The 251,769-nt window shown below is 45.1% G+C and overlaps 4 protein-coding genes across 5 annotated transcripts; 2 read left to right on the top strand and 2 right to left on the bottom strand.

Moving 5' to 3' along the window:
• The first annotated feature begins 7,578 nt into the window (after positions 1-7,578).
• On the top strand, positions 7,579-13,219 carry Rbp4 (retinol binding protein 4). The gene is made up of 6 exons (XM_038338052.1): positions 7,579-7,735; positions 7,844-7,972; positions 8,059-8,195; positions 8,355-8,461; positions 11,398-11,610; positions 12,923-13,219. Exons 2-6 carry the CDS (start codon positions 7,862-7,864, stop codon positions 12,958-12,960), a joined length of 606 nt encoding a protein of 201 aa, XP_038193980.1. The 5' UTR covers positions 7,579-7,735; positions 7,844-7,861; the 3' UTR covers positions 12,961-13,219.
• Positions 13,220-15,839: 2,620 nt separating this feature from the next.
• Positions 15,840-35,211, bottom strand: Ffar4 (free fatty acid receptor 4). Its single transcript, XM_038310144.1, has 3 exons — positions 34,642-35,211; positions 23,792-23,920; positions 15,840-16,238 (listed from the first exon to the last, which is right to left on the bottom strand). Exons 1-3 carry the CDS (start codon positions 35,209-35,211, stop codon positions 15,849-15,851), a joined length of 1,089 nt encoding a protein of 362 aa, XP_038166072.1. The 3' UTR covers positions 15,840-15,848.
• A 25,803-nt stretch (positions 35,212-61,014) lies between these two features.
• On the bottom strand, positions 61,015-79,240 carry Cep55 (centrosomal protein 55). The gene is made up of 8 exons (XM_038347185.1): positions 79,058-79,240; positions 76,742-77,017; positions 74,243-74,311; positions 67,453-67,603; positions 66,229-66,539; positions 64,000-64,071; positions 63,232-63,357; positions 61,015-62,048 (listed from the first exon to the last, which is right to left on the bottom strand). Exons 1-8 carry the CDS (start codon positions 79,238-79,240, stop codon positions 61,848-61,850), a joined length of 1,389 nt encoding a protein of 462 aa, XP_038203113.1. The 3' UTR covers positions 61,015-61,847.
• Positions 79,241-92,848: 13,608 nt separating this feature from the next.
• Myof (myoferlin) lies at positions 92,849-237,670 on the top strand. 2 transcript variants are annotated; one of them, XM_038323623.1, is made up of 54 exons: positions 92,849-92,965; positions 114,341-114,396; positions 115,675-115,766; positions 135,426-135,534; positions 138,305-138,392; positions 145,001-145,164; positions 145,721-145,849; positions 146,999-147,061; positions 147,151-147,201; positions 148,226-148,256; positions 148,730-148,845; positions 149,620-149,746; positions 151,903-152,006; positions 153,300-153,368; positions 153,468-153,511; positions 155,392-155,474; positions 157,752-157,790; positions 159,193-159,317; positions 160,887-161,003; positions 168,687-168,864; positions 170,148-170,272; positions 173,263-173,369; positions 175,179-175,371; positions 176,440-176,595; positions 179,497-179,628; positions 181,530-181,693; positions 184,773-184,887; positions 187,494-187,599; positions 188,747-188,892; positions 192,951-193,124; positions 194,952-195,060; positions 197,044-197,121; positions 199,646-199,827; positions 199,921-200,079; positions 200,186-200,284; positions 201,244-201,405; positions 202,804-202,969; positions 206,334-206,410; positions 210,532-210,543; positions 212,320-212,418; positions 213,970-214,095; positions 215,593-215,748; positions 216,269-216,360; positions 220,505-220,675; positions 221,423-221,571; positions 223,653-223,792; positions 226,003-226,091; positions 226,180-226,275; positions 229,563-229,704; positions 231,878-231,977; positions 233,388-233,578; positions 235,183-235,292; positions 235,737-235,884; positions 237,523-237,670. In XM_038323623.1, the coding sequence occupies exons 1-54, from the start codon at positions 92,878-92,880 to the stop codon at positions 237,559-237,561; spliced, it is 6,183 nt and encodes a 2,060-aa protein (XP_038179551.1). In that variant the 5' UTR covers positions 92,849-92,877; the 3' UTR covers positions 237,562-237,670. The 2 variants fall into 2 exon arrangements, with proteins under 2 accessions (XP_038179551.1, XP_038179557.1); XM_038323629.1 differs by lacking the exon at positions 157,752-157,790.
• Positions 237,671-251,769: the final 14,099 nt, after the last annotated feature.

Raw genomic sequence — 251,769 nt, 5'->3', positions numbered from 1 at the left:
CCTCAGACGTGCTTGGGGTTTTGGGTTTTGTGTACATAGCAGCTTTAATCATTTCAGTGTGGGAGACAGAATTTCACATCCAAGCAGCACAAAAATGAATATTAACTCTTCCCTCTTCTCCAAAGCCCTTTGATCCCCCCTGTTGTTCTGTTTACTCTCGTGGTGGAATATTAGGTTAACTAAGCAAGGGTGTGTTGCATTTTTTTATGCTGTGGAATATTAACTTTAACTATGTGAAGGTGTGTTACACTTGTTTGTGCTGTATTTGTTTAATTATGTAACGGTATACTACATTTGTTTCACTTTGCCTGCCTAAGGCACCAGATTGGTCTAATAAAAAGCTGAACAGTCACTAGCTAGGCAGGAGAGGCATAGGCGAGATTGATGGGCAGAGAGAAGAGAGGAAAAGCAAGGGAGGAGAAGAAAACGAGGGAGAAAGAGAGGGACATTCCCTGGGTCAGAAGCCAGGCATCCCTCAGACAGATGAATGAGAGACATCAAGCAGGACAGTAAGATACGCAGAAAGAAAAGAGAGTAAAAAGCCCTGAGGCAAAACATAGGCAAAGAGAAACAGGTTAAGGTATCAGACCTAGCAAAAAACTGGCCTAAGCTGAATTATCATAACTAATAAGTCTCTATGTCATGATTTGGGTGCTGGTTGATGGCCTAAAAGAAAAAGAAATCCTGTTACACTCTTTCCCTAAAAATCTCCTTTCCCAATGGCCTTCATGTAAGAAAACTTGATCTTAGAGCCACTTGAAAGGAACAAAACTGGGGCTTATTACTAAGAGAGTTAAACGCAGTTTTAAAAACTATGCCTATCTTCTAAGTTCAGGGGACCTGCAGACTACATGACTGCAGAGGTGACCATGCCATCTCTAACTGACTTTTCTGCCTCTAAGCATCTTAGTTTGCTTAATATGCCAAATGAACGTATTTGTTTCCGGTAGGAGTAGCTAGGAATCACTCATTTTCCCCCTCTGAGGCAGCTTATTACACAAGCTGTCATCTGTTGCTAGGAACCTTGACATCTCAGGGCCTGCTAGCGAGCAGAGCACACAGCGCTACTAAGTTTTGTTTAATGTTTATTTTATTAAACTTCAGGGTCTATTATCCACACCACCTCAAGCAAAACTATCACACATCTCCTAAATCGAACTAAACACTTTCCAATCCAGTTGGCTTGAATATTTAAGGGCCTTGGTGAGTCTTTGAACTGTTCCAATAAAGCTTCAAACATCACAAGATAAAGGTTGAAATGAAAAACAGTGAATATAAATTATTAGCGTATCCCTTTTAGATCTGCTTTTAAGGGACAATGTGCAGGTATCATTTATGTCTATAAATGCAAAACTCTGCCTCATAAAGGATGCCTCACTCTTAGTCACAAATGAGAGAGGTCGAGGCTGCAAGCATCCAGGCCAGGAACTGAAATTCTTAATTACAACATGGTTTTCCCAGGGGAACAGAATTCATGCCAGCATTAGTAAGTTAAGCCCATTTATACGGTGGTGACTTGCCTGTTACCCCAAAGGATCTCGTAACGTGCCCATATTTTCTTATTCCTGCTGTGTGGCACCAAGTCTCCTCTCAGGAGGGCTTGTGCCTGGTGACTGTTCCTTCATCCTTAGAGGGTGGCACTAGGTCCTAGTCAGGCTATGAAAAACCCACATCAAGCAACAGCAGGCAGTGAGACTGGATCAGCAATAAGTTTCCTCTAAAACTAAACAATAACAAGACAAAAAAAGTTGGGCTGAGTCTAGGAATGTTGGCTGAACCCTAGTTACAGGACTTTTGAGGCTGTACTGTGGGGTTCAGAAATTTTGAGAGAGGAGAGGACTATTCTCTCCAGTTTAACCTGTTAGCAAGGTGTTGCTGGACTTGTAGAGTAAGTTTCAAAGAGTCTCTCTCTCCAGCTGCAGAGATGGGTCAACTATTAAAAGCGCTTTGCCTACTGCCCTTGCAAAGGGCCAGAGTTCAGATCCCAGCTCCCACTGAGGTGGCTCATAATCACCTGTAACTCCAACTCCAGTGGACCCAATGGCTGATTCTAACCTCTGAGGGCACCCTCACACATATGTGCATGTACATATACAGATACAGACATACATGGATACACAGACACACACACAAATTTGAAACCTTTTAATAAAGAGTTCCCTTTCTTTCAATTCTTCAAAACAGTTTGAGAAGTACTGTTCTTCTTTAAAAGTTTGACAAAATTCTACAGCAAAGCCATCCAGTCCTATCACTTGGTCTCATTCTGAGACTGCAAGGATAGTTCACCACATATAAATCAATACCAGTAGCACTGGGGCTGGAGAGATGGCTCGGCAGTTGAGTGTTTACTGCCCTATCAGAGGACCCACTTCAGAGCTCAGCGCTCACATCAGGTGACTCACAGACACCTGTAATACCAAAGATTCATACAATGCCCCCTCAGGCCTCTGAGGGCACACATACACATAAGAAAAAAATAGTAATAAAACACAGTCCATAAATAAAATCACATGTAAAAATCACCAAGTTCCAATGGATAGCTCCATCCAAACCTATGGTCACTCAGGTGACCTAGTTAAACATGAGAACATCAGAAAGGGACTTGTGAGGAAGGGTGCGTGGGAGACAATGGGATGAAAATAATTAGAACTCATCAATACATGGATGGGACTGTCAAAACCAATTTAACAAAAAATATTTTAAATGACATTAAAAACTAGCAAATGATCTGAGTAGATACTTTTCAAAGGACAAATACAAATTGTGACTAGATACGTGACAAAAATCACACGTGTAATTAGGTCTAAGAGAAGTGCTAATTGAAGCTAGATTAAGGCTGTATCTCAACTAGTAGAATGGTCACTACTAGAACAACAGATGCTGGCAAGCATGCGGTGAGAAGGGGACCTTGTGCACTGATGGGAGGTATGTGAAGCATTACAGTCACCATGGTAAGCAGTCTGGAAAGTCCTCACAAGAACAGCAGAACTCCCGCATCCAGCTAGCCTGCTCCTGCATGTATACCCAAAGGAAACGGAGCCAGGAAAGAGGAGACCCTGTGCTCATGGTTGCTGTGGCATTATTCACAGTAGTTAAGAGATGGAGTCAGGCTGGACATGATGGCGCATGCCTTTAATCCCAGCACAGGGGAGGCAGAGGCAGGTGGATCTCTGCAAGTTTGAGGCCAGCCTCGTCTACAAAGCAAGTTCCAACATAGCCAGACCTGTTACATAGAGGAAACCATGTCTCAAAACAAGCAAACAAAAAAAAGAGGTGGAATCAGCCTGTATGCTCATCAACAAATGAAGAAAAATATGTAATTTGTGTGTAATATATAGTTATAAATTAGATGCAAATATATAATTTATATATAGTGGCGTATTATTATTCAGCCAAAAATTGAAATTCTGTCATTTGTAAGAAAATGGATAAAACTCAAGTCCAGTGTGTTAAACAAAATAAGCCAGATGCAGAAAGACAAGTATCACATGCTTTCTCTCAAATGGACAAACAAGGGTTCAATGGCCAGAAACTCAAAGACTGCTTATCAGGGAACAGGAAGCGGGTGGGAGACAGCAGGGGGCAAGGAAGAAGAGTGGGGAGAGTGTAGAGCAGTAGATAGACATAATCAATATGTGCTATATGAATGTATAGAAATACCACAGCAAATACCATTAATTTGGCACAATTAACATATTAAACGTTATCATAAAATGTGTTCTTGTAGTACTGAGCAAGATAAATTGGAAAAAAGTAAATGCTTGGCATCAGTATATGAATTTATAATATATACCACACTTGGGTCATCATCAAATGTTATTCCTTAGATTGTTAAAAAGAAATCATTCCTTTAAATCTTTGGGTATACTTTCCTGATAGGTGACCAAAATTAACCCTTTCTTTATTATCAAAGTCAGCTGAAGGTCTGGTCTTCAAGGGTTACTTGAGCTTCAGAAGAACCCAGGCTCCTTTAATTAATCAGATCAGCCCCCCCTCTTTCTCCCTCCCTTCCTCCCTTCCTCCCTCCTTCCTCCCTTTCCCTCCCTCCTCGGTTGTCACATGTTGAGGAGGAGTCAGGCTCCTGCTGAAGGTAGTACTTTCTTTGGAAGCATGGAGGGCATTTCCTTCTGTGCTGACTCTCTTCTTCACAGAATGTACACTGCTTAGGTCCAGCCTCTGTGCACTGCTTAGGTCCAGCCTCTGTGCACTGCTTAGGTCCAGCCTCTGTGCACTGCTTAGGTCCAGCCTCTGTGCACTGCTTAGGTCCAGCCTCTGGTTCTGGTCTCCATCAGACAGGTGACCTGACAGAGCTTCAGGATTGTTTGCAGATGGCCCATAGTCTCCTAGGACCTAGTTAACCTTGGAAGGCAAAGACCAAAATATTTGCTTTTTAGTCCCTATAGCCACACCGGTATTGACCTCCAAGCACGATTACTGAACACCCAGAAAGTCAGTTGATTAGTCTGCTACTTTTCACCCTTTTTTCACCTTTTATTTTTAAAATAAATAATTTTTAAAAATATTTATTTCAAGCCAGATGGTGGTGGCCCAACAAACAAACAAGCAAAATAGATTTTATTCTATGTGTATGAACATTTTTGCCTGCATGTATACATATATGCACCACATGCATGGTTGGTACCTGCCGAGAGATCCCCTAAAACAACTGTGAGCTGTCATGTGGATTCTGGGAATGGAACCTAGTTCTCTGCAAGAACACAAACTGTCTATACCACTTTTAACTTTTGTGTATCATTTAGATAAAGCTTGTGTAAAAACCAAACTTTACACTGAAAAGCCATTGATTTCACTAAAGGAAGGCAAGTCCGTATCTGTCCTGTGCAAACGATGTGTGTTATAGAAGAAAAGAGACAGCTGCTATCAGCCTTGAAGTGAGGGATGGCAAAAATGAATGTTATGTGAATTATATGCAAACTCAAAACACAATTCTACCCATAAAAAGAGCTAGAAAAATGTTGGCAAATGACATATTTGGTTTATGTTTGACATTTTACAAAAATTAAGAAAAATCCAGGAGGTGCAAAGAAAAATAAATCTTAAGTGTCTCAAATCCTATCGTATAGGGTAACCTCTGTAAATATTTCCCTTTGGATACATGTGTATGCATGTTTGAAAAGTTATTTATGATGTTCATAGCGTCAGTTGACCTGAATTCACATATTTGTAATCATGAAGAAATCCAGGATAGAATGCCAAAATAAACTGTTTTTCCTTTCTGGGATCTAAAACATCATGGTTTGAGAGAAGAGGGAGCACAGGAGAGGAGAGAGGGGGGAAAAGGAGGGGGAGGGGAAGAGAGGAGGGAGAGGCGAGGATTGATTGGTCAGCTTCAACCTACATGTAAATGAATACATACTGTTGATAGACAACACACTGACACCCCTACATTTATTCGATATGCGGCAAGCATCAGAACAGGATGTGTTCCAGGAGAACTGGCTGAAAGGATCGGAGCAATTCCAGAACTTTTCTTTCAGAAATACTCATCCAGAGGCAATGGGCATGCTGTCGCTCAAGTTCTGGAGTGTGAAGAGGGAATACAGTGTGGGGTAGGTGCCAGGGAGGTACCCTGAAGGCCTTTCCTGGGTGCAGAGACACGGACCACACACATCACAAAACACATGGTTCTACCACATCCTCCTGAGTACATCTTATTTGAGCTGGTTGGGATCACTGTTCGACTTTATCTGTGGGTTCAACCAACAGTGAGCCAAAAATATTCAAGGAAAACGACAGAGAAAATCAAAACACAGAAACAAATTGAATTTACTGCAAAACAAGCACTCTGCTGAGTCTGGGGGAAATGTGATGTGTTGTGCAGCCTGTGGTGACCTCCCACAATCCCTCAGACCCCAGCCTCTCTCCAGTGTGTGTGTCGGAGTATTGGACACCTTCAGCTTGTTTATGAGCCATGTGGATAGGCTCTAGTGTCCATATCTCTACTGACCGGTTGTCATTATTCTCTGCACAATACAGTTAACAACAGTTTGCATAGCAAGATGCCACATGAGTCTACACTGAACATAGTGTTTTGTTTTCTTGTCATTCCTTAAATGATACAGCACAATAGTTATTTACAGAACATTTGATTTTATTAAACATTATAATCCAGAGAAGACCGAAATGTACCCAAGGATATATGTAGATTATTGTCAAATGCATCGTTTTATACAAAGTATTTGTACATTCTTGGATTTTGAGAGGCCCATGGGGTGCTTCATGAAATCAAGCCCCTGGTAATACTGAGGGACAATGTACACCCTTTGGTAAAACTAGTCCAGTCAAATTTCCCCATTTCGTCTGCTGTTCAGAAAGTCTTCCCTAATTGTGGAATACTATGGAGTTAAAACACACAGTCTTTGCAGGGAATATAATGGACTCAGGAGTTGCGGGGGCAGGGGGAGGCATAAAGCAGAGAACCAGGCAATGTCCAAAAGGTCACAGGAAACTGAAGGGAAACCACAGGTGTCTTTGCAAGGTGGCCAAATGTGGCTAAGGAGCTTGTTGAAGGAAACATCAGCTTAGTTCTTTGTGTGGTGTGTCTCCTATCCTTTCCCCAACTCCTCTTATTTTCAGGTCTAGCTATGGCAAAAATGGTTGTCTACTGTCTGACCTAGGGCAATAGAGACACGAATACTTTCTTGGCAAAAAAAAAAAAATCGCTAAATCTCACTTGGTCAAACTCTTCCCTTTGGACCACTTTGATGGAATGCAAGCTCCAAATGCAGAAGAAAACGTAGGAAATTGTGTCATGCCATAGGCAAGCCATCAGCGAATCGACAGCCTTGTGACTACTGACCACTGAAGTTATGGGATTCTTTCCCTCCCCTCTGTCTGCTCCTGAGCCAGTTTTCCCCACTGTTTTTTTTTTTTTTTTTGGAGGGGGGAGCCCACTTTGGCTTAGAAATAAAAATGTATGGTAAACAGTTGGCAGTTACGATTTTCAGTGTGGTTTCAGAGAAGCGTGGCAACACAAGTGGACGATCAACCACTCGGCCACCGGCGCTGCAAAAATATTTCCTGTCCTGACCAGGTGGCGTTTCTAGAAAATATTTAACAGGGAGCGTTTTAGTTCTAGATGATGAAACTAAAAACAAATATTGACGCGAATAGAAGCCCAGCTCCTCAAAGACTAAAGTATGTCCTTTTTCAAAGGGGAAAAAAAATCACAGACAAAATAACCCAAAACTCCACAACAGGTCCTCAGAAGAAGCGGGGGCCACTTGGGAAAGTCAGGGCCTGAACACTAATGTTCCAGGCTGCATCATAGGTCTCTTTCTCGCTCGGTGAGGCCATCATCACCACACCATCGCCACGTAGGCCTCCAGCCAGGGCAATAGGGCCTGGAGGCCACCCCAGACCGCAGCTGGCTGCAGCTTGGTCCCCGGGCCAGCTCTTGGCCCCGTGGATCGTCTGGGCTGGAGAGTTTGGCTCCACCGAGACCACCCTGCGCGGACCTCCGAGCAGAGGCGACACCGGGCGGCGAGGCTGGCGGAGGGGCCTCGCGTGCGTTCGGGTGGTGAGTCAGGGCGCGTTATGCAAGCCCAGCCGCCCCCCCTCCCGCCCCCGGCACCTCCCCGCGGTCTTTCACCCCGCATGGTTACGAAAGCGCGACCCCCTCCCCCCGGAGCTATAAAGCACTGGACAGCCGCTCGCCTCCCTGGCTCCTCGCGCGCGCGAACGCGGCGGCCAGGCTTGCACGTGGCTCCTGCTGGTGAGTCGCCGCGCTCTCCCGGGGGGATGCGGGACGGGGTGGGGCAGGATGGGGCGGCCAGAGGCCCGGTCCTCCTTCCTCGCGGTCACCCGGGCGCTTGTCCCGCAGGGCGGACTCCTGAGCGAGATGGAGTGGGTGTGGGCGCTCCTGCTACTGGCAGCGCTGGGAGGCGGCAGCGCTGAGCGCGACTGCAGGGTGAGCAGCTTCCGAGTCAAGGAGAACTTCGACAAGGCTCGTGTAGGTATCAGCCCCCGTCTCCCGATTCTTGCGGGCCGGCGATGGACCCCAAACTCTAGTCCCCAGCTCTCTCATTTCTTTCTCAGTTCTCTGGGCTCTGGTACGCCATCGCCAAAAAGGACCCCGAGGGTCTCTTTTTGCAAGACAACATCATCGCTGAGTTTTCCGTGGACGAGAAAGGTCATATGAGCGCCACAGCCAAGGGCAGAGTCCGCATTCTGAGGTCAGTGGCCTCTTGGTGGGATGTGGGTAGCATTCCAAGGTCCCTCCTGCCTTAGCCTGGCTGGGAGCTCAACTTTCTTTGCTGGGAAGGGAAAGGCGCACCTTGGATGGGGTTGAATCCCTTTCCAGACTTGGCTCAGGATTCTCTTGGCTTTTACAGCAACTGGGAAGTGTGCGCAGACATGGTGGGCACTTTCACAGACACCGAAGATCCTGCCAAGTTCAAGATGAAGTACTGGGGTGTAGCCTCCTTTCTCCAGCGAGGAAGTGAGTAGTGGGGCATACACACGAATTTCTGCATTTCTGTTCCATGGCACCAAAGGGAAGGGCTGCAAGAGGCAGAACCTCAGCCACATCTGAATTTAGGGAGTGTGGGGTTCGGAGTGGCTGGATTCCCAGCCTAAAATACCTGGTCCAAGTTCAGAAGGACCTTTGGGTTGGTCGGGTGCCATTTTCCTGGTCACCCCTCTTCGACCTGCTCGTACTGTGTCCCCACATCACCACACCATTCTGTCTCTTTGGGCGGGATCCCTGATTCCAGTGCGACAATCCGGAACATCAGGAGAAGTAGAGACCGATATCCAAGATGAAGGGACCTTTGTGTAGAGAACTGGGTCACAGCCCAGTGCCCTACCAGGCTGTGTTCTGGAAGCAATAGCGTCTCCTTTCCTTCAATAGTAAAACTCATATGCAAGGCAGGATTATGAGAACTTCCGACAACGTTCTCTAAAGCTTACGGTACTTTTTAGAAGGGTCTACACGTTCTATAACCCCACCCCCGCCCCATTTCATTTAAATTATAAATCTGAAAGATACTTGATAACTAAGGAATGATTTAGAGTAAAAAGAAATGCCGTGAGATCTCAGAGAGGGAGAATTAAAACACCAGGGAAGCAGTTCTCCACGTGTGGGTGGCAACCTTGGGGGGAGGTGTACTCAAACGACCCTTTCACATGGGTCACCTAAGACCTTTGGAAAACACAGCCATTTATATTATGATTCATTATAGTAACAAAACTACAGTTATGAAGTAGCAACAAAAATAATTTTATGGTTAGGGGTCACCACAATGTGAGGGACTGTAGTAAAAAGGGTTGCAGCATTAAGAAGGTTGAGAACCACTGCCCAGGCGGAAGGGGGTTGCTCAGGATAAATTTCTCCTTATAGTTTGCCTTCTCATAAAGAAGCTGTGGAACGTAATGGTCAAGCATGTCCCTGAGGACAAGCTGGGTTTTGTTGTTCAGTGGTAGAGCAACTGCCTAACACGCACAAGGTTCTGAATTCTGTCTCCAGACACACACGATGCGCAAACGCACGTGCACACACACACACACACACACTACCTGAGTTCAAATGCTAACTAAACTATCATCTATGGGACTCTGAGTTATATCTAAACTTTTCTATGCAAAGTAGAAAGAATCACAGCACCTACATTGTGGAGTTGTGAAGATACAATGTATGGGAATGCAGAAAGCACCTGAAAGAGTGCCTGAGACATAAATTCTGTGTTTGATATTTATGTGTCTTAGTTACCTCTTTAATCAAGAAATTATAACTAGATATTCTGGGTTTGGAGTGGGAGAACCCACGGACACCTTCAAGTTCAAGTTTGTTATTTTACAAGTGAAGAAATAAGTGTGTGAGGAGCACACACACAGCTAACTGCTAGGACCTAGTGGCACCTCTTAGCGTAACTGATGTAAAGGAACATTGACACTGACTCCCCACTTTCACCCCTGTTCTCTGAGTATCTAAAGGCTCAGCTTCAGTGTCTGCCATCCACTCTCCTATATACTTCTCTGCGACTGCCTTCACAGACTCCGGACTCAGTCCTCGTGCTAATTTCCTTCTCCCTGGACCCTGCATTAAGCATGAATTTGAACAGGAGATTTGAAGGCCACTTAAAGAGACCAAAGTTCTGTCGCTCTCCTTGTCACGTTCTACAGCTTACCAAATGAATATATTTGTAGTAAGGCAGGCTGATTGAAAATAATTGAAGGCAAATTAAATGTAATAAGCCTCTGTAGCTGATGCTGGAGTTCCAGGAACGTTCCTGCCATCCTGAACCCCTGGTGTAGATTAGAGAGCTAAAAGGATAGTGCAAGAGGTTGTCTACTGGATGAGACGAGGGGCAGACTCCCTGGTACTTTCCTGAATTTTTTTTCTGTAAATGTCCTGGGAAATCAAGCACGTTAGGCAAGAGCTCTGCCCCTGAGTTAGATCCTTCAGTGCTAGCAGATTGCTCTGGTCTGCTGCCCCCTCCCTGGGCATGCTCTGGATTGGTCTCTGGTCTCTTTCTTTCCTCCTGGTTCTACAAGCACGGAGTGGGACATCTCGAGAGTAAAGAACATTGGCATCAACCTATATTAAATGAGTAGAGACTTCATGGTAGACTAGATTCTCTAAAACTTGACTTCCTTTGCAATCAAATTGAGTTAAGGAATAGTTCCTATTTAATAAAATTGTTGAAACAGCTACTCATGGTAATATAGGAAAGTGTTTAGTGTTTAGAATGCTGGGAATTGAAACTCAGGTCCTTATGCTTGCAGAGCGAGCACTGTTGCCCATTGAGCCATCTGCTCACCCCCTCCGGAGGAATACAATCCTAAGGAGTACTTGAAGCTGGATAACGAGCATCTTTTGCCCCCAGGCGTCCCACTTGTCAACCTGGGGAAGTGAATAGAGTTCCTAAGTAAGGATAAGGGTAGAGCCTGAAAATCTCTTATCATTAGGCTGGCGTCCTCTATCCCAGTGAAGTGAGCTCGTGGGAGGTAGATTCTGCAGAGCACCGAAAGAGTTGTGGCCTGTAGTTGGGGATGGCAGAAGTTGAGGGCCAGCAGACATTAGACTCATGTTAGTGGACACAAGGTAGTAAAGATGGCATTTCATCTTCAGTTGTCCTTTAGGAAACTGCTGGGCTGTTATTAAGGAGAGTTGTTGACATGAACAGGGGGTCCTTCACACCAGGACAGGATTTGTGACTTCTCGTATCACTGACATGAACGGGGTGCCCTCTGTGTGCCGAGACTCATTTCTGTAAAGGGGAGCAAGCTCCTTTCTCTTTTGCCCACTTGCGCAAAAGCCGTCAGGAATCTCCGCAGCCTCCGCTCGCTAAGGAAAGACAGTCAGTTCCGCGGAGTCCGGGGTAGGTAAACAAGTTGGTCAGGCCTCCCGGCCCTCTGTGGCTCTCTGACTTACAGACGATGACCACTGGATCATCGACACGGACTACGACACCTTCGCGCTGCAGTACTCCTGCCGCCTGCTGAATCTGGACGGCACCTGTGCGGACAGCTACTCCTTCGTCTTTTCTCGTGACCCCAATGGCCTGACCCCGGAGACGCGGAGGCTGGTGAGACAGCGGCAGGAGGAGCTGTGTCTAGAAAGGCAGTACCGGTGGATCGAGCACAACGGTGAGCAGCTCTTCCTGAGGGGCGTGGCTTGGCTGGGCCAATAGGAGGGCGCTGCATCTGTGTACGCGGGTGATCTGAGGAGCCTCCTTTGCCCCAAATCTTGGCCCTTCTTGACTAAATCTTTCCCAGGGCTTTGTCTTCAGCCATATGGAAAAGGAACCAAAGGCCCTTTCCCCCCAAATCTTGGCCCTTTCGGTAAACAAAACCTCAGGGCCACTCTCCTTTCCTTATATTTACTCCCGATGCCACAACCCACAGAAAGTGTTCTGCGGGAATTAGAGAGTGTTGGTGACGAGGTGTCCCCAGGAAAGAACTGGGTGGAACATACAGCCATTTTACACAAAACCATAAGCAAAAACAGCAGTGTAGCAGGTTCTGGAGAGATGGGTGCCTGCAATGTCCTTTATTCTTTACAAAGTCAAGGATGACTCAGTTAGCTTCCTGGGTTGCCTCCTGGGTTCCTTAGGGAAAGCCCCTGGGATAACAGAGGGATGGTGTAATAACTGTTGCCCTTAGCTGATCCTAATTTAATACTCAGAAGCGTGGAGAAGTGCTGTGTACTTTGGACTAACGTGTACTCACTTCTGTGGGCAGTTGGACTTCAAAATCCAAAAAGGGTCACACTGAAGTGTAGAAAAAGAACATTTTTCTTGGGCATCTCAGTGGTCCAGTGTGCCTACAATGTGAGCTCAGACATACGTAGATAGGAAAGTGCCACCCTGGGGCGGTAGGGGCTAGTGAAGGATTACATCACCTCTAGGCACTAAGCCCTTTGCTTAAGTCACCTCAATTAAACCTTGGACATCCTCTATAAAGTAGGAGCATTAGCTATACATTTTCATACATATTCTACCAATGAGAAAAGTGGAGACTAAGAAAAGCTAAGTACATTGCCAGAGATCTCCAGTGGATAGCTAAGTCAAATAGAAACTCAGATTTTTGTCACTCTTGAAGTCCCTTGCGGTGCCTCCTGGTGACACGGGACAGGAACATCATGAAGACTATAAAGCTTACTGAGGCTGATATTAGCCTGGCGTGGCCCTCATGTCCCAAAGTGGCTTCAAGGCACTTGGAGATGCAGTGAGGTCAGCATAAAAGGAAACCGAACCATGCAGCAGGTCCCATGCCCTCAGCGTGGCTGCTCCCTGGAGAATTCAAAGACCTTCAGCATCAACTGTGGGAGAATTTGTGAAGTACAGCCACACAGAAGCATATGAACGGCCGCTGGCTCTAAGGCTACCTAGGTGTTCATTTATATACAAAAGCACAGTCCAGCCCTCTGTCAGTAATGGTTTTATTCTCTGTATTTCAGGCTACTGTCAAAGCATACCTTCAAGAAACAGTTTGTAGCAACATCAAGGATGTGAAGTTTCCTTTGACAACTTCTGATTAACTCTCGTCCAATCTTCATCTCTATTTATCTCAGAAGTTTAGTGTCCCCACCTCTCCTTCTCTAGGTGGATGCTCAGCTGTCATCGGTAGCATAAACACATGCATGGGAATGACCAAATCTGTTCACACAAACGTTTATCTTAACTGAGGTTCCCAGAGAGACCGTTTGAGGCTTGGGATTCCAAACTCGATTTATTAAACTTATAGTTACCATCTACCTAGAGTTGAAGACTTATTTGGGGTCTGCTTGCCGGTGGGCTGCACTTTTTGATGCCAGGACATTCTCTCATCCCAGTCTCTGTGGCCTTTGACCTGACCTAGACATCCCTGATCTCTGTATTAGAGATTGGCTCCTAACTTCCTGAGAAAGGTTTTCCTCATTAATCTGGGAAGGCTTTAACAACAGCACTACTACTAAGGGACTGAAACCCCAAGAGGAAGCAAATGTAACCAGGCCATCAGACCCAAGGCTTTCAGTCCAGGGCCCATGAGGTGAGCAGGACAGAAGGCTCGCCTCTCTCCAGATCTGGGAGGCCGAGAAACATGAGTCAGAGTGAGCACAGGGAAACCTGCTCTCGCTCATGATTCTGGCATGATTCACTTTGTACTTCAGATGGAGCCAAAACTGAAGAGCAGACAGCCTTGGTTCCAAAGGATCTTGGTTTTAAGTCTATAATCCACTTTGGAGCTGGGAGATTTGGGGCTGATGGTGTGGTCTCTCTCATTAAACTTGGGGAAGGAATTAATCCTTGCTTGACAGGACAGAGTGAGAGGCCACACAGTGTCTGTGAGCATATGAAGGCACTGTGACAGCTCTGTGGGACAGGAGGACATCTCTGAAGTGTTTTGGAGGTGTTGATGCTGATATTCCTAAGGACCATGGGGACCTCACACCAAACACCCGCATGCCTTGTTCTCCAGCAGAGGCAGAGGAAGCATGTAGCCATGCGTGAGAAAAGCCCAGCTTTTTACTCTCGTAGAACAAGCTGACACAGCCTGTCTCCTGAGCTTCAGCTTGATGTCACAGACCTAAGATACTCACATATGCCTTCAAAACAGAGCACCAATGTAGCACTTCTATTAACCATATTGGAACAAAGACACCTTGTTATTTTGTCCTTAATGTCATGGTCCCCATAAATCTTAGCCCTACGTGTTGGCATATCCTGGGGCTCAGTCCTTGACTCTGGTTTCTTCCCTTTCTTCATCTCAGGGACTATTTCATAAAACCACGGGTCCCTAAACACCATCTGTATTTCCCAATGACGTTGTAACGCCAGGCCCCGTTCTGGGTCTCTCTATCCAATGGTCTACTCTAGGGCTGTCTCACTGGGATTGCAAGCACATGCTCTGAATGAAACCCGATTTGATCCCAGTCTGCCCCAGTTTTGTTGCCTGCTCCACTGTCTAAGCAGTGCCAGGCTCTAAGTCCAGGAGACATCCTTGGCTGCTGTCTTCCCTCATCTTCATCCTCCACAAGCAAACGGTTTGTCCCGCCTTCCCAAGCATAGCCCAAGATGATTTCACACAATCCTTCACGAACGCCACGCACCTTCAAGGTCCCATCAGCTTTTCCTCCTTCAAGCAGCTGCACAACTCATCTCTATTTTTATTCGTGCTCCTTCAAGCCTGTGCCTCGCCGAGGAGCCAGAGTCAAAGTGCTCATGGCTCAGGTCTCCTGTACAAACGTCCGGTGCTGCCCACCGAACCTTGCATGAACTCCTTATGCTGGCCTGCCAGGCCCTCCCTGAACTAGCTCTGGAACTTCATTGGCATCCGTCGATGGGCACCAGGGCAGCACCTCTCTCTCCTAGCATCAAGTACAAAGAAGGCTCAGTCAACGGTTTGCAGCTCCTGGACCACAGAGCTCGCCAGCCTCTCTTCCTCTGAATCCACATGAGTGCTTCTTTCTTGAAGCCCTTAGCCTTTCAACTCAACTGTTACTCCTCAGTTTTTCCTGAACCCACTCCTACCCCCATATAAATAACCATCACCCCCACAGCACCGTGTCTCACTTTCTCCAGGGTGCTTATTCACTCTAGGGTGCTCCAATTCTCACTGACTTCTGTTTAGCATTCGTGGTCTCCCACCCCCACGAGAAGGTGAGCTCCCTAGGGAGAACGGAGCCAGGGCTCTCGTCCTTACCACAAGATTCCAAGCACACAAACATTGCACAGCCATAGCAGGTGTTTCAAAGGCCTCTGATGGATGGAGTGTTCAAGCAACCACTCCTGACCTCCCTCTCCAGCATCCTCATCCTCCCCTCTTTGAGTCTATGGTGCTGCTGCTGCTTTTTTTTTTTTTTTTTTTTTTTATAATATGCTGGGGGTTGAACTCAGGCTCACACACTTGCTAGGCAAGCACACTACCATTGAGTCATGTCTCCTGCCCATCTTTAATACATGGAGGGAAAAGTCACGTCTAATCGTTCCTTGGAAATTTCTTAAGCAGTCTTGGCATGAATGAATAAATTATTTAAAGACCTTATGTACTCAAGGTGGGGACTTAGGGTGGCCGTGACCTTTTACCAAGAAATTTGAGCCCTGAATCACCTCCAAGGTTTATTTCAGCAGTCACAAGGTACAACTTTATGTGTAGGAACAGTTATAAATAAAAATTTATTAACGCAATCATATTACAAATGCTAAAAAAGTTCGTAAAAAGGAACCCATAGAAAGTCTTTTTAAGAAAAAACATTTTTATACTGAGTGATCATTCCTTAATTTGCTGGCCCTGTAGATGTGTGCTGTTGGAAGTTGGATTTTCGTAAAGCAGGGTACACTAATGACTTCCTCAGAAGGCAACCCTCTTTACATGCACACAGCGGTCCACCTGGCTCCAGCTGGTTAGCTAGAAATAACAGACAAGTCATTTCGTCTGGCTGACGTGTCTGTAAAAATGGCTCCCTTCTCTGGGAAAAAGAAGCAGCAAAAAATCTTCCTCCATTCGTTCCTGAGCAGCGACATGTTGTACAGGATGGGGTTCAGGGCAGAGTTGGCGAACGTGAAGGTCATCACCCAGAAGAAGAAGGATGGCCAGATGACCAGGTCCTGCCTGAAGTTCTGGATCAAGAGGAGGAGGATGGTGATGATGATGGGACTCCACATGATGAAGAAGGAGAGCATGAGCAGGAAGAGGGTGCGGAAGAGCCTGTAGTCCTGCTGGGACACTCGGATCTGGTGGCTTTCCGAGTAGGCCAAGCTCAGCGTGAGCCTCTTCCTTGACGCCTTTGTGATCTGCAGGAAAACACAAAGAACTGGAGCCACAGGTCACAGCGGGAGTCAGGGGTCTCCGGTTGGCTGGTTTTTCTTTTGTGATACTGAAGATGGAAGCCCAGGTGGATTGGGGTGGGGCTAGAGATGGTGGGTTGCAGTCTGACCAGGCACTCCTGGCCTGGAGTGTAAAGGACATTATGTCTATCAGCCTGATGTGCCTGCCAGTCTGTTACCTCTGTCCCGAGGGAAGAGAGCCAATGGATTGTGTCTTAACCATGTTAGTGGTCCTTACCAACTTCAGCTGCTGGGGCTGGCCCAGGCCCTATCTCTCCTAGCCACACTGCCAGTTCTGTATGGGATGGGATGGGGTGTGGGGCCTATTTTCCTACAACCTGCATCTCAAGAGAGAAAGTAATTTTAAAGTCATTAGCATCATTCACAATTTGGGCAAGTTTAGCTCATCAAAATGGCCTAAAATTTTCTCCTCACAATTCTTTTAATTCCCTAATTGAAGGATAGATGCTTAACCACCGCCTGATTGCACAAGTGCCTCTCACTCTGTTTGTGATAGAGACAAGGACAGCGGGTGCCCAGTGAATGGAACCCTCTGAACGTGCCTGACAACCAGAACGCCAGGAAGCAAGCAATTAGGATGGCTGCGCTTTCCTGTTGGCGCCCCGCCATGTGTCAGACATTTATTTTACTGGTTGTCACCTTTAATCTTCGCATAGCCCCTGTGCTGTCACACCGCTGTTGTTCTTGCAAATTGATTCGCAGGAAATGTAAGTTACCATCTGACTCATTTTCGTGCTACTAAATAGTAACAGCCCCCTCCCTGGGGGGGTCCATCCTACTTAGGGCCCCGCCTACTCTGCCTTGCCGGCAGGGGTAGCTCAGCAGACAATTCCAGCTCCGTGGGGCCAGGGCTCTTGCAGGTGCCTGAAGGTGGCTGTGATAAACAAAGCGATTGGAGGTCCCCCGCCCCCGCCCCCGCCCCCGCCCCCGCCAACAGATGCTACTTTTCCTCCTCATGCCACAGTCGCCACAGTTTGTACAATCAGGAAGAAAATGAGGCACTGTCGTAAAATGTGAGTCCTTCCTTGCTCCCCAGCCCACATTAGACAGTCAGGCTCGTTAGCATCTAGCCAGGGTTTCAAATGTCTCTGGCTTTGGTGAAATGCCTCCGGTGCTTTTATGAAGTGCACCATTACCTTCTGGGGGTTAACTCTGACCCTCAAAACAAACGGGGGCGGGTGTCGTGGGGTTCTCCCACCTTGGGAGCCCCACCCAGGGATGCCCATGCTCCTCTTCACTTTGGTATATTGCACATTGGGAGGGGGCAGCGCTCATAAGAAAGTGCTCTGTGACCACTGGGAACCTGGTAAAACACAAAATGTCTGTGAAGAAAAGTTCCTGGAAGGAGCTACACCTGCCACTAACCCTTCTGCAGGTCTGATGAGCCAACTAGAATGTCGGCGACATCAGAGAGGCCAGAGTGCTGCAGAGCCAAGCCCAGTTATAATTTATCTTTGGCCACTTTGAGCACCCGTAATAGCTATTCCACACCTGCCTCTGTGTCTGGCCTAAGAGCCTTGAGACCCACAGGTGCAGCCATTTGTAATGTATTTACTCAACAGGCCAGTTGCTTCCCCTAACTAAGGGCTAAGTGTGTCATCAGAAGGCATCTGAGACCTACAGCAAAGGTTTCCTTGTTTGACTGTAGCTCACCCACCTGATGTTCCCACCAAAAGTTATTTGAAAACTGTCTTGGTTTGTGACTTTCTTTTTTCTGTTATTATAAAAAAAATCACAAAACAATTATCATATGGGAAACATGGAACTTGGGGAACCCTGAATCTATGTTCCTGGGCCATGGCCACTCATATTTGGCTCCAGAATAAATTATGTCTCATCGTCGTTGAACTAAGAGTTGTGTTTTTTTCCAGGTCCAGTGGGACCCACTTTGAGACACTTGGATTCAGTGATCCAGGGTTGCACACTTCTCTGGAACTGTCGAGGTGACTTTTGCTCACTAGGGCGTAAGAGGTGCTAATCCCACGCAGCTGCTTGTTTCGGACTTTTTCTCTCTAGACCTTTAACGAAGTCCATCTTTAAAACAGACCTTTTGTGGCTCACTGGAACTAGGAGGGAACCCTATTTCCACCCAGCACCCTTCTGTCATGCCAGGACACACCAGCTGGAGGCTGGCAGGGAAGGGGATTCCCGCTGACAGAAGTTGGGGTCCTGAGGGTTTAGCCTCCTCCGTGGTGCTCATTGGCTAGTCAGTAGTGTGCTAGTTAGGATCATCAGACGAGAGTCCCCACCTTCCCAGAGGTCTAGCTCCAAAGAAATATGACTTTGGAGGAAAGCAAGAACTGGAAAGAGTAGTGTCAAGAAACACATGAAAAAACCAGATGGCAAAGGACTGGAAATGCCTACCAAGCCCATGCGACAACAAAGCATGTTCAAGAAGAGCCTGCCTGCTATGTACGTGCGCAATATACAACCAAGGGAGAGCTAAATGCTATGTAAATTACCCATGAAGGGCTATAACGCTAGAGGACCACTTTTGGGGTGTTTTAACAGGGAAGCTTTCTCACAGCTCATATTAGATTACCCCATTCTCAGGGCTGTCTTCCTCTTAATTATCTACCTATCCCTATGTCTATTATTATGTGTCCCTGGTGCAATTATTTTTTCTAGAACACAAGAACCTGGAAACTTCAACAGGTGCCTTCAGAACTCAGGAGCCAAATCTAATCCTATCACTTGGCCACGGTCCCCAGTGGTAGGTAGTGAGGCCAGGCCTCGTGTTCTGTTGGAGCAGATTTTTGTTCCTCAGCTAAACTCTGCGGTAAGCAGAGGGAATTCCATCTGCGTGCCATAGCGTCACTGGTTCATTCAACAAATAGTTACCGAGAAATATTTACCTGCTATATGCTAAGCTCTCTTGAAGAGGCTGGACCCTGAGCAAGAAGTAAGAGCGTCCTGCCTAGACTGCATTCCCATGCCCTGTGTATGTGGCCAGTGGACAGGAGAATAAGAAGCACAGAAGCACAGTTACAATGGCAGAGACATCACAGCCCATCATGTTTATGGCTGCTGGGTAACTTGTAAGTCTTCTCACAAGCTGCCAGCCTTCACAGTCTGATCCAAGGCACTTAGGAATCACTGAGAACCTATTCCCTTGGGAAAACTGTCAATAGGAAAAATATTACTGGGGCTGGAGAGATAGCTCAGAGGTTAAGAGCATTGCCTGCTCTTCCAAAGGTCCTGAGTTCAATTCCCAGCAACCACATGGTGGCTCACAACCATCTGTAATAGGATCTGGTGCCCTCTTCTGGCCTGCCGCATACACACAGACAGAATATTGTATACATAATAAATAAATAAATATTTAAAAAAGAAAAATATTACTGAAAGCGAAAGAGGAAGCAGAGAGGGCAGAGGGCAAATATAGTCACTGCCCAGCACATGAAGCAAGATCAGCAAGGGAAGAGGTAGCTGGATGCCCACTCTGAACCACTGCTCAGGTCAAAACCAGCAAAGGTTAGAGCAGGGCTTCCTACTGAGGGCTCTGTGCAGGACCAGTGGGAGAGATGCTCTGTATGCGGAAGTGGGTTCTGTGATCAGATTTAGCACCACCACCTGGTTAATTCATGGGTTGGAGATGTCCAAAGTGTATTAGCATAAAAAGGCTCTTGAGTCTCACAGTAGAGAATCCCATGCAGCTAATTCAGTGCTTCTTAAGTTTCTTTGCAGGACTGTCTCTGTACACCCGTCATCCCATGGAGCTCCAGAGGGCAGCCAGAAAGATGCTGCTTTGTGGTTAAAGAATAGGATAATAGGAGAAGAGCACCTTCCAAGCCCAGAAATGGAGCCTGAGTTAGAGGCAGTAGAGACAGGAAGAGGAGGCAAGACTGGTGAGGTGGGGTGGAGCGATAGATCCTTGACCAGCGAATGTGGCTAATTCAATATTGATGTTCAGTGGAGTCGATAGCTGTGCTCCTGGCAGAAAAGGCCCAGCAGGAGGGCCAGTTTAGTGTGCCTGGGCTGTGCACCTTCTTGGGGAGGAGATGCCAACCGTGAGGCCCTGTCCAGCCTCTGACACATTTCCCATCTTTCTAGGCACCAGCCCACCTAGATATGAGACAGGAGGGAATTCGGGGTTCAGGCAGAAGGCAAATTGCCAAGTGATGTGGGAGTCCCCTCTGTGTGCTGTGACTGCCATTAATAAATAAAGAAACTGCCTTGGCCTGTTGATAGGGCAGAACTTAGGTAGGCAGAGAAAACTGGACTGAATGCTGGGAGAAGGAAGGTGGAGAGAGAGACACCATGGAGCTGCCAGAGTCAGACATGCCGAATCTTTGCCGCTAAGTCACTGCCACATGGCAATATATAGATTAATAGAAATGGGTTAAATTAATATAAGAGTTAGCCAATAAGAAGCTAGAGCTAATGGGCCAAGCAGTGATTTAATTAAAACAGTATCTGTGTGATTATTTCGGGTCTAAGATAGCCTGGTAGCCTGGACAAACAAGTGGCCTCCTGCTACAGCCCAGACTAGGTAGGGGTTCTGGATCTGGTTCGTGTGTAAGGAAGCAAGGGGTCTAAATTTGGACTGTGACCTGGAACTCAGATGGCTTTCCACAGCTGCAAACCAACACTGGCCTTTGCTGCACATGAAAGCTGTGCAGGGGTCTGAGGTGTGGACGTGCAGGGCTGAGAGTTTCCACTCCAGAGTGGGGGGAGCTGGTGCACTGCTTTCCAGAGGAGTGGAAGGAGAGCTCTCTCCCCTCCCTCATCCTGAAGGAACTGTCTGATCTTCCCTGATGGAAAGGCTCAGTCTTGAGACTGAGATTGCAGTGGAGGGGAAATCACACTCCCCACAGGAGGGTGTGTCACTAGAGCCTTCCTGACTCCTCTGGGTCTCATGAGTGGAAGCCCACAAGGGGAGCTTAGATGCTGCTGTCCCTCCCAGAGGGAAGGGTTAGAAGAACAACCCAGCCTAGCAAATAGCATCCGCCGTACTGTTCAGGGCCTACTGTGCCCAGAAGGGCAGTTCTCACAGTCTGGCCTTACGCAACTTCACCCTAGAAATTAAGGCTGCCAATCTGCAATGAATGAAATGGGGCCCAGAGAATGCAAGTAGCAGGCCCAAGCAACACAGCAAAGTAAACTAGCAGAAAATACACGAATCTCAGGAATTATTTTTTTTGGGGGGGGGGGGGTTGAGACAGGGTTTCTCTATAGTTTTGGAGCCTGTCCTAGACTAGCTCTTATAGACCAAGCTGGCTTCGAACTCACAGAGATCTGCCTGCCTCTGCCTCCAGAGTGCTGGGATTAAAGGCATGCTTCACCATGGCCCAGAATAAAGCTCGGTAATTTTAAAAGAACCTTCCAAGCCTCATCTGTTCCCATTGTTCTTTGCTCTCCACCAGGCCCCTCATTGGTCCTTCATGTTTGTGCAATAACTAACAGCTTGCTCTAGCTTGGTGCTGACACAGAAACCCTCTCCCTTGTGCTGAGGTGTTTCTTGCTTTAAATCACAGCATCATCGTCCAGCTGCTTCTTCATCAAAGATCCTTCTAGGCAGACTTAAACTTGCACACTCCTGAACCACACCCGCTCCCTGCCAACATTCTGCAGGTAGCACTCTTAACAAACCTCTGAGGATGGGACTCTGGGGCCAGTCTGCCTGGGTTTAAATACTGAAGCTGACACCTATAAGCCCGGTGACTTTGGGTAAACTGCACAACATCTCTGGGTCATGTCATCTGAGGATCTTGTTAGGATAAGATTTGTTAGTGTTTGCTACGTGAGAAACACTACACACATACTTATTTTTTTTAAAGCAATTAAAATGCAGCCTAGCACTTGGGAGGCAAAGGCAGAAGGATTAATGCAAGTTCCAGGCCAGTCAAGTCCACATAGGGAGTTACAGACTTTCTGAAACTATAGACTGAGACTCTGCTTCAACAAAACCAAAACAGTACAAACATTTAAAAATATATTCTAGGGAGCTGGAGAGATGGCTCAGAGGTTAAGAGCACTGACTGCTCTTTCAGAGGTCCTGAGTTCAATTCCCAGCAACCACATGGTGGCTCACACCCATCTATAATGAGATCTGGTGCCCTCTTCTGGCATGCAAGCATACATGGAAGGAATTTTGTATACATAATAAATAAATAAATAAATCTTTAAAATGTATTCTATTTTTCTCTTCTTTTATTGTGATTTTGTGATACTAATTAATTCTTTTATAATATTAAATATGCCAAGCCATCCATTGCAAGTGATTTCCAGGGCTCCATACTCTGGAATTTGCCTCACCTATTAGAATAAGCCCAAGCTTGGATCTCTTCAGAGACAAGAGCACATCTCCTATAGAACCTGGAGCCAGCAGCCTTAGGTGAGGTTAGCCTGGGGTGGGTTATGTTTGTGAGAAGGCTTACACAACCATAAAGGGGTCATAAAAGCGGCCAAAAGGTGATCAGGGCCTTTTCAACACACCTGTTGATCACAGCCCACACAAAAGATGCTATAAACTTCAACTGCTGCACACCTCCAAGAGGGCTCAAGAGCTTGGAGGCAAATCTTACAAGTGAACTTAACTGTACATGCTTGTGTTTGTTGGGTGGTACCTTCCATGCTCAGAGGATGCCTTATGAGCCAGGAACCAGAGTCTGGCCCATCTTTTATATGTCTGTGTACACACATTTACTTTTCTAGGTGACTTCATTTATTTCCTGTGCCACACACACTTGAAGTGGGTGTTCCTGAGGATTAGGTCACTGGCCCGTGGGGACAGGAAGGGCTTTTGGCCAAGTTCTATCCTCCATCCAGGAGCCACTTTATGAGTGTGTTCAATTTGTGAGCAGAATACATAAGCTGGGTGTGATTTTATATTAGTATATGATACTTCCATAATTCCATAAAAAAACTTACAGAGTTGACATTGTAGATTACTGCTCTGTTTGTGGGAAAACAGTGGACACAACTCCAAAGTCCACGAAAGGAATATATCATACCTATACAATGAAGGCTGTGTAACTCTTAACCAGCAAGATTAGCTACAGGAACTGATAGAGAAAGATCTCCTGATACGGTGTTGAGTGGAAAAGAAAAGGACATTATCAAGCCGCACCATCCGCTATCTGAACAGAACAGTGAACAGCGCCAACAGCCACCTGACCATTTGAACCTACACACAAGCGTCCATGGTGCTGAATGACCACAAAGAGACCACAGTTGGGTCATTAAGGCTGGGAAGAGAATAGATTTTCAACGTCTGTGTTACACAGCTAGGTGCCTGTTTTCAACTTCATGTTCTTATAACCTGGTAGTATTTTAATGATGAAAAGGTTCAGAACATAGCTGATTTAGAAAACAAAAGCCAAAATAAATATACAAACTCTCGTCCCTCACTGTTACGGGGTTAGCAAAAGGTCTGCCCAGCGAATCAGGATCAGACTGTTAGAACCTCCAAGGTATGATCCGACCTGGAAGTTCTAAGATTCTACAGGAAATGCCCAGATGGAGTGAAGATCAGAACAGCACTGAAGCAAACATACCTGTAAAATTTTGGAGTAACTGATCACAATAACCAGCCCTGGCACCAGGAAGTTGAAAGTCACAAAAAACACATCCCACAAGATTTCTCCTACGCGGTTGGGCCAATCCAATGTGCAAATCGGAATTTCCTGTTCACAAAAGGGAAAACAATATCACTTCAGTGCTGGCTTCTTCCTTTGCCTCTAACCCAGTTCTCGTTTGGGGCTGTGGGACACTATTACACGGAGTGCGACACAGCTGCTGTGGTAGTAAATTCTGGAATCTGCTCCTCCTCCGCCCATGACATTTCCTTACAACCACCTGTCCCAGGTGCAGCAGGCTACCATAATTATAACTCTCACTCTCCAGGAAGGCCTGAACCTCAGGGTCATAGGCAGGGAAGAGCTGGAGGCATTTCCCAGGACTGGTCTTTCCACTTCTCTGAGCTAAGATGCAAAGAGTATTTGAGCCTTCTCTTACAAGCTTGGTTATTTTGTTCGGTTTGCTTTGGTTTTTCAAGACAGGGTTTCTCTGTGTAGCTTTGGCGCCTGTCCTGGAACTAGCTCTTGTAGACCAGTCTGGCCTCAAATTCACAGAGATTCTCCTGCCTCTGCCTCCCGAGTGCTGGGATTAAAGGCATGTGCCACCACTGCCCCAGCTACAAGCTTGGTTCTTTAAGTGGGAGAAACCTGACCTCAGAAAGGTCTCATAGACTAGAAGTAACATAACCACACACAAGCATCTGGAGACAGGATTGAGGGTCCGGGCCAGTGACACATTGCTGAAACAGCAGGAGCTGGGCTAAGGCATTGTTTACCTGGAGGGTGTTCAATTGCCTGTGTGTTAAGGTCAGGTACACACATGTAATCTAGCTCCTCTGGCCATGGCATGGAAATTGTAAGAACCAAGCAGTTTGAGACAAGCCCAGGTAACACAATGAGACCCTGCCTCAGGTAATACACACACACACAATGGGGCTAAAGAGGTGACTCGGTGGTTAAAAGAGCTGGCTGCTCTTACACAGGACCAAAGTTTAGTTTCCAGCAGCCACGTGGCAGCTCACAATTATCATTAATTCCATTTCTGCCATGTTAGATGCCCTTTTCTGGTCTCCACAAACACCAAGCATGCATGTAGACACACAGACATACATGTAAGCAAAGCACTCATATGTACATAAAATAAAAATTAATAAATCTTTAAAAAGCAGAAACTTGAAGCTCCAAAACAATAACAACAAACAACACAAACACACACACACACACACACAAACTGTCAGTCTCCCTCAAAGAATAGGCCATCTCTCTTCAAGACACTGTGTGGTACCCAGACTTCGAAGCCCTATTCCTCCCTGGAAATAGGACAGAGCATCAGGGCAAACAGCTAGACTGCTTGAAAGGCATGGGGGTTTATGGTTGCACTGTGCTGAACTCAAAAGTCTGATACTAACTACAAAGACGAAGTGTGAGTGGCCTACTGGACAGTAGGAAATCTATTACTGCAACCATTCCTTCCATTGAGTAAACATGTCCGTAGAAATGGGTATGGATGTGAATGCATCTTCCCACACCTGAACTCCTCGTGCCTACTTGATCATAAGAACAAAGGTAATTAGAACAGAATTTACCCCAAACCCTCCCAAATATCAGACATGTATTTAAGAGCACGTACAATGTAAAAGGTCATATCGATGATTTTTGATATAGTAGTATATGTATCTGAGCCACAGACATTCATTCATTAATTAGATCAATAACTATTGAATACTAAATACATTAGGGAAAAACAAAATTTTTAACATTTGCCAACATGAATCATAATTGAGTAAACTCAAAATGTTGTCAAATAGTTTTATATCCAGTATTAGCAAGACACAGAAGCATTTCATATTTATTGAACATTTACTGTACACCAAGAACTGCCTCCTATATGTAAGGATGTGGTTATGTTTACAACACCCTTACTGAAACTCGCATTATTAATTTTCCTGTTTCGTAGAAGAGGAAACTAAAGCCAGAAACATCCTTCAAAAGTAACAGTCTAAAACACTAATGGTTAATTGTTTTCACTGGTAACAAATTGCTCCAAAAAGTATGTAGTTAAAGAAACATCAAGAGAGCTACCAATAGCTGGGCAATGGTGGTGCACATCTTTAATCCCAGCACTTGGGAAGCAGAGGTAGGCAGAGCTCAGTGAGTTTGAGGACAGTGTTTGGTCTACAAAGCCAGTTCCAGAACAGCAAGGACTGTCCCACAGAGAAACATTGTCTTGAAAATAAATAAATAAATAAATAAATAAATAAATAAATAAATAGCTAGAAAATAAACAGATAAATAAATAAATAAATAAATAGCTACCAATAAAACTTTTCAGGGCAGAAAGAGAGAGAGAGAGAGAGAGAGAGAGAGAGAGAGAGAGAGAGAGGGAGGGAGGGAGGGAGGGAGGGAGGGAGGGAGGGAGGGAGGGAGAAAGGGAGAAAGGGAGAGAGGGAGGAAGGAAGGGAAGAAAGAGAAAAAAGAAAGAAAGAAAGAGAAAAAAGAAAGGTAGGATACCCATACCAGATGTGGCGCCATGTGCTCACAAGGCTGAGGCATGACAATTGCTGTCCTTGACTACATAGTGAGACCCTGTCTCAAAACAACAAAATAAAATGATATTTGGGTGGAAGTGTCACACCAGCCCCTAGCATCCATATATCCACAGAGTCTAGAATGTTCGGGTAGAGGCTCCATCCCAAGTCCCCTCCCACCGGAGTTCCCCTCAGTCTAGGCTCCACCCCCGAGAAAGCCCACCAAACGATGACTCCTCCCCAGAGATGCTCAAGACCACGCCCACAGGGTATTTAAACTGCTCCTCAGAGAACAAGCTCCTGGTTTCCTCAACTTTGTCTGGGGCCACCCAGGTATGCCGTGCTCAGAATAAACCTGGACTTATTAATTTGTTTTGATTGGCTTATTACATCAGTGGCCGTGGGTTCCCATTAACCAGAATTTAAACCTAACACATTCATTTCAAAGGAAGAGGAGGACGTTGCTTCCCTTTCCAGCTTTGTTAAATAGATTGTAAATGGGCGGGGCATTCTAAACTCGCTCCTCTACTCCCGCCATCCCCAGCTAATGAGAGAGGACTTGTCAAATTGCTCCTCATTTTGGGAATGAGTAAAGACTTGTGTCTCTCTGAGATCTTGAGTACTTGCAGTTGTGTTACTGCTGTTCCTGGAACAATCCATGCAGCCTCCGGTTTGAACTCAGATCTCTGCCCGCTACAGGACTCTCATTTAGCACACTGGCGACCACAGATATAGACAGGTGTGCTGAAGCCCCAGTCAGGCAAAAGGGTTCCAACCCTAAATGGAATGTGGTGTCTAATCCCTATATTTGTAAAAGAAAACGGTGTCAAAGGGTAGGAAATCATGGCCTCAGAATGATTTCTTAAAGTTCCTAAGATCTCTCTCCAAAAGCCTCCTTCTGTGCATGGGCAATCACTCCTGACTTTATGAGATGTTATAAGAAAATGCTGATGATAGATTAATGTATTTTCTCTACACAAGGGGCCAAAAACCGGGTCCCGAGGCCACACACCTGCCTGGTAGTTACCAGAACCATGTGGAACTGTGTGTGTCTATCCTAATAGAAAAAAACAAACGATCAAATAAATCAAGCCAGGAGATTATGAAGAAAGGGATCCTGCTTATAAAGATTCTACCAGAACCACAACTATGATGGGTAATCTTGGCTGTCTACTTGATCTGGCTGAAAAGGGCTAAGGAGATTAGGAAAGAATCACATCTCTGCATGTATCTGGGAGAGGGTGTCCAGACAGGATTAACTAGGGGAGAAAGACACCTCCCACAGCCTGGGGGCCAGGTTGGAATGGGAGAGAAAGAGCATTCTTAGTAGAGACTCTTGGGAGAGAGCGAGTGCATCCTCTCTACTTTCTGGCCCCTGTGATGCGAGCCGCTGTATCCCACCACCCCCTCCCCACTATGGTTGACTGCAACCTTAGACACTTTGACCCAAAAGAAACCTTTTCTTCCTTGAATTGTGACTTTTGGTCACAATGATACAAAAATAGCTAATATGACTCTACACAAAGGCCACTCCAACCTTACACACTCACAAATAATTCAGGAAGGATATCAGCCTAGTAACTGTCTCTATCCGGGCCTGGATTGACAGCATCCCTGCTGTGAACCTTCCCAGGCAAAGCTCATTATTTCAAAGATTTACATACCCCTCATTTCACCTTTTATAGCCCTCCCCTGACTCAATTACAAGATTTTCATTGATTCTGTTGGCTTATCTCATCTCCCTCCCTCCTCACTTCCCTCTCTTTATTTCTTCCTCCTTCCCCCCCTCATTAATTCAGGATCTTATGTAGCCCTTACTGGCCTGTGATAATACAGTCTTTGCTAGACAGTAAGAATTTTCTATACAGTAAAAATGATCTTGAACTTCTCCTGCCTCCTTCTCCCAGGGGCTAGAATTACAGACCTGCACCTCCATATCTGGTTTATGCAGTGCTAGGACTTGAACCTGGTGCTTCACACCTGCCAGGCAAGCACTCTACCAACTAAGCCACATCACCAGCCCCAGAATTTACCAATACTTTTAGTTAGCATACAAAAGAATAGATTTCGCTCTGACATTTCCATCCATATTATTTCTAGATTTTGTTCTTATTCATCTCTCCAGTGCTCTCCCCACCCCACCCCACCTCCTGCTCCTCCTTTCCCTAATCCTTTTCTTCCCCTGCAAATATGGCATATATCCCTTCCCTCTTCCTTTACTTAACTACACTTTACAATGTTGCTAAATAATTCCTTTTTTTAATAAGAGAAAAAGAGAGTTTGCTTCAGGAAAAAAAAAATGGTTATCAGATACTAGCTCGCCATCAGAGTTGAGTAAACATGACCAGCAGAGACAATCCGCTTACCCCAAGGAAGTTCCCAAATTCTTCTCATGAAGATACCCTTTTGACTTCTGATTTCTAGCTCTCACCCCAGACAGGATGTATGATGAGACAGTAAAGGAGGAACTGTTCACAATACCTTCTGAGCTAAGAATCTGTGAGACTGGCCTAAGTGACAGATTTATATGCTCTTAAGAAGGCATTATATGGCATCGGTGATTAAGTAAAACATGTATGCTTATTTCAAACAGCAACTGGGCCAGTGAGGTGGCTCAGTGGGGAAAGGCATTCGCTGCCAAGCCTGACTTCTTGAGTTGATCCCTTGGACCCACATGGTGGAAGGAGAGAATTAACTCCTGTAATTTGTCCTCTTACCTCCACATGCATGTGCTGTGGCGTATGCATGCACACATATGCACATACACAAACAGTAAATGCATGTTTCAAATGTAAAGCTTAATTATTAAAACCACAACAGAAAGGCGTCATGCCACCATCAGAGAGAGCTGAGCTGGTGTCCTAACTTTATGTCTCCAGGAAACTCCATCTGACACATCACGTCGATTCCGGTCTTCTCTGCAGACGGTGACTTGCAGAGGAGTTGGGCAGAGCCTGACACTGGAAGGTGGACACATGGTGTTACCATAGCCTCTGATTTTTTTTTCTGCTTCTGAAATATATTCTGGTTTTGTAAAAGAACTTTGGAAACCCAAACTGCTCGGCCTGCCTGGTTCACTGGAACTGGCAGCATCAGCAACAGTGTTTAGTGCTATCTGTTCATTCTTCACCAGACTCCTAGGACATTCAGGTGCTTACAGGAGCTGAAAGGAGCTGTTCCAGCTGTGCTGGGAAGGGAGCGGGGTGCTCAGGTGTTGGGACCAGGCAGGATGAAGATGGAGGCCAAGCACAGCAAAGAGTTAAGTGTGGCCGCCACCTCCCGGAGTTCTGCCTCTTCCGATCTCCACCTCTCCCTGGAGAGCTCCTCCATTTCCATAGCTTTTTATTTGTTTGTTTTTCGTTCTAGGGATTAAACACACGCACTCGGCAAACACTCCACCACTGAGCGACATCCTCGACCGTCTACAGTTTCTTTTGGCAGATGACCCAGTTTTCTGCTCAGTGTTCTCCCTAACCCCAGACTTACCCCGCAAAGGACACCCTGCGGGAGGTTTCACAGCTATGTACAATTTGACACACAAATACCCCTCCATATGACTCTACCTCCTGCATTAATTGGGACATGAAGCAGCCCTTCTGCTTCCCCCCCCAGCTACAAGGGAAGTCTGAGGTCCTAGAAGGCCTCCCAGTGTGCTCCCTTATTCTCAATGGCCTCCCTCTCCCAGATGTCCATCTCATTTCCACCAGGCCGCCCCAGGCATCCTAAAGGGTGTCCCTGGCTCTCCTGCTCTCCCGGTCCACGCATGCACCCCGTCCTGTGCTCACTGCTACCCAGAAGAGCCCTCTTCACATCCTTCTGAACCTGGGCAGTCGTCATCTCACTTCCTGCTGGGCCCCCACCAAGGCATGCTGCAACAGTGAAAACCATCTAGGTGCCTGGCACACAGTAGGTACGCAGTACAAACCTGCAAAATGAAAGGTCCCCTGAGACTCTGTGGACGGGCACGCTGACCCTGCTCCACATTGTGATTTATTTAAATGCTGAGTCTACCTCTTTGCATCTGAGTTTCTCTAATGATTGTCACTGCATCATTCCAGGGAGGCCCTAGGCAGCCATCTTCCCCATCCCAGGGCTTCAACCAAAATGGAGGACTCAAGACTATTTTAAAGAATGGGGACTCCCCTCTGGATATCTGCTCTTTTATAAACCTTATTTCCTTTTCTTCCTCCCTAACTTACTATATAACCAAGGATGACCTTGAACTTCTGAAACTTCTTACATCCACCAGGTGTGGATACCTGGTTTAGGTGGTGCTGGGAATGAAACCAGGGCTTTAGACATGCTAAGCAATCCCTATCCCAACAGAGCAGCACACACACCCAACCCTCAACTCTTTGCTTGAGATAGAATCTAACTAGATTTTTCCAGGCTGGCCATGACTGTGTGATTCCCCTGCCTCAGCTGCAGAGTGCTGGGACTGCAGGAATGTGCCAGCACAGACTTTCAAAGGCTAGCCTCTAATATTTACTAACAAAGCAAGTTCACTATGGTCTCCTCAGACAACCTACACTCAACAGAGAGACAGGTGACCTACTGACTTTGCATTACAACAGGGAAGAAAAGAGTGGCAGGCCACAGGGCTCGGGTTCATGAGTTCAGAGGCTATGGCACCCAAAGGAGTCACAGCCAGGCTATGTTCTGGAACTATTTTTTGCCTGACTTTGGTTATTTCTTCTTTCAGAAAATAATAATGGGAACCCTACTTGTGGGGTTACTAGACCACAGGCCACACCACACTACAGACTTGGGTAGTATCTGGGCCCATGTGCACACTTAGTGAAAATACCTCCTGATGTCTGTTTATGTGACTTGTGGTGGGTGGTCAGAGAAGGGTGCCCAGCAAATGTTTGTGGAATGAATGGACGTAAATTCTAGCCAAAGTGGACGGTCTTTCCCACCCACGAGTGTGGGTCACCACCGGGCCAGGGCCAGGCCTAGGCCACAGCACACACAGGCAGGCCTCCTGTTGGAGTAGACGCAGCTGTCCTGACTGAGAAGTCAGTGTTGCTAAGAAGTGTCCACCCTCTTGAAACGGCAGCTGGTTACAGCAATCAGAAGAATTGCGCTGTTTGAAGGATGTTTAAATGCTTATGCCCCCAAGATAAGGAAACTAATAATAGCCAGTAATTTCTTGAGCACTTAACTGTAGATGCACCAGGTGTTGGTCCATTTCTCAAACACCTGTTCCCATGGCAATCTCATGTAGTTGATACATGAGACTCACACTTTGAACAAGGAGAGCACTGTGGGTAGAGGAGGGAAGGCTTGCTTTCTGTGGAGCAGGAACTGCTCCAGAATATGAGGCTCCAAAGCTCACACTCAGATACTAAATAGGTTAGAACTACCAGCATGGCGATCAGCTCCCCTGGACGGCAAGGTACCCCAGCTTACATAGATGAAGGTTTTGAAGGGTCTCGTGACAGCAGAGGCTCTGGGGAGTGAGGGAGGCTGTTTGTGCTCTCTGTGATTGGGAAGGAAACAATTCTTCATCCAAAAACCTCCATTTGTAGCATCCCACTGGGAAAGGCAAATGAGCCACAAGCAGGAAGCTGTTAATCCAAGGACTGGAAAAACAGACATCTGTTATTTGTATTTATTTGCTTATTATTCCTGCATTTATTTAAAGACTGGGCCTCACTCTCTACCCTGAACAGTCTCAAACTTAAGGCAATCCTCCTGCCTCAGCCCCTTGAGTGCTGCAATTACAGAGATGAGTTGTCACCCCTGGCTCTGCTAATTAATGTTAAACGTGAAACCTGCCTCCAACTAGAGCAGATCCTTCTCTGCCATTTTCTTTCTTAAGCGGCTACTCCTCCTCACTCTCCTTATGCCCACCCAGCCCCTCCTATTCTTACTTCTTCAACTGCTGAGTTTATAAAATTGAATGTTTCCTACAATGTCAGGTCACAGTCTTTGAGGAACTGGAGCATTTCTCCATGTTAGGATCTCTTGGCATAAATACAGAAAATATGGAATGCAAAGGTCCCCTTATTCTTAAGGGATACATATTCTAGAACCTCCTAGAAGGTAATGGAAGCCGGAGCTACACTGATCCCTATGTGCACTGATTTTCTATACATACATCCTTAGGCTAAATTTTAAGATATGAATATGGCACAGTGAGAGATTAACCAGAAATTAACAAATTATAACCACAGACTGAAATAAAATTTATTTAAAATTTAGGATTATTTTTCTGAAATTTCCACTTAATATTTTCTGACCTCACTTGTCCATGGGTAACTGAAGCCACAGTAGCTAAAACTGTGGGAAGTAAAGCCTCAGAGAAGAGTTGTGTTCTATAAAAGAGGGTATAGTCAACCGGCCACGATGGCCCAGGCCTTGAATACCAGCACTCATAGGCAGAGGCAGGAGGATCTCTGTGTGTTCAAGGCTAAAATGGTCTATGTAGAGAGTTCCAGGGCAGCTAGAGATACACAACACATACACTGTCTCAAAAAGTGGAGAAAGGAAGGGGGAAGGGGAGGGAGGGAGAAAGGAGGGAAAGGAGGGAGGAAGGGAAGATGAGAGAGAGAGAGAGAGAGAGGCTCAGAGAGAAACACAGAGAGAGCTGGGGAGAGGGACAGAGACAGTCAGGGAGAGGAGATGACAAGAACGGCAGGGAGCCAGAACACGGCCCCATTTTTTTATTACAAGTTTCCCCATCCCAGCCCTACTATTTTCAATAACTAAGGCTCCTATCAACTAAGGCTGAACCCCTAAAACAACATCAGCCCATTCTGTCCTAGAGACATTGACCAAATGCTCCCCTCATGACCCTTGAAATCCAGCAGGTGTTTTTCAGTAAAACAAGAGGTTTTCAGGCATGGTCTCCACTGAAGTTCCTGCAGTAAAATTCTGGAGGTGCTCTAGGGGGCTCCAGTCCTACACATCCCCACCCAGGGGGATGACTACAAAGAGAACAACTCAAGTCCTCTTGCTCAAGCCCCAGGGACCGCGGTTGTACTGCTTCAGTCTGGGGTTTGGCTGGGAGGCAATATGACCTTCCTCTCCTCCTTCTCTGCCTCCTTCTTCGTGTTATTTACCAGCTAAATAGGATTTTACCCGAATGGCTTTTAAAAAAGGACAGTACATCTGGGAATTTAAGATATCCTATTTGGTCTTAATTCTTGGAACTGAAGTCCTTCTGTGTTAAGAACAAGAAATCCTTTAAGTTCTATGAGAAAATCAGCAGTATTGCTATATAACCCAGGGGAAGACCAGCTTAAACAGAGAAGCCATGGCAGAGCCTTGCTCTTACTGGGGTGTCCACCATTTTGAGACTGTGGCACCCGGCATTGCCATCTGTGTCAGGTCATATTCATAGTTTAGTATCCACATACAGACAGTCGGATACAGGTTGGACATGCCTGGGACCTAGCTGATCGCTTTGGTGTAGAGTTAGGCGTGAACAGTCACTTATTCCAGAAGTATCGATATGGCCTGCCATGATGCTCAGGCATATCTGGGCTGAGGACAAGCGGGAGTAAAATAGAGACCTTTATCTCTTCCTGGTCAGCTCCACCCATCATCCAGGGAGATGTGGCCACAGGCTTACATGTTTTTGATTAAATGCCACAGGCCTGATGGGTCCCTGCTCATTTGCCATTCGAAGTCATTATCAAACAAACATTCGCCTCCACAGTATTCCACACAAGAAACAAACTTCTAATATCAGGGTTTAGGGTTTGATTTTTTTTTAAGATTCCATTTACCCAGGACGTAGCCTTCATCCATCCTCCCCCTCGACAAAAAATAAGCTCTCCTCTGTGTTGGGGGGCGGGGTTCAGGGGGTCACATGATCTGTCCAGGCGGCATCCCACCACTGTGGGGTTTCTCTTTGGGACGGTACTGCTAAGTACTAGCCTGGCTCTAAGAGAGATGCGGGGTGCCCCAGCTTCTGTGAAATAAGTGTGATGTTAACAGTAGCGTGACATCTGGACAGAACGTAGCAACTCAACCTTGCACCCTGCTGTCCCCTCTAGATGTAAGCTCTCCTTGCTTAATTTGCCCTCTAATCGTCAGTTCATTTTGCAAAACTCCGGGAGAATCCCTTTAACAGCATTTGGGCGGACTTACTTACCCACTTGGCACTGTGGGGAAACTGACGAAATTAAACTTCAGAACACTGGGCAGTAGGTCTGCCAAAAGGATTCGATTCCACAAAGGGCCTATTACTGTAACTAATCACCATCCTCCTAGCTTCAGTCCGATGCCCCCCTCCCCACCCCACCCCAGCTGGCCCGAACACCTGTTGCTTTGCACGCAGCCTGGGCTCACCTGGTCCCCTCCGGGAAGGCGCTGCGGGACCACTCGGAACAAGATGCAGAGGGGCAGCGCGGCGAGCGCTGAGTAACCCCAGATGAAAGTCAGCAGCGCTGCCTGCGCCGGCCGCCCAGGGCCCCTCAAGCCGCGCTGCAGGCGCACGATGCACACCATGCGCTCCAGGCTGACCGCCGCCAGCGTGAGGATCGTGACGCTGCCGCTCATGGTCACCACGTAGAAGAGCAGGTGGCAGACGATGGGGCCCAGCAGCCAGGCCTCGGTCCAGCGTACGATGAGCACCAGAGGGATGGCGCTGGTGAAGAGCAAGTCCGCGCAGAAGAGGTTGAGCACCAAGCTGACTGTCGTCCCGCGGCGCCGACGGCGCGCCACGAGCACCAGGGCACATGCATTGCCCAGCAGTGACACCACAAAGATGAGCCCCAGCACCGTGGTCTCCACGGCACTCAGTACTAACCGGTGGTCGCTCTTGACATCCGAGAAGAAAGGGAAATGGGTGCGATTGACTTGGTCCAGGTTGAGCGAGGGGCCAGTGCCCGTCGTCGTCTGCGCACACTCAGGAAACATGCCGGGCGCCCGGGCGCCCGCCGCAGTCTGCGAGAGCGTTCATCTGCGAGGTAACTCAGTGCCAAGGCAGGGGAAGAGGGAGGGAGGCAGTTGCGACACCTCCCCTCTCGCCCCCTCCCGCCTGAGCAGCTGCCCAGGCGCTGGGCGTAGGAGCGGCGTCCAGGGCGCACCGGAACGAGGAAGTGCTTGGCAACACTAACCTGACACCGTGGGCGGGGATGTGGCCACCAAGGCAGAGGGCTCAGACTCTTGGGCAGTCTGAGAGCTCTTAAACCAGAAAAATAAAATAATCCCTGCCTCCCTCCCCCGGTACAGCCTTCTTCATCTTTCATGGACACTGACTATTGGAAGCCCTTTATCCATCCACCTATTTAGCTAACCTTGATTGAAGCGTGTCAGAGTTGAACTTTGGAAATGGTATGGACCTGTGTGGTTTAAAACCCATTAAAGCAACTTGTAATGGGCTGGGGTTTATTTGACTTTAGAGTGAGTTCATCACTCTGTACACGAGTTTGTTTGCTTTTATTTGTAAAATGGAAATTTCTTTGCCTGAGAATTTGGTTCCTTAGTAGAGCCTATAACCTAGCACTTATGAAGTCCTCCTTTTGATTCCCAGAATGGAAATTCAGGGAGGAGCAAGAGGGAGGGAGAGGGGAGGGAAAGAGGTCCGGTGCACAGTCAAGCTGTAAATGTGCCTCAGGCACCCAGTATGAGAAAGCCAGGGCAGTCTGATTCTGTCAGAGGAGAAAACTGAGCCTCAGCACGAATGACTTGTCCAAGGTTACCTTTGGTGACTCATATAAGATCCTGGCCCCTCAACTTCCTCCTTGCCACCACACCACCTACCAGTGCTTTCTAGCTTCCTTCTCTAGAAAATGAGGTGGTTGGAGAATTAAGAGTGTGTCTGGGGCTTGAGGTCTAGACACCTCCTCCTCTAAGTACTCCAGTCACCTACGACCTCATGCCCTCTCCCTTCCTCACATGCCCAGGTCTCTCCCTCTGCCCATTCTGCCTGGCAGTTGTCTCCGTGTGTTTCTGAAGAACAGCATGTGCCAGCTTGATGTGATGTCTGGAAATGCATGCATTTGTGCCCCTGCTTATCGCCCGTGTGTGAGGACACAATGTGACTTCTAACTCTGGGTGCAGATCCCATGTCGGCGGGAGAGGCTCAGCTTGGGCTTTGACTAGCTTCAAGCTGGAAAGCAGAGCCAGTTGGTTTTTGAAAAAGGCAAAGAGACTGAAAATCTCTCTGAGGTGGGATTTTGGAAACTGTCTGATTGGGGTCGAGAGATACTGATTCTGTGCAGAGAGGGGAAGGGAGAGAGAGATCAGAACGGACAACTGAAAGTGACTCTTTCATATTCTGTAGGTATCCATATGTACTCTTGTTTTGTAAAAAGGAATCACCCAGATGCATAGTTAATTGGGTTTTTTTTTTTCAAGTTAACTACCCCACCCCCGCCCAAATGCCCCTGAAGGAGTTCAAGATTGATACTAGCTGACTCTGGACTCAGCATTTCATGAAGTGCCTGAGCCCAAACAGCCCCAGAATGAGAAAGGAGTACAAGAGATAATCAGAAAAGCATAGACATCACAGTTCCAAAAACTGTGTCTGATTACCTGGCCAGGGGGGAAAACTGGGCTTTGTGCCTGCCCCCCCTATAATCTGCTGACCAGAGGTAGAATTATATGACACTTTTCTAGGATGTTCCTCTGCTGCCTGCTCAGATTGCCAGATTCAAAAGCTACTATTCCTGTCTGTCCTCACTGGAATCTGCAAGCTTAATTAACCAACAAGGGTGGCATAGCTGACCATCACTATCAATAAATACCATCTGGGTTCTGCCAGTGGTGAATGATGTGGCCGGAGACTCTGCAACATTCTCCATTTGTATCACCTTCGTGTGTCCCTAAAGACCAACTTGGTCCAAGACGGCATGTCCTACTGCAGAGACCAGTTCCTGGAACTGGTGTGCCTTTGGAGCCCTGACCAGCTTTTCAAAATCAAGCATCAGGTTGGGCACCACCTGTCTCTCTTCTACTACATAGTGATCTCTGCGTGCCATCTGCTCTCTATCACAGCAACCCCTGAACATGCTGCTTCCTAAAGATGCTCCATCGGGAGTGAGGTTGGTAACCTAGAGCTTCCCTGGGGCTAGTGGTGTGTGTACAATAGAACATGCTGAGTAGTACAACTTGCCTCAGATGCCTGAGCACCATGGTCATTAGTTAAGAACATGGGCTTCAAAACTAGTCTGCTGGGACGGCAATCCAGACCACACAATTCCCTGTGTGATTTGGGGCTTCTTCGTTCTTCAGTGTTCCCACATATGAGAAGGGGATGACACCAGCAGTGAGACCATATGAGGTTTGGCAAGATCAAATGAAGTCTCTGTGAGTGATGGATTTTGCTAGATAGTCACACAGGGGACATCAGGTTCAGCTTTTAGCTCAATGCAGTATATGGGTTTATGAACTCACTTTGCTAACAACCACAATCTCTGAAACTATGTTTTGCAACCCTTTTACTCCCAAGTTGCTCAGGTTTGGAGGATAAATTGCCTTAGTTTGTAGCCTATGATGGTGATTTGGATGAGAATGACTTCCATAGGTTCATATATTTGAATGTTTAGTTCCTAGTCGGTGGAACTATTTGGGAAGGATTAGGAGGTGTGGCCTTGTTGGAGGAGATGTGTCACTGAGGGTGGGCTTGAAGATTTCAAAAGTCCAGGACATTTTCCTCAGTGTCTCTTTCTCTGCCTTGTGATGTGTCTCAACATGTAAACTCTCAGCTATGCTCCAGGGTCATGTCTACCTACCACTGTCATGTTCCACACCACGAAGGTCATGCACAAACCCTCTGAAACTGTAAACAAGACCCAATAAAATATTTCTTCTGGAAGTTTCTTTAGTTGTGGCTTCTCTCCACAGCATTAGAAAAAGAAGACACTTATCTATAAAAATTACCTTACCTTTATATCTGTTAACACATTTGAGTTTCCTATAAGTTGAGGCACTGGGCTTGGAATCATGGCACTATGACTCCCAGAATTCTTGCTTTAATCACTCCAGAGTGTGCTGCCTAACTGGGTGTGTTTGTTCATGTTCAATTCCTGTAATGAAATACTGAGACTGGGTACTTTAGCTCGGTTTTCAAGACTGAAAGACCAAGGTCCCATCTGTCCAGCCTCTGATGAGAGCCTCATGGTGAATAGCATCACGATGGCAGTATTGATTTCTAAAGTGGCAATCTACAAAAGTCTTGGATCAAGACTTATTTATTAAGGGATGAACTGGAAATAACACACAAATACTAAATGAAGTGATGTCACTGCTTCTTCGTCCACCAGGGAAGGATGGGGCAAGTTCAGGACCAAGTCACTGAGCCTTAGAGTCATGAAGTCTTCCAAGTCCAAGTCCTACCCTCCTCCCTTGATTCTTAAGGTGTCTCATATGAGAAAATCACACCCATCGGGCCAACCCACTCCATTCCATTGATCATTAGACCGAACAACCAAATTCCCACAATAGATTTCAGAAAATGTCACATGACAAGGCCAAAGGCCAGAGCCATTCTGTAGTTGGGCTTGAACTTCTACAACTCAGTCTCCTAGGACCAAACTGGGGGTCCCTTAGCAACTCCACAGGGCAGTATCCCTAATGTCCGAGTCACTTTCCATTCTTTTTTTTTTTTTTTTTTTTTTTGTTTTTTTTTTTTTTTTTTTTTTTTTTGGTTTTTCGAGACAGGGTTTCTCTGTAGCTTTGGAGCCCACTTTCCATTCTTAAAGGTTCCAAAAGCTCAGTATTACCTTGGCTCACTAAGGCCAAGGCCCCAACATATGAAACTTGGAAGCACACTGAAACTGTATCAAATAGCACCAGGTCTGGAGAAATAGCTCAGCAGCTAAGAACACTGACTGTTCCTCCAGACAGCCAGGGTTCAGTTCCCAGCACCCACATGGCAGCTAACAACTGTCTGTAACTCTAATATCTTACAACCTCCCACAGACACTCAGACAAAACACCAGTGCAAATAAAACAAAAATAAATAAGTTATTTTTAAAAATTAAAACCCATAGCACCAGGATGTATGGTGCCATGTTTTTGTTGTTACAACCATGAAGGGAGGGGAGGTGGTACTGGCTTCTAGGGAACTGGAAGCCAATGGTGCCACTGACTATCCTACAAGACACAGGAAGGCCCCCACAAATAACTATCTACAGCCATGTGCACTGGCACCTGCCTGTAATCCCAGCTCTTGGGAGGCAGAAGCATTGTGACTGCTGAGTTCAAGGCCAGCCTGGACTACACAATAAGCCACCACCTGCCTCTCTCCAATTGGTGAGGGAGGCAGTAATGCTGAGGTTGAGAAATTCTAGTCTCCTAACACTTGGCAAGATTATGTCCTACACTCTGCTCTGTGGTAGAGTCACATTTAGTTATGAAAGCCTAAAGCGTTATCATTTTGTCAAAGAGGTTTCACTCCCAGCTCTGGAAACCCTTCACCCACCAGATGAGACTCGATTTGGGCTATAGCACCAGACATACACGCTGTGAAATCTCCTTCATCCACACAGCTATGTAGAGTCACCGGGTCATCTACACCTTCTGTAGACACCCAACCAGGAAACCATGGGCTGAAAGTCAACTGATTGCTCATGGCCATTAATTACTATTAGCATGCTCTCTTGCCTCTCCCCTTCTCCCGTGGAACCATGGAAACAAGACAGGGAGCCACCAAATGTAAATATGGACAGTAGGTTTCCAAGTGAAAGGGAAGTCCAGCACTGTGGATGATTTTGTTCCTCTTTCCCTCACATTTTCAACCAAGCCAGGGGTGGGTAGCAGAGGGGATTTTTCTTCACGTAGTTTTATTTCTCTTCTTACAAAAAAAAAGTTATCAAGTTTGTATGGCAGTGCTTGCTGCTCTATCTATCACTCTTTCTTGCCTCCAATGCGTGTGTCAAGTGCGCACTCCCTGTCTACACTTTCACACCTCTTCTGTGCTATTATTTGAGTCTGAATACCACCCAGAGCCTTGTTCATCAGAGATCGCTTAGGTTCCTTGAAGAAAGCGCAGTGAGCATTGATGTGGGGGTGGGGGGGGACCTGAGGATGTCTCCCAGGTGATAGAGTGCCTGTCTGAGATGCAGGAGGCCCTGGGTACAATTCCCAGCATGACTAAAACCAGATGTGGTGCATCCAGCTGTGTCTCAGCCTTTTGAGAGGGGGAGACAGGAGAAGCAAATCAGGGCCATCCTCTGACTACATAGTGAGTTCAAGGCCATCTCAAAACACAAAAGGGAAAGTAAACTTCCCAAATGGGGGAGGTAAGAACAACCTTGTTCGGAGTGCAAGATGCCCCCCCCCCCGCCCCACTCAGGGGCGTGGGATCCTGTTCTGAGAAGATGGAGCAAGAGGCAGGAGGAAAAGAAATTGGTTTTCAGAGGTGGTGGGATTAGGGGGATGCTCTGTCTTCTGCTCTGCAATAGATCCTGACTGCAAGGGGAGAGAGGGCAGCCATAGAACCATCCATGAAAGGAAAGGCCCACAAGGTGATGCTCCTGCATGCCTCAGGCCCATGAACCTATACCTAAAGCTAAAGAAAAGAAGTCCAGAAACTGAAACTCATCAAAGTGATGAGCTACCTCTTTCTGAATCGTTCACAGGTGAGACCAGGGCAGACATGGGAAGCATGGTGCCTAGACCACAGCTAGCACACCAGTCTTTCCATTAGACACAGAACCTACTCCGAGCAGGCCTGTTAGGAGGAGGCATCACTCCTTCAGGGTTGATACAGCCAAGGCTCTGGGGTTGCCAAAGCCTCCACAAACTGCCCTAGGTTGCAGGGGACAGCCTACACACTGGAGACGGGTGGTTCTATCTTCTTGCTGATGGGTTTTGTTCAAATTCTCAAATTTCATTCCACCCTGCCACACCGGGGTAGCAGAAGGGTAAGGGCCCTGTGTATGTCCCCCAGGCTTGTTGTCCTGGGCATCCCACCGAGGAGGTGAAAAAGGAAGAGCAAGGGCCAACCCTTCAGCAATCATGAGGACTGAGATGGCCCCCACGGGACAGCCCTGCTTGACCCCTGTCACGACTGGTGTGGCTCAGTAGTACGTTTCCTGGGAGATAAAGAATTCGGGTCAATCCAAAGAAGCTGTTGCCACTCTCAGGAGGTCCCAAAAGTCAATAGAGGGGGGTCAGCCTCCAGTGCTGAGATAACTTAGGGAGAGGGAACTGAGGAGCAGGCAAGGAAAGCAAATAAAGCAGTAACCGTAGTAACAAGGAGAGTGTGAATGGCAGTCACTCGGGTGTAAGGACCATGTGCCTGGCGGTCTTCGGCGGTCACTCGGGGGTAATGACCGTGTGCCTGGCGGTCTTTGGCACTTACTTGCATTAATTCATCCAGTGTTCACTAAAGTCCTGGAGGTGTGGCGGTTGTGAAGAACAGTTGCTCACTGGGATGGGGAGGTAGACACAAAGTCCCAACCTTAACTGTGAAGCTGTCTGCAATTGAAACCTGTTGGGAAAGGAAAAACTAGTCTTCTCTAATTCAAATCCAAAGTGTTACTGGGTATTCAGCTGTACTTGAGGGCAGGTCCCATGCCCAGGATGACAAAAACAAAATGAATTCTAGGGTTTTTTTTTTAGGGTTTTATTTTTGGTTTTAGTATTGTTTTTGTCTTATTATTTTTTTTTTGTTTGTTTGTTTGTTTGGTTTTTGATAGCCATTTTGGTTTTTGGGTTTTTGTAGGGTTTTTTTTTGAGAGAGAGAGAGAGAAAGGGCATGAAGTTGGGTAGGTAGGCTTTGGGAGGATTTGGAGAAGAGGACAAATATGATCAAGCTATACTGTATAAAAAATTTAAATAAATTTTAAAAAATTAAAAGATAAGACAGCTGCTGAAAGTAGAGGCTTCTCCCGAGACATGGCCAATGCTTGGAACTATGCCTATCATAAAACATTTATGTTCATATATGTTGTAGGAAGGCTGTTTGGTCATTCCCGTCTATCCGCAGCTCAGACCAGAAATAATCACACAAAAACTGAATTAATTAAATCACTGCTTGGCCTATTAGCTCTAGTTTCTTATTGGCTAGCTCTTACATGTTAATTTAACCCATTTCTAGTAATCTGCGTATCGCTATGTCCAGCAAAGGGCAAAGTTTCGGCATGTCTGTCTCTGGAGGCTACATGGCTTCTTTCTGACTCCACCTCCTTTCTCCCAGCATTCAGTTTAGTTTTCCCCACCTAACTCTGTTCTACCCTCTCAAGCCAAGCCAGTTCCTTTATTAACCAATGGTATTCACAACATACAGAGGAGACTCCTACATCACATATAGAGATAAAATTATTAACCATACAAATTAAGGGAACTGGGGGTTTGTATATGTGAGGATGTGCTGTACGCAGGTGTATGAGATGTGTGTGTGCGCAAGTGTGATCACTGTGTGTGTGCTCACAGAGGCTAGGGGAGAACAGGCAGTTTTCTCCTCCTCTATCTCTCTCCACCTTATTCCTTTCAAATAGTTCTCAGTGAACCAGGAGCTAAGCTGGCATCCAGCAAGCCCAACAATTCTCCTGTCTGTGCTCCACAGTACTGAGGTTACAGGCACAAGCAACTGCTTCTGACTTTTTACATGGGCACTGGGGATTTGAACTTAGATCTTCATGTTTACATAGCAACTATTCTTACCCACTAAGCCGTCTCTTCAGGCTATTTGTTTTGTAAGATTTCACTATGTAGCCCAGGCTGACTTTGACTCTGTTATTGTCCCGTCTCGGCCTCCATACTCTGCAACCAGTGCTAAAATGAGAAGCACAAGCTATGAGCCACCACCCCTAGGAGGGAATAGACTTAATGAAATAAGAAATCTGTCTTTGGGGGGGAAAAAAGCCAGTCTCTGTTTCTGTCTCTCTCTGTGTCTCTTTCTCTGTCTCTCTGTCTCTCTCTCACACACACACACCTTAGAGGGTGGGATCCAGTCTCTGTGGCTACTTGAGACTGCTGTGAAAGTAGTTTACCAAATGTGTTGGCCGTGAGGACTGAGATGGCTCCCGCTGGACAGCCCTGCTTGACCACCATCAGTGAAGTCCCAGTGTGACTGATCTCTACCTCACCTTGGTATATAAGGGATTAGTACCAATCCCAAGACGCCACTGCTGCTCTCAGGAGGTCCTCCAGGCCTGGTGAAGCCTTCAGACGATCAACACGTGACTGAAGTTTGTAAGAAGTCTCAGTGTTGAGGTAAGCCATTCCCAAGCACCTGGCCCTCAGAAATGGAGATAACGAACGTTTGTTATTGGTTTGAGATCTCAGACTTGGGGAGTGATTTGTTGAACAGAAGTAAATTATTGGTGCAGGTTGGTGTTTTCATTAGTCTCCCTTTGAGGGTGTGGAACTGAGGTTATAGGATTTGCCTAAAGTCCTGGGAATTCAGACTTGAACCTGAGCAGCCTGGCTCTAAGGTCATGTCAAGACTCTGAATTGTAAGACCACAGATTCTGTTTGGGAAGAAGGACTCAGTCTGTAGCTGGGTGGCTGCTGGGTGGCTCTCCAGTCCCCTCACTTGGGCTCTACAGTCTCCCTGTCCCAACTGGGAACCCTCTCCTGCTGGGACTGGCCAGAAATAATCAACTGCCGCTGCTGGTCACCAGGAAACTGGTCCAACAGAAAAACTTAACCACCTTTCGTTTTCTTTTAATAAGGGTTAGCCTGTCCTGATGCAGGAGCCTCCATTATCTTACTCCTTCTACAGAAAGATTCAAATACCCCAGAACAAACTTTTTAACTCATGAGGGGAAGTCCCTTTCCACTTCAACGGTAACTTTCCTCTGTCGGCTTCTCTTGGCTAAGAGCCACATGGCTCACCTACTGGGAGAGAGGTTCATTCAACACACGCTGCTGAAGCATGTACTTCAGGCCACGGGTGCCAGGACCACAAAGATGGCAGGTGAGTGACACCAGAGCAAGCCCCAAAGAGCAGGCTACAGCCCAAGACCCATTGGAACGGTGCGTGTCCCTCGGAGACCATGGTCTTGCGCGTGATTGCATGATTCCTCTTACAGTGCTTTTCTTTTCTTTTCTCTTCTTGGCTTCTTTATTTATTTTGTTTCCAAGTGCAAAATATAAGTTAACTCAGAAAAAAAATAAAGCTCTCCATTCTTCTATGCAGAGCTAACCGTATGGGATTTTGCTGGGAAAGATGGAGTTGTTTGATTAGTTCTGTGGGGCTGTCTACATGGATAAGAGTCTTGCCCACAATGGAGATCATGGTGTACATTCCTTTATTGTAATACGCTGCTGTGATTTAATCTGATCCTAAAAGGTTGTGTGTGAGAAGAACTACATTGATCCACTTCCCTCTTCGTGGGTGCTAATTGGATGTGGGTATTTAGGGAAGTGACTAAGATTGGGTGAAGTCTAAAGGGGGGGCCCCCATGATGCATGCAATAGATTTACAAGAAAAGAACATCCCCAGACACTTACTCTGTCTCAGCAGATGCCCTCCACCGTGTTGTGCTGTTATTTAATTTTAAAAAATAGTCCTCATCAAATGCTAGCACCCAGACGTGTGAAGCAAACAAACCTCTATTCTCTCTAACCCACCTACACTCAAGTATTTTGATACAGCAACAGAAACTAGATGAAGGCATACGTGGCTGAAAGTTTGCATGTCCAGCATGTTTTTTTTTTTTCTATTCTAGCCTTTAGTTCTCTCAATGCATATAACTAGCATGTTTAGCTTTTCTCCTAGGACCTGGCTGCTAGGGAAAAGGACACACCCTCCAGCAGTGACTCTCAGCTACCTGTCGCTGCTTGCCTCTGTTTCCTGTGTCTAAGGTGAAAAGGAAATATAAAGATCAGGCGGTTTCCCCCTGGGCTGCAAACCATGCCTACTTTTTTTTACTAGAGCAATTATGTCCTGACTTTCTGTTAAAGATAGCGTGTTTGTGTCAGTCAGAGCAAAGAGGAGATGAGAGCAGGGAGTGAACGAGAAAGCAACCTTACGCTTTAAAAAGAAATGGTAATCTTGTATCTTTTGTTTTCACACAGAGCCTCACACCAGGTAGCTCAGGCTAGCCTACAGCTGTGACATTCGTCCTGTTTCAGCTCCCAAGAGCTGGGATGATGAGCAGCGGGAGCTGAAGCGCACGGCTGAGTTACTGATATTTATAGTACAAAAATAGGACACAGTCCTGTGCAGTCCCGAAGATGAGGAGTGACCGCTTGCGGCCTGGCTCAGGCCTCATAAGCCTTTTACCCCGTGGTAGGAGGACTCCTACTTACATAAGGAGAAACCTCAGAATATAAAACCCCTTTTCCTGGGGCCGGGGTGTGGCTCAGTAGTAGAGCACTTACTTGTCCAGCAGGTGTGAAGTCTTCAGTTTGATACCAGGCACCACAAAAAATGTTAAAAAAAAAAAAAAAAAAAGCTTTTCCCATTTATGTTCTTATCGCCTCCTGTGGACAGTCTTCTGGGCAGGTGGGAAAGTCTCCCGCTTCACAGATGAAGCAGGGAAGGGCTCAGCGGGCCTGGGGGAGATGCTCTAGCCGCAAGGCTCATCAGGCTCAAAGCCAGTTGGCTCACCAGGTTCCTGCCTCAGCCCTGTTACCAGGATGGGCCTCCTCTACGACTCTATAACTCTGTGGTGATGCTGGGCTCCCCCAAAATGTCCAGGGAGGAAACTGAAGCCAGAAAAACATTCCGAAATTCTATTCCAGGAGTCAGAAAGTGACAAGGCACTTGCGTGGCAGAAACCTGGGTGGTGGTGGGACGGGTCTCTGCCTTCCTGCTCATCCTGTGCCTCTTGTGGTTCTGTTCCTAACCAACACTTCACCTTCGGTGGAGGTGCAGCTGAGTGGAGACCGAACCGCAAGACCAATAGGGAACATCTTCAGAAGCGCGCGGCCATGGGCAGCCAGCCACTTCCTGGTTCCTGCTTTTCCAGAACTCTGTGACTGACGCTGCTCCCCCGAACAAGGAACACTACAAGTGTCACCAATTAGTCAGCTGAAGCTTCTGATAGCCACCTCGGACTGCGTTGCTTTATCCCATGGCCTGGGCTTCTCCCAGGAAGGAGACCACTGAGAAGACCGCTGCAGGCAGTTTCTAAGCACTACCTATCCCACAGCTGGATTTTATCTAATGTAAATCCAATCCCCATTTCTAAACTTGCTTGTAGAGCTGGAGAGATGGTCCAGCATTTCAGACCACTCCCTGCTTTTGCAGAAAGCCCAAGTTCCTTTCCCTTCACCCAGTAAGACTTCTCACAGTCAGCGGTAACTCAAAATCCATGGAGTCTGACACGCTCTTCTGGCCCATGTGGGCACCTGTACAATGCAACCCTCAACAACATACATACACACATACATACACACACACATATACACATACATACATACATACATACATACATACACATAAGAATGAAAAAATAAGTCTTTGTTTCTTTCTTTGCTTGTTTTGGTTTTCAAGACAGGTTTCTCTATGAGTACTCCTGGCTGTCCTAGAACTCGCTCTGTAGACCAGGCTGGCCTCCAACTCATAGAGATCCTCCTGCCTCTGCCCCCTGAGTACTGGGATTAAAGGTGTGCGCCACCACCGCCCAGCAGAAATCTTTTTAAAACTTGCTTCATGTTTGTGTCTTAGGCCTAACGTCCAGTTTATCTTTGCAGATCCTTGGACAAGGGCTCTAAGCCAGTGCTTTGGTGGCCTCTCACAGAGCCTCCAGAAGCCAGAGGGTTGAATCCTAAGGGAGAAGAGATAATGATTCAAACTCTCCACCTCAGAGGTGCAGGGAATATCTTCCCTACAGGTCGGGTGTATCTTTGATGGTTTTTCACTATTTCATTTAATGGGTAGAGGGGGAGGGGAATCTGGGTCCACATCTGGGCCACCTGACAAACAAGTCATAAGGAGAAGGGTGCCTGGGTGATGCTTGGAGCAGTGGTCTGGACTGAGGAAAAGGGACACTTAAATAAGGTGACAGGATTTCCTGCTGTTGGTAGTGGCTTGAATGACGGTTCTTGGATTTCTAAAATCCCAGGGGACCTAGAAAGGGGACCTAGACACAGGTTATATGCCTACTCCATGTATGCATGCACATATAATACAGATACTTGGCAGTGGGGTGTATAGCATACTTAAAATGCCTCTTCAAGGTACAAGGTCAACACTAGCTTCTCCGGCACCTTACAACACGGCCTCCTTCCTGAACTTAGCCCATCAGACACATTGCGAGAGATGGATTTCAGGAGAATGAGGAAGATAGATGTGTACAGAAGCAAAGAATGGGACACAGACACCGGGCTGCTGGCACACAGAAGTGCAACACCAGCGACAGGCGTGCATTAGAACAGTCCCTGAGTGTAGACACGGGTTCAGGCTGGAGTATCTCCAGGGGCAGTCCTCTAGTCCTCCCAACGGAGAGTCTATGAACTACATACAGAATGCCCTTTTCTGTGAACACAGCCAGAGTGTGTTCCTCCGCATGTGTGTGGGAGCTCACGTCCATTTCAGTCCTGCTGTACTAACATCTGGCTGAGTTTCAGACAGAGTCCTTGAGAGCCTTGGCTTGGTCACCCTTGACACTCTGCTCAAACCACCAGTCTTCACTGAGCCGGTGCCCAGGGCCAGTACTGTGTCCTCTACAGCAAGGCAGAGGCGCTGAGACCAGGCTAACTCTCCCCTAAATTACTGTCCTGCCTTCTCTCCAAACTGTATTGCAAAACCAGCCGCTTCTGTGCTGCCAACCACTACAGCTCCCATCCTCCATGCCTGATTAATCCTCCTGCTGTTTCTAATAACTGTTGACATAGTGGCTCAGGTTTCCCCTGGACCCAGCATCATCTGGGATCCTGAGAGGGTGAGCATGTGTGTTCACGCATGTATGCTCATGCACATGTGTGAAAAGGGCGGGGTAGGGAACTCCCAAGCCATAAAGTCTGAACTCTCAGCTTGCTGATGAGTTCATTAATCTCTTTTCTCATGCTCTGGGCTCTTCTTTGCCTTTGCTTTTTCATTTTTAGAAAGAAACATTTTCCTGAATTCAACTCTTCCTGAGGCCCTAGAAGTGATGGGTAACACTTACCGACCCCCCAGAGCATAGTAAGCTCCGTGCTTATCCTGATAATACTGATTCATGCAAGGGTCACAGTCTGTGCAGGAGCTGGATGGTGTTATTGCCCTCGGTCTAGAGAGGAGAAAACTGAGGCTGCAGAACATGGTTTTCATAAAACATGTTGTTGATAGCTAACAGGAATTCCACAACAAGAACAAAACCAAACCAGAAAAAAAAAAAAAAAAAAAAAAAAAAAAAAAAAAAAAAAAAAAAAAAAAGGGAAAGAAGCAAGAAGAGCGGTAGGAATGAAGGAAGGAAAAAGTAGTTGTCTCGCAGACACAAGTAAGCACAACATCCTAGGGGCATAGCTTCTCTCTGGCACATCTGGACTGAGCTATCCAAAGACTTGGCTGGGTGCCGCCTTGCTTCCGCCTCTGAACTGGCTTTGCATCAACACCCTGTCCTGCAGGGGAAGCGAGGCCATGGCAGCACTTGCCTGCCTCCTGACCATGCCACAAACACTTCTCTAACATTGCTGGCAGGATTCCTAGGCAGACTCCTGATGGCGAGGCTGGAGTCGCCCACATCTGGAATTTGGACAGAGCTGGAGGAGCACAGGTTTCCAGTGCTGACGGCCACTGAAGGATGGAGTGATGGATTCTGGGTAGCTAAAGTAGCAGGGAGGCAGCTGGCACAGCAGGAGATGAAGTGGCATAGAAAATGGATTCTCCAAAAGCAAGCATGAGCTTGCAATGTGTTGTGACAGCATCTGAGGCCCTGGAGATCTGGCTGTCCCTGGCTGCCAGTAAACAGCCAGGTCAGCTTCACAGACGTATAGAAACAACACTGTGGTCCAGTCTTCTGGAGTTGTAGAAATCAAATTAGACCTTGAATTAAAAAGCATTTGAAAGAGATGTAAGGTTGTAAGGTTCTAGACTGTCCCTTTGCACACTTTTCATCTTGGTGAGTGAGATCAGTTTAAATCTGCCGGTTTTTTTCAATAAATAAATAAATCAAAGGCTTTGATCAAAAGTAATACCTGGGCCTATGAGATGGCTCACTGGGTAAAAGCACTTACTTCACAGATCTGATGACTTGAATTTGATTCCAGGATCCCACAGTGGAAGGAGAAAACTGATTCCTGAATGGTGCCGTCTGACCTCTGAATGTATATCCTGCAAGCATGAACCTGCACACACATGCACATGAGCATACAGCACACACATACACAAATAACATAATGGTAGCATCTGCTATGTGCAGTGAAATGAACGCTGCACCAGTCAGAATTCCCGATTCGAGATGAGTGTCATCACTGCTCCCCCACCCCTTTTTCTTTATGGACTTCTTTTCTGCATGGGATGTAATGTGAGGGCATGAATAAGAAAGAGGCCTGGGAGGATGGCTCAGCAGTTCTGAGCACTGGCTGCTCTTCCAGAGGACCTGGGTTCAGTTCCCAGTACCACATAGCGGCTCACAACTGTCTGTAACTCCAGTTCCAAGAGATCTGACACCTTCACACCAATGCACATGCAATAAATTTAATAAATTATAAAAATAATTAAAAAGAAGATAATTTCATATTCTTTCAAAAATCATCTTTTTCCTTGTAAATAATGCTGTAATCATTTACGTTGAGCTAAGTATTTTTCTGCAGCATCATTTAAAAAGAATAATATTCTTTCATGGTTTAACAAACCCTTTCTTACTAGACATTTAATTTTTCATGTTTGTCGTATTTTGTCTTTGAGACAGGGTCCCGTCATACATGACCAAACTGGTCTCTGAATCACTAGGAGGCTGAGGTTGGCCTTGAACTCCTAACCCTCCTGCCTCTTCCTCAGTGCTGACAGCAATGTATCACCATGCCAGACTTACTTCGATACTTAATTATACCTGATTTCTAACTTTAACTTTTAATGCTTTTATTTAAACCGGGTCTCACTGTGTAGTCCTAGCTGACTAGAAACCTGTTATGTAGACCAGACTGGCCTTGAACTTAAAGGTGTGCATTACCATGCCCAGCTACTAAGTTTTAACTCCTAGAAAAAGCCTTAGAGAGCACATAGCAATAGCTGGATATTTCTGAATATTCATGTAAAGGATGGGCCCATAAATCACAGATCATTACCCTGGGAAGTGGTGGGTCCATGTCAGTTTCCCAGCATCTAAGTGTAGTCACGTGTCAAAACACTAACCATTGTGCTTGCCTTTTATGCTTTAAGTGTTGGCTCCATAGTTCTATCCCCTTGATTACATTGAGCTGGCGGAGACTCTGTCTTCTCCCCATTTCATCCAAAGTGCCCAAGAGTTCTGAACCTTGGCGATTTAGATAATTCTGTGAAGGGCACTGGCCTAGGCGTCTAAACACCAAAGTTCCAGTCCTATATTCAAGTAAAGAAATGGCATGGCATAATTTTTGCAGAGAAAAATTGACAAAGAAGTCTCTCTCTCTCTTTTTCTGTGTGCGTGTGCATGTGTGTGTGTGTGTGTGTGTGTGGTGTGTGTGTGTGTGTGTGTGTGTGTGTTAGAGATCTACTTGACCTGTCCCCCTCACAGGCTATGAAAGACCATTACTTGAGAGACAGGAATGTGCCAGAGGGTTCCTTACATTTTGCTCACTTAGATTTGCTCACGGAACTGCCAGTCTCTAAGACAGTTCCCAACAAAGGGAGGACCCTGGTCATCATCCTCCTGTGTAGTCTCCTCCCCTGAAAACTAGCTTTGTGTTGTGGCCATTTCCAGACAACAGAATGCAGTAGATGTGGCACTGAATGGCATTCCAAGTCCCAAGATGATCCAACTTCAAGTAAATGAGAAGCTAAAAGTGACCACCCAGTTGAACCTGTCAATCCAGGAACACATGCGTGGAAAGAAATACACTGTTGTTACAAGCCAGGAGATTTGGGCCAAGAGTTTCCAGGACCAGAGCCTGGATCCAGCTAAAGCTTGATTAAAATCTGTTGCTTTTGGAATTGGAGAGACAGCCTGGTTTTCATCTTCCTCGCCATCACTCCAGAACTTAAATAATCCCTCTGGAGCCATCAGCAGAACAGGCACAGAAATGGGACCTGACTCATGGCCGAGTGGGATCATTAGGTCTGGTGCCTTGCAGAATTAATCCTCCATATGTTTTTGACCACAGTAGTGGTGACAATCCTTACTGGTAGTTTATCTTACTTGCCAAAGTTCCTTAATTAATTTTTCTGGAAATTTAATTTTTAACCTCTTTTTTAAGTATTTATTTTTGAGATTACATCATTTCCCTCCTCTTTAAAATTCATGGCCTCTTTTTCATTAACAGTTACTATATGCATATATATGTATATATTTGTGTTGTGTATATATATATTTATATATTTATTTATTTATTCCTTAGTACCACATGCTTGGTCTATATAACATTAATTGTATATATGTTTTTAGGACTGGCTATTGGCTATTGGGTATCCAATTGATGTGTTCTTCCCTGGGGAAGACCATTTCTCCTGATCTCAGCATTTCTTAATTAGTTATAGCTCTTTGTGTAGACTTGAGGCCCCATGGGCTTCCCCATCTACTTTGACATTGTCCATGTTCACCTCAGGCTTGGCCAGTCACGTTGGTGAGACTTTATGGGTGTAGCTTCTGGCATTCCTAGGAGACACAATCTCATAGCAAACTCCTTGATCCTCTGGCCTTCACACGCCCTCTTTCTGTCCCCTTTTCTACAATGTTCTCTGGGCCTTTGGCGCCGGAGTTGTTTTGTAGCTGTGTCCACTGGGCCTGGGCTCCACTGCTCTGCATTTTGATTGGCTGTGGTTTTCTGTCATGGTCTCCCTCTGTTGCAAAGAGAAGTTTCCTTGATGAGGGGCGAGGACCATACTTATCTGTGGGTGTAAAGATAAATGTTTAGACTGTAGCTAAGGATTATGCTGACTTAGTGAAGATTGTTGGTTCTCCTCTGAGATCTATGACTAGCCCTGGGTAGGCTAGGTTTCCAGTACCAGGCACTGCTTCCCTCCTGTATCAGCCACCATTGCTGTGTGACCATGTGCTGGGGCACGTAAGAAACTTCTAACACCAACCTTGGAGAGGGACTTTTGGTTGTAGCTCCAAAGCCAGGCATTTAAAGATCCTTTGAGTTTCCCAAAGTCAGTTCCTTTAAAGAAATGCTTTTCCCAGGTCATGTTATTGATCAAATATTGACTTTATTTATGGCCACATATCTGAGGTAGGCTTTGCAGTCTCTTTTACAGCCATGTTTGCTTATTGGCTGATTCATATCCCTTGCTCTGCTATGACTCTACTGGAAATTCTAAAGATTAAAAAAGCCAGACATGTCTTAGACACAAATGATTGAAATCATTGTTTATAAAAAAAAATGCTCATTCTTATTGGGGTTCCTTAAAACATCTGTGGAGCTCACACCATGGGTCAGGCATGGAAGATGGGAGGGAAACACAATCTCTGACCTTATAAAACTTACAGCTTTTGGAGGGGTGGGAGGATGGTATGGCAAGTGAAAGTTGGAAAGATGGCCATGATTCTGAGAGAAAAGGACCACTATGAAGAGAGGCACAAGAGAGACCATGGGAGCCCAGAGGAGACTTTTTCTTTTCTTTTCTCGGCCACATGTTCTGGGTGTTATAGCTACAAGACGAAGGAGACTCCCAGCACACAAGGATTGAGACACAAGTAAGGAATAACCCCATCGTGCCAAGATACTGAGATTTCAGGGCTTACTGGGTACCAAGATCCAGCACGATCTTTGTTCATATACAACATTCTAGTCAATAGAACACAGGGGACACGTGCCACGGAGTTCCTGTTCAGATCCATTGCTCCAGCTAGCTAGCCATCGTCACAGTTTTAGACAAAGTCTGTTAGACTGTGAAAGTAGAAGCAGCTGCAGCTGTAATGCGAACACGAGGAAAGGACAATAGTGTCACAGAACTTAGAGACCTAATGGTGTGAGATTGATGACCTAAACTGGCATTGTCTGGGGCCACACTTCATTTTATCATTTCTAACATTGCAACTAATATCTTAATTACTGGGGTGGGGTGCATGTGTACCACAGTGCATGTCTGCAGATCACAGGACAGCTCTCAGGAGTCAGACCTCACTCCGCACCTTCGAAGCAGGCTCTCTCTTCCTGTTTCTGCTGTCCTGTGTTCAGGCTATTCTCCTGACTCCATCTCCCAAATCACTGTAAGGATGTTGGGCTTACAGATGCGTACTACCCCACATCTGCCTTTATACGTGACTTCCAGAGATTAAAATCAGGTTGTCAGCTTGTAATGCCAGTGTCTTCATCTTCTGAGCCACCTCTCTGGCCCATTTTTTTAAAGCTTATTACTGTTGTATATGTGTATTGTGTGTGTGTGTGTGTGAGAGAGAGAGAGAGAGAGAGGGAGAGGGAGAGGGAGAGGGAGAGAGAGCGAGAGAGAGAGAGAGAGAGAGAGAGAGAGAGAGAGAGAGAGAGAGAGAGAGAGAGATAGAGATACATGTGACGTGTAAAGGCCAGAAGAGTATGGGCTCTCTTTTCACCTAACATGGCTTCCAGGGATTGAACTCAGGTCACCAAGTTTGGGCAGCAGCAAGCGCTTTTACTGGCTGAGCCATTTTTCCTGACTCTCTTGTTTTGGAAGCAATAAACATCTTGATTGTGTAGTTCTCAGTTATTCATAGTTGAGTGGCTCTGTACTGACATTGGAAAAGGATGAAGAAATGCAGTTTAGACAGATAGGCAAAGCAGATGGGGCTCTTGGGGTCAGGTGGTGTCACCCTCTTCTCCTGTATTCTTTCCACCTCCCCCCATCTACACTGCAATCATTGCTAGAAAATGGAACTAATTCTGCGTGTTACCCTCCATCTATAGTGCGCTCTCCCCATTTTCTGGCTTTGAATGCTTGAAAAGTGGCGGCCTGAATGCTTGGGGATGGACGGTAGTAGCTAGGTCTCTGGAAGCAGATACTCATATTCACATTTTAGCTGCCACTGTCTTCATTGTCACCTTGAGCAAGTCACTTACATTCTCCAAACACAGCTTTCTTATCTGTGTGCTGACCACAGGATTTTCATAGAGCGTGACGATGAGAATAAATCTACAGGGCCCATATGAGGTGTCACTTGGGATATAAAGCAGACCCTGAGGGTCAGAACACCCTATGGTGCTAGCTGGGTGCCACCATTCCTATCTTGGAGCTGAGGAAACTGAGGTACAGAAACAGTTAAGTGGCTTGCTCAGGGTCAATGAGCACTAGAATTTCTACCCAGGCCAATGGTTTCCCTGCCCAGGTTTTTACCAGAGCATTGTACTCCGCTGATGTTGTTTAAGATACAAAAGAAACTTTCAAATAGAAGTGCTTCCTTCTTGTCTACAATAAACAGACTCATTTCTGTAAAGTGCATTCCTGAAGGGAAGAATTCATTACTGCCACATGTATGCATTAAAGTCATGGAACACATTTAAACCTAATAAGCATCTGAGGAAATTAATATTGATGATGACAGGCTCAGGAAGGCTGTCCTTAGTTCTGCTGTCTGTGGCTCGGTATTCATCTCTGCCTGATGGAGATGAAATGAAAGGTACATCTTCATCATTTTCGCCTTCCTGCTTCTCCATCATCCGTGGGTGGTAGCTTGCCCTCAGTGTCCACGTGAAGCTGCTTGCCTTCATCACCCACACCAGGCTGCCTGCCTTCATGGTCAACAGGAGGGAGCTTACCTTCATCATCCACACAGATACTCACCTTAGTCTTCCATACAAGGTGGCTCATGTCCATTAGCACAATTTGTGACTGAAATAGCCAAGTAATACTTGGTCTGTTCTTCTTTTCCTTCCGCAAAACCCTAGTTAATTTATTTTCCCATCTACCAGGTAAACATTTAAGTTTGCCTTCCATATATTTGAGACTACGTGGTTCCCAACATTAAGATACTAGGCTATGGAAAATGCCCTTTACTGTATCAGAATCTGGGTCAAAGCTATTGCCCTTCCCCTTAGACTTGACATCAGAAAGTTACCCATATAATACAGGTCATGTTTTCTTCCGGTTCTGTTCAGCAATTCACTTGTAACAACAAATATGATCCTTGCTTGAAGAGTTGTTCCCTTAACTAGTAAATCGGCCATCGCCTTGTTTGGAGAGTCTGTTTTCTCTCGACCTTGGGGAGACATCAGATGGAACCCTCCAGTTTCCTCTACAGCTGTATAGCACCTTATCTGCTGCAGATGGTTAAACATTTCATGGTCAAGTGATGAGGTCTGGGCTTGGTAGTCTCTGAGATGGGTAAGATTCTTCAGGAAATGTAAACCAGCTTTTGGTCACTAGAGAAAATGGTTAAGTTGAACTCATAAAGACAGTTTTATCCTGGGTATTTCAGGCATGATTGTTGGACCCTGTTTGTCTGGGGCCTGTGCATAGTTGGGAGCATGGAACAGAGCAAAGCCACTCTCCTCAGGGCCAAGAAGTAAAAAAAGGGAAAAAGAAAAAAAAGGAGAAAAGTCAAGACCACAGTCCCCTTCAAAGAGATGCTCAGATGGTTTAAAGACCTCTCATGAGACTCAGTCCTTTAAAGCTTCTACCCCTCCCAACAATGACACCCTGATGATCAGTTCTTCAATGCATGCATCTTTCTGGCACATTTCAGACCTAAACTACAACAGGGAGCTTTCCTGTAAGGGCTGCTGAGTGGGTGAGCCTGGAAGGTGAGTGAAGGCCGCTGTCAGATGCCCACCTGTTCCTTCTGGCAAGACATTCCTTCTCTGGTTTGAGTGGCACTGTGTGAGTTTGGTTCTTTGGGGATTCCCACTTTTTCGGAACTGTGGAACAATCTCAGGGCTGTGTACCCTCACCTCACTCTATGTAAACCTTGCCCTTGGTCCTTGACCTCTCGGCCTTGTTTGAGCATTACCACTGGAAGCAGACAGGAGACGTCTCTTGAATGCAGCCCTGGTGTTTCCCATTTAACCATCCAGAGCCAACAGCACTAGAGCACAAGGAAAAATGTGAGTGAGGCCCATAAATGAGTAGATCTGACTTAGGAGACCAGATACTGGAGATCTCCAAAAGAATAATTTACTAGAATTTCACACACAAGGCCAGACTGCTACTCCCTTGAAGAACCTGGGCTCTTCCTTCTTCTCTGACCTTGGGCAAAGGACTCCATCTCTGGAATCTGTTATACCATAACGTTGAATTTGTTCCAATCAGTAACGCCCAGAATCCCCCAGAGAACTATTTAAACATACACTTTCCCTATTATTAGGTGGAGATCTGGAGGCCTGAGGATCAGCATTTACAAGAGGCTCTGAGGGCATTTCCTGGACCCAAAGCCGGTTCCTCCCACAGCTGACCTTCCTTCTGTGTGGGCCTGGGGGAAGAGAAGGTAATCAGGAAACGCTGGCTGCTCGTCACCTCTATCCAGAAATGTAGTCATTGACAGCTGCCAGATGGCAGGTGACAAGGGAAGGATTAGGGAGGGCTGTGTCTGCCATGTGGCTCCAACGCACCTGGTGAACTGACTTGGACACAAGGAAACCTAAGTGCTCACATGGCCGGCCAGAACCCTGTGCTTTCCTTGGCTTCCTTCCCATCACAAGCAAGTCACAAGTGAAAGTTTTGTTTTATTTTGTTTTTGTGGGAGGTTTTATGTTTTAAAATTTTAGGTTCCTCTCAACAAGATCTAAGTTAAGCCATTGTGGTGGTTTCGCTGAGAAATGTCCTCCACAGGCTCCAGTATACGAATACTGGGTCCCTTGCTGGTGGCCCTGTTTGGGGAGGTATGAGAGGTATAGCCTTGCTGGAGGAAGCGTGCCACTGGAGGTGGGCTTTGAGAGCTTATAGTATTGCTCCACTTCCGGTTTGCTCTCCCTGCTTTGTGCGCATGTTTAAGAGGTGAACTGTCAGCCCCCCCCCCCACCCCCGTGCCTGCCACCATGCTTCCCGTCGTACCTGCCCCTTACTGCCATGCCTCCCCGCCATGATGGACTTTTACCCCTCTGGAACCATAAGCCAAAATAAACTCTTCCTCCTAGAAGTCGTCTTAGTCATGGCGTTTTATTATAGCAACAGAGAAGTAACAAGTACGGCCATATTGCATTCCTTGTTCGTGGACAAAGAGCTCCCCTGTAAGAACATGCACTTCCAGCCTCCACCGTAGCGGCTGCCCCATCTCATTGCCCGCCAGGCCCCTGAGATGCAGTACTCCCGCTCTAAAATGTGGCTGGGATAAGCCAGGACAGACAGCTGGAAACAGCTTGCGCCTGAGGACCAGGGAATTGCCTCTGGGCCTCAGGTTTTCACCTATGCAGAGACATTAAGCGATCAGTGGTGTATTTATAGCAAAGTTGTTGCAGAAGTCACTGACTGGCCACTGTGTACATGGTTCTTCCCTGAGGAGGCCCATTGGAAAAAAATTCCTTTAGTCACTGAAAAATACCGTTGGGTACTTGTCAGTAAGGATAAATATTACCTATTATGACCCATTGTAAGCCTTTTCCTAATAGAAATGAAAAAAATAGACCCCCCCCCAAAATATTTGCATAAGAGGATTGGGCTGTAGTTCAGCAATAAAGTACATATTCAGTATGCATAAGGCTCTGGGTTTGATTCCCACACCACCAAAACTAACAAGCAAGTACCCACAACACTTATGCAAGGTAAGGTGCAAATTCCTACCAAGACAAGTATAGAAAAAATAAATAAGGCCAGGCAGTGGTGGGGCACGCCTTTAATCCCAGCACTCGGGAGGCAGAGGCAGGCGGATCTCTGAGTTCGAGGCCAGCCTGGTCTACAAGAGCTAGTTCCAGGACAGGCTCTAGAAATTACAGGGAAACCCTGTCTCAAAAAACGAAAAAAAAAAAAAAAAAGAAAAAATCAATAAAAATATAGTGTTTATAAAATGGAATGTTATTCAGCTATTAAAAAACCAAATTATAGGTACATGGAAGAACCGTGTCTGTGAATGTGTGTGTGTACACAAATGCAGGCCATCATGAGAAAGGAGGAAATATCGTAAGAATGGAAAGGCAACACTCAGGAGGCAGAGGTCTCTGTGAGTTTGAGGCCAACCCGGTCTATAGAGTGAGTCCCAGGACAGCCAAGCCTACAGAGAAACCTGTCTTGAAAAACAAAACAAAAAAGCAAAAACGAAATGGAAAAGAAGAATAACGCAATATATGTGGATGAAAGCAGAGGTTTCCAAGACTATCTGGAGGAAGGAAATAAATGATTTTTAAAAAGTAGCATCACACACACACAATGATGAAACCCATTACTTGTATGTTAACCTATACTTTTAAAAGGATGGAGATTTAAAAAATAAAAACACAGAAGAGTTGAAAGCACTAGTGAGTCAAAGAAGCAAGATCCAAATATGTAACTCCATATATGTGATCTTCAAGACCTTGCATGGTAACAGACACAAGACTGTCTCCGTGAGGAAGGGCTTCGGGACTGGAACCAGAATAAAGAAACTTTCAGGGATGGTGCTGTGGTGTGCATGTCTATTTGGCTGAAAGTTACAAGGACACATAAGTCAAAACTCATTAATCTGGTGGATGGGTCAGGGTTAGGGTTAGGGCTGCTCTTCCAGAGGACCCAGGTTCAATTCTCCAACCACATGGCACTTCAACAACCCTCTGGAATTCCAGTCCCAGGAGATCTGATGCCCTCTTCTGGCCTCTGTGGGCACTGTAAGCATGCACGATATCCATGCTAGCAAATGCTAATATAAGATAAAAATAAAATCTCAAATATTATTTCTTTTAAAAAAAAACCCACTTTGTATACATTATGCACCAAATATATTTTTCCCTGTGGGCTTTTTTTTTTTTTTTTTTTTTTTTTGGTATTTGTATCAGTCTTGTTATGTAGTGACTGGCCCGGAACTCAAGAGTCTCCTAAGTCAGCATCCTAGGTGTTGGGATCACCTAAGTGTACCAATATGCATGGCATAATGGATAGAGGGAGACTCCTAAAATGACAGCCCCAGTGTGTGTTTGTTGAATTAACAATATTAAAGAGAGGGATGATGGATCCTTCTGTAGACACTGCCTTTTCCTACACATTAGTAACAGCCCTGGGTGTAGGCAGAATTCTCTGTATCCTGGCAGTCATCTCGGTCCTGCCAGCTGGCTCCCAAATAACCACACTGAGACTTATTATTGATTATAAATGCTCAGCCAATAGTTAGGCTTTCTATTAACTAGCTCTTACAACTTAAATTAACCCATATTTCTTATCTATGCTTTGCCACATGGCAGCACTTTTTCAACATAGCATGGTCATCTGCTTCTCTTGTGCCTCCTTGTGACCCCTTGGCTATGCCCTTCTTCCTAGCATTCTCTGCCCCAAAAATCCTGTCTAGCTATTGGCTGGTCAGTTTTTTTTTTTTTTTTTTACAATGAGAGTACCACATCTTCACAGTACAGAAGGATTATCCCATAGTACCTGGGTGCACTGCTTAACCTCTGAATGCTGGTATCAGGACATACTTCAGAGCTGCAATTAGGAATAAGTATTAAACACCTAGAAGTTTCTGGCGCAGCATATTTGTCCTCCAGAATCAACCATGGCCTAACCACATGTGCCATACAAAAGGTAGACAGTGAAGAAACAGAACTGAATTTGACCCTTCAAGGTTTTCAGGTCTTAAACATTTGACTGACTCTTGCTTCTCTAACATGAACCAGGGGGAAAAAAAAAAGACTGTTCCTGTTATCATCTACAAATGAAAATATGAAAAAAAGCTGCTGAACATGGGGAAACACTTCAGAACTGATCCATTTTCTTGACATCTTCGCAAAGTACAGTTTTATATTGGTGTCTAGATGGTGGTTGAAACACACAGGGGAAGCACCCAGCTTCAATTCTCCAGTGAACTACAGAAACGTACCCCCGAAGTCAGATTCAGGGACTGCCAGGTCAAAGGGGCTGCTTTAGCTTCTGCCCAAACAAGCAGAGGCCAAAGGCCTGGTCTCTATGTCTGAATGGTCAAGCCACCACCCACTGCGTGAATAAGCCATATTCCACATCTATGAACTCAATGAAAGCCGGGTGGTGGTGGTGCACACCTTTAATCTCAGTGCTCAGGAGCAGAGGCAGGTGGATTTCCGAGTTCAAGGCCAGCCTGGTCTACAGTGTCAGTTCGGGGATAGTCAAGGCTACATAGAAACCCTGTCTCAAAAGAGCCCAAAACTAAACCAAACCAAACAACAACAAAAAAAAAAACCTTGAGGTAATGCCTTGCTTAATGAAATATTGCAAAGGGAAAAATTTTATGACACACATTTACACATTTAGAATTAAATACTGTGGCCACTTGTGTCAGACAAAGTAAGCTATCTAACCGAAAAGTATTTCTGTATCTTTTGTCCAACTGCAGTTGAAGATAGTAGGCATTTGGGATGATTAACCCCAAAGACAAAATTTTATTTACATTAACAGATCTATGCAACTTTTATGCACCCCAAATTCAAAAGCCAAAATTCCATATACCTTTACAGATTCGCTGCTTTGCCTCTGTGACAAACAGCTCAGAAAAGTATTAAGAGTTGCAATCTGTTCAGCGGAGGCACCTCCACTCCTTTACCTCCCTCACAGCATGGCTCTTATGAGTGTCAATCCAGAACCCTAACACTGCTTTGTGATTAGAGATCTTAAGACTATATATGTACACACATATACAAGAGACATGGTAAATTTATTAAATAATTTTATTATTTTCTCCTTCATATCGCTAACAGCAGCCCAGGTTTAAGCATGTTAGAAAATCTGAAGAAATAAAACATCTTTTGGTTTACATAAAGCATATATAAAAATACCTATTCAGAAAACAAATATCTGATAATTACACTGCTCACGCATCTTTAAGGATGCCCAAAAACAAATCCCACCAAGATATAATAAAATACCTGCAAACTGAATGAGGAGACAAGATAATTTTGTAAGTTTTGTTAATTTTGGCACCAACTTGTGCTAATGAAACTTGTCAGTTATGGTCAGGTAATATGAATGAAAATGTGCAGCTACTAAAGGCTTCTTCAAACAAAACCTGCTTTGTGTTTAGAAGAGTTAACAGCAATGGAGATTATGAAACTTCCCCAACTTTTCTAGTAACCGTTCGACAAAAGCAAGAGGTATCAAACTGGAAGTGACAGTATGCTAAGCACTTACATAAAGAATATCAGCACAGTAAGTCCATGGTTAATTACTTCCCAATTCTCTTAAAACCCCAAAGCATAAAATATTTGCTTGCTGCTCAATAGTTTAAAGCCATAATCAATAACCCAAATAGCTCTTGCTCTTCGGGTACTCGTACAGTGTGAAGTGCTAGTTAGAAGAACAGTGTCAAGTGCTAGAAGTCTGAGTACCCACTGCTCACCACATCCTGTCACTGCAGCCAATGATGAAGCAGCTCCGGGAGGTACCACTACCAAGAAAATGCCAAGAAACCAGAAAAATATAGGATTCCCTCATATGTCAGTGTGCAAAAGATGTAATCTGTTATTCAAAGTGCCCATAAACCGACACAAGATACAGTGTGGACTTTTCCAGTACAAAGGTGAGAACGATTCTGCTACTTCGTGCAGTATTCAACATGGACGAGCAGGTCTCGATGTTCATTGGCTGGGTACTGTACACTGCAGTTGGGACATTCCACCAGGCTTTCATTGAGGGCAGATGTGGGACTTCTGGGTGAGGAAACTTTCACTCTGTTTTCAGGCTCTCTCTGGAGTGGGAACGACTGCTCTGTGAAGGCAAACCCATGTAGCTGCTTCTGCAGAACAAATTCCAAATGAACACGTTTGAACGTAAGACTGGGAGTTCAGCAGTTTGAACTGCTCTGTGCACCCTCTGCATGCTTCAGTCCTCCAGACGGTTTATTTTAGATTTCTGCTCATTAATATTTTAATGGTAACATGTGAGATCGTCATGAGTAACTTGGATAATGTATTGATCGCTCAGGAAAGGAGTGAATTAATGCTCATAGAGATAGCTTTGTTAAGAGGCATACCAGCAAATGTAAAGGGAAGAACATTCCTTTTACTTTTTCAAATTCACTGTATAAACTAATGGGATTCATTATGACACTTTCAAAAGTGTGTGTACAATTGCCAGTTTTGTAAAACAGAAGCAATTAAGGAATTAAGAAGTGCAAAGTTCCCAGCACCCAGGAGGTTGAAGTGGGAAGATGTAGATGCTCTCAGTGGGGAGTGGTTCACACCCTGGTAGTAAAACCACAATGCACAAAAGAGAGCAGCAACAAAACCCTACATTACAAATCAGAGAGCAGAGGAGTATTCCAGCAGCTTAGATAGGTAATATATACACAGTGACCAGGAAGCTACATACCTTTGAGAGTTGGCTGTTTTATTTTTTAAAAGAATTTAGAATAGTCAAGAAAGCTTAAAATTTTATATTTTATAGCACATAAAAATATATTTATTTTATTAACATATAAGTTATATTACTTTAACAATTGCTTTTTTTTCCTTTCCCTTAGAAACTAGGACCTATATCTAGAATATTTTCCCAATTCCAAATATTCTGCAGTTCTAGGACAATATATGAATGAGCACTAACAGGCTATCTTTGCACATTCACAGACACATAAATACACACAAATTCCTTAGAAATATGAAAAAGAATGCCAAGATGTCCTCTTTTCTGCCTTATGCCTTCTTTGCAAGGTACTATTGGACATCTCTAGAATGGCAATACCCAACCTAAATGAGATAATTCCAGACACCAGTAAAGTAACTATGAGCAGAGGCTTCGAAACGCCCTCCTGAGTCCTGGGTTGATGCTGTAAGGTTAAGCGCCACATGAGGGCAACTGCTGATTGAGATAAAGTTCATCTTAAGCTATGTTACTGGTCTGGGGACTGAGCTGACACATCAACAGGGAGGTAGCAAAAGAGAATAAAGAATAAGTTTTACATTTAGCCATTCAGAACTTACCAAGGATTCCAACTGTGTTATCTGACTTCTTGCTTTTCGAAGTTCCTTAAGAATCACATAGAGTTGATGCTGCATATTCTGGCGGTCAAGTTTTTCATTTTCAAAGTCTAGGGTACATGCCTGCATCTGGAATATGTCAGGACAAGGCAGTTAGATCCTGCCCAGTTCTCTTCATTGAATGTCTTTATCAACACAAGAGAGTACTTGCTGGGACTGCTTATCAAAAACTCATCTGAGCACAGCAAGATTATTAGTAAATGCAGCTTATGGCTAAAGAGCTGGTTTATGAACTAGCAAAGCCAAAGCCTAAGGGATGGCTGAGTGGAGGACAACTGAAGTTGCGGTTGGAGTTATTCCTTCACACTCTTGGAATTTTTAGTGGAGGGTGAGAGATGGCTACTCCCTGGTTTAAAATATATTAAGAAATTCTAGTGTACATTCTGAGAATAAATGGTGCCCACTCTGCTTGAATTCATTGGGTGACCTAGTAAGATATCCTGTTAGGCTAGAGTAGGAACTACAGCCATGGAAGAGCAAAGTTTGCCAAAGCCAACCTGTCAGGAACACTGTCACCACGCCTCTAAGAATCCAGTTTTAAAAACAGTTACAGTATCTATGAATGGTACAGAGTCTCTAAGAAAATGTGTGTTAGTCTTTTAAAAACATTTTGTTATCCAAATTTCAAATAGTTCTCCATCAAACACTAAAATACCAGGGGAAGTTCTGTTTTTTACCAGCAAGTGAACTTCCAAGCATCCATGTAAGTACCTGCTGCTCCAGCAGAGCCACCCTGGTCTGTTCCTCTTGGTGCTTTAACAGAGACTCGTAGAGAATGCGGACCTGGAGGATGCAAAGACAGCCAGCATTATGTCACCTGCCTCTCCTGACCAGACTTGGGATAGACAAGGAACCGACATCACAAAGCCCACCTCCAACCAGGACAACACCTACTGAGCAGGTGGACTCATCCCAGCTGGTTATTTGAAGCCTCTGTAAGCAGGGTGAATAATATCATCCTGACTGTTCTCTGAGAGCCAGACCGAGTGATGAAAACAGCTCTGTGTGGCCACACCCCTTTCCTGGAGGCTTTGGTGTCAGTCATCATTTCAGAGTAGGGTAACAGAGAGGATGTTCCTCATCTACGCCTCAGAGCTAGAGCAAATTTACTTATTTCTGTTTAACCTTTCCCAAATGTCACCACACACCTACAGATCAAAGTTGGCAAAGTGAAGTCGGAGAAAGCAAAGATTAGATTACTGACTCTTCCTCAGCTCTCAACTTTTGCAGGATGTTAAAAATTATAATTATAATAGCAATAACCTCCACTGACGTCTACTTAGTTTACAAAGCGCTGTCATATTCCTCAGTGACCCCATACAGAATGTGACTAGTGAATGCTGTGAGTCAGAGCAGGGAAAAAAAAAGCGTGATTTTGAAACAGCGGCTTCCTAGGCCCTGCTGCCAGCGCAAACTCTGGCTCTTTCAGGAGACCGAGCATTTAAATGGGGTCTATTCCCAAATATTGTTTATAAATGTTTGCTTACATTTAAAGGGGAATATGCTATAGAGATGGATACTTTGCATTGGTATGGATCTTGCTTTACTGATACAAATTTAAGGTCAATTTTGTTACACACACACACACATATATATATTTCTGCTCTTGAATTAAAATATTGTGTTTGTGCAACTCATTTAAAAATATAATTAAGCCGGGCAGTGGTGGCGCACGCCTTTAATCCCAGCACTCGGGAGGCAGAGGCAGGCGGATCTCTGTGAGTTTGAGGCCAGCCTGGTCTACAAGAGCGAGTTCCAGGACAGGCTCTAAAAAAAAAAGCTTCAGAGAAACACTGTCTCGAAAAACCAAAAAAAAAAAAAAAAAAAGATGAGATGATCCTTTGGGGTTCCTGCTTCATAAAAGAGTCTGCTAGACATTCTGCAGGACACAGAAAAATGTGACTGACAAACTGCCAATATAAGCAGAACTGTCTTGAAATTTACTGCTTCATGGAAAAGTCTGCTGGATACTATGTGCCTGTAGGCTGAAGAAGGGTGCCCGAAAGATACAGAAGATCTTTGGGTGACTGTCTAGGCAGCAAGATGTCTCTATCAATTCTAGAGTTTTGGAAGTTGCTTACAATGCACTTCCTGTTTACATAATATTATATCCTTCTAGAGTCTTTAATGGAGTTAAAGAATATATAGTTATAGTTTTCTTTAGTTATGATGAAAGATAAAGTAGGTATAAATATTATAACTGTAATTCTTGCTTAACAACTGTTTTGTTATATGTAATTTTACTATGTTAAAGTTAAAACCTTCCTTTTTATTTAAACAGAAAAGGGGAGGTGATGTGGGATTCCCCTCTGTATGCTGTGCATACCATTGGTTAATAAAAAAAAAATGGCTTGGCCTGATAGGGTAGAACAGAGCTAGGCTGGGAAAACTAAACTGAATGCTGGGAAAAAGGAAGCAGAGTCAGGGAGAAGTCATGTAGCCCTGTTGGAAACAGACAAGCCTGAACCTTGCCAGCAAGACACTACCATGTGGCGATACACAGATTAATGGAGATGGGTTAAATTAATACGTAAGAGTTAGCCAATAGGAAGCTAGAGCTAATGGGCCAAGTAATGATTTAATTAATACAGCTTCTGTGTGGTTATTTGGAGAGTCTGGGCAGCCGGGAAATGAACAAGCAGCCTCATACAACACTCCACTGAAGGGGAATTCCCGGAGAGTCACTGTGCAGGATCCCACCATCAAGTCTCTAAATACCATTACTTCTAAGAGGCTGTCAGAGCCCATTTTCTTCATCTCACATCATCTTGCTTTATTTTCCTTAGCTTATTTAGGTACTAACTTGTGATCTGCTTCCATGCTAGACTATGAATGCCGGAGGGAAGCAGGGACTGGTTCCGGTTTATGCCTCCTGGGTCGTCTGGACTCACTGACCCTTCGTTGAAATTTGAAGAACAGAGACCTCAGCGGCTGGCTCACCTGAGATGCGAGCTCTTCAGACTTTTTCTTCTCCTCTTCCAGCTTTCCCTTGAAGACACTGTTCTCTTCCCTGAGCTTTTGGATCTTCTCTGTCTTATGTTTGTCCTCTTCCAGGTGTTGTATGTCTGCCTTTCGTTGCGCACTCAACAGCTGATGTAAATCTTCAACTTCTTTTTGAGTTTCTTCATATTTTCTTCTAAATTCATCAAGTTCTAAACGCAACTGAATTACGGTTTGTCGTTCAACTTCAAGATCTTTTTTGGCACTTTCCAAGAGATGATCATATTTTTGTTTCTCCTCTTGAAGATAACCTGTAACAAACAACATGAAACAATGCATTTTGTAATATCTCAAGAAATTAAAACTTCAAGCATATGCCCACAAGTGAGACCTCAGCATTTCTCCAGCTTATAAAATTAAGAGTCAGGAGGTGAAGGCTAGAGCTGGCATTTGAGACAGTAGATCTTTTCTTCCTAGCTTACCACCTGCTGAGCCACCTTCTTCATCTGTTAAATATAACCCTTCCTGGCCTACCTCCTAAGAGGTGTTGTCTAACTCAGGGGAAATCAGTGTAAGGAAAACTATAGGATACTGGGCAGAGAGACAGCATCATGGGTAACTACTCAAGCTCACAGGAAGGATTAAACAGTTGAGCATCACCTACAAAGCCTGTTCTCCTGGAGCTAATATAAGAGCCAAAGAAAGCAAAACAAAGTGACAACGGATGTCAAGTCTAAGTAGCACACATCTATAATTCTAGAACCTAGGAGACTGAGAGAGGAGACTGCTCTGAATTGGAAGCTAATCTGGGCTAAATTCTAAGTACCAGGCTAGCCAGGACTATGTGGCAAGACCTCATTTCAATATATTATCCTACCCATCTAACCCCCTAAACAGGAAACTGGCACCCAGGTCAGCTCTGGAGGAACTGAGAAGGACTTTGAATAAGGGGAAAGGTGTTCACGTAGAGAAAATCACCATGACTTCAGAACTCTGTGATGGATGCCTCTCTCACCTGTGGCCTGTGGCCTCTTCTATCCAAAAACAAGGGGATCGGAAACAGACTTGCCAAATGCTATTTCTTACTTCAGGCTTAAAGGACATGACGCATGACGTTATTTTACTTTCTAACACATATCTATAAAAAAAAATCTAAATTTGATGAATCACTCCTGTTGGAAAATGTCAGGCTTATCCCAAAAGAATACTTTTATAGCTCAGTACCTTCTGATTCAGTCTTTTTCATCTGTTGTGGGAATAAAGTAGCGGCTGTTTCTATTCTCTTCTCCAGTTCAAAGATTTTTGCTAAAAGTCCTTTAACGTAGGCCTCTCGCTGCTGGTCATACACAAGCCACTGCTGATTTTTCTCCAGAGCCTTATAATGAATGAAAAATCAACAGCATAATAAGAAGCCCAGATCTTAAAATGTGTAAGGGAATCCCCATGACATTGCTTTCCAACATGTACAAAATCATATGGCTTATAAATTACTTACAGGCAGCCACTGCATGTATCCCTTTAGAATACACAACGGTCACTTTCCAGGGGATTAATTTTGGCTGTATGCTAAGCGTTTAGCCCACACTTTTAGTCTTAGCACTACGGACCCAGAGGCAGGAGGATCTCTTGTGAGTTTGAGACCAGCCAGAGATATATACTGAGACATTGTTTCAAAGATTGGAAAAAAAAAAAAAAAAAACTAGCTAGAGAAGACCACCAACTTGCTATTAATGGGAAGGAGGACAAAGTCTAGACACCAACACAGTGTGAAAAGGCAATGAGATCACAACTCCTCTCCAATCTACTTGTTCAGTCTAGGAGTACATAGGATATTATATAGGATATTATATAGGATATTATATAGGATATTATATAGGATATAATTGCCTCTTCTTGTTCTATGATCCTGAGAGGCTGGAAAAAAAGTCTCAACAATTATTTGTGCAAAAAGATCATGTACATCCAAATCTGATACCATGTGCATGCTAAATGTTTTGGATGAAGGATCCTAAGAGGCAGACACATGGCGATGCGTGCCTTAAGACCAACGTTCCTTCACAGTGGCCAGGATCATCTGGATTCAGCCCTCATGAGGACTTCAGGCTCATGCTCAAATTTAGTTCTAAAAAACACTGTGTGTTACTGGGCCTAGTGATGCACGCCTTCTATCCCAGCACTCAGGAGGCAGAGATAGGGGGATCTCTGTGAGTTGGAGGTTAGCCTGGTATACAGAGTGAATTTCAGGATAGCCAGGCTGTTACACAGAAAAACCCTGCCTCAAAAAACAAACAAAACAAAAGAACACCATTGGACCCAGAGAGCACGTGTATATCTAACTAACTATTCAATATTATATGTTAAATATATCTAGTTTTATATCAATTTTATATTTGTCCATCTTTAAGAAGTAGTAATACAAACAATTTAATTCTACATACATTAGATGATCATCAATGTTTTTCAAATGAACCTTCGATACTTTACTCAAGTACATGAACTAAAAATATTTAAGATTTCAGTTACAGGCAATTAATGATTGTTGGGGAGGAACCAGTCTTTCTGAGGAATGACCCACCTAACTGGCTATCCAATACCAAATGATAAACCCTAAAAACATATACATATGCACAACACTAAATGAATTCATCAGATTGTATTTATATTATTTATATGTATATATACATGTAACAATAATAAAGACAAAAATCTTTTCAAAGATTTAGAAGCAATGTTCTTAAAAGCCACACGATGGCGATGTTACTTAAAAAAGTAAGCCCTCCCCCACACCACCTCTGCCTTTTCTGGCCTTGAACACACTATTGTAACCCAGGCAGGCCTTGAACTTGTGATCCTCTCAAGCAGCTAATATTACAGGCGTACGTCACCTTGCCCAGCTAAGTAAATGTTGCTTTTCTTTCCAATTCTTCTATATGCATCTGCCCTTTCTTCTCTATATTATCAACGATCAGACTAAAAAGCTCTCAATAAACACTGATATGGGTTTGAACATCACATCAGCTATTTCTTCTAGCTTTGGGTCATCTATATGTAAAGGAGGCATGCACTTAACATTTACCTTAAAAAAGAAAAGTGAAGGGCACGGGAGTGCATTTCACCTTTGGCCAGGGGTCTGCCAAGTACCCCTGTGAACAAAAATTTCAAAATAGAAGAAAATGCAAGCTGCAGTGGAGGAATAAAAAGTATGTGAGTTTATTGTTAAGACTGGATTAGAGATGGTAGGCTAACTAGAAGTATTGTGTCCATGTTAAATTTACTAAGTTCCTCTTTAAGATATAAGAAATGCATATGTAGGTAGTGCTAAATAATTACAGATATGTGCAATTCACTCTTTTTTGGGGGGGAGGGGGGGTTTCAAGCCAGAGTTTCTCTGTAGCTTTGGAGTCTGTCCTGGAACTCTCTCTATAGACCAGGAAGGCCTTAAAGTCATAGAGCTCTGCCCGCCTCTGGCTCCTGTGCTGGAATTAAAGGTGTGCACCACCACTGCCCGGCTCCCTCCTGAATGGCTCAGGAAAAGAAATGCTTTGTGTATTTTTTTTTTTTTTTGCTTTGTGTATTTGTGTAGGGAAAAGGTTAAAAAAAATCAAAAACGGGATTAAAAATGTCATGAACAGCTATATTTAGATACAGAGTATAAAAGTGATACAAGTACCATTCTCATTCATAGAACTTTTCTATTAATTTAATTTTCTAAATTAAAAATTACATATCTTCTCGAAGTTGTTTGAAAATCCAATTTTGTAACATTAAGACCAAAAAATGTCCACTACTTTTGGCTAGTTTTCTAGCTGGTATAGGTTACACAAAAAAGTGGTAACAGTTTTGACATTTGACAACGTTTATGACATTCTGATAGCTTCCTGAAGAAAGACTATACTTCCCTGCCAGGTAAGCAAACTCCCCAGAAGGGAAGGACTGAAGGAGGGAACTTAATAAACGGCTGGTAATCATTTCTACCCCAACCTTTTTCCATGGGCATTTCCTCATCTGCCTGCATGCTGTGAGATGTATGCACAACCATCCACGTGGGTGAGTTCATGGCCCTTCCAAAACACACATGCCACCGAGCAAAGTGCTGGGACAAGGTAATCTATCAGACTCAACTTGGAAGAGACCCACTTAGGTTTGGGGCCCCCCCATACTGGTCAAAGATTCCAAGAGCTTTCCACTGGCTAAGACTGGCCAAGAACTTCTGGAATTCTCCACTGGCCAGTAGCTGAAAGCTCTAAGAACCTTTACTGGCCTTGTGGACTATTTGAATCTGGGATGACAGAAGTAGAAGATGCACCACTATTTTTATGGCTCAACTACCCATGTGGATGAGATTATGCCCCGGGCCGTGTGTCCACCTATAAGCATAGCCCTGCCTAAGGTCAGATGCACACCCCCCTGTAATACCTGGCTGGGAAGCCCCTCCCACTGGGAGTCACCTTGGTCCTCCAGGAAAGCCTGCTGACCCCTCCCCAGGGAGGGTCAGGACCACTCCCTCAGGCTATTTAGGTTGCGGCTCAGAGAAGGAACATGTGGTTCCTGGGGTTTTGCGTGGACATCCCCCCAACACCCATCTCTCCCTCTCACCATGCTGTCTCAGCCACCCAAGAGTGCTACATTTATTAAATGTGGGCATTGATTTGGTCTAATCTGGTTTAATTGGAATTATTTGCATGGGTGGAGAGGCTCCTCTTAAGATTATGCCTTCTGCTTTTGTGTGTCTTTAAGATGCCTAAGAAATCTAACAATCATTTATCATCATTTACGCCCAGCAATGCTTAAACATGCATGAACAGTACGTTTATGGCGGTTTTCCAGTTGTTCCTATCCTAGATGCTTGTGTTATTATCATACCCAAGGGTCCATAGTCTTCCTTTATGCTGTCTGTAATGACTGTTCTGTCTCTTTAAGAGACAAGCCATGCCCACTCCCTCCCCCATCCGCTAAGGCAGGCTGATCTTCAGCTTCTGGCCTGAGCTCGCCTCTTCTTTTTCTCGGAGAGGCAGGCTTCTGCCTCTTTCCCCACTTATCTCCCTCCCTTCTTCTTTCTCCTCTCTCTCTCTCCTCCCACTCCTTTCTCTCCCTCCCTCCCTCTCTCCCTCCCTCCTAATAAATGTCTAACTTTACTCTGTATGGTGTGCCTATCTCTGTGTCTCCCACCCGCCGCCACCCACGTGGCTCACGGGACCAGCTGGCCGCCCATATGGCTTGCTGGGGACCAGCCACCTTCCTGCCGAGTGGTCTCGTGCGCAGTCCCTGCTTAGGACTGGTGGCTCCCAGTGCCCACTGCTGGGGACTCACGGCAAATCCATTTCGCTGTCTACCTAGCATTTCAATAGCATTTGGAGGAAAGAACTTTGGAAAACAATGAGGTTCTACAGGTACCCAGAGAAAATCATAAGAATACTAGAAAATGCCTATAAAGACACCTTTGCATTAGTCAAAGTCTGTGGAGAACTAAGTGATCAGTTTAAGACAATCCTAGGAGTGTTGCAGGGATGGGTCCTCTCTCCACTACTCTAATATATTCCTGGAATTAATAATAGCAACAGCCCTGGAGGATGAGGAGATAGGTGTGCATAGGTAGTGTGCAAATCAATAACCTGTGTTTCACCCACAATACAGCACTACTTGCTGAAAGTCCAAATGAGCTGCAGGCCATGCTAAATAGAGTGGTGGAAGTAAGCCAAAACCTTGGTATGAAAGTAAACATCAAGAAGATTTAGACACAACACATGGGAAGGGTGCACGAGGATTTTTGCATTGGAATAAAGAATCAGAACCTCAAGCAAATTGTCAAGCTTTGCCTATCTGGGAGGAAACCTCAGTTCAAACGAGGGAATTCTTTCAGAGGTAAAGAGCCGGAGAGGGATAGCAAGGGTTACATTCCAGGCACTAGGAAAGGTTTGGTCAGCAAGAGATATAAAGGCAACAACAAAACTACAAGTATATGAGACCTTGTCTTGAGCCTTCTTTACAACAAAACGCTCCTAGAACAGCTGCTGAGTGTGCTTGAGATGGCGTGTCCCAGGAGGGTTCTAGGTGTCACATAAGAGATAAGCTGTGCAATGAGGACGTTAAGAAACATCTCCATCTACAGAAGGAAGTAAACTACAGGATATGTCAACAGCGTGCTTCAGATACTCTGGCCATGTCATGAGAATGAATGATGGCAGATACCCGAAGACAGCATTGCTTGGAGGGGTGCACGGGATAAGGTGAAAAGGAAGGCCCAAAAAACGCTGGATAGACAGCTAATATTTATTATTACCAGGTAATTATTTCAAATTGTATGACAGATGGTGGCTGAAAAATAAGAAACATATTTTGGCTTACTTCCACCACTCTATTTAGCATGGCCTGCAGCTCATTTGGACTTTCAGCAAGTAGTGCTGTATTGTCGGTGAAACACAAGTTATTGATTTGCACACTACCTATCTGCATGTCTATCTCCTCATCCTCCAAGGCTGTTGCTAACAATTCCAGAAACATATATATGTTTATGTATTCTAAAGCTTATTTTACTTTAACTAATACTAATTCTTAATAAGACAAGCTTCTAACAGAAATGGGTTAATTTAAATGTAAGAGTTAGTAATAAGCCTGAACTATAAGCCAAGCAGTTTGTAATTTAAAAGAAAAAAAAAAAGGACAAGCCTTGTGAGGCACTGGGAACTCTGAGACGGAATTAGTTTCCAAGCTCTCACAAGGCAAACATGCCAGCGTAGACTGAGGAATGAGTGAGATGTCTCTTTCCTGTTTTCCAAGTCTCCCAACTACAATATTCCTCCTCCTCAAATATTTTCTGATCTTCAAGAACCAGAAGGGCTGAACTGCCTGGAGCTCTTCAGAAGTTAGGAACGATTCAAGTGTGCTCCAGGGACCAGCAGCAACAGCCGCAGAAAATGCAAGCTTCCCCAGACCCATTAAATCCAAATCTACATTTCAAGAAAATCATTTAGATTCACAGAGCTTAACCCCTCCCCTCACCCCAGTTTGGATTTAGCTTGAAGGTGAACTGCACTTGTGTACGTCTTTCTCATGTAAACAGAGCACCAGTCAGAGGAAACAGAAAGTGAAAAGGTTATTCCTTTCCAGGAGTGGAAACCAAGCAGAAGCAAACAATGAGAAATGAAAGGAATATAAGGTAAATAACCTAAATACATACTTCTAATAGGTAGGTACTAGTACACAGGGAGGGGCCAAACTCACTGTAAAATATGACACTAAAATAAACCCTATTTAATAATTTTAAAATTATATTTATTTCAATTACCTCCAAGTAAATACTTTGATGAAGGTACCTCAGTACCCTGCAGACACCCAAGATATTTACATTCTTCTTTTGAAAGTCAAATAGGCTTCAAGGGACACTTGCTAGATTAAATAAAACAGGAATCTTAAGAGCACTCCTATCAGTATCAGGACAGATACACCTGTATACACACAGGTAATATCTCTGTAATCAGAATAGCTACCTAGTGATCTAATAATAAAATCAACAACTTTATACTTTATATATTTAATCTGAAACTTGAAAAAAAAAACATAGTCTTGTGCCCTCAATTTATTCAATTTCCAGCAAAACTTATCCATTTACAAGGTTGAAATAACAAAGCTTTCTGGCGCAGCTAAAGTAACTTTGTGCCTAATTATAGAGAACTACTGAGCATACAGAAAAAAGTTTCCTTCCCAACTATCTTCAGAGGAAGATCTGAAGATAATGAACACATACCAAACAGATAAAAGGAAATTAATTAAAATAAATCACATTATAAAGAGCAATATTTGGGCAAATTAGATTTAGGTGAAAAAGAAAGCTGGTAAGGTAGCTGAAGTTTACTTCTATAACTTTCTAGTCTACAGATACTCTTGACGATCATCTCAAACACTCAGTTTTCCTGTCTCATTGGATTTATTTTTTAAGTCATAATACTAATGATTTCAATTTCTATGAAATTTAAGGACATATGAATTAGTCCTCTTTACAAAAAAAAAAACTTACATCTTTCAGCTGCATTTCCTTTTCATGAATGCTGCTCATTGATGAGTTGAAGCAGTTTGCAGGCACGCTCTGTAAATGACCCAATACTAGTTAACATCATCCACTTAACAAGTTTCATTATATTTAGTTCCATAAAAATACAAAACATTTCTCAAGGCATCCCAAACACCCCTCTATCTACTGCTGAACCACTAGGCCAGGTAAGAATCACCAAAGGACTACTGCCAGAACTAGACTCCCTGGGAAAGCTCCTAAGCCAGAGTTCTCAACCTGTGGGTCAGAGCCCCTCTGACAAACCTCTATCTCCAGAAATATTTACACTATGACTTATAACAATAGCAAAATTACAGTTATGAAGTAACAATGGAAATCATGAGGAACTATATTAAAGGGTTGCAGCGTTAGGAAGGTTGAGAACCACTGTCCTAAGCGCTCTGGAAACCCTGAGACTTCAGATCTAATTTTACTCTGAGATTTTCAGGATCCCACAATCCTCAAAACAACCTTTAGTGCATATAAGTAACCCACTTAGTTTTCACCAAAAGGAGACAACTAGTCTATTTGTCTGTTTCAAAGAAATAACTCAAACTGTAAAATATAAAAAGTTTTAGTATAAATTGAGTATTCTTAAACTGAAATGGGATGGGACTAAACTCTAAATGTGAAATTCATTTTTCCTTTCTTTCCTTCTTTCCTTTCTTTTTTCTTAAAGACAGGGTTTCTCTGTGTAGCCCTGGCTGTCCTGGAACTTACTCTGTAGACCAGGCTGGCCTTGAACTCAGAGATATGCCTGCCTCTGCCTCCCAAGTGCAAGGTGTGCGCCACTACTGCCAGGCCATTCCTTCCTTCCTTCCTTCCTTCCTTCCTTCCTTTTTTTTTTTGGGGGGGGGGGGGGGTTCGTGACAGGGTTTATCTGTAGCTTTGGAGCCTGTCCTGGAACTAGCTCTTGTAGAGCAGGCTGGCCTTGAACTCAGAGATCCGCCTCCATTTGTTTCATATACACATAACCTGTAGACAATTTTATACAAAATGTTTAGTGTGCTTAGATTCTGGCTGTGACAGTTATGTGAGATCGTGTGTGAAATTTTCCACTTGATAACATTCAAAGAGTTTCGGATTTGGGAGACCATAATAATATTAATTAGTAACGCTTCCAATAGATTTCATGAAACCCAAAACATAATTTCATAATAGCTTTTCTTTCTTCATTCTCTCATCGAGAAAAAGAGAAAAAGCAGGTGTGGCTATAATCCCATACTAACCAGCAAAGTCTAAAAATGCTGCTTTTCAGGGCTTGGGAAGATTTTGGTGTTTCTCCTAAGCATCCATAAGGAAAGTCTTGTGTGGACACTGGGTTATTCGGGAAGGCTGAAGAGTCTTTAGGGATGGATGGAGAAAGTGGATCACTAGGGTCAGCCTTGAAGCTTTCTAGGCAGGGCTCCACTTTTGGTTCTCCCTCTGCTTCCTGAGTAATGGAACCATCTAGCCTCTGTTCTTGCTGCCATGCCTTCCCCACCATGATGCACTATAAGCCAGAACAAACCTTCCTCCCTTAAACAAAGCGACAGAAAAAGTAACTAACACAGCATCACAACCCTGAGAAATCACAGCTCAAATTTACTCTTCTATGAATAGTTTGACTAGTTGTTTGTTAGTAATATTCAAATGTCAAAAGGATCAAAGATTTGGTCAATAAGCAAGCACTTAGTATATTCCAGGCTTTCTGCAAGGCACCTGTCAATCATTATCATATGGAGTCATCAGGGTTCTTAGTCCGGTTTCACTGATGTGAAATCAAGGCTTATAAAAGGAGACTGACCAGCTTGAGAACTGTCTCTCAGGCCAGAGAGGCTAAGGGAATTACATGATGTCAGCTGGCAAAACCAAGTTTGAGACTCATGATTTTTACACAGATCCGTGTTCATTCTACGATATAGTTCCTCTTAAACAAGAGGGAGATAAAATGTATGTGCAGTTAGGGAAAATATATTTGGTTAATGCTTTATCTCAAATATGAAAACTAACCAAAAATTTAAACCTAATGTTTATATAATACAAACAAAGTAAAACCTCAGCAAAATCTTTCTTGACTTTTATAGCTACAGCATGGACTGTCTTCTGAATATTCATTTGGGTGACCCAATTATGTGAGTGCAGGGAACCACAATATGATTTATGGAAGAAGACTTAACTAAAAAACCAAAAAGAAGTGATCTATAGGTACAGTAAGGTATCGCATCATTTCACAAACACTAAGAAACTCATTCTTCTCTGGGTGGTGGTAGCGCATGCCTTTAATTCCAGCACTCGGGAGACAGAGGCTGGTGGATCTCTATGAGTTCTGAGTTCGAGGCCAGTCTGGTCTACAGAGCCAGTTCCAAGACAGCCAAGGCTACACTGAGAAACCCTGTGTGGAAAAACAAAAACAAAACCTCATTCTTCCTAAGAATGATAAATGGTAGCAGACAGGAAAACACTGAATAAAGGAAGTCTCGGCACCTGTGACAGATGGAGTGTGCAGGCTTTACTTTCCAGTTCAGAAAGTCTTTTTGTCGTGGCGGACAATTGCTTCTTCAGGACATCTGTCTCTTTGGATAAGGACTCCAACAAATGCTGCTTCTTCTCACATTCCTTCGTTTTCTCTTCCAGCTGCTCAAGCAATGAGGAGGAACTATATCTTGCCTTTAGCTGATCTTTGAGTCTCTGTATTTCTTTGTCCTTCTCTGTGAGGTAATAAACATTCTTCTCTCTCTCAGCTTCAAGAACTTGAATTTTCTAAACAGAAACTAAGAAGACTCTTAGAACTCAGCCAGGTCAAGCATCCAGCTAAACAATGTATTTCCATAATCATTAATGAAGTATTTACTACACAGCAAACTTGATTTTATGATATCAGGACCAAAACCATAAGCTGAAGTTCAGTGCTAAGCTCAGACAGCTCACAGGCACACATCCATCCCTAGCTGTGCTCTAGTTAGAATGTATAACACTGAAGAGACAGAGAGAGGAAAACCGTCTGTGTCAAGGGTGGCGAGAGGAGGCTAAATCAATGCTTATCACATTGCTGCAGCAAAAGGGAAAGAGCCAAGAGAAAGATGATAAACACAACTGTCAGAATGAATAGGCTAACAAGGCAGCCGATATGATAAAATGGGTTTCTAAACTTTTATGAGGAAACCTGAACACTAATCTTTGAAATGAATAAACAATTCAGGATATCGTAAATGCATAGATTTGATTTTCTTTTAAATTTAATGAACTAACCAACCAAAAAATAAAAGATTAAAATAAAATCATGTAATATTTGAGAAAATATTTTCTCTTCAACTACAGTAAAATTAAAAAAAAATTAAAAAAAAAAATATGTGAAAATGGCACAGTATCCTTCCAGTATGACAAAAGCATGGAAACAGAACACACAATTCTATGTTATAAAGCCCATAAAAATTATAAATGTTAAGTCAGTAGTTTTACAATCTTAAACACAGCATGCTATGGTTCGAATATGATCCCTCAAATGTACTCAATCCTCAAAGCAACAATGTTAGAGGTGATGGGGTCATTAGGGCACAGACCTCATGAGTAGCTTGCCTGGCCTTCTTTTGTGTGACAACAGAGCTTGAAGACCCTTAACAGATGCTCTGGGCTTTTGGACTTTTGAGGTAAGTCAATCTCTCTCTCTCTCTCTCTCTCTCTCTCTCTCTCTCTCTCTCTCTCTCTCTCTCTCTCTCTCTCTCTCTCTCTGTCTCTGTATCTCTCCTGTCTGTCTCTAATTACCCAGTCTGTAGCATCATATTATAACAACACAAAACAGAATGATATTGTATAACAAACTTTTATCAAGAATATTAATATAATTAAGGTAAATTATCAATAAGTTACACGATGAATGCCAGATTAGTTTATTAGTTTGTTTTAAATATTTGAAAAAAATACATTAAGTATAAAGGCACATGACTATAATCATAGCACTTAAAGGTGGAGGCAGGGAACCAGAAGTTTAAGGTCACCTTCAGTTAAATAAGTTCCAGACCAACCTGGGCTACGTGAGACCCTATCTGAAAAAGCAAAACAACAACAACAAAAATGTGAGGATCTGGGTCTGGAGATTAGGCTCAGCAGTTAAGAGTATTCGCTGCTTTTGCAGAGGAATCATATTTAGTTCCCAGCACCCATATCGTAGCTTAAAACCATCCAAACTCCAATTCCAGGGGATCCTGTGCCTTCTTCTGACCTCTGTAGGCACTAGGCACACATGTGATACACAAACATACACGCAGGGAAAACACTCATACACATAAAGTAAATCTTTTTATAGTGAGGGGAAAAAAAAGATCACAAGATCACAGAAATTAAAGGTACAAAACTATTAATCATAATGCATTATTTCTGAACTTAATATCTGATAATCTCAAAACACATACTCAAGAACATTTTAAAAGAGAGAATTAAGACAGGTGGTGGTGGTGCATGCCTTTAATCCTAGCACTTGGGATGCAGAGTCAGGTGGATCTCTGTGAGTTCAAGGCCAGCCTGGTCTACAAAGCAAGTTCCAGGGTGGCTAGGGCTGTTACACAGAAAAACACTGTCTCGGAAAAAAAAAAAAAATTAAAAAAAGAGAGAACTAATAATAACTAAAATTGCCTAAAAGTTGGTAAAAATCAAAGTAGGAATTTAAGATTCCAAATTCAAGATCAATTTTCTAGAACTAAAAAGAACAGGTCAAACAAGAACAAGAATAAGAATGTAGTATCAAAGAGCCAATAGCTGCTTTCTAGAATGTATTTATCTTAAAAGGAGTCTACGACCATTTACCTCCAAAAGTCTGCATTTCTCTTTTTCAGTCACTTTTCCTTTCCCACTTGTGATTTCATCCAGGGATGTTTTAAAGGCAGCGATTTCTCCCTTAAATTTCTCTAACGCAGTGTCCGATTTGGAGCTGCTAGGCCTTGATCCCCACTTGCTTTTAATTAAATCTTTCGGACTTCTGGAAGACATCTTTGCAATGATCTATGAAAAACAAACAAATATTTTCAATTCAACTGCATTTGAAGTCTGAGTTTTAACTTTTACATCTCAGATCTGGAAGAGGCCTTATAGCCTATTTGTTCTAAATAGAAGTGATTTATCTAAATCAGTGGGATACAGAAATAAAACTGAGGAACATTTCTGGGGTGTTGTAGTGAATTTTTTTGTTTTGTTTTGTTTTGTTTGTTTGTTTTGTTTTGTTTTTCGAGACAGGGTTTCTCTGTAGCTTTGGAGCCTGTCCTGGAACTAGCTCTTGTAGACCAGGCTGGTCTCGAACTCACAGAGATTCCCCTGTCTCTGCCTCCCGAGTGCTGGGATGGATTAAAGGCGTACACCACTGATGTGGGATTTCCCTCTGTATGCTGTGATTACCGTGAAGAAAGAACCGCTTTGAGCCTATAGCAGAGCACTTAGGCAGGGAGGGCTGAACTGAATCCTGGGAGAAAGAAGGGCAGAGTCAGAGAGAAGCCATGGACCCACCAGAGATAGACGCTGGGAACTTTCCCAGTAAGCCACAGCCATGTGGTGATATACAGATTAATAGAAATGAGTTAAATTAATATAAGAGTTAGCCAATAAGAAGCTAGAGCTAATGGGCCAAGCAGTGATTTAATTAATACAGTTTCTGTGTGATTATTTCTGGGTTAAATGGCCGGGACCAACAAGCAGCCTCCTCCTGCGCGCCACCACTGCCCAGTGCTGTAGTGAATCTTTAAAAAGGGAAATATCCACTTTCTAGAGATATGACAATTCACGTACATTATATTTGTTATTGCTTGAGAGCAGACCTCTCAATATAGCCCAGGCTGGTCTGGAACTCACTATGTAACCAGGATGGCATTGAACTCACAATCCTCCTGCTTCAGCCTCCCAGGTACTGGGGTTATAGGCTTGAACCACTATGCCTGGCAATGTTCTTGAAAGTTTTTGTTTACAATTAATGGGAGGGTCGCCAGACCTTACACTTTCAAAGAGATCTACCCAAAAACAAAAAGCTGGTGGTAATTTTGAGTTTATGAGAATTAAAAACCATTAACATGTGTCCTGTTTTAGAAGGAATGTCTAGTTAAACTCTGTCTTAATAGCTTTTTGAGAGTATGGCGGGAAGAAGTGAGGAAATCCAACGTGAGACATTCATTAAAAAAAATAAAAGAGGTATAATGGTTAGGGATTTGGGGATAAAAGGAATTAAGGAGCCAAATGAAGTAAGAACATAGATGACAGTTTAGAAGCATATGTATAGTACTAACTCTAAGCAGGCAAATGTATAGTAAAATACACTGTACATATAGTGTAGAAATAGCTCTTCAAGCTGAGCGGTGGTAGCGCACGCCTTTAATCCCAGCACTCAGGAGGCAGAGGCAGGAGGATCTCCATGGGTTCAACACCAGCCTGGTCTACTGAGTGAGTTCCAGGACAGCCAAGGCTGTTACACAGAGAAACCCTGTCTCGAAGACACAAAACCAAAAACAAAATAAAACAGCTCTTCATTAAGGAGGTTAGAAAACAAACAAGCAAACAATTTTCCACCTTGTATGTCCTGAGATAAAAATGAGGGCAGTGCTGTCTCGAAAAACCAAAAAAAAAAAAAAAAAAAAAAAAAAAAAAAAAAAAAAAAAAAGAAAAAAAAAATGAGGGCAGTGTGATTAAGGAATCTAAAGGAAGATGAGACCATTAATGCGTTCAACTACTACAGAGCCAGGCGTGGTGGTGCCTGCCAATAATGACAACACTCAGGAAGTGGAGGGAGGATGACCAGGAGTTCAAGGATAGCCTCATTTGCATATGAGTTTGAGAGCCACCAGGGCTGCACAGACCTGTTTAAACAAACAACAACAAATTACTGCAAAGCCTATTTACCAGGTAACCTAATAGGGACTGGATATAAGCTGGTTAAAGCAACAGGAGGGAGAGGAGACAACAGTCTCTGAAGTCAGGAAGCCTTCAGCACAGTGAATTCACCAGCAATACACCAACAGAAGCACAGAGTCCCACACTCTCAAACTGTAATAAACACTAAGAGGAGACAATCAGAGTCATAAAAGCTACCGATAAAAACAGAAAGATCTGTTTAGGGTGGTCAGCGTGAGGTCATCCTGTGTGAAAACAGCCTAAAAATATAGACTGTGTTGACTAAGTCAAATAAAATCTGTATCAAATCATTCATCCTTGATTTTGGCACATTAGCCCAAGTAAGGTAGCTAGTACAATCTGCTGAGGCCAATGCAGTTACTCTTCCTACCACAAAAGCTTCTCCCTGTACTTCTGCTGATGTCAGGCCTTGATACCCTGGGTTGGCAGAAAGGAAAATACCAAGTCATTGAGACAAGGGTGGAATAAATATAGATCAACACAATTTGAAAGAACCCTCATGACATTTGCTACTTAACTTTTGGAGAGGCTTCCTAAATCACTGGTGTTCCTGATTCTGGTCTAGCCTAAGCTAGCCCACTATTCCCCGGCTCCCACCTAGTTCTCCCACCTTCCTTTCCCAGTAACTATTATCCCATTCATTCATAAAGTTCCATTCAGGGACTTTCCAGTCTTAGAGGCATCTTCTTCAGGAGGTCCTCTCTGAACTCCAGAGGTTGCAGAATTCACCACACCTACACTTTACACCTGCTACTAACATTTTTTTTCAGGCAATAACTGTTCAAAAGAACTATATTTTATTTATTTATTTATTTGTTTGTTTGTTTGTTTGTCATCCAAAAGCTTAGAGGCGGATGCTCGGAAATCTCTAACTGACTAGGCTGATGGGACCTAAGCCATTCTGGTCAGGAAGGGACCAAAGAAGGATTTCCACCCACCCAGTAAATCGCACCATTTATCTATGAGGGGGCCAGGGATGAGACAGGAAAATAAAGACTGCAAAGAGAAGCGCTCGCTAACAGCAAAGGCCAAACCCACTGAGAGACCCGCTTCGGGCTACTGGGCTCTCGACGCCTGTGTTAAGAAGTGATAATACCGCAAAGCCGAACCGAATCCAAAGGAGGACGGTCGACGACGACAGCCACCCAGCGTGGTGTCCCTCAGGAAACGAACATCAACTCCGGCGAGCCGAGACCGAGTCCTGCGGCCGTGATCTGCCCACGGACGCCGCCTCCTGTGCGGTTCGGTCCGGCTCTGGGGCTGCGGGCCGCGGCTATCTTCTCCACCCTCCTCCGCCAAGGCTGGGCTACTCAGTACCTCAGACCAAACACAGCGTCCGCGTCGCTGCGTCAGACCCCCTACAGCTCTCCAGCCGGGACGCCGCTTCCGGGAGTTTGAATCCCGCGGCTGCGGGGCGGGACACGTCACTGCCGGCCGGGCAAAGGGCGGGGCCCGCAATCTGGGGGCAGGCGGGAGAGGGCGGGGCCTACAATCTGAGCGAGGACGAGGCGGGGCCTGGGATCGAGGACGGGGGAGAGAGGGCGGGACTAGGAGCCTGAGGGCGGGGCCCGGACTCGAGGACGGGGAGAAAGGGCGGGCCCAGGAGCCTGAGGGCGGGGCCTGGGGTGGGCGTGGCAAAGTCTGGAACCTGAGGCAGGCGGGGCGAAGGCGGGCTCTGGAATCTCGGGGATGGCGGGGCGGGGCGGAGCGGGAGTTGGGCTTGGAGCTAGTGGGCTGGCGGGGCGCAGAGCCGGACTAGGGCTCCAACCCAACCTGAACTCTGAGAAGGACGATGTGGGGGGCGGGTGACAGGGGTGGTGGTGGTACTGCCAAAACTCCAAAGAGAAGCGCTTGCTAAGAGCAAAGGCCGAACGCGGGGCGGGGGGGTTGAATGGGAGTGGGGTCATAGGGGGTTATAGGGCCGGGGCCAAGGGCAAAATCGGACACCCAATTAATTCTGGGGCTGCCTGCTTTTTTCTGCGGGTTCTGACACTGCTGTTTCCCATAGGACAAGCTCTGTGACCCTCGCCTGGGAATGACTAGTGTTCTGTGTGCTTTGAGCGTCAGTTTCTCTCTCTGTGTAAGACAGAGCCCCTCCACCTCCGGGATAATTGGATTCCCCAGCGAAGCATAGCTTCCTACTTCCAAAATCGGGGGCGGAGGAGCAGGGGCGCTGATGAACTCTTCCAGTTTGAAAACGGATTGTGAGCCCCATCGGCAACTCTAGATTGCAGGCGGTTGCGTCTTCATCGGTCAAGTCTGGGTCTTAGTGGGCTTCCTTGAGAACTTTATTGTTTGCTAGGGCGTGTCTTCCTTAGACCCAGCGGGAGCACGCCCTTAATTTATAGCGGAAAAATACTCAGCCTGGCGGTGGTGGCACACACCTTTAATCCCAGCACTCGGGAGACAGAGGCAAGCGAATCTCTGTGAGTTCGAGGCCAGCCTGGTCTACAAGCGCTAGTTCCAGGACAGGCTCCAAAACTATAGGAAAACCCTCTCTCGGGGAAAAAATTAAAAAAAAAATACCCCCACCCCAAAAAAGAAAAGAAAAATGCTCAGTAGCAAAGCATCCTAGGAAGGTAGTGTAGTATAAGGGTTAACATCCTGAATGTCTCTTATGTGTCACCTTGAATACAACGTTTCCTGATCTATACTATCTCATAGTATGACCAGGGTTAAAGGACAGAATCCATGGGGAATGCTTAGGGTCTAACAAATGCAGTATGCTAATTAAACGGTAGCAAACCCTCGTGTTATTGAATGAGTGGATGAGAAACCATGTAAGGAATTTCAGATTTTTTTGTTTTAAGCGGGAAAATGGCAATCCAAGAGACTCCAATTTTCTAGTCCTAGAGGGTTCGGCTTGCTCCTGCCTGAAGTCTATGGAACCACAAGGTGGCCTGCTAGAAGGCGGCAAACAGGCTTTTGCCTTTCCTGGGCCATCTTGCCTCCTGTTCTCTTTTTCAAGGGAAGTTATGTGGGCCCCAAATAGGCGGAGTTGTCAATAACCCAGTGTTCCAAAAAGTAACCTGTTGTGGTGTGCTGGCTGTGCTTAGCTTCTTTACGTAGAACCACAAGGAATACAGTTCAACGCTTTTGTGTTGATTACAGTGACATGTGTGGTTATGGTTATTGCTGTGACTAGCTTTTCTGGCAAGCACCCTTTCTGACAAATTGACTGTATGACATTTTAATTATATTTTAATAAATAAAGACTGCCTGAAGATCTAAGAGTTAAAGTCCCACTGGTCAGCCTTACAGACCAGATTATGGTAACACACACCTTTACTCTCAATAGCCATAATGACACACACCTTTAATCCGAGTAGCCACACTAGTTGCCATAGAAACTGGGCAGTGCATGCCTTTAACCCCAGCCCTAGGGAGGATTATAAAATGGAAGGAAACAACTCCCCACACAGTCTCATTCTGAGATTCTTGGAGACAGGACCGCCATTTCAGACTGAGGTTGATGTAGCCAGTGGCTGGCTGTTTTGTTTTGCTTTACAGATCTTTAGGTTGAACCCCAATTTCTGACCCTGAGGTTTTATTAATTGTGCTTCAATTGACCTCTCATAACTTGGGACTAGGGAGTGCTGGGGGCGGGGGGTCTGAGTTTCTAGCTAACTTTAGTGAGCCAGTGACCTACAAAAGATGGATTTCAGTGGGCAGCTAATTCTGGAGAGTGCAGAATGGAGCAAGCGGACCAGGGACATGGTAACTGTGTATGCTTTCATTTCCAGGAAACAGGTTTGGTTTTCTTCATATTTGTGTCAGATGGAGCCATTAGGGTGGGAGAAAGTTTGTCAAAATGAAGTCAGGATGTGAATATTTGCTGTCCAGACTCCAGATAAGAGGCAAAATTAGAATCAAGTGTGAGCTCTCTCTCTCTCTCTCTCTCTCTCTCTCTCTCTCTCTCTCTCTCTCACACACACACACACACACACACACACACACACACACACACACACACGGCAGGGGCTTTAAAGTCAAATGGGAAGCAGAGAATAGAGGAGTATGGAAGGAATGGTGGGGAGAGGGTAACTAGCACACTCTGTGACTGACACCTGGTGCCCCATGGGTCCTGTGGGACCAGGCACTGCAATCCTGCACCCGTACTGGGGAACCTTGGTTCTGTTGGGAGCTGCCCTATGAATAGGGACTACTGAGAGAGAGGAGCAGAGGGGGGGGGGGGTCATTGTGAGGCTCAGTTGATTCTGTGAACGCAGTTGTTGGTTCTAGACATCAATCATGAAGCTTCAAGCAGCTGGCTGTTTCCATAGCATCTCAAGGCGATCACATTCTCAAGGTGGTGCTGAGATCCTGCATGGCTGTTCTAGGATAAGGATTCAAAACTCATCTTTATTCATGGAAGGAGAAAAATGGGACAGGCAGCAGAATAAGCCTTTATCTCAGCAGGAGAGCGGGTTTTCTGCCCGGCAGGAAACTGTTGGAAAACAAACAGTGCCCAAGGCTGCTGGATGGCTTTAGACTGGTAAGTCTAAATGTGGAGGCTGTTTCGGTTTGAAGGGTTGCATCTTCCAAACGATCGTCGTCCATGAATCCACAGGACGCTGCTGCCTGATGGCAGGCCTCCATGTCTGGCAGAACATTCTGGCACAACTCCCATGCTCTGTCCAACATGGCGGCGCTGGCCGCCTCTGGCTGAGGACCGCTTGAAATGTGGCTGCTGTGAGTGAGAAACTAAGTCTTGAATTTTACTTAATTTTGTTTTAACTGACACCTAATTCCATTATTAGAAAAAAATTAAGTATATTTGCAAAAAAATAAAAAATAAAACCTTGGGTACGGGAGCTAGTGAGATTGTTCAGAGGGTAAAAGCTCAGGCCACCAAAACTGAACACCTGAGTTTGATCCTCAGGATCTACACAGTAGAAGAGCACTGACTCTATGAGTTTGTCTACGCACAAATTTTTTTAAAAAAAAATGTGATTTAAAGAAAAGGCATATGCGTATCTTTTGAACTGTAAATCTTATAAAAGTTAAATCTAGATCAAATATGTCTGATGAAAATTTTATATCTAGATCAAATATGTCTGATGAAAATTTTATGTCCAAATTGATATCTGGCACACATATCAGATTTTAAAGACTTAGTGTAAAAAAAAAGAATATAGAAGATTCTACTAATTCTCATTTATCTTCTTTTTTTTTTTAAGGTTTATTTATTTATTATGTACACAGTGTTCTGCCTGCATGTATGCCTGCAGGCCAGAAGAGGGCACCAGATCTCATTGCAGATGGCTGTGAGCCACCATGTGGTTGCTGGGAATTGAACTCAGGACCTCCGGAAGAACGGCCAGTGTTCTTAACCTCCAAGCCACCTCCCCAGCTCCTCTCATTTATCTTCTTATACATTAAAAATCATAATATTCTGGATTGACATTGAAATTAGTCTTAACTGTTGTGTTTATTTCTTTAGTGTGACTACTGGGAAGTCTAAGATGGCGAATGTGTCTCATGTTACACTCCTGTAGGACAGCACTGGTGTGCATAGAAAGAAGGTCTTGTCAATGGCTGAATCCTTGAAATGAATTCATTTTAGGATGACTTATTGGGAGGTAGTGAAATGTGGGAAGTAGGGCTTGGTTGGAGACCGTATTCTCAGGACTGCATTTCATCCTGCGTCCTTCTTGTTTTTGAGACAAGGTCTCTCTGTGTAGCTTTGGAGCCTGTCCTGGAACTTGCTCTGTAGACCAGGCTGATCTTGAACTCACAGAGATCCGCCTGCCTCTGCCTTCCGAGTGCTGGATTAAAGGCGTGTGCCACCACTGCCCAGCCTGGCCCCTTCTTACATCTTCTTTTTTCTCTGTTTCCTCAACCACACATTCCCACCACCATGATTTTCTGCCCAGCACCTCCTTTCCCCAGCTTAGTTATTTGTCAGGAGTTTGTAACAGTAGTGAGAAAAGTAATGAATACCACTAACACCAGAACACCTCCCCCCGAGACACACATAAGCACACACATGCACACACACAAGCAGCACAGGCACACACAAACACACAGGCACAGACACACACACACATGCACACATACACACAAAGACACACAGACACAGGGACACACATTTAATCACATTTGCAGCACGCACGCACGTACGCGCGCGCGTGCGCACACACACACACACACACACACACCCGTCACGAGCCACTGTGATGTCAGACTGGAGCAAACTGACCAGCAGTCTCTGCACATTCCCCACTTCCCACACAAACCCGTGCAGCTGCCCCTCACTCCCAGAGTTCTCTTTTCAAACTCTTCTCCAGGAAACACAGATCAAGCTCCTGCAGTTGGAGTTGAAGCCCTACTTGGCTTCTTGTTTAGCTTAAGCATATTTCTGGCTTACTCATATCTTAAATTAACCCATTTCTATTGATCTGTGTATGTGCATGTGGCTGTGGCTTACCAGCAAAGTCCATGGTGGCGGCTCCATGGCTTCTCACAGACTCTGCCTACTCTCTCCTCCTCTGTCTGCTTGGAACTCTCACCTTGCCCTATTCTGCTAAGCTACTGGCTGAAACAGATTTATTCATTGCCAATAAAAACAACACATAGACAGAAGGACTTCTCATACCATCTTCTTTCAGGACTCTGTGCCAAATAGACGAATCCAGAAGATAAATGCTAGGAGCTGGGGAATTCATCCTTACCTAACAATTTTATAGGACCAAATTGGATGCATCTTACCAAATATGCCGAATGCACCTTAAGCCACATTTAAAATAATATTTCTCTTGCAGAAATTTGAGAAAATTTAAAACAGTGATGCTAAAAATTTGAATTATGAGTCACTTATGATGGGCAGTGATTCTTTCTGTTTATTACATGTACTCAGAACTTCTTTTACAATTTGAATGCCTAACCATGAATTCTTATGAAGCTAACACTTTATTAATATGAACACATACTAATCAGTGAAGGGGCATTCTTTTGCTTTATTCATATTGTTTTTTTAAAGATTGGGGCTTATTTTTAGAACATAACAAAATCAAGTAGGAAGTAGAGTTCCCATATACCCTCTACCCCCCAACACACCCCCACTAGAGTTCATATTAGTTACAATTAATGAGCCTGTTTGCTCATTATTAGCACCCAAGGTTCATAGTTCCCATTAGGGCTTGCTTTTGATGTGTGTTCTACGGGTTCGGACAGTACATAGAGATATACTGACATTATAATGTCATAGAGAATGCTGTAGCTTCTCCGTCCCTAAAGGCCTCAGTTCTCTGCCTCTTCGTTGCTCCCCCTCCCCCTCCTCCTCCTGGATATTGCTGGTCTTTTCATTGCCCCCATCATTTTGCCTTTTGCAGAAGGTTATATCCTTGGAATCCTGCAGCATGTAGCCTTTTCAGATTGGCTTCTTCCACTTGCAATAATTAGGTCTCTTTCCTGTCTTTTCATGACTAGCTAACTTGTGTATGTTTAGCCCTGCACAATCTGGATGTGTCCCAGTTAATTCATCAGTTCATTCAGGACCTTTATCAGGGAGTGTTTGGTGGGAAGAAGGATTTCTCAAAGCCACAACTTCTACTCCAGTGACCAAGGCCATGTTGTGGTTTATTTAATTTATTTATTTATTATGTACACAGTGTTCAGCCTCCATATATGCCTGCAGGCCAGAAGAGGGCACTAGATCTCATTACAGATGGTTGTGAGCCACCATATGGTTGCTGGGAATTGAACTCAGGACCTCCAGAAGAGCAGCCAGTGCTCTTAACCTCTGAGCCATCTCTCCAGTCCCCATGTTGTGGTTTTATCAATGTCCAAAATATGTCGATTAGAGTTAACTATCCAGGGTCTTAGTTAGGATTTCTGTTGTGATAAATAACCATGATCCAAACAGCACTTGGAGAGAAAGGGGTTTACATCTCGTACACTTTCAGGTAATAAATAAAACCCCCATCACTGGGGGTGAGCTAGGGAAGTCATCATCATGAATCTCTGCTATGAGATGGGAAGGTCTTCTTAGAGACCTGATCTTTCCTTGGGTTCCATGTCCTGTGCCTGGGAAGTGTCTGCCAGGGAAGTGTCTGCTGACACTGAATAGAACTCTTGTTCTGGGATGCTGTTTTCGAGGCTATGACACTGTGTGCTTTCACCGGCTGCTGCTCCAACCTGGACCCTTCTTATGATAATTCCTCAGATCTGGCTTCTGAGATTTGTAGTGATAGTTTATTTGTATTTTAATAAATAAAGCTTGCCTGATGATCAGAATTTAAAGCTGAGCTACTAGAGGTCAGGGAGTGGTGGCACATACCTTTAATCCCAGGACTCAGGAGACAGGCAGATGGAGCTCAGGGCTACCCTGGGCTACCCAGGATGGATCCAGAAACAGATTCAGGTGGTGGTGGCTCACACCTTTAATCCCAGTGTTTGGAAATAACACACCTTTAATCCCAGCACTGGAGAGGTGGAGACAGGAGCGATATGGCTGGACAGAGGGAGGAATATAAAGAAGAAGAGATAGGAACTCAGTGGAAAGTAGAGTCTGAGGTTTGGGGGAGACTCAGTGCAGTCTGAAGGATCACCCCTTCCTTCAGTCTGAGCATTGGTAGAGGTAAAAGGTCTCTCTAGTGGCTTACTGCTCTGCTTTTCTGATCTTCAGCCTGAACCCTGATAGCTGTCTCTGGGTTTTTCATTTTTCATGCCGCAGATTCATGTACCACCCTTGTGATTTGTTTTTCTGGAGTTTTATCATCCCCACTGACATTAGCCCATCTGATTTCACACAAAAGGAGTGGGGCATTGTCTTTGATTGATGATTGATGTGGAAGGGCCCAGCTCACCCTGGGTGACATCATTTCAGGGCTGGTGGTCCTGGATGATAAAGAAAGAAAGCCAAACACACTATGAGGAACAAGCCAGGAAAGCAGAACTCCTCCATAACCTCTCATAACTTCCTGCCTCAGTGAGGTCCTGCCCTGGCTTCCCAGAATGATGAGGTTCAACGTGTAAGATGAAATCAACCCTTTCCTCCCATGCTTCTTATGACCATAGGGGTTGATTGCACCAACGGAAACTCTAAGACACAGACTCTTCTGGCCTACAGAGGGCTGGAGTTTTTAGGGATGAGAGTACCTTTCTACCAGTGTGTTCTCTAGTGTCTTCGAAATGACACATCCTCCAGGAACATAGAGGTGAACTAATATTTTTGTACACACATCAACAACCAGCCTCAGATGGAGAAAGGTCTCAGAAAGCCCTACTCCTTCTCAATGGACTATTTCTGATAGGTTTGAAGACAGGAAGAGTCATTGCCTTTAGTTGTGTGCCGACTGATGGCTCCACCAGGCTTTAATGGATAGTCCTCATTCAGTGGTCCCCCAGCACAGATGGCTCTGTTTAAACTAGATGGTCACAAAAATACAAGTCATAAATCTAGGAAAGGAGAAAGGAAAGATTGACGAGAGTAAAAATGGTTTAAGAAAAGGTTGGGGAAGATGGGTGGTGGTGTACACCTTTAATCCCAGCACTCTGGAGGCAGAGGCAGGCGGATCTCAGTTCAAGCCTGGTGTAGTAAGGAGGGCCCGCTTGTTAGTCCCAACTGCCCGGCTAGCTCAGCCCCGAAATAACCACACAGAAACTATATTAGTTAAAACACTGGTTGGCCCATTAACGCTAGCTTTTTATTGGTTAACTCTCATTTTAATTTAACCAATTTCTATTAATCTATGTATTGCCACGTGGCAGTGGCTTACCGGCAAAGCATATCTATCTCCTGCATGGCATCCCCTCACTCTGCTTTCTTCCTCCCAGAATTCAGTTCGGTCTTCTCCACCTATGTTCAGGCTAAGGCAGATTCTTTATTCATTAACCAATACAAGCAACACACAAAGGGGACTCCCACTTCAGCCTTGTCTTCAAAGTGAGTTCCAGGACAGCCAGGACTAAGCAGAGAAACCCTGTTTTGAAGGCAAAGAAAAACAAAACAAAAACAAAGAAAGAAAGGAAGAGAGAGAGAGAGAGAGAGAGAGAGAGAGAGAGAGAGAGAGAGAGAGAAAGGATGGAGGGATGGAGTGGGGGGAATGTAATCAGAATGCATTATTTACATGTATGAAATTGTCAAAGATCTAACTTAATAAATAAAAATCAGGGTGATTTTCCAGAGGATAAAAATGCCCTTCATGCTGCACAGTGGTGGCGCACACCTTTAATCCCAGCATTTGGAGGCAGAGAAGGTGGATCTCTGTGAGTTCGAGGCCAGCCAGGTTTACAAAGCGAGTTCCAGGATAGGCTCCAAAGCTACAGAGAAACAGTGTCAAAAAAAAAAAAAAAAAAGAAAAGAAAAGAAAAAAAAAAAGCCTTTCACGTGTGCGGTACACCTAGTGGCTTGTGACATCCTCTGTCATTACATTGAGGCTTGTTAAGTGGTAACATTTATGATGTATTCGGTTTTAGAGACATGTGTTTCACAGTAAAAGGAGAAAAACACTTAAAATTAATCTTTTCTGAACTCCACTTAGACTTTCATGGCTACCAAATACAATTCTTTCTATAACTCCCGACTTTTTACAAGAATTTGAGAAACGTCCTGAGATCGAATTCTCTAAGTTTAGTACTACTTTCCCAATATATTTGCACTGTCTGTTTCCAGTTGGTTCTTAATTGTATGCCAGAAGCAAAAATAGGTTCTATGTTTCCAGAGTCTGGTCTGGCCATTCTGAAACACAATGATCTGATTTACCAACTTGCATTAACAGTAAGACTGGAAATTATGAAATTCTAGCAAGACAACTGTGGTTTTCTACATGCTTCCTGTCAGGTCCCACAGGGCTTGCGTCTTACAACACACATCTACCTATATCTATTTACAAATAAGGATATGGAAGGAGAGAGTGGCTAAGAACTTTGCCCCAGTGATGTAGCTCTCGAAAGTAGTAAAGGATCTCTAATGTGCTCCAACCGTCAGGATGCATAGCCTTACGACACCCTCCCTCTTCGGGAGCAGACAGTGTATACTGACAACAGTGGACAGCCCCTTCACATTTCCACGGAAGACTTTTATCTTTCCGTGACCCAGAGAAACTAGGATCCTACTTTCGAAGGGTTCCTATAGCGAATCTGTTGGGAAGGAAAGGGACCAAAGATAGTGAAATCTGTATAATCTGTTTCTTACAGGTCCCGGACTTTAACTCAGCTATTCCTGCACCATGCAGTAGGGGGCGCCTCTTGGCAGCTTTTTAAAAACCCTTTAAAGTTGCGGAGGGGGCGTGTCCACCAGCGCGAGAGGAAAAGGCAAAAGCAAAATTAAACCCTGACTAAGTAGTTTTAAAACTCCACAAAACTCGGTAAACAGTGCAAGAAGTGGTAGAAAAACAACAAATTAGGTTTCACGAGTTACTACTAAGAGGCAAACAACATTCCTGTGGTTTTCTTGACCTGCCTGCCGTTCGTCCAAATCCATCACTGTTTCATTTGCTGCACAAAGTTACTTTTCGTCGTGGTGTCCTTTTTCAGGTCCACATTTTCTGAATTCATGAGCCGTGCCTGTGGCACTGCGTGGACTCTGGGAGTGTGGATATCAGTTTACACTGGGCCTTCAGCAAATAATCCTCCAGAGCGCCCCCACCCCACCCCGCCTCCTCCACCCTCCCAGCCCTGGAGAAACCCTCCCCTAGCCTGGAGACATCCTCTCCTAGGGCGGGGAGGGCCCAGCGCCAGCGCCCGCGTCTTCTCCGCCGCTTGGCAGCAACTTGCTTTCTCTAAGAGCCATGCTTCGAGTGATTGTAGAATCTGCCACTAACATCCCTAAAACGAAATTTGGGAAACCGGATCCTATCGTTTCTGTCATCTTTAAGGGTAAGACAACGTTTTCTTCTCGTTCTGAAGCCCCTTTCTTGAAGGCGAGGCACTTGGATCTCGTTCTTTTCAAATCAGCAGTTGGCGGGGAGGGTGAAGCGACTCTCTGTTCCCCTGGCGGTTCCAGGTTTACCTGGGCAGGGCAGGTGCGGATCACTGCTGAGGGCATTTAACTTGCTCTAGGGTTTTGAGACTCAGTGAATGACCCGACATTTCTGTAAACTCGTCGCGGGGAACCTCTATTTGCCACTCTCTTGAGTTCAGGTATGAAGGGCTTTGCTGGTTCAAAGTTTGTGTCCAAGGATAAGGGTGCATTTTTAAAACTTTCCTTGTGAGAAATGAGTAACGGAGGCACCATTACACTATTAACTAGTCTGATGCTGCTTTTACTGTCCTTTGGACTTTTGGAACGTTATGAAGCTACTCTTTCTAATGTTCTGCATCTCCAGGAGTTGGGATGTTTGCATGTGTTCTGAAACTTTGGGATTGCCCACCCCGAAGGAGCTCTGAAACACGCACGCGACACCTCAGGTGTCTGGCTATGTGACCTTGGGCAAATGACTTCAACATTCCTTCGCGTCTCGGTGTTCCTCTGTGGAACAAGGGAGGAAGGTTTAGACTGGCCGGTCTTCAAAAAGCCTCTTGGAATTCCAAGCACTTATTTACACTAACAGTGTTTGCGGTGGTGGAGGAGGACCAGGAAGGGTGAAACGCCCTCCTCCTCCCAGGCGAGGCAGGTGATAGCAGCTCAGGCGGGAGGGCAGGGGCAAACCTGGACTTGGGGGCTTCCTTTCTTTTCCCTTTGGCCATGGTCCTAGTAAGGTCACCATCTCACTTCTCCGTGGGGGCACCCTGCTTAACTAGAGCTTTGACAGGCAGACATTTCCTTACCACATCTTGGCACATTTCCCTCCAACCCCAGGAATTAGACAACTTCTTCCTCACAGGTTCTGTGTAGCTTACCCCTTTCTCCACTCTTGTGTCCATTTCTATTTTTCTTCTCAAATCTTTTGTTCCCCCTGAAGGCGAGCAAGAAAAGGAAAAATACAAAATTCAAAGCTGCTAAATGGATGTTCAGTTAGAAAGAGAAAAAGAAGGAAGGAAGGAAGGAAGGAAGGAAGGAAGGAAGGAAGGAAGGGAGGAAGGAAGGAAGGAAGGAAGGGAAAAGGAAGGAAGAAGGAAGGAAGAAAAATGAAGATATCTAGAAAACAAAATTAAGACCCTTATAGGACAGTGTGGTTTACAGTTCTTACTCGGGATTACCAGGAGTCATATTGAACTCATTTGCATATTGTACTTTTAAAATCTATTTATCTTAAAATTGGTACACAACACTGACATCACATGAAGGATTTGTGCCTTTCAATGGCACGTAAAAAGGTTCTGGGATTGAGAGGTCCCTTTTGAGGCAAATTGTACAGATTATGGGATAATCTGGAATTATCGATTAAAAATCTAATTTATTATCTAGGAAGAATATGCAGTATCTGAAAATTTTAATTGTCCAAAAATAAGTTGATGAATGAGAACACTCAGCTGGAATGGGGAAATTTTAAACTGGCAAATGTGGTCTAACCAAACAATCATGTTTCTGATTCCCTTTGGGTGTGCAGATTGTGTGGTAAAGTCATCCATCCATTCATTCATTCATTCACTCATTCATTCATTCATTCATTCATTCTTCATTCATTGAGCACAAGAAAGATCATTGAACTCAATGTGGGAACATCTGAACTCTAGGGAAACATTCTTTTTTGTGGGAGTCTCCCTTTTTTTTCCATCCTGGAGATCAAACCTAGGGTCTTGCACACAGTGCCGCTGAGCTGCATCTCTGTCCTGCACATCTGGACACTAGCCAGCATTCCTAAATAACTGATAACCTTGGCTACCCCAGCTCTTCCCATAGGAGTCTCAGTTTCCTTAGCTGTGGCATGCAGCAGGATGCTCCCTTTCTTGCTTTAAGACAATGGAACTCTCTAGTACCAAGACTCTGACCATGTGTTCTCGGTGAGTTCTGAGAGCCATTGTCTTAGACGGTATGGGAGAGGCAGTAATGGATATGATTTCTTCTCTTGCCTTCCTTCTTTTCCAGCAGTCTGAAAATCTTGGTGATGGCAAATACTTCCCACTGTGTATCCAGTGTTAAGATCTGTGTGAAATTAAGCAGGACTAAGTCCTGATAGAACTAATGATTTTACATAGTAGTATCAATGTTCATAAATGGCCCGGGGGGGAGGGGAGAGGAACCAGCTCTGCCTACTTTCTGTGACGGCAGGAAACATGGCTGATTGAGAGGAGGACACGGGGCTGATGATGCTCGTGTGGCTACTGTGAGGCCACGTCCACCAGTTTTCCATCACTGTGACGACGACAGAGACAGCCACCCAGGAGGAAAGAGCTTTTGACTGAGGGTTTGGTGGTTCGGTCTATGACTGATCAGATCGATTGCTTTGGCACTTCCTGGTAGAAGTGTGTGCCAGAGTAATGCTGTTCCGATACATCATGGTCAGAAAGGCAGAGCAATGCTGTTCACATCACGCCCAGAAAAGGGGGGGAAAGGAAGATATAAGGGTCTTAACCTCTTTACAGACACACCCCAGTGATCTAAATCCTCCTACCCATCCCCAGCTTTTACAGGTTCCACCACCTAGGTTCTGCCACATAGTAGGTTGGAGAATAAGTCTTTCGCTGTTGGGACTTTAAGGACCACGTCTCTGAACCCCAGCAGAGGTCCTGCTGGCCTCCAGCTAACACTGCAGCCGGGAGCATGCATACTGGTTATTAGGACTAGTTTGGAGCTGACCTCTGGCCTTGTGTAGCCTTCCACGCTGGCTGTGGAGTTGTTACTCCAGGCCTCATGAAACAGGAAGGCTGGTTGGGCTTCTGCTGTTGGAATTTGGATGTGCGGGAATACACTAGGAAGGCAGCAGAGCCTATGTTGCTTTTCTCCCTCTTGGGTTCCACGAACCGGTTCTAAATTTTAAGCCAGCTTGTCTGAGGGCTACAGGTAGCCATGCTTACAGATAACCAGAGTGTGTAGCTGAGTCCAGCAGAAATTAGAGTGTATGGAGCTCCGAGACAAACTCCGAGACAAACCATTTAGAGATTTTTAAGTATGGGCTGGTGAGAAGGCTCAGTGGTTAAAAGCACTTGCTACCAAGACTGATGGCCTGAGTTCAGTCCCTGAAGGCAAGAGAAAGAGAACATATGCCTGTAACTTGTCCTCTAATCACCCCCCTGCCAACACACACACACATACACACACACACACACTCACACATAGACACACACTCTCACATACAGACATACTCACACACACACACAGACACAGACATATACACACTCACAGACACACACTCACATACAGGCACACACACACATAGGCACACACTCACATATATACATACACACACCACACACACACATATACACAAAGACACACAGACACAAATAAAAATTTAAACTTTAGTTTATATCATATCTTAGTTCTTTGAATATCAGCAAAATAAAGTAAAACAAACCAGCACTATAGAAGGGATTATACCGCTGAAAAGTGAAAGTTCTCACTCCACTCCATCCTAGCGTTCCCACTCTCCTGGGAATCACCGGTCCAAAAATTTTTGTTTGTTTGAGGCAGGGGCTTATGTAGCCGAGCTCAACCTTCAAGTCCATGGGTATCTGAGGATAAACTGAAATTTCTGATACTCCTCATTCTCCGTCTCCCACCGGTTTATTCTGCACAATTAGGTTATAAGCCTCTTTCTGCAGACATGCAAGTTGCTCCTGTCTTGTGAGCATGCGCACTTGTGCGCATGCACACAAATGGCTGGTGCCGTGGGTTTGTTTTGTTTTGTTGGTTGCTCTGCAGTCTTTTAAAGGTCATTTTGCTAGATGGATGTTACCATGCACTTTTATGTTCCCTCTGGCTCATCCCTTGCTTCTGCGTGAAGGAATTCTCTTGGAAAGGTTTAGTGGAGAGAACCTTTCCTCGTGTGTGCCCACCCTGCTGTGCCTGGACAATGTGGCAGCGTCTCATTCATAGGGCCAGCCCACTCCTGGGAAACATGGCTGCCACAGTCGCAGTTTCCCGACTCTGTCCTCACGATAGGGTCATTTTGCCACCACGTTTCCTGTCTTCTTGCCACTTGCAGAACTTTTCCTTGTGGGTTGTCGTCTGCCAAGTGTCCAGATGTGCACTTGGTGATTGTTGGCTTAGCATGTAGTTTTCTGCACTCTTCTTATGTCCCTTGGACATGTTTTAGTGTGTGAGCCTAGACATTTTTAGTGCCTCTTCCAATTAGCACAGCCAGACTTTGTAATCTCCCCTCCCCCCTTTTATTTGTTTGTTTTGTTTTTGAGACAGGGTCTCACTATGTAGTCGGGCTGTCCTGGACTCACTCAGTAGACCTCAGACTCATGGAGATCTGCTTGCCTCTGCCTCCCAAGTGGTGGGATTAAAGACATATACCAGTATGTCCAGCCCCAGTTTAGAAAGCTTAAGGAAATCACTTCCTCTCCTATGACTCCTTGGGGATGGGGGTGGGGGTGGGGGTGGGGGGGATCAGTAATGGCTTCTCTGGAAGGAATGAGTCTGTGAGTCTTCTGAGAATGACTTGCCTGTCCTCATTCACCTGGACCCCTGAGCCATTTCACAGGCCCCACTTACCTGTTTCTTAGCAAGAACCACTTTGTTATTTGAAATTACTATCTGAAGCTTTATCATAAAAAACTTGCAAGTAAAAACCTCACACATTAAAATTAACCAGACTGGAAGTCTACGCATCTCAATGACTTTCACTGAATAGTTACAATAGCCAATCAAATAGTTACGATAATAACAATAAGTAAATAAGTACAATGCTGAACCAAAATCAAATAAATAAAAAGAAATTACTATCTGCAATTTGTTTTTTGATTTTATTTTCATTTGGGGATATTAATATAGAAGCGTGTGTGTGTACGTGTGTACGTGTGTGTGTATTTTTCTGTGACATAGTAATAATTTATATTTGTGAGGTACAGTGCAGCAATATGGTGCGATACACCACACTGCTGAGCATGCAGTGTGTGTCTGCATGCCCAGAACTCAGGAGGTAGAGTTAGGCAGGTTGAAAGTATGAATACAAAGCCAGACTGGGAAACATAGTAAGCATGTAGAGTGTGTGTGTGTGTGTGTGTGTGTGTGTATGTGTGTAAAATGATAAGGCAAGTTGACATAATTACCACATCAAGATTATTTATTTCCTTGTGTGAGAAACATTCAAATTCCTGAGACATTTTCCTTCCTTCCCTCCTTTTTTCTTTTTCTTCTTGTGTGTATCTCTGTGTGTGTGCTGTGTGTGTGTATATAATGTGCATGCCAGCGGCACTTGTATGGAGGTCAGAGGTCATCTTTGAGTGGCGCTTCTCATCTCCCACTGTGGAGGCAGGTCTCTTGTTCGTGGGTGGCACACAAATTCCTGGGGACTCTTCCGGCTCTTCTGTAACAGAGTTTGAATGATAGAACCACGCTGTGTACAGCTGTATGTAGGCTGTGGAGAGTCGAACTCAGGTCCTGGCCCTTGCTCAGCAAGCGCTTTACCCACCGAGCCATCCCCACACTGTCCAGAGATAATTTTTTTTTTTTTTTAAATATTTATTTACTTATTATGTATACAATATTCTATCTGTGTGTATGCCTGCAGGCCAGAAGAGGGCACCAGACCCCATTAGAGATGGTTGTGAGCCACCATGTGGTTGCTGGGAATTGAACTCAGGACCTTTGGAAGAACAGGCAATGCTCTTAACCTCTGAGCCATCTCTCCAGCCCCAGAGATAATTTTTGAAAGAATTTTTAGATAAGCTTTAAGAAGGTGTGAGAGTCCATTAAGACTGGTGAAATCCGATGGGTGAAGGGTCTCGCAGGGCTCACTCTCTGTAGTCTGTGAAGGTATAGTCTATAGAACCTTGACCCACCTATGGCCCATTATAGAGTCTAGAAGATTCTTCCTGGCTAATGATGGTCATGGAGCACGGATAATTTCATAGAACCATGGTATTGTATGGACAAATACTCAGGAAGGCCAAAGTGTTTAATCTACTGAGTCATCCTCCTCGCTTCCGGGAGAAAAGGGCTTGGACACTCACTACAGAAGGATGGTGAACCCGCCCTGCTGAAGCACAGGGACTGTACGTTTCCCAAAGGCACATTCTTTAGCGTTCAGTCATTTACAAAACCACAGTTGCCGTTAGAAATTAATTACCATGTCCTGTTTTTCCTTCCCTCCTCCATGACATAGCTCACCCCATGCCCTCAGTCAGGGGCATTGGCACTTTTCTGGTGTCTTTTCTGATTATTAGTTTCTCCCTGCTTTTAGGGTTTCTAAGCCCTGTCCCAGTGGCGTGGTAGGTTTATGCCTTCGCCAGCATGTGACACACTGATATGGAGTATGCTTCCGACAGCAAAGGGCTGGCAGAAGATTAGAGACATCACAGAGTAATAAAACCTTTGCTTGCTAATCCTGGAGGGGGCCGGGGCGATTGGCCCATCTTCCTTTCTCAGGAAGAATTACACTTAAAGTTCTCTCAGGTGCTTGGTGGGTGGACCCAGGTAAGGAGCTACTGCTCGACGTTCCTGAACACTGACTGAGCACAGCTGCCTCGGAGTAGCTGCTATGCAGACAAACTAACATGTTTGTAGGCTCATACCTGGGAAGAGCCGTGAGAGGCTGCTGGTGTTTGTGCTGAAAACTGGTGTGGGAAACACTCGCTGGTCTACAGCACAAATGCTGCCTGGCACACTCTGGTGTGACAGCAGCCACCTCGGTGACTTCACAGTCCACTGAACAGCTGTTCTGTTGAACAGGGGTGCACTCTGAGCATAGGTCCCACAGAGATATCTGTGGGACATCTGTCACTTTAAGCCTTTATCAACTAACTTCTAATTGGCCATTGGAGAGCAAAGGGCCTGGGCTCTGGAGCCAGCAGAGGGAGGCCTGGAAGAGGATTTTAATTGCCACTTCTTATTTCCTAATTGCTCCAGAACAGATGAAATCTTCAGTGTTTTAAATAATACTCAGTGTTTTTTTTTTTTTTTTTTTTTTTTTTAAATCAGTTTGACATAAACTGAGTCACCTGGGAAGAAGGAACCTCAGCTGAGGAGTTACTTGCTTCAGATTGGCCTGTAGACAAGGCTGTGGGGGCATTTCCTTGATTAAAGATTGGTGCATGAGGGCCTAGCCCCTGTGCGTGGTGCCATCCCTAGGTAGATGGTCCCGAGTTACATCAGAAAGCAAGCTGAGCAAGGATGTTGAGACAGTCGTAATCAGCGCTCCTTCATGGTCTCTGCTTCCGTTCCCACCGCTAGGTTTCTGCCTTGGTTTTCTTTTATGATCGTTTGGGATCAGAACTTGTAAGTCAAATACACTCTCTTCCCCTAAGTTGTTTTTGGTCATAGCCTTTCTATCACAGCACCAGAAAAGCAAAGTAGAGTAACCACCTAGCTCGCAGTTTACCTGTGGGTCAGGTGGAAATGCAGAAGGCTTGCACACAGCAATTCTAAATTTCCTCTCCGGTTGGATAAGTTGCTTTTTATGGAGTCCTATGGTAAACCAGGCAGTGTAAAGAGTCAAAGAGAAAAACAGATTGAAGGTGTTCTCTTCCCGGCCTAGGAGCCCAACTAATTAGGACATTAGAATGAGATACAAACTAAAACAAGCGTGGAAAATTTGTAATTTAAGAGTAAAAGAGGCCAGATTTGGTAGTGTATGCCTGTAATCCAGGACCTGAGAAACAGATGCAAGAGGATCACTTCAAGTTCAAGGCCATCTGGTCTACATAGCCGGTTCCAGACCAAGCATGTATAGGGAGACCTTGTCTCAAAAATCGAACCAAGCCAACTAACCAAACAAACAAACAAAAAGAATAAATAGAAAATGAAGTTTAAGAAGATGTTGACATTTAATTTGGTCTTAATTAAAGGATAAGTGGAAGTTAGGAGGTAGCTGGACAGGGTTTACATCTTAACAACTGGGAGGCTGAGACAGGGGGATCACAAGTTCAAGGCCTGACTGGGCTGCATAGTGAGACCCTGTGAAAGAAAAAAGGGAGTGAGGAATGGAGGGAGGAGGAAGAAGGCATTCCGGGCTTTGAAACAATCATAAAGGGCAGTGGAATTGTGGGTTTATGTGGTGAGATTAACAAGAGTAGTCTGGGGCCCAGCAGTGGTGATAGATGCCTTTAATGCCAGTACTAAGGAGGCAGAGGCAGGTGGATCTCTGTGAGTTCAAGGCCAGCCTGATCTACAAAGTGAGTTCTGCAACAGCCAGGGCTACACAGAGAAACCCTGTCTGGAAAAATCAAAACCACAAAAAAAAAAAAAAGAAAAAAAGAAAAAGAGTAGTCTGGTCAGGGAGTTGTGATTCGTTGGTAATACTGGGAAGCCTTTCCATGAACGGCATCCCCAGAGTATGATAGATTGCTTAGGTTTATTGATCGAGTCAAAAGCTCCCTAGGGCGGAGGAATCACCTTCAGGCTGCCATTAGAAGGGAAGAGCTAATAAAGATACTAAGGAAGCAGCCTGATTGATCCAAGTTAGGAGGAAACCACACCTCGCAGGCAAATGGAGTCCTCCTTCTTGCACTTCACCGTGAAATGGAATACCAGACTGGCTGCCCTGTGTCCAGGCAGAGTGACACCGTCATGGTCATGCGGGAGGCTCCCGAAGGTCACATGGGGAGCATGTCCTCAGCCAAGCTGAAATGTGGGTCTCATTCCCTCCTTTTCCCGCACCCCTGTTCAGCCTGGAAGGGTAAGGAGTCACAGTCAGGAGTCATTCTGTGAGGAGCCTGTTCAAGCTTGTGCAAGGAAATGGAAGGTTTCTAAAGCTACAGAGAAACCTTACAGAGTATAGGTTATGCGCACACAGGAGTCTGACGCATGTCAGGCAAGGGCCATTGTTTGGCACTTGTCTTCTCTCTCTCTTCCCTCAAGTGAGTGATTCCTGCTGGTCCAATTGTTCACCCCAATTAGCAGGGGCCAAAGAGAGCAGCAGCCCAGGACATACAAAGTAGGTATACCAGAAGTATTTACTGCAGTGTGAGCCCTGAACACCTAGACATTAAACCACTTGGCTCCTCTCCTTTCAGCTCAGGGAACTAGACCTGTTTTCAATCAATCACTTGACCCAACCCTGTATAAAGAGTCCCTTTTTCTATGGTCAACATAGTGTGTGGAAAGCCTTTGGACTGGGAGGGGGGTTAAGTTTTGCCCCTGGTTTTATTACTAGAAGGTGAATATCTTTGGGCAATTACATTTCTAGCCTTCATTTCCTTGTCTGTAAAATGCTGGGAAAATGTTCCCTTTCTAGGGTGTTATAAGGAGCAGTAGCGATATAAAACACTTTCAAGAGTGCGCACCTTCCCCTTCCTGTGACCTCTCCTTCTTTCGGCTCTGGGGGCATGCGTAGAATCCTGGGGGACCTTTCTCAGGGACATCCCAGGCTTAGTTGCTCAGAATAAGTGGGATCCCCTTTAGCTATGACTGCACCAGAATCTTTTTTTCTTTGGGTTTAAAGTCCCTCATGTTTATTTTTATAGTATATTTATAGTTTGATTGAGAGTAATATGGTAAATGTTCACACACATACAAAGAGGTCAGGAATATTTTTATATATTATTGGTTAACCCCTAGGAAGCTCTATCTACATGTATACCTGTAGTGCTGCCTTAACACACACACACACACACACATATAATGGTAGTTTTTAAATGTTTCTGAAAATTCCTTGCAAACTTTGTTGTGAATTTTGCCACCAACCTTGGGGCAGTGTCTAATAGTCCCTATACTTTGATGTAGGCTGCCTTGCCGATTCTAGCTAACAATTAGTGTACAGCAGAACAGCTCATGACATCCAAGGCTGTACCATCATGGGAAACATATCCTCTGTCTGGGTTTCTTCTTCGGATGTTCATCTTGGGGACTGAGTCAACACATAAAAAGTTCAGCTGAGGATACCATGTTGAAGAGACCACTTCCGCACAGAGAAATGCTGAGGAGCCCAGGCCTTCCAGTTCCCAGGGACTGCACCAGAATCTTAAGGCTGGGCCTATTGGTTTATTGAGAGTGTGTCAAGCCCTCTCTTAGGCACAAGGTTAAGTTCTTTGTTTTTCTTTGTAGTGAAAGACATATAACATTTATCATCTCAGCATTTTAAAGTACACTGCTCTGTTATGAGATATTCACAATGTTGCTCTTACCTTTAGGCTATGGTAAATAATGCCGCTGTGCATGGTGGGATGCAAACATGGGCCTATGTGCATTTTGGGGGGGGGCTCAGAGGTGGAATTACTGGATCCTACCATCATTTTGTTTCTAATTTACTGCTGTGTTCCCCAGCAACTGCTCTACGAGCAGCGCATGGAGGTTCCAACGTCTCAGCATCCTTGACACTGTCTCAATGAATGAACCATGTAGGCTCGTCACAGCTTCACTTGGGGAGAACTTGCATCTTGTTTGCTTTATTAGCACAATGATAAGGGCTACAAGGTTATCTATTCCTGAGGTTCTGTGGCCAGAGTTGTGCTGAAGGCACATGGGAAGCAGCCTTGGTCCTCTGCACAGGTCTTTCCCAGTCTGGGCTCCTCAGCCGGTGCTGAAGGCGAAGGTCACTCTGCTCTTGCCACGGAAGTATGTTGGGAGCTGAGATTAGCATTATCCTTAAATCAGGTGGTCTTGACATTCTCTCCTCACCCGCTGTACTCCCTGGCAGTGCCCCCTGACAGGTGCGTTCCACATTTGCTAGACTGTGGACTTGCTGTCTGCCCCTCTGTTAGACAACACATTTCACGAACACAGGGCGTGGGTCTCTTTTCTCTAGGAACTGGGTGACTGGCAGACAGGTAATAGGAAACGCGTAGTAACTGAATTAACGACCTGTCTCTTCTCATTCATCTGGACCAGGGAGTCACAGACTGCAGGGACCGAATGGGACCAGATCTCTGTTCCCTAACTACAAACCTGATTTTGAGTGTTTGGGGGTTTTACACACTGATTGGGATCGATGAATCTGTACCTGAGAAAGCCAGGTCTCACCAGACCACTCCCAGCCTGGACCTTTACTTGTTTTGTTTTGAGACGGGGTCTCTGTGCGACAGCCTTGGCTGTGCTGGAACTCATTATGTAGACCATGCTGGCCCTGAACTCACAGTGACCTGCCTGTCTCTGCTTCCTGAATGCTGGGATTAAAGGCCTGTGCCACTATGCCCAGCACTAGAGCTGTAATCTTAAATCTCAAGAACCTCAAGTCTCTGTTTTCCCAGCTGGTGGTGTTGTTTTGGTTTGGTTTTAGTTTTTTGAGACACAGTTTCTCTGTAGCTTTGGAGCCTATCCTAGAACTCACATTGTAGACCAGGCTGGCCTCTATCTCACAGAGATTTGCCTCTCTCTGCCTCCCAAATGCTGGGATTAAAGGTGTGCACCACCACCACCCAGCCCAAAGATCTTTTTTCTATTTTAAAGATTTTTTTAAATCTTTTATACATACAGTGTTCTGCCTACAATACACACCAGAAGAAGGCACCAGATCTCATTACAGATGGTTGTCAGCTACCATGTGGTTACTGGGAATTGAACTCAGGACCTCTAAGATGAGCAGACAGTGCTCTTTACCTCTGAGCATCTCTCCAGCTCTTCCCCATGATCTTTTTATAAAAATGAAACAAGTTGGTGTGTCTCAGGTGTCTGGACTTAAAAGGCTGTTTACTGTCACCCCACCTCTTGAAGTCTGGCTCTCTTTGCTCATTGAGAAGTGAAAAAGCCAGTGAGCTATGTTAGGGACTAAAGGGACAGGGAGTTTGTAACTCAAGTGAGGACACCTGGAAGGAGCTGGAAGCTCTCCTTTAGAAGGCTAACCTGAGTCTAGAGAGGTTTTTACATCATATTAAAACAATCAGTCAGTCTGCTTAAATCAGAATACTTTATTAATTTTTAAAATGTCATAGCTATTATGTTCTGTGAACCTACTGTGTGCTTCACTATCTACAAACACACTGTCCAGTGGAACTCCTACTGTGTGCTTCACTATCCACAGACGCACTGTCCATAGAACTCCTACTGTGTGCTACACTATCCACAGACGCACTGTCCAGTGGAGCTCCTACTGTGTGCTTCACTATCCACAGACGCACTGTCCAGTGGAGCTCCTACTGTGTGCTTCACTATCCACAGATGCACTGTTCATAGAACTCCTACTGTGTGCTTCACTATCCACAAATGCACTGTTCATAGAACTCCTATTGTGTGCTTCACTATCCACAGACACACTGTCCAGTAGAGCTTCCTATGATGTGGAAAGAGTCAATTAAGATCTGCCCTGGATAGGAAGCTGCTAGTCACATGTGGTTGCCATTCACCAAAATGCAGCTGCTGTGACGAAGGGACTGAAGTTTTAATGTTAATTGTAACTAATGTAAATGTACCTAACTGCATGTGGTTACCGACGACCATAGAACGGCACAGATAGCAGTAGATGGCCACCGTGGCTGCGAGTCCGTATCTTCCGCTTGTTCATGGTGGCTAGCGCCTCCAGGTCCTGGTGACCTCATCTGTCAAATGGAGAGTGTAGTAGCCACTAGCCCACACAGCACAGGTGTGGGGATTCACACTCAGGCCGCGAGAGCGGAGATCTCTGAGTGTTGACAGCTGCTGAGCCTTCTGGAGGCTTGGACTAGATAGCCAGCCTGAGGGATCATCTCAGGCCGCCCTGCCGCCCCTTACTTTGTCAGCTCCTGCACCTCCACTGCATGTATTATCGAATCCCCGTTGTTTTCTCGGGGAAGTCTTTCATCTTCACTGGGAACTTGGGCAGGGGCAGGACTGGGTTTGATTGGAGTCCATATTGCTCCTGGGCTCTGACGGAGCTCAGTGTAGCTGGGGTGACTGCACACAGCTATAGGCCCTGCCATCAAGCCAGGTACTCTGGCCCCCTCTGTGAGGATTGGGTTGTTCAGTATGCTGGGGTCATTTGGATCTAGTCAGAAAGCAGGAGACAATTTACCGAGAACAAGGTTTTTGTTTTTTTTTTTGTTTTTTGTTTTTTTGAAAGGAGAGAAGGAAGAAAAGCTAGCTCTCCTGTCTGAGCTTTGCCGCAGGTAAGGCAAACATTTATGACAGGCTGTGACTCAGACCCAGAGGTGACATGGCTTAGCAGTGAATCAGTTCCACTGATAAGCAAGATTGGACTATTTTATTAGCAGGAACTAAGGCCTAACTCTTATTCACCAAGTATTCCTTAAAAACTCATATTTAACTGGCAGGGTGAGGCCTCATTTTGTTTTACCATAAAGTTTTATTTTTGTTTGTTCTTTTGCCTACACCATTGTTTCTATCCCAGTAGCTCTGCATGTGAACTAGGAAAACAGTTCTGCCCCCTTCCCTCCTTCCCTCCCTCCTTCCTTTCTTTCTTCCTTCCCTTCCTCCTTCCTCCCTTCCTCCCTTCCTCCCTTCCTCCCTCCCTCCCTTCCTCCCTTCCTCCCTCCCTTCCTTTTTCCCTCCCTCCCTTCCTTCCTTCCTTCCTTCCTTCCTTCCTTCCTTCCTTCCTTCCTTCTTTTCTTCTTTCAAAAAGGGTTTCTCTGTGTAACAGCCCTGGTTGTCCTGGAACTCTCTCTGTAGACCAGGCTGGCCATGAACTCACAGAGATCCACCTGCCTCTGCCTCCTGAGTGCTGGGATTAAAGGCATGCGCCACCTCCGCCTGGCCTGCTATCTTCCTTCTAATAAACAATGTAAGAAGTTATGCTTCTGCTCATCCTTCCTCATTGCCTGCGTCTTCCCCATCTCTGCCTCCTGGTGGCATCTTCTTAGGCCTTAAAAGCATGAATTATTCAATAACTGTGGGTGAGGGATGCTATGTCGGGTATCACCGTAGCTCTTCAGATAATGGGGAGCAAGCTGGGCTTATACCCTACCCACAGGCAGCCTATCGACAATGCTGTTAGCAAAGCAGAGTTTGATGAATCAGCCGGAAAAGTTGTCCTCGTGTTGACGACAAGAGCTTGACAACTGTTATCTACTGGGTAACAGTTTCACACCTATGAGCTTCATTTTAATTCATTTATTTTATCACTGAACATATTTAGGCTTTTGGTTGGTTGGTTTTGGTTTTTGAAGACAGAGCTTTTCTGTGTAGCCTTAGCTGTCCTGTCCTGTAGACCAGGCTGGCCTCAGACTCACAGAGATCCACCTTTCTCTGCCCTCCCACATGCTGGGATTATAGGTGTGTGCTGCCAACCACAGCTCTAAAGTCTTGCTCTAAGTTGTGCTGGCAGTGTGTCTGTTTGTACACGGGTACAGGCAGAGAGGTGTGCTTGACCAGCGTGTGGAGGCCGCAGGAGGACACTGTGCATCCTCTATTGCCCTCCACCGTGTTGCTTTGAGGCGGTCCCTCACGGAACCTTGCGGTTTTTAGGCTGGGTTAGACTGGAAGCCCCCACACCGTTCCCATCTTCCTAGCTTCTAGGGTTACAGGTACGTGCGGACACATCCATTTTATTTTTCTTAAGATCCAAACTCAAGTCCTGCCCTGGGCCTTCTCTTCAGCCCGGAAGTGAAATCTTTCAGAGCTGGAGAAATGGTTTTGGATAGAGTGGGGTAACTCCCTAGGCGAGCGTCTCATAGCCAGTCTCAGGGAGAGCTGGGGCTCCACAGGGCGCAACCCCCTGGGGAGGCTGTTGCGTTGTTTCTTTTGCAGAGCTGAGTGAGTCTCAGGCACATCTGCTCTGTCTGCTCATGACTGACCCTCTCCTCCCCTCGGCTCTTTCAGCACTCCGTTTCTTCCAAAGGAGAATCATAATACCGTGGGTTTTTGTTTTGTTTTGTTTTAAGCAGTGTCTCTCTATATAGCCCTGGCTGCCCTGGAGCTTTCTATGTAGACCAGGTTGGCCTCGAACTCACAGAGATGCTCTTGCCTTCACCTTCCAAGTTTCTAGGATCAAAAGTGTGAACCACCATGTCTGGCTCCGGGCTCTTTTCTACCATCACATTTCCTTGGGAATCTCAGCCCTTGGGTTTCTCACCCTACCAGGGTCAGAGCCTGGGCACTGGGGCCTTTGGTCTGCACACTTCTGACCTCCAAAGCCTTATCTGAGGCTCCTGATGCTATCTACAGGAGTGGCCTGGTTTGAAGAAGCCCTTCCCCCAACGCGGTGTCCAAAGCCATTTCATGGGTGTGGTATTATTTGTTGTTCACAGCCCTTGGAGCTGCTGGGGCTTATTTCTGTGTTTGTAAGTGAGGAGGGCACACGCCTCAGCGCCCCTGAGGGAGAGCAGAGCTGTGTGACCAGGAAGAGGTAGAGAAGGAAGAGAACCTGGATTTGTATTTGGGTTCATAGTCTGGGCATGACCTTTCCCACGGCTCTGGGCACAGCAGGTTCTCTATGTGCATCAAATCTCTCGCTTTAATTCTACTCAATGTTCCTTCCTAGGCTCCACTGACAATGAGCAGCCCAGACTCCTCGGATCTCCCACTAACAGCCAGCCTGCTTACTTAGGAGCTAGAGGCAAGAGCCAACCACAGCACAGGAAAGAGGGCTGAGATTGTTTTAATTGTTGGCAATGATGAGACCCTCCTCAGAGCTAAGATGACCTGTGGTATGAGATATTGCCTATTGTGGAGCAGGGAGGGGGGGGGCGGAGGCTTAGGGTAAATTCGGTCATTTTTTTTTCACCAAGGAGTAACAGGATCTGATGATCATAATTTCTACTCTGCTTTTGTTTTCAAAATTCTCTTCTGGGGGTATTTGACTTCCTCTTGGTACGATGTCTTGGGTAGAGACTGGCTGAAGCAGTTACTAATTCTGATTCACAGAACTTCCCATGATCTCAGGCACATTTTTGTTCTTTCATTTGATTCTTAGTTGCCTCCATCCCTGGTGGGCTCTTAATTTCCCCCTTTTACTGAGGTTCTGCCCCCCCTAAGATTCAGGTCCTCAGCTGGCCTGGATGAGAGTTTGCTAAGGACCAGCCTGGATTCACTCTCTAGCAAATTATGTCTCCGAAACATACCAGTCAGAAACCAGCAGGAACTGAAACTCGTGCATTCAAATAAACTGTTTAACTTTATTGTGTCTTGGAATGAAGGTGGTGAGAATAGGTTAGGCAGGTGTCTGTGTGTGTGTGTGTGTGTGTGTGTGTGTGTGTGAGAGAGAGAGAGAGAGAGAGAGAGAGAGAGAGAGAGAGAGAGAGAGAGAAAGACAGAGAGAGGACAGAGTGCTTACTTAGCATACAGAAAGCCCTGGGTTCAAGTTCTGCGTAAAGGCATATATGTATGTAATCCCAGAACGTAGGCTAACGCAGGCAAACTATATATCAAGTTTGTGGCCAGTCTGGGATATGTGAGACCCTGTCTCAAACATTAAATTAAACTTAAAAAAGAACAGGTGACCTCTTACACCCTACAGGTATTTGGCAGATTATAAATCCTACACAAAGAAGCTGGTTCTCCTGAATATTAGATACCAAGGCTCACTAGTGGAGACATCTAGATAGAGTAGCAGGAAGCAGCTCATATGGCTGGGAAGTCCTGAGAAAGACGTGGGTTGCTGGGTTCCTCAGCCTACAGGGACATCTCAGCGTGCAGGCTTAGAAGTGAAGCTGACTTTGGGCAAAAGACTATCCTGCCCTTTTCCCTGTAGTAAGCCTGGGGCAAATTAATTAATAATTCCTGCTTTTGTTCCTTCATCTATAAAATGGGCACTCTGGTACCCTGGTAGTAAGGTTAGGCATCGGTGTCAAGTGCCCACACAGAGTGGAGGCTCACATATAAAATCAGCCTACTACCAGTGGGGCTGGATACCATTCCCCAAGTGGGCTTTAAGAGGGGGCTTTTGTGAGTCTTTCAGATGGCCGGGGTTCACTGCTCACAATCCAAAAGTCCATCTCAGAGGCCCGTGGGGCATTGGGCTGCAGACGCAAGAACAGGAACCCAGGCTGCTTTGGCCTGGGATGTTCCTGTGTCTGTGTTATCAGCCATCTCAGAAATGCACAAAGCTCCTTCTCTTCCTATAGCAGTTGCGGTTTGGCCCCAAAGCATTTTCCTTGAACTCATTTGGCAACATCTTTCTGAAGCACCGGGGCAGCCAGGGTCGGGTCAGGCATGCCTCTAGTGAGTTCCCTGGGGTGGCTTGCCAGAACTGCTTTAAATCCTGGGGACTGAGAACTCTCTCTTGCCCCACTACAGACAGCCCTGGCTCCTGGTTCTTGTGGAATTGCCCCATCCTTGTGGTTGCCAGGCTGGCTGACAATCAGGGCAGTCACTGCCCGTGTACCAGTTGCCCTAGGTGGTCACTGAGATCTGAAATGGAGCCGTGAAGGAGTTATTCTACTAGGGCTGTCCCTTGCTTCACTGAGCACTTCCTGTTCCTTGGGGCTCTGGGGCCTGGGAATGTCCTAGGGAAGGCAAAACGGGGTGCTGCCCTGGTGTCTTAATGAGAAACACCAATGGCTGCTGTTTGCTCAATGCTGAGACTCATGCTCTCTTTTAATCACTAAGGCAACGCTACTCATCACCCTTAGGCACACCTGAGAAGTTCAATCACATAAATCATGGAGAAGCTACTCACTAACAAGCACTCTGTGGGCACCTGCATAACAGTATTAATACAGTATAGTTGTGACCTTCAAGGACGCCTATTCTTTTCTTTAAAAGGTATTTTAAGAGTTATTTTTTTTCTTTTTTAAAAAATGTTTATTCTTCTCAGCCAGGTGGTGGTGGTGCAGGCCTTTAATCCCAGCACTCTGGAGGCAGAGACAGGTGGATCTCTGTGAGTTCGAGGCCAGCCTGGTCTACAGAGAGAGTTCCAGAACAGGCTCCAAAGCTATAGAGAAACCCTGTCTTGAAAAACAACAACAAAAATTATTCTTCTTTCATAAAATACATCCTAAGCACATCTTCCCCTTCCTCCACTCCTCCCAGCCTCCTCCCCAACCTCCTGTCTAGGACTCATATTCTTTAATATTGATTTTTATTACTTGTATGCATCTGTGTATGTGCATGTGTGCATGCATGTGTGCGTGTGTATCTGCGTCTATACACATGAATGCGAGTGCCTGCAGAGGCTGGAGGTGTTAGGTCCCCTGAGAACTGGAGTTACTTATGGTTGTGTGCTGTCCGACGTGGGCGTTGAGAATGAAGCTCAGGTTCTCTGCAAGAGCAGTCAGCACTCTTAACTGGTGAGCTGTCTTCCCAGGGCCGAGGCTCCAGAATGAGTATAAAGACACAGGAGCCACGCGCCAGCGTCCATTTCTCTCTGCCTCCCAATGGCAGGAGCAGTGTGACCAACCCCTTCCGGCTCTGGCTGCCGTGATGGACTGTCTCTGGACTGTAAACCAAAATGAACTTTTCCATTGCTTTTGTCACAGCCACAAAAAAGCAACCAATAGAGAGAGTAAATCTCTGTTCAGACTCAACCGATTGTAAAATACTCAGCCTGCGCATCCCCGCTGGCCTCTGTGCACAGCTGGAGCAGGCTGGTCAGCCTCGAGTTCTCTCTCAGGCCTTGTCTGCAGGGTTTGTCCTGGATTGATTCCTGTGGCTCTGATAAAATAGCCTGACAAACCCTACACAGAGGAGAAAGGGTGTGTTATAGATGACGGCTCCAGGTTGCTGTCCATTGTTAAGTTTGGCGACAGGAACTTGAAGCAGCTAGTCATAACACATCCACGGTCAAAGGCCTCAAGAAGTTAATGCTGCTGGCTTGCTTGCTTTCTCTACTTTATACACTTCAGGACCTCATGCCTAGGGAAAACTTCCAGATGTCTTGGTCTTCCCATATCAGTGAATTTAATAGGTTAGTCCCCCACAGGCACACCCACAGCCCAAGTCAATATACACATTCCCTTGAGACTCTTCCTGGGTGATTCCTGGTCATGTCAAGTTGAGTTAACCATCACAGGGTCTGACACAGTGCAAAGAGTGAGTGGCCAGCAAAGGAATTATCCTGTGAAAACAGACAGGGGTGTCTGGGTCTCTGGCACGGACGCTGGCAGACTGCTTCAGCTTTCCAGAGCTGAGTCAGAGGCAGGCTCCACTAATCAGATCACAGGAAGCGTCCTGAAGAATGCCCCTAGCTGTGGTCCAGAGTGTTCTGCTTTTGCATCTGTTGTTTTGTTCTGGGATGAAAGTGCTTAGTTCCTTTCCAAAGGAAGGAACCGTTATCTTACTAACCACAGAGGTGGCAGTCCACCGACGTAGGTGATGGGGAGAAGGGAGAGGGCATTTCCGGCCATTTAATCTGATGTCCAGAGTCTGCCACTCTGACCTTTGTTAGGAAGAAAAGGGGCAGAATATACTGATACACTGAATAGAATAAATACTTGCCTGTGGCTACTGATAAGAATTTTTTTTTTTTTTTTTTGGCTCAGACTAGGCCTGGCTAGAGGCCCTTCTTCCTAGCTCTGTGATCTTGGGTAGAGTTCGTGAAAGGAATACCTGGCTCTCACTGAGCCCCCCGTCTCCACCCCCAAGGCAACACTTTTAGTATGTCTGTCATGTGACCAGCCTGGAATCTACTGGAAGTTCCAGGTGAATAGCTCCACCTGGCCTGTGGTCAGCCAGCTTCTGTTTAGCTTCCCTGAATAGCCATTGTTCTCAACATCTGCCTGGGTCATGTGCTCAGCGTCACGTGTCGGACGTTTTGGGGGATAACTTGGTTTTCCTCATTAGATTGTGAACTTCTGAAAGTCCTTAAGGCTGGATTCTAAAATCCTCTTTCCTTTATCGCTTCTATCAGTCAAATGAAACGGCATGGAATTCAAGGCTCACATTGTGTCTGGCTAGAACCTTTCTGTACAGCCCCAACCTCCTTTGCTTCCAGCCAACCATGCTAACATCGCCTTTCTTCCTCTGAATTTTCCTTTTCTGTAGCCCTTGGATGGCAACTGAAATCATCCTGCCCTCCTCAGTGACCTCTGGGCACACCCCCAGTAGGCCACCCTCAGGTCCAGTTCAACACCTGGCAAGTGCTATTTAAAAAAAAAAAAAAGTCGTGGCGCACGCCTTTAATCCCAGCACTCGGGAGGCAGAGGCAGGCGGATCTCTGTGAGTTCGAGGCCAGCCTGGTCTACAAGAGCTAGTTCCAGGACAGGATCTAAAAAAGCTGCAGAGAAACCCTGTCTCGAAAAACCAAAAAAAAAGAAAAAAAAAAAAAAAAGTCAATTTGCTGGGTGGAGGATTAATGTCTGTGGGAGACCTCACTTGGAGAATCGTTGCTGTGAGGTGCCTTGGTCTGAGCTGTCTGGTCATTTCTCCCATGATTTCTCTTCCTCTAAGAGGGAAGCTTAGGAAAGAAAGCCAGCTGGACCATGTGAGGCCCACTCAAGCGGAAAAGTTAATGTTTGCAGAGTGAGGTTCCTGACTCACAGTATTGCTATGCTGAGGTCTTGGAAGAACGAGGTGGTTAGGCCCTCAGCCGGCTGTGTGTTGGGAGCAGAAGTGATGTGGCAAGCGGCTGAACAGAACCCACCTCCCCGACATTCCTCAGCAGCAGGGCAAAAGCAATGGTTAGGCGCGACTTCAAAGTGTGGCTGCCAAGACGCCCCAAATCAGAACCATACCACTTAGTGACTGGGTGACTTTGAATATGTAATAAACCTCACTTGCCTTAGCTGTGAAGGGAGGTATGACAAAAATAATAGTAAAAAATACACTGTTTCCTAGGCGACGAGATGATGCTTTTAATGCATGTGATACTCAGACGCAAGCATTTATCTTGGTAAGTTTTGGAGGATAAACACAGGAGCCCTAAGAAAACTACTCGAGGCTAGGTTTACCCATTTTCTCATTAAGGTAGGTGGTCTTTCCAGGCACAGACACAGAGAAAAAAGATCTTAGGTCTCCAAAGGTGGTCCAGTAGTGAAGGGAACCTCCAAGTCCCCCACTGGTCACCGACAGAACTGCTTTCTGGATGAGTGTGTGGATGAGGCTTTGGGAGGGAGCCCAGCTTAACTGCTAAGCCATGATGTTGTCTTACTGACTTTGGAGCAAGGAGGGCTTCAGAATTGAAATCTCAGGCCCCACTGTCAACTGTGAGCTCACTGTATCACGTTCCATCCTCAGTGTGTTCATCTGTAGCATGGCCATCCCCGTGTCTCAAAGGTCAGTCAGTCCCCTTGGGTTCTTTCCACAGCAAAGTGGAAACGCCAGTTGGGAGGCCTGAGTGAGGGAGGTGGAGCTGAATCCTTATTCCTTGGAAACTGACTCAGGTGCGTCCTGCAGCTGCCAGACAAAGGGGTAAACGGTGCATGAGAGACTCTGGGGAATGTGTTTTAGGGGCGTCAACTAGATTCTATATGACCTTGAATTATTTCTAGTTGATCGAATCTCTTACTTTTTTGTATTTGCAGATGAGAAGAAGAAAACAAAGAAAGTTGATAATGAACTCAACCCGGTCTGGAATGAGGTGGCTACATTGCTTTTTTTCAACTTTCTTTTAAAGGATAAGCTTTGTCCAGTTGTCCCTCTTTGGGTTGGAGGCTAATGCTCTTCTTTGGAAGAAAATCTCTATGTGACATCCCCATCCATTCCAGTTCCCTTCTTTCCCTCAAAGATCAGAGCAGCTCAGTGATGGCCTGGCTTGCGCCCATTTCCTGAACACCAGAGACGTGTGTACCAAGCCTGCGCAGGAGGGAGGAGTCCTAGCCTAGCTCACTAGCTTGACCTATGACCCCATCCACTTCTTTAGCACAACAGTGAACACTAGAACATCTCCAGTCTTAGAGAGCTCCTTGTAAAACCATGTGTGCATGCCATTTATTAAAAGACAAGCCCTTAATACTTGAAACCACGCAGGTCAGCAGGCTGTGAGCAAGTCTACCCTCTGTAACTCACAACACAACCACTGAACCTTAAGACCTGTGAGAGCAAGAAGCCCCTGGTACCTCGTGCGCTCCTAGCACCTGGAACAGAACCCCAAGGATAAAACAAGGCAAAACCATATTTGCATGCCTCCATTGCTTCTGAGTTGTACCAATCTGACATGAGTCTTAATCCACATGACCCAAGGAAAAAGATTTATTTTCATGTGGGGTCATTATCCACCTTAACTCCATTTTGTTTCCAATGTGTTCCCCCCCCCTTCATTTTGCAAATGTAGTGAACAAGTAAGCATCCTACCTGCTGTTTTGTGGCTGAACCCAAACCTCAGTGCAATGCTAGCCCCACACTCCTTGGGATTGGTGGGTGTACTCACAATTCTCATAGGAACTGTGGGACAAACTTCTATCCCAAAGTCACTATAAAGAGGCTCCAATTGCTTATTTTGAACAATCAGTTGATTATCAAGTCAATCAAAGGCATTCATGGTATGTTGTTAATTCTTTTGCCTCTATTATTAGAAAGTAAGTTACTGGGTTTCTGGCTTATTCATTACTCAATAATAACGCCTACAAGAGCAGGCTTTAAAAATAACCATTAAAGGAAGTATTTTCTCAACAGTTTTGGTAGGCGTTTAGTTCATTTTCTGACCATGAGTCAGAGGTTTGGTGACCCAGCTAGAGCCCTAAGACCTAGAAAATGATTCAGGGAGTGGCCCACACATTCCCTGAATCTCTATCTAGTCTGCCTTTTTTACCACCCAACCTATAGAACTTAGTAACTCAAAAGATTTTAGTGACGATTACTGCCCAATATATCTTATATTCTGCTTAATGGCCTTTTCTCATAACCTTTCTGTGAACAGATTTTGGAATTTGACTTGAAGGGCATACCACTGGACTCTTCGTCTTCCCTTGTGATTGTTGTCAAAGATTTTGAGACAATTGGACAAAATAAGTAAGTTACTTCCAGAGACTTTATCATTTTACATATTAAGGTACTTTGAATAATTGGCCCCCATAATTTCATAGGGAGTGGCACTACTAGGAGGCGTGGCTTTGTTGGAATGGGCATGGCCTTATAGCAGGAAGTGTGTCTCTGTGGGAGTAGGCTTTGAGGTTTTCTATGCTCAGGATACCGCCCAGTGGCTCAGTAGATTTCCTGTTGCTTACAAGATGTAGCACTCACTCTCAGCTCCAGCGCCACATCTGCCTGCACACTGCCATGCTCCCCATCATGATGATAATGGGCTGAACCTTTGAAACTCTAAGCAAGCCACCCCAATTAAATGTTTGCTTTATAACGGTTGCCATGGTCACGGCATCTTTTCACAGCAATGAAAACTCTAACATACATATTATGTTGCTATTATTTGTTTCGTTGAATTATATATTATGGCGTTTTTACTAACAAATTATAGTATTTTTTTTAACATGCTAGTGTTTCAGCTCCATGCCCTAATGCTCCTACCCCTTCATGAGCCACGTGAGCAGAGTGCTGCAGCCAGTGAGGGGCGGGGCCAGTGCTGCAGCCAGTGGGGGCGGGGCCAGTGCTGCAGCCAGTGGGGGCGGGGCCAGTGCTGCAGCCAGTGGGGGCGGGGCCAGTGCTGCAGCCAGTGAGGGGTGGGGCCAGTGATGCAGCCAGTGAGGGGCGGGGCCAGTGCTGCAGCCAGTGAGGGGCGGGGCCAACTCTGTGCTTTCAGAGGTAACAGGAGCCACAGTTATTCACTGATCTTTGCCCCAGTGTCTATAGCGCTCAACACTCAGCCGTCATCAGTCTGTCTCATGTCTTCTTTGCCAACTGTACCTCTTACCTCTTGGCTCAGCTCTACTATCTGAGTTGCAGCCACATTAGCTGTAACAAAGATCTTTTCTCTGTGTGTGCTTTGCTAGTGTATGTGTGTGTGTGTGTGTGTGTGCGTGCACGCACACACAAGCAGGCACAGGCACATGTGCCACAGTATGCATTAAATCAGGGGACAACTTGTGGGAGGCAGCTCTCTCCTTTCACCACACACATGTGTGTTATGCATTCCCCAGTCAGACACGTGTGGAGGCCAGTTGCCAGTGTTCCTCAATTGCTTCACTACTTTATTTTAATTTTTAAATTTTTATTTATTCTTTTTGACTTTCACATTATGCATCTCAATTCCATTCATCTCCCCATCCCTTTGTATCCGCCCTCTGCTCTTATAACTTCCCCTCTCCCGCGAAATAAAATAAAGTGTAAGAGAAAAGAAAAAGCGAAAAAGAAAGAAAGAAAAAAAATCTCACCATGGAAGCTGTAGTGTGACACAGTAACTCAGTATAGCCTTTGTCCATATATTGTTACCTACAAGTGTTCATTGAACTCATTGGTTTGTTTTGAGGTCTCTGGTTTCTGCAATATTATTGATACTGGGCTCTGATTGGGACTCCTCTTAGTTATTCTGTTTTTGTCCTGTGTCATGGAGATCCTGCAGCTTTGGATCTGCAGGACCAGCCCATTCATGTGCTCCAGCAGATCACAGAAGGGGTGGATATTGAGGTGGGCCAACTCATAGCCCTGGTTCTGCGACTAGGTGGTTGCAGGGTTGTTCAGGCCACCAGCTCTCCCCCATCCTCACCACTAGGGTGAGCTCTCCAACACTGCCCTGGTTAGTTCACCCTAAACAACAAGGGTATGGCCGGTTCTCCTGCTTTCATGCCCTCAGGGCAGGCTCACCCACAGCAACTCTACTGTGTTGCCCAGGCAAGGTGCAGGGCCGGCTCTCCTGAGTGCTGTAGCTGGTAAGGGAAAAGCACAGCTGTCTTGTTCTCATGACCTCAGGGCCAGCTCTCCCATTTACCACAGTAACACACACACACATACACATATGACATCTCTCCCTCACCCACTATGGCAGATGAGGGGGATGGGACCGGTTCTCCCATAATCACATTCTTACTTACCCGACAACAGGGTCAATTCTTCTGTGCTAGATTTGTTCTAGAATGTTCTGGTCCTATTCCCTTTCTTAGACTGAAAAGCAATGTGCACTGGAATTTATGCTACAGCAATGTAATGTTTTGTTTGTTTGTTTGTTTGTTTTGGAGATGGAGTTTCATGTAACCTAAACTGATCTCAAACCTGAGATGACTTGAACTTCCGGGTTCTTTTGTTTATACTTTCCAAGTACTGGGATTACAGGGGTGCACTACCACACCCAGCTCCAATCTAGCCTTTTAAGGTTCTTGCATATCTTAGTTTTGAACCATTATATAAACAGTCATCTTCCCCCTCCACTTCCAGAAGAGAGTTTTAGTTCCCATAATTCAAAGTTCTGGGGAAGTGGTTAGGAGAGCCCCAGAGGAGCCTCTGATTGTCACTAGAGGTACGGACACCCATCTCTTCCTCTCTCTGCAAATGGAGGCGTTGTCAGTGTTCCAGACAAGCTCCCCTCCACTAGGAATAGTTAGAGGGTGCACATGCACATTAGCATTTTCTAGTGGTTATATTAGCAAAATAAAAATGAAGCCAGAGTGTGAATCCTACTTTTTAATCCAAGATGGCATGATCTCAGTGTGGGATCAGCCTGCCTGAGATCGTCCAGACAGTGCTTACACAGACATGAAATCCACTCTACATGCTGTCCTTCTCACTCCAAGTACTGTGCCCGTGCGTTTCTGGACAGAGTGGTTGTGCAGTCTCTCTCTCAATCTCTACCTTGTTTTTTCTAGTCTGAGAAGAGGAAATATTGATGAGTTCTGTTATAAGAGGACCCACCTAAATTTTGAGATTCTGCACATCTTGCTTAGATACAGGTTTTTATAGACAACTATTTATTGCAGGGGTTGGGGAGGGCAAACTATGTCACCATATGAGGTCTAAGGACAGCTTTCGATCATTGGCTCTTTCCTTCTAGCCAGTCCAGGGATCTGACTCAAGTAGTCAGGCTTAGCAGCAAGAGCCCTTGTCTGCTGAGCCTTATCTTCTTGTTTTGTTTTGTTTTGTTAAGATGAGATTCCATGTAGTCCCCGTTAGTCTCTAACCCCCTCAGTAACCAAGGTCGATGGTCAAGTTCAGGTCCTCCTACCTCCACCCACCCACAATGGACCGGGCCCTCCCCCATCAATCACTAATTAAGAAAATGCCCTACTAGAGGCTGGAGAGATGGCTCAGAGATTAAGAACACTGTCTGCTCTTCCAGAGGTCCCGAGTTCAATTCCCAGCCAACATGATGGCTCACAACCATATGTAATAAGATCTGGTGCCCTCTTCTGACCTGTAGAAACACATGCAGGCAGACTACTGTATACATCATAAATTAATAAATCAAAAAAAAGTAAAGAAAATGCCCTACAGCTAGATTTTACAGAGACATTTTTCCCTGTTGAGGTTCTGTGGTTCTGCCTTTCCAATGACTCCAGCTTGTGTCAAGTCAACATAAAACCAGTCAGCACACAAGTCATCATCCCACAAACACTAAGGCCAACTCACCTGAAAAACTTCCCAAAATGGGTCTTAGTCTGTACAGCTCCATCGTGGGGGCAGGTGTTTCTTCGAATGGGGTCAGCTCTCTGCCCTGAAGATATCTCTGTATTGTTGCTCACTGTCTTGATATTCTGGCCTGAGTCAGCTCAGCCTGGAGCAGAGGATGTGTTTCCATCATCCCTGATTTAGCCTACTAAGAGCAGGCCCAGGACCATGCACGCCCTTGGCTCTCTAGACAGTCTCACCAATCCAAAAATACATCTATGCCAGTCAAATAACCTGTACATTCTAAGAGGGAAAGCCATCTGGGAATAAGCTGTATGTTTGTACAAACTGTATGTTTGGCTTTTTTCCCTAGGGATTTGGCCTCAAGGATCTGCTGGCTGCCCAGGGAGGGATGGTTTTATCAGGGTGGGGCTGAGGGTTTTTCTGCCAGTTTGAGAATGTTCTCTGTGCTGACTTACCTGTTGCCATGGAGACTGGCAGCACAAATACAAGTTCCTACTTGGCTTCTGCTGTTCTATTGCTTAGGGCCTGTCAGCAAACAGTGCTGGGCAGCGAGGGGTGGCCTGTGTGAGGCTGCCACACCCTCCAGGATTAGTCAGACAGTCCCAGCATGCTCTGCATTAGCTCAGCAGCAGCAGGGATATTGTTCCAGGCTGGGAGCGAGTTGGTTGTTCTATGCTGCCTCCCGCCTGCCCCACATCAGTCATCTGAACCGAATGAGGGCGGGAGAGGAGCCGAAAGCCTCCTGCTCATAAGAGACACATAAAGAGATATTTTTAGAAGTCCATTCTAAGATGTCAGAGTGGAAAGATTTTTCCAGACAAAAGATAGTTTCCTCTACAGACAAGCCAGGGCCTCACTTGGTAAGGACTTAGCAGAGACTAACGGCTAGCCCAGTATTCACAAAGAGGCACCCAATGAGTCAGGGCCTCTTTCTTCAGAGTGGTTTAAGCTTAGTTAGCAGGTTTGAGATGGAGTCAGGTCATTTTTATCCAGAGTTAAAGTCTTGACTTTTTTTTTGTTGTTGTTGTTACTCTGGAAGTCTCGGACCTGTTGGAACAAGATTAGAAGTAGAACAACAGATTCTGTCTTTGCTAAAATGGAAGCAATTTTTCCCCAGTTCTAAAAAAGAGACAACCCCTTTCCAACAAAAAGGTTAACCACTTTTAGCGTCAGGAGTATTGGTGCCTTTCCTGGACTCCTCCTTTAAGAAGGCCTGTTTGTGCTGTTGGTAGAAAGTCTCTTGTGCTCATAGACATCGCTGGTCAAAATGTGGTCCAAGATAGTTCTGCATCTCATTTAATCTTCATACCATAGGAGATCAGAAAACACTAGAGGCTCGGAGTTTAGGGACCCGATCCTTGTCATCCACTGGAGTTCCTACAGAACAATGGTTCTCGGATGGATAGGAATGAGAGAGATTGCCAGGTCCTCAGATGCACATGTGCACATACACACATATGTGCACACATACTCATCCAACAAAGAAGCCCAGGAGGAAACAGCACCCACTCTGCATGGGATGCTCTTTGCCTTACACTGCAAATGTAGCATCTTGTCATGGGTCCTTAGCAACTCTGAACACCAAACCATAGCACAGGAGCCAGGCCTCTCATTGCTTCACTTCCCTGTCCTATGCAGCTCTTAATGAGTGTGGGAGTAAAACGGAAAAGCAGATATTAGGCTGGGTCTGAGATAAAGTGCTCGGCGTATGTGTTATCCCCATAACTGCTGTGTTTACCTTGGCATTCAGCTCCATCTTCAAGTCTCTTGTGTAAATTAGTTATTTATGTCGTTCCACTAGACTGTAGCCTCGATAGTTGTCTTGATCAATGCTGTAACATACAGTGTAACAATGCCCAGCATGCATGGGGTTCTCAATAAACGTTTGTTGAAGGAATGAGTGAGCAAGTATGTTTATGACTCTCCTACATGGGTATCATTTAACAGTTACAGTTACCTTGTGGCTGTCACGCCAACCCACTAATGACAGGTCACTTGTGTAGAATCTGTCTACCTTAGCTCTCTCGAACAATTCTCAGACAACTTGATTTTGGCTACAAAAGGCTCAGGACAACTTAAACACAAGGGATACAAGTGTCCTCACAAGACCAGCACCCTTTTAAAGAGATGTAGAACTTAAGATTGGGCTGATAGGAAGGCAAGAAAAACAGGATAAACGCTGATATTCTGGAGCCAGAATGAAGCTGATTAGAGATCCAGCTCCCGGTCACTAGGGAGTAGGCCTGCGTCAAGTTGCTTGTTGTCTCCCAGAATCAGGAGCTCCATTCTTAAAGTACCCATAGTTTAGCAGTTCTGCTTTGGTGAATGCAGTATTACAGGGACCATATTTACCCTCCCACCAGACACAAGTAAAAACCTGTGCACAACACAGGTGGTGGTTGTAGTACAAAGGCCACTTGTTTGCTCCCGGCTGCTCAGCCCCGAAATAATCACACAGAAACTATATTATTTAAATCAATGCTTGGCCCATTGGCTCTTGCTTCTTATTGGTTAACTCTTACATCTTAATTTAACCCATCTCCATTAATCTGTGCATCACCACAAGGTCGTGGCCTACCAGCAAAGTTTCAGTGTGTCTGTCTCTGGTGGCGGCTCCATGGCTTCTCCTGACTCCACCTCCTTTCTCCCAGCATTCAGTTTAGTTTTCCCCGCCTAGCTCTACTCTACCCTATCAGGCCAAGCCAGTTTCTTTATTAACCAATGGCATTCACAGCATACAGAGGGGAATCCCACATCTGGTGGTAGTCTTCAGATATTAGACGTCTTTGACACAGTGGCATGGTCCTGAGAAATGATTTGAGCCAACTGAGGACCCTCGTACAGTGTAGTGAGAGGGTCCCAGGCAGATTCTGGCTGTCACTCAGAGTCAGAGAGATGCATGTGGATTCTACGATGCCCAGGGAGCTGTAGGGTCTAGAGGGGGAGACCTACAAAAGAGTGAGTGAGGGGGAATAGTGACGGACCTGGATGATATTGTTATAGATGTGACCAGGGGACCAGACTGTGACATTCCGGTCTATAGATCAAAGAAGAGGCGTGTGTAGGCAGTAGAGACAAGGGCATTATAAACAGGATCAAAATTGGCTGCTAGAGAATGAAAATGACAATGTCTGTGATACAATGACCATAATTATCTCTGCAGGAACCTGTGTTTCCAGGGCTCTTTCCCCATTTGAATGTGTGTATGTATTTATGCAAAGCCACCACTACATCCTCCACCCGACACACACACACACACACACACACACACAGTAAATTTAGCAACAGTGCTGGAATGTTAGTCCCTGGGTAAGGCTCTGATTTGCCATACTATGCATGAGAAGGAGGTGATGGAAAGCCCAGTTATACACCAAGAAGGAAAACTACCAAGCTCTTGCATAAGAGACTGCAAAGAGCTCAGCTGTGATCCTGGGCTTAGCTGGGATTTTGTTTTGTCAGCCACTAGTTGGGTCACTCTTGAGAGACTCCTTCACTTTTGCAGTGGGAACTACAGTACTTCCTTAGCAGAGGCTAGCTAGGGCACATTTGATGTAATCAGAGAAGTGTTCCTCAACTTCCCGATGAACAATCTAATTGCTGCTTCTGTGGGTTCACAGAAATCCAGGGATTGGGCTATAAATATTTCACATGTGGCTGCATTTAATCTTTGGAACAATTCAGTCAGACAGTCACATCCTCCGTTGACAAATGAGGGAAATGTGTCTCAAGAGGTTCAGCAAACCCCAAGGGTCACTTGGCTCCCTAAGTGGAAATGAATGGAGTTTACTGGGGAATGCTAAAATCCTCTGTTCTCCCTCTGTGTGTGTGTGTGGCTGTGTACACACTGCTCTATAGGTACTCTCACTCTGTGTGTGTGTGGCTGTGTGCACACCTGCTCTATGGGTGTTCTCCCTCTGTGTGTGTGTGTGGCTGTGTACACACTGCTCTATTGGTGTTCTCACTCTGTGTGTGTGTGGCTGTGTGCACACCTGCTCTATGGGTGTTCTCCCTCTGTGTGTGTGTGGCTGTGTGCACACATGCTCTATGGGTTTACTCCCTCTGGGTGTGTGTATGTGTGGCTGTGTGCACACCTGCTCTATGGGTGTTCTCCCTCTGTGTGTGTGTGTGTGTGGCTGTGTGCACACCTGCTCTATGGGTGTTCTCCCTCTGTGTGTGTGTGTGGCTGTGTGCACACATGCTCTATGGGTGTTCTCCCTCTGTGTGTGTGTGGCTGTGTACACACTGCTCTATGGGTGTTCTCCCTCTGTGTGTGTGACTGTGTGCACACCTGCTCTATGGGTGTTCTCCCTCTGTGTGTGTGACTGTGTGCACACTGCTCTATGGGTGTTCTGTGTGTGTGCGCGTGCGCGTGGGCGCACACGTGCACGCACACTGCTCTATGGGTGAGAGTCAGGACGCAGGAATGAGTGTGAGAGGACAGCCCAATAGATACATGTCTGGAAGTGTGCACACATGGTTTGGGGAGATATGAAATAGAAAATGAAAATGACAAATTTAAGTTGTAAAATATACCAGCTTCCTGAGCAAAAGTGCTTTCCAGTTGCAGAAAACAAAAACTGTAGTTTGGAATGAAAAGAATTCTGTTCTGGGGCAAAGTGTGGTCCTGCTTGTGAGAAGTTTTGGTTCTGTGGTATGTCAAAGACCTTGCTTCCTAGCTTTTAATCCCGATTTTCCTCATAGCTTTGGCTTCCTCCTGAGAATGATGTGGCTGTGCTGTTCTCTCTGGAGAGGGCCTGGTGAGAGGTCAGCAGCTGTGAGCTATACAGTTTCGTTTAAAAGAGAAAAATGTGGTGGTGGTGCACACCTTTAATCCCAGCACTTAGGAGGCAGAGGCAAGTAGATCTCTGTGAGTTGGAGGCCAGTCTGGTCTACAAAGTGAGTTCCAGGACAGCCAGAGCTAAACAGTGAAACCCTATTTTGAAAAGCTAAAAACAAACAAACAAAAAAGGGGAGGAGAGAGAGAGAGAGAGAGAGAGAGAGAGAGACTTTTAGGGAAAGTTTTCTTAAAAGAGAAAAGCTGGGAGTAGCCCTACCATACTGACATACTGATACTGGGGACTGTGGAGTGGAATCCCCAGTTTTAATTAAAAACAAACAAACAAAGCCTGTATTTTCATCAGAGCAGCAGTATGAGAAGGAATGAGATACTCATGTTCCTAATAAGTATCTCTGAATGCCGGAGAGGTCTCAGAAACATAGACAAACATGTGTGTTTATTTCTATAGTGTCCAGACTTATGGACTAATAGTAAAGTCATATGGTATGGTAGCTTTGTTGGTAGCCATTTGCTAGATAATACCATTTTCCTTGATAGCTAGAACTGAGATGATCACAGATTCTTTTATTTCAACCTTAATTACTAATATGATCTCCCGCAGCAATGCATCACACAATAAATGTCTGTTTTTTGTAAGTATGTATATATGCATGCATGCATGTTACATAATTACAGAATAGCTACAAAGGGCTAAAGAGACAAGGCATTTCAGAGAAATCCTAGAGGCCAAAGCCAGGAACCCATAGAAATATAAAGGAGTCCTGCTAGGCGTGAGACAGGAATCAAAGGAACCCAGCTGCAGGGGAGGCTGGGAAGCTGCTGGTTGCTGGCCTTGGAGTCAGCCTGCGGGATCTCAGTGGAGCTGCAGCAGTGAGGTGAGACAGGCAAGACCTGGCCTGGGCAGATGGCCAGCTGAGCAAATGGATGGACAGCAGGTCCAGATGGGTGAGCAGACAGACAGGCAGATGACAATTCTAGTAGGTAGCATTACCAGTGGGGACCCAATGAAGCTGAGGGCCTTGGGCAGTGAGGAGTTCACTGCCTATCAGTCCCTTGACCACCATCACAGGGTTAGAAATCCATTTCTTTATGGGGGTTATATCATTCCTTGGTCTGGTGTGGCTTATAACTTCTTGGCCCTCGTTTTCTTACTATGATTTTAATATGCTCACATGGTATCAATTAACATGAGAAATTTTAGTGTGGCACCCTTTGTACTCACAGGAATAGGTCGACTCTTGGTCTGTGCTATGAAGGTGATGTCAGACAGACGGGCCATGCACATGTCTACCCAGAGGCAGCATCATCCTGCTTTCTCAAAATGGATTCAAAAGCTGCCTGTAAACGGAATCTCTTAAGGCAAGCTGCAGCCTAAAGAAACTCCTATTTTATATGAGGGTACACAGCCCAATCGTAATAAGAGACTGAACTACAGGGCCTGAGGCATCGGGTCTGGCCCAATGGGTCTGTACATTTCAGAGGAGAGGAGTGTGGACTGAGGAAGAAATAGACAAGAGACAACAATAGAATCAGGAGGGCATCCAGTGAGTACCATGATCTGCCCTAAGTTTTACTCAAAGTTCTTAAATACTCAAATCCAAAAGAGGGTAAGAAGGCAAAGACTTCTTTACCACGATACAACAACAACAAAAAAAAAACAATGTAATCTCCTCCTCACATCTCCAAATATCAAGTAATCATTCCCTAGAACAAAATATCCTTTTTGTCTAGGTAAGACATCACGTAGCTCTCTCTACCGTAGGTCAAGCATCCTGTCATATAACCTTGAAGAAGTAAGAATAGGTCTAAACTCTCTGACCTTTAGTCAAGGTGGAACGGATTCCTTTCTGAGGGTTCGCACAGTTCTTCCTTTTCAGTTTAATTATTAATGCCTGTGCTTCTGCCACAGGACAGACAACTGTGCCTATCTTAGGTTGTCTTCTACTTTCCAGACTTACCCATCATTGGTACACGCATACCGTCATGTAAGTTCTGTCTTAGGTTGACTGGAGGGCAAACGATCTTACTCATCTTTGCCTACCAACCTCTGTTTACAAAGGGCTAAGGGAGAGTGCACAGCTGGATGACATGTACCTCTGAGCCAACTTTCCATTGAGAATTCACAAGTCACTAGATAAACATAGGCAAGCAGATAATGCCCATCAATGCGCATGCTCCTATGGCTGCAGTACATCCTAATAATCCTTTTATATAAATTCTGACCTTTTTTCCAACCAGTAACATTTTCATAGTGAGCAGAAGTGGTTACAAACATTAACAGGTTAATGCCATCATTCTAGTATGAACATGAATAAAAACCACCCAATTGGTCAAATTACAACTCTGATGACTTGTGTTCTAACCAAAGGAAATGTTCTTGTGTTGGGTGAGGTGTAAATCTTTTTCTCTCCTAAAGTCTAATTGCATTGCTGCTACCAGCTTCCAAAAATATGTTTGAGCTGGTACACCAAATATTAGCAACAAAATCTTTATTCTACTTCTCCTCACATACTGAAGATGGGTTTTAGTCTCTCATCGCCTACAAAATAGTGTTCGATTGCTTCAACAAGTTTCTTTTTCCCACAAAGGGGAAATTTCTGAGGTCTCAGTTCTCCAGGCCCCCTATTTCAACAGTAGATGAAACACTACACTGGCAAAGTTAACATCTATGTCCCAAGATATATTGTGGATGCAAGGCCAAACATTTAGTCAGCGTTCCTTGGCTGAATCTAGAGTAATAAAACTCACAGAGCTCTGGAAGGTTTGTACAGCAGTTCTAGTAAGACACTGGGAATCACCAACCATTGCTGTGATCCCCTTCCTTTCTCAGACTGCAGCATGGTGACATTGGAGGGTCAGGAGCATAGGTTCAGCAATTTCACTCCAACTCCTCTGGGAGGGCCCCAGCAGCTACAATGTCATCGGGGCTCGTATTCCTCTGTTGCACACGGCATACCAAGGGTTCAGGGGGCCCTCAGACTTCATAGTCTTCCTGTGGGAAAAACACAAACATGCCCTCAATCCCATAGTAAAACAGGGTCAGGTCCTTTCTATAATCCAGTGTAAGGGTCTTTTTATTTTGCTTTAGTGAAACTTGCTCTGGTGCCATCATGCCAAAATCTATCAGCAGATTGCTTTCGGGCATCCACATTCAAGAAATTTAGAACCAAAAAGGCATGATTCAATTATGATTCAAAAAGGGCATTATGTGGTGACAGGGGGTATAACTCCCCCTTATTTTTTTTTTTTGAAGTTGTGTTTTCAAGGAGCCATGGGCACGCTCCGCAATTCCTGGTCCTCGTGATTGTTGAGCAAATGCTATTATTATTAACTTCTGAGCTTTTTCTCCAGTTCCTTGTTTGTTTGAGACGGTCTTGCTATGTAGCCTGAGTTGACTTCAAACTCATGGCGATCTTTTTGTCTCAAATTCTAGAGTTCTAGGATTGCAAGCTTGGACTACTATGCCCAACATTTTCTACATAATCTTACATTCATGCCCACCTGCTCTGCCCCATGTCTTTTGAGATTTGGGCTGGACATGGGTCTGGATCTCTAAGTATCCTCCTACGCTTTTCTTAGCTTCCTTTTCCAGAGTGTATCTGAACTAGTTAAAGATGATTTTTAAGTACTTGACACATTGGGGTTTTTGTTGTTGTTGCTGTTTTGTTCATTTTGTTTTTTGAGATGGGTTTTTCTGTGCAACCCTTGCTATCCTGGAACTCACTCTGTAGACCAGACTGACCTCAAACTAAGAGATCCACCTTCCTCTGTCTTCTAAGTGCTGGGATTAAAGGTGCGTGCCACCACCATCCAACCTTGTTATTATTCTTTTATCTCAGCATTATTAGATAAGATCTGTCATCCCCATTTATAGACACAAAATCTGGAGCCCCAAGAAATCATACAGGATATCTAGTACAAAGTTGAGTCCAAGTTACTTAAGTTTCTGTCTTCATAATTACTGTACTGTGCTGTCCCCTTGCCTTCTAAGGTCCACTTGTGAATGGACGAAGGAATGTGTTTATGAATGATAAAAGCTGATCTGATTCTGATGTCTAGGGAATTAGACAGCCAGAGTCTGGGAACTCCACTGACCTATTGCAGAAGGCAAGCATAGATTTAAACCTTTGAGGACAGAGAAAACAGAATTGGTCAGGTAGAAAGAGAAAGGTATCAGGGTATAGTCGTTAATCACAATTTTATTTATCTAATATGTATGTGTGAGTGTGTGTGTGTGTGCACGCACGTGCGTGTGTGTACACGCATGCCATAGTGCCTATGAGGAAGTCAGAGGACAACTTGTAGGGATCAATGTTCTTCTTCTACCACATGGGTTCCAGGGATCAAATTCAGTCATCATATTTGAAGGTAGCAGCCTTTACCTGCTGAGCCATCCCACCTGCCTGAGTACAGTCGTTTGTAAGAAATAATATTGAGGGTGTGGAGTTTGTGAAGAGTGCATGGAAGGCCAGCCCACATCACGTTCGGGAACATTGTGGAGGACCACTATGTCTGTGTTTTGTTTTGGGTTTTATTTTTAACTTCATGCTGTCTTTAAATGGCCAAGAAGAAAGCGTTGGTGTTGCAAAAAGGCCACTTGTTGGTTCCTGGCAGCTCGGCCCTGAAATAATCACTCAGAAACTGTAAGCTTTCTCAGGATTTATGTGGATTTAGTCAACCACGTTGGTGCCAATTTGTTGCAATAAGGGCCGCTTGTTTGTTTCCCAGCCGCCCAGCAGCTCAGACCCCAAATAACCACACAGAGACAATATTATTTAAGTCAATGCTTGGTCTATGAACCCTAGCTTCTTATTGGCTAACTCTTATATCTTATTTTAATCCATTTCTACTAATCTGTGTATTATCTGTCTTACTGGGTAAAGGTCCAGCATCTATGTCTGGTGGGGCTACATGGCTTCTCTCTAACAGTGCCCTTTCTCTCAGCACACAGCCTAGCTTTCCCTGCCCAAGTTCTACCTTGCTATAGGCCAAACCAGTCTCTTTATTCATTAACCAGTCAATGCAACACAGACAGAAGGACCGCCCACACCACCTTGGGGCTGTCTTTAAGAATCCTGTTTTTTGCTTTTTCAGTTATCTCCCTACCACAATAAATGGCATTTTTGTTCTTTCAGTTAAAAAAAAAAAAAAAGAATAGCCGTCTGGAGCAAGAAGGGAAGGCAATGGGATATTGATATTGATATTGACTAGATATTGATGATGTTATGTTGACTACAGCTAATAAATAATTGGATTTCTACACATATTTCTCAGCTGTGGCCTGTGTGATCATATTGAATGGCTTTTGAACACTTCTTGATTCTTCTTTGCCAGCCACCTTCTCTAGGCCCCATGAGGATTTCTGGTCTGAGATCACGGGTGTCAGAATCACCTCAAGGTTCTGGAGAGGTTATAGGTTAAGAGCACTTGCTTTTACAGAGAACCTGAGTTCAGTTTCCAGCATCCACAGAGTGGTACTTTACCCCAGTTAGTCACAGCCATCTGCAACTCTATGATCAATAAGAATGCATGCAGCGCACTAATATACATGTAGGCAAAACACTCATACACATAAAATAAAAATAAAAGGAAAGAAAAGAAATCACCTTAATAAATATTCCAACTCCAGGCCCTGGGGATCTGCAGAGACCTCCTCATCCTGCTGCTGCAGCTTCTGGGAGCTTTCAGGTTACACTCTGAGGGACAGTTGGGGAGAGAATCAGAGACCAGTGAGGATGAACCCCTCTGGTGCGTGTGAATCTGAGAACTGAGGGAGTTTGCTTTGAGGGGCATTTACCTTAATAAGGGACTCTGGTACTATGACCTGCTGTCATGGCCGTGTCCAAGAGGAAACTGCTCTGGGCCACCTGTCGAAGAAGAATAGCCAGGGCCATAGCTACGGGATAGCTATATAGGTACGGGATTACAGGATGGATGAACTTCAGTAGAGGGGAGACAGGGGGTTCAGGTCCCTACACAGCACAGCCAAATGTGAGCTAATAGTCAGGGGCGGGGAGGACCCAGTGGATGGAAAGTTTCTAAGAGGAAATGTCAGGGATAGGGAATTCTGGCAAACGTCAAGAGAATTCTTGCTGAAGGCAGGCCAGGGTGATCCCCATGTCTCCCTCTATGGGAGAGAGAGTCTGAAGGTTATTGAAGGGGCCATATCGGGGTGACCAACCTATTCAACTCGGAGGGGTCCCTTGCCAGATCTGAACCTGAGGGTGACATGCACACTCTGCCTAGAAGAGTCCTGGGAGAAAGTTGGGCTGTGCTAAGAACCTCTGTCCGCTGCCCTGCTTCTCCTGCCAGTCTGGTTTCTCTGGGGGGTAAGGGGGATGAGGACCCAGGAGGAACTTGAGGGAACTGGAGGGAGCAGTGTGAGGAAGTGACACAAAGTCATACAGGTCTAGCCAAAATGACAAACTCAGGCAGCCACTGCATAGCAAGGTCTCTTCACATCTGCACAGCTTGCAAACTTTCTGCGCCCAGCCGGGTTGCAGGCTGATTCCTCCCAGAGGATGGCAGGCCTCTGGCTGTTTTACAGTCCCTAGAGACAGCAGCAGTGAGTGCATGATTTATTCGCAAGCCTCCAGCAGATCTTTCTTTTTCCAGCAATCCTCATGGGCTGGGTCCGGGCTACCCAGAGAAGGGACCTGGTGTGCTGTGTACATGAACACCCCCTCCCCCGCCCAGCTGAGGCCCTCAGCCAGCAGAGTCCTTACTCACCACAGAAGCATGTGGCTGTGAGCGTGGGCCCAGCCTGTGGGGAGAACATTTCCATTCCTCTTTTTTAAAAACCAGATGCATATTTCCAGAGGGACCCAGCGATGGGGAGGTTCTTAAGTGACACCACGGAGCTAAGCTGACTGGCTTGACTTTCTGCTCCCTGCCCCAGGTCCCTGTCATGCATAGGCCTGACTGAGTTCTACAGTTCTTCAGTCACAGACTGAACGGGGCGGTGACCTGGGTTTCCTGCAGTGTCTGATGCACCTGGAATTTGTTAGTTCCCCAAAGAGCTGCAAAGTCAAGTCCCAGGCATTTCTGGCACTGTAGTTTCCTTTTGGGATTTCGGCCCATCATTTGTAATCTTGGGGGCAGTCCATAGGTGGCTCCTAGCTTTCTGGGGAATGCAGGGCAAGGTGTCCCCATTGCCGGCACATCGTTTCATCTTGGCCTGTTTCCAGTATGGCATTAGTATTGGGGAGGAAAAGAGTCCTTGGCTTGGTGTCACCTCCTTTAAAGGAAATCAGCTTATGGTCAGACTGAACCGTTCCTGTCCCCTCCTTGTGTAGGAGGCCAAGCTATCATTCCTCATGTTCTCATAGTTTCTCTGTATCCAGGAAACACCCCAGAAAACAAGCCTGGCTGGCTGTCCTGCCGGCGCTGCAGGACTGACCATAGGCAGTCTCCTTCAGTTCATGGGCAAAGGTCTCTGGAGCTGCATCCATTTGCATCCCTCCTCAGCTCAGGCTCACTGTGAAAATGTCTTTGAGTTTATCTTCTAAGGCTTTTACCAAAACACAGTCTCACACACATGCACACACATGTTTATACACACACACCTACACACACACATGCGTGTGCGCGCACACACACACACACACACACATCAAGTTTTCTTTCACATGCCCCCCCCATAAAATCATTGGGATTTTATAACAAGAAAGTAAACCTTAGGAAATGGGGTTCAAGCTTTTTAAAAGCAGGACTTGAGTTTAGGGTTTATAATTGGCTGCTTTCACTTTCCTCCTTCCCTGCCCAGTCATCTGATGCCGCCTTCTCCTCGGGAAGGAAACCCGGCAGACTGAGAAAGAACAGGTTATGAACCATTGAGCAGTATAAAAAGATTAACGGATGGGCTTTGTGTGTACGCAAGCCTGTTCTTTCCAGCTAGCCACAAGTCCCACTGTCTGCTACGGTATTGTGTAACCTCACTGCATTTTATGGTTCTTTTCTGACTTCATCTTTGCCCCTACACCATGTGTGAATTAGTTTTGATCTGTGACATTAGAGAGCAATAATTTGGAAGGCAGAAACCCTGCCTTTCATTATGAAGTTTCCAAAACAATTCTAAGAGATTTTAAACACACATACACGCACACACACGCACATGACCTGGGCATGGCACCCTGTCCTACTCTCAGATTTGTTTACTACTGATGAGAGGCTCAGGTCATTCTGGCTCTAACTGGCTTTACCAAAAACAAATCAGTACATGTTCAAGTGTGTGACATCGTTATCTTAATCATAGAACTGCACCATGAATCATGGACTGTGAAGGATAATGTTATTTAGGCAAAGCCAGAAAGATTTTCTATTAAAGAAGAAGAGTACATATTTTATTTGTGTGTGTGTGTGAGTGCCTGTGGTGTGTGTGTATGTGTATGGTGTGAGTGTGTGTATGTGTGTGTATGGTATTCGTACCTGTAGGGGATGTGTACATGGTGTTTATTCCTATAGGGTGTGTGTGTATGTGTTTGAACAGATGGTGTGAGTGCTTGTGATATGTGTGTATATGTGTGTATATACTCATACATATGTATGAGTGTGTGTATGTGTGAGTGTCTGTGATGTGTGTGTACGTGAATGTGTGTGTGTGTGTGTGTGTGTGTGTGTGAGGGGGAGGGAAGAGAGAGAGAGCGCCTGTGATGTGTGGCTGTTTGCACATCCACTGTGCAGAGTGGAGCCTTTGGGAGTGGCTCTCACTTTTCCCCTCATTAAGGGAGGGTCTCTCTTGGTTTTTGTCCCATCTCCATGGACCGCAGGCTAGCTGACCCTTAAGCCTCTGTCCATGCCTCCCACCTGCAGGCAGGAGTGCTGAAATTACAGCTGTGTCTACTACACCTGGCTCTTAACAAGGGTCCTGGGGATCAAATTCAGGCCCCCAGGCTTACACAACACGCAAACACTCTTAAACTCTGAGTCAGCTCCCCAAAGCTCCCAGGTGGCTTCTAAGTTATTTTTATTGATTTTCTTAAAATTTTAAACTTGTAATTTTAATTTTTTGTGCATGTGTGAGTGATCATGTGCACAGATGGACTCGTGTGAGGAGGTCAAAGGTTAACCTTGGGTGTCACTCCCTGGGAGCCAGCTACATTGTTTTGGAGATAAGATGTCTTTCTCACGGGCACCTAGGGTACCTGGTTAGGCTAGGCTGGCTGGCTAGCAAGCCCCAGGGACCCCAACCCCATCTCCACCTTCTCGGCAGTGGATTACAAGTGTGTACCTCGACATAAAGCTTTTTACATGGGTGCAGAGACTAAACTCAGGTCCTTGGGCATTGGCAGCAAACATTTTACTGACCCCCCAGCTCCCCATTTCATTATTCTTAAAATATCAATTTGACCCACCCCATGACTGATTGCCATATTTAAAAACCATGAGACAAAACTCTCGTTGGGCGTCTGTGAGGGCCATGAGAGTGTGATGGAAATAGTAAGGCCGCCATCTTGTTCCGTGGGGTAACTGTCTTGACTGGTGGAAGTGGAGTGAGGTGTGTATCTCTATCTTCATCATGTTAGAGAAATCAAACGCAAGCAAGGAGAAAACAATGCTCCAAGTATATTAATTATTGTTTTAATATGCTAGCATTCCTTAAGATACTGTATAAAGTTCCCGTAAGTTCTCAGCATTGTTTGGTAGTCCTGACTGCCTACAAGTGAAAAGCTCACCCATCCTTCTGGAGGAAATGCCGTTTCTCTTGCTGGTTAGGGGCAGGCTGTCTTGTGCTGTATCAAAAAAAGATGAGAGCCTGTGATGGTTTTCATATGCTGAGAGTTGTATGTACCTACAGCTCTGAATCAGAACATATACTCTTCCCAAAAAACCATGCGCAAATAGGCCAGATTGCTGGGCAAACTGTGTGAATCTGCCATGATGCTCCCGTCTCGTGCGATAGAATCTGCTGTTCCAGGAGTAAGACAGCTCAAAACTGAAGTATATGGAGGGCCCCTTTTGCAGTCTGCACATTGAAATGAAAGCCCCCAGACTCTGTGCCTCTCTGGTCCCCTCCTCCACCCACATTTCAGATCCCATCCTCCAAGTTACAACAATTTTCCAAGGGTTACTTTTCCCTTTAAACATTTTAACTCCCTGTGGGTGTGTGTTCTATAAGAAAAACCCTTTTAAAACAGGCCTTAATTGTATAAAAATTTCAGCTCTTCGTTCGCAGCACCTGTAGACTTACTCATTCTTTCCAGTCATCCCACAAAGACCTTTAAGCACCTGCCATAGTCCAGACAACGGGCTGAGCAAAACAGAAGCAGCCAGTGAGCCCAGGGAGCATATGCCAGGGACAAGCACACCCTGTGCTTTTCCACCCACTAGCCTTGTGCAACAGGGAACCAAAGAGTGAGTGGCAGAGAGCTGCAGTGATTGCTGGGACCAGGAAGAGAATGCACAGAGTACATCCTCCTTCCAATGCTGCAGCGGAGGGCATGGGCTAGCCAGCGAGTCAGCCTGTCTGTAAGACTAGCCCCAGCAGCCTAGACTGGATGTGACTCTCTGAGAAGGTTGACACGGGGAAATGCTGTCCAGTGGGCAGTGTCTGGGTCCTTTTCAGTCCCCACTACAGAGGACTGCTTCCCTTGGTTACTGAGGTTTTTTCTTACATCCCTCCTTCTGGAGTCTGGGGGCCTGCATTCAGTTGCTCCGCCCTCCCTTCCCCCCATTCACCATAGTCAGAATTTCATGTTTTAGTTTGACTCTCCGATGACCTTGTTGTCATGGAGAAGCCACACGTGTTCTGTTCACTGTGAAATACTGTGGCCCATATTCGTTATGTCATGTTTTTAATGCGATGTTAGGGTCAAGGTCTGGGCCCTGGTATCCCTAACAAGCTAGGCTCAGCTACCTGTCCTCAGGAAGTTGATTGGAGAGAGACCTAGCAGCAAAAGGCTGAGAAAGGAAGATTATTTATTAATGTGGCCACACCGGGGAGAGCAACAGAAGTGAACTGCCTTCCCCACCCCCAGTCCATCTTTGGGATTCAGATTTGTGGTTTATGTTAGTAGGGGCAATAGGTACACAGAACTAAGTGGGTCCTGATCAAGTGGTGTGGTCCCCATCCATCGGTGACTTATTCTTGCTAATCTCCCACAAATTCCTCTGCTGGCTGATACATTTTAACCTTTTTCTTCTCCTAGCACTAGTCACCCTAGGGGAATTCCAATTTCTTAGACCCATTGTTTCAATAGTCTGAGAGCCAAAGGCAGGGCGCATGTCTCCTTTAGGGTATCAGCATTCCTGCCAGGGCAGTTACTGGCTGAGTAGATGTGAGGGCACCGAGTGGCCTAAGGGTCCGTGGACGCATGCCTCCACTGAGGTTGCTGTGTGCTTTCTTGTCTCCTCTGCAGATTAATTGGCACTGCGACTGTCTCCCTGAAGGACCTGACTGGGGACCAGAACAGATCTTCACCCTACAAACAGATCCCCCTGCTAAACGAAAAGGGACAAGACACTGGGGTGAGCTCTCTGCTTGGTGGGAAGACAAAATAGGATGGTTAAGTAAATACTCATTTAGGAAAGACTTTTGTTTGACAATCTCTATGCAAAACACTGGAAATCTGGCTTTCATGATAAATGGATCCATTTGTAAATTATATGAACCTTATCCTCCTCAATTTTCAGTCACAGAGTCAGCAAATTTGAGGTTTGATTTAGATTTGACAGACCTCCATATGGTAAGCTGGACCCCTCTGGATGTAGCTCAGTGCTATCCATGTGGGTGTTGGCATTTGAGTGGTTGCCATTAACTTTGGGTAGCTTTGATAGCACAGCAGATAAACAGAAGGACTTTGTTATTGTCTATGTTAAGACAGTAATGTTATGGCCACTGTCACCACACTGGTTGCCGACTACTTTCTGATCCCAGCCCCTCTGTGTAAGTATATATTGGCTAACATAAAACCAAAATTCAAAGCAGAGTGTGGTGATGCACACCTTTAATCCGAACAGTCAGGAGACTGAGGCAGGCTGATCTCTGTGAGGTTAGCCTGATCTACATAGCGAATTCCAGATCAGCCATGGATACACAGTGAGATCCCACGTTAAAAAAAGAAGAAGAATTCAAGTGTGTTTCACTCAAGCAACTCTGGTTTTGACGCTACATGACTAAGCAGTCTTCAAATGCTCTCGTGTTCAGCCCATGACTTCTAACCCAACCTGGGTCAAAGTTTTATATTAGAGGTATCACTGTAATCCTAGTCACAGTTGAGGCCTCTCGGAACCCAGGGGAGACGATGCCAATGAGGCTGCACTGATCCCTGAGGCTATTGGCTCGACTTGAGTCAGGATTCTGATCATAACACATGTATCCAAAATGCCCTCTGCCATCTAACTACCCAAAACCCGGCAGAGAGAAATGATGCCAAGGCAAGATAGGCTGCCTGTGGTTTTTATTTGGCTTGCTGGTGTTTTTAAAAAGCACAGAAGAGAGAGTTCATAGACTATCCAAAGCAGCAGAAGTGTTGGGATTGCGATGAACACTGCCCATGGTATGCCTTCATCCTTACTGAGATTCCTAAGCATCCCTAGGAATACTGAGGCAACTGGGACCATGGCATGTAAACCAGCAATCTGGGGATGAATCACCATGGGCTCTGCTGGGTTTTAAAAGTACAATTTCTCATGTTAAGTTTGAGTCCCATGGTGTCGGCACACATAGCCTTCATGTTGGCCTTGGTCTGTGGAATAAGTAGCCATTGATGCTTCGCTTGTGACTGCTGGCTTGACATGGGACTGTGGGTGTCCCCAGGCCAGTCTCAGGCACCGAATGTGCTGATACATGAGGAAACATTTATTGATTAACAAACAAGAAAAAAACAGGAGCATGTGTCTATACATGCACACATGAGAGTCACTAGCCATAGCAAGCCTGTAAATGAAGGAAGAAAGTTCCACTTAGATTTGGACTTCAGAAAAATAACTAATAATTCTAGCATTAGTATGTTCTAAATACTAGAATATCTTATTATTTATTTTATCTTCTTTAAATTTTTTTTCCAACACAGGGTTTCTCTGTGTAACAGCCACAGAGACCAGACTTGTAGACCAGACTGGCCTCAAACTAAAATCATTTTTTTACCTTTATTTTTATTTTATATGTATGGGTATTTTACTAGTATGTATCTCTGTGTACCACATGCATACAGTGACCACGGAGACCAGAAGAAGGTATCTTATCACCTGAGACTGGATTTACAGAGCCACCATGTGGGTGCTGGGAATCAAATCCCAGTCCTCTGTGAGAGTAGTTGGTGCTCTTAACCACTGAGCTACCTCTCCAGCCCCTGCATTTTACCTTCTAACCTGACAAGTGTCTTGGGGTGCCAATGGAAGTGGAGAATCCTCCTTTGCAAAGGACTTCCTTAACTTTAAAGTTTTCCTTTCCTCACTTTGGGTATTAAAATGCCTTCCTTTTAGGAAACGATTGTGGTAGTCAATAGACAAGTGTTTGGCGAAATAAAAGTTAGCAACTCGTCCTCAAGGTTGAGGATGAAGTTCAGGGCAGAACAGTTTTCTAGCATGTGCAGGGCCCTGGTTCCCATCCATGGTACTGAAGGGAAAGGGGCAATTACAAATTTTTCCCTAGCAAACTTTTTTGAAGTCTTGTAGGTTCACAAAATATAAAGGCATAAGCTTTGCTTTGGTGCCCTTTTTGTTTGATTCTTAGGTGTCTTGGGATCACAGTTAACCTGGGAGGGATGACAATTATGTTTAACTTTATGATTTGTGCATTTGTCTTTAATCCGACTCAGTTTCCCCTTTCATTCTATCTTATGATTATGCTATTATGCACCTTCTTGCTAGTTACTTAAAAGTCTTTCCTGGAGAGAAGTATAAAAACACACCTCAGCAATCAGTATTCATGAGCAGCAAGTGAAGCAATCATTCTAAATGAGCATGTCCGTTGGTAATTCTGTGAGCAGAGGCCATCGCCAGTGCAGGACAGAAACTAGCTGCAAGTTCACACACGCTTCTTACAGCTTTATGTCAGTCAGTCAGGTTGCCCCCCTTGGCAACCTGTGACAAAGCAGCTTCTTTCTCACCCTTCCCTGGCTCAGCTGGGGGAAGATAGGAATAGTCCAATGTGACATCACCCTTGCCACCTTTCCCATCTCACTTTCTTGGCCAGTCCTCCCAAGACTGCTACCCCTACTGAATTGTTCATGCTGCATCTGTAATGTTCTTTCCCTTGCACTAACGCTCTATGCAATGGGTTCTTTCTATTCAGGCCACCATTGACCTGGTGATCGGCTATAACCCACCTTCGGCTCCACATCCTAATGACCCGAGCGGGACCAGTGTGTCAGGCATGGGTGGTAAGTTGGCCTTCCTGAAGTTCCCAGGAGAAGCAGCTAACACATGCAGAGTCTCGAAAGAAAGCACCTTTTCAGTGCCCATAGCAGCCTGCCCACCAGATGGGTGCAGTTCTTTACAAAATGCCCTTCCGGTAGAGGGCAGACGGAACAGCTCCCATGGTGAGCACTCTCTCAGCGCTCATCCAGTACATACAGACGGCGGCACCATTACAGAGCTGCCTCAGCTTTGTGGTTTCCGCTGGAAACCGGGTACCAGGCTGTGAGATTCAAGAGCAGCTTCTCTGCTCTCCTCCATGTGCCATGGCTCCCAAAGGTGTGACTGATGGGATGTGTTCTCAACCACTTGCCCTTGGACTTTTCTTCTCTGAGCCCTGGTCCTCTTTCCTTCCCCAAACACTCATTCTGTCTCTAGTCAATTATTTCCGCAGCATAAGCCACTTGTCCTCCTGGGTCATATTGTCATCAGATGTCACTCTGGACAGGGGCAGCCTGGGGCCTCTGGGAAGGGCTTCAAGCCTCAGGTAGAGGGAAGGTCTATAACACAACCCAGTCTTTCACAAGGTTGAGTTTGACTTTTCCTTGATGTTTTCTGATGACAGTGGTACTGAAAACGAGTTTTATTCCAGTGAAATAGGAAGGATTCAGAACAAGCAGTTTATTAGACTCTCTAAGGCAGAGGGAGATTTTGTCTTTTTAGATTGGCCCTAAGAGCCTAAACTACTCTGTGCACAAATATGATTTCCCCAGAGTGGTGGGCTCTGCTTCCTTAGAAGTGAGTGACCCTCACAAGGAAGATCGCCCCCACCCCCTGCTGCCACAAAGGCTCCCTTTACCTAGGCTCGCTCTTTCTTTCTTTCTTTCTTTCTTTCTTTCTTTCTTTCTTTCTTTCTTTCTTTCTTTCTTTTTTGAGAGGAGGGATTGAGATAGGGTTTATCTGTGTAACAGTCCTGGCTGTCCTGGAATGAGTTTTATAGACCAGGCTGGCCTTGAACTCACCTCTTGAATGCACCTGCCTCTGCCTCCTGAGTGCTGAGATTAAAGGCTTGCGCCACTACCACCTGGCCCGAGACTCTTTCTTTTCTTTTCTTTTTTTTTTTTTTGTTTTAGTTTCTGTTTTTGTTTTTCGAGACAAGGTTTCTCTGTAGCTTTGGAGCCTGTCCTGGAACTAGCTCTTGTAGACCAGGCTGGCCTCGAACTCACAGAGATTCACCTGCCTCTGCCTCCCGAGTGCTGGGATTAAAGGCATGCGCCACCACTGCCCCGCCCGAGACTCTTTCTTAGTTCTTGGCATGATGTCATCTGTGGAAGCCTGGTCCTGGTAGCACTGTAGACTGGAGAGTCTACCCAGGCCCAAGAAGCTGTGTCCTGACAGCTCAATGTCAGGCCCTGGGCAAGCACGTGCCAGGTCTCCTACAGAGGTTCCCACGATCCTGGTCGGCCTGCTAGGCTGGTCTGAGATGGAGATGAGCCAGCACTTAGGTCCCTTGGATTGGGGTTTTAAAGACCATCACTATGCACTATACTACCAAAGAGCAGGCTGGGTCAGGGACAACGTAAGTATAATATGACAAGATGAAATGTCTTGGTTTAGAAAAGAAGAAGATTCACTCACCTGAGTGTATGCTTTGTCATATAAAGTGGATTCCTCACCAAGGCTGGGTCAGGGTGACATTCAGCATGCTGGCTTCATACTCAAGCGGAAAGTCACTTCTTTGAGAATATACAAAAAAAAAAAAAAAAAAGAAGAAGAAGAAGACAGAAAGACGAAAAAGGAGTAGGGGAAGAAAACTAACTTTTGGAAGACAAGACCACAACTACTGGTCTCACTATTGCACACCTTAATGGAATACGCAGGACGTCTAGTCTAGAATTATTACCCCTTGCTCCCCTTAACTTATATAGCTATTTTCAATTTTTTTGTAATTTTACCTTGTTATCTTTTTTGAATACAAAACAAGTATCTGCTTATTAAAATGCAAGCATCACAGAAAGGACCTCAGAAGACAAAGGAATTAAAAAACTCATTTTCCTAAGATATATCTGCCAGCAGCTACTGCCAGTGATGAGTGCTGCTAAAGGCATCTCCTCACACAGTGGCTGCTGCACACAGTGTGAAATCTTAACGACAGAGCAATGCTAAGATGGGCAAAGAATGCCCTCTGCAAGCTGAGGAAACTGGCTATTACCATTGACCAAGGAATTGAACTCTGCGGGAGTTCCCTTTGAAGGATGCTTTCGATGAGCCCTTAGGTCAAAGTGACAGAGATGTAGCATGTGGGGGCATTGGTGGCTGATTGGCAGTATGTCATGTCAAAGATATCCCCTTCGCTGGCCACTTTGGAAGCTGGGCTGAGTCGGTCCGTCTACAGACTTCGCAGCCTGGAAACTTGTTACCATGGCAACTTGTCCACCTTCTGCCAGTCAGCTTGACTGGAGTGTACATTTCTGTTACCAGAATGAGCTATTTTTAAAACCGCACATCTATTTTTAAAGAACCATCTGTTAAATGTATATTTTACCCTGCTAAAGAAAAGCAAAACTTCATTCATAGCCTGACTCCAGTATTTCAAAACTATATCATTTCATGAACAACAAAGCGCTTTCACTTGGAGGTAAATTTGATCTACTTCAGAAAAGCAATTAATGATACCTGTGCACGTTGCTTGCAGAGATGAGAAAGTCAATGCTTGGCCACAAGGAGCTCACAGTCAATACAAAGATAAGATGTAAACTGAGTAACAACCGCCCAGCCAAGGTGATAAATTCTTCTTCAAAAATGAACCAAACAGGGGCTGGAGAGATCGCTCAGTGGGTGAAGAGCAGCGGCTGCTCTTCTAGAGGACAAGGGTTCAATTCTTAGCACCCACAAGCCAGCTCTCAGTGATGTGTAATGCCAGCTCCAGGAGATCCAGTGTCTTCTTCTGGCCTTCTCTAGCTCTGCAATGAACATGGTGCACAGATGTATACACAGACAAAACACCCAAATGCACAAAAGAAAATGAAAGCCACTTTTTAAAGGAGCCCAACAAATCATTGCACGTGTATCCCATCATCTTCTGTCGACAGGCCCATGAGGTAGTGTGTCCTACACTGTGCTGGCAAAGGCAGATGCGTTTCTCTCACTAAGTACTTTTCTTCAGTAGTGAGTGTGTGCGTGCGTGCGTGCGTGCGTGTGTTTGTGTGTGTGTGTGTATGTGTGTGTGTGTATACCAGAATCATGTCAGCAGTTTCTTGGGGGCACACTTAGTGCTATTTATCCAAGTGTTGGGTGGAAGGATATTGATATCTTACAGTAGCACATAGTTATATAACTTCTAACAACAGTAAAGAAAGACAAAAGAAACCCAGAAATATTGTAGACATCCTGCTGCTATGTTACCCTTTTGGTCTTCTAAGCTTTCTTTTTTTATGTTCTATATTATATTTTTTAGTATAATTCTTTTTAAAAATTTATTTATGTATTTTATGTATATGAGTGCTTCATGAATGTCTGCGGACCAGAAGAGGGCAACAGATCTCATTACAGATGTTGTGAGCCACCATGTGGTTGCTGGGAATTGAACTCAGGACCTCTGGAAGAACAGTCAGTGCTCTTAACCACTGAGCTATCTCTCCAGCCCCTCTGTATTATAATTTTTAACTTACTCTGAAGATACTGTTCTGGTCTACAATGACCTTTGTTTCAAGATCATAAGATTCTGCCTTGACCTCTACAGATACCTAGCTAAACTTCATCATAAGAAGGCAGATTAATATCACAGGCAAAGAAAGTTGACATCGTGGCAATGGGAAAAATGATAAATATTGACCAAAGGAGTGGCAGGAAAGAGACTATTCTAGAAAAGCCTGTTTATTGGGAATAGAAAGGATTAAGTGGGTGCTTAGGCAGAAAAAACTAGTGGTGTGAGGGCCTGGAGAAAAGGTCTCTGTGCCCTAGGATGACGGCTGGGTGACTGGGCTAGGGATCTTCCTCAGTGCCGTCCCTAGGCAGCCCTGTCTACATGGGGAACTCTTGCCAGGCTCTCCCTCCCTCCCCAGCAGTGTAAGGGGAGAGGATGGCCTGCAGATATGGTGCCATCTGTGCCATCTTCTGCTTGGTGGAGAAAGTGCGTGAGGAGAAGAGCAGGGTGTGTGGAAGGAGCAGAATGGTTGGCACCTGTGGGGAAAGGGGCAGTTCAGATGCCAGAGGCTAATGTGTTTAGGTATCCGAGCATGGCCAGCTTTTCTGTGGTGGGTAGGAAACAGTACCTGTTACCAGGACTGCACATAGTGGCAATCTTCAGAAATATTATTGCTGAGTCTCTGGAAAGAAGATAATTTATTTGGGGAGTTGGGCAGACGCATGTGGTTGAGTTGCTGGTGTTAAGATGGAGGACCAGTGCCAGGTATCAATGGAAACATCCCTGGCAGAGTGAGGCTCACACAAAGAGCAACTAGCTACAGGTGATCAAAGCTAGGAACATTGTTAGGAAGCAGGGTGGCACTTGCACAGGGTCACAGCTAGATGGGGACACGAGGACTCTGAGCTGCAATGAGTCAGCAGATCTGATTCTGAGCATTGGTGCATCCATTCTTGGGTTGCCAATCTCTCTGATGCTCTAATTCCCTGCACCATCAGGAGCCTGGATTAAATGACACCTAGGGTCTCTAACCATTAAGTTCTATTTGTTGTTGTTTTAAGGCAGGGTTCCACTGTAGCCCAGGCTGGCCTGGAATCTACTATGTAGTTGAGGCCAATTTTAAATAGCAAGAGGAGATAAGGTTCATTTAAGTGTGCTAGTTGGTCTGAAGTTGGGAGCTAGTTATTTCAGGAGAGAACACACATTAATAGGATGGTTGATTTGTAGTTGAAAAAATGGAGAAATTTGCATCGAGGATTTGTTATCTCATTGAAATAAGCAAGATTATTAATGGAGAATGAACCTTTCCAGGTAAAAATAATTGCTAGGTGCTGGAGGCTGGGAGCGTAGCTTGGTGGTGAAATGCTTGCTTAGCTTGTGCATTATTCCAGGCATATTCTCAGCGCTACAAAAGGTAGGAGTTGGGAAAGATGAAACCAATTTGACCTTTGTGGCTTATAGGGGCCCTCTCAAGTCAGGATCCAAGCAAGCTTTGTCTTAGAAATGTTGGAGCTAGCCAGGTCACCCTAGACGTCCACTTCAGGTTCGTGAGAGCAGTCGAGATGGTGTGTGCCTTTCTCAGCTGAGCTGAGCTGTCTAGGGGCAGAGGAGAAGAAGTATAAAGTTGAACAACCACGTGGGGATGATGCATGATAGAAGGAGGGCAACCACAATGTTAGATCACAGGCTCCAGCACCTAGGAGACTACAGAAGGAATCGGGGGAGTACCAAGCAGGCAGCTGGTGTGGGTGGTATGGACTGGGGCTGCCCGTGTAGAGAAGTAGCTAAGCAAACTAGGAAGAATGAAGAGATGCCTTCTCTAGTGGGTTGAGTAATGTCCCCTAGAAAGTCATGTGTATGTGAAACTTTAGAACCCATCATTTGGAAATAGTGCGTGGATGTGGTTGGTTAAGATGAAGCTGTCCTGGATTACGGCAGACTCTGCATCCCATGACTGGTGTCCTTAGGAGATGAAGTAAGGACACTCAGATATGCAGAGAATTGGTCACATGACCACAGGCAGCAGTTGGAGTGATGCCTGGCTGCTAAGAACCACTAGGATCCTCAGTGTGGGAAGAGATAGGAGGACTCTTTCTCAGAGTCTTCATGTGGAGTGTGCCACTGCCAACACCTGAGATTTCTCTTCCAGAGTCTGGCGCTGCCAGAGAACATTGTTTTAAACCATCCAGTTTGTAGATCTTGTCAAGATAGTGCTGAGAAGATGCCACACCCATCCGCTTGGCAGTTCCTAGCTTGGCATTGTGCTTTCTGGTCATGACAGAATCAATCAGTTATTGTGTGTGGCCCTGGGTTACATACATGCCTGGGTCTCCTTAGTGTACCATGCCAGCATAGACACTAGCATGTTGGGAGGGAAGCAGCCTGTGTAGAGGGTGTGTTCAGCAAGACCTTAGGGTTCTCTTGTCCTTCATGGAACACTTACTGTTGTTCAGAACTGAAGGGAGAGGTTCAGAATCCAAAGAGAGATTGAACAAATGGGGCTATTTTTTGTCTTCTAAGCTTTCTTAGATCCTATAGAGAACCAGGATTTGAAGTTTTGTCACGTGTGTGTCTAGAGGTCAATGCCTGATGACTTCCTCAGGTGCTCCCCATCTTGTCCTTTAAAATGGGAATCTCTCTTTGGACTCATTGAAAGGGCTACAAGTTTGGTTCTCCACGGCATTTCCTTGTCTTTCAAGCTGGCTCCTGAGATGAGAGCATACTCATCATTCAATCCAAGATATTCTTCTCCCTGTGCTCTCTGCCGTTCTTCTGTCTCTTTGAAGGCAGTCCAACCAAAGGTCATAATACACTATAAATGCATTTTCTTAAAGAAGCTGCATCTAAGCCCCAGCTTGCCACTCAGTGCCACCAAGAGCATCTCTTTTTCACCTGTTACCTTGGAAACAGGACACACCCAGGAAGCCAGGGTGCTAGACAGTTGCAGGCTAAGGACCATCGCTAACTGGACCCCCTTCCATATTTCAGAAGAAGAGGATGAAGATCAGGATGAAGACAGGGTAGATGGCATGGTCAGGGGCCCTGGACCCAAGGGGCCATCTGGAACACTGTCAGAGGCTCAGCTTGCTCGGAGGATCACCAGAGGAAAGAGCAGCCGGCGGATGCTGTCCAACAAGCCGCAGGACTTCCAGGTGGGAGGGCTCTGCTGCTCTGTGTATTTGCTGTCAGCCCATGGCCACTGCTCTGATGTCATGATAGACCTATTCCTGTGGGCAGAGGCTCAGCTGCTGGAAGGGAAATAAGGGCGTGAACCCAGAAAGGAGAGTCCTATGAACACAAAGGGTTTACTCAAAGAAGACAAGCTGTTCAGAGGGATGTAACAGGAACCTTCCTTCCCTTTGGAAGTAGGCAAAATAGCAGCTCTGTACCTGTTGAATTTTTCTTAGCGCTCAGCTTGAGTTTATCGCAGAGACACTTGACGACCTGGCAAAGGGCTACAGTGCCAGGACCTAAGCCTTCCCTGCTCTTCCCAGTCTAGCTCTGACCCCTTTCTCCTGCTCAGCTGATCTGGGTTGAGGAACCTGTCACAGTTCCCATGTTGGAGATGTTCAGAGAATGCTCCTTCCAGACTGAGGGTCTCAGTACCGTAAAAAGTGCCTGCTTGGTTTCAGCCATCCTTATACCTGAGGATTCCTTTGCACCGCACAACTGGGAGAGTTTGATAACAGCTCTGCTTTGTGCCTGCAGATCCGAGTCAGAGTGATTGAGGGCCGGCAGTTATGTGGCAACAACATAAGGCCCGTGGTGAAAGTCCACATCTGTGGTCAGACACACCGAACAAGAATCAAGAGAGGGAACAATCCATTTTTTGACGAGGTAAGTGGGCGGAGAATGCGCGGCCCTGCTCGCCCAGTCTGTCCTGTTTGTACACGCCCCCTCCTCCTGCTAATTCCACCAGGTTCACAGAGGAGGGAAACACAAGGGCTAAGGACTGGAAGGTACAGCCCAGGACTCCAGTGTAAAGCACGAGAGAGACGTGAGAGCCATGTGGGCTTGGAGCCATCTAGCTAGCGTCCGTTGATTTCCGACTGTCATTCTCAGTTTCCCTGTGGGCCCCTTCATCCTGGTGACGGAACATGTGATGTCACCTGCATCCACCCTTTCTCTTTAAGAGTACAAAATGACTCTGAAGGTTGACTGTGCATTCATATTTTAAGAGGTATCGAATTTTGCTTGACTACAAAAATAATTCATATTAAAGGAAAGCCGCACGAGCAAACAAGGTCTTTTTGTTCCTTGTACCGAGAACACAGTCTGGTTCTGTTGACTTCTGTGACAACTCAGTGATGCTTGATGCCTTACCAGTCGTCTCAGACACTGTGAAACCGTAACTGGGTATGGGCAGAAACGGTTTCGCAGTCTCTCGGAGGCCAGCTGTGCTATGCCGAGGAGACACAGCTCTGAGCTTCCTGGGGCGTGAGCTCCATACTCTGCTTTTGTGCCTAGGTCCTTCCTAGTCTCTTTGTTTCCTGCAGCTTCTAATCCCAGCCCCATTCAGGCTTTGTCTTTTTTCCTGTCTACATTCACAAAAAGCAACCAGTTTCTTCTCTTCTACACCCTGTCTCCTGTCTTGTTCAGATGAGGTGGGGAACCCCATTTTCTTCAAACCTGTACTTCTTAAGTCGATGACAGACAATAGCACATGGATGCCTATAGACGCCAATGACTTGGGGCTTTAGCCATGAGCCCTGTCAGTTAACGCTTTTGTGGTGTAGGCTTTATGTTGACTGAGCTGCTATGAGGAGGGCAACAGGAGTCTCTGTCTTCCTCAGAGTTTTCACATTCGTCACCTCGACCAAGTCATTAGCTCATATTACCAATAAAACAATGAAATGACATGCATACCTTTTGTTTGTGTGTACCTGGTAACCAGGCATTGAACCCAAAGTGACAAGCTATCAGCACCAGATCCCCTGGACCTGAGTCAATGGCTAATATCTGAATGTGTTCTGTGTTGTTTGACAGCTATTTTTCTACAATGTGCACATCACACCTTCTGAACTCATGGATGAGATTATCAGTATTCGGGTAAGGGGATGCTGCTGCTGGGGCAGGGGAATGCTGCTCACTGGCCACTGGATGAAGGCCGTCAGCTCACCCCCTCTCCTTTCTTCCAGGTTTATAATTCCCATTCCTTGAGGGCAGATTGTCTGATGGGGGAGTTTAAGGTGAGTGGCAACTGCATACTTCTTTCAATTACATAAAGATGAGAACTCTCAGAATAGAGAAACTGATTCATAGCCAAGCCTCAGGGCATACATCTTGGTGACATCTTAGGGTTCTAGGTAAAGGGCAGACACCATGATTTTTACTGCATGCTTCATGGGTTTTGTCTACCTTCAAAGTATAATGCTAATAGTTACATAACTCACCATATGCATGGTACCTTGGTGTGTCACTGAGAGCCCTTGCCAGCTCCCCTCTCTGGATAGAAACAAAGCCATTGCTGCAAAGGATGTGCTCGGTGATGGCAAAAGCCTCCTAACAAGCTGTACTCACCAACGGTCCCAGAGCTCCGTCTGCAAAGCCAGTTAAGTTAATGAGAAAAGAGAGTGAAGCTGGGCAAGAGAAGCTAAACTTTTTCAAGTAGTTCCTCCTGGGCCGGTTCTTGATTGGCGCCTCAGTCATTCTCAGAGGATGGGCTACCTTCTGAAGGAAGAAGCTCCAGTCACTGATGTGTTCATAGGATGATCTGGGTCAGACACACCTCTGGTAGTACCCCCTGCTTGTCACCTTGGTAAAATCTCTTAACCGCTCTGATCCTCAGTTGCTTCATCTGCAAGATGGAGTCATCACTATGAAGATGTGGAAAGACATCATGGAACTGTCCTACCAGTTTAGATTAGATTGGTACTTACATTAGGACTGACCAGAGAAGAAGGAGGGTGGGACGGTAGATGGGGCCAGGTGATGTTCTGCAGGGTGACTAATGGTCCCAGTTTTCTCTGATACTTTCAATGCTGAAACTCAGAAAGTCTCAGGCAAACTTGGACATGTGGGTCACCCTACTTTCATAGTCTTTTCCAACCCTAAGTCATTCATTGAACAAGGATTCATTAAGAGTCTTCTACATCAGGCATGGTGCTGATGCAGACTGGATGAGGTGGAAATTTAGATCTTGGAAATTCAGAGGAAGGGTACTGTATCCAAACACAATGCTGTCCATTTAACTTGCTTTCATCTTTTCCCCAGATTGATGTTGGGTTTGTGTATGATGAACCTGGTAAGTAATGTCCTCCCTGTCAACCTGTATCCCAGCTCCTTCTAATTCTGAAGAAAATTTTAGAGCTTAAGAAAATCTCAGCGATTGAAGAACTGTCTTTTCAATGGTGGGGATCAAGTTCAGGTCCTCATAAATGCTAGCAAAGAACTCGTCTTCCATAGAGCCATGCCGACAAGTGCATCACAGGAGCACTGTTTCTGAGATGGGGAGGGTGTTTGATGATTTTAACACTCATAGATAGGTAATGTCTTGGTTTTGTGATGATCTCTTGATCTTATTAAGATCAAGTTATGAATGTGCTACGGAGCTTGAAGATTCATGCTTGAGTCGCACCGGGATACGAGGGTGGGACTAAGATGTCGGCAGAGCAAGAACATGAGATGCTGATCTGTGGACTTGACTGGGGACTTGAATGAAATCACAGACCTGCCAGCACATCTTCATAATGTCCCTATCCTTTGTTTCTTTCCTAGGCCATGCTGTCATGAGGAAATGGCTTCTTCTCAATGACCCAGAAGATGCCAGCTCAGGTGCCAAAGGTTACATGAAAGTCAGCATGTTTGTCCTGGGAACTGGAGATGAACCCCCTGTGAGTCCTCATCCTCTACCTTCTGTGGTTGAATAGAACTTAAGCAAGTGGGCTGAGAGACAGAGCTCAGACTCCAGACTGTCACCCTCACCCACGATTCCTCCGATTCCTAGAAGCTGTCCTTTTCTGGTCACCAATGATCATAGTAGCTCAGATTCCTTCTTGGCGCTTCCTAGTATTTATGAGTCTTTCTTTTAGGGGCCAAGGGTACTGAGTCAGGGTCTCATGTAGCCCAAGCTGGCCTCAGCTCTGGTTAGAGCTATGTAGCTAAGGTTAGCTTTGAGCTTCTGATCTTCCTGACTTCATCTGCTATGTGCTGGGATTACAAGTGTGCACTAGTGCATCCAGGAATAAGTATTTAATTTAAGAAATGTATTTGTGTTTAATAACTTCTTTGTATCATTAGAAAGACCTGAATTCTTCTGTACGATGGTTCCTTACCCCATCACTTCCTTCTTCCCAAAGGGTTAGTGATAGTTCTGAGAAATCAGACAAAAAACTAGGAACATGAATTGGCCAGAGAGAAGTGAGAACACAGGAACACACACACACACACATCCTCAAAATGGGTTTTCATGAGACTACAGAAGGATGCAGAAGTATTGAAGCATTGATGTTATAGAGGTTTTGAGGCTGAAGGAAAATCAGTGGGTGAACCTTTAAGCTCCAAACATTAGAGATCATAATGGGGACAGTTCTGAGCATCAATAGCTTGGTTTGTTTTGGAAATGCATCTTTTTAATCTGTGCGATTTTAACCATGTGCCTCTGATAGCCCGAGAAACGAGATCGTGATAATGACAGCGATGATGTGGAGAGCAACTTGTTACTTCCAGCCGGGGTAGCCCTCCGGTGGGTAACCTTCTTGCTGAAGATCTACCGAGCGGAGGACATCCCCCAGAGTATGTACTGCCCTAGTCATGTGTGGGGCTTTTTTTTTCTTTGAGATGGTACATGATGAACTCACTCCGAATGCTAATGAATACTCCTTCCGTGGGTTCCCCCTGAAAGGCCTTCTTAGATTTACTTCCACTCATCCCCCTACTTCCAGGATGCTTTCTGAGAGGCTGCTGGATAGCCATTGCTCATCCATCTTCCTTCTTGAGCACCTGCCTTTGACTCTTTGACTGATAAAGAGAGTTGAGAAGTAGCGTTTTCAACCTCCTTTTCTTACATTAAATTTAGAGTGTGAGTGTGTGTGTGTGTGTGTGTGTGTGTGTGTGTGTGTGTGAGAGAGAGAGAGAGAGAGAGAGAGAGAGAGAGAGAGAGAGAGAGAGCACAGGAAGTCAGAGGACAGCTTGTGTGAGTCCCTTCTCTCCTCTCATCATGTGGGTCTTGTAAGCAAGGGTGCAGTGAAGTCACTGAACTGGACCACTTTATAGGGAGGAAGAAGGGTTTATTGGGGATCAAATTGCCAAGCTTTCTCTTGGGGGCTAGAGAGCATCAGGGTGTGGTCTTTGAGCTGATACGGGTTGCTCAGATTGACCCGGAACTAGATACCTTTGCCTGAAGGTGATCTTTGAAGGTGGACTAAAGGAGGTTCCTGGTAAACAGAAACTCATCTTTAGGCCTCTGTTTACCTGAAACGATTCTCCTGTTTACATGGCCAAAGTCCTTATGTTTATGACACTGTCACCAGAACTGCCATTTTGGGGGTCTTATTTGGACCTAACAGATCTCAGGGACTGAATTCAGATTGTAGGTCTTTGTAGAAAGTATCTTTACTTACTGAAACATATAACTGGCCCCTACTAACTTCTGTTTGTCCTAAAGAAAATTTTAAAGTTTTGTATCAAGAAAATGTGTTTATTATTGGGCTATTAAATATAACTGAGCAGGGGTGGGGATGATGCCCAGTGGGCAAAAATGCTACTCTTCAAGCTTGAGGATCTGATTTCAGATCCCCAGAACCCAGGTAAATCTGAATGTGGTGGCTTGAATGGGTTTAGTGCCCCTAAAACTAGATGAGATGCCAAGACCCCTGAAGCTGGGCAGGCCCACTAACCTGGCATGCATAGTGTAGTGACAAACAACTCAAGAAAGAGCCTGCCTCAAAAACAAGTCAGCAGATAGAGCTAGACACCTAAGGTTGTCCTCTGACTTCTACATGTAAGTCATGTCATGCATGTACCCTCATGTACAAAGTATGTACACATACATCATAGGCACATATATGCATGAAACAAGTGAAAAATATTTTAAGAGGTGTAGAGCAAAGTATAGTCAAGTCTCAATAACTACATATGTCTCCATTGTATTATGAGGCATATTTAGTGAGAGGCTGAACACTTGACAGCAAATGTCTTACAGAGATTCCTCTGGAAGGGACCAAGCACAGCATCATTTCTGCCTCCTCTGCTGGCTACGGGGCACAGGACTCTTTCCCAAGTCCCCAGGTGGCAGCACAGACCACTGGTGTCTTTAGGATTTCCTTCTTTTCCTCGGAACTCTGCCCTCCTTTCAAAGATTCTAGAATGTTCCCATACTATCTTTCGCTCAGAAATGTCTTCAGTCTATTAAATTTAGCTTCATATCATTCTTCCTACACTGACCCATTCACCTGATTTTAGTCCAGTTTGAAGTTTGATGAAACAGACACTCACATGTGTAGTGTGTTGACACGTGAGAACTACACTACTTAGGAGTATATTGACTTTTCTTACATTTCTCTAAAATGTTATATTGGGCCTTCCTCTTGACCTGATACACATTCTCCAAACTGGACAAAGGCCTGAATTTGACAATTGGCTCTTACCCTAACCAAATAGATATCTGGAATCTTCTTTCTTCTATGAATGATTAGTTCCTTTTAACATAGGAATGTATCAGTTTATTTCTCAAGGCACTCTTGATTATTTTAAGACTTTGCAGGGAGAAAACAGTTCTTTCCTTCCCTCTCTCCCACTCCCCTCCCCCACTCTCACCAGAAAAGAGAATTTCTGCTGCTCCCTTGCCACCCCAGAGAACAATTCTTCTTAAATCTCTTTCAATGTGTTGTTTAATTTCATTGTTTTAAGAGAGTAGGTTTGATTTCTGCCATGTGACTTTCCCTTTCCAGTGGACGATGCCTTCTCACAGACGGTGAAGGAAATATTTGGTGGCACCGCAGATAAGAAAAATCTTGTGGACCCATTCGTAGAAGTCTCCTTTGCTGGGAAAAAGGTTTGTATGTGATCTAAATGTGTGTATCTCTTAGAACAGACATTTAAAGTGCCATGACTTCTTTGGGGGTGAACTCCTAGTTATCTTTGGTAAGAAGCCCCTAGTCATGGGCCACCCTGCAGAGAGACTGGTTATTTGAATCTGGTTATGCCAGATTTCCCCCATGACATTATTTTGGAAGTGAAAAGTATACAGGACTCAAATTAGAAAATTCTGCCTTTCAAAGATTATAGTAGTGAAAGCTGCCACTGCATTGTTCTTGTTATTTCTCAAGTTTAACTATTCCTTTAATCTTGGGCAAAATCCTCCGTCAGCTGTTCATCATTCTGCCGTTGCGATGAAACACTCTGACTAGAGCCCCTTAGTGGACGAAAGGGTTTGTTTCCCTTTCCAGATCAGCGCCCATCATTAAGGGCAGTCAGACAGGGATTTAAGCAGGAACTGGAAACAGAAACCACAAAGGAACACAGCTTACCTGCTCAGTCTCTGGCTGGTTCCTAGGCTCATGCTTAGCTAGCTTTCTTACACAGCCCTGGACCACCTGCTTAGGGAATGGTGCTGCCCACAGTGGACGCAGTCATCCTTCATCAATAGGAGAGCTGTGGGGGACTCGTTTTATGTAGATTTGACTATGAAAACAAAGGTTTGGCTGAGTGAATACTTTCACACTAGGGCACCATGGTGTGGGAAAAGGAATACAGTTGCCCATATGGAAGAAGTTATCTCAACAAATGATTTATTTATACACTGCTGGGATATTATGGAAGTTTAGAAATGTCATGATATCACAAGATTTCTTCAGAATTGACAATGACTATCCAAAAGACAAATGTTCCCAAAGCTCTGCAAGTCAGCATCTCCGTGTGGAGTGTAATACACTACCGTGGATCTGTCTATGGGTCTGTCAGCTGAACTTTTGCTGTATAGTCTTGTGGACTCGTGACAGTACAAAGCCCTGGTTCAGTCCCTGTCACCAAGACGAAAGGGAGGGGTTGGGAGAGAGAAAAACAGAGAGGGAGGAGGAGAGGAAAAAGAGAGAGAAGGAAGGAGAGGAAAGAAAAGGAGGAAGAAAGGAGGGGGAGGAAAGGGAAGGAAGGAAAGAAGGAAGGAAGGAAGGAAGGAAGGAAGGAAGGAAGAAAGAAAGGAAGGAAGGAAGGGATAGAGGAACCATGTATAGGTTACTAAATGTATAACTAAGTAGACTGCTAAAGTCACAATCATAGGCACACACACGACAAACCGTAGCAGTTAGAAATGTGACTACCTACTGTTTTTCTTTGGTGATTTTTGCAGGTTTGCACAAATATAATTGAGAAAAATGCAAACCCCGAATGGAATCAAATTGTCAATCTTCAGATCAAGGTTTGACTTTCTTTTCTTCCATAAAAACTAAGAATATTGACTCCATTAGTTAGTGAATCAGTGGAGAAATAATTGCCTTTTTCTCTTTCACTTTAACAGTTTCCCTCCATGTGTGAAAAAATAAAACTGACAGTGTATGACTGGTGAGTTGAAATGGATTCAGCATTAAGGAGCTGAACATTTGGGGACCGAGTGCATTGTTTTAGGTGACTTAACTCACACCTTTCGGTGTATTTGCTATTCTTCCACAAGAAACCTGAACATGGAGCTGGGTGGCGGGGAGTTCTTTAAAAACACAATAAAACAACAACAACAATAATAATAATAGTAATAATAATAATAATAGAAAATGCTTTTCAGAAAAGTTTTGGATATCTTAGCTCAGTTGTTCATAACAAAATAAGGGAGGTAGTCACCTGAAAATACTTAAAATAAGAAATTAAGGAATTTTAATTCCATTAGGCTTTCCAAAATAGATTTCAGAAAGAGTAAATCAATATTTAGGAAGAATCACCAAACTGTCTGAAAATAATTCTTTGTTATTCTAAGAAAGGAAAATTGATAAAGTTGCATTCCCAAAGGCAAAAAAAATTTTTTTCATTAAGTCAAGCATGGTAGTATGTATCTGTGATCCCCAGAATTTAGAAGACTGGGGGGCATTGTGAGTTCTATATCATCCTGGGCTACATAGTTAGACTGGGGCTCAAGAAAAGACAGGAAAAGGGAGAGGGGAAGGAAGAAGGAGGGAGTTTATTGCAGTATTCTTACTAGACTAACTTTTTAGAACAATTGACCATCATAAGACTGTTGGGGAGGCTACTTGTTGGTTTTCTGGTCGTCCAGACTCCCAAAATAATCACACAGAATCTGTATTAATTGCAAAATCGTTTGGCCGATAGCTTAGGCATATTTCTAGCTAGCTCTTACATTTTTAGTGAAACGAACAAGCAGCCTCCCCCAACATAAGACCACTTATAGAATGTTCTTGTTGAATGGAGTGTTCAAATGATGGTCCCTTAGCCCTCTGAGGAAGAAGCATGGGCAAATGTCATCATCACCTCCATGGTGACTCTGGGGGAGGGGGACAGGGACCACTCTCAGCTTCACTTCACAGTAAGAACATTGAAGCTCAGAGAGGTCAGGTGGCTTGCCCACAGACAATGTTCATGTACATGCCAAACAGAAGGCCTCTCTAGGATGCCTCCAGAAGGGCACGCATTGATATTTGTACTTGTAGTGAATACTGGCAAAACGTTCCCCACAGTTTAAGTAAAATTTAAGTTTTAGCCAAGCAGCTGTGCTCTGAGAAACAATATTTGTCATATAGTAGGCGTTCAATACATATTTGAATTTAATTAGAAGAGACTTTTTCTCTCTTTGATAGATTCCTAGATATAGCCTATTATACTTGTTAAGCCATTTAAGTCACCATAAAAATTGCTGTGGACGTGGTAAGGCATAGCTGACTAGTTTACACACCATAATTACAGTCCACTCACGAACCCATAAAGTAACATCATATAAACTGAAGTGAGGCCATTTGAAAATCCTTTGACTTTTCTGTGAATCTCAGCTTCACGACAGCAGAATGAATGGTCCAATTGGACCAGGGTTTCTAGAGTGGCTGGAGAGTCATCTGGACTCGCAGGCTGTGCTACATTCCTGGACGCTAGCCCAGGTTTCCTGAATTGAACTTGGACAGATGAGGTTGGGAACTTTCCACAGAGTTCTTAAGTACAGTAAAGATTGAGGCCACTAGACAGGATCCTTCTAACTCTTCTGTTAAGATTATTGAAATGAGCCAGGCGGTGGCAGTGGCACAGGCTTTTCGTGCGAGCTCTCAAGAGGCAGGTGGATTTCTGTGAGTTCGAGGCCAGCCAAGTCTACAAAGTGAGTTCCAGGACAGCCAGAGCTGTTACACAGAGAAACCCAGTCTAGCCAAAACCGAAACAATAACCACCAAGATGATTGAAATGAAGGTATAACTTTACAGGCAGAAAGTGTAACGTCTTGTTTTACACAGGGACCGGCTTACCAAAAATGATGTCGTTGGAACAACGTACCTATACCTCTCTAAAATTGCCGCCTCTGGGGGAGAAGTAGAAGGTAAGTCCCTTGAGGGTCAGAACGAGACTGGACTCAAAGCTTCTAGGAAAGAAGGGGCCGAGGTGCTCCAGTAGAGAGTAGTAGTACTTACACAGAAAGCATGAACTGAGGTGGTCACCTAGAAACAGGCTTGATGCCTTAAAAGGCAAGTGTGTTTGGGCACAGGACTGTGACCCCAGTTGCAGAGGGGACTAAGACAGGAGAATCACATGTTCAGGGTCTGCCTGAGCTACAAGAAAGTTTCCCTCTAGCCTAGGCAATGTAACACGACCCTGTGTCAAAATAGGAACGAAAGGACTGGCAGTGTAGCTAACAAGCAGAGTGTGTACCTAGAGAATACAAAGCACTGGACTCAATCCTTAGCATCCCCACCCACAGAAAACTCCCCCCATATACACACAGAAGCACAGTGAGCCCAGTGAGCCCAGTGAGCCGTGACAGTGGTGTTTTGGTGATAAACAGCAAAATAATTAATGATGGAAGCAAAGAACAATTTAAAACTGTTTAGCTCTCTTGCTCCCATCCAAACCCCTTTTGCCAGGAGCTGTTTTAGAATTGTCTTGCTTGTCAGTATAGCGCCCACACATCGCTGTGCCTGTTGCTGCGGTTTGGTGCATATCCAGGGAAGTACTTAGATAAGAGGAAAAATTAACGTCAGCACATTAATGCCTGCAGCTCGAGTTTTCCAGGTGCCAGTAGATTAAACATGTTGAGGAAAGTGACGTAATTTGGAATAAGATTTTTGTCTTGAGAAGCTGAAGTTTCCTTTTATCCTAATTTTATGTGTTTTAAGAAGAACATCAAGATGGGGGTGGAGAAATGGCTCAGTGTTAAGAGCATCACTGCTGTTGCATGGGACCCAGGTTTGGTTCTCAGTACCTTCAAGGTGGCTACAACCGTCAGTAACTCCAGTTCCAGGGGCTCTGATACCCTTTTCAGGCCTCTGCACACACTGTACATGCATGATCCACATATACACATGCAGGCAAAACACATAAAATAGCAAGTAAATCGTATCAATCCTAACCAATGTCAAGAACCTGGAAGGTCCTAAAGATAGGGTTTTAAAAAGGTACTGGTTCCAGATCTTGAGATGTTAAAAAGAAAGACAATTATAAATCTCAGGGGAAATGAACAGAAATGCATGGCTCAAATATAAAGTCACGTGTAGCACTATTTCAAGCAAACAGCTGAAAGTCGGAATGAGATTACACCTGCGCATTCTCTGCTGGAGGGATCCCACGACTGGAGCTTCGGCAAAGAAAATGGAACAGTAGCCCCTTTCTCTACAGAAAAAAAAAAAAAGATTAAGATAATAATTATTTATTTTATTTCTTTTAAGCCCACAGCCCTAACTCTGAACAGAGCATAGAGGCCGTCACCCTTCTCAAATGTAAAACACGAGCACAGAACATAGAGATGGGAAGTGGACCGAGGAAGGGCAGGCATGCTCCGAGGCTCTTTGTGTTGAGTGGGCATTATAGATGCACCCACTATAGGTTAAAAACAAATCAGCAGAGGCTCAAAAGGGGCCACATCTGTAGAGAGGATGGGCAAAAGCAACCCAATCCATTTATTAAGTCAGGACTCATTAAATAATATCTCAAGGTAGTGGTTCAAGAAATACCGGTAAAAGTATTTTACTTCATGATAGCATCAGAACCAAACCCAGGAATTGTTAGAGGCAGTTTCAACCCCCTTCTCTGAGAATTTCTGCTATTACAGGTCCTACAGGTAGCCTGGTTCGGGGTCTGAGAATGACAAGGAGCTGCCTCCCCCCACCCTGTGCCTCCCCTCACCCCCCACTCCATGTACACAAAGAAACAAACCATGCTTTGCATCACATAATCCAGGGCTAACTACAGGTGTTTGCTTATATTACCTCAAACCAAATTAACTTGCATTTTCTGGCCATGGGCCCAGCTAAAGACACGTAAATGTTGTATTAAAAGCATGCCATGTTGTTAACTTCACCCGCTTCCTATGGCCATGGAAACCCAGGTCTTCTCAAATGCCAGCTCCTTGGCGCTGGTGAATTTGGGTTATTCACATGTGCTGGTCCTACCACTTGTGACAAAGCTTTTCATCCAGTTGATATTTAACTGGTAAGACTAGGATGGTGAATTCAGAAGGCTCATGGGATTTGGAGGTGAACTGGGGATTCCCTGCTGTTGCTAAGCTGCTTACTCAGCACAGAATACGATTAACTTTGCAATGTGTGTTTTTATACTGTCCATGTTTCTCTTGTTTTTAACCAATCATATTTTTACTACATAGATCTCTCCTCTTCGGGAACTGGGGCTGCATCATATACAGGTTTACGCTTTGTAATTTTGCTGTCTTCTAGAGCTTTCTATCTACTGTCATCTTGCTGAGAATATATTGATTGCTTGATTGATTGCATTAGAACCTTCTCCTTGGTGTCTCACTGTCTCAAATGCGGTTTTACTAGAGTTAGGATGTTTCATGAGTTGTGTGTGCTTGTCCTGCATGACTAAACATTGAAAATCAGTGTGATAGCCAGCCTTTGTGCCTTGTTTCATCTTTCACCCTGGTACACACCATTCTGTGTGGCTTTACTGCAAATAATTGGAGAAATAATACTTTCTGTGATTGCTTATACTCAATGGGTAGAGATGCGGGGCACTACTAAGTCAGCAATTCTGATAACGTGTGAAGTACCTTCGCACCACCTCTGATGTCAGTCTCTAGGTTGGAAGATGAGAGTCCTTTCCACTTCTCATGCCTCCCCAGTAGGAGATATCGTAACATGTCTTTGGGTTGTGCAGCACTCGCCATTTTTTGCAAGTTTGCTGATTGTTGGCCGTCACAGTCCTCTTAAGGCAGATGTCATTGTTCCTCGAATAGATGAGGATTCTGAGTCAGAGAAGCAGTGGCTTTAGCAACTGTCGAGTGCGAATGTTTTCTCTGAGACGCTCTGCTTCAATCCTTTATTCCTAACCAACACTCTGGCCCTCTCCACCACTGAATGTTAAAGACATAAAATCAAACTAATGAACCAAATTTGATCTCCATGTTATTGCCCAAGAATGCTCCTAACTCTGCTTTTTGGAGAAAAAAAATCCATCCCTCTTCCACTTGGGAGTCTTCAGACTGTTGATGGAAGCTCTTGTCTTCCCCGTGGTCACCCATGATTTCCTCTGGATTTGACTGTTGCAGAGACAGAGTTTATCCAAGTAGCAGCGACAGAGTCAATGAATGGCAACCTGCTTAACACTTCCAAACACCGTATGGTCTTAGAACCATAAGGAACTCCTCGAGACATTTAAGATTTTCAGTGTACTTTTAACAGCACCTATTATACTCCTTGAAGTTAAGTGACATCTTTATGGGTGACATTAAATAAATCTGGCACATCATTAAATGACTTCTTAAAACAATATCATCTTTTACTCCAAATGTGACAAAGTTGTAAACTTGCAAAAAATGTGAAGATCAATCTATGATTCTTTCATTTAAATAGCATTATTTTTGTAAGGATAGGTTTTCTAAATTATCCCATTTTTTGTCTAGCATCTTAAAGCAATAGTAAAATAGAAATATGGCAGGTCCCAAGGTATTCATAATTTTCACTAATATAACTAATTCACAAACTAGAGGAAAAACTTCATCTCACCTAACTGATTACTAACTAACTTTTATTTCCATAGTGTGAATGTGAAAGGCCTGCAATCTAATGGTGATGTTTATGTCTCAGCAAACACAGGAGAGACAGAGGTGGGCTTTGTCCCCACATTTGGACCGTGTTATTTGAACCTTTATGGAAGCCCCAGAGAGTACACAGGATTCCCAGATCCCTACGATGAGCTGAATACAGGGAAGGTTAGTTTCTCAGTGAAGGGTGGGGTTAATGGATGCTGATTAATGGGGTTCTTTTTTATACTAGCAATAAACATCTCATGTAGGGACACTAATATTCCCCACCCCTAACTCACACCTACCATTCAACTGATAAGGTGTTAACGGGGAGAAGTCTCAGACTTCTTAAAGACTTAGAATTAAAGGTTTCTGGAAGGTTGAGCATGGTAGTACACACCTTTAATCCCAGAACTCAGGAGGCAGAGGCAGGTGGATCTCTGTGATCTTGATGCCAGCCTGGTCTATATAATGACTTCTAGGCCAACTAGAGCTATATAGCAAGACTCTGTCCTAAAAGAGGAAAGAAAAGACAGATTCTGGCAACCAAGTAATCAAGTAATGGGGTAAATGGCACATCCATGTCTGTCTAGTCTTCAACTTGACATTGATGGAAACATCAGGAGCCAATGCTGGCCTTCCTAGGAAGACCCTGCATGGTTTTGTTCCCATGCATGGTCCAGGACTGGCAGTGGCACGACTGTGGAGACACCACACTGTCCTTGAGCTCCATTTCACTGATGGGAAACTCTCTTTGGGTCATAGTAGATGTGGTCACATGTCTTTTTATTATCCCCCCCATACTCAAAATTAAAAGCACATTATAAATGATCCTGAGAAGGGAACAGTGAGGACAATGAGGAATTGGGAGCCATTTATTTCCCTTCAGCATATTCTATGAACAACACTGTTGAGCATGGTGGGAGGAGTATCCACCCTTGACTCGTATTTTGTCACAGCTGGAGCATCCTTTGTCTCTTGGCCACTCTGAGACTTGGCTGGTTGCCACACAGCAGTTTCTTTCTTTATTTTTTTTTAAAATATTTATTTATTATGTATACAATATTCCGTCTGTGTGGATGCCTGCAGGTCAGAAGAGGGCACCAGACCTCATTACAGATGGTTGTGAGCCACCATGTGGTTGCTGGGAATTGAACTCAGGACCTTTGGAAGAGCAGGCAATGCTCTTAACCACTGAGCCATCTCTCCAGCCCAGCAGTTTCTTTATTATGAGAAGTGGAGAAAAAGAACCAAGTTAATAAATACAAATGCAGGGCTATTCTGATGAACTAAGATGGAGGAGACTTTGAGCCTAGACTCCTCACCACCCTGCTTGAGGAACTCCCTCCAGACCCAGAGCATGGCTTCAGGACCACTGGCCTTGGTCAAGATAAGACCTTTTCTGCCCTAGCATCTCATGGCATCGTTTGGAATCCACCTGAAATTAAATGGCTCTTCTTTCCGATAGTAAAGTCTTAGATTAGTAGGAATTGCTAGCTGATTCACTAAGGAGGTTGGGACCATGAAGATAGCAACACACACACACACACACACACAGAGAGAGAGAGAGAGAGAGAGAGAGAGAGAGAGAGAGAGAGAGAGAGAGAGAGAGAGAGAGAGAGAGAGGGGGGCAGAGACAGAGGCAGACAGAGAGACACAGACAGAGAGACACAGACAGAGAGAGACCCTGATTAGATAGACGTTTTCTGCTGTGTTTCCTGCCTATGGGGATAATCCTGTGTTCTTGCCTTCCAGGGAGAAGGTGTAGCCTACAGAGGCAGGATCTTGGTTGAACTGACCACTTTCCTTGAAAAGAAACCACCAGAAAAGAAGCTTGAGCCCATTTCAAATGATGACCTTCTGGTTGTTGAGGTAAATGTTAGTGTGAACATTGCATGGGATGGAAGAGATTGAGGGCACTAAGGGGTTATCTATAGGAGAACTGGAGAAAGACTGGCTTCGTAGTCAGTCCCCCCCTACATTCCCTCATGTATCTATGACAACCTTATGAAGATAATGAGGCTTGCTTCAGCCACTGAGATGTTAATAGGTGTGTCGGCTTTTGACACTCTGGCCAAAACTGCTGGACACTTAGTTTCAGGGCAGAAGGACTCATTTTTGGCTCACTGTTTCTAAGGGTTTGGTCCATGGATGTATAGTCCCATGCAAACTGGGCAGAGCAGCATCAGGGAAGGAGTGTGTGGTTGAGGGGTTTCTTCACTGTGGACAGGCAGCAGGAAGGGGGAGGGGATGGAGAAAGATGCCAGGATCTTACAGTCCCTGTGATCTGCTTTCTCTACCTCCTACTGGCACCAACTCCCAATTATGTCATCGTGATATAAATTCAGCAAGGGATAATTGTAATTATCTGCAGGAGAGGAACCTTGGTGGGTGAGCAAGAGGCAAATACACCAAGCAGACAGAGCCTAAGTGGGGAGTTTATTGAGAGAAGGGGAAAGTGGGGAGAAAGAGAGAGAGAGAGAGAGAGAGAGAGAGAGAGAGAGAGAGAGAGAGAGAGAGAGATAGGAAGAAGAGTGAGGTAGGCAGAGTTTTGCCTTTTAAAGGGACACTACTATTGTCTTCCATGCATGCATTGTGTGGTGCACTGTCAGGTCCTCAAAGGGTGGGACCAGGTTCGCCTGGATATTAACAATAATTTATTAATTACAACCAAGACTTCATGATCTATTCTCTCTGGAAACACAAAGAAACACCCAGAGGCGTGACTAATCCTAGATTTGTTAATCCAATCAAGTTCTAAATCAAGACTGACCACGGATACCCCACTGTCCCTGGCTAGAACAGAGTGCCCAAACAGTGCCCTTGGGTGGAGAGGATATGAGGAAGTAAACAATGGGATGGCTGACATGAAGTGCTTTTCTCAGAGCCTAGGGGCTCAGGCTGTTTCTGTTAATCCTGAGATAGGCTAGAGAAAAACCAGTTCTGCCACTTTGGGCCAAATTTAAAGCGAGCTTTTATTAAAATATTAAATATTGAGGAAAGTGAAACTTTCCAGCCAAGTGGCCCTGAGACATGTGTTTAGAGACTTTTTATGGACAAAACTTATAAGCCACTTACTTTCCCAATAGGCTTTGCTGTCGTTTTCGAAGAACTACAGCTCCCAGAATCCCAAGACGTTACCTAGTCCTTGGGCAGGTGGGGTTTACATGTTAACTTAGGGTATAGCAGTTTCTAAGTCCCTTATTATCAGCTTTCCTGTCCATTTCCAGCCCGCCTTCTTACTGCTAGACCCGGTCGGTGCCTTGAACACTTCTTTATGTCAACTTCTCATAAATTCTCAGCTAAGCCAGGGCAGTTTCCTTCCTTGACGTAAACTAAAGTCGCCCGCCGTAAACTCTGCCCCCCTTTTAGCGTGACTGACAGGGCGAATGTCTACTCATTTTAGCCGAGACTTTTCTGTTTCCCCTACACTCTGTGGCTTTGCTTGCACCAAGTTCACCTCCTGCACTAGGACAATGAAGTCGAGCTAGTATCTAAAGCAGGACGGATGGACTTTTCCATTCGACGCGTTTGGAACCTCTGCACCAGGTTCATTCCTTTCACTCCTTCAAGGGCAAAGGATAATGTTCCCCCGTTCCTGGGGGTTGCCTTTCCCTTTCCCCCCTCACTTACCCCTTATTTATCCTTTGTGGGAAGCAAGCCACAGGGCACAACTCTACACAGGAAAAGAAGTATTTCTCCCCGCAAGTTAGCAAAGATCATAGCCTTTCTTCTCTCTTGGAAGTTTATGTTACCATATAGGACAATAAGTTTAGGTGATATAAAGAACCACAGTAGCCATTTGCTTTTAAATGCAGTTAAGAATGCACCCATGAAAATTTCCAAAAAGAAGGCTAGATGATCTGCCTTGAATGTAAGTTCATATGTCTGTCTGTAGAATCAGGAATTCCTTACAGCTCTTCTAGGAGAGCTTTTCCTCATTTCTGTATCAAAGCTTAACATCCTTGGGATGGGTATTTGTTTTGAACCAATCTCTTAAAGCAGCCAAAATAAGTCATTCGGAGATAACTGTTAAGACATTTCTAGTCCTTCTTCATCACCCTAACCCCAGACATAGATTTTCTAGGTAACATCATGGTACCATTCTTGGTTTAGGTTTTGATGGCTTACAAGTTATCCCAGTCTTCTGATGTATGATCTGGAATGTCTGTGCTGAGACTTTAAATCAAGTATCCTCCAAAGCAGCACATGAATGCCCCCCTAGTACACGTAGTCAACTATGGAGCATGTTCACCATGAGAGAAAGGAAAAAGAGGGGAGGGCAGGTGGGAATGTGGGACAACTGTACGCTATTTAGTGCACAGCTGTGCGGGTGGATAACTGCACACACTCTATGGGCCTCCAAGGAAAACCAAAGTCACAGTGGCATAGAGCCTGAGTAGTCACAGATTGTGCCTGGATTTTACATTTGAAATTAAGAACTATGAAGAAATGCCATGATGGATGGACCTCTAACCACTATGATACTTCGTGGGTTTGTGTTTGTTGTTTTCTGCTCTCTCATCAGAGGGCAATTTAAATCCAGGCTCCTTCTCTTCACTTTAAACAGCTGTAATGAGAGAAGGGGGAACAGAGCTGGGTAGACCCACTGAAAGTAATAATTAAACACCAGCAACCAAAGAGGCCTATTTCATTCATTTGATTAAAAACTGGAAACAAAAATGAAGAACAAAGAAACAAACAATGTTTATTGCCCATTGCATATGTGAGTGGTATTTTTTTAAACTGAGACATAAAACAGAATCTGTCTTCTTTGTTCCAAATAATTAAACACAGATAGTGAAATAGCTTGTACCAGACACTTAATTAAAACCAAAATGTGAAAAACAACACCAACAACTAACATTTCAAGGCAAGAAAGGAGATGAGAGTCTTAGTGCACCTCCACCACGGAGCAGTGAGAGCCACACAAGAGCCAGGTGAGCGTCTCTACCTAGTGAATCTGGTTAGCTCGGCCTAGAACATGATCCTGGCCATTTTCTCACACAGGTCGGATGTCAGTGTAGAACTTGTGAGGCTGCAACAGAAAGGGAACTTGTTGTCAAAGGGCCAAGAGTACCCAACTGCGTAGAGCAGAACCGACCTTGTTCTGGGTGGGCCAGGTAGATGGATCTTACCAGGCAGGAACTGCAGCAGGGTCCAGCCTGGTGCGTCCATGGATGGTTCCAGGTGGTTGAAGATTAAGTGTTGCAAACACAGCATTGTTCTAGCACCTACGGCCTCCTGTTTCCTTGATTTTTTTTTTCTTTCAATTTTGTTCTCAGGTCTGGGATCTGGTTTTTTGTTGTTGTTTTTATTTTGAACTTCCTGTTTTGTTTTGATTTTTAATTAGCTCATGCACAATTACTTGTCTGGTTTTGTTGAAACAACAAGACAGACAGTATTTGCTGTAGTAATGCCCATCAAACTGGCTGGCTATAAACATACCAGAACCACATGTGTCTTAAGGACACTCTTGTGTGTGTGTGTGTGTGTGTGTGTGTGTGTGTGTGTGTGTGTGAATTGGCTTCTATTGCATATGACAAATGAGCTACAATTTTCTTAAGTATAAAATTTTCACATAAAGATAAAATGGCTTATTTAATCATTTTGTTTGTAAATTTTGGCAACTTGATCTTTTTTAAAATTATTATTTATTTATTAAAAATTTCCACCTCCTCCCATTTCCCTCCCACTCTCCCCACTCCCCCCCCCCCCCAATCCTAAGAGAAGTCAGGGTGCCCGCCCTGTGGGAAGTCCAAGGCCTTTCCCCTCCATCCAGGTCTAGGAAGGTGAGCATCCAAACAGACTAGGCTCCCAAAAAGCCAGTACATGCAGCAGAATCAAAACCCGGTGTCATTATCATTGGCTTCTCAGTCAGCCCTCATTGTCAGCCACATTCAGAGAGTCCGGTTTGATCACATGCTCGTTCAGTCCCAGTCCAGCTGGCCTTGGTGAGCTCCCATTAGATCAGCCCCACCGTCTCCGTGGGTGGACGTACCCCTCGCCATCCTGACTTCATTTCTCATGTTCTCCCCCATGTTCTGCTCTTCATCTGGGTCTTGGGAGCTCAGTCCAGTGTGGGTCTCTGTCTCTATCTCCGTCCATTGCCAGATGAAGGTTCTATGGTGATATGCAAGATATTCATCGGTGTGGCTATGGGAGAAGGCCAGTTCAGGCACCCTCTCCTCTGCTGCCCAAGGACCTAGCTGGGGAAATCCCCTTGGACACCTGGGATTATGGACACTCTTAATAAAGGCAACTGATTTGCTATTTTTGTCTACCTTATGGCATGTCAGGACAGACAGACAGCTTGCCCCACTTTCTTTTCTGCTTCATTTTCTTAGGAGTTGAGTAAGGCTTTTTTTCTTAATGCTACCACAAAGTTTCAACCCAAGATGAATATCTAGTTTAATGCTACAGTCAAGGTATGTCCATCTTCCATCTGGTTACCAGCAAAGATCAGCCTTGGGCTGAGTAGGAAGAATTCCTTCCTCATCCTGCATCTTGACCTTAACATTTTCTGTAATGTGAGAGGGTTCAGCCTTGAACTTGATGGCCTTCCCCATAAGGGTCTTTATGAAAATCTGTATCTTGGTGGTAGTTCCACCTCAGCTGGTGGATCGTCTAGGCTCTGTTCCTGAACCATGTTCTCTGTGTTCCTCCTTCCCATCCTCCCTGTATATGACCTATCATATTCCTCCAGTATTTTATGAGTTTGTATTCCCCCCCAGGCACAACTAAGACCCCCCCCTTTCCTCCTTGATGTCTCCCAATGGTCTGGACAATATTAAGGGCTCAATAAATGTTGCTTGAAACAGCATGTACAGATTCTCCCATCATCTCAGTTGTTGGCTCTTAGGCAGCTTGTGATTATAAAGTTGCCATTTTGGTGAAAGATGATTTTGACATCATCTAGCAGAACCCTCTAAAATGACTCTAAGACACTCCTCTGAGCTCCGAGCTCTTGCAGAATCCTTTCTAAATCATTGGCTGCAACACTGGCTTCACGGTCAATCACCTGGGGAGCTTCAGCATTTAAGCTTAAGGGCTTCCCTACCTTAGTTCACTCACTGTCTTGGTGGTAGAGGAGCTGGGGACACAGTGCTATTTACCAGGAGCCTGGAGAAACTCGCAATGAAACCCCTTCAATTACTTCAATTACTTTGGGAAAATTGGAAGCTTAATTTGAATTATCTAAGGTTTTAAAAGCAAGAAGCTATTTATACTAGTTATAATTTTATACACAGCATAACTTTTTTATAAAGTACTAAGCATGATTTAAGAAAAGGGAAGTTGTTTAAAAAAGAAGGAAACATAACTTGGGGCTTGAGTCAAGGCCTGAGATGGGTAACATTGGCTGTCAGCTTGATGAGATCTGGGGTCACCTAGAAGATCTCTCAGCATGCCCATGGTAGAAATGTTAGACTTGGTTCACTGAAACAAGTGGGATGACCCACCTTAAATGCAGGAAGCACCGACCCATGGGTTGGGGTTCTGTGCTGATTAAAATGAGAAGGCCAACTGAACATGGCCGTCACCTCATCCTGCTTTATGTCGGCCTATGCAGTGTGAGCAGCCACCCCACGCTCCTGCTACTGTGCCTTCCTCACCGTGATGAGCTATATTCTCAAACTGCAAGACAAAATTAACACCCCTTTATGAATTTTAAGTGCCCATTTGTCTGCAAGAGGGTGTTGGATCCCCTGGAATTACCGAGAGTTGTGAGCTAGCATGTGGGAATCAAACCTAGGTCATCTGGAAGAACAGCCCAGTGCCCTTAACCACCGAGCTATGTCTCCAGCCCAACTCCCCCTCTCTTTTAAAGTTGCTTTTGTCAAGTATTTTGTCACAGCGATAAATCCAACAAATGAATAAAAATCCAATGTAGGATCCAAAAGAAACTGTCATTATTGAAGTGTTAATTAACAAGTAAGTCAGGGTCTGTGGAGGCCAAAGAAAGAGCATGGGGTTCCATGCATCCGGGAGATGCTGTGTCTGGCTGAGTCGGTCCCGCACAAGTCCATTCAAGCCATGATTCCATGGGAAAGCCCTGGGTGTTCTCACGCAATGCCTGTGCAGTTGCTCTCAGAAGCCTTCCAAGGCTCCTCCCCCTGGAGCACCTGACCTCTGAAGAAAAGCTTAGACTTCTTACAGTCACCACAATTAGACAAGAGAATGGCATACACTGTCAGCGAATGCTAAAGATCAAGTTTCCTTTGGACCACGTTGCAAGTTCAAGCTCCAAGAGGTCTATCGTTATCATCTGCTCCCCTGCCCCAGAGTCCACCTGCTCTAAATTAGAGTAATAGAGAGAGTTCTGCCAGGACTCAATCCTTTTTCACTTCCCCTGTGACCTCAGAGTAGAGAGAGGTGGAGAGAGGACGGAAGAAAAAGTACTATTTGGAGAAGCTGGATGTCTCAGTTTGGGTTCAGGGAGCCCTCTTAGTAGCAAATCTTGGGGCAAAATTGCTTACAGCCAGGGAGATTTAAAGAATGTAAATTATAGTCTCTTAGATACAGGTGGGTACTTCTTTAATGATGGAGCCTCGAGGGTCTCCTGGTCTTGGCGATGGAGCACAAGGTAGACAAGGTGGTATAGGCTGGCATTTCAAAAGTGAATATGAGGAAGGGGTGACTTATGCCAAGTAGGATACTGGTATAGTCCTTAAAAGGGGCTGAGACCCACAAGCATGGGGACTAGAGGCCGGTGATGACAAAAAAGATTCATGACATGAAATCTACTCATCTTGCCGTCTTTGATCTGTTTGGGCCAGCAACTAGCTGAGATTGCCTGGCTGTCGCGAGAACGTCTCTCAGCCTATAGTCTTGTAGAAAGAGAAGGGAACATCAAGAATGACGCAAGAATAATTGTGTCTGATTATACTTAGTAAATAAAAAGGATCTTAGAGTTTTTTTTTTTTTTTTAATGTTTTTAAATGTTCTCTGGGTATCTCTGTAAATCAATGGCCGAACTTTTGACTCATACAAACCAGAAGCCCCACCCACAATTAGTGATCCATTCTATTGAATAAAGCCTTGATCTATATAGAGCAGGAAAGAGTCGTCAGTTAAGTTACTAATGGAGAGAGAGAAGAGAGACTTGGGGTGGAAGGGAGAGAATACAATTTCACTTCTTTTTAAACTGAAAATTAAAATCTTGATTTTTTATTTCTAGTTAAAAATGAATACCTCAGTGACTCGAAATATCAGCCACGTGTAAGTTAGAAAGTAAAGTTGCCGCCATCTCTCTGCCCTCTGAGATAATATCACCGTTAGCAATTTGAGTTATATTCTTTCAGACTCCTTTATGTACATCACTGTTAAGAATATATATTTAATGAACTCATTTTAAATATATCCTTTTGGAGGTGAGGGTGTAACTCCCTGGTGGAGTATTTGCCTACCATTTGTAAGGCTCTAATTACCTGGGCTTAGAATTGTATCTGCCAGAAATAATCCACATATATATATATATATATATATATATATATATATATATATATACAGACAAATGAAATGCTACTGAACCTTGTACCTACCCTTATTTTATAGAAATACCAGCGAAGGCGGAAGTACAGCCTGTCCGCAGTCTTCCATTCAGCCACCATGTTGCAAGATGTCGGCGAGGCCATTCAGTTTGAAGTCAGCATCGGGAACTACGGCAATAAGTTCGATGCAACCTGTAAACCTTTGGCATCAACAACTCAATACAGTCGTGCAGTATTTGATGGTAAGACTGCGCTAAGTGCTCTCTCTTATTTATTCTTGCTTACAGTGGGTATCTCTCAGGACGAGAAGCCCGTACTGTACCTTCCCTCTGGTGGTCATCATGCCCAGCATCTCATTAGCTAATACACGTGAGGAAGATGATTGGCGTTTAGGAACCCACAAGAGTGGCTAGACTTGGGGACCAGTGAGACGGCTCCATGGGTGAAGGAGATTGTCACCAAGCCAGACGACCTGAGCTCAGCCCTCAGAACCCACCTGTTGGAAAGAGAAAACTATGTCCTACAAGTTGTCCTCTAATTGCCCACTCACGTGCACACCCCATTACATGGGCATGCTAGCACATGGGCAGAAAGGGAAAGGGGGTGGCTGGACCCAGGTCCCATTTCCAGGTAGCTGAATCCCAAGTTCCCAATCCTATACCCTGGCTAGACACCAGAACTCAAAAAAATCCCACTAAATGCCCTATTCCCTAAAGCAGCTGTATCCTACCAAGCCCTTATCTCCCTTAGATTCAGTAGATGACGTGAATTGCAGTCTGGCTCAGATGCCAGGAGAGCCAGACTTCTCACCCTCGCTGTTACTCACCCATCACTTCGTTTTCTTCTAAAAGATTCTGTTTTTCTTTTCAGTTATGTGTTTGTGTATATGGATCTGTGCACATAAACAATCCAACAATAATGCTATATTTTTACCTACATTGTTGAACAGGACGATTTAAAACATAAAATGCCCTTAAAATGTCAAATGCTTAGTCCTAACTACAGAAAGCTTCCGAGGATTGCCAACCCCATGCAGGCAGCCGAGGTTTGCAAAGAACAGGGTTTGGGGTGGGGTGCTTGCTCCTCTTCCAGCAAAAACAGTAATTTAAAAGAACAGTTTTCATGAGGAAACGGTGACCCTAACCCCCAGTGTGCTTTACCCTTACTGCAATGCGTATGACATAATCATCGTGGATGTCCAGCTGTGTGATCCTGAGATTATTTTCCTCAGTTTGCTGGTTATTTTTGAGAGATTTACACAAGCAGATGAACGAACTGCCTATTCCTCTGCTGCTCAACAGAATAAAACTGATGAATCAGAATAGTGCCAGGGTGTGGCTCAGTAATAGAGAAGTGCCCTAGCTTGTGTGAGGCCCTGGGTTTAATCTCCAACACCCAAAACAACAAACAAACAAACAAGACCATTCCCCCAGCACGTGGAGTAGCTCTGCAGCACGTCTATTTAATAAATATGTTGTCCACTTCAAGTGTCCCGTGTCCACTGACTTCTGATTCTCCGTACCAGGGAACTACTATTACTACTTACCCTGGGCCCACACGAAGCCGGTGGTCACCCTGACTTCCTATTGGGAGGATATTAGTCATCGCCTGGATGCAGTGAACACTCTCCTAGTCATGGCAGAGCGGCTGGTGAGTTATCCGTCCTGCACTTCCTTCACCAAACCGGAAGTTAAGCACCAGTTAGTACGTAAGCTTGGCCATTGTAGCACAGGGTTTTAAGAGACAATGGTCGACGAGGTTAGAGGAATTCCTGACTAAGAGCTGAGGGAAACGGTCTGGAGCTATCAGAAGTTCATTGGTGCTGCGGCCCAGGCTCTCCTCCCCACCTCCTCTCCCGGTTGCTGTACTCTTCCCTAAGAAATTACCTCAGTCCATCCCATAGAGACAGCTCGCCACAAACATCCACCCTCCAGCCTAAGGGGCCAGGAAAAAGTGAGGCAATGACAAGGACCTCTCATTAGGAAACACCCAGAGGTCAGACACTTGATTCCCGCTCACTTTCCATTGGCCAGAATCCAGTCATATAGCCATATCTAACCACAAGGAAGTGCGATCTTAGGCTTGTGCGAGCACATGCCAGGATAAAGGTTCTCTTCCTGAGAAAGACAGGAGGATGCGAAAGGCCAGAGGCCAGAGGAGAGGGGCTCAGGTGTCGCCATGATTTGTAGATGAAGGGCGCTTTGTTCCTATAGCTATGTGCACCCTGTGCGACTTCGCTGTGATCACAGTGATAATTCTGCCATGGGAAGAGCCAGGCCTGCATTCTCTGCTCTTGCTTCGGAATGGAGGAATGTCCTGTCTTTGAAGATCGTGACGGGGGTTCCCTCTGGTAGAACTCCACAGTAGTATATCTGTATGATTTCACCTTCTTGACGTTGGTCCACTACAGTAGTGAGGAGAACGTGGCACATTTGAGACAAGTCTACTCAATTTAAAGATCCTAAGTTGCTTCTGTTGGGTCTGGACAAAATCCACCTGGCATCAGTACTTTTATTTCAAAATTATGTAATTTAGGGTGTAAGAAAAAAGGTGTTTGAAGATAATATATGTCATGTGTATGAAAATATCACAGTGATCTCAATATGTGATTAAAATATCTTAATGACAAAACGATTTAAATTTATATTAAATTTATAAGTCCTTATTTTATAAGGACTAGACCAAGATATATGAGAAAAATAACCTGATCAAAAGACTTCATAGCAAATATAAAAATACTGCTTTTTGTTATAAAGGCAATATGAGTCCTCTTCCTACCATCTTTCCATGCCACCCAAATGGTACGTGTGAATGTCCCGGCTGATGCTCTCAAGAGCAGCAACAATGCTGAGAGAGGCAAGGGCTGGGCCAGTATAGGTTCCCCAGTCATGGTCTAGTTTCTGTCTGTGATGAGGAAACACAGTTACCCTGGGGAATTTGAGATCGTTGAAGACTGCAGAGCTGGGAGGATTGTCCTCAACCTCACCGGCAGTGAGTGGTCACTAGCATGGATCACTCAGCCCCAGATTTCACGTGCAGCTCCAAGACCCTGAAATGAAGCAGAGTAGTTTGTTCCCATCCCATCGCTCGGGTTTCATTTTGCCGACAGCCCCAGGGAGCATCACGGACCCTGGAGAAGTAAACATGCTTAGGAATAAAAAGCCTCCGCCTCCGTGTGGGGGTGGGAGCACCATTGCAGAAGGATAGTTGAACTTTACTATAACGTCGAGAGGACTAGATCGATAGCCCTGTGATTAGGAGTGTTTGCCCCTCTTCCAGAACAGCTGGGTTCGGTTCCCAGCACTCCCGTGGCAGTTCTCAGTCACCTGTAACTCCCTTTCCAAGGGATCTGCTGCCTTTTTCTGGCATCAAGGGTACCTGGTACATGTGTGGTACACAGATGTACACTCAGGCAAAACATCCATGCACAGAAAGTGATACAATTTAAAAAATAAATAAAATTGAAATTGAAATGCTCCATTCTTACTAGTTTCCAGTTCCCTTCCTCAAGGGACTTGGTGGAGAACTGGTCTCATCTTTCTTCAGATGATGTGTGGGACATTCTTGCCTTGGGGCGGGGGGCGGTTGCCCTGGTTCTTACCATCTCTCTCCACTGACCAAGCTGTCTGAGCTCCAGGCCAGACAGAGATAGTGGCTTTCCATGACCAGGACTTTGGCTAGGCACAGAGGGCACTCCCTTCCTCTCTCTGTCGACAGCTGCTCAGCTCTTGCATGCTCGTATGTTCTGAGCTTATCTTGCACTTTCGCAAGCCCAGCCCTGAAACAGTCATTCTTCTAAATAAATGTTTTAGTTATTTTAATGGGAAGTGGCATTAAAAAAAAAGAATCTGGTTACTAGAGTGATTAGGACTACTGTTATATTGTTGCTTATAGGCTTTGTCAGCCAAGAAACTCAGGCTCACACACACACACACACACACACACACACACACACACACACACACACGTGCATACATACACACAGACATATGCATAGTTACTTCTATAGCTATTGAATTTTATTGAAGGCCAGAATGGTGCCTCTAATTTTAATATTTTACCAAGGGTATAGGCTTTCTTTCTTACAATGAAACTCCAGTTTCTGCCGTCCTAAATATAATCATTCATTTGTTCGAACTTAATCTCCATAGATCCTTCACTGTGAACAACAAGCCTCCTGATTCGAGTTGCATACAGTTGGGACTGCCTTTGTTTTGTAACTCAGGATAAATAGTCAAAATGCTATTTTCATAGGTTTCGTTGGTTAGTTCAACTATTCATCCAAAATATAATGAAGCCCATAGTGTTTCTATTAAATCCCTTTTAGGGTTTCCTCACCTATTCCTATTGTTTCTTCCTGTTTATTTTTGAACTATATAAAATATTTTCATGGTTCCAAAGGTCAAAATACGTGATAAGGTTTTCTATAGCTTAAACTTACTAGTGCCGATTGCATTTTGAAAAAAAGTAAGTAGCACAAAACTATGGTAAACATTACTAAGTGGGAAACAAGCCCTCTGGCTTTTCTGTAATTGTCTTTTTATGTCCTTTCCACACTCTCTACCCTACCTTAGAAATAATGCTATCCTGGGTATAATGGCAGAATTTCCAGTTATCTCTCCTCTTCCTTAATTCTTCAGCAATCAAACATAGAGGCTGTGAAATCAGGAATCCAAGGCAAAATTCCTGCAAACCAGTTGGCAGAGTTGTGGCTGAAGTTGATAGATGAAGTCATAGAAGACACAAGGTACGGGGTCTTCCTATCTCCACATTCTAGCCATGTCCTCAGACTGTACGCTCTTCTAGAATCTTCTTAAGTATTTCTCTGAAAAATTCATTTGAGCATTGCTTTTTAGCTTCTTGAAATCCCCACCTCACCCCAGGGGGAGTTTCTGAATCACACTGAAAAGCCCCATTTTCTGGTTTGTTGCTTAGGGAGGCCCAGATTGGACTCCAGGAAGCTAGTCCCAGCAGCCTAAGGCAAAGGGGGAATGGAGGGGAAGGGAAGGCGGAGTGACAAGTCTGAGCCACCCTCCTGAAGAAGGACTTCTGACTTCCGCAGGGAGATGGGAACATTGATTCCACCTCTCAGAATAATGTTCCTAATTCATGGTTTGAGAAATATAGTTTGCTTCTTTTACTAAGTGTCTCAAGCGCTCCACACCCCTTGAGCGGCAACATTTACACTAAAATCGGAGCAACAGAGATAGAGTGGCCACTTACAAGGATGACAGGCAAATTCATAAAACACTCTCTGTTAAAACAACAACAACCACACACACAGGTTAGACAAAACTAGTACATAGGCTTAGTCAGAGGCCTTTTCCATGCAGTGGCTTGGAGAACTAACTCAGATCTTTTGGCATTTAGAAATCAGGGGGGGGAAAGTGATTCATGCCAAACTCATTTTAATATTGGCTAATAAAGCCATGACCCAGGAAGGTGGAAAAGAAAAGCACATTGAGTAACTCCTCTTGCTCTGAGGAACCAGATACTTCCCCCTCTAGGGTAGGGCTCTGAGTCACCCTGTCTTCTTGTGCCTTCTAGTGGTCTAGTCGGGTCATTGAAGAGCAGCTGAAGTGGAAAGGCTTTGTGAGCACTAAACTCACACGGAGAGGCTGAGGGATTCCAGGGGTCGCCTCTTAATTACAGATAGGAAAACAGAGAGGCCCCATGGCGCCTTGGTGCTGGGGAGGACCTACCCTCTTAGCCCTGCCGCTCCTTGTCACCGTCAGCATCTCACTCTTGCAGGGCCCAAGTGTGACTTCCGAGCTCAACAGCCTTTGCATGTGTTTTTGCTCTACGCTGCCACTGCAGGATCTTAACCCTTTACACGCATGCTGCCACGGTTGTTAATGAAATCAACCCAAAACGTGGAGTTGCAGTTTTCACTTGGAAAACGCCTGCGAACCATAGGCTTTGCTGAAGAAGGCGCGGCCTTATCCAGCTGTCTTCAAAGAAGTGAACTGGAGTCTTTTAAATGCTATGTAACAGGCAATCCCATGATTGAGGAAAACCATGCTAGATATCCTTGGTTTAAGGCGTCGGGTGAAGTACAAATGACTGGAAAGTCTAGGTAGGAACAATATGAGTCGGATTTCCTGGTCCTAGTGACAGTCTTGCCCAGAGGTCTCACCTCCTGCCACAGTGACAGGGAAGCGTAGATGACAGGGGCTAACCTGAGTCACTCACTTAGCCATCTTTCTTTGGGGGGTCCCACCACTGAGACATGGATGGGAATTGCCCTAGGCAGGCTGTCCTTCCTGTTTTCTGGAACTCTTTGAGAACCTTCTGAGATGACGGCAGCAGTGAAGACGGTGGCAGTGGGAATATTGTGTAGACTCTGCTGCTTTGAAATCTTTATAGTCTTTCCTGTCAGGGCCACAAAAGTGTCCTCAATTCCAGCTTGAACCAAGCAGTGCCATAGGGTCAGTGCTGACATTTCAGTCTACATGAAATGCATGCAGACATACGTTCGACACGTGTGTAAACATAAGGACTCGGTTTTGAGGCCTAGAATGTCATTCTTAAGTTCTCTTTCTTTCCCTTCTTTTAGATACACCTTGCCCGTCACAGACGGAAAAGCCAACGTCACGATTCTGGATACTCAGATCCGAAAGTTGCGGTCCAGGTTTCTCTCCCAGATACACGAGGCAGCTATGAAGATGAGAACTGAAGCCACCGATGTGAAATCCACCTTGTTGGAAATCGAGGACTGGCTTGATAAATTAATGCAACTTACTGAAGAGGTAGACACCTTGGCATTACGCTAGTGACATCTGTTTCCAGAAGGATTCTGTGGACAGCACCATGGATGGGGCGATGGATGGAGCATCTGGCATGATGTTTGTTTGAGACCGTGAATGATCTGGTCAATGATAAAAAACAAAAGAGTCACTGGGCTGGGAAGGCCACCGAGGACTGGGGGTGAAAGTCACTAAAGTCAGGACAAGAATTTTGAGCTGGGCCTTAGAGGTGCCTGTAGGAAAATCATTGCTTTCATAAGTGCTGTCACAGAGTGTTCTGAGTGATGGAATGGTAGAACACGACACAGAGAATTAAAATATCTCCGTACTGTGGATTAGAAAGATGTAGATTTAAGTCCTAAATCATATGTGACCTTGGGCAAGCTGTATGGACTCACTTCTGCTTTCCCTGCCTGGAAAATGGAGAAACGTGGTGCTTGCATCACAACGCTGTTGTGGAAAGACTTAAAGAGGATGACAAAGGGGACAGCACAGTGCAGGGCACACAGGAGTTGCCAGATCCGTGTCAGGTGTCCCTCGCCTCTGTGGCTGAAAGGACAAGAGGAAACAGACTCCTCCTGTCCCTCGAGTATCTAGCAGATAGTGTCTTACACTCTGCCCGTTCTTATGACAACTAACCCGCTTCTTCAACAATGACATTAATCTGTGCTTGCGGGTCAGTCACTCACAACCTTCTCGTCTCTCATTAGGCCGATTAACCTGTTGAAAAAAGCTTTGGATATATAACCCTGAAGAACACATTCAAACTATGGCAGCGGGTGGCAGCTTGCAGCTTTTTCAGTCTGCTGATGGTTTTTTTTTAAATGATGCTTGAAAGATGAAAGGGTGTTTTCTAAAATGCCTTTCAGACCAGAGTGGGGTGCAACTCTTCACCCGCTTCCCTGTTTCTCCCCTCCTTCCCCCCATCATGCACAGCCCGTTCCTTAGCCCTGTGTAACCACTGTGTGACTGAAGATGTGTTTCTCCTGGCTTTGAGATACAGTGTTTCTCCAGCCTGTCACATATAAACTCACCTTGTCTGCTTTCTTTTCCACCCAACTCACTGCGCAGCCTCAGAACAGTATGCCCGACATTATCATCTGGATGATCCGTGGAGAGAAAAGACTGGCCTATGCACGGATTCCTGCCCACCAAGTCTTATACTCCACCAGTGGTGGGAACGCGTCTGGAAAATACTGTGGGAAAACCCAAACCATCTTTCTGAAGGTACGTCTTCACTGTGGGATGGAAAAATGCATGCAGATTCTGTTCCGAAGGAGGGGTTGTTTTGCCGTATTCATCTGTTACAGAGCTAAGGTGTTTAAGATCAGTGCTGGCCTGTTCTGGTCCCTTCTGGGATCATAGATTTTAGAGAGTGACATGAGAATGTCTGGCATTCAACCACAGACACTCTCTAGAGGTCTCTGACATTAATAGTAATGACACTGTCATTTGCTTTCTGACATGCATTTCCCGCTCTTAATGTCTCAGACAAGCAATACATTTCTTCCACTGATGCTAAGTGTTTGAGAAAAGTGGGTGGTAAAGTCAGTCATGGGATCAAGGTTCTCTAGAACAGACAGAATGAACGCACATTAAGAGTGTATCTATTAGATTTGCTTATCGGATAGAATCTGTGGCTCAACAATGGCTGTCTCAGTCAGAAAGGCCAAGAATGGTGACTGATTGGTCCACAAGGCTGTATGTCTTAGCGGTCTCAGTCTGGTGCAGAAGGTTCAGCAGATTCCTGAAGAGCAATTGATCTTCGGTTTCTATTGGCACCTGGAAGCTGAGTCCTAATATTAGCAGTGGCAGCACCAACGTTGATGAACTTGCCAGCGAAAGTGAAGGCAAGCAGGCATAAAGCTAAAATCTTTCTTCTCTTTCCTCCATCTGGGTTGCCACCAGCAAGTGCTGCCCACATTTATGATAGGTCTTTACACTGCAGATTATCTGATTAAGAAAATTCCTCACAATAGGGCTGGAAAGATGGCTCAGTGGTTAAGAGCACTGGCTCCTCTTCCAGAGGTCCAATTCCCAGCAACCACATGATGGCTCACAACCACCTGTGAAGAGATATGGCGCCCTCTTCTGGCTGGCAAGCATAAATGCAGACAGAATGCTGTGTACACAATAAATAAATCTTAGAAAAAAAAATCCTGACAGCAATGTCTAGCATCTTATCTTTTGATTCAGATCCTGTCAAGTTGACAACCACGATCAACTACCACAGACAGAAGCGTGCTCTAATAGAGAAAAGTTTTGATAATTGCTACTTTAAGCAGAAGTTTTGAATATCATCATCATCATCATCATCAAAATCATCATTATTCTCAATATTGGTTTTTTGAGACAGGGTCTCACTATGTAGATCAGGCTGGCCTAGAACTCACAGAAATCTACCTTTCTCTGTTTCCCAAGTGCTGTGGCGTGTGCCACAACGCCACACTCGTTCTGGATATTTTAGAGTCACGGACTCTAAAGTACTTTTTTTGGGGGGTTGTGCATGTATCTACCATTCTGCCCATACTCTGCAAGCTTCCTAGGACCCATAGCCCCATCCTAGGACCCCCACCACCACCATGAAGAACTTCTATGGGCATGTCTTGGAAAACTGACAGAGGCCTGGGCTGCATCTAAGAACTCAACATAGCCCTCATTGGCTTGCTTTGACGCCCTATCCTGTCCACCCCAACAGCAGTTCCTTGGATTTAAGAAAGGAATGACCAGTTTTGAGAAGAGAAAGGGCTGGGCTAAGGAGCCGTGTTCTCTACAGCCAGGAGCCGTCTGCTGACCTTTATTAGTGTTCACATGGCTCTGAGCCAGGAGGCTGTGAGTAGCGTCCGAGTGGCCATCTTCTTTCAGTTGTCTTCTGCAGCATGAATCAGACTTCAAATAGACCTCAATTAAAATCCCCAGCAGCAGCAGTGGAAGCAAACTGATTAATTAAAAAGCATCAAGGAAGCCAGAGGGGCCAGGGTGTGTGTTCCGGGTTAGGTTGTAGAATCTAGTGGATAAACAGAAACAAATGCTTTAAAGAAACTCTGTGTATTTGTTGACTCCCTTAACTCTCATTATACAGCTTGAGAAGTCTTTTAGTTCAGTTGAATCTTTTTTTTGTTTCAGTGTCTCTTTGTAACATTAAAAATATTATTGTAGACTACAAAGGGCTTTTGTTTATATGACTTGTATCCCCAGTACTTGTTGTAACAGAAATTAAAATAGAAAAACAAACACAGGACAAAGGAGACTTTGTCTCAAAACACACACACACACACACACACACACACACACGCACACACGCACACACACGCTCACTCACACACGCTCACTCACACACACACCTATCTCTGGGTCAATTTATAACAGAGCTTTTTGTTAAGCTACTGGTCACGTACTAATGTGTTAGATGGCCTGTGAGAGATTCCTCCTTTATCACACCAAATATTAAACAGTCAGGCACTCGAGGGTGGGGATTTAACAAAACTAGTAATCAATACTGGGTTTTTTAAAAAAATCCATAAAAATTGTTTTAGTTCTTTATTTTTTTTTAAGTCAAAGGAATTCTTTAGTGGAACTGGCATTTCTTCTTCCGTGCTTGAGAGTTGAGTGCTGTTAATACCGATGGGTACAGTGGCATGCCACTGCCTCATCTGTATGAATGCCAACAAGACAACACAGATCTCACGTTGGTGCTCTTAGGAAGAGTGTTCTGCCCCTGTAGACCTCCTGAAGTGGTCTCAGGAACAGGTGACAATCTACGGCTGACACTTTGAATGGTCTCAGGGACAAGTGGGAATCTACGGCTCACACTTTGATTGACTGATGATTGACTGAATGACAGACAGTTTATCAAAAAAAGAAAAGTTGTTCTTGAGAATGAAGGTGAGTCAGAGAGCTGGGAAAGGCCAGGCACTCTTGACGCTGCGGGAACTTCAAGACTTACTGCTTTAGCTCCTATTACAATCTTTGCTGAACGGTCATTTGTCAGTTTTAACCAAAGCAGATACAAACTCAGTCCGGCAGGAGCGATGAGTAGAAATTGAGCAAGCTTGAGCTTTAGCGTGATGTCACAGTTCATGCGGTATCTGTCCCATTGTCACCTAAGGTGCTATTGTTCATCCACAGTATCCACAGGAAAAAAACAATGGGCCCAAAGTGCCCGTGGAATTGCGAGTGAACATCTGGCTGGGTTTAAGTGCCGTGGAGAAGAAGTTCAATAGCTTCGCCGAAGGCTCCTTCACCGTCTTTGCTGAAATGGTACCTTTAATGACAGCCCTGTCTTCTCTCTAGCAGAGCAGAACTTTCTCTTTTTAATACCCATAGCAGTCATTACCACCTTCTATTAAAGAATCTTAGCCCACGAGATGAGGAGAAGACCCTCCTGAGGATTATTGACAGTAGAGCACTCCAGAGTGACCACCTCCTTTCTGTGATAATTCAAAGAGGTGACCTTCAGCCAATGACCTTGAAAATGCATGCTTCCCCAGCTTACAGCACTAGAACCAGCAGCAGTTTGTTGAACTAGTGCTGACATACACACACTAAGTAGGCTACACATACATGCACACGTCTCTGGGTGTCTTTGAAGGATTTCACATGTGCCTGTTCATGAATACTTCCTACTACCCTGCCTACTGCTGCCATCCCAAGGCCATACTCCCAAAGCCACTGAACGTCACCACCTCCACTCTTAGTGAAGCTCTGTTGTCCATGCTGAGGTTTGTGCTTGGATTTTATGAGCGTCAAGCTGGCTTCCAAGCAGAAGTGACAAGAAAGCCGTGTTCCTTCATTCTGCACCCTTCTTACACGCATCCTAGTCTCATGGATCCTTGTCATAACCACTTAGGTGGCCTCTTCTCCAGGCTCAAATCAGTACCTGAGACTATACTATTGTGCTCTTGCTCCAATGCCATCATGGACATACTCACATTTCCTGCCTCCCTTCGCAGGTAAAAACTTACCTGTGCCTCAGTAACTCATCTTCTCTGTAAGATCAACATCAAAAGGGGCTGGAGAGATGGTTCAATGACTAAGAGCACCCACCGGCTGCTCTTCCAAAGGACCTGGGTTCAAGTCCCAGCAGCCACATGGCAGCTCAACTAGCTGTAACTCCAGTTCCAGGGTATCCAACACCCTTAGACAGACATTCATACAGGCAAAACACCGTTGCACATGAAATAAAAAAATATAAATAATTATTTAAATAAAGATCAACATCAGATAAATATATGAGTTTGAAACCAAACAGACACCCACAACCCTGGGAAGTCTCACCTCTTTCCACGGTTGAGAGCATAATGACCAGACCATCCTGGATTTACAGATGCTAATTTAGAAGGGAACGGCCGGGGTGGTGAGACGGCTCAGTGGAGACAGGTGTTTGTAGCTGAGGCTGACAACTTTAGATTAAACCCTGGGGCCCACATGGTCAAAGGAGAGAACCAGCTACCAGAAGTTGTTCTTTGACCTACTTAACACACGTCAGGGCTTGTACACACACGTACAAATGTAGTACATTTTCTTGACTTAAAAACGAACACTGTGAACCAGAGTCAGCCATTGCCATGAAACTTGCTTTCTAGAAAGTTCTTCTTTTGCCTGCCATACTCCAGGAGAGGCTCAGAACCTCTAAAACCCTAAAAGGAAATCACGTTTCTCGTGTATTGTTTGTGCACTACCTGGGCAATACCACCATCCATTAGTGATTCCTGTGGAGAACGATGTCCAAATCTAAACGTCACGAAATCCACACACATTCATACGTTGAAGATTGTTGTGGGTTTTTCACTGACATCGTCCTGTTAGTGTCATTCAAAGACGGAGACAACTCCCATGATGCATCACGGTTCGGAAACAACTCCCATGATGCATCACGGTTCGCAGAACACATTCACAACCGATTGCACATGGACTCTAGAATAAGTCTAAGAAACCTGTTGTGCCCAGTTTACAGATGAGCATATTGACTCTTAGGAGGATGAGCGACTTGCCCAAAGTCTCCTGAGCACTGGCAGACCCGAGTTTAGGTCCATACTTTTTGTGTGTACAGCTTTTCTGCTTTCTGTTGCAATCTAGTCTCAGATCTGGGCAAGTTTAGATTTCACAGCTGGCTTGCTTTCTCAGTCTCTGATAGTATTTCTCCAATCTGTTTTTAACAGTATGAAAACCAAGCCCTTGTGTTTGGGAAGTGGGGCACATCTGGACTGGTGGGACGTCATAAATTCTCTGACGTCACAGGAAAAATAAAACTCAAAAGAGAATTCTTTTTGCCTCCCAAGGGATGGGAGTGGGAAGGAGACTGGGTAGTCGACCCTGAAAGAAGGTGAGTGTTTGACTTTCTACATCACTTACGTTGTTTAGTTGTGTGTGTGTGTGTGTGTTCAAGTGTTTGCTTGCCTCAACACACATGTGAACATCAGAAGACATCTTTTAAGAGTAAGTTTTTACCTTCCACTTTGTTGAGTCAGGGTCTTTTGATTCTGCTATTATTCTGTGTCCAGGCTAGCTGGTGCACAGCTTCTGGAAGATTCTCCAACTCGCCTTAGGAATGCTGGAATGATTGATGTTCACCACTACAGGCAACGTTTTCTGTGGGTTCTTGGGTTGCAGCTGCCTGGCTTCAGTCCTGGCTGGAGCTTTTACTCATGGAAACGTCACTCTACCCCCTCCGTCATCATTCTTATTAACATTAATTTTACCCGCTGAATAGGACTAGGTCCATAGAAATTTACAGGAAGTTGGAAGATATTAGTCCCAAAAGACAAAAATAAGAGGCACCTAAAGGAATGTAGGGTGACGGTCTGTAAAGCCCAGCTACCCAGGGGCTCAAGTAGGAGGATTGCATGTTTGAGGCCTACCTGGAGTGCAGGCCGACTCCATTCAAGTCCAGCAATTTACAGGACCCAGTCTCAAAATGCAAAGTAAAAGTCAGGGAAATGAGCAGGGACAGACCTCCCTGGTAGAGTACTTGTCTCTCATGAGCAAGGCTGTCAGTCCAATACCGAGTACAACACTGTCTATGCCTAGATCTAAATATGTTTTTATATATGTCTGTCTTAGTTAGGGTTTCTTTTGCTGTGAAGAGACACCATGACCATGGTAACTTTTATTAAGGAAAACATTTCACTGGGGTGACTTGCTGGCTTATATCCATATCATGATGGCGGGGAGCATGGTGGGATGTAAGCAGACATGGAGTGGCTACATCTTTATCAGAAGGCAACAGGAAGTGGACTGTGACTCTGGGTGCTATCTTGAGCATGTATGACACCTCAAAGCCCACCTCCACCATGACACATTTCCTCCGACAAGACCCCACCTACTCCAACAAAGCCACACCTTCTAATAGTGCCACTCCCTTTGGAATTCCGAGGCCAATTGCACTTAAACTACTACAATCTCTCTCTCATATACATGCATATACATATATATTACAATCTCATATATATACATATCTATATTACAATCTCTCTCATATATACATATATATGTGTGTATATATTACAGTCTCTCTCATATATATGTATATGTATATATGTATATCTGTATTACAGATGTGCTAGGTGCTAGTTCTCAAAGCAGATTCTGGCCACAAGGTTCTCAGCAACTACAGAGCCATCCTGGCTGGTGACCCTGCCCTCACCCTAAACTCTCTAGCCTAGAACTGGGCTTCGCTTCCCCCAGCTTCTCTGATTTCTCATATAACCCACCCATTTTTTTAATTGTTTTTATTGAGCTATACATTTTTCTCCACTCCCCTCCCGAACTAACACTCGGTCATGTTTGAACATCCATAAGAAACATTAGGGGTACAAGTCAAAGAGGTGAATTATGTGCTATGTGGATTCTATCTCGAAAGTTGTTAGTAAAAACAAAAGAAACATGTACTGGAGATATTATATCTCAGTGGTTCATTGTTTGCCTTCTGTGTGTGAGGTCCTGGGTTTGATTCTCAATACCCCCGCCCACCGCCAAAAAAAAAAAGTGGAGTAATAGAGGGTTAGTTATGCTTCCTCTGAAGTCTGGGAGTCCCAGATTTCTAAATATAGCCAGGAGGGTTGGGGACGTAGCTCAGCTGGTTGAGTGCTTGCCTGGAATGCACAAAGCCCTAGGCTCAAGCTAAGGTACAGAATAATCCAGATATGGTGGCCTACACCTACATCCCCAGCGATCAGGAATTCAAGGTCATCCTCTGCTATGTGGTGAGTTCAAGGGTAACCTGGGCTACAGGAGACCCATCTCAGTCAATCAATCAACAAACACAAAGTAAATAAAAAATGGCTGGTGGCAACATTAGTCCTAGAGCTCCCTCTTCTGGCCACCTTGTGATGGCACCTTCTGGGACCTGTATTGTAAGGTCTCCTTTGGAGTCATTGCATAGGCCTAAAAAAACGGAGGAAAAGGAGCGTGCTGGTCTGCCAGACCCAGTGACCACACATCCCTGCTTCCGGTGCAGGACTGTTTGCTTTGCTTGGAATTGTGGGAATGGAGTGGAGGTGGGGAGTTGAACTGAACAGAAGGGAGGGGGTGAGGACCAGAAAGGTAGAATTGTGACTGGAAAAACACAAGGCTGGGACGCCAGAGACAGCGGCCAAACCTTTGGGTCTCCTCTGTGGCGCAGAGGAGAGATGGATGATTTCAATTTATACAAATGGTTGGGGCTGTTGGCTTTTTTGATACCCTTCCAGGGTCTGGTTGGAATCAAATAGTAGAAATATTAGGGAGGGTAGAAGTAGTAAGGGAAAAAGAACCTTCACTTGAGGGTCCCTGGCAGACAACTCAAGGTGAAGTTGGAGCTTCTGTGCCCTTCTTCCATTGGGTTTTTAAATCCACGCCAAAGCTGGCTTAGCAGAGTCAGCACAGAGCGCTCGAGGGCCTCAAAGGGTCTGGAGTGTGGAAATGAGCAGGCTCGGCTGTCTTCTTAGAACCACCAGTTTATGTCGCGCAGAGCCAGCAAGCCAAGGGCACACATTTCCACACAGCCTCACTCCATTCCCTGCTCTTTGAACTGTCAGCCAAGAGTTTCACTGAGAAAACGCTGGAAAGTCTATACTGCAGCAAGCAGTGTGGAAGACGCTCTCTGTGCTCCCTGTAGGGAGCGGTTCAAGAGCCCTTTTAGCGCGATTTTCCTGGCTCCACTCTAATTAATCGGAAGGAGCGACCATGCCAATGCGAAGAGTCCTCTATAATTTAGTTCTCGCTGGCCCAGCCCCCCCTCTCCAAATGACTGTCAAAAGCTTTTAGTTCAAAGTCAAATTTGGAATGGAGAAACCAAAGCCAGAAAGCCAGAAGGGAAGTAGTGTCATTCCAGCTGTAGGGGTCGCCCAACAGTGTGAAATAGCTGGGGTTCCTGGTTCCGGTTCCATTTCTCCTGGGTAACAGGAGCCCTCTCTTGCCCACAGCCTCCTGACTGAGGCGGATGCAGGTCACACAGAGTTCACGGATGAAGTTTACCAGAATGAGACTCGCTATCCAGGAGGCGAATGGAAGGCAGCAGAGGACACCTATACAGATGCGGTGAGCCACCCGCATGCCCCATCTCTGCATCTTGAGACACAGAGATGCTCCACCCTCTCTTCCCGCCGCATCCCCGATTCCAAATAGTCTCCCATTTACAACAAAGCCCCCGCAAGTGCATGCTCAGTACTGACATCCAATAAGCGCTGGGCGGCTGTGGCTAGACACTGCTCCAGCATCAAGTTTGAGTTGTGCACAGTTTCTAGGTAGAAATTTACTATCTAGCTAGTTTTTAAGATCACGAAAAATGAAATGTTCACTTTAAAGATATACACAGGCAAGCAAAAACAAAAAATAAATAAATAAAAGTAAAAAAAAAACGGAGCTGAGGAGATGTGTTGGCAGCTAAGAGTGCTTGATGCTCTTGCAGGGGCTGGAATTCAGCTCTCAGCGCTCATGCTGGCAGCCCACAAACACCTATACTGCAGCTGCATGGGCTCCCATAGCCTTCTGGGGCCTCTGCGGACACTCTTATGCACGTGCACATAATCACACACATCCCCAAAAATAAAAATAAAAATGTTAAACTTAAAAAAAAAATCCAGTGTTCAGGGAAATGAGAAGTAATTCTCCCCGCCTACCACTGTCCTCTGTAAAATAGCCACTGTTGCAGGTTTCTGTTTTTATACAAGTGTGCTCTTTCCTCTTCAAACTAGAATTGTGTTGGGCACACAATTCCACAACACGTATTTTCACATAACGATATATTTGAGCACCTGTGTGTGTGCATATCCATGTGGATGTGTGCACACATGCAGAGAGAAGTACATACAAGTGTGTACACATGCACGCAGAGGCAAGGCCAACATCAGTGTCTTCCTCAGCCACTCTCTGCCTCAGTTCAGGGATGTTTACTGAGCCTGAGCCCCACTGAACAGGGCTGAACTATCTGGCTACAAGCTCCTGAGATCTCCTCACTCCTCCTCCCAGGCACTGGGGCTACAGATGTGGACTTCCACTCCTGGGTTTGATGTGCATGTTGGGCTTCTGAACTAATTATTAACTGAGCCATCTCCCAGCTGCAAGTCATCTTTTGATCACTGTGCATGCAGAGCTGGGAACTTTGTGATAGGCCCCTATTGTTGTTTATTTCTACATCTCATAGACATTTGGGGTTTGGTGGTTTGGGGTGGAGCATCTTTGGTTTTTATAAAAGATGTGGCAGTGAATATCTTTATACAACCATTTTTACACAATTAATGAAAGCTTATGTCTAGAAAACTATCCTTGGAATTGTGTGGTCAAATTCCAAATGCAGGGAACTGGTACACACGCACTCCCAGCAACAGCGTAACTGGGAGTTACGTAACTGGTCCTTGCTTCCGTATCTTCCCACCACGTCATCTTTGTTGATCCGTGACGTGGGGTCCCTGCCACGGATCCACTTTGCATTCTCTTAACTTGAAATGGGGCTGAGTGTTTTCCATGTTTACAGTCACCTTTATTTCTTTTACACATGAACTTTATCATAAGTCTTTTTGAATTTTAATGTAAACCTAAGTCAGCATTATATATAAACTTTGCTCAGCCTTACGTGATCAGCATCATGAGCCTCCGGCAGCATTTCCTGATGTGTCTTTTTTTTTAAAGATTTATTTATTTATTATGTATGCAGTATTTTGCCTGCACACCAGAATAGGGCACCAGATCTCATTATAAATGGCTATAAGCCACCATGTGGTCACTGGGATTTGAACTCAGGACCTCTAGAAGAACAACCAGTGCTCCTAACCATCTCTCCAGACCCTGAACACATGTGTCTCAATGCTTGATCTGTTCTGTTCTATTTTTTTTTCTAAATAAACTTGAGTGTCACCATCTAATAGAATTAAATGAGACAATATGAAATTGCTAATGTTTGATCATTTTGGTTTACACAACTAAGAATTTCACATGGTTCAACTTAAAGCTATTCTTTAATAATGGAAATAAGAAGGTACTGGAGACAAGTAATTTTCATGTAGCATTTGTATGTGTTGCATGAATAATAAAAACCCAGAGACAGATATTGGGGTTCGACCTGAAGATCAGAGAAGCAAAGCAGTCAAGCCACTAGAGAGATCTTACTTCTTCCAAGGCTCAGACAAACGGGCGATCCTGCAATGGTCTCCACCAACCTCAGACTCCACACTCTACTGAGTCCCTGTCTCTTCCTCTTTATATTTCTTTCTCCGCTCAGTCATATTGCTCCTGTCTCCACCTCCCTAGTGCTAGAATTAAAGGTGTCTATCCCAAGTGCTGAGATCACCTTTGTGTGAGCTCTGTTTCTCTTTTAGCCAGATTCAATCTTCTGTAGCCCAGGGTGGCCTTGAATTCATAAAGATCCATCTGCCTCTGTCTCCCAAGTCCTGGAATTAAAGCTGTGTGCCACCACTCCCTGGCCTGTACGGCTGACTAATAAGACTGCTTTGCCCTCTGATCTTTAGGCAAGCTTTATTAAAATACAAATAATATACCACTATATGTATATAAGTAAAGATCACAGTTTTCTGAATAAAATGGATCTGGAAGACGTTATCTATAAAGACATGCACATTCTGTAGTTAAGTATCATGGAAGTTTCCTCATCTTTGGATCTTATTCACCCCTGTCTGTCTGTATCTTAGAATGGAGATAAGGCAGCATCACCCAGCGAGCTGACTTGCCCTCCAGGTTGGGAGTGGGAAGATGACGCATGGACGTATGACATAAATCGAGCAGTGGATGAGAAAGGTAACATATATCCGTTAGCCCGAGTGTGAGTCAGCAGAAAGGCCTTGGTTAACTAGAGCAAAGGCTCCACGGGAGGAAGGGCCCTTCCCCGCTGGCCTAGGACAGTTAGGTCATGTGGTGTTATCCATGGCTATTCAAATGAGTATCTGACTCCCAAACAAATAGATAGACAGATGCTGGGTGAGAAGATGTTCGAAGTGGAAAATGGAGGTGATGGGGCCAACCAGCTGGACTCTAGGATACTTAGGAATCCAGAGTTAGAGTATAGGAGAGATCTAGAGCTTGGATTTTCTCTTTCCTAATCACACTTTATAATCTCCCTGGGCTAATCAAACTTAGAGGTCCTATAACTCAGACAGGAGAATGGCAAATGTCTTGTAAGTCATCCCAGCAGCGGACGTGTGATTGACATATATCTCTATGTCTCTCTACAAATAGCCAGGCCAGATGAACTTACCACTTGGAACTAGCAGGGGAAGAGCGTAATTGGTTCTTTCCTCTAAGAGGTGATAAAGCATGGGCAGAGTAGGATTGATGCCTAAGACTCCAAATGGATGGGCAATTCTTCATTGACTGTGATTGATTGTGATATATAATAATACATCTTATCATAATGGCATTTATTGAGCAATAACTGTGTACCCACCACATAGTTATGTGCCTTTTACCATTAAGGTCGTCATGTTGGAACACAGACAGGTTTACCAACTTGCAGGAAATGCTAGTGAAGGTCTAGAAATGTAGTCGGGTAGCAGAGTTCTTACCTGGTATTCACAGGGCTCTAGGTTCAATCCCAAAGGAACAGAAAGGTTGAGTATCTCTTACCCAAAATCCTGGGCCCAGAGGAAGTGGTTTTTGGTTTGAGAAATATTTAGATTTTGGAATATTAGTACACACATATGCATATGCATACATACACACATAATGCATATATACATATACATACTTTTACATTTGTGGCCTGATGGCACCCAAAGCTTCGGCATGGCACACTTCATCTTCTCAGATTAAGCCTATTCAACCCTGTGACAGTCATAACAGCAGAACATCTGTGAGCAGAGAAAGGAGCTATCCATTTCCGAGCAAGCTATTTGCTGGCCAAGCTGTGGCTTCTCTATCAAGTAACTATTCTCAAATTCTGTTACAGGCTGGGAGTATGGAATTACCATTCCTCCTGATAATAAGCCCAAGTCCTGGGTTGCAGCAGAGAAAATGTATCACACTCACAGACGGCGGAGACTGGTCCGAAAACGCAAGAAAGATTTGACCCAAACAGCTTCGAGTACTGCAAGGGTAAGAGAAATAGGAGGGGGCCGTGCTGGGTGTTCTGCTTGCCACATGTGCAGTCCAGCTGCACGGCTGTTTCTGCACAGCCGTTCGCAAATCAAGGATCTGATGCTAAGATTCAGGGCTCTGGAAGTGTGCCCTGCTCACCTGATATGTCAGAAATATCACTCCAGCCTGCTTACTGAGTAACTCTGGGGACAGAGCAGCAGCGAGCGATCTGTGCTTCCACAAGCCCCCCCCCCCCGCCCCATGACGCTGAGGCAGAGTGGATGAGGCCTTTAGAAGGGTAGAAAAGGACTCTGAGGTTATGCTGGCAGGATAAGACAGGAGTGTCGAAACCTCATGACCTAGAACGAGACCCAGAATCCAAATCCCGACTCTACAGTCTTTCTCATTTGTGAAATGGGAACCATCTGTCTTAGGTAGGGTTTTCTCTTGCTGTGATGAATTAATATTTCAGTTCACATGTCCTGACCACAGTCCATCATGAAGGAAAGCTTTCGCTGCCTGAGGGGCCAGCCTCCAGCAGCACAGAAGTCGAAGGAAATGCACAGACTCGGCGTGCTATGACTTTTTTATCTGAGGGGTAAGGGGAAAGCCACGCAGGCGCTCTGGATAGCTTCCTTCTTCTGTAGTCTTCATTCTCTTCTCTTCTCTCTATCCAGAAATGTCCCTTCTGTCTCTCTTGACGTTTTCCTCCTAACTCAATTTGTATTCTCCCTAGTCTCTCATTCTTGATGTTTTCCTTCTAATTCTATCTTTATTCTTATTCTCTTTCTTTGTTTTTCCTTATATGCCCCCACAAAATCTTTCAAGCTATATAACAATTACAATGTAGTTACATTCTGTTTTTCAAGTGAATGATTACAATGAAAGCAAGTATAAAACATGCTTTTTATTTTCTTTAAATGATTTAACATTTTATGTATTACAGGTAAAAAAACAAATTATCATCAAGAACCCACGTACGTTCATACCCAAGCAACTTGTTATAGATTAACAGAGTATAAACAAGCACGGTATTCTTATCAGTCAGTTCTATTACTGGCAGGCTGCGTTTTGTGGTTACAAAGAAAGGACCAATTACTTTATTACTTATCTTGAAAGATGATCTTACAAGGACTCTTAAAGGAATTGCAAGCCTAAACTTCTATGCATGAAAAACAATCAGTCAGCTCTACTTTAAATCTTTAGCCTGCATACCTGCTCATCAGTAGTTTTTATATCAGGAGATTGAGGACAGAAATGGGTACAAGAAATTAATCATCATCTTTGATCACCAACCAATTCTTACAAGGAAAGTACATCAGCTAGTAATAATTGGGCTGCATTGTTTTCTGATCCCTAACTTCAGAGCTATTATCAAAATACCTTAATCTAACCCGAGGCTTTGTCTCAGCTATGATGCACTTCCAAACCTGTGAACACATCTCCCAGCATTAAGATGAAAAGAGTTTAAGCTAACTGGGCTACCAGGACTCAGCTGTTTTTCTTAATCACTATCCTAAGGCGCAGTCTATAGGGCTCCTCAATAGAAACTCATGTGTTCTAGCTGCGTGACACTTCCTTGTTTTATTTTTTAGCCTCTGCTTTATCAGAGGCAGGGCAGCATTTTATCCTACCTTTACCTATGTTAATCCTATGTTAATTTTCCCACCAAAATAACCTCTATATAATCCCTTACAATATTTATTTAAAGCTTCAATCAAAATTCAATTTAAACTCACAGTAGGTTTTGGTTGTTGTTGTTGTAGTAGTTGTTTTGTGGGTTTTTGGTTGGTTTTTTGGGTTTTTTTTTTTTTTGGTTTTTTCAAAACAAGGTTTCTCTCTAGCTTTGGAGCCTGTCCTGGAACTTACTCTGTAGACCAGGCTGGCCTAGAACTCAAAGAGATATGCCTGTCTCTGCCTCCATGTGCTGGGATTAGAAGTGTGTGCCACCACAGCCTGACCTAACACTATTATTGTATAAAATCATTGCTTCGGTTATACAGTACAGCTTAGGAGGAAATCATTTTCATAATAACCCACAGGTAAAAAATACCCAGTAGATCGGGATGTTTCCATGAGATAAGCACACTACATTTCAGGCAGAGGGGATCTCCCCACCCCCATTCACACCATGCCAGACACCAGAGAAAGATGGCAGCAGCAGACATGTGAGGGCACAGCAGAAGCAAAAGGCACTCTGGGTCTGCGGTCTTGGGGCCTTGCCTATCTGAGATTTATCATCATCATCCTGATGGGCATCTGATGGGCATCTGCCATCCTGATGTCAACTGCCATATACAGCTCCTCTGACATGGCCACTGGCAAGAAGTCAAGAGACTGGAGGCAGGAACTGATACAGAGGCCATGGAGGAATGCTTCTTACTGGCTTGCTCTTCATGGCTTGCTCAGCCTGCTTTCTTATAGCCCAGAACTACATACCCAGAGGTGGCACCATCCACAGCAAGCTGGGCCTTCCCATGTCAGTCATCAATCAAGAAAACTCCCTCCAGGCCTGCCCATAGGCCAACCTGGTAGAGGCATTTTTTTTTCATTTGCGTTCCTTCTTCCTAAATAACTCTAGCTTGTATCTAAATGACATAAAACTACCCATACCCTGATGTGGGAGAGTCTTCTGTTTGTGTTGATTTCATTGGTTAATAACAAAACTGTCTTAGCCCATTTGATAGGCCAGCCTTAGGTGGGTGGAGTAGACAGAACAGAATGCTGGGAAGAAGGGAAGTTAGTGAATAGCCATGCCTCTCCTCTCTGAGACAGTTGCTATGAAGCCAGCCACCAGGTCAGACATGCTGAATCCTTCTCGGTAAGACACCACCTCGTGGTGCTACACAGATTACTAAATATGGGTTAAAGCAAAATGTGAGAGTTAACTAATAAGAGGCTGAAACTAATGGGCCAGGTAGTATTTAAATGAATACAGTTTGTGTGTTGTTATTTCCGGGGCTAAGCTAGCTATGCGGGGGCTAAGCTAGCTATGCGGGAGCTGGGTGGCGGGACGCAGCACGCCTGCTTCCTTCTTACTACAATACCCTAACTTAATTAAGGTATTACAAGGCTTTAAGCTGCATAGTAAATTAAGTGGGATGGTAATATGAAATTAATACCAAATGGTATGTTTTGCTTGTCATTTAGAACATCCAGCACACATATGCATCATGCATAAGCTGTAAGGTCTGGGATGTTGCTCATTCCACAGATGGAGTTCATAGCCATGCAATAGACTTGTTGTAGATCATATCTTCAGAAGGTGGCAGAGATGACCTTTGAAGCCAGCTTAGACTAATACTAACCAGGAATTCTTCCTATTGCTCTGAAGGCTCAACTCTAGCAGGTGCTGGGAAGTCACATTTTATTCAATGATGATCTTCCTGGAAAGGAGAATAATTTCACCATCTTGGTGTCTACCTTGCTTAGCAGCCTGCTTCCGGGACAGGGTGTGCTAGAACAGGTGTCTCTTAAACCAACATTGTCCCGACCTGACTGGGTGAGAAATTTCTAGACATGCTTCACTTTCTCTTTCCACACAAGCACCAACATCTTTTTCTTCAGTCTTACTTCAGCTTTGAGGACAATTTCTCAGAATAGACCATGTGCACATAAATCATGGTTAACTTAAGAGTACTGTATTGGGTTAATAGTTACCACAGAAATAACATACTCTGATCTATCACATCATTACTAACTAAGCAGCTTTTGGCATGAACAAGACATTTAATTTCTAAGGGGTGATACATTTGACCCCACATATAAAATGCAGATAGTAATTCTTTCCAAAAACATCACATTGCATGTTCTTATGAGCTTATTCTGGGAAAGCACCCACTCTCACACACTTCCATGTTCAAATGGTTGCTATTGTTGCCTTCCTGTATCCTACAGTCCTCCAGCTCTGCCAAGTCAGAACTCCCATCTCTTCTCTCTTAGCTGTACCCCTGTTCTCATGTAGTACTTGACAGAGTGGATATTTGTGACTACATATTGTCCATTGACCTAATGATCTGCTTTATCAATATGAGGAAGAGTATTGTTTCTCCTTAAAAGTTCTGCTTCTATTTTAGGCCATGGAAGAGTTTGAAGACCGGGAGGGCTGGGAATATGCTTCGCTGATTGGCTGGAAATTCCACTGGAAACAGCGCAGTTCAGACACCTTTCGCCGCAGACGCTGGAGGAGAAAAATGGCTCCTTCCGAAACACACGGTGCTGCTGCCATCTTTAAACTTGAAGGTGCCCTTGTAAGTAACCAGAAGTCAAAGCGTGGATAATACTGGTGCAGAGGAAATGTGTGAGTCAGCTAGAAAGCATAGACAACTCCAGAGAGGCCCCTGAATCCTCAGTGCTGCGTGGTTGTGAAGAAGTTGGGGGAAAGGTGTATGCCCTGAGTGCCCAATGACTCCCATCTTAGGAAGAAAGCCCTACTGCATGAGAGGACCTCAGAACAGTACTGAAGGCACATCTAGTTCTCCCAGGACTTCCCAAGTATGTCTGCCAGGGCCCTGATTTCAGGAAATATCCAGTAACTGTGTAGGCACAGATGGCTTGGAAATTGTTGCTATTTAACAGACCGAACGAGCTGAATACACTCAGAGGGGAAGAAAAGCAGAAGGGTGGCTCACAAAACTAAAAGATGACTCAGGTGACAGTAAAGGAAGATGATGAGGTGGGTGGTGCAGGTCAATAGAGGGAATGAATAAAACCAGCAATGGGTGATCTGTGCAGCATGGTGGCCAAGATCCAGTTCCATGGATTGGGGAGAAGGCCCCATAGTTAAGAACATTTTCTGTGCAAACCTAAGGGCCTGAGTTTAGAAACTTAGTACCCATGTCCAAAAGGCTGGGTGTTTGTGGCAGGGGCTGACTCTCATCCCAGCACTGAGGAGTGGGGAAATGGCAGCAAAGGAAAGCAGGACGGTCACTGGGGCTCATGAGCCCCAGTTCAACAAGAAAGACCCTGTCTTCAGGGAATGAGAAAGTGAGTAATAGAACAGGGCACCTGATACCCTTCTCTGACCACACATACAATTGTGCATGGATATACACATAGGTACATACACATGCCACTCACACAGAGACACAGGAAGGAAGGGAGGGGCAGGGAGGAGAAGGACCATTTCTAGGTGTAGTCTGTTTTCTCCTCTGCACTCTGACTGTACCACTCTCTGCTGTTCTTTGTCTTCCTCCTCCTAGCCTTGGAGGGCTTCCACTATCTCCCTACTCTTTCAACAGCAGGGTTTGGTAAACCTGGACTTGAGGCTGAAGGATTGGCTTTCACCTCCTGCTCTGCTACCTTCTAGTGAGGTGACTCTGAAGAAGTCACTCTCTGTCTTGGGTGTTACCTTGGGAAATGAAGTGGTTGGTGATAAAATCTCTCCTAAAAACTACTGTTGCAGCTGCTTGCTAATCTCACCTCTTGACTTGCTTGTTTTTAGGTTGTAGTGATAATGATAATGGTAATGATGATGATGGATAGTGGTGATGATGATGATGGTGATGATGATGAAGATGTGGTGATGATGATGGATGATGGTGATGATGATGATGGTGATGATGGTGGATGATGGTGATGATGATGAAGATGTAATGATGATAATGGTGATGATGATGGATGATGGTGATGATGATGAAGATGTAATGATAATGGTGATGATAATGGTGATGATTATGGTGAGAATGATGATGGTGGTAATGATGGTGGTAATGATGATGATGGTGATGATGATGATGGTGATGACAATGATGATGATGGTGATGACGACGATGCTGATGGTGATGATGATGATGGTGATGACGACGATGCTGATGGTGATGACGACGATGATGATGGTGATGATGGTGATGGTGATGACGATGATGATGATGGTGATGATGGTGATGGTGATGACAATGATGATGATGGTGATGATTGTGATGGTGATGACGATGATGATGATTGTGATGGTGATGAAGATGATGATGATGGTGATGATGATGATGGTGTTGACAACCATGATGATGGTGGTGATGGTAATAGTGATTGATGATGGTGACAATGATGATAATGGCAATGGCTTCCTTCTACTTTAGGGGGCAGACACCACAGAGGATGGAGATGAGAAGAGCTCGGAAAAGCAGAAACACAGTGCCACCACTGTGTTTGGAGCAAACACACCCATTGTTTCCTGTAATTTTGACAGTAAGTTTTACAGACTACTGTAAGTTCTGCATCTTTCATTTTCATTGAGAAAACTCTTCAGATCATCAAATATGATAAAATCTCAGATGAAAGTGACTTTCTAGTTCTTCACTTAATGAAACACAGTCTGAAAAACTATATTATATTTGGGATGAAGAATGATCAAATCACTGATTTTAATGTCTGTCTAAAATACTCATTCCAGCTAGAAAAAGCCTAAATTATTATCTTAATTACAGAAAAAAGGGCTAAAGTTTTAAGGGAAGTCTATTCTCAATGCCAGTCTTCAAGAATCTCAGGATGTTATTAATAATAGCAATGTTTACATAGGTCTTGATATGTACCAGATATTCGAGCATTCATGGGTTTGGAATTCAGACATTCAGTCGATACTCTGCTACCCCTCAAACTGTGTGTGTGTGTGTGTGTGTGTGTGTGTGTGTGTGGTAATAGTAGTTGTAGTAGGTGGTGCTGCTTGTTCGTTCCTGGCTGCCCAGACCCAAAATAATCACACAGAAACTATGTTAATTTAAACACTGCTTGGCCTAATAGCATTGGCTTCTTAAGTAACTCTTACATCTTAAATTAACCTATTTCTATTGATCTATATATTGCCACTAGCCTGTGGCTTACCGGTGCTGACATGTTACTCCTTTGGCAGCTACTGGAATCTACCTTCCTTTTTCCTCTATCTCTGCTTCGAATTCCCACCTTGCTCTATTCTGCACTGCCAAAGGCCCAAAGTAGCTTCTTTATTAAACAATCGTAAGAAAATATATTCACAGCATACAGAGGAGAATCCCACATCATGTGTGTGTGTGCATATGCATGAATGTGTGTATATGTCTGTGTGTATGTGTGTGTACATGCATGCGTGTGTCTGTGTGTGCATGTATTAATAAAAGAAGTTTGAAAAAATTTTAAAAGTCAAAGAAATGTTCAGCAGAAAATTATCACAGACCTTGGTCTAACATAGCACCGAGGCCTTGCTCAGTGGTTGCTAGAGACCCAGGCTCATTGGATAGTCTGTGATGAACAGCTGTGCTCTAAATCCAGGAAGTTCATAGTGGGATCAGTGTTCTCCCAGTGACCATATTGGCATCGGGACTGTTACAGCAGTTACTTGTTTGATTTTATTTTATCTTTAGAGGAGGGTTTCTGTATATAATCCAGGCTGCCTCTGCCTCTTGTTTGCTGGGATTACAAGTGTGCAGCACCACACCTGATATATAGTAGTTTAAATACACTCCTATTACACTCTCCCTTCCTCTTAACCACACTAGATCCACTCTAAGACTCCCAGCCAACCCTGCTTATAAACTGTCTAGTATTATACATGCATACATGTGGTGAAGTTTAATTTATAATTTATAAATTAGACACAGTAACCAGTAAGTAGCAGTAACATGATAGATATGAAATGTATTAAAATGCACTATAATAATGTGCCAGTATCACCACTCTTACGTTGTGGGCTTTTATTAAATAAATAAGGGCTATCTGCCATAAGCCCTATAGTGTGACTACATCAGTCAGTCTGAAAACTGAGATAAGTAACAACTGAGTGGCTAACACGCAGGCAGCATGTACAGCATGGATACACTGGACAGAGGCATGACCCACATCCCAAGTGAGATAGAGCTGGATACTTTGAGATGTTCACACTACAGAGCTTGCAGTATGAAACTTGTGAATTATTTATTTCTGGACTATTCCACTGTTTGCATTGGAATTTATACAAACATTCTTATGTTTGTGACCTGAGATTGACTCTGGGCAACTGAAATACAGGAAGCAAAACCATGGATAAGAGGACCACTGTAAGTTTTCTTGTATAAGAAGCCACTGTGTTGGGAAAATTTGTGCTCTCTGCTATGGGGAAATGGACAAGCGGCCCATGAGCCTGAAACACAGATCACCTCCAAACATTCCAGAAAATTCTTGTTGATGGTGTACTATTTCTTGTCAATCTCTTCTTTTCAGGAGTCTACGTCTACCACCTGCGCTGCTACATTTACCAAGCTAGGAATCTCATGGCTTTGGACAAAGACAGCTTTTCAGGTGATGGGGAAATCCTTAATATACTATATCATGGCAGGCTAGCTTGACTCGACTGCCTATCAAGTGGGTTTGTGTTTTGTTTTGTTCTCATTTCATACAAGAAACCCCTCTTCATAGAGAAGCTACTTTGAAGTATACTTGGACTATACTTGAAGAAAATGACCCGATGGTTTCTAAAGGAGTTACCAACTGCCTTAGGAACTGTTTCTGAATACTAGAATACACAGAAGACATGTGGCCCTTGGACACTAAGGATCACTTAAAATTGAGCCATGAAGTGTCACAAAGAGCATCTTCTGTGTTCCCCTCGTGTGCATGGCTGCACTTTAAACCTGGGTCCTGGGCTGTTTGGTGAACTCGAATTCTTTATACTTTTTGCTTATATTCTCGAGATGATAAAAAAAAAATCACACAGTTAACTCCTTAACCCACAGCAACTGACTGTGAACCATATGTTGTATATTTTCTGCCTCCTCTGCTGTTTACCCCCCCCCCCACTATCACCCCATCCCGACCCTAGCCACCCTCTAGCACTGTGTAACTATGAGACTTCAACGTCCTCATATTGGTGCCCAGGTAGTTTTGGCTTTGCTCCTTCCTCCAAAAGTGCAGTGAGTGCAGGAACCATGCCTGGTTCTTGTTTGGAAACAACTCTTGAAACACTCACCTAATGCTATCATGTACTTGTGTCAATTCTGAACTGAGTCTCGGCACTCCCCTTGCTCAGCATTTGCGAATTATTTCCTTCCCTAATACATTAGACCAAATTATCTGGGTTTGATCTATAAATTAGATCCCGTTCTTTAAATCAGATCAAGATTATCCTGTGGAGCAAAGCTTCAAAAATGTTTTAAAGAAACTTTCAAATAGTATCCACCAGGGGGCACTCCTTTACTGTAGATCCAATTGGAATTTTTAGAAAAATCTTTACTGATGTTTGCATAAAACTTCAAGCCCAGTTTTTAGGGTTGAAGACACAAGATTTATCAATGGGGCAAAATAAAAAAGTTCTATTCATGTGATGGTGTAGACATTATTTTATTGCTGGAATAAGTCACCCCTCTGGGAAACTGAAATGATTTAGTGTTACTTACCATGTAGAACCCAGAATAATTCTTGGTATATAAGATTGGAAGCAATTTTCTGCTGTTACAAGCTGTAGATTCTGAGAGCAGCTGAGCCTTTCTTATTTACTGCTGTTTTCGTAAAACCTGGCACTCTGGGTGGTGGTGATGCACACCTTTAATCCCAGCGCTCGGGAGGCAGAGGCAGGCAGATCTCAAGTTCAAGGCCAGCCTAGTTTCCAGAGTGAGTTCCAGGTTAGACTCCAAAGCTATACAGAGAAACCACATCTCAAAAAACCAAAGAAGCAAAACAAAAATAAAAAACCTGACTCACATTATCGAGTGCCTGGTTTATATCCACAAAAACAGCTGACCTGAGCTAGTGGGAGCTCACTGACTCTAGACTGATAGCAGGGGAAACTGCATAGGACCAAACTAGGTCCACTAAATGTGGAGGGGGGCAGTTGTGAGACTTGGGCAGTCTGTGGGGCCACTGGTAGTGGAACCAGGATTTATCCCAAGCGCTTGAACTGGCATCTAGGAGCACATTCTCTTTGGAGGGAGACCTTGTTGAGCCTAGATATAGGGGGAGGACCTTGGTCTTGCCTTGAAGTGAAATGTCAGACTTTGTTGATTCCCCATGGGAAGCCTTATCCTTTCTTAGGAGTGGATGGGCAGGGTGGAGGGAAGGGTGGAGTAGGAAAAAGGGAAGGAGTAGGAATGGAGATAGCTATGTAAAATGAGAGAAGATTGTATTTAAAAATATCTTTAAAAAATTATGGCCTCAAAAAGAAAGAAAGAAAGAAAGAAAGAAAGAAAGAAAGAAAGAAAGAAAGAAAGAAGCAAGCAAGCCCCATCCCTCAAATATAAATCTTTCTAAATAGATAACAGTAGAAGCAAAAGGATGAAATAAACTGGTATTTATCAACTTACTAAAACAGCAGAAAGAAAAACATAAAAATAACTGGTGTTTATCAGCGGTGTGGCTAACAGGCTGTGTCCTAAGCAGCCCATGTTCTTCACACCATCTCATCTTCTGTCCACTGGGGACAAAGGAAGGAACCAAAGTTTAAATATTTAGGAATATTAAATACTTAGGAAGATCAAATATTTTTTCTCCCGAGGTCATGGGGATAGGGATGACACCATATGCACCTAGTTGCAAAGCTTATACTCTAGATTACACCTGTGAAAGACTGTGTGCCTGACCTGATTAGCCTAGCTGGGCATGAGTACACTCCAGAGAGACACCCCTTTGCACACACCAGGGTCTCCCTTTAGGTGCTTCTCACTCACCACGATACCTTCCTCTGTGAGGCCCAGCGTTCTAGAGTCCTTGTCTTAATGGGTGGTGAAAGCCTATGACCACCAGGTGCAGAAGAAAGGCCGTGGGAAGAAATGGGCTGTCCTGGAGAGGCAGACTTCGCCATGACTCTATTGTTGTCTTTCTCTGTCCGTAGATCCATATGCTCATGTCTCCTTTCTCCATCGAAGCAAAACCACGGAGATCATCCACTCCACCCTGAATCCCACCTGGGATCAAACGATTATATTTGATGAGGTGGAAATCTTTGGGGAACCCCAAACAGTTCTACAGAACCCACCCAAAGTTATCATAGAACTTTTTGACAATGACCAAGTGGTAGGTAATATGAAATTTTAGGATGACCTGGGGACATGGTGGAAGTCCTAAGGGTTCTTTGATCAGGAGTTTGAATGTGGTTTCCTTCTGTAGGGGAAAGATGAATTTTTAGGTCGAAGTATTTGCTCTCCTTTGGTGAAGCTAAACTCAGAAACAGATGTCACCCCTAAGCTTCTCTGGCATCCGGTCATGAATGGAGACAAGGCCTGTGGGGATGTCCTTGTGACAGCAGAGCTGATTCTGAGGAACAAGGTACATCTTTTTGTTCTCGCTCTTGTATTCCTTGAGCGACTTGAAGCATTTGGCACTCTTGGCTCTAGTGAAAAGGAAGTATTGACAGCCTATGCTTGTTCCACAGGATGGCTCCAACCTTCCTATTCTTCCCTCTCAACGAGCACCGAATTTATACATGGTCCCTCCAGGGATCCGGCCCGTGGTTCAGCTCATTGCTATTGAGGTATGTATTCTCACCAACTTTTACCTGATCAAACCAAAGGGTAGAACAAAGCAAGAACTGTTAATGTAGAGAATGGCACCAGCCTGCATGTCTATAAAATCTTCCCCCCAAAATAGAAATAGTTATAGAAAATTGAAATCTTAACAAAGCACCAAGAAGTAGATTTCTGAGATTTGGGGAGTTCACCAGAGAAAGAGAAGATGGCCCAAGAGAAAGTGCCTGTGGGAACAGAGAGAAGGGCCTGCAAGGGAGGCAGAGGCCAGGAATAGGGAAGCGTGTGGACAGTGGCAGCAGGAGAGATAATTAGGGCAGACACAGGCTAGTGGAGATAATGTGTCTGGATAGAGTGTCCTGATAAGGTGAGCGTTGTTAGTGCCTCTGTTTTGCTGGGGTGTTCTCGAAGACAGACATGGGAAGCTTCAAACAACAGCTACCAGTTTGGAATGCTTGCAAGTCACTTACCGGAGAAGAGGTTTATACATGATCCTCCAAATTGCCCCACAGTAGATCACAACGTGAGTCCTGTTTGCAGCAGACATACAGAGAAGCTGATTTTACATTACATTTACAGCTATGGGGCTCTTTTTATAGCTCTCAACAGAAGGAAAGGGTAGAACCACTTCCTCTGTTGTCCACAGGCTCCTGAAGATAACACTCCCTGGTATTTTAGAGAAATGTACGGAAGTCCATCTTAAAGACTGTCCTGGTGATTGAGTTTATTTCTGCTTATAAGTTTTATTATTCTTGTTTGGTAGTTTTGGTTTTTGTTTGTTTCTTTGTTTTTTGAGATGGGGTTTCTCTGTGTAGCTCTGGCTGTCCTGGAATTCATTCTATAGACCAGGCTAGCCTTGAACTCAGAGATCCACCTTCCTCTAGGTGTGTGCCACCACCACCAAAATTGATATGGTATTTTTAATATGTCAGGTTTCCTTCCCTCCTCTTTTAACTTGTTTTCTCAGATTCTAGCTTGGGGCTTAAGAAATATGAAAAACTACCAGATGGCTTCTGTCACATCCCCCAGTCTGGTGGTGGAATGTGGGGGAGAAAGAGTCGAATCGGTGGTGATCAAAAACCTTAAGAAGACACCCAACTTCCCAAGTTCGGTTCTCTTCATGAAAGTGGTACGTATGTAGACTGTGCAGGAGTTCACATGTGTCCATGTCTGAAATGTGAGTGTATACTCCCGTGTGTGTGTCCATATCTGAAGGATGAGTGTATACTCCGGTGTGTGTCCATATATGAAATGTGAGCATGTACTCCATGTGTGTCCATGCCTGGAGTGTGAGTGTATACTCACCAACAGTTGATTCATTTCCAGAGTCTGACAGACAGAAAACCTAGCCTTGTACTGAGCATGTCAGAGGCTCCCCCTCCTTAGGTTGTCTGTAGCCGGTTTCTGAAAGCTTCAAGCAGCTCCAGCCTTGGGGACATGCCTATGAACACCACTTGTTTCTCCAGTGAGTGTTTGATCTCAGTATAGGCCCTTAGTAGCCATGCTCTAATCTCATCCACAGCTCCGGCTCAGTGCGAGGCACAGCTATCACCCTCCCCTTCCCTTAGAAGGAGCGAAAAGGTTGACTAATGTATAACTAATGTATGGAGCGGACACAGCAAGTGAGTGGCCAGAGCTTGGGCTAGGGTCCTTCCACTCCCAGGTCCTTCTACTCCTGAGCCAGAAGTCTTTCCCTCTGGTGCTACAGAATGGACAACCTTATGGATGTGTAGAAGCAGAATCCCTAACTAGTCACCCCGAAGACACTCTGCCTATCCTTTCTGCTCTCTACCCTCCTCCCCTATCACTTCCAGTCTAGGACCTAGCTTTGAGTGAGAAGAGGCACTCAGGGATCTCCATCATCTATTCCAGTGAGGGCCATGACAGATATGCATCCAAACCACAATCAAGCTTCCAGGTCAGCCCATATTCTCCAATCAGGGCATGTCATCAAGGCCCCTGCATTCCAGGACAGTGAAGGCAAAATGAGCTTCTCCGTTTGGCTTTGAGCATCTTGCACTGAAGGATTCCCAGTCCGTTATTTCCCTTGAAAGTTCATCTGTGTCTCCACCATTCCTAAATCCTGCTTAAGCCCTGGCTAGCAGATAGCTAAAGTTCTGGACAGTTACTGTCACTGAAATAACCTCTCAGGAAGAAGATGGGGTCAGGAGGAGAATGGGGTCAGTGACAAAGACTCATTCCCCACCATGCTTGCGTCCTACACCCAAAGTGCTTCATGTATGGATTCCACGGCTCTCCTACTAATGATGAAGTACCTGGGCATCGAGGGTTAGAAAAGTTCCTAAGGTCATGCACTCTGTGACAGCAGAGGGAGGGTTGATCTCGCAGAGCCCAGCGAAAAGAGAATGCTCTAAGCTCTGAGCCCACTGCCGGGCACCGCAGTCACTGGAGGGCCTATGGAAGGTCCCTGGGTTATAGTCATAGGGCACAAAGAAGCTGGGCTGGTCCCTTGGGAGAATTGACAGCTATCCCTGCCAAAAATGGCATCTGTTTTTGTGATCCCTAGTTCTTGCCCAAAGAAGAACTGTACATGCCTCCACTGGTGATCAAAGTCATTGACCACAGGCAGTTTGGGCGGAAACCTGTGGTCGGCCAGTGCACCATTGACCACCTGGACCGCTTTCGCTGTGATCCGTATGAGGGAAAAGAGGATATTGTACCTCAACTAAAAGGTACGTCTATACATTACGTTTTTGAGCTTTTTACACCTAGTCAGACTGAATGTCTGCAAACCATATCCTCTGTCTAGATACTACAGAGGAAGAAAGTTGTGATTTCCAGGGAGCTAGGGAAATACAGATAGTCATGGGACAGCCAGTTTGAACTCTCGAACTACTTTGAGGGGCAGAATCCAGTGCTTTGCTCCTGCATAAACGCGGTATGTCTTTGGAGGGAATGTTGCCTGCTACATGAGCTTCCCTATTTGTCTTTGAGGAAGGATCCTGGAGATTCAGGGGGTACTGTCCCCACATCAGCAAAAGGGATTGAGACGTTCAGCCTCCAACAAATGGTTGTTGAACATTCGGAGATTCAGGGGGTACTGTCCCCACATCAGCAAAAGGGATTGAGATGTTCAGCCTCCAACAAATGGTTATTGAACATTCATAGAATGTCATTTATTGGTCTAATTGCTGGGGAGACCAAGGGACCAAAACAATCTTGTCCTCAAAGTCTAAGCATCCAACAAGGAAATGAATGTGTGCAAGTCAGTGCTGTAAATACTTTGATGTGGAGAAACGGGGCCTCCTATATGTGGACACTAGGATCCCATCCATGAGGATGATTTTTCGTTCTAAATGGCAGGGTTTTTCTTTATAGTTCACAGTGAACTTGGACTCTGTCATCTCCTTCCTCTCTGTCTCAAGTGCTAGGGTTACAGGTTTATTTTCCCTGGCCAACTCTAGGGAGGAGATTGCTATTCTGAGTTACTTTGTCCATGGGCCCGCTTCATTGACCCTTGACAAAGATGTCATGAGGTCATTTGAAAGCTACCCCATTGTTATCCACACAAGAAAACTTTAATGATTTACCTTAGGTTGTATAGTTAATATGCAAGTGATAGGGCAGGCTATAATATTTAACTTAGACTTCAATAACAAATAGGTAATGATACAGTGTTTTGCCCTTCTCCGTTCAATAGATCTTTTTTTTTAGTTTACTCCGTACTTAGTACTGTGTTAAGGGCTGGGAGCTTGGTCACTTGGTGTACAAGATCACAGACCCTTTGTCTTCATGAGTTTAGACCTCAGTCAAGGACTGGAAAATTCTATCCATTTTTCACTGAAAATTCTATTCAAGATATCTTCTGTTTAAGCAAATATACTACAAGTCAATCCTGGGTAAACTTCCAGAAGGCTTAGTATTGACATTACAGAGTCTCTAAAATCTATCTACAACAAGAAGAAATATATTAGGCACACTTGAACAAAACCTTACAAGTGTTTATCATATGCATTTATGTTTTGTATGTATTTATCAAATATATGTTTTATATGTATTTATCAAATATATATTATCACACACATATATATTTCTAAACATTTTGTGTTGAATAGATGATCCATAAACTGTCAACATTTTATTATAACAGTGAAGACTATTATAACCCTGGGTCTCATTTATCTGGCTAATAAATGCAGAGAAACCACTTTCCCAGGATCTTTTCTATTGGTTCAATGACAGGAAGTTCATTGGTCAAATACGTGAAAGTGTTAAGAAGATACAAATGCTATAGGCTGCCCTCTTCTCAGAATCGTGCAACATGGGCTGATGGTCAAAGATAGGCTGGGCCCCAAGGCTGAGGTCTCCTAGTTAGTGATGCTGTATAATAAAAATGATGTGCAAGCCGTGCTTTGGAGAGCCACAGAAGAGAAAAATCTGGTATTTTCTTAAATCTAGTAATAGAGTCAGGTCTGCAGAGTGGACCTTGGGTAGCCTGACCTGGAAGCACAGGCAGTGTTTTCTGCCCTGCCCCTCAGATTTGACTACTGGAGGATCGTGAAGTGGAGAACTGGTATGTAGGAAGAAATTTGCATGCAAAGGTATTCAAGCATCCTTGTCTATCTGGCTCTTGAGTCCTATGTGGTCTGCAGTTGCAGATGAGCTTATATTCGAAGTTTCTGGGCAACTTGTCTACCTGAGGGTACTAGGTGGATGGAAAACTCCACCTTAAAACAACTGGTATATCATAGATGTTCAGTAAATGTCCAGTTCCTTCCTCTATCTGAGTGTTTCTCTGACATTTATTGAGCGTTTGCTCTTCCCTGGGTTCTGGGGTGATTGATAACAAAGAAATCAGAGTCTAACAGAGCTAGTCTATGAACTTATTCCCATCTATCAAGGTTCAACTTGCAGCAACTAACCTTTCTCTTTCTTGCTACAGTTTAAGTTTTTTTCTTTAAAGTGGAGATTATAGCATATCTTAAGGATTAGCAAAGGGCCACATGAGATCATGTAAACAATTCGCTTAATTAGCCCAATGCAGGGAGCATGGTAACCCCTTCCCCAGAGTACCTTCCTTTCTGTTCATGTCCTATATGTCCAATGCCTGGATAGATAACCTTACCGGAAGGTCTTTTGACTTGGTGGAGTTTCTTCTGTCTGGATTTTGACCTAGGACCTCATGGGCTCTTCTTCAATTATTCAACAGCTATGTTCCTGTGACTCCACCCTGGGTATCAGGCTGGGCCTTAGGCACCTGCCTTTGACTGGGTGAGATAAACCCAGGGACTCTAGGGCCTGTTCCTAAGCCCCTGCTCTTAATCCTAAATCCAGAGTTGCATACATCTGGAAACTGCGTGTAAGATCACGGTATGGGCTTCTCCCTCTGTGTGCACTGGGAGAGCAAGGGCTGGCTGAACAGACAATAGCAGCATCTCACTGATGAAAGAAACACGTCCTGCTTTTTCTTCTCCCCTCTTCTCCCCTCCCCTTCCCTCCTCCTCTCTAATCACCTTCTCTGTCCTCTATCTTCCTCCACTCCTCTTCTGTGTTTCTCTATCCCATTTCCCAAGAAAACCAGGCTCTTTTAGACACAGGTTCGCCATCCTCGTGCCCACTCCTACAAAATCAGCACAATCTTTTTAACTAATTTTATTACAGTGTGCATGGGTGTGGTGCCTAGGAGAAAGGCAGAGGCCACTTGCAGGAGTCACTTCTTCTCTCCTTCCACTGTGAGAACCAAACTCAGGTCATCAGGCTTGGCATCAAACCCCTTGACCTGTGAGTTGCCTCTCTGCTCTCCAGCACAATTCTTTTTCAAGCACTTGTCATGGGTAGGAATTGTGTTAACTACCCAAAACCAAGAAAAAAAAAAACAGGCCCCATAGGCCCCTATAAAATGCCTAAAGCCTTACGCTATTCTGAGACAGTGATGAGGGTAGGGTCATCTCTACATTCAGGTAGGGTCCTCCCCTGGAGAGTCTCACTCAGGTTAACTCTCATCTGTTCGATAGCTGCTCAGCTTGACCATGAGGTAGAATGCTCTCCAGTATGTTGTCCTAAGCGTCCTGTATTATGAAGTTCTTTGCCTTGCAGCCTCCCTTATGTCTGCACCCCCATGTCGGGATGTCGTCATTGAAATAGAAGACACCAAACCATTATTGGCTTCTAAGGTAGGTTGTATGCCAGATGCCTAAGCAATGTGTGTACTTGGCCATTCAAGGTTATTAAAATAATGGTCATCAAACCAATTTACAAGGGCTGAATAGTAAGTAACAAGAGCTGAATCTTGTATTCATCCATAGACATTTATCAACCAGGCCTTCTTAAAATTTTTCTGTTTATAACCCTTTTTTATCTGAGAAGTTTTTACACAACCCCAGGTATAAAGGTATATAAAATAAGGTATACAAATAAAACATACACTAATAACTAATTATAAAATTTGTATAAATAATTCTTTACTAGACATAATTTTACCATTTGTCTAAAACAAAATCAAGTTCGTATTCTAATGAGATAGACGTGCTTATTCATTTTTACATAAAAAATTAAATCTCAGCTGGATATGTAATACTGCAGGACATAGAGCATCATTAACAATTTTCATGGTTGATTAGTATTTTGATTTTATAGTCATCAACGCTGAGACTCCACTTTGCATAAATGTGTAGTACTAATTCAAAATGGCAGAAGTATGTTTAGGGCCATTTCAGAAATGGTTGAAAATTCTGTCTGAAATCCAAGCCAAAATTCATTTAACTTTTTTTTTAAATGAAACTCAAATGGAAATCTTTAAAAGTTGAACATTCTAACTAATGCAACCCAAAGATATAGTAATTTGATACCTATATGGTAGAATATGGTAGGAAAAGAACATGTCCCTATTTTCCATAATTAAACCATTATGTTTCTATGAGAGCAGAAAGCTCGGTGTGTGTAAAAACACTGAGTGTACGCTGGTCTCGGACCTGAGCTGGGGGTTTCAGGAGATATCGCTGGTGTTGTGTGGTGTGACTACATGCACAATGCAGAAGTGCATGGGCTGTGGATTCAGAAGCAAGTGTACAATGGAGTCGCATAGTGCAGCATGGGTAAGCATGGCCAGAAGCACTTTGGACTCATTACACACTTTAGTTTTAGTTAAACTTAGTTGTCACATAGTCAGAAACCTCTCACTATTGTCAAATTTCTTGTGACACCCCTGCCCCCCCCCACCAGATCATAACCTACATTTTAAGAAGCTAGGGTGTGGACTAGCAGCTTCAGCCCCTACTAGTCAGTCACCTAGGATACTTAAAACATTATCCGTGTACATAATTCAAACACATGCATAAAGAACGGAGAACCGCTGGTAGGGGCAGCCCAAGTGATACCAAGTGTTAGGAGCTTCTAGAACAAATTGTAACATATAAAGCAATAGTGAGAACATGCATGTTAGGGTTTCCCCCCGTGTGATGCTGATTGTCATGGTTAGGAATGGCCCTATTTGTCAGTACATGAAACACCCTGGGTTTTTATATTCACTCTGTAAAAGGTTGGTGGGAATCCTTCCTCAGGATCCAGTCTGAAAACCATCCTAGCCACTTCTACAGGAAGGAACAAGAGAATTTCATCCCAGAGAGAAGAAAAAACCGAATAGCTCACTGTTTCTCTTGGCATTTAGAATAAACTTTCACAGCATGTTTTAATATGCACACTGGCTGGAAAATACACATGATTGCGCTTTAATGTGCTATGTCCATAAACGGCACCTTTTAAAAACTCACTTCTTCCCCGCTGCATTAAACTCACTAACAACTGGACTATGTTAAATAACGTCTTCACAGCCAGTACTGGAAGGCTGTGTTTGATTCTACTATGCGGCAATTCTCCACAATCACAGATGACAATATCAAATTCCCAGGCCACAGGGCAACATGACTATGTTCACTTATTGAGAATAACCCCAATTAGTATCAATAAGTATCAACTCTAGTTGCCTAGGGAGAAGTTATGTGCTTAAGACTTAAGATTCTCCATGGGGATATTCACAGCTACTCTGGGAAAAGGCAGTGTGAGACCCCACTCGATACTCTGCCTCCAGCTTACCACTAACCACTGCCAATCAATCCTGCCTGCATGCCTTCTGGGTATTGGGTCTTCCTCAGTACTATTGGGGAACAGGGAAAACAGTGTCAGTACTACACGCCAGTATTTCCACTCTTTTCTTGACAGTGCTCAGACTAGGTTACTCCAGCAACACACTGTGAAAGGTTCGTTTGCCTCAGCTTTTAACAGGGAGGAGCAGCAGGCCCAGAGACGGTTGAGTCAAGTCATTCCCGCTACACTATACATGACTATAATGGGCATACTCCCCTCACACCTAGTTGAGGTCCTCTGTGTTGATAGGAAAAGGTAAAATCTTCTCTGAACACCCACGTCCCTCTGTTTGTTACAGAGAGACATTACACCTCTCTGTAAAGTCTAATACGCAACGTTGAGATTTGGAAAAGCCAATGGCGAGCTTACTAATGTCCTTTATTACATGTATCACATGTACATGTAATGTGTATGTTATTACCACTAACTCAATTTAGATTTTGTATCTGGATGAATGAGTCTGTCTATGCTGCTGCTGAGGACTGGAGGCCGGAGACTGAGTCTTTCGTGACGGCATCATCCTTTATGATGTCTGTGGGAACTCTTAACAGATGAGCTTAGCGCTCTGTAAAGAAAAGCAGGAAGCGAGGATGGGGGGCATATTGTCCAGCCAGCACACACATCCCTTCATGGTCGTCTCAACAATTGCCTTCCAATTCCAGTGCTTAAGCAGTATGTCGACAGCACTCAGAAAAATGGCTTCTCCAAGGACAGTGCATGTATGTATAATAATATGTATGAGGCTTCATGGGACTGGGGAATCATGGTCAAAGGACTTGAATTCTTCCTGGGTTCTATTAGCAGATTTTGGAGTGAAAGGTGACCTTTAGACAATACCATCATGCTAGAGGGAAGACTGGCCCGTGCCATGTAATGTTTTGAATTGGATTTTCAAGTTCATTTATTTGATTGAAAAAAAAAAGAAAGTCGCATGAGTTGCTGTCCTTCCTTTTCTGCACGGGATAATGAGCAAGCAGAAGTGAAGGAACCCTCCCGGACTAGCACTGAAATTTAAAGTCAGCAACTTGTCGTGGATGCCTTTTCAACACGGCCTGTTCTTTACCCTCAATCAGTTCTGCATGACTTAAAATAAACACAAATGAACAGACTAAATACTTGGATTCAAGACACTGAGACTGTGAAAAGATTTTTTTTTAATTGCTCTCTCCAAAATCTCACTCCACCTGTGATTATTTAACCCTAATCTTGCTTTGGGATGGATCTAATAAGAAGAATTGATGCATCTCGTTCTCTCTGCCTCCCTTGGCAATTCTGTTTTAACAAGGGTCAGTTTAGATAGGAATTCTGAGGACCTGAAGAAGCCGGTGGCCCTCCCTACAGCAGCCACACAAGTGTGGTAGTGAGCAGTTGCTCTTACATCAGAAAGGAAGTTGGGATTTCAGGAAGGGGGACTGGGTAGCATTTTCTCAGACTGGCTCAGAGGGTGAGCTTAGGCAGAGTCCCAGCAAGTACCAGGAGGAAACTCAAAGTCTAACAAACTCCAGCTCTTTTCTTCTCTCACTCCTGGGCATGCCCTAACACCAGGGGCAAATTCTCCATGCAGGAATTCAAGTGGAAGGATTTGGCTAAAGAGAAACCTACCATCCTTGTATTAGAAGACTTTCTCATGTCAGGATTGCTGTGGTATTCTCACAGAGGCAGGAGTGGGGGGGGGGCCGGGGGACACAGGAAAGGCATCGACATAATGACCTGCGGTCATGCACACCTTGTGACAGGACAGCTCTTGAAGGGTTGAGAATGAGGTCACACTGGGGACATGCTTTTGGAGCTATGTGGAATGAGAGGCTGGGAGAAGGAAGATGAGTAGCTCCCTCCTGTGCACCCACCATGCTAGCCGACCACAGTATAGTCCAACTCCACTAAAAACACAACATGGGTCCATACCTCCAAGCATTCAAGTGCTGTGTGGAACTCCACAGTGTGTTTCCAGAGAATTCTAAGATACGTTCAGTGACGAGATGCTCTTGTCTGGATTAATTAGATGATCTGTTAAATGTTGATATTGTAAAGTATGCAGGAAAATAATGTTTTTCTCTCTCTCTTTCTTTAAACCTAATGTTCATGGGATCTTAAACCAAACATCCACGTGACCTGTGTATGATTTTCCTTACTACTGACCTCATATGTTCAGCTGTCAGAAAAGGTAACTATTGTACATATTTTTGCACATCTAAGACTCGTGGGGTCGGGGTGCTGCTCAGGAGGAGAGAGCTTGGCTTGACATGTGCAAGACATTTGGTTCAATGTTCAATACATGTATTTCCTGTCTACAACTGGTATGTAAAGTTTTTTTCCTAAGTTCAGGAATGGATTGATGATCTGCAAAGGGCAAATAACTCATTGTAACTACATACATGTGTGTGCACACATATGTATGAATATACATCTAAAGACATATAAAGGTACATGTGTATATAGGAATTTATATACATAAATCTGTAAGTACAAAAAAGAAACAGACTTTTTATGATTTCATTTGTATGGATATGTATGGTGTGTGGGTATGCACATGTATGTTCAGGTACTGAGGCAGGAGGATGATTAGTTTGGGGCCAGTTTGAACTCTGTATCAAGACCTTGTGCAAGAATGAAGGAGGGAAGAAAGGTAGGAAAGAAGGAAGGAAGGAAGGAAGGAAGGAAGGAAGGAAGGAAGGAAGGGAGGGAGGGAGGGAGGGAGGAAGGAAGGAAAGAAGGGAGGGAGGGAATGGGAAGGGAAAGGAAAGAAAGGAAAGGAAAGGAAAATGGAATGGAGGGAAGGAGAAATGGAGGTGGAAAGGGAAGAAGAGAAATAGAAAAAAAGAGATTAAGATCTATGCAGACACTCTGAATGCCTTATATACTATCTCTTCTGCCCAACCAAGAACCATCAAAACGAGGTTCGCAGGTCTGGCTGTAACTGAAGTCACCTGGGGGGCGACTATAATGAACACCCAGTTCTCAGCCCAGAATGACTGAATCAGAATCTTCAAGGATGGAGTTGGAGTCCCTAGTGTAAATGAACCATAATCCTCCCCACCTTTGTTTCACGTGAAATGTTTCAGAGTTTGCTTTCCTAGTGATCTTGTTTGACTTCCAAATCAACTCTAGAAGGCAGATGGAGCCGGTTGTTACTATCTTACTTGCTAGATGAAGAAACTGATGATCAGAGTTGCAGAATAAGTTGCCCAAGGCACTGTGGCTTGTAACCTAAGGGCTAGAGCTAGAACCAACTCACTTGACTCCTAGTTTAGAGAGCTTGGTATTACTGCTAACAGAGCTAAAGAAATGAGATCACAGAAAGCACATGTTGGAAATTCCATGCTAATTTATCTGTGGAGACAAATATTAACAGCAAAGAAACAAAGGGACATTAATAAATCATATGCATTAGATCTAAGAAAAACTCCTAATATAGATGTGGACATTGAAGCAAACACATTTCATTAGCACCTAGGGTGATAGATTGCTCAATGGATGCAGGGCTTGCTCACAAGCTCGGGGACTCAAGTTCTAGCCCCCAGCATATGCGTGAAAATGCAGAGTACGGTGGTGCACGCTTATATTCCAGCACTGGGGAAATGGAGACAGAGGGATGGCCAGCAAATCTAGCCCAATAGATGAGCCCCAGGCAATAAGAGAACCTGCTCACAGGAGGTGACAGCATTCATACAGTGTCACCTGAGGTTGTCCTCTGGCCTCCACACACATTCCTACACATGTGTGCATGCATGTATGCACCACACATGCAACCCCACATGCATGTCACTGGTGGAGGTCTACTTGAGCAGACTCATGAACATGCTGCTCACAGTGCATATGAACAGAAGCATGGAATCTCAGAGCAGTCAGTAATCTCTCATCTATTACACAGTGGTTTTCCTGTATGAATTAGAAATCCAGACTGTCAGTAAAGATGTTTTTCATTTTGCCATGGCTTTAGGAGGAAGAAATCATTGACTGGTGGAGTAAATTTTATGCTTCTTCGGGGGAGCATGAAAAATGTGGACAGTATATTCAGAAAGGCTATTCCAAACTCAAGGTACTTGGACCTATGTCTGTGGGTGGGGAAAAGCTAGTCCCAGCATGCATAAGGCCCTGGGTTTAAAAGGCCTCATGGTGGGTACTGATGGAGAGGGGCCAGGAGTGTCTCCTGAAGAGCCCTCTTGCAACAGGTTCACCTATGCCAAGTACCAGGACTTGAGGAAAGCTGCTGAGTTGTAGTTGCGTGACTGTCACTTTGGGGCTTGGGGGCATCTGGCAGAAGGCTAGGAATGGGTTGGTACCATACTAATTAGGCCAACAATTATCCAGAATTGTTTGGCTCAGGGAAACCCAGAAGTCACAGTGTCCTTGCAAAGCCATTGATCTCAGCATGCTTCATTTTGTCTTATGAACAGTGATCAGTTTTGCTAAACGAAAAGTTGATTCTGTTACATGTATATGCCCATGGGCACACATGTGCAGGAGGAAGCTGCAGAGCCAGGCAGGGGTGGCCATCTGGACTATTCTGTTCATACTCTGCTCTGAGTTTTCCAGTTCTCCGTTCAGTTGCTAACTCTGCCGGCTGCCAATCCATAGTCAGAGCAAGGTATAGGAGAAAAATAAAATTAAATGAGAAACATCTAGTTGTTAAAAATCATCCCTCTATCAAAGTAGAAGGACCTGTATCCTTGCTTGTTGATGCTGTGATATGTTTGTGTGGCTTAAGTAGCACCAGCACATAAGTGATCACATTGAAACCCGATGAGACTGAGCTGAGGGGACAGACTCCTGTTCCGCCTTCCTCTCCTCTCTGACTCCCTTCTTCCTCTCTCTCCTTCCAGTCCACCTTTATTGCTTGTCTTTTTAAAAATCAAGATATAATTGATATGCCATAAAGTGATCCTTCCACCAAGTTTCGATGTTGTGCACACCTGTGCAAAGCAGCACCCAGGGCAAGGGGAAGATCATTTCCACACACAGAGACTTCCTCTGTGCCCCCTTCAAGCCAGTCCCCGTGAGCGCAGCCCGCTGGTAAACCACTGATCTGGCTTCTACCATGTTACATTGGCTCTGCCTGCTTGTGTGCTCCATATAACTAGGATCACAACTTGTTACGTTCTGCATTTGGCTCCATTGGTCCCATACTCTGCTGCTGAGACTTACCATGTTGTTGTGGTATTAGGAGTTTTTCTCTTCTTGCTGACTAGTATTGGATTAGACTGGGCTGGGGGAGGGTCAGTCCCACACTCTATCTTACCTCCATCCCCCCCCCTCCATCCTCCCTCATTTTTCCCTTCCCACCCCCTCCACAGTTTGTTAACTCATTCTCCTGACACTGTGGGCATGCTTGAACCACAAGGACTTGTTTCTGTTTCTCTTTGGTAAATTCCTAGAATCACCATTTCTGGGCCATAGGATAGGTGGATGTTTAACTCCTTAAAGGAAGTGCAACATTTTCCCAAGAGGTTGTTCTATGCTGCCCCCCACCAGCAGAGTGAGTGTCCCATGTGTTCCCTTGCATCCTCCTGCCTTTTGGTACTCAGTCCTGTTGACTTGAGACTCCGCCTGTGTTTTAACGAGAAACTGAGACTCTGTTGCTGGTTTCTAGATCTATGATTGTGAGCTGGAGGATGTAGCTGACTTTGAGGGCCTGACCGATTTCTCAGATACCTTCAAGTTGTACAGAGGCAAGTCCGATGAGAACGAAGACCCGTCTGTGGTAGGAGAGTTCAAAGTGAGTCAAATACGTGTCTTCGTCCTGTTTCAAATTCATCTTCACTGCTTTTGTGGATCATGAAGGGACGATGTCTGCAGAAGAACAATATTGGATTAGACTGTCCTCTGCCCTCTGCTGGGAGGAAAAGCTGCCCACAGGAAAGGGGCAAAGGGGAGCCAGGGTGTGCTTTTTCCCTGCTTGGGTCAGCCAGGCTTGAATCCACCAGGGCTCTTTCCAAGGCCTACTTTCTCCTCTGTGCTTCTGCCCTCAGGGATTTTTAGCAGGATCATTATGGCAAGTTCCCAGGCCAAGTTCCTCACCACCTTTCTCCTTCCAACCAGTCTGCAGCCAAATCTGATCCCTGTCTGAATGGCTTAAGCACACCTCTTGGTTTCCCAGCTCAGGTCTCAGCTCCTTCCAAAGCCGAGCAGGCCTTTCGCAAGCCATGTGTTCCTCCAGCATGGAAGAACCACTCCCAAGTCCCAAACACACCTTGCAAGCCCTCTTGGATGGATGCGCAGAGCCTTGGGCCAGGCCCCTCTTCCTTCCCTGGATGCCCTTTCTTTCCTCTCTGTGGTCTGACCAAGCCCTGCTCCTGCTTTAAGCCAGCTCGAATGTCAGTGTTTGTCAAGAGTCCCCTGGTTGCTTTGGGCAGCATGACTCACCCATGCTCTGGGCTCCCACAGGTCTGGGTTCACTGCCTGTTGGGTTTGATTGCTGCTTCTTCTCCCAAGCACACTTGGCAGAGCCAGGGCACCTAACACTGCCTTATCCTAATCCTTTGCCAATAGCAGACATGGCTAATGGATCAGAGGATTACACCCGACACAGGGTCTCAAATCCTCCTTGCCCTAGCCTCCCACTAAGCCAACAATAGGGCATAGAGTCAAACTAATCTCGCATCTTGTGCCACACTCTGGTTCTTGAGTTTTGGGTCCTCCACACCCAGTGTTCACTGGCTGCTTGCTTCATGACATGTTCCTTAATGCAGCTGGCCAGAACAAAGGCCCAAACATCCTAATCCCAACTCCGATGCCTTTCCTTGCACTTAAACTGGTTTCAGAACAAAGTTTGCAGTCTCTCTGGCTGAGTCCTGAAGCTGAGCATGGATTTCCCTGGGAGTGGGGCCCAGGCAGGCAGGGCTGACACAGAAGGGGAGCCACCTTAGTACTCCACTGGGCTACTCCCATCTCCAAAATAATCTCAACTCCTTACCTCTTTGCCACCACCTCCCGTCACACTGACCAGTCACCTCCACTCCCTGTCCAGGTTATTACCTGCTTCCTAATCTGCCCTCTTCTGAAATGATGGCTATAGAATCCCATCATGTTCCCTACTGGACTCACCCAAGATCCAATGCATGTTGTTTCTTCCACAAACACAGATCCACATCGCCCAACTGTTGTGATATGGAGGGGACCCTGTGTGCTCTAAAGAGGGGGACATTTCCTAAGAACGCTCTACTCAGTGGCCAGGGCCTTTGAAGTCATCAGTATGTGTCTCTCTTTCTCTCAGGGTTCCTTCCGAATCTATCCCCTGCCCGATGACCCCAATGTACCAGCTCCTCCCAGGCAGTTTCGGGAACTGCCTGACAGTGTCCCACAGGAATGCACGGTTAGGATCTACATTGTTCAAGGCTTAGAGCTCCAGCCCCAGGACAACAATGGCCTGGTAAGAGTTTGGGTGTGGGGCCTTCTCCTGTAGCAGGATAATTACAGTCATCAGCCATGGTAATTGTCACCTTCATTCTTGCTGGGCGTCTGTTATCTCACTAGGAGAAAGATACTCTATCCAAACAATATGTGCAGGAGGATTGTCCCCATGGGGATTTACCTAAGAGCTTTGGGGGGGGGGGGGGCTTAGGGCTCTTTAGTTCATCCTTCTCATGTTACTGGTGTGACCCGGGACAAGATTTTCTCCAGTCACAAGCCCAGCTTGAGCAGAGCCAGGTCACCCCTACCTCCACCCCACCCCACCCCACCTTCTCACCCACACAGCAGCTCTGAAGGTACGCTGGCTCCCTGCCACCGAAAAGGAGAATCTTGCACCGAGCTCATCTCAGGCCCTCAGGTGCCCCAGCGCCTCCTTTGTCATCCATGGGGAGCAGAGAAACAAGCCGAGTCTATCCCCGAGATTGACTTCAGTTTGCACCCCGTGATGATATAACATCTCACCCATCTTGTCTCCACAGTGTGATCCTTACATCAAAATAACCCTGGGCAAAAAAGTCATTGAAGACCGAGACCATTACATTCCCAACACTCTAAACCCAGTGTTCGGCAGGTAACAAACAGTTCAAAAACATTCCTCCCTCACAAAAGGTGCCCTGCCCTGTTCGAGGCGCTCATACTGGGGGCAGATAGCCATGTCCTCGTCAGGGAAACAGGCAGAAGTAGAAGGACTGGGAAAGACCATGAGGAAAAAATGTCAAAAGATGGGTGTCTCTGGGTTGAGATCTGTCCAAGTCTTTGGGTGGAAAGCAAAGGCCCCAGGGGACATTAAGCATTGGGGGCTGTTGGACTGAGGGACTGAACTACCACTAAATCCTGTTTTCGCTTCCAGAGGCTAGTGTGGGCTGTTTGCTGGACTAGCGCTCTCCTTGTGATCCAGTGAACATGTCACTGAGGGGAGGGTACAAAGGGATGGGACAGAGAATCTGCTTTTATGCCCCCACGATCCTTAGCACAGCATTGTTTGCTTTGTAGTTACAACCCTGACTTGTTTCTGGCTATAACATCTATATTTTTAAACACTTTTATTTATGTCATTTCTGTGAACATGTGTGTGTGCATGTGGCAGTCAGGGACAACTTGGTCCCCAGGACTTGATCTCAGGTCGTCAGGCTTGGCAGCAGAAGCCTTTGCCCAAGAGTCATCTTATCAGCTCCATTATATAAATCTTGTCAGAGCTGTCTTTGCTACCAATGCCAGATGATTGTCAAGTAAAACCAGCATTAACCAGCTGTAAGCACTTTCCATATTCAGTAACAATTTTTTGAGCATTCAGAGTGAGCCTCTGCTGAGCCATTTATAGAAGATAACTCAGAAAGTCTCATGAAACTCTGAAGGGAACAGAAAGAGGCCCAGTGAGAATGTGTGCCTAATGTTCTCCTGGCCATAGGCAGAGGTCGCACTTGAACCCATGCCCTATGACCCCAGTGTCTCCATGGCATCAGCACAGTACTCTGTCCTGTCCAGGTCTCATTTTCTCCAGTGATAGGCTCCCTGGCCGGGCATGGCAGGGTTAGGAGCCCTGCATCTCAGTGAAGACACAAGTCCCCACAGCTCTGTCAGCAAGCTGCAAGACCAGCGACAGAAACAGAAGGGGCTAGCTCCACAGCCGCAGCTCCAGGCTTTCTCAGAGCCCCAGAGCCCTTGGCAGTACTTCAACTCAGAGCAAAGCTAACGTCCGTAGAGAAATGTTTGTTGTGCCGGACATGTAAGGGAGGGCTGGGGACATGATTCCGTGACCAGCTGTGCAAGCATGAGGACCAGGGTTTGGGTCCCCAGCTCTTACATCTGTAAAATAGGTGGAGGGCAGAGGCTATGGCTCAGTGGGTACAAGATGTGGCCACAGGATTCTGAGAATCCAAATTCCATCCCTGGAACCCTTGAGAGAGAGAGAGAGAGAGAGAGAGAGAGAGAGAGAGAGAGAGAGAGAGAGAGAGAGAGAGAGACCAGGCTGGCCTCGAACTCACAGTGATTCACCTGCCTCTGCCTCCCAAATGCTGGGATTAAAGGTGTGCACCACACCGTCCGACTTTGTTCTTAATTTAAAAAAAAAAAGTAGTGAATGATAAAGGAAGACATTCTGGCTTCCACATGCACAAATGAGTGCAACAGTTTGCATATATGTATACATGCACACACACACACACACACACACACACATGTGGGGGCATTATTCTCCCAAAATTTTGCTAAGTGGGAGAGCACTGTTCCTGTCTGCCCTATGCCCTACCTACTTAGTACTTTATGCCTTACATATATTCCTCTTTGTCTTTTTCTGCCTCTCTGTGTCTGTCTCTCTCATACATGCTTATATGTACACACACACATGCACACGCACGCACACATGCATGCACTCACACATGCACAGATGCACAAATCTTGGTCATCCAGTTTTTAGATTCAAACAAACCATCCTCACAGGCAGGAACATACGTGTACAAAGGACCACCCACTTGGCCCCCAGCTTGTGTATATTCATGCGCACACACGCATACCCTCAGACACCTGCACATGAACACCCTCCATGCTGCGTACCCCTAGGCTGAGTGCCGGGCCCAGGGAGGGCGAGTAATCCTCTGGCACAGCAATGTGATCATTTTCCCTTTCTTCCACTGATCCAGCCCCAAGGTCTAGACAGGAAAAGGCACGCAGGGCAGGAAGGAGGGCTCCGTGCGAAGGGGACTGGGAAGCAGGCAGAGTCAGCTTTGAAGGCAGAAAGGCAGCCCTGTCTGAATGGCCTATTTCAGAGCTGCCAGCACAAGCTTAATTAAGCGGCAGGAAAGTCTTTCTCAGAGCCACCCTGGGAGGAAGGGATGCTGTCAGGCTCTGCCAGGCCGGTGGCTGTCTAGGTGGATGCACAGACTTCCGTCCATCTGGCTGGTGACCCCAGGCCGGAGCCTCAGTCTTGGGAAGTGGCTTGTTTCTCAGCAGAGAGACTCTGCGACAGGGTTTGAGAAAGAAGCCACATGTCCTGTGTTCTCTGCCATTGTTCATTCTGGCTTCTCTAGATCACATTTAAACTGCTGAATGCTGTCCTCTGGCCTCCTGTGTGGGTTGTGGTGCCTACACTCACCCACACACCATCCACACAATAATAATAAACTAAAAGATTTCTTTAAAAAAATGGATATCTCATGGGAGAAGAACATTCCTTAGTCAAACCAGAACACCCAAGATATTTGGAGTTTTGTTTTGTTTTGTTTCCCTTGAGACAGGATCTCACTGTAGAAATCCTGGCCATTCTAGAACTCACTATGTAGACCAGGCTGGCATCACATTTGCAGCAACCCTCTCCTGTCTCTGGACTAATGTGATTACAGGAGTGCCCACCATGCCCATCTTTACTGCTTTTCTTTTTGTTGTTTTTTTTTTTGTTTTGTTTTGTTTTGAGACAGGGTTTTTGTACATAACTTGGATATTCTGGAACTCAACATGTAGACCAGGCTGACCTGCAGCTCACAGAGATCCACCTGTCTCTGCCTCCCAACCTCTGGCACTAAACGTGTATGTCACAGGACTCGGCTTGTGTGTGTGTGTGTGTGGGGGGGGGGGGGGTGGTACTTGAGCTGTGTGCATGTCTGCATACTGTCTGCACCTGGTGCCCACACAGGCTTTGAGGCTTTGTGTGTAATTGTGACACAAATACCCCTTCCCCTGCAGTCACCTGCCTGCCTGGAACCTCAGGGTAGCTGTTGCATCTGGAGCGGCCTCTGAGATTGTTGCAGGAGACATTCAGGAAGCTTTCTTCCAGGGTGCCATTGAACACTCCTTCCTGGCTCACTGGACAAAAGCCTGTCCAACCAGAGTGTAACAAGAACAAGGGGAAGCCCAGAGGAGGGGACCTTGCACAGTTTTCCTTCAGTCAAATGTACTGAGCACCTGGCATAAGATGGATCCCTCCGGGAACAACGCAATACTAAGGCTAAGCCCTGCCTGTCTGCAGCTGGCACGTGCAACCAGCATCCCCTGGACCCCAAAGTTCACCCACCGATATGGTAGCTGTTGCGTTATCTCTCCGCATCTAATGTGGATTCCATAGAAAAGGTTTAAGAACTGAATGACGTCTGTGGCAGGACCAGAGGTCCTGGCAGGCCGCCTACGTGGCACACTATGCAAGTTCATGCATGGCCCCTGTGTTCTTCTGAGGGATGGGTCAAGTTGTTTCCTGGGGCAGGCGACCCTGATGAGCAGAGTACAGAATAAAGTGGTGTATAGACAAATGGCTGTAGATCAGGTGCCTTATCCATCCTCCTGGAGAGAGGAGAAAGGAGTCCCAGGTGATAAGGCGGTGATACTAAATTAGCAATATAATGTATTATTATTATATTTTGAGCTTTAATCAGTCCACTCTTACTGAATGTTTCCTAGACGTCTCTTTACTTGGTTCTTAGAATAGAGTAGGTGATGAGAGTTGATAGGATCATTTTGCAGAGGAGAAAACTGAGAGCAGGGAGGCTAGCTAAGTGAGTGGTGGAGCTGGGATTTGAACTTAGGTATCCAGCCCGGGCTCTTCTCCTGAGCGAGCGTGCACTCTCGTTGTTTTATTACTAGTGTCTACTGTTTATCACTTCTACCCACCCACACCAGTTATCCTCCTCAAACACTGCTACCGCTTGGCAATTCTTCGTTTGAGTCTTGGTTTCTGGAGCCACACAGAAGGCCCCTGATCATTCTATATGTGTGTCTTTTCTTCCTAGAATGTACGAACTGAGCTGCTACTTGCCTCAGGAGAAAGACCTGAAAATCTCTGTCTACGACTACGACACCTTCACCCGAGATGAGAAGGTGGGAGAAACGATCATCGACCTGGAGAACCGCTTCCTTTCCCGGTTCGGGTCTCACTGCGGCCTTCCTGAGCAGTACTGTGTGTAAGTTGCTTCCCCGTGAGTGGAGGGGGGCTGCTGTGCCCGAGGCTCTCTCCTAGGGAGGCTGTGGGACTCTGGCACCCTCAGTGCCTCGCTTCAGTGTGCCGCGGCTCTTGCAATCCATCGAGCATCACTTTAACAAAATTATCTGGGGATGACCTAGGGCCAGCACACTGCCTCGTTCATATGACAGTCTGTTGAAGTGGTGGCCGCTGGAGCAGAGCAGTGCCATGCTATGGCACAGCTGTCGTATGTCAGTGCTCTGAGACCCAGTCCTCTCTCCTGTTCCTGAACTCCTGATCCCAGGGACTTAGGCTAGGCAGGTGTCATGGCACGGATTGGCTAGCTTTTAGAAACAGCGATTGATTGTTAACTACCAATTATCCACCCTCCAACCCCTTCCTCCCCCTCGCCCCCGCAAGGGTTTTATGCCCAGTGTCCCCTGCTGCTAACCAGTGGCTCTCCAAGCATCCAATAAGATTGCAAGTCACTTCTGGTTTTTGAATTTGTCTCTCTGGCTATGGTGATCCCAGGTTCCTCATTTTTTGTTGCGGAGGGAACTGGACATAAAAAATAAACATGATGGGTTGGCTGAAGCCAAAGTACTATGTGGGTTTTACACCTCTGAGAGAGGTGTCCAGGAGATACCACGTGTAGACCTGTCCCTCCCTAATTAGATGTGTGCCCTTGGACACAGGTGCACTTGTGTGGAACACTGTGCACCTGGAGTAACTCCAGACCTGTCCACAGTTCTGGAGTCAACACCTGGAGAGATCAGCTGAGACCAACACAGTTGCTTCAAAATGTAGCCAGGTTCAAAGGCTTCCCACCACCAGTCCTTTCTGAAGACGGAAGCAGGATCAGATACGGAGGACGAGACTACCATCTGGATGAATTTGGTGAGCACAAAGCTGTGGTTGTGAAGCACAATGTGATAACCTGCTTCTGTTACTGCGTGGGGGAGGGGTGCGAGCCAAGGCAGCACCTGATGAGCCCATGTGAGACCGAGACCGTATGTCTAACCTGACCTAAACAAAAGCCGCAGGTGTCACAGTGGAGACGTTTTCTTATCTGCCAATTTTCCTGTAGTACATAATCAGCTCAACAATGTTCCAATGACAGTGAAAGAGATTCGACCCCAAAGAGACTCCGTCACAGACAGGTGCTGGTAATACTTGCTGTTAGTCCCAGCATTTGGGAGGAAGAGGCAGGCGGATCTCTGAGTTCAAGGCCAGCCTGATCTACAGAGCAAATACCAGGACAGCCAGGATGACACAGAGAAATCCTGTCTCAAAAGACAGGAGAGAGAGAGAGAGAGAGAGAGAGAGAGAGAGGGACAGAAAGAGAGACTGGCTCCATTGTACTTGAGTCCTCTCTTGAGAAGCCTCAAGGATGCTGGGGGCAGCACAGATCACCTGCTTTGTTCCCGTCTATCTCAGGTTTAAGATTGGGGTCCTGCCCCTTCATGACACAGCCATCCTACTCATACCCTGTTAGCCACACTGAGACAGTGATGGAAGTGTGTTTCCTAGCATATGAACTATAGGGTGCTCCTATGGTCTCGGGGGACAGGAAGAGGTAAGACTCCCAAAGAGGGTCATGGTAGGGCTGGCCTACAAAGACACCTGGTAAAGCTGAGCAATGACATGTGGGGGTGAAGCTGGTTCCCGATCCTCAACTTGATTATTAACGTTGTTGGAAACCCCCCCCCTCTTTCTCTCTCTCCATTCTGAAGAAGATATAATCAATCTCAGGGGTGATTAGATGCTTAAAGAGCTGTCGATGCTATGGTTAATGTATGAACTTGCCAAGGCATAAGAGAATGAATAAAAAGGCATCATGGTCTAGTGGTTAAAGGTGAACCCCAAATCATCAAATACCCACCAGAATCTGTGGTCGTCATGGTGATGTTCGGCCACTTCCAACTTTAGCAACTGGGAGCAACTGTTTTGTTTTTCTAAGAGTTTTGAGGAGTCAGGAAGTCAGGAAGGGCTCAGCTAGCGCTCCTCCCTAAGATCTCTCAGAGGGCTGCAGTCATCTGAGAGCCCAAATGGTGGGCTCTGGACATGGTAGGTCATGCCTGGAGCTGGTCCTAGTGGCTGCCTGTTCCTGGAGCTGATGGCCAGACCACCTACACAGACCTTTCTGGCAGGGCAGTTTCTGAGTTCTCAGACTCCTCACAGGAAGAGCAACTTCCTCAGAGAGGGTGACCAGAGAGAACAAGGCAAGAACATCCCAGGCTGGCATGCTTAACCTCCAAAAAAATCACACAGCCTCATTTCTCATGTTCTCTGGTTTCACTCTGTCGCCAGATTAAAAGTGAAAACATACTGAAGCCACCTCTCTTCCTGGGAGAGATGTCTGAGAACTGAGGGACCCTGTTTTGAAATGCTGCCGTGGTATTTGCTGCTGTAAGAGATGAACGTCCAGATCTCAGTGGCTTAGCACATTGGAAGCTTAGGGTGGCCTTCCATCTAAGCAAGCACATCATAGAGTAAGGGCGTGTTCCTCTTCCAGCTGTGCTGTTCTTCAGGATAAGCATCTAGATTTCTCGCTTCCTCCACATCCAGCAGAGAAAGGCACAGACTGCATCCGAGGTAGAGGGCTGAATCCAGAAAGGATGCAGACGTCATTCTGTCCATGTTGAACTTGGTCTCATGGCCACATCTGACTAGTTGCAAGGGAGGCTAGGAAATAAGACGGTTGCGAGCCTGTGCTACAAGAGTAAATACAAACTATCCACCCATTCTAGTATGCTCTGCTCTCTGCTAATGGCAGAATACAAGGTAGGTGTGAGCCTCAGTAGGGAAGGCCAGGAGCTGTTTGTATCCATTTAGTCCTTCACAAGTCCATGCTGACACTGTACACACTGGTAACGCCTGACCATTTTTTACAAAGTTTCGGATGATATACTGCAATTTGGGGGGGGACTGGATTATTCCTGACTTCCTCCCTAATTCAATGCGACTTTGCATTCCAGAAGCCAACAAAATCCTGCACCAGCACCTCGGGGCCCCTGAAGAGCGTCTTGCTCTCCATATTCTCAGGACTCAGGGGCTGGTCCCTGAGCATGTGGAGACAAGGACTCTGCACAGCACCTTCCAACCCAACATTTCCCAGGTAAAGGGGGACCCACCACCTGCTCATCAAATGCAGTGGCGATCACTGATGGGCTTGCCTCTTGAAACATGCCTTTGTCCTTTTAAATACGTAAGAAACAGAAGAGAAACTCAAACTAGTTTCATCCCGAAGGAGTTTATTGCAAAGATTTTCAGGGATCTCTTTAAATCCCCACAAGAGATTATCTACGATTCAAAACCAACTCAAGCCAGGGTCTCCCTTTGTCTTTGTTTCTGTTCCTGGTGCTGGTGAATGCTTTCATTGCTGTCGCCAGCTTCCTCTGAGTCTGTGTGTCGCGGAGCCCTGCATACTTCTGTGTTGTGTACTCAGGGATCGGGTGTCCCATGGAGCAGCCTGTGTAACCAGGAGAGCAAACTGAGCTTGGCCTGACTTGGGAAAGAGCTACCATCTGAGTCTAGAGAGTCAAGGAAGAAGGGGCGCAGTGCACAAACAGTAGGTCAAAGGGACCGTGCAAGTCAAGCCCCAGAAAACAGGCCTAGTTTCTGGAAGAACAAAGTGAGACACATTCAGATACAAAGTAATCCACGTAGAAGCCTGGGATAGTGGATGCTTCCAGGCTGTGTCTGCAGAGATTTAGGTTCTGGAGGCCTGGAGTAAAGCCAGGAGTGTGAATTCTAATACACACCTCGAGGGACTCTGATATGAGTAACTAGGAACTCACACTTTAATAAATATTAATTTACTAGAAGCAAATATCATCGGTACCTACTATAAGACTATAGACATGCTTGTTTTGTTTGTTTGTTTTTGTTTTTTTCAAGACAAGGTTTCTCTGGGTGACATCCCTGGCCTGCCTGGCTGTCCTTTTACTGCTCAGAAGTGGCCATGGCTTCTAGATCACTTTGTCACATTTGCTTTTATCCTGTGCTACGTTTCAATTTCTTGTTCTTATTTCTTCTCCTTTCTGCTCAAAGCCTATTTATTCTGCCCGCCTGCCTCCCACCCATCAATCCTAGATGGAGCCTGGAGAGTTGACCAAGTGAGGAAGCTTTCTTCCTGAGAAAGTTCCAGCCCGCCTTTGCTCCTGCCTGCAGCCTTAGACTCAGACTGCGGCTTAATCTTAGGCGACGCCTGGATGCCTAATGTCCTGTGGTGTGCCTGATGCATGGCGGAGCCCTGAGCCTAGAGATTAGTTGGAAAAGTATCAGGATCATAGTAAAATATATTCCTTTTCAAGGGTTCCAGGTAATTCATTTTGATCGCAATGCCTTGGGAAGCCAATCCAGTGGTTTCCTTGGCAAACTTCTCAAAGACCAGTCTATGTTTGTCTGAAGGCAGAGTCCATACAAGATCCAAAAATAATGTAGAGACTATAAATTGATTTGAATGGTTGGATAGTTTTTTTTTTTTCTGGCATTTGTACCTGTCTGGAAGAACATTCCAATGGAGTAGAAAGGCTCGGTCCGTAAGTAGTCAAAGATCAGACCAGGGCCTCACCAAGATGGCAGCACAAGTGTCAGGTCAGGGCCTGCCCCATCCTCTCATATGAGCCTCTCTTCTGGCGTGGTGGCAGTGCCAACCCTAGGAATCCTCCCTTTCTGGAGACCGGGTCGTTTTAAAATCGCCTCACAGAACTAGGTTGCTTTTCTTTTACAAAGTTGATTGCCATTTTTGTCACTCTGAGGCAAGTGGGAAGTCCACTGGGGTTGAGGCTGAATTCGGGAAGCATGTGACAGCAGATAGAATGGCAGCATGAGGGGGAGGACTCGGTTTTAAATGTTTGAGAGAGAGAGAGACAGAGAGAGAGAGAGAGAGAGAGAGAGTATGTGTGTGTGTGTGTGTGTGTGTGTGTGTGTGTGTTTGCACTGACAGTTGGGTTAGTAATAGGAAGCCCCTCATTTTATTAACAGGGTAATTTTGGGCCACTATACAAATGGGTGAATGAGCTATATCACTCTTGAGTTGAGAATGGAAAGTGAGTGGCCTAAATCACACTGTAGACTAGCTTAACTTTGGTTTTCTCTTTTATTCATTATGGCCTTCCATGTGGAATAATAAATCAGCAAGTCCGCAGAAGTGGTTTTTCTTAAGAAATGGGATGGAAGAAATGATTTTATAGCTCAGTGGCAGAGGGCTCTCACAGCATGTGGGAAGGCCTGGGGTCCATGCTCAGCGCTGCCAAAAGAAAAGGAAAACCGCGATTTCTCCCATATGTGACTCCTGCCTTCTTTCCTCTGTGTATGGTTTAGGGAAAACTTCAGATGTGGGTGGATGTCTTCCCCAAAAGTTTAGGACCACCAGGCCCCCCTTTCAACATCACTCCCAGGAAAGCCAAGAAGTGAGTAAGCCTAAGACCCGGGTTCCCTGGAGCGGGGACTCCATGCAGGACCAGAAGCAGCATTCTTCCAAAATGCATTGTGTTCCAGGTACTACCTGCGCGTCATCATCTGGAACACCAAGGACGTCATCTTGGATGAGAAGAGCATCACAGGGGAGGATATGAGTGACATCTACGTCAAAGGGTGAGAACAGCAAACAGACTCCCACAAGCTGGGGAGTGAAATGGACCTCCCCTTTCACTAGGCGCCCCTGTTGGAGGTGCCCACCCATGTGTTCTTGGTATGACCTGCTATGGGAGTGCCCGGACAGGAAAATGGAGAAGGGGCAGAGAAGAAAAATCAGTCTAGATGGTGTCTAGGGGTGGGATCCCCACTCACCTCTCAACTGTAAGAACTGATCAACATTTCTTCATCCCTCTTTATTTAATTGCTTTTTTTTGCTAAGCAGAGTTATTTCTGAGACTCCTTAGCTACGTAGTTGCTTATTTCTTTTTGATATAATTGCAGACAACTAGCCTTAAGAACCCAATAAAGCTCCCCAACGTTCCTTCCTATACACGTTATTGCCAACAGACAGTGCTTATGAAAAGCAGGCGACATTGATAGGTTTTTAAGAAATACTGCATCCCACTGACTTTTGCTGGATGGCTTTCTCCGATGTGAAAAATGTCATGCTTATTATTTTCTTACTTGTTTAATTCAATTTCAGGCGGTCCGTGTTGTTGGCTTCTGCTCTGCCATGATCATAGGTCCATAGATGCTGAGGATGGTACTATGTGGTGATAAACAACCAGTCTTTGTAGTCAGATCCCCTGTGTGAGAATCCTGGCATCTTCCCTGCTAGCCAGGGAAAGTCAGATGCGGGCAGCTACTCACCTGTGCAATGGAGATAATAATAGCGCTACTTCCTGGAGAAAGCTAGAAGATTCCAGGACTCACGGCCTGGAGTTTAGCCCCTGGCAGCTGGCGTGCATTACGCGGGTGTTAGAAATTTTTGCTCTTCCACAGGGACCGAGTTCTTCCTTCCTCGATATGTAGGAGATAAGACGTGTTGAAATGTGATCTATTCATCAGGGAGAACAAAGCGCCTTCCTGATCCCTAGTGAACTTCAATCACAGCTGAGTTAAAGATGTAATGACTGTCATTCAGACGCGTGTAAGCTTCATCAGGTTCTCAATTACTATTTGCCGTTTCAGGGCGTCATTACCATTCCCCCAGGAAAACTAATCCCAGCTAATTAGAGCTATGCAAATTTACTTGACTGTCAGAAGAATATTTTTTTCTTTTCAAATCAAGGCAACAAACAAGCACTGATGGGCTGAGATAAAACTAGCAGAAGAATAAAACTCAGCCTAAAGTTGTTCGTAAAGTCTGGAGTTACATTCTGAGCACCAGGACTGGGAGTCCAGCTCAGAGGTAGCAGGGCTCCCTAGACTGAGACTCCGGGGAATCTCTGCCATGAGTTGGTTGCTTACTTATTAGTTTGTCTTTTAGATAGGATCTCCAATAGCCTGGGTTAGCCTCAGACTCTCTGTGTAGCCAAGGATGGCTTTGAACTTTTGATCCTCCTGCCTCTGTCTCCCAAGTATTGGGATTACAAGTGTAGATCACCATGATGTGCTGGGGCTGAAACCCAGGGCTTTGTGCTTGCTGGGTAAGTACTCTACCAACTGAGCTAAGAATCAGGGTTCAGGGTTTGCTCTCCAGAACTGCAGAGAGGGGGGAGAAGGATCTAAATATTATACGTGAAAAGGTGACTGATACATAAATGCAATGCCTAACCAACATGACACATGTTGACGTTACATATGAAGTGATACATGCTTGCACCCAAGCACATGTAATGAAAGTATTTGCCTAATTAGCATGTCTTAAAATTGAAATGAGTGAAGCCTCACCAGAGAGAGAAAGAGAGAGAGAGAGAGAGAGAGAGAGAGAGAGAGAGAGAGAGAGAGAGAGAGAGAGAGAGAGCGCCAAAGAGACTGAGAAGTCTTGGGTCAGATGATGGTGAAGTTTTAGGGCTGGGTCAAAAGGTAAAGCTACCAGGGTCATATTAAAAAAAATGTGAACTCTTCAGTAAATTAGTTTAAAAGTTAACAGTCAAATAGAACCGTGGTGCCTGGCAGGATGAAGGGGATTAAGGTAGGGCAGGGAAGTGAGGAGATAAGGGGAAAGGTTGGATACAGAGTTGTGGGCGTGTTCCTGGGAGTCTAGCCCTCTACCTCTGAATTTCAGACACCCAGTCTAGGGAATCTTCCCACTGATTTATCTAGAGAGTTAATTAACCAGCGAAAGAGAATGCTCAGGTAGTTGACTGATAATGCTGCTGTCGCTGACAATAGGGCTTAAGGCTAGCAAATGACATTATCATCTCCATAGTCAGAAGGAGACTAGCTGAGTGGACTTTGAATTAGATGACCTGGGAGTGCAGACCCATGACCTGCTATGAGTCTTAAATCACTTCCGGGGCTCCGTTTCCTCACGTGTAAAAGGAAATAGTCGCACGGCTGCGTGGAGGAATGAAATAACACTAAGTGCCTAGGTCATAGGTGAAAATCGGGAGGCTGAGTTGAGGGTCCGCTTCTCTGAGCTATGACCTCTAACTCTGTCAAGGACAGGTGGGACCCCAGGGTCCAAAGCTTCACAGCCAGGCTCTCCCTGCTGCGGATCTAGGAGCTGGTTCTTCTCAAAGTTGGAATTAAAAAGGTGTGCTCCACCACAGCAGGCCCGGCTGGAAAACAGTTCTTAGTTTCAAAACAGAAGCAGGCAGATGCGATAGCGGCTTCCTTCTGGACACATTCGTTCGTTCCGTCAACAGGGAGTTTATCTTATATCCACTCCGTGCCAGGCACAAGCAAAAAGAAATGTTTCCAACGATCTAAGTTAATACGCTGTTGACGGAGAGGGCTCTTCTCAGCGAGGCGCCTGGAAATAACAGCTTGCCTCTTCCTTGCCTGGCTCATTAATAAGATCATAGTAAATTTTGAGAATAATAAAAAAGGAAGCTGCAAGATTACTTGCTTGGTGCCTCTTTTTGTTTGCTTAAGTTAAATATGGGGAAGGAGACGCTGAAATTTTGAGCTAACTTGCATTGGTGGAACCTACCAGCCCCGATGATAGACGCTAATGAGCCATAGCTGTGAAGCCCCAAATCATAGCCAGCCAGCTACAGCTTACCCAAAATAGAAGCTACATTGTTGATGATATTTTCCAGAAAATTTCACCTTAGCTCTGCTAACTACAGTCTAAAGGGTTTCCTGCTTTGGTTTGAAAGGAATTCTATTTTATTTGGCTCCAACCTGGGTTGGATGCTACTCGCCTCCATAAATCACTCCTGGCCTGTGGATCCCTGGAACCTGCCCAGAGAAAGGGCCTGCTGCTGCTCTCCTTCCCCTAATCATGGCGCAGTTTTGCAGTTAGATCCCTTGTCAATCACCGCGAACTGACTCCGTTTGCCTCTGCTTTACAGCTGGATTTCCGGCAGCGAAGACAACAAACAGAAAACAGATGTCCACTACAGGTCCTTGGATGGCGAAGGCAATTTTAACTGGAGATTTGTTTTCCCGTTTGACTACCTCCCGGCTGAGCAGCTCTGTATCGTGGCTAAAAAAGTAAGCCTTGAAAGATGGGGGCAAGATGTGGACATTTTGGGGGGTCTGCTTGACTCTGAGACTCCAAGGAGGTCGGGCTTGCTTGGGACCTGGGAGGTCACCGAGTCCAGCTCCCTCTTGGTACAGACAAGGAATCTGAGACCCACAGAGAGAAAAGCCTTGCCCATGGTCACATAGCCACAACAGGTAGTTATTTGTATAGTTAGGATTAAGAGGAATACAGCTTCCTTTCTGCTACCTGTTGGCAAGTCAAGAGACAGGGCAGGACAATGGCTTTTTATCACTGTACACACGTGCTCTGTATGGAACAAAGAGATGGCTACTCTCCATCTTAGGCCAAATACAATCCAAGTATTAGAGGTGAGGTGTCCCTTTTGCTGCCCTGGTTAAGCCTCGGTATCTGCATTCCCTCACTCAGAAACACTTCTAGGAGGGTTGAAGGCCCCGGTGGACTTAATTAGACAGACTTTCGGTTACAGAACTTAGACCCAAAAAAAGTGATTTATTGGTTCCCATTCCTAACAAGTCTAGGGTTGGCTCATTTTAAGAACGTCTGGAGCCCACGTAGAAGCAATGTCTTTGGAAGCTGGTCCCACATTCTTCTCCCTCTCCTCTCTGTCCTCTATGGACCTCACTTCCAGGCAGGCTCTTCCCTGGAGGAGGAAACATGGCAGCCAGTGGTCCAGGCCGTCACCCATCTTCCCAGAAAACCAGCACAAATAGAAGGGAGCCGCAGTGTCAGAACTGACATCCTAGAACTGGAGCCAGGGCCTCTGTCTACCAGAGACTTGTGTCCCTCCCCAACCAACAACCACTGTCACCCAGGAGGAAGTGCTCTGGCCAAGCACTGGGATTAGAGATGGAGTCAGTCTTTGGCTACTCCACCATCCCACCCCACCCCTGCCCAGACTATACTAACTAGGGAAGGAAGAGTTCTCCAAGGAAAGTCCGGGTCCTGAGACCTTGGTAAACAAACCTATGATCTCAGTAGGCCTCTGGTCCCACTCCTGCCTTCCATCTCTCGTTGGTCGTCCATACCTCCATCTGCTCATATCACCTCCCTACACCCTACAAAGCTGTACCTGCCCTGAGTCCCCTTGCCTCTGATAGCCCTACCCACTGTGGATGCTGTAGTGAACACTTCCTATGTCAGATGGAATGGAGCCTACAGAAGGGACTTTCCAGAGGTTAAGAGGCTCAAAATGATGTCGACTTGTGTATCCTTTCAGACATGGAAGCAGTGTAGGACAGAGATGGGGATATTTGGGGTCAGGCCTGAGAGGTGGTTCCTTTTCCTTTTTAACCCACATCTAAAGCTATACCTCTCTTCCCTCCGTGGTGCTTAGCGCATAACCCCACACTTAGGACAGCCAGTCAGGGACTAGCCTTGTGGGCTTTCGGAGCCCCTGGAGCTATCCCTAAGAAAGAGAGCCTTCCAACAGTATGGAAAATGAGGGCCAACCCCACGATCTTTCACATTTCCAAATCACTGGTAGAATTCCTGAGCTGCCCAGGCCAAAGGAACTTAGGGGTAACTGGCAGTGGAGGTATATTCTTAACTAATGTCTGGGCTCAAGCAGGGACTAGAGGTGGGAACTTGGCTGTCTGTGTGCCTACCTTCAACATGAAGGATCAGAGGGTTTTAAGTGACCACAAGTGTATAAAAGTCCGTGGTATTTTCCAAAAGCTAAAAATCCTAGGACATTTTAGAATTTGTATTGAAACAAAAGTGGAATCTGAGCCCTAGATGAAACCCACTGCAAATGGGTACAATGAAACTGTCCATCAAGCCTTGGAGAGGGGGGTGGGAGTTTGCTCAACGGGGATAAAGACCCAGTGATGACACCATGGGCTGGCCCTCACCTAGCTTCAGGAGAGCCACAGGGTGTTCAGGGGACAGGTTAAGCTCACACCCCACAGGAGTGGCAGCAGGAAGTCACACTGATAGGAATACGGTGAGAAACCTGCTGTTTGGGAACTTCCTAGGACATCCTTGTTGTCACCTGCTGGTGGCTTTGAGACTGCCTAGGGAGTCTGTTGGCCTACTAAATACCAGAGAAAGGTCAGGCTGTCCCACAGGATGTGGAGGTGGAGGCCCCAGTCAGCAAAGGTGAGGGTCCCTGAACCCACTGACCATGACCATGTGAACCGTTTGTCTCTCTCCCCATTTTAGGAGCATTTCTGGAGTATTGATCAAACAGAATTTCGCGTGCCCCCTCGACTGATCATTCAGATATGGGACAATGACAAGTTTTCCCTGGATGACTACTTGGGTAAGGCTTACGTTGCCATCACTCCCCTGATGCTGAAACCAATTACAATCTGGAAACAGTTACCTTCCTAACACCTGTACTGGGGGAGGCGGGGGATGTGCTCACTGACTGGGTGCCCCCAAGGGGTGTGGTCTGCTTGTGAATGCCTCCCTCCCCTTTTCACCAGCTCTACTCGCTCTGAAGGCCTCACTGATGAGCTAGAAAGATAAGTACTTGTGCTTGCCTAGCGAGATCCAAGAGTTCAATTCTCAGGACCGCATAGACAGGGAATGGTGCTACATGCCTTGAACCCCAGCACTTGGGAGGTGGAGGCAGGAGGCTCAAGCATTCAAGGTTGTCCTTGGCTATATAGTGAACTAGAGGCCAGCCTGGGCACAGGGAGGTTGCCAGAGCTCTGCCTCCACTTTCAAGCAGCCCGCGCTCTCTCTTCTTGGTACTTCAGAACCATCTTCATGAGTTTGCTCCTCGCTCTCTCATCAGTTCCTAAGGTCCTCTGTGCCTCTTTGTTCCCTCCTGCCCTACGCTGTTCTTTTCCTTAAGCCCACCCTCCTCTGGCCTCGAGGCCCTCATTGCATGCACCCTACCTAACCTTTCTTGTTCTCCCTTCTACATTTTAAACCCAAGCTTTTCCAGAAGGTCTCAGAAGGCCTCCCAATTCTTCTGCAGCCCCCTATCCCAGTGATGTAAGCCCTGGCACTTCGGCTGATGCTGAAGTTCAACTTTTGCCCATCATCTAACCATGTAAGGCTCCTAAACCAGGAACAATGAGTGGGGCCTCTCACAGCCCTTCACAATGACCTACGTGAAACTATCCAGGGGCTAGAGAGTAAATCCCTCCTCCCAATCCACAGCAGAAAGTGTGTCTCTCCAGACACCCTGATCCTGGCTGGGATTTCTCATTTCCTGGTGGGGATTTTTCGGGTGAATTATGTTCTTTCAAGCTCCTGTTTCTGGGGTCACTCCAGGAGAGAGCTGTACCAGAATGTTCCGAGGAGCAGCCTGTGTTCCATGCACCTAATTGTCTTTCCCCAAAGGCAATGACCTCTGGTCAGGGTAGCTCAAAACCACAACTAGTACCTCTCAAATACAAAGTGGAATACGAGCTCAGTGGAAATTTTATGTGTAGATGTTTAGTCAATTGGGATTTATAGAAGAACTGTTTATGCTCACGCCTTTGAGAAAGAAGCGTGGCGTCCCCTGCGAGACACTGAGCAGTGAAAAGCTATTTCTTCTGCCACCTCCCATCCTATCTGGAAGGAATCTAAACATCTAGCATGATCCGTTTCACTAACTCACCCATCACCTGTTCACAATCACCATGTCCCCTGGACAAGAATGTTCTGTTCACCTAAGTACAATGGCGTAGCCACTTGAAGCTCATCTGGACCTCATGTTGTGTTTCTGGGCCAGGTTTCCTGGAACTTGATTTACATCACACCATCATCCCAGCCAAGTCAGCAGAGAAGTGCAGTTTGGACATGATCCCCGACCTCAAAGCCATGGACCCCCTTAAAGCTAAGACGGCCTCACTCTTTGAGCAGAAATCCATGAAAGGGTGGTGGCCGTGCTACATGGACAAAGACGGCTCCCGAGTGATGGCTGTATGAGTATTTTCTGGCTGGGTATCATTTCTATGCCTTATCAGTAGACTCACTTGGGATGAGGGGATAAAGACAGAGAGGCTGTGGGGGTTGGGGGAAGGGCGTGGGTTAGAAAGATCGGAACCAGGAACCAAGGTGATACTGTGTTTCCTTAGGGTTCCTTTACAGGGAGTTTACGGTGTGCTGAGCCGTGAGAGTAGGAAGTGGAGTTCCCAATGTGAGCTTTTCACATCCTAAAGAGGAAAGGGTGAGGGTGCTGAAACGAGATCCAGACTTTACAAGCATCTTGGAGGATTCAAGATAAGCTTTGGAAAGAAAGCGCAGTGCAGCTTGCCATGTTGCCAACGCTACCTTATACAGTACTGATGGTTACTAGCTAACATGTATGAGCCAGGTAACATGATAACTGTCTCACATGTGTGATCTCATGTCTAACATAGCTTACCAGTCCACGTTAATTGCACATTAGTGGGGTTGGGTGGGAGGTATAGTATGTGCTGATCAAAGGCCTCCTCCCTTTTCTCCTTATCCAACACACACCCTTTCTAATCTGTAGGCTGCATTGTGGGTACAGTGCGAGCGCTAACATAGGAGAGCATATCTTGTCTGGATAATCCATCCCCAGAAGTTTCCAGTGCTTTTTTTTTCTCTACCCTGTCTTCAGGAAGCCATTGATGTGAACTTTCTGTTACCATAGAGATTAGTTTTCATGTTATCTTCTTAGACTCTGCTGATAGGCCTTTGAGGTAGACTCAATCCTCATTTTATGGATTCAAGCAAACCCGAGAGATGAAGCCCCTGGCAGGGTCAGGCCTTCAGTTTCACCTGGCATAAAAACAGGGGCACTGTCCAGGCCCCTCCGCCTAAATGAACTCTGTGTCTGCATTTCCTGAGTTGTTAGAGACCGAGATGGTTTATCTGGGTCCTAAAATTCCAATTGCAAGTTAATGAAGGCTGGGTATTAAAGTCACCTGTTGGACTGGCACATACTTAATCCCAGGCCTTTGGAGTGATTAGCGAGACGGAGGTGGGTGGATCTCTGTGAGTTTGAGGCCAGCCTGGTCTACATGGTGAATTCCAGGCCAGAGCTACATAGTAAGGCCCTGTCTCCAAAAAGAAAAAAAAAAAAAAGGTTAGAATGTTAAACCGTTTTTGACCTTAGAGCCCTCAGCCACAAATTCAGACAGCAGCATTTTTCTAAGGATGCCCTGAGCGTTCTACAGGTTATCCACACAGAACTGCTCCCTGTGTGGATGTGCATGCAGAGGCCTGTCAGCAGAGAAGCAGCCTCAATCCCCCTACTGATGCAGCTATGACACCTTGAGTTCCCACTAAGCACAAGTTCTGCGACAGATTGATGTGGGAATGCCGAAACCACAGGGACGCGGGAGAGGGATTTGTCCTCTCGGTTTCTCACATGGCAGCAGCGGTTCAGAAACACATGGGAGAGGAAATGGGGAGCAGTCTCAGGAGGAAAATTTGAGGCAATCTAAGGATTGCTTTACAAGAATAAAAATTGTAGCTTGGGGAATATTCCTCGGGTTGAAGTAAAAATATTTGTGAAACGTGATGTCATGTGTTTAACCTGTTCTGCTTTACTGAAGGGGAAAGTCGAGATGACACTGGAGGTCCTCAACGAGAGGGAGGCAGACGAGAGGCCAGCCGGGAAGGGGCGGAATGAACCCAACATGAACCCCAAACTTGACCCACCAAAGTGAGAGGCCTTCTTTGTTCTGTGTGTTTCTGGTCCCCAAACACTTGCAGTTCGAAAGCCCCCCTTCCAGTTGGCTTAATGGGCTGGATTAGCTATTGGCCTTCTAATTTTGTTCTTCACAGTGGGCTGTGGGGGGGATGGGGCGGTAGGTGCTGTGGTCTCGTTTTAACCATTCGCCTTCCCCATTAAGCCAGAGTTTGATATCCTCAGCATCTTAAGGAACAGGTGTGGGGACTTGAGCTATTCCCAGCCAACTACAGAGGCTTACAAAGGAGAGCTACCCAGAGGCTGGGAAGGTGGTGGGCACAGTAGGAAAGGGGAGGCTGAAACTGCTCCTTCAACTGTAGCTTGTCCCAAATTTATCAGTTCACAATTCTTGAACTGCTATAGTCTGGTAGACAGTCCTTTGTGAGTTAAGTAGGGGAACTATGTCTCTCATTGCAGCCGACCAGAAACCTCCTTCCTCTGGTTCACGAACCCCTGCAAGACTATGCGCTTCATTGTGTGGCGCCGGTTCAAGTGGGTAATCATCGGCCTGATTCTGCTGCTCATCCTGCTGCTGTTTGTGGCTGTGCTCCTGTACTCATTGCCGGTACGATGTCTGGGCCTCAGCTTCTACAGCCCTGAGGCGCCATAGATACCAGACAGTGACCCTATCACAGCCCCTCTGCTTTTGAAAATTTAATATACTGTCCAGTGGTAGAAGCTGCATCCTTAGGTTTTAACAAGTTACCACAAGCTATTATGGTCTAAACAAACCAAACAACAAAAACCCACTGGCTTTAAGAACTCTAGGAGAAAGGCCCCAAGCCTCTATCAGTATTTGTCTAGGTTCTGGGCAGTGTCTCCAAGTTATTTAATGCCTGTGTGTGTGTGTGTGTGTGTGTGTGTGTGTGCGCGCGTGCGCGTGTGTGTTTGCATGTGCATGTGTGTGTACATGCATGTACGTGTGTGTGTGTGTGTGTCTGTACTCACCCATGCATACACATGTGGAGACCAGAAGTCAATGTGCAGTGTCTTCCTCTGATGTTTGCCACCTTATTTTATGTGATGGGGGCCCTCACTAACCTGGAGCTTGCTGTTTCTGATAGGGTGGCTAGTCAGAGAGCATGGAGATCCTCTTGTCTCTGCTGTCTGTCTATACACCAGAGCCTCCATTTCCTCATTTGATGTGAGTGCTGGGAATCTGGACTCAGGTCGTTGTGACCCACAAAGCCATCTCACCAGCCCCCCTGCTTTCACCTTTCTTGTCCCAAACAACCCTGTACCCAAACTCGGGGTCTAGACACTGGTGGTCCCCAAGACCTCAACAAACCCCACACTCCACTCCAAACAGTTACTGCCTTTGCCTCTCTGGGTCCCTGTACCCACATTTTGTTTTTTGAAATCTTGTTCTCGATGACCCATTTCACAAATAGCTACTCCTTACATTTCTTCCAGTCACCTTAGTTATAAACAAGAGCCCAAATTGAAGGTTTGGCTGTGTGCATAGACGCTGTGATCTTATTCCTCCATTCAGGGGATGCGTGGAGCATCTAATTAAAATGCAGAGATGAGAAGAAGCAGCCCAAGGGAAGGCAGCATGAATACATACTGGTAGTGTGGACGGGAAGGTCTTAGCTAGGAGTGGTCGCCTCTAGGAGCCTGTTGCTAAGGACATTCTCCCCAGGGAGGCAGTTTAGTCACTGGAGAAGGGGTGGTCCAGGCAGAGCAAGCCATGAGCAGAGGCAAGCAAAGCATGTGGCCCTAGATGGAGCAGCAGGCATCCCAAGGCTCTTTCTCCAACTCACTTCCATCATCCCGCAGCTCCTGTACATCCTGAGTTTGGAGACACCATCATGCAGCCACAGTAGCATCTCTGTGCCTGGCTCCTACCTGCCCCTGTGTAATAGCTTCAGAATTGACTCTGATTATATGCACAGTGTTTTCTGGTTGTAGGTTATACAATCTGTCTTGACTATTTAAAAAGAAACTCCATATAGTTATTTTTCAAGATGTAAATTCTATTTTTAAAAAAACTCTATATAGTTATTGCTTCATAATTTAAATTCTATCCATGGTGCCACCCAGAGGATGACAGTGTTTAGAGATACAAACTTGACAGGCACTCGGTAGGAAGAGGGAGGCCAGGAGTGGCTCTGAATGCCCCATGGTGACATGCTAAAGGATGGCATGTCAGACTGAGAAGTCACGTCTCCAAGTAGTCACACAGTTTCTGTCTTTCTTTCAGAACTATTTATCGATGAAGATCGTGAGGCCAAATGCATAATGAAAGCAGAGCCTTCAATCAGGCAGCAGTGAAGAACTGCCTCACACACTGAAGTGTGATTTTAAGACCAAGACCACCCCAGGTCGGTGTGTTAAATACTTCACCAAGAGGTCAGATAACAGCTGCCTTCTTATCCTGTTATCTTTTTAAAGTATTAAAAAAAAAAACTTTATTTTCTAAGTTTTAAGTCTATTTTCTGAGTATTTTTAAGGTGGCTGGTTCCATTTTAAAATTATCTTTCTATGTGCTTTCCATTCTACAATTTAAGTTTGGGAAATTACTGAAATGAATTTGAAATGGTCTCTGTCTTCATGTCATATGTTTCCTATTTGTAATCAAGAGAAAGAACCTCCATTATAAGAGGTAGAGGGGTTGGTTGTAACATCTCTTGTTGGTATTGCAGCCATCGTTGTGGGATTCTGTGTGGACAAATGTCATGAGACTCTTTGCAACCTCAGTGACAAATGCAAATAAAAGTATCCCACCTGGTACAAGTGGATGTGTGTCCTCTGTTCTGACTGAATGGGGAGAGAGGCAGGTTCAGTTCTTCCTGTCCTAGTGGGCAAAATGCCACGGCATTCCACTTGACCATAAGCCCTTTATGAGCATGCTGCCAACTTGGGCCAGTGGGTCCAATAATAAAGCTACCAGTTATGAATAGTTTGGTAGCAGCCTGCCACCCTATTTTCAAGGCTCTGAGTGTGCCACTCAGTGAATCTTCAGTGTAGCCCATAAATTTAGGGCAACAACACTACTAACTCCATTTTACAGTAGAAGACATTGAGGGCCAAAGAAGTTGTAGCTTTTCCAAGGCCACACAACCAAGAATGAGTCTGGATTTAGACCCAGGGATTACAGATATGCCACCACCCCACCTCACCACCCCAATTTATGTGGTATTCATAGATACCAGGCAAGCACTCTATCAACTGAGGCATGTTCCCCAGCCTCTCTTAAGATCTCTTAAAGCAACACTGCAATAAGAAAAGTATGACCCCATGCCAACACCAAAGATGTTCAGCATGTCAGCTGGAACGACATTGTGTCATTCCTATATGTAAGAGAAGGTTATCAAGTAAGTTACTAACAGTTCTATTCAAATGGCAGTTCAAGACTAAGGAACAAGAAATGACGCACTATTTCTATGTAGTTGGCAATTTGGGTAGTTTATACTGTAAAGGCAACTGTCCATCTCATTGCTGAGGTGTTTTGTGGTTTTGATATTTTAATTCCCTCTAGTATCCTGTCAAAATTCCCAGCAACCCAAGTGTACTCAATCACAACAAACTGTTAAGAAACAACAGCTCTGGCTGGATTGACATGTCTCTCAGTGAAGCTGCGTGTAGCAGCCACTCCTGTGAAAGGCCACCCCTCCCAGGCACTGGCAGAACTCCTGAATGCCACTTTCTCCTTGGCACTTAGGCCTCAAGTGATTCTTCAGTCTCAGAGGTGAGCTGGCTGCTTCAATCTTTCTAGAGAAATATAGACAACAAAAGACCTACAAACATCTCTGCCCTTCAACTCCAAGGAAATAATCAGAAGAGGGGAGGAAGGTCCATGTACACAATCCACATAATAATGTGCCTACTAATGGCACCAGCTGTGACCTCCCTAGGAATCCATTATAAGACAACGAATAGATAGATAGTAAAGATGCTGTATAGGTTTAAAAACTTAAAATTTGGGGCCTGGAGAGATGGCTCAGAGGTTAAGAGCATCACCTGCTCTTCCAAAGGTCCTGAGTTCAATTCCCAGCAACCACATGGTGGCTCACAACCATCTGTAATGGGGTTTGGTACCCTCTTCTGGCCTGCAGGCATATACACAGACAGAATATTGTATACATAATAAATAAACAAATAAATATTTTTTAAAAAAACTTAAAATTTGCCTTTTCTCGGGGTGCATATCGACATAAAATAAGGTCTTGAATGTGTAAGTTACTTAATGTAATGCATCAAAATGGCGCTAGAACAGAGTTTGTGGAACATTTGTATTTGTTTATAGTGAGGTTATAGTTTATGAGGCTTGGTTGGCATTGGAGTTTCTTAAATCTCTTCCCACAGAGTCTAAGCTGGGTTTGAACAGTGCTGTTGTATGTTTCACGTGGCCGCTGTGAGCTATGGTTAATCTCCACAGCTGACCGTAGGTTCCTTGAGGGATGAGGAGCACCTAGAAGACCCGCACCCCAGGGCACCATGGGGCAGCAGGCTTGGATTTGTTTCATGGACCAGTCCTCAACCAGATTTATGTGCCCCTTAGAAGAAATAGTGTCACCTCTAAACCGAGGCAAGGGTGTTAAGTGACCAGAAGGTTCTTAGTGCGGGTGGCTTTAGTCTCACATTTACTGATTAAAGTTGGCTGTGTCCTTCTAGGTATGGAACCAAGAATGGGTTCTCTTTACACAGGAAAGTGGGAGGGGCCTAATTCAGGGGTACGGCTGTATCATCTGCCTTCTAAGCTGCAGCTGTGACCTAGGGGAGTTCAAACTCCTGGTGTAGGTGTCCAGTGGTAGTGGGACACTTCTGTCACTCGAGGAGCAAAGGTGCAGGTCCTGCTTATTATCTCTGGCTGCACCAGCTGACCCCTCTGTGCAGCTCACAGGTATTATCAAAACCTTCATTAAGAGTGGCCCACTACCCACAGGTGAGGCCCTCTGGTTCGCGTTGCCTTCCAGCCCTCCAAGCCACAGTGAGCCCACACCAAGAGAACTACTTCCTAACATTTAGACCAAACTGAAGGTCCGTGGTTTTCATTTAATTCCAAGACAGTATTTTTTAAGGTGATATATTCTTGTTTTTTTTGTGTTGTTGTTGTTTTTTTGTTTGTTTGTTTTTGTTTTTGCTTTTATTTTACGAGACAGGGTTTCTCTGTGTAGCTTTGGAGCCTTTCCTGGAACTCGCTTTGTAGACCAGGCTGACCTTGAACTCACAGACATTGGCCTGCCTCTGCTTCCCAAGTGCTGGGATTAAAGATGTGCACCACCACTGCCCAGTCAAGGTGATATATTCTTAGAAGGAGAAAATAAGTCACTTAACAAAAGAGTATTCATTGTTCCAGACATGTATGTTATCTGAAGATGCACAATTAGTATAGTACTGGGATGGATCATTCAGAAGGGATGTCTTTGCACATCATGATGGATACAGGCTACTAAATATTCTAGAGCATCAGCCGTACCAGGAGGTGCAGACCGGTTACAGCCTTCATTCTGGGGACTCCTACCACCATATTCTCCACAATGCCTCCCTGAGGGAACACTTGCCAAGTAGACAAGGGAATGGCTGGCAGGAGAGTCTCTTCCTTGCTTCGCCATGTCTATGTTGAGTTACTAGCGTCCTCCTTTTGGGTAAAAGTTAGCAAAGCTCCGCTAGGGTGAAATGATTCATGGGGAGTACCAGGCAAGGTTTTATTCCCTTCCCTCAGAAAAAGCTTCATCTTGTCAAAAGATAATGGTCCCTCAATGGACATCGTTAGTGGCCTGGTGGCCTATAAGTGATAGCTAAAAGCTGGAACTAATCCCAGTCCAGTCAGATTGTTGCTTCACTGTGAGTTAACTAATACTCAGTCCTAACTCACTGTAGCGTGTGCCGCCATTAACACTGGAGCCTTCACTGGGAAAATGAGTCTCAGCCAGTGTGGGAGGGGAGAGGGACCGAGAGGCTGATGGGCAGACACTGAGTTGCTTTTGTTCTTCTCTTTTTATTGTATATTTAGAAAATAAAGTATGTCACCTTTCGACCTTCCTGTTGGTTAAAAGGCTATTTAACAGGTAGGCAAATTCTGAAATCCACAACAGGGCAGAAAGGGGCCGGTCTGCCTGGCTTTCTGGTTGCTGGCCATGTGACAGTCTGGTACCCCTGAGTCCTACCCTGGCTGTAAAGGCCACTTGCCCAAGGACTGGAGTTGTCTCCTTTGACTGTGGAGCAGATGACTGCACTGATGCTAAACAGTGAGAGTTCCTTCTAGAAACTCCCCTTTCGGTTCAGAAAGTGCGAGCTTCCCACCATATGGAGAAACAACCTGATTTCAAAGTTTTGCACCCTCGACATCATAAGCATTTCACGCTAAAGCGCTTCTTTGGCTAAGGTGCACTCTGGGCCATAAGCACGCAGCTTCTGCAGGCAGATGGGAATTCCATTCTGAGGGATGCCTTACATGGAATGAGTTCATAATGAGTCAACGCTGTAAAGAGATTAAGTGCCCACCATCTTTGCAGCTGAGCCTTGTGTTTGTTCAGCGTCGAATGAGAATTCCCTAATCTTCCTTCAGTTAAACACAGTGAGGTCCCAAGGAAGATGAAAGGGAGGCCACTTTCCCCCCCTGGATAGACATCCGTGAAGTGAAATGCCAGAGTTCATGAAGTTCAAGAAAAACACAAGAGAGACATGTAGCTGGGACTAACTTTGAGTATGGGGACATAATGGGAAACACAGACCCGTGCGTGGGGGGCACTCTCCTGACTCGCGTGCAGATTTCCAAGAGAGGCTTGGTCCTAGGTTTTCATGATCAGAATAAACTGAATAAGGGGTGTGTGTGTGTGTGTGTGTGTGTGTGTCCCTGAGAGCATGCACATATATAACTTTTGCATTTGATCTCAGCCAAAAGTCTGAGAAACAATGAAAAAAATCATAATTTTGGAACAGCTCCCTCCTAGCATGCTGTATGCTTTTAAGGGCAACCCGATTTTGCCAAAATTCGTCTCAGCTTCTCCCCCAAGGGCTCTTTCAGCCTTTGACTAGTATTAATGTACCACTTCCACGTAGTTTCACAAAGTCCTAGAGCCAAACCTGTAATCCTCTCCCCTCATATTTCAGTGAAGTCCTGCCTGGGTAATTACCAGGAGGAGGACCAGGGATATCCAGCTGGATCCAGATGCGGCACGGCAGCCTCACAGACGAGGTTTCACCTGGGTCAACGGGATAAACAAAATAAATGATGGAATCCTGTCTTAGAGCAGCAAGAGCAGGGGGCCAGGGGATTCCAGACGTCTGCAAGCCTGTGAGCTCAGCACAGCTTGGTCACAACATAACCCCGAGAGTTGGGGCATCTCCCCCAGGGAACCAAAATTCCCTCACTGAGAAAGTGAGCCCACAGTTCAAAGATCTTGTCTGTCCCCACATCCGTTCAGGTTTCTGTTTCTTTGTGACTCAGTTTCCCTGTGTGTAAGATAGGGACAATAATCTTCATAGATTGTGAAGATAGAATGATTTACCAGGCAGAGTTTTCCAGGACAGTGTAAGTCCTCAGTGTCCTTTACCTTTAACCCTGGGCAGTACCGTCCTCATGACAGAGCAGGACCTGCCCAGCAGATGTAAGTCAGAGGTGACGCCTGTGACAAATGCAGTCCTAAAAAGGGACACAAAAATAGGCATGGGGATGCACACCCTTAATTCCAGCACGCAAGAGGCAGAGACAAGAGATTCGGGCGTTGAGGAGACCAGCCTGAGCTACTTAGTACGATTCTGTCTCAAAGAAACAAGTCACACAAAATCATTGCTATTCCAAGTGAGCTGCCCCTGCCCCCCCCCCCACCCAGTTCTGACTGGATAATCCTAATTAAAGAAAGCCGCAGGAACAGATGCAACTCAGTGGTAGAATGTACGCTTGGCAGATGCAAAGTCCTGGGTTCAATTCCTAGCACTGAGTGTAAAGACAGAAGGAGTGGAGAGAGTAAGAGAGGGAGAGAAGGAAAATAGAGATTAGAACATCACTATTCCAAAACATTAAACAGAGTTGTGCCAAACAACCCAGAAATTCTGCTTTTGGATGTGTGTTCAAAGGAATAGGGACTCAAAGCCATTTTTGCAATCTTACCATAAATGATCAAAGGTAGGAATAAGCTACTATAAACTGAATATCTGTGCCCACCCCACCAAAACTTACATAATGCAATGCAAATCCCAGGTAATGATTTTAGAAAGTTGGGACCTTCAAGAGGGACTAGATTTGGGGGTGGAACACTCATGATTGGGTGATTAGTGTTCTTATAAAAAAAAAAACCCATAGTAGATTCCTCTCCCTTCTCCTTGTGAGGACACGGTGAGAAGATGACCAGCTGTGGGCAGAAATTAGGTCCTCACCAGACCCAGAATCTGCCTAGAGCTGAGATTCCCCAACCTCTATCTCTCTCAGAAACAAATTTCTATAAGCGTCCAAGTCGGTAGTACTCTGATGTAGCGGGCCAGTGGCCTAACCCACCACTCCAGGGACGCTGATGGATGAATGGACAAATAGAATGTGGAGTATACACATAACGGGATATTGTGCAGCCTTCAGAAGCAAAGGCTCTCCGACATCCTGCAGTATGAACCAAACTTGAGGACATTAAGTGAATAAGTCATATGTGAAAAGACAAATACATATAGCATAGAATACCTTGCTTGTTCAAATTCCTAGGGAAAGTTAGGAAATAGAGTGCCGGTTACTGGAGGCTGCTGGATGAGACAGTTTCAGTTTTACGAGATTCAGAGTTCTGTAGCTAGGACGGGTTTCAAATGTGTGTATTCAATGTCATCGAACTATACACTTAAAATGGTAAATCTTGCGTTACATATATTTTACTCAAAACCATTATGAATGATGAAAGTCCTTCTCATACCCTCTATGAATCCAGGAACCTTCTCTTTTTCTCATTTCCTGTAGAAAAGCATGTGTTCAGGCTTCTGAGGACAGATGGCACCTATTGATTGTCCCCAGATGAATCTTGTTTCAACACACAGGTCTTCATGAGGTCTTTTGATGACTAAATCCAAAGATAACTACTGGTGTTTAAGAACTGGGAAAAGTCACATATATGAAGTCATTTACCAGGCTTTTTAATTTCTGACATATTGAAAGGTCTGCCAGGACTTCACAGCACAGAAATGGGCTGGAGACATGTGTCACCAAGTCAATACAGACCTGTGTGCCATGGACCCTTGATGCCCAGACCCTCACGGCTCTGAGTGTGGGAGTCAGTTACATTTTGTACCCAATATCAACAGAAAAGTAGTCTCCATCTAAGACAGAATAAACTGGAAACTCCAAGGTTGGGCAGCTCTCAGCCCGTCTCTGTCATTGCAGTGATGCCCTGCCTCAGTCTACTCAAGAATTCAGAGAAGTATCCCCCTTCCTGTTAGATTTTCAATACATTCCCTGGCACCCCAGTTGGACCACAACCTCAGGGTTCCAGGAAAATGAGGTTAACTGAGCCCAGCAGGCCATCTCAGAAATGCAAATCCACGTGGTCAATATGATCAGATGCTCAATATTGTTAGTGGGAAGAAAAAAATAGATGACAAGGAGATAACATACAAATTAACAAATTGCATGTGTACTGGGGATGGATCTGGGGACTCCGACCCAAGGCCTCCCACGTGTGGAGCAAGCTTTCTGCTACTGAGCTACAGCCACATGCCTGGAGTTTTCTGATACAGGGTCTCACTATGTAGCTCAGCCTGACTTCAAACCCTCAGTCCTTCAGCCTCTGCCTTCTGAGCGCAGGGATTACAGGTGTCCACCACCATGCCTGGCTCCTGCATCTGATGTCTTATACTGCATAAACCCTACAGTTTTTTTGCATCCAATTTTTAATTTTAAAAAGGTTAGAGTTGCTTCCCTTCCTAAAACGACTGAGTCAGAACAGTACATTAAGGTTAAAAATACAGACCTTCTTGCAAGGCCTGGTAGAGCAAACCTTTGGCCACAGAACTCAAAGGCAGAGACTGGCAAATCTCTAAGTTTAGGCCAGCCTGGTCTATATAGCAACTTCCTGGCCAGCCAAGGCTACATAGTGAAGCCCTGTCTCAAAATAAATAAATCCCTTGTTGTTTAGTAAACAAACACATTGCACAAGTCACCTACGGATGGGATGCAAGACAAAAACATTGTTCTTGTGGTCATTCAAAGGCACAGATAGACAGAAAATCAGAGTGTCAGGTCTAGCCAGGAAACAGAGGTCTTGTAGGGACTTCAACAGAGGTAACTGATACAAAAGGCACCTCGGGTGCTGCCCAGTAGGAACAAGGACTTCAAATGACTTGCAGATACTGCCACTTACATTGCCCACAGCAGAATAAGAGACAAAGAAATGTCCTATCTTCCCTTCCCCCTGTCCTCCAGCCAAACCAAGACACGTTTGCCCAGGACAGAAGAGGAGAATAGAAATGGCCTGAGTTCACATAAGCAAGGAGGGCAGCAGGGGCTACAGAGCCCAGCCACTCCACTCCGTGTACGTGGTGTCCCTTCAACCCTCCATTTCTCCATTTCCCGTATGAAGAAAGCTCAGAGTAGTTACCCAAGAGCCCTCCAATTTCATAACAATTCCCTTGTGAAACTAAGATTCAGGCCTGAACAACCTGGGGTCACAGCTGCTCTGATCTGCTAACACCACTTTGAGATAGCGTGTAGTCAAGACAGATGAACTATTAACCAGATCAAACAAAAGGACCAAAAATCTCAAGATTAAATCAGGTTACTTTACAACTGTCCTGGTTTAGTTTCTATGACCGTGATAAACACTACGGCCAAAATAATCTTTGGAGGAAAGGGATTGTTTGGGTTCCAGGTCACATCCATCATCAAGGGAAGCCATGGTAGGCACTGGAGGTAGAAACCTGGAGAGCGGAGCTGAAGAAGAGGCATGGCAGAATAGTGCTAAGTGGCTCACTCGCCCTCTGGTTTGCTTGGCCAACAACAAAACTCACCGGGCAACTGCCTCCCAAAGCACTATATTTTCAAGTTTTCTGTAATTTGCCTGCTGTTCGTGGGTCCTGTTCGCACTGGTCCCAGGGAAGGGGCAGGACTTCCCTGAGCCTATGGCCTCAACCTATCAGTTCTCACCTGGGTCTTTGCTCAGTTCCCACTCCTGGTGCCCAGTGGCTGAGGCGGTGAGGAGGGTGAAGGCCTGATGTGGGCCCAGAGAAACTCTGGAAGGCACGTTGTGGGAGGGGAAGCTAAGCCTTCCTCTACTACACCCTGGAAGGCTGAACATGCTTCCTAGGAATTTTATCCTTTTCCATGGTCGCTTTTAAGATTTTAAATGGGGCCAGAGAGATGACTCAGAAGTTAAGACTATACTTGCTGCTCTCGCAGAGGAGTGGAGTTCTGTTCCCATGCCCACTCATACTGCAGTTCCCGGAAATTCAATGGCCTCTTTAGGCCTCACACTCAGGCACACACACACATACACACACACACACACACAATTTAAAATAAAATAGTTCTTTTTTTAAATTAATGTAATTGAAGTCATTACAGAAACTCGAAAAGGCATACCAAAAAAAGGAAAAATTGTTTAAGAAAAAAATTAAGATATCCATAATGTTATTATCATAAGTTGTCACACTCATGTTTCTCAGTACTTTCTTCTATTGTTTTCAAAAGGCATAAAATTGGGGTCCTAATCCCAGGACTTCCTTGGATTTGCCTTCTCTTTCTAAAAAATTTATGACTTTATTATCATTATTATTATTATTTGGTTTTTCGAGACAGGGTTTCTTTGTGTAATAGCCCTGGCTGTCCTAGAACTTGCTTTGTAGACCAGGCTGGCCTTGAACTCACTGAGATCCACCTGTCTCTGCCTCCCAAGTGCTGAGATTAAAGGTGTGAACCACCAACACCCCACGTTGGATTTGCCTTCTTGATACCTTAGTTTTATATCTTGAATTTCTTCCCCTTCTTAAATTCTGTTTCATAAACATTTTCCCACAGCACGGGAGTAGTAGCTTAACAGCCCAGCATATAATAACAATCCTTTCATATTGATCTGTCCTCGACTCAGTTCCCTGTTGTTAGACAGACTTTGTTTCCAGTTCTTTGCTATTTAAAATTCCTCCTTACACATCTAAGGCCAACAACCATGGTTTACACTTGGGGGGCCTTAGGATCTCTTCAGTCATTAATATCATAAGAACAGAAATGATCTTTGCTTTGGTTCACCCAAATTTATATCTGAGACAGAGCAGCCATTGTTGAATGGATGAATGACTTTCTCATTCATTCTTGAAGATATCAAATTCCCAGAAGGAAAATGTCTAAGGCAAAGGGCAGGAGCACATTGAAAGCTCCAAGGACACGTGGACAATTGCTTCCTGGACACATGGACCTGTTTGTACATACAGTTCCCAGCAGAGTCGGAGCAGCTCCAGCCAGACCCGGTGCCCTTTCCTTGGCCTCCTCTGTTCCTGTGAGTCCCTCCCCAGGTCCTGATTGTGGGGCCTCAATAGCATCTTAGAAAGCAGAGAAACCTGCTGGTCTGTTTGGAGGGCCTCTGTGGGGTCCAGAATTCCCCTTCACAGTCTGGAGAAGCAAAGAAATCCTTTAACATCTTTCAAAAAGAAGTATGTGTGTGGGCTTTTTCAGCTTAAAAACGTGATTCCTCAAACAGCCCAACATACACAAACACAGAAGACGTCAATATACTTGAAACGCTTGAAAGTGCCTCTAGACCCCACTCTAAGATCTACACTCCGCATTATGGTCTCACCAATTACTAAAACAGTACATTTTATTTTTAAGATAAAAAATTAAATTGTGCATCCCTTTTAAAGGAGGAGGAGGGCTTTTGCTTAGTTCACACAGAGGAAGTGGGGGGCAGAATTGACTATAAAACAAAATTTCACAAGACCAAAAGGTAAGAGTGGAAAAGTGACTGTCCACAAAGTTGAATGTAATGGTTCAGATTTAGACTTTCAAAGTGACTTAAGCCATCTAGGAAAACAAGTAAACAGAAAATGCAGCTGTTCTCACTTGGTTTATAAAACCGTTGAGATCCCTGGGGGAATTAAAAACACAGAACAAAAAAAGATCCAGACCGGAGGTGTGGTGGAATAGATCCTGCCTATATAATGGTGGTGGCACTAGGGGCACAGAGGCCAAGGCCAGCCTGCACTACCAGAGTGCCATCTGCCTCAAACAAGGACACCACCACCAACTACCAGCGACCTTTTTCTATTTGAGAGGGGGGAGGGAGGGCTGGAGAGATTGTTCAGTGGTTAAGAGCACTGGCTGCTCTTTCAGTGGACCTGGGTTCAATTCCCAGCACCCACATGGAAGCTCAGAGCTGTCTATAACTCCAGGGGATCCAACACCCTCACACAGACATTCATGCAGGCAGAACAGCAATAAGTAAATCAAAAATTGAAAAAAAGAGGGCCATGGAGCTGACTCCCCAATGAGTAAAGTGCTTGCCACTCAAACATGAGTTTGATCCCCAGCATCTACATGAAAGCTAGACTTGGTCACATGCACGTGACCTGAGCAATATGGTGGAAATTGGGAACCGTGACAAATCCCAGAGCTTGCTGGCCAGTCAGTCTAGCTAAAATAGCAAACTTCAGTTTCAGTGAGAGAAACTGTCTCAAAATATAGACAGAAAGACACACTCGATGTCTAACTCTGGCCTCCATATGTGGGCACACAGGGCAGCAAACACCCCTACCCACCCTCCACCCCCACCTCTGCTCCCCCACGCTAAAGGTAAAAATGTTTCAAAGTTTCAATATAGTTCCTACATTTGCTGAGTCCACAATGAGGGCTGGCTGATTTGGGGGGTTTGTTTGTTTGTTTGTTTTGTGTTTTGTGTGTGGGTTTTTTTTTTTGTTTTTTTGGTTTTTTTGGTTTGTTGGTTGGTTTTTCGAGACAGGGTTTCTCTGTAGCTTTGGAGCCTGTCCTGAAACTAGCTTTTGTAAACCAGGCTGGCCTTGAACTCAGAGATCTGCCTGTCTCTGCCTCCCGAGTGCTGGGATTAAAGGCATGGGCCACCACTGCCCTGTGGTATTTTTATTTTTGGTAACAGTACAGAGTTCTTCTTTTAACAAAAAGCATGATCCCAACAAGTAATCTTTCAAAGGGCTTTGTTGACCTGGCTTATGTATGTACCTGGGATGAAGGACCAAATTCTTAAATTCTTATTTTTTAAAATAATTTATTTTTATATTATATGCATTGGGGTTTTGCCTGCATATATATTTGTGTGAGGGTGTCAGATCTTAGTGTTACAGTTTTCAGCTGCCATGTTGCTGGGAAATGAACCTGAGGCTGCTTTCCCTTAATGCAGCACTCCGGTTTTCTCACCACAGACCTGGTCCCTGGCCCACCATCACTGCAGATCTGGTCCCTGGCTCACCATCACTGCAGATCTGGTCCCTGGCTCACCATCACTGCAGACCTGGTCCCTGGCCCACCATCACTGCAGATCTGGTCCCTGGCCCACCATCACTGCAGATCTGGTCCCTGGCTCACCATCACTGCAGATCTGGTCCCTGGCCCACCATCACTGCAGATCTGGTCCCTGGCTCACCATCACTGCAGATCTGGTCCCTGGCTCACCATCACTGCAGATCTGGTCCCTGGCTCACCATCACTGCAGATCTGGTCCCTGGCTCACCATCACTGCAGACCTGGTCCCTGGCTCACCATCACTGCAGATCTGGTCCCTGGCTCACCATCACTGCAGATCTGGTCCCTGGCTCACCATCACTGCAGATCTGGTCCCTGGCTCACCATCACTGCAGACTTGATCCCGGGGCCCACCAGCTCTTCTGTTGCTCACAAGACTGGCCACTGCCAGTCAGCACAATGATGTTAAGCGGCTAATAACTGACACTATGTTCTCAGCAATATTCTGGCTATCAAAACAAGGATGTTGGTGCTGCAGACACACAGAAGCCGACCTGCAGTACCTGGGGCAGAGGTTATGTGGTGGGACAGAGACAGTTGCAGAACATTTGTTCCTGCCAGGCATTTCCCAGGCACCCAAGTAGGGTGGTTTTTTTGTTCAAGCCAACTCCAAGCTCTCAAGATATTGTAAGGGTCCTTCTAAACCCAAGAGTCCAGCTTGACTTCACTCAAGTCTTACTTTGCCCTTGGCTCTTCATTTTCCTCCCTCCTCTCCCTCTAGCTCGCTTCCCTTCTCCTCTCCTCCCTCTACTCCTCTCTCGTTACCTCTTTATATTTTCTGTCCCTCCATTGTCCGTGGCCCTACACTCACTATTTCTGGCTTTTAGAGCCACGACACCTAGCCATGTAGGACAAGGGCAGAGGTGCTGTTCCAGAAACACCTGGCCTGACAAATGAGCCTGTCTTCTGTTCCTGAATGAAGTAGAAAGGACAACTGTCCTGGATTGAGACACAGTGTGTGACATTGTCTCTAAACAAAAGGATGACATATGGGTATTTGGGGAATGGTTTCTCCAAATGCCCTACCACACAAGGACACAGTTAGACCCACAAAGTATGTACCTGTGGGTCTAAAGCTTGCTGACAGTCTTATAAATTTATTCTAATTTTTGTATTTCATCTCACAGGCTTTTAGAAAGTTAACTTCTGATTCCATCTAGTTAAAAAATGGCTTGCGTGGTTCAGCTCACACTACAGACTCTGTAGTACATGCGAGGCTAACCTTATACCTCCATCTATGGGCTACTGCTCTTCCCTCCCACCCCAGACGCAATCAAACGGCTTCTCACATGTCGAGAGTTCCAAATGGAGTGCAGGTATGAGTTTAATGATGGCTACAGCTCAGGCTGGAGAGATGATTCAGTGGTTAAACACATGCATTGCCTTTGCAGAGGACCTGAACTTGAGTCCCAACCCCACACACATCACCTGACTCCCAACCACCTGTGAGCAGAGGAAAATGACCTAAAAGATAACTTTAGGAGAATATTTGAGGCCATTAAAGAGGAAATGAAAAATACCCTCAAAGAAATGGAGAAAAAGACAAAAGATTAGAAGACATCAACAAATCCCTTAAAGAAAACCAAGAAAAAGCAATCAAACATAATAAATAAACTATTCAAGACTTGAAAACTGAAATAGAGACAATAAAGAAAACACAAGCTGCGGGAATTATAAAAACAGAAATCATGAGAAAATGATCAGGAATCACAAATGCAAGCATAAATAGCACAAGAGATAGAAGAGAGAATCTCAAACGCTGAAGATACAATAGAGAAAATAGACTCATCAGTCAAAGAAAACATTAAATCTAACAAAAGCTTAACACAAGATATCCAGGAAATATTGGACACCATGAAAAGACCCAACCTAAAAATAATAGGTATAGAAGAAGGAAAAGAAGTCCAACTCAAAAGCACAGAAAATATATTTAACAAAATCATAGAAGAAAACTTTCCCAACCTAAAGAAATATATGCCTATGAAAATACAAGAAGCTTACAGAACACCAAATAGACTGGACCAAAAAAAAAAGTTCCCTTGCCAC

Source organism: Arvicola amphibius, chromosome 1 (genome assembly GCF_903992535.2).
Source record: "Arvicola amphibius chromosome 1, mArvAmp1.2, whole genome shotgun sequence".
Taxonomy (NCBI): Eukaryota; Metazoa; Chordata; class Mammalia; order Rodentia; family Cricetidae; genus Arvicola; species Arvicola amphibius.
Note: the sequence above shows the minus strand (reverse complement) of the source record. Positions and strands in the feature narration are given on the sequence as shown.

Coding starts and splice junctions, on each gene's coding strand:
- Rbp4 (XM_038338052.1), top strand. CDS start 7,862: ATGGAGTGGGTGTGGGCGCTCCTGCTACTGGCAGCGCTGGGAGGCGGC. Junction 8,462..11,397: donor CTCCTTTCTCCAGCGAGGAA/GTGAGTAGTGGG, acceptor TCTGACTTACAG/ACGATGACCACTGGATCATC. Junction 11,611..12,922: donor CCGGTGGATCGAGCACAACG/GTGAGCAGCTCT, acceptor TCTGTATTTCAG/GCTACTGTCAAAGCATACCT.
- Ffar4 (XM_038310144.1), bottom strand. CDS start 35,211: ATGTTTCCTGAGTGTGCGCAGACGACGACGGGCACTGGCCCCTCGCTC. Junction 23,921..34,641: donor GCCTTCCCGGAGGGGACCAG/GTGAGCCCAGGC, acceptor TTTTGTGAACAG/GAAATTCCGATTTGCACATT. Junction 16,239..23,791: donor GTTACTCCAAAATTTTACAG/GTATGTTTGCTT, acceptor GTTTTCCTGCAG/ATCACAAAGGCGTCAAGGAA.
- Cep55 (XM_038347185.1), bottom strand. CDS start 79,240: ATGTCTTCCAGAAGTCCGAAAGATTTAATTAAAAGCAAGTGGGGATCA. Junction 77,018..79,057: donor AGAAATGCAGACTTTTGGAG/GTAAATGGTCGT, acceptor GTTTCTGTTTAG/AAAATTCAAGTTCTTGAAGC. Junction 74,312..76,741: donor GCACACTCCATCTGTCACAG/GTGCCGAGACTT, acceptor GGTCATTTACAG/AGCGTGCCTGCAAACTGCTT.
- Myof (XM_038323623.1), top strand. CDS start 92,878: ATGCTTCGAGTGATTGTAGAATCTGCCACTAACATCCCTAAAACGAAA. Junction 152,007..153,299: donor TCTCCTTTGCTGGGAAAAAG/GTTTGTATGTGA, acceptor TGATTTTTGCAG/GTTTGCACAAATATAATTGA. Junction 179,629..181,529: donor TCACCGTCTTTGCTGAAATG/GTACCTTTAATG, acceptor TGTTTTTAACAG/TATGAAAACCAAGCCCTTGT.